The 243793-nt window shown below is 34.5% G+C and overlaps 10 protein-coding genes, 1 long non-coding RNA gene and 2 other non-coding genes across 16 annotated transcripts in view; 5 read left to right on the top strand and 8 right to left on the bottom strand.

The window, feature by feature from the left end:
• Window positions 1-2296: 2296 nt before the first annotated feature.
• Window positions 2297-5710, bottom strand: LOC105154767 (uncharacterized). The gene is made up of 6 exons (XM_087403059.1): window positions 5687-5710; window positions 5139-5451; window positions 4847-5049; window positions 4588-4790; window positions 2822-2999; window positions 2297-2736 (listed from the first exon to the last, which is right to left on the bottom strand). Exons 1-6 carry the CDS (start codon window positions 5708-5710, stop codon window positions 2476-2478), a joined length of 1182 nt encoding a protein of 393 aa, XP_087259185.1. The 3' UTR covers window positions 2297-2475.
• A 4430-nt stretch (window positions 5711-10140) lies between these two features.
• Suv3 (Suv3 RNA helicase) lies at window positions 10141-15193 on the top strand. Its single transcript, XM_011070364.2, has 14 exons — window positions 10141-10526; window positions 10791-11029; window positions 11093-11315; window positions 11493-11661; window positions 11739-11850; window positions 11910-12040; window positions 12120-12433; window positions 12557-12698; window positions 12792-12950; window positions 13027-13206; window positions 14103-14251; window positions 14333-14454; window positions 14655-14708; window positions 14790-15193. Exons 1-14 carry the CDS (start codon window positions 10450-10452, stop codon window positions 14915-14917), a joined length of 2199 nt encoding a protein of 732 aa, XP_011068666.1. The 5' UTR covers window positions 10141-10449; the 3' UTR covers window positions 14918-15193.
• Window positions 15194-17409: 2216 nt separating this feature from the next.
• On the bottom strand, window positions 17410-20264 carry LOC105154687 (pheromone-binding protein Gp-9-like). The gene is made up of 5 exons (XM_011070365.2): window positions 20140-20264; window positions 19918-20020; window positions 19621-19736; window positions 18290-18404; window positions 17410-17815 (listed from the first exon to the last, which is right to left on the bottom strand). Exons 1-5 carry the CDS (start codon window positions 20179-20181, stop codon window positions 17697-17699), a joined length of 495 nt encoding a protein of 164 aa, XP_011068667.1. The 5' UTR covers window positions 20182-20264; the 3' UTR covers window positions 17410-17696.
• Window positions 20265-23183: 2919 nt separating this feature from the next.
• Window positions 23184-33147, bottom strand: LOC105154688 (phenoloxidase-activating factor 2). Of its 2 annotated transcripts, none has more exons than XM_011070366.2 (6): window positions 33011-33147; window positions 30547-30936; window positions 27423-27722; window positions 26427-26695; window positions 25766-25929; window positions 23184-23697 (listed from the first exon to the last, which is right to left on the bottom strand). In XM_011070366.2, the coding sequence occupies exons 2-6, from the start codon at window positions 30912-30914 to the stop codon at window positions 23494-23496; spliced, it is 1305 nt and encodes a 434-aa protein (XP_011068668.1). In that variant the 5' UTR covers window positions 30915-30936; window positions 33011-33147; the 3' UTR covers window positions 23184-23493. The 2 variants fall into 2 exon arrangements, with proteins under 2 accessions (XP_011068668.1, XP_011068669.1); XM_011070367.2 differs by having other exon boundaries at window positions 30583-30936.
• A 3441-nt stretch (window positions 33148-36588) lies between these two features.
• TRNAH-GUG (transfer RNA histidin (anticodon GUG)) lies at window positions 36589-36660 on the top strand. Its single transcript has one exon. It is a non-coding gene; the product is annotated as a tRNA-His (tRNA).
• A 382-nt stretch (window positions 36661-37042) lies between these two features.
• LOC105154689 (phenoloxidase-activating factor 2) lies at window positions 37043-42281 on the bottom strand. Its single transcript, XM_011070368.2, has 6 exons — window positions 41104-42281; window positions 39829-40796; window positions 39110-39272; window positions 38733-39004; window positions 38424-38641; window positions 37043-38087 (listed from the first exon to the last, which is right to left on the bottom strand). The coding sequence occupies exons 1-6, from the start codon at window positions 41436-41438 to the stop codon at window positions 37971-37973; spliced, it is 2073 nt and encodes a 690-aa protein (XP_011068670.2). The 5' UTR covers window positions 41439-42281; the 3' UTR covers window positions 37043-37970.
• Window positions 37274-37345, top strand: TRNAH-GUG (transfer RNA histidin (anticodon GUG)). The gene has a single exon. It is a non-coding gene; the product is annotated as a tRNA-His (tRNA).
• A 286-nt stretch (window positions 42282-42567) lies between the features above and the next one.
• On the bottom strand, window positions 42568-54801 carry nanos (RNA-binding protein nanos). Its single transcript, XM_011070369.2, has 4 exons — window positions 54148-54801; window positions 51631-51853; window positions 48386-48528; window positions 42568-47176 (listed from the first exon to the last, which is right to left on the bottom strand). The coding sequence occupies exons 1-4, from the start codon at window positions 54263-54265 to the stop codon at window positions 47148-47150; spliced, it is 513 nt and encodes a 170-aa protein (XP_011068671.1). The 5' UTR covers window positions 54266-54801; the 3' UTR covers window positions 42568-47147.
• Window positions 54802-60059: 5258 nt separating this feature from the next.
• On the bottom strand, window positions 60060-92251 carry LOC105154694 (uncharacterized). Its single transcript, XM_011070383.2, has 7 exons — window positions 92021-92251; window positions 71236-71385; window positions 66943-67215; window positions 65877-65963; window positions 65641-65683; window positions 63893-64151; window positions 60060-63708 (listed from the first exon to the last, which is right to left on the bottom strand). Exons 1-7 carry the CDS (start codon window positions 92249-92251, stop codon window positions 63078-63080), a joined length of 1674 nt encoding a protein of 557 aa, XP_011068685.1. The 3' UTR covers window positions 60060-63077.
• Window positions 92229-190372, top strand: LOC147911019 (uncharacterized). The gene is made up of 2 exons (XR_015544771.1): window positions 92229-92364; window positions 190278-190372. It is a non-coding gene; the product is annotated as an uncharacterized LOC147911019 (long non-coding RNA).
• A 10756-nt stretch (window positions 190373-201128) lies between these two features.
• On the top strand, window positions 201129-205219 carry Cog7 (conserved oligomeric Golgi complex subunit 7). Its single transcript, XM_011070375.2, has 11 exons — window positions 201129-201333; window positions 201587-201676; window positions 202290-202475; window positions 202547-202678; window positions 202770-202953; window positions 203025-203218; window positions 203296-203787; window positions 203861-203981; window positions 204064-204237; window positions 204317-204775; window positions 204852-205219. The coding sequence occupies exons 1-11, from the start codon at window positions 201331-201333 to the stop codon at window positions 205022-205024; spliced, it is 2208 nt and encodes a 735-aa protein (XP_011068677.1). The 5' UTR covers window positions 201129-201330; the 3' UTR covers window positions 205025-205219.
• Window positions 205220-205388: 169 nt separating this feature from the next.
• Window positions 205389-223585, bottom strand: LOC105154691 (uncharacterized). 3 transcript variants are annotated; one of them, XM_087405224.1, is made up of 9 exons: window positions 223435-223585; window positions 218375-218846; window positions 217435-217514; window positions 215381-215615; window positions 210949-211066; window positions 210529-210679; window positions 210288-210447; window positions 208489-210146; window positions 205389-208098 (listed from the first exon to the last, which is right to left on the bottom strand). In XM_087405224.1, the coding sequence occupies exons 2-8, from the start codon at window positions 218714-218716 to the stop codon at window positions 208689-208691; spliced, it is 2544 nt and encodes an 847-aa protein (XP_087261350.1). In that variant the 5' UTR covers window positions 218717-218846; window positions 223435-223585; the 3' UTR covers window positions 205389-208098; window positions 208489-208688. The 3 variants fall into 3 exon arrangements, with proteins under 3 accessions (XP_087261350.1, XP_087261346.1, XP_011068673.2); XM_087405220.1 differs by lacking the exon at window positions 223435-223585 and adding an exon at window positions 223079-223150; XM_011070371.2 differs by lacking the exon at window positions 223435-223585 and adding an exon at window positions 221260-222983.
• A 16616-nt stretch (window positions 223586-240201) lies between these two features.
• The window catches only part of LOC147911018 (uncharacterized), a 10683-nt gene continuing 7091 nt past the window's right edge, over window positions 240202-243793 (bottom strand). The window contains exon 2 of the mRNA XM_087405241.1: window positions 240202-243793. This exon is cut by the window's right edge and continues 4283 nt beyond it. Coding sequence (XP_087261367.1) covers window positions 240338-240745 — 408 coding nt within the window. The 5' untranslated portion in view covers window positions 240746-243793 and the 3' untranslated portion in view covers window positions 240202-240337.

Raw genomic sequence — 243793 nt, 5'->3', positions numbered from 1 at the left:
AAAAAAAATAGATTCAATTAAATATTTTACTTAATATAATCAAACATAATTTTATCCTTACAAAAATTTAGTATCATCAAACAATAAATTTGATGATACTAATTGTTTGGTGATACTAAATTTTTATAAGGATAAAATTATGTTTGGTTATATTAAAGAAAAATAATATTTATTTTCAATTAAATCATATATGAATCAACTGATTTTGAGTTTTTATTTAGCCTACAAATTTTAAAAAATAATTCATTTATTTGATTTTGGATCGTGCTTTGTTCAATCGACAAAACATTTTTGAAGATAATATAAAAGTTATTGTTATATTTTAAAAATTGAAGTTGACAAATTTACTGATTGTTCCAAAAAATATTTTATTATATCTAATTCAATCGTTCGATTGAAAATATACAATATTTTATCAGTTTTATTTAGTTGAAGGAAACACGTCGAACAATTGACGTTATATAATGATATGATACTTGATCATTTCTTTAGAGAAAAATAATATTTATTTTTAATTAAATGATGTATGAATCAAACGAGTTTTTATTTAACCTAAAAATTGTAATAAATAATTAATTTCGTTAATTTTGAATCGCATTTGGTTCATCCATCAAAAAGTTTTGGAAGATGAATAAAACTTTTTGTTATTTTTAAAAATTAAAAATTAACGAAATCTATTGTTTGTTTTAACAAAAATTTGGTCATATCTAATTTCATCGTTTGGTTGAAAATACATAATATTTATCAATTCTCTCGGCATTGTTTAGTCAATTCGATACTTCGAATTTAAACAAATATATTACGGAAAGTAACTAAGTGCGATGCAAAATTAAATAAATTCTATTAGTATTTCTAAATAATTTAGTTGAGTCGGTTTAATCATTTCAATTTAGATGATTGACCTTTATAACCTAAAAAAAATAACTCTCTTAATGAAAATGAGTAAAAACAATAGCAATAAATTTTAAACAAATATTAAGAAAGATTATTTATAAAATTATGCAGTAATATATTTTTTCTTCTCTCCTTTTAAAATAATATCTAAATAATATTTATATTGATCATTTAAAAAATTAAAAAATATTATCTTTCTTTTATTTTACTATTATTCATGATTATTTGGAGCAGTTTTTCTTATTCTTGTCTATCCATAATACAAAAATTATTTACAAAAATAAACGCAATGAGAATAAACAAAATAATACATAAATGGGAAATAAATATATGAGACAAATGTTTTGTTATTCAAACACGTAATGATGCCTGTTCTCTTATTATAGCCGCATGTCAAAAGCAAGAAACTATTCTCTTGTATTTTACATAACATTTTTTTGGACTTACATAAAATAAACTACTTTCTCTTTAGTATTTGTATCTTAAAGGACAGATTAATAAAATGTGTTAAAGATTTGTTTTTCATAGATTAATGAGTGAATATTTTGATCAGTTATCAACAAAGACTCGGACTGAAATTAAAATTTTGGCCTGATTATGATTATAATCCAAGGTTACTCAATTTTTGGTATCTAGTTCTTTTGATAACGGTGACCATTACAGATATATGATTATCAAAAATCGAAACCTAAAAAGACCGAAATCGAATTAATTCCGGTACGATAAAAGGATTGGAACTAAAAATTGGATTTAGATTTCAAATTTTTATCCGGATCGAAATTTTTTGAATTTCTCCAGGGTCCGAGACCCTGATTATCAGTAGCGCGTTATATGAACTTTTGGGGCTGGACAACCTATAAAAATCACATCAAAGCATCAGAGGCGTCAGTTTTAAAATAAAAAATAAAATAAAGAATAAATGAAGAAATTTTGTAATTCAACAATGACATTTATGACATGATTTGTAAATTATTGAAATAAGAGATAGTGTTGTTATTAACAATATATGTAATTACGTGTATAATATATGTACTTACGGCACGTGAGACTGTCGCTTTTTTAAGATTAATAGCTTGATTAACATATTTCTCATTGACGAGATACTTTTTATTACTTTATCGATGTATTTATGAATCTGATTAGAGGTGTGCAAAAAGAGTTGTATTTATTATATAGGATAGAGAAGAGGAAGCTGGATTGAGTCAATAGGGATGTTCAAAGATCACAAGCCCATATTTATAAACACGGTTAGTTATATAATTTACTGATAAAAATATAAAATAAATATAAATAAAATTATGTACATTTATTTCTTAATACAAACAACTTAAATAGAGAATTTTTTTTACATTTTACAAAATGTATTGGGTCATCTAAAAAGTATCCGCGGTTTTTTGTCACTAGATGTGTGTTGATGGTCATATATCTAGTGACAAAGTACCGCGGATACTTTTTAGATGACCTGTCATAAAATATAAATAACATTTATTCGTTCTGATAATTATATTTTATTTGTTACAATATATATGTATATATAACATTATTCCAATTTACATTATTCCAATAAAGTACATTTTTAATTTATTTGTCGCTTTTTTCTTGCTTACTATCCTCTTTGTTTGTACTATTTACAGAAAGTAAATCTAATGGCAATAAAAAGTCGGCATGTTCTGGTAAGGTATTAAATGCAAAATTTATAAATTTTTGAAATTCTTTAGTAAGAGCATTAATTTTTTCTTGAAGCATTTTATTCTTATTGCGATATTTTGTAATCTTCTCACTCATTGTATTTATAGTTTCTTCTTGTTTAGCGATAAGTTCATGTAAGGATTTAATCTTTTCCTATATATTTTAAATGCATATTTAAATGTTTTTATTACGATATCTCCAAATGTACAAATTATATAATATGTATATACATATTTACCTCAAAATATTTGTTTATTATTTGCAATTGTAAACTGCTACGTAATCTTTCCATGAAAAAAGTACAAATAATATTCATTACATTTTGTATTTCGAGTTCATGACGCTGAGCACGCAACTGTTCCATTTTCTTGCTCTCAATTTCCTTGATCTTTGCATCAAGTTTGAAATGCTGTTCCCTTTGTACATAAAAATCAAAAGTTCAGTATTTTATATATTATGATATTTCGAAAACTTAAAAGTTGTAATAAGGTAATTGAACCCTATATAACCCTAGTAACTCAATATAATCCATTTGCTGTTTATGGATAACTACACAATTAATTCAACAGATAATATTAATAAGGTACTCATACAGACTGCCGAAATGATTTGATTGAAATAATTTATTGCTTGGTGTTTGTTCATTCTGTTTATTAGTAATAAAGCAAAGTGAAGAGTGATATAATATTTTGTAGGTAAACAAGCTTTTTATCAAGAGATGAGGGATTATTAATTTTCGTAATTTATATTGTTGTATCTCTATATAATACTTTACAACATCGTGTTTAGTTTATATTTTCTATAGTGGTTTATTAATCAAAAAGAAAATCTCTTTGTAAAGTAGAATAAATACGGCATATTGATACGGAATAACTTCAGGCATATTGAGTAATTAATTGTCATAATTGGCAATTAATATTAATAAGCCATAATTGTAATTTTTTGCTTTTTGATATTCTAGACTATGGATTATAATTCACCTACTAAACATTGTAGGAATAAGTAAAATAAATAATAAATAAATAAATAAATAAATAATTATATTATGTATTAGGTGTTGGAATTAATTCGTAGCGTTTTACAAGTGATGGGAAGTACTTTCATTAATGTATTTTTTAATGCTCATGTGAAATAAATAACATTCTTTCATTAAAAAACGCTACGAATTAATTCCAACACCTAATATTTATACAAAAAAGTACTTTATATATTCTTACATATTAATAAATCTTACATCAATATCAATATAATAAATCTTATATCAATATTAATAACTCATAAAATATTTTATAAAAGTAACATTAGATCAATTTATTTTCCATTTTTAAAGACATTTTTTTAAAAAAAGAAAAAGAGAAAAATATATACTTAGATCACGTATTGGGTATACAGAGTGAATCAGAATAGTTGAACCAGTTTTTTACTTTACAAGAAAACTATCGACCTCACATCTAATTACTTAACGATACAGATCGGATGTGTGAATACATAGTGAGAATTGCTGATCTAAACGCACTGAGAAAAAGATGCATTTTAATAACTTGTAACAATTTTCATAACTCAACATTAAACATACCTGTTTTCGTGCTCAAACCAGCAGTTCGTGTAGGATGTTTTTTCGTTATCCAACTAAAAACTGTCACAGTTAAGACTATTTTTGTCTTCAGGGATCAGAAGAGAAAGATAGCCTTATCTGTGATTGCATAACGAAAAAACGCTAATGGTGTTATTTATGCATCCGATCTATATCGTTAAGTCGATAATTAGATATGTAATTGATAATTTTTTCATAGGATAAAAAATTGGTTCAACTACTCTGATTCATCTTGTATGTAAATAATCGAAAATGTCTCATATTTTTTTTTAATATTAAAAAATATATGGTTCTTTTTTTAAATCTATCATTTTCAATTTTGGATACTTAAGAAAAAATTAAAAAAAAGTTGCAAAGCTAGGGTAAGCTATAAAGGGTCTGGTTATTTTATTTAGACATTTTTTGGATACCTCATAATGTTATTAAAATCAACAATCATTTTTTCTTTCTGTGCCCGACGAGTTTGCTCAAGTTCCTTATAAAGAGATGTAACAACCCAATTCATCTGAGGCCGAATTTTTCTTAGCACATCGTGTGTTGTATCCATTTGCGCTTTTATGATTGCCTTTTGCAATTTCTCATTACATTTGGCATTTATATTCATCAACTCTACCTGTTGTATAATTTTAAATAAATTTTCATTCATTACATATTATGTATACTGGTCACCTGTAACTTCTCTGTCAATTCCTGCTGAGCGCCCTTGAAATATTCCTCATATTTAGAATGAATTTCATCCGCGTTGCGTCTAATGATAAACCTCTTTTCAGATTCGAGTATATGACATTCCTCTGCAAATTCATCCCTCAGTTTTTTCTGCATCATTGCTTCGATCTCTGCCTGAAACTTCTTCAGCTCTCTTTCGCCCAGTGCTGATAAATCAAGAATTTATAATATATTAACAAGCATAAATATAAGTATATGGATCACTTTTGATGTTCTAATTCAAATGCAATATTACCTAGAATGTCACTATGTAGATACGATTTAAGAATTTTCTGCTTTTCCATCCACGCTACCATCGCATCTGCCTTTAACTGACTGTCTTGTGAGGCGCAACATAATTGTTGTGAAAGTTGTTCGGCTGAATCTAACAGCTTCACAGCTTCCTGATGACTGTAGTCGAAAAAAACTTGTGCCAGCGTAGTGCCAAGACATCGTTGAATTTCCGATCTTGTCGGACTTTCATCTCGCGCAGCGCATTCCAACTTGTGAAATTTACAGGAGGTACAAACTGCATAAACACAATTGCAGAAATAAAGTCTTTGCAGTTTCTACTGAACGATGTCTTCTTAAGATCAGATTGCATATATATTTTCTTGTGTATTTTAACGCAGCGTCGCTTACACATTGCGTTATCAAGAAAGATGACACATTTTTTATATTTAGCTTATATTTTACGAGAAATTAACCCTTTGTTCGCCATGTAGCAATTCTGCGTCTTTCGTAAACTTGAAGAAACAAATGAAAGTAATAGGTGAAGATAGACGAATTTTTACAACTATATACCATGATATAAATAGACATACCCATCATGGTACATACTGTATGTAATATTCCAAAAATCCGAATTTGCTACGTCTTTTTGGTGCCTAGGGCGACAAGCTCAATATATTATTCAAGATAAAATCATCATTTCCTATTTGACTATAATAATAATAAAAGTTTAGTCGAATTTAGATTAAATATATCATAAATAGGACATCAAATATTAAATACAATATTATATTATTAAGTAACAAATATCAAATATTAATATTATACTATTATTATAACATGTATAGCAAAAATATATTATATAAAATTATATTTATTATTTATGTAATATTTTAAATTAAATATTCAAAGATAACAATTCATTATACATAGCGTCATAAGAAATGATTGTAGATATCTTCCTTACAACATATTGTTTTTCAAATTCGATAATCACATATACAGTTAATTTAAATAGCTATTTATTTATATGAAAAGAAAATATTATATCGGTGTCTTTATAAGATGATGTGAAGAAACTAATATCCATCGATATATATGGGACAAGTGGTATCTTTGAGCAGATATTCAATAAGACTATTCATTAAAACTTGACAATTAAGAATTGAACACTAATTAATAGCTTTTGATTATAATATATGTGATATTGCTACTCTAATGCTGTTATTAAAAAATTATTAAGTCATATATCAATAACTCTCAAAAAAACTAGTTAGATAAATAAAATACTGTCGATAATCTCACTTATGTTTATTCACCGTAAGAAATTTAGAGGAAATAAACATAACAAAGAAGCTATTAGCGTCAGTGCTGTATAGCTCGTTGGTAGGACAGAAGTCTACCAATATATTATGGAGGAGAAAATCAGGCCTCGGTTCGAATCCCGGATGTTTCCTGGTATTTTTCTCGTGTGTCACTTTTATTTCCTACAGCACTGATAAATGGCATATTATTGCCATAGAAATTAAATTCCAATGTCACAACCGACATAACCAATAATCTTTTAAGGAATAATGCTGAGTGTGGAGACTTAAATCACAAACGCTTGCTTCTTTAAATTTTCGATAATAAAAAATATATTTTCCGAGCATGCGTGTACATTATATTTCTTCCTACATCATCTTTATAAAATTAAAAAAAAAAGTGTTTTAAGTTTTTTTTATAAATATTTTCAATATAAGAAAACAAATTTTTTGTAAACTATAAAATGTAAATGCAACCAGCGCGATTTAAATATAAATCATAAATAATATAAAAAATCTGTTTGATAATGAATTAAATAATACATCTAAACAGCATTTAACAATTATCCAATAAGTGTCCCTCTTTAGTGCTCTTGATCATGATTATGTATATCACGCTTTGTAAATGCTCTTCTGATGATATTGATGATGTGACAGCTAGAGATTTAATGATCTGATGTTCTAATGTTCCCCTACTACTCTCCTCATTAAGTAGTAAGGGATCCATTAACGTCCTGGATCTTTAATTGATATTGTCTAATCTTTAATCACGACAGTCTTCAGCTTACTGTGAAGAAAACTGGCAATTTTACCATGTTTGCAACGCATGCATTTCTTGTATATAACATTCGAATCAAAGTCATTATATTCTGCAGCACATCGTATTATAATCTGCTTCGTAGAATTCAATATTTTCTCTTCCCATCTAAAAAAACTAAACTATGAATTAGAATATATTTTACAAATTTCAAATTAATAAATTCCTAATTAATTAATCAATTTTAAATTAATTAATACCTAACGTCAATGCTTATGTTTTTATTATTAACAAATATAAAAATTATTTATGTATATTTACAACTAAAACAGAAATTTAGGTATATTATTTTTAAATTATTTAATTAACTAATTCTAAATTAATTAATTTCAAATTAATTAATATCTTCTTGTAGATCGTGCCAAATTGTATTTTCTTTGTTTCGAGATTAATATGTTTATTGTTTAAGAAACATGTTACGAGTATATCCGTTTAACACAAAAAAACGGGATGTCTGTTTTGCGCAATTGCTAATCTTTTTCTTACACTATGAGCGATTGTTTACTTCTTTAAACTTGGTACCATTCTTGATATTCACGTTAACGTTACTCAAGTATACTAAATGAAATGACAACTCTCTATTACAGCTATTGTTATTATATACGTCGGAATTTCCCATACAAAGTGTGTTTAAAAAATATCGAATCTTTGATCGGCACATTTATTTATACATAATACATTTACTCTAATCTTCAAAATAGTCCCCTTGATTTTTGGCTATTCCAAGTTAAAAATGCCGCTGTAAGGAATCCGATTTGAATCAAGAGAAGACGTTATGCGGAACGCGACGGCCCAGCTAAACATCATTTCAAAAGATGCGCTTCAGAAGTGTTTCCAACAATGGCGAGACCGCTGGAAGAAGTGTGTGCATTACCAAGGGAATTATTTTGAAGATTTCCTCTGTGGATGAAGTTTTTATTATCGATGATATTTTATCAGCAGATACATCTTGCTTGAAAATTATCCAAAGACATGCCAGATCCATTAATTCCGTATGATTAGTTTTTATGTAAATTCGAAGATCTTGAAATAATAGTTTTTACGTATATTCTGTCGATAAATATTATTCAATAAATAAATATTATTTCAAGATTTTTTTTTAATTTCTTACGCCTGTTTACGCGTCTGACTCTCATTAGCCTTGACTTATATTAATTATATTTATATATTTTAAAGATTAAGAGTCCTATATAATTAATAATATTGTTTTTCTTAATCTATTCAATGTAGCTATTGATCAAATTTACGTGAAAACTAATGATATGGAATTAATGGCTCTCGTATCTTTAGATAATTCTTAATGTATCTGACTTTTATAAGTCTTGACTTATATTAGTTATCAATGTTGATATAGTCTTCAACGAATAAACCTAAGGATAGATGTAAATCAGCTCATGCGTGCCAACACAAGTTAGGCGTGTGAAATCATATACTTTATTTTTGAGAAAAATTGACAAACGTTTCAACCCTTTCGACTGGCCAAAATTGCTTTTGGAAAGCACATATTAGAAATGTGATTTGTAGAAAAATTAAAGTTAGTGAGATATATATATATAGAAATAGTTTTCATTTTAGAGTCTTCGTAAAAAATTTATCCAAATATATTACATTGCAATATTATTGGAACGTTTTGTTGCAATATAACAAAAAGCGGATCTTAACATTGTTGGAATTTTGCAACAATGATTCAGCAACGTTTCGCAACTACCATGCAATATTGCAATATTTCAGTGAAATCATTTTGCAATATTTTTGCAGTTTTTCTGTGCTGTATGGGTAGAAAAAAAAATAGAATTCATTTTTCTTGTTATTTCGATACTTTTTAATACTTTTGTCTTTATAATTTTATATCGAAGCGGAAATATATATTATTGCTGTTGCAATTCTTGATGAGGTGATAATAAGTTAATAGGTCTGTTTGCGTTGCTTGCATTCTTTGCATTCAGCATCTGTGTCTTCTCTAATTTCAACGCTCGAATCTATTTTTCTAATAATATCACTTTAAGGCTCCTGAGTAGTCAGTGTGCGATTCAAAATCAGAAATGTGGCAAAATCAGTAGTCACACACATAAGCATAGTCCATGTACATGTCTCTCGGCGCGCCGAACACATGGGTTCGTGCTTGTGTATGTGTGTTACAGTGCCTCGTCACGATAAATGGCTGAACTTATAGGCGTGGAAAAGTGATGTTTTGACGACAAAATTTGTGCTGCATGCTATTTCGTTATTATTTGCTTAATTGTGGAAATGTGACATATCTCGTCCTTATGAAAGTCCTAAAAATGAGCAGAAACTATATTTATGCTGGAATTTTATACATAAAAGCTTATATTTTATTCATTTCAATAACTATTAAACTGTGTGTTTCTACCCGAAATTAGGCTCACTTTACTTGCCTTTTATGATTATTTATTGACTATTAAGGAAGAAAAGGATAGTTTCTGCCTATTTTTACTGGTATTTTAAAGCAATCTCATCATTTAGATTTATCCAAATTGTCTTTATTTACAAATGGCTTGCAGCATAAATTAACGTGTCATTCCTCGTTTCTGACGTCACGATTCCAACATAGCCGCCGCGATTACTCAGGAGCTTTAGGGGCTCTACACAATAAAAGGAATAGGGAACAGAGAACAGAATTTCTTCAGAGAATTTCAGAAACTGATTTCTGATAGTTGAAATTCTTATACTCTGTTCTCTGTTCCCTTTTCCTTTTATTGTGCAGAGCCCCTTAAACCATCACTCCTGAGGACAGTCGGCATGCTTCTATCTTGAGGAATTAGTACAGAGACGAACCACATCTATTTTCGACGATACGATTTTATCGATAGTGTTAGAAAATGTAGTCACGTAATTCTCTAACTAATAATGGATGTACTGGCGGTAGTGTATAGGTGACGGTAACAGAAAAGAGGCCGGCATGGCCTCTCTCAAGTTTCTCTCTGTCAGAATATCGGACTCAGAATAATCGAAACTCACGTTGATTTTGACTTACTGAGGACTGAGGAGACTTTTGGTCCTTTGAAGTCTTTTCCCAGAAAGTTGTATGTCTGCATGGTCACTGCACTTTTGGAGACTGAAATCCTTAGCCTTAAAGAAGAAAAAGAAGAATATTGTCGAATACAATTGATCGATGTATATACATTAGTTGCGAGTTATGTACTTCTGATTTTCTGTGATGTTTTGACAAGATTTCGTTCACGATTGAAAGAAAGATGATACTTATTAAATGTGCCATGACAGAACAGTTGATGCGAAAAAGCGCTTTATCAGCGGCAGCATTTATACGCAGGTATACATCTACATATGTTAAAATTAGATATTAAATATATAATATCTATACACTTCGATCGTATCTCTTCTTTATCTCCTTTCTGTCTAATAAATATATTGCAAGGTTAAGCTCAAGAATAGGCCTGTTCTTTTTGGCTGAACTTTTGCATCAATTCATCTTCTTCTTTCCTCCTGAAGAAAAAAGGAAGAAAGATAAACTAGCAAAAAGAAAACAGGCCTAATATTTCTACTATGATTCCTGTTTCATTTGTTTCATTGCTAGGTCAACAGCTCTCGGCACGAGTTATGTCCAACCATGTAGAGGCAAGAAAAACGACAGTAATACAAACGTACCGGAATCTTTATTCCATCCTGTACCCATCAAACCAAATCCAGATGATATAAATGTCGGCGCTGAATTAACTGGATCTTCTCTGAAGAAGACAGATCTCTTAAAGATATTGAATATCTTCTCAAACAAAACGGAAATCAAGGAATTGGCTCAGCAATATGGAATACATAGTGCGTAGGCATTCAAATATATATGTCGCTGATCATGGTTTTTAATTGTGGCATTGATTTTAGACTATCTCCAGGGACAGGCTTTTACAAACTTTAAACAGTATTGCTTAGGAACGGAATCATTACCTGTGGATCTCTATGTAGTCCTGAGTGATATCCTGCAAGGCGCTGGAAATGTTTCTGATATTTTTCCGTACTTCATAAGTCATGCCAAGAAAATATTTCCACATCTTGATTGCTTAGACGATCTCAAAAAGATTAGCGATCTACGAAGTCCTGCTACTTGGTAAGAAAAAAAATACAAATTTACATAATATTAAAATTATCAAGATTTATTATTTTATTAATATACAATTACTATATTATTTATTTTATAATATATTTTAGTTTATAATGTATTTTCTAATTATTAAGAAAAAAAGATGTTTTTTTACAAAAGTAACAAAATTTGACTATTCTTTAGGTATCCTCTAGCAAGATCGAAAAATAGGAAAATAATTTTTCATGCTGGACCAACAAACAGTGGAAAAACTTATCATGCTTTAGAAAGATTTATTACCGCAAAAAGTGGAGTATATTGCGCACCGCTAAAGTTATTGGTTGCAGAAGTATTTTATAAATGCAATGAAAGGGTAGATATATATTTATTTTAGTTAAATTCATCAAAGGTATAATAAAGATATAATAACGTATTTAATATTATTTTTAGGGAACATCATGTGATTTATTAACTGGAGAAGAACGGAAACATGTCAAAGGCTATAATAATCCAGCAAGTCATTTATCTTGTTCTGTAGAAATGGCAAATCTACAAAATAATTGTGAGTACTTTGGCATCTTTAACATTTACACAAGAAAATACGATCATAATCTATTGCAGATGAAGTAGCAGTGATTGATGAAATTCAATTAATGCGTGATCTTAATAGAGGCTGGGCATGGACAAGGGCCCTTCTAGGAATTCCTGCGGATGAGATACATTTATGTGGTGAAGATGCTGCTATAGAATTGGTATCTTTTTATCTTTATATTATACATTTATGAACCATGTTTTAATATTTGATGTCTATTAATTAAAAGCTATGTATAGGTAAAAGCTATATGTGTTTCAACGGGCGAAAACGTAGAAGTTCGCAGATATAAACGATTAACACAACTAAAGGTAGAAAATCGAGCTGTCGAAACGTTGAATAACATTATGCCAGGAGATTGCATAGTGTGCTTTAACAAAAACGATATATATAATGTGTCGCGTTCTCTCGAGAGCAAAAGAAAAGAAGTGGCTGTAATATATGGCAGCTTACCACCAGGTACCAAGCTGGCGCAAGCTGCGAAATTTAACGATCCTAACAATTCTTGTAAAATTTTGGTAGCAACCAATGCCATTGGAATGGGTTTGAATTTGTAAGTTTTATGCACGTATTTTATGTTGAATTTGAATCTATACGTTTATTGTTTGAAGTTTTAAGTAGTATAGATGCATATAATTGAAAACGATTGTCTTAAAAGTATCCTGTATTGTTATAGGCATATTCGAAGAATTATATTTTATTCGTTAATTCAGCCAACATCTAATGAAAAAGGTGAAAAAGAAATGGACGTTATATCTGTGTCGGCGGCTTTACAAATAGCAGGTCGTGCTGGACGTTATGGCACAGCTTGGGAGACAGTAAGTAATAATTTAATTTGTTTCTGAACATCAAAAAAGACAGAGGAAAATGTAGAAGTATTAAATTATAGTTACACCGCGTTTACTTCACAGGGCTATGTAACTACATTTAAACGAGAGGATCTATTAACTTTGAAAAATTTGTTGAGTCAAACACCGGAAACAATAACGCAAGCTGGTCTCCATCCAACGGCGGATCAAATTGAACTGTACGCTTATCATTTGCCAAACTCATCGTTATCAAATCTAATGGTAGATTTCGCACGGAGCTGACAATGGAATTGTAATGAATCGTAAATAATTCCTTATAATGCTTTATCCATTTTAGGATATTTTTGTATCGTTATGCACAGTCGACGATTCCCTTTACTTTATGTGCCATATAGATGACTTTAAATTCTTAGCCGATATGATACAGCATGTTTTATTACCACTCCGTGCAAGATACGTATTTTGTTGTGCACCGATTAATCGGAAATCGCCATATGTGTGTACTATGTTCTTGAAGGCAAGTATTATATTATTTATACATATATATATTAGGTGTTGGAATTAATTCGTAGCGTTTTTAATGAAAGAATGTTATTTATTTCACATGAGCATTAAAAAATACATTAATGAAAGTACTTCCCATCACTTGTAAAACGCTACGAATTAATTCCAACACCTAATATATTTCTTAAACATGCTACTTTTATTTATATATATATATATATTAGGTGTTGGAATTAATTCGTAGCGTTTTTTAATGAAAGAATGTTATTTATTTCACATGAGCATTAAAAAATACATTAATGAAAGTACTTCCCATCTCTTGTAAAACGCTACGAATTAATTCCAACACCTAATATATTTCTTAAACATGCTACTTTTATTTATATATATATATATATATATTAGGTGTTGGAATTAATTCGTAGCGTTTTTTAATGAAAGAATGTTATTTATTTCACATGAGCATTAAAAAATACATTAATGAAAGTACTTCCCATCTCTTGTAAAACGCTACGAATTAATTCCAACACCTAATATATATATATATATATATATATATATAACACACATACAGAAAGAGAGAGAGAGAGAGTGAATCAGAGTCGTTGAATCAGCTTTTTACCCTATGAGAAAATAATTGACTGCACACGTTATAATTCAATTAGGTATGAAGTCGATAATTTTCTCATAGGGTAAAAAGTTGATTCAATGACTCTGATTCACCCTGTATATATTATTTATATAAGTATTAAACATTATATTACTTATATATCGACTGTTAAAGCTAATAATTAAAATTATGAAAAAAGAATTGGTATAAATATAAGATCTGCTTTATTTTTAAATTAAAATAAAATTTTAATTTTTATCCTTATGTTTCTAGTATACATAAATATGTATTTTTTTCAGTTTGCACGTCAATACAGTAAAAATGATGCAATAACATTCAACTGGTTATGCCAACACATTGGATGGCCCTTTCGAATGCCAAAAACTATCATCGACCTAGTCCATTTGGAAGGCGTCTTTGATGTATTAGATCTTTATTTATGGCTAAGGTATAATGAGATTTTTATTATTCTTAATTATGTTTTATTGTTTTTTTGACGTTCTCATTTTCATTATCTTATATTCTGTAGTTATCGTTTCATGGACTTGTTCCCGGATGCTGAAATAGTCCGTGACATTCAGAAGGAACTCGATGCACTCATTGAGGCAGGAATAGTTAAATTAACAACTTTATTGTTCAATTCGGAAGCAGGTAAGCGTAGTTGTTGTTGTTGTTTTTTTCTTTTTTTTTACAGAAAATATTTATAATATAATTTAAAATCTTCCGCGCATAGAAATATATATTGTGCGTATTGGATGTGCGTGCGTACGTGCATGCAATTTTATGTTACATCAAATTTGATTTTTGTAATAATTGTGAAATATTTAACCAGAAAAATCTTTTTTTTTTAGGTGAAGAGACCGATAGTTTCGAGTTGCAGACGCAAAAGCAAAATTTTTATAGAGGTAAATCCTTTTATCATAAAAAAAAATTCAATTGCGATGCTTGAGTGTTAAATTATACATAATGTTTTTTAAATGTTAAAGGAACTGGTAAACGTGATATGGGTAAAGGTAAATTGACTGAAAGATTAATAACGGAAGGGCTCTTAACGCCACAAATGTTACGTGAATTACAACACGAATGGATTATGTCAACAAAAAAGAAAAAATAATAAATCTATATGCATAGAGATGAAATATTAAAGGAAATTCTTTTATTGTGACCAACATAATTGTGAATGAAAAAAGTTTAATTAAGTTGATATAATATGAATAATGATATTGATTCTTTAAGAGTATTAACATTGTAAATAATAACATTGTTACATGCATAATTTTGTGTAAAAATCATATCATTATAATTATTATTTTAATATTTAGTGTATTGTTTTTATGTAATCTTTATGTATTCATATACATATACAAATATATCCCTTTCAAAAATAAAATTTACAGAGCACAAAGTTTACGCATTCGCATGCACGCACACGCGCACACACACGCGCGCACACACACACACACACACACACACACACATATATATATAATATATAATCTAACCATTTTTCCTGTAAAAAGATGTCTATTTTTATATATAAACTATGTACTCTACAGATTTTATTTTTATAAGTCGTTATACAGATATTGAGCATTGATAAAATATATTGAAGATTCTTTTCTCTCTCTCTCATTTTATATATTAAATAAATATCTATATTTATTTTAATCAGTCATAATTCGTTTTGAAATGTAAGACAAATAATGAATTACATTATATTTATTTATTAATATAAAAATAATGGAACTCGGGTGTACTCTTGCGCATACATTTATAACAGCCAGAACGTAACACTGTATGCCGTGTTGTGACGATATATTTGAATTAGGCATTGTTACTATTATTTTACTTATTTTTGTGCTTTTAATTAAATTTACTTACAATATGTGATAACAAGGTGCCCGGCGAGACTGTAGCAATATTTCACAGGAAGGTAGATGGAACTAAGTTGAGTCGAAAAATTATCTACCATTTTGCAATTTTTGCAATAGTTAACAAGGTATTGATTATTAAATATCGCTGAATATTGGTTTTCAATAATTTTTTACTCAAATATTATCAATTTTATAGAAAAACAGTGAGAAGCAAAAATTCTTTATTTTCTTCTTATAAAGAGATCTGAGAATTTTTTCAGAATTTTTTCCGAATTTTTTTAATATCGTATTTTCTCATGTTGGTAAAAATAATTGCCAATATGTAAGAAAATACAGTACTAAAAAGTTGATAAAAAATTCTGAAAAGATTTTATGAGAAGAAAATAAACAATTTTTATCTCTCACTGTTTTTCTATAAAATATTTGAATAAAAGATTACAATATATATATATATATATATATATATATATATATATATTCAGCGATATTTAGTAATTAATGTCTTGTTAACTATTGCGAAAATTGCAAAATGGTAGAAGATTTTTCGACTCGGTTTAATCCCGTTTACCTCCCTGTGAATTATTGCTAGAGTCACTGGACACCCGGTATAACTATTATCACTAAAGCACTTCCTCTATAAAAAAACTTTCCAGAACCAGATAATATAAAATTTATTTCTGTCAGTAAATATGTACGTAAATTGTGAGGTCCTAGAGATCATTTAAAAGTATCATGCGGATGTGATAATAAAATGATAAATTACTAAACTTAGATTACAAGTATTTTATAAAATGCTGCGCTTAACGCCAAGACACTACCGTGTCTCCAGATATACACAACATACTGAGAATTACATCTGCAATTTTTGTTTAAATTTTAGTTTTTCCATTTTTTGTATTTTTTCAAAGTTATATTAATTTTATATTGATATTGGCTTAATAAAAATATTTCTTTATTTCCTTATCAACATTCCATGAAACAATTTAATTCATTAATTTCCTACACTTATTGTTTTGAACACAATTACTCAATCTGCATACAATTATTTAACGAATGATTTTTCACTTTTGCTTTTTTACTTGTCAAATACAACATTATCAAATAAAAAATTATTTAATGTGAAAATACATATCGATAGAAGAAATTTAATATTATAGTTTGTATTCCTCTGTTGTGCGCGCGCGCGTGTGTGTGTATGTTTAGATAAATACATAATACATATCTTGTTAGTTTTCTTTGCATAAATATTATTAAATTTTAGAAAAATAATATTTAAATAATGAAAAATTTTATTATAAATGTGTCTTTAAAAAAATATTTTTTCTATATGAATTAAAAATTTTCAAGTAATATTTATTCTACCGTTGAACGTACCTATTCTAATAATTTTAGAAAATTAAGATGTAATAGATGAAGTTTACAGAAATAATAAAATAAGAAAGTTTCACTACATTAATTAAAAAGACTTAATTGATTACAATACTTAATTCGTTACAATATAACAGAAAAATATTGTACTTATATAATATAATAATAAAAATAAGAAATAAAAATATATTATTACTATATATTTATGTTAAAATAGTTTTATAGTAATATTACAAAAAGTATATATTTTCATCAGTAAAAATACTTTACATATATAATATAATGCAAAAGTAAAAAATTTGATTTTATAAATGTTTCAAATTAATTAAATTGAACAAATTATACGTAATTAAATGAAACACAATTTTTGTATATGCAACTTTATTAGAAAGATACGATTAGAGTTTTATAGAATATGTATAAATGTATACTTTTATTTAATATAAATTATATTGTACACTGAGAAAAAAATGCTGTTGATTCAATTGAAGTCTATATTACGGGCTGTCACTAACAAGTGATTAATGATAGCCCGTAATATAAACTTTAATTGTATCAACAGCATTTTTTCTCAATGTATATTACAGCTTTGTATTAGTAACTATATAGATAATATTTAATTTTTGCATTTGATTATATTTATACATTAATTTATTTCATTTCTGCTTCTTTTATTTTATGTTGTTGATGTATCTGTTCCTCATATGCAGTTTTTACAACACATGCAAGCAGGGAGAAGCTTTTTTCACATTCTTGTGTAATATTTCTCACTGTACAAATAAAAATTCAAAATAATATATAATAATAAATAATAGTTAAAAGATCAAATATATAATCATGTTTCCTATATATATATATATATATATTGTATTTATATAACAACTATATATTCTAAAAGCATTATACTACAAGTGCAAATACATAAAACGTACATAATAATTTTTTTGTAATTCCTTATTTCTTGTTAACTTTAGGGTAATTTATACAATATATCAAAGAGGTAAAGTCTATATATTCTAGGAAGTGAGAACTGTAGAATTTTTTAAAATTTATTATAAACTATAAATAATGTGTCACTTGTACAAGAAATTATAAGAGAAAAAGTATGTAATATCTCTTTCTTAACAGTAATTTTGCAATTGCATATTGAATTTCGGAAATTGTTCGAAACAAAACGCTTTCGTGTGAACATTTTTGTTGACCTGAACAACCTAATAATATATATAATTCAAGCTATATCTTACCTTGTTTCATGCATTTACGCGCAATTTGGTGAAAAGTGTCTTGATCAGTATCATCAGCATGCTCTACATTTATTCTTACATGAACTTGCGCTTCCTTAATGTTTGAATTTTCCATCTAATATTATTAAGAAGAAATTATGAATCAAAATAAAATATGTGAATTTATTTTAATTATTTTGCGCAATTTAAGCGCTATGTAAATTAAAACATATTTATTAAATTAAGTATATTGTAGCATAATATTTTTATTAACATTATATAATAACATCAACTTTTGTATAATTTTATCGTTAAACATATATGTATATGCAGCAATAAATATATAGAGGAAAGGCCCCTATTTTGAGATACCGAGTTCATTTTGAATAAATGCTAGAAGTCTATGGGCAAAATTTAAAAAAATAATAGTTCTTTTTGAAGGGAATTTAATAAGTTTTAAGATAACGTTATATAAAATTTAATTCAAATTTCATTTTTTTTTTAAATTAAAGAAATGTAAAAAATAAACAAATCACAAAGTCAAAAAATTGTGCTCCTAATGTGAGATGCCTCGAGAAATCGATAGTAAAACACAAAGTATATCAGTATTGCAATTAAAAAACTTTATTTCATGTTTTTAAAGTGCAAACAGCGTGCGTGAAAAATGAGCATGAGATAGATTATACCCAGAACTTGTCTTCAAGTAGTTGGAATCAAGCATCGCAGAAATAGGCACTCGACGTTTATTCCGGTTGTCCTTTTTATTATTGTACAATAACATTTACTCTTTTTCATTATAACACAGGAGCATAGGTTATTTTATATTTTCACGCCTTATGGTTTTCATCAAATCATCAAATCTAACTTCTGTAATTAAACAATTCAATATATCCCGTATTTTTCTATTAGTACAATCTTATTCCATCACTACATGAATTTATTGCTAAATATTTATTTATTAAATAATAAACAAGGCTCATCTCAATGAAAGATTGAAGACATCCAAATTCTAAAATCTTTTTTTACAATGACTATAGGCATGATCTAATAATAAATTTTCTACACTAAATAGTTTTCAATCCAAGAGCAATAAATTCATGGTGGAACTAATAGATAGCGTTTATTAGTTTAGCAGAAACGCCAGTATCTCATATTAGGCGCCTATCTCATAATAGGAGGCTTTCTTCTATGTATAAGCAACAATGTGTTTTATTAATTGCATTCATAATTGTTACATTAGAAATTAAGTTTCGAATAATTTAAAATTTTATTATTTATTACGATATATTAATCTTACATTGTTGGACATCATATACATATAAAATACGTATAGTATATTTGAAAATACTTACTAAATTCTGTCTTTTTAAGACACACGCAATCCAGCAACCCATTCTTCTTGTTTTTTCTTCATTTTCGGGCTGGGTAGGTAAGTCAGTTATCATGTCTTGGGGAGTGTATACATCAGCTAAAAAATAAAAACAATCAATGTAAAAGTCAGTTTTTTGAAAAAAAAAATTTAAATAAACATTACAAGATTGTAAGGAAAGTATTTAAATTTGATAAAACAAAATTTGAAAATTAAACTAAAATATCATAAGAATCTTCAATATAATATGCTTCTGCAATAATAATTAGATATAACTTACCATCAGTCACATTATTTTCAATCTGGCAAGCTTCAATGTCATCCCCAGTAGTTTCTATTATATTTTTGACTTTTTTTAGTTGTATTGAGCTAGACGGCTGAAACTTACAAAATATTTATTTCATTAATTTTAGTTATTAATAGTTTTTAATACATATTATTATAAATAACTCTCTTGTAATTTATTGAAATAGTTGAAGTAGTTTATTGACAGAATATTTACAGCAATTATTAAAATACAGGCATAAAGCACGAAACTTTTCATTTTATGCAGATGATATCTTCACTGATAAGTATCTTCAGCGCAATTAATCAAAATAACTGTTGTAACGCCATATATATACTAGTTCACTCTTCGACAGATAAAATACATAGGTCAAAAGAAACAAGATTATAGATCATACAAACATCAATTATATAACGTTAATAGTGACAATTTGCTATTGACAATATTTTAATATTACCTTATAATGTAAATTGATATAAATATAAAAAATTAAATTAAGTATATAAAAGACTGAACGAATATTGAATATAAAAGATTAAATCAACGGTAAAAGTCTAAAATACATCTTATTTTGCTTTTTTGAGAACACCCTATATACGCGTTGAAGTCTTCTAATATCGCTTCTATATCGATAATACAAAAAAAGTCTAGATTAGAGCTTCAAGATCATAGATCATGTAAGTTGAAGTACATACACAAAAAAGAAAATATAAATAACTAATACAAAATTTTATTATTGTAAATATAAGTTGCTAAGATGTGAATTTCGTATACACAGTTTTCTCATATATTTACAATTATCTTATTGAAGTATGTTTATATTCTGAATTAGTTAATCATTATTTTTTCACTGTTTGTGTTAAGTTAAAAATCAATAGTACAATATGTTTATTTTTGCTTTAAATTCTAGAATTTCTTTAGTTTTCCAAGTGGCGTGGTTCTGGGTTGATTTATTTCAATATTAATACTTTCTCTTTTGGAAAGCAATAAAAATATATTTTTCTGAATTCTTTTTGATAATTTTTACATGTTTTTATTTGGTACGATCATTTTGGTCTCTCAAGCTATTTCTTCAAAATTACCGCGGAAAATGTTTAAATGGTCGCATTCCCTTAATAGAAATTCAATACTATAGTACTGGCTAAATTACTGGCTTTTAATATTAAAAATAATTATTTTAAGTATTAAAAGTATTGTTAATACTACTATTAATATTCAAAATAAGTCATTGGCCAATACTACTATTAAATTTTTAGAAGGGTTTGTAATCTGCGCAGAACCGTATGAAATTCGTCTTAAAAACGAGCATACCTGACTTCCTTCCACTATGAGTTTATTATTTGTCAATAAATTTACCGTATATATACGAACTGAGATCCGATTCTGAAGTTCTACAAATGTACAGTTTTACAATATTTTAGTTTACAATACTTCGATTTATCTTTGTTATTCTAGTCCGCAGGTTATCTAAAGAGAGCGAGATATTTTATTAAATAAATAATAGTCTAAATACGAAAAAAATTCATTGAGCTTAAATGTGGTAAACGTTATGCGTGCGTATGTGCGTGTGTAGAATAATACATTTCTTTCAAAAAATTCTATTAAAAAAATTATTTATATTTTTATAAATAGATCACTCTAAATACATAATAAATTTTATTAAAATATGTTTTTTACAAATTAATTTTATCATGTATAAATTAGATATGAAAGTTTAAAGCTCTATGAGAAGACTTTGTAATCATTTGCATAAAAAGAATAGGAAGTTACATTTTAGATTTTATTAAACTAATATATAATTAATCAATTAGAAATTATTATATACTTTCATATATAGTTTCAATCATCTTGCACTAAATTCCAGGTATGTCTAGACATAAAATGTATTTGATCATATTTGTATAAATGTGGACATATAGTGATTTACTTGAATTAAATTTGACATATATTAAAATCAAATATAATTATATTTGGATTACCAATTTTTGGGCTTTAGTAGGATTTTCACATAAAAATTTATTTTGTGTATGTCTGTAATATCAGGTAATTAAGAATTTATCTGGAATTTTATTAAATTATATATAATCTGATTAAATTATATATAATTTTTATTTGGAAATATATACTAATGGTTCAAATAAAAATTTCCATTTTTAATATATTTAATCTATTTAATGTATTGCACAGTAAAAGTTAAATTATTATCCCTACTTGGAAATCTATTATTAATAAATCCCGAAAATAATTCGGAAATCCAGATAGAATATGAGAGCAATATATTAGGAATCCCTACTGAAAAAAATCATGTCACAACGTTACATGATTTACATGTTTTAATTATTTCATCATATAATTAAAACATGTAAATTACGTAACGAATTGTTTCAAATCAGTACATAATTTTTAAAAATGATGTAATTTGAAAAATTACATGATATTAAAAATAATTTTATCCATGTTATTTTATAATTATTATAAATTTTAAAGAATTGAATGATTGAAGAAGAAGAAAAAAGAATATATTATCATGTGACTTTTCAAAATACATTTTAAAATCACGTACTGATTTGAAACAATCCGTTACGTGATTTACATATTTTAATTTCATGATTTCATCATTCAATTGTGTGACGTGATTTTTTTCAGTAGGGACAGTTCATAGCAATCAGACTATGTCTATTCTATATTTTCACTTATACGAACTTCCACTTATACGAATTTCCATTTACAAACTTATATACGAACTTCCATGTATTAATGATTTAAAGTTAAATACGCCAATTCCATATATATCACAACCAGTCCACATTAATGGTTTAATTTGGAAATCTATCAATAGTAACAATCGAACTTTATACATTTATGTATTTATTCCATATTTTCACTTATATGTGGACATCCATATATTAACGATTTAAAGTTAAATACGCTAATCCCATACACTAACCACAGTTAATTGGAATATACCAGTATTTTCAATTAAGAGTGGATGATTAACATATATCTGAAATTTCAAGTGACTTTATTATATATTCACTTTTACAAACAAGTTAGTTTAGCAAAATGTGAATTTCATTGTATGAATTTGGTTATATCTGGCTATCCATTGCACAAACCGCATTTGATCAAATATGTGCCAACTTATTGGAAACTTATTTTGAATTTGCAGGGCATGGAATTTTACCATGGTTTCAATATGGAATGAACATTATTACTGTTTTTCTGTTTTTAATAAACTTAATACTTTTAATAAACTTAAATTATTTTTAATAAATTTTTATTACTCACTTGTGCGTCATATACAAAAAATGTCATATGTTATTTTTTACAATGCTTATTTGTATTTCGTCATATACATAGATCAACAGTCACTTTTAAATGCATAATTCAAGCGACAAATATAAAAGAAGAGATTCGGAATCCTATAGTATAGACTGTCAACGTAAGCTTCAAACATCACATTTATTGTCAATGTAAAATTATTTGACGTAAAAAGAACTCAATACTTAAATATTAATGGAATTATTTATGATCTGCTAAAAATTTAAAAAAAATATTGGCACAGAGCAATCAGTTGGGATATTGATAAACACTGTTGTCCAAATTGTGGAAAGCCATTTGTTCATCGATCCATTGACGACCATAGGCTATATTAGCATAAACGCCGGGAGTTCCATTCTCGCCACAGCCAAGACCCCAGGCTACGATACCAGCTTGAACGTATTTAGTCGGATCATTCCTTAGCGGGCACACGAGAGGACTTCCACCGTCGCCCTGCAACAAAAAGATTTTTAAAAATCACTTTTATCTAATCGCATGCAAAATAGAAAAAACATGGAAGTTTCTTCACAGAAAATTGTAAACAAAAAGTCGCGCTTAATCCTGTATTTAGCGCTATCTTCAAATAATTGTTTCAATTTTTATGCTCTTCTTTTTTTAAATATAAATAATAAATAAAATATAAATTCTTGCTCAAAATTGTCAAAACAATTAGATTTAAAAATAGATTTAAAAACATGAGCAAAAGTAAGATAAAAAACATTTAATTTATTATGACATTTATTATGACATCCACTACCAGTTAATATTAAACAAAAATGTGGAACGTTTCGATTTATTCAGTCATTATAAAAGAACAAAAATGAAAAAAATAATTTAGAATAATAATTAAATGTTAGAAAGATCACAATTGAAAACTAACGAAACCATATCAAAGATATTAAATATTATAAAGAATATCAATATGAATAAATTATTATGTATATATTAAACTAATAAATCTTCATGTCAATGAATAGTTAAAATTAATAAATTCCGATACTGTTTCATATGTTCAAAAGCGAAAAAGTAGCATCTATGTAGTTAGAACGCTCAGTTATGTAAATTATTCAAAAATTAAAATTCTAAGATAACTATAAATTTATATCAGTGTACTAATTAATTCGGTGCCTTTTTTTTATAAAATTCAAAGTTATTTACGCAAAGACAAGTACATATTTAATATTCGAAATAAGTAGAAATCCGACGAGGCGAGATCTGGTGAATAAGCCGCATGAAGGAGAATTTCCCATCCCAATGTAAAGATAACGTCCTTATATAGTCCCTTTTGCGATGTATGGTCGAATGTCGTGCTATAAAATCAATTGTCTGTTTCTGCTGCCAATATAAGGCCTTTTTTGTTCTAACACAACGCATCGTTCAAATATAAGTTATTGTTGATAGTATTCCGCAGTAACAGTCTGGCCAGAATTCAGTAACTCGTAATGCATTACATCCTTCATATCCCACTAAATACTCAAAACGTTTTTTGTATGAATGTTAGGCTTCGGAGTCAATGTCAACAGTTCGCCGGGATTTACCCGATTTAATGATTTTCTGCTTAGGGTTGTCGTATGATACTCATTTCTCATCACCAGTAATAATTTTGTACAGAAAATCTTTTCTTTTAAATCGGGTTAGCAAAGATATTTTGCAAAGACAGATTGCCGTGTCGAATCTTCGCTCCTTGTTTTCAGGACTCAGGTGCGGAATCTACCTATCCTCCTTTTGAATTTTACCGAGTTTAACGATGAGATATGCATTGTTGAGTTATAATGCAAACTCCTGTTGAGTTTAAAAGGAGTTTTCAATGAACAGTTACTCGTCGTCGAATTTTTGTGGTTGACTTGGATATTGTCGATCCGAAAATTTCCATTCCGAAACCTCTAGTACCACTTTTTATACGTTTTACATGTTACAGCATCTTCATTCAGAGCGGTATAAATCATTTCCAGGCTTCAGCAACATTTTTCTTTAATTGAAATACGAAAAGAATGCAGTGTGTATCTCAAATGTTACTTATCGAATGTCATTTCGATCTAGTTGTCTGTAGTGAGTTGTCTGTAAGTTAGTTCTAACGAAATATAAATAAGGCGAATTAATTTGTACACCTAATGTATATTAATAAAAAAATTATGTCAATCTTATAAAAATATATTCTATATATTCCTTATATTTGATGTTGTATTAATACCAACATTTTTGGTAATAAACTTGATATCATAAATTAAGTTTTTGATCTTACTTTTGCTCGTTCTTGACCTATCTTTTTAAATATAATTGTTATAAACAATAAAGTATAATTATAGGGACAAGGAAGTTAGAAAATATTCAACGCTGAGTTTATCAAACGGATAAGAATAGGTTCTCGAACTTTGATTTCTTGATTCTTGAAGGAAATTTGAAAGTCTCTAATTTTGTATCTTTGAATCGTTAAAGTGTTGTATATCGTTACATAAGTCTAAGACTTTATGGGATTTTTTGAGCTTAAAGAATTTTTGTGAAACATCAACCTCAAATCTACCTTGCAAGTATCTTTTCCTACTTCTCCACCCGCGCAGATAAAACTTTTGTCTAGTAGAAAGTATTTTCCCAATCTGGTAGTACGCATAATATCTTGACACGTATTATGTTGTACTATAGGAAGCTCTACTCTCTTTAAAATCACTTGATAACGTCCCTCTTTGCCTGTAATTAAATTTCATTAAATAAAACTCATAATACATTATGTTATATTGTTATATTACTACATTATTATATAATTATCTCAAAATAGTGAAAAAGTTTTAAAGAATATAAATCAAAGAGATGAGATGCCTATAAGAACATTATATAGCTTTTCGTATGTTAAACTTTAATGAATCTAAATTAAATTTAATGTAATGTTTCGATTCACAATTTTGAGTCTTCAATAAATAACCTTCTATTCAAAGATTACATGTTCACACAAATCATTGTAGCAATCACTTATGATATGTATTGTGACACTGAAATGATGTCATTGTTGAATCAAATATTATTTTGTCATTATTATTATTTAAATATTCAGATCGATCTATATCATTATTAATCGATTGTTAAACAGAGGCAATTATTTAAAAAAATAATATATTATGTTAAAGATGTTGAGAGATTCAATCGATCAATATTTATTTCTTTACATGTTGTAAATGCAAAAGGCATACCGAATATGTCTTTTCCCCATCCGCTGGCGAAACATTTGGATCCGTCGAAGTTTGCATTTATTTCAGCGAGACATACGATATCAACGTTCTCCGCGTACTCAACTGGAGTTTTCAGGATCAGGATAGCGTAATCGTTGTAGAGTGCACCGGAATGGAAGCCTTCGTGAACCACGACTTTCTCGACTTCGCGATCTTGATGTGGATAGATTTCGTTCTTCGTCTGCGTGTCCCATTCTCCTGCACGAACTTTCAGCTCCTGTGGCTGTTTCCTATTTGATCGGAATACACTGTTAATCTTCCATTAGCAATGTTATCCTTTCCAGGCGCAGTTGATTTTTTATATGAATTTTAAGAAAATGAATACATAGCGGGATTCAGTATCACCTTCTAAAAAAACTTGTAATGTTGAGATCGTGTATATGACGATGCCAACCAATTGTTTGTTTCGTTGCTAAGATTTCATAAGCTAATCGTGGTTTTCACAATTCACGATTAACTCGATTAACTCTTAATCGAGATTCAACTTATCTCTTTTCAATTCTAGAATTGGAAAGAGGTGAGAAAAAAGTTGAATCTCTGTTAAGAATTAACCAAAGGCAAATAAAAGTACATACACGTGCTCTTAGCAACCCGTATTGCAGACAACATAAGATTTTATACAAACAAAAAATTTGGATTTTTTTCATGTTTTACATGTACTTTTGACGCTAATTATAAGCATGTAAAGATATTATTTTTAAAAAAGATTTTTCAGTATTCTATATTACTTTTTTAAATGAAGAAAATAAAATTTTTTTTAATGAATAAAAAAAATAACGAACAAAATATTTATTCGTATGTACTTAACGTGAATCAAAGCTGTTTATCCATACACCGACATATAAACAAACTTGAAATCAGTTTTATTAACTAAGGTTATCGAATAACTGTTTGTAAAAATGTTATTTGTTATCGCAAATATTCATTGCACATATTCATTGCAAACTGATTACTGACCCATTGACGCAATGAGCTGCAGTGAGAACGGCCTGCCTGTGAATAAGAGCTCCGCCACATTGATAAACATTCAATTTCTGGCCATTGCTGCCAATAGCCTCCTCTTTCAAAATAGCCACCATCCATGGAAATTCACCGAATTGGGCCTCATTATCGGTTTGACCGGTGATTCTGAAGCCGACTCCTTCAGCATGTCGTTGTCCACATCCTTTCCTACCGATTGGTTCAGGCGTGGATGGTGGCTGCCGATCCGGAGGTTTGCAGCAAACATCCAAGTAATTATCACATACCCCAAGAGCTCTAAATATTCCAAAATATGATTGTAAAAACGTGGGGCTCAATTATTTTAATTAATTTTATAATACAAATAGATGCAATCGTTTTTTTATTCACATAAATAAGATATTAATAGAAAAGAAAGATTATCTAAGAGAAGAATACATATCTAAGAGAGATTAATATCTATACAGATTTTTTTTGCAACTTACCCTTTTAAATTTTAAATTTTGACAGCATTTTAAGTGCAATGTTTTACTGACAATTTATTAAATTATTTTTCTTTTACTAAACATTCAGAAATCGTTAATTAAAAATTCTTCTGTTAATTTAAAGTTCTTCTGCAGTTACAATCAACTAGAACATAAATTTAACGATATCTTGAAAACAATTTAAATATTAAATCATTAAATGATTATTAAAAAAAAAACAATTGTAATTTTCAACAATTACATATTTCTTCTCCGATTTAATTTTATATTTATTATTTAATTAATTAAATCAATTTATTAATTTTATGTAATGTGATATAACAATAAAGTTCAGTGAATATATTAGGTGTTGGAATTAATTCGTAGCGTTTTTTAATGAAAGAATGTTATTTATTTCACATGAGCATTAAAAAATACATTAATGAAAGTACTTCCCATCACTTGTAAAACGCTACGAATTAATTCCAACACCTAATAAGAAAATATCACTTAATTAATATACAAATAACATTTGTTGTTCTCTAAAGTATTCCTCTCTAGAGACAATACACTTCTGACGACACTTACGTACAATTTACAAAAATTCTATGAAAAATTATCTTTAAATATCGCCTTAAGTCTTGTTGTCATCACGGTTTTGATTCAAATGTGTATGGCAATTCTTGAATTCAGCATTTTTATTTTGAATCTGTGAAATTCTGTGAAAAGTTATCTTTGGATATCGCATTAAGTTTTGTTGTGAATGTTTGAAATGTTTGTAAGTCTAGTGTTTTTCGTGACCTTCTTTAATTTAGAATTTTAGAACAAAAAGAAGTTTACAGGAGCAAGTTCGGAGGAGTAGGGAAAATGGAAGTCTCTACGTTTACACAGCCCGATTTACGCCGAAGTTATAACATTGATGTTAAGAAACTGGCCAATCATAACTATTCCTCTAAACTCTAAAGAATGGAACGATTGTGATTGACCAGTTTTATAACATTGATGTAACTTCAGCGTAAATCGAGCCACTGTAAACGTAGAGACTTCCATTTTCCCTACTCCTCCGAACTTGTTCCTGTAAACTTCTTTTTGTTTTAAAATTCTAAATTAAAGAAGGTCACGAAAAAGACTAGACTTACAAACATTTCAAACATTCACAACAAAACTTAATGCGATATCCAAAGATAACTTTTCACAGAATTTCTGCAAGCTGCAGTCTAACAAACGTTGTTAGAAGTTCATGATCTCTAGAGGGGATTAATTTAAAAAACAATAAGGTATTTGTATATTAATTAAATAGTGTTTACTTTTTCATAACGTTTATCGAACTTTATTGTCATACTGCATATGCACATCAAATAAAATTGTGTTTAAAATGAAAACGATATATTATCCAGAGGAATTTCATTGTCCAAAGATAGTCTCATGCGGCGAGAATAGTAGAAAGTGGCGTACTAAAAACAATAAACCGAAATTGAAAAGCAGCAAAGAGAATATTTATTAAATCTAATTTTAACAAGACAAAAATATCTACACTATATATACACATAATAATGTCTATATACACAGATTTTACCATGCACGGGAGCATTTATAGCGAAAGTTAATCATAAATCGCATTGACTTCCGATTCCGCGGTAATTAATTTTGATCGTGATATATGTTCCTAGTATTTCATTTCGATTTCCCAACCTGAGCTGCAACGATTATTCTATTTCACTATTGTATCAATTGAAACATCACTTTTTGGAATATCAATTGTAACACAATATCTTCAATAAATGTCAATCGTCATATAAAACGTAATTACATTTAATTTAATTATTTTATATAATTATTTAATTACGTCATTTATGAAAGTGCTGTATTGTGACGAGCACCGCATAACAAAAGGAATCGCCAATTCCGATTTAGCAACATCGGTACAATGCTTCCGCTTTCCTAACACAGTCACTCTTCGTGTACGGTTCAAACTATATTTTGTAACTACCATGCCATCATATTTAACGACACTATTTATTGTACATTACGGAGACTTGAATAAAGTGATAAATAATATTGAAGTGAAAATTTATAGCAAAAATTCTTGTAACAGAATGTTTCGATGATATTTTATAAGTTCCATTTTCTGTAAAAAAAAAAAACATCTTTACAATAACAAATAAAAAAATATCTTAAAAAATACTTCATCTACTAAAGAATCGAAAAAATATCTAATTTACTGTTAAAAAGAAATTACAGTATTATTTTATAAAACAAAAAATAATTATAAATAAATCAGAAGGAATGTGTGTGTATAAAGTATATACTTTTTTAAATCTAAAAGTATATATTTAAATGAGAAATCATATTAATTATCACTATGCATATCTTGGTAATGAAAAAAAAAGTCATGCATTATTGGATACCAGTACCAATTTAGTAACTTAGTTGAAAACGAGAAAATTTATGCGAGTATAAAAAGCTACTTTTCTAAAAAGCTACTAATTATTGTCGCATATATATATTACACCGAAACCAAAAGTTTTTCCTCGATTTTACGATACTAAAAGAAGTTAATCGTTTATCTGCGAACAAAAATTTCACAGCATGCTGTGATCTATCGCCATCCAGGTAGAAAACCAGTCGAGACTCCAATCTTTGGTCAATAAACTCACCCCGAAGGCTTCTCATCCTTATCACCAAAATCGGACCTGATATCGATGATGCCGATTCCGTTATCCAAGATCTTGCCTTCTTTGCACTGATAATAAGGCACACATTCGCAGTCATCAGGTTTCGAAGGTGTTTGATTCGCGGTGCCAAGGATAACATTTGAGGAAGCAGTAGTGGTGGTAACGTTGCTGAAGATGTTTTTAATAAGGCTATCGACATCGCCGTCTATTGCGGGAACCCCCTGAGGAGTCGTAGTTGAGGGGAACGCTTGGGCGATGAGATCGGCGAGACTACCTTTTTCGTTGCCTTGCGGCAACGCCGTCACTAAAGTCACGCCGACCAAGGTCAATGCAGAAACCAGTTGCCACATGATTTGCGCCAAGGATTCTTGGCTGAAATAAACACGAGAAATGGTGTAATATCTTAGAAGCTATTGCGGAACGATCATATCTAAACCGATTTTACGACTGGCTCTGCAAAACCTCATAATGGCAATCAAAAAAGAAACACCTTCTTTTTGAAGCTATAAATAACGATGATACACCGATGCCTCACTCTAAGGTAAAAAAAGGAAAAAAAAATAAATGCAAACTAAGTAGCTCGAGAAATCTTTAATCACATTTGTCTTTCATGCGATCATTAACATGAAGCAATTTTGTCTTCGGTAATTCTCGGTTATCATCGAGAAGCATTATTGAATAAAGTGCACTTTAATGTAGTAGATAACGTGTTTATATGTTGCGTCGACAGAATAGAAGATATATAATAAATTTATGTGTGGAAATAGTCTTGACATCACTGGTGAATTTTTTAAAGAACATTTAAAGTTGCATTATAACGAATGAGTTTACTACTTTATATTTTATCTTATTACAATCGAACTGTTTCTATAAATAAAAATCTTTTTATTATGAAAAAAAATTAGATTTCGAAGTTATAATAATTATATTGTAGAATAATAAAGAAGTAGAAATATCAGTATAATACATCCTATGTGTTCGGTAATCTATATACACACATAATTTTTCTACTTCTCGGGATTCTCCCGAGTTGGCGGAAACGAGATTAAATCGTATTACGCGTTCTACAATCCTAAGCGTAACGAGTCATAAAAAAATTTGTTGTCTAATCAAAACAAAGAAAATCCAACTTTTAATTACAAATATCAAATAAAGCTGCCTGTCCGTATTTAATTGGAATTTTTAGTTACCTAACAGATTCTAACAGATAATTATAAAAGATAACTATAACAAATGATGATATTACGGCATTTACGCATGCATGAGTTACTTAAAATTAATTAATATCGTCTCTCTCTCTCTCTCCCTTTCCCTCCCTCCCCCCTCTCTCTCTCTCTTTGATCTGATGTATATATAATGTATTGCGAATTCTATTTCATAAAAATATTAATGTATAATTTTAAAAATAATATTTTTTATAAAATAGAATTCATAATTTTATATGTATAGACACATCAGATCAAAGGATATTAATTAATTTTAAAATAATTGATGAAAATACCTATTATATATTTTATTATTCCAATTTTATTATCTCCTTATTTTTGTATATTTTACTAGTACATTTAAGATATTCTTCTAATTATAACAATAACAATAAAATTATTAAACTTTCACTCGTTTCCTTAAATCTGAAAGAAAATACTAGATCCTTCGAACAACAGGACACTTATAATTTTCCCAAAAAAAGGAAAATCATGAAATACATACGACGCAATAATTTGACATTTATCCAGAACACTTGATGCATTCAGATAATTAACATTATCTACAATCTTCCGCAATAAAGATGCACATGGACATTCGTCATCACTTACATAAATATTCGTCAACACTATTTTCTTTATTTAATTTGTTATGTGCATAAACACACTCTGATAGATGATTGCGAAGCTACAAATGTTTTGTCATTTATTTTGAGCATTTAACATTTTTTTATCACACGAATCCGATTAATTTGATGATTAATACGTTGATAATTACACGACAATGCTGTAGTAAGTTATATAATATTTCTATTGCAAAATCTTCTTACGGAAAGTATATTTAAAATTACTTGCCACTGACCTTTCTGCGATATATATTTTGCAAATCAGAACGAACATATTTCGTTAAACCGACATCAACTTCCAATTATTTATAACTCAAAAATTACACGAATTTTAAATCAAGAAGTTACGAAAGAAAATTATATACAATAAGATGATTTTGAGAATTTTACATGTCGAAATTATATAATCATTGCATTAATGTAATAAATGCGATCATATGCTAACGCAGAAAAATAGATTCGATATTATTGAGCGTAATCTAATATAATTTAGATTATGATTATGATTTCTCTCTCTCTCTCTCTCTCTCTCAAATAAACAGCAAACTTTATTACTGAACATTCAGAAAACTCGAGCGAAATAAGTTTATATCATGATCAATGTATAGTACTCACCACAGAAGGAAATATCAAAACAATGAACAACGAGCACCTTCCACTTGGAGCAGCAATGCTCGAATACTTTGGTTCTGAGTTAAGATCGTGATCTCCTCTGAACATCAAGAAATCCCTACTCCAAGCACATTTATCATGGATTCTCCCCACTTTCCTTTTGTCATTACTACTCCAAGACTTGGAGAACCGGCATTTCCCACCCATACATCGATTCTGTGACTTGACGTTGTTTTCCAAGAAATTCCAGTAGAGAAACTCATGCATTCCCTTAATTGATGCGAAATTCCCCTTTTTCGTGACGCACAACATTCGAAAAATTCATTGAAAAAAATGTAAATATCTGTTGACCCAACTGACCTTAAGTCAATAATGACCAAACAAGTCCTTCAGATACCGATATATTCTGCAAAAGTTTTTCAAGTTTTTTGAAAAATGTTAATTATGATAAATGAGTTTTTTGAAAAATGTCAATCATGATAAACGAGTTTTTTAAAAAATGTCAGTTATGATCGTACTTTGTCAAATAGTACTTTGTCGAGATTTTTACAAATTGTAACGGCAATAATTTATTTAACTAACTACGGAAAGAATGATTTTACTAAAGTAAAATTTAGCTTAAAAATTTAGCTAAACGCAGACCACAAAATAATTTTGTTAGATCATCAAAATAATTATGTAGAACTCTCAAGCATGATGAGCAATTCTACAAAAAGTTTTGATATTCTAGTAACCAGTGTGAGTGTCCATAATTATATTAATAATTTTCATTGTTCAATAAAATTATTTTCAATAAAATATATTTTATTTTTAGACTTGTAATCAAATGAATTTTAAATACAGTAAAACTTTTCGTGTACAATTTCAATATTGAAATCTGATAATATTACTGAAAAATTCAACGACTCGCATAAAGATACGATCTTGTCGCTTCGCTTAGTGCCAAGATTCTACCGTTTCTTTTGATTCTTAACGCAAAAGCCTCAGGCGCGGATGTACATGATAAATTGATAATCATTTACGTTTTTGCTTGATTTTAATTATATTTGCTGTGAATAATGTATTCTGCAATATCAGTTTCGTTATTTATCAAGATTCTCAGTGGATGGTCCTGAATAAACAGTTTTATCAACAAACTAAGCAAATCAAAAAAAAAGTTTATTCATTTCGTAATTAGTTGAGATATAAACGCTGTAATAAGAAATTCGATAGATTATTTGGCTGAAGATAATGTGTGAGAACTTCACGTAAAATTTGAAGTTACGTATAAGTATTTTTTTTTTAAGTTAAAGGAATTAATCTCAATTTTTTGCTAGTGAATAGTGAATTGTCAATGCACGTAATATTCAAATTAAATACGATTTTAGCAATTATTTTTAATTACTAGATGCCCTTATGTAAAAAGTCTGGAATTCGCAAATTCTTTATGTTAAGATCAAATATATGTATAAAATGTATCTGATTATTTTTTAAATGCGTTATAAAGTTGCGTACATCTTTTTGTCGTATGATTCTTTCTTTTGTGCAAAAAAGAGATGGACAAAAGAGACAATAAAATATCACATGACAAAATATAAAAAATAAATACGCAAATCTTTACCTCATCTAAGAAATAATAAGAGTAACGGTTACAGATCACTGATATTTACATCAATGTGAAAATTACGTCATTCTGTTTTCTCTCTCTCTCTCTCTCTCTCTCTCTCTCTCTACACCAATCTTATTATCCGTATATCGTAATACTCGCATGTCGTTTGAGTTTCCTTGTAGGAATATGATAATATAAGTATAATGTTAGTAAACTACTTACCCCGATATGTATATCTCGTTAAAGGAAAAGCATGTTAAAAAAATGGACAGTTGAGTACGTGCCACTTCATCATTAATGACGCACGTCGAATACAGAAAGAGATTGTCGAGATTGTCAAGCTTCGATCACCGTTTGGTTGCATGCAATTCAGGTGACACATAATATCATCAGATATTGTCCACAGGTGTCGCAATAGCATTTTATTCAATATTATATCTGATCGGAAATGCCGCTTAACATCCCCATTTTATCGAAACGCGAGAAATATAAATGACATTATTTATTAGCTCGAAAGCAAACTCTCTGTAAAAATATAGGCGAGTTAAAATAAAATTTATATTATAAATATATACTTATATTAGTGAAATTAAGAAATCGTAATCTTTAAAATTAGCTGCGCAATTTGTGCAAAAAACAAATTGTTTCCGTTTTCTCATAATTCTATTATGAAAGAGATTAATGAAGTTATTTGTATATTTTCTATGTTGTTTACAGCAATACGCGCGATTACACCACAATTTGAAAAGAATTGAGTACATTAAAATATTCTGTAGTAATACTAAAGATATCATCACTAGCAATAATTATATTTAATTATTAGCAGGAAATTATAAATACGTTTAGTTTAACTAAATGGTTCATGTCTTCATTTGAAATGCGTCTTTACGTCAGTAGAACGTCTTATAAAATTAAATATTCTTATAAACGCGTAAGTTATTTTCATAATATTCAGCCATTAATCTAAGATCATACTTCTCGAATTGTTTCAATGTAATTCAGACTAATTTCTTTGAATTAATCACATTCTCAAAGAATATATGTATAAAGTAAAAAAACTACGTGATAGCAAAAAGTATTTGTAGAGATAAATGCTGCTTTTATAATGAACATAAATATCGTGATTATATTATCGTCAAAGACTTTGAACTTAGTGAAATTGCGCTAAGAAAAACGCAAATGCAATGAATGCAAAAAGTATTCATATAGAAGAGATATTTAAAAAAAAAAACTTTATTTTTATACAAAGTAAATATTAACTAGCAATTTATAAATAAAGAATATAATAGAATGTATATATATATATATATTATATATATATATATATACACATTTTCAAAATTATTTTATACTTAAAAAGATATGTATAATAATAAATAAAATATATTATCTTCAAAATAAATAAAAATTACAAATTTGAATGCTCAAAGGTATAAATTGATAAATTTGGTTTCTAAGATCATGCGAAGTTCTTTTATTTATGGTTATTTAGAACGTACTTACTACATAAAATTGCTAATTAATTTTCTACAAATAAAATTTCTATATAAATAAAAATTTTCCTTGTATGAATAGTTTTTGCACCTACTGTATGTAAAATATAATAATTACAGATAATACTATTTTTTTCAATTTAATGCATAAATAAAAGTATTAGTTTAAAAAAAACATGAAATATTTATGCCAAGAAAATATTATTTTTTTAATTCTACATTATTCATAAAATACATAAAAAAAATTCTACATTATACATAAAATTATTTTATTACAAATAATTTATTATAGTATATTATATGATTTGTTATGTAATCGAATAAAGTGTATATTTAATTTTTCTCAATATACGCAATTATTTCAATACAAATAATTTAATATATTATCTAATTTATTACGTAATTAGATAAATATATTATATAATTAATTATTGTAAGATTGTTATCTTGGTAAAACTCTTCTACTCAATTCTCCACTTCTGGAACCAGTTCTTCCAATAGCCGTGATCGTCTAGTGGTTAGGACCCTACGTTGTGGCCGTAGTAACCCAGGTTCGAATCCTGGTCACGGCAATGTGAATAACATTGTCACGGTGGAAGTTTTTTTTTTTAATTTACTTTCAAATTGTGCATTTGAGAATTATCGTCATGTCAAATTATAAGTACTTAAAAAATAAAATGCACAATTTTGACAGAATAATTTCTCAATTTTTTTATTCGAATGCGTGTTTTGAAAACTCATGTCATCACTGTCAACAGTGTCAAGTATCTACTTCTATAATTTCTTAAATTGGTATTTGGAATAGATGATAGATAAAATACAGAAATAAAGAAATATTTAATATAGATATAGGTATATATATATGTATATATGTATACATATATACATATGTATGCACACATATATCTCTATTAAATATTTCTTTATTTTTGTATTTTATCTATCATCTATTCCAAATATCAATTACCATTTTTGTTATATATATATATAACAAAAATATCAACTTTTACAAAATTTTATAACTATCTTTGCCATTTATCTTTATTACATATTTATCTTGTTATTAGTAATGTTAGCTATATTGATTATTATAGTTCTCTTGGTCCAAGTATATTTAATTTAGAATTTTTTCTATTTAACGGCGAACAATGTTCAATTCCGAATGTTTACTCAATTCTTCCAGTAGCCGTGATCGTCTAGTGGTTAGGACCCTACGTTGTGGCCGTAGTAACCCAGGTTCGAATCCTGGTCACGGCAATGTGAATAACATTGTCACGGTGGAAGTCTTTTTTGTAAACTTTTTGATTATTCATATACAGAAAATATAATCACACAATTATAGTCATGTTTCGAAAATTTACGTTTTTTTAGAACTTTTTTAAGGAATATTTTCAGATTATCTTATTATATTGTGGAATAAATTGTGCTTAACTTTATAAAAAATACAATAATTTTTCAATATCTTATAATTCAAAAGATATACGAAAAATATTTGCCTTGAAACTAGGATATGTATGCTTGATCTCCCTCGTTGGAATGTTTCCCATGCTACGATAAGATTTATATTACATAACTATCGATAGCTGAAACAAATATATTCAGATAATAAGAATCAGTATATTCAGATATTCATTTTCGAAGAATGCATTTATAATATACTTACTACTCATTGCATAACGAGAAGGTTTAACAAAATATGAATTGCTTGTACGAATTAAAATAAATAACATAGAATGGAGTACATATTAAAAAATAACCAAATTATTAAAATACATATTATTATTATAATTTTCATAAGTTATGAATGATATTGTACGTACACAGCACATCGTAGTCGCGCATTGAACTAGAAATATCAAACTACAATACATATAATGCATCGTTATACGCCATAAGTTGCGAACTGTTGATCTATCCATTGACGATGTTGTGATACACTAGCGTATACTGCAGGTACATTAGAAGCTCCACAACCAATACCCCATGATACAATACCAGCCTAAAATAAGAATTTATCCAAATTCTTATTCTTTTATTCAATAAAAAAATGAAATGCTAAATTTAATTTATGTTATGAACTCAACATGCTTATAAACTGAATGTGAAATAGCAAATAAAATTAACAATAGATCATGTAAATCGTATAAATAAATAAGAATTAAAAGAATAAATTTTACCGATTAAAACAGTATAATTAATACAACAACGTGGATATTTAAAATGAAAATATTTAAAGAAGAATTAAATAGAAAGCATTAAGTTTGTTCCTTTTCGCTCACTGCTAAATTCTTTTTAGTGTATAAGAATTAAGTATTTTTATTATAATCTTTTTCACCTGAAAGAATTGTCCTGTAGCGGTTTGACAAACCAGCGGTCCACCGCCGTCACCGCGGCACGTATCTTTATTCGCTTCGCCGCCAGCGCAAATAAACGATCCATGCAATTGAAAGTACTGGCCCAATTTCGTGCTTCGTAAACGTGTCTGACAATCCTCTTGATTAATGATAGGAAGATTCACCTTCCGAAGCTCGGCCTGATATTGCCCTTCTGGTCCTAGAACGAGATTGTGAATGAATGTCATGTATAAATGCCGATAAGCAAAAGGAATAATAAGTAAAAATCTGTAAACTCAATTCGAGCTCACCAAATGAATTGCTGCCCCATCCTAACCCATAGCATCTGGTCCCAGCTAAGAAGACTTTACCTTGTTCGGGAAGGCAAATTGGTAGGACGTTCGCGCTATAAGTGATTGGTTTTTCCAAAACGAGGATAGCAACATCATGGAAAAGCCCATCGTTGTAATAAGACGGATGTATAGCTATTGCGACAATTTTTACTTCTTGAATAGGTAACGGTTGAATATTATTTCCTATGTTCCACTGTCCGAAGTGCGCAATCAAATGTTCAGGCTTTTGGCTGACGGGAAATTAAGATGAAGGAAAAAATAAAGCAATTAAAATCAAACTATGAGAGAACTTTTAGAAAGTCATCTTTTTAAACGTTTCTTGCGTACACACGTACTTCGCAACGCAGTGAGCGGCAGTGAGGATGGCCCTATTACTGATTATCGAAGCACCGCAATGAAAAATATAAGGACCGCCGGTCGTGGATTTTAGGAGAAGTACGACCATCCATGGAAATTCAGCGAAATAGGTTTTCCCAGAATCAGGAGAAAAAGGTTGCGCTGTAAGCGATTACTCATTATCACTCGAGTAATAGCCTTGAATCAAATATATTATATTATTGAATTTATACTTCACTTAGGCGACTTTAATCAAACTTGATCAAATTCCGATTAACAGATAATACGACCGGTAGAAATGTTTAAGACAAAAGATCTACAATACACAATTCGTTATTCTCAATCTTTTTTCAATAAGCACATAATTCCATTAATTAATTAAATTTTATTAATTAAACCTAATTACATTTATTTATATTACTTATTGTTGTTTTATATTACTTTATATTTATATTACTTATTGTTGTTTTTACGAATGTAGTTTAATTTTAATCTCTATTCAACTAATTCTTCTTCTTCTCTCCTGGTTATAAGAAATTAGAAAAAAATGGAAGAATGAACCGAGATTAAAGTTAATCTGATAGAAACAGTGATAGAAACGAGCATTAATAAAATAGTGTTGATTAAGTTAATCGGGGGTTTGGTCAAAGTTCCTAGACCGATGGCTTAACGCTACATCGTTAATGCGTACCTATATAAATATGTGGCTTATACTTACATGGTGCGTAACTATTGTTTTGTATACCACAAGTGATTTGCGAAACCGGGCGATTGGATGATCCGTTCGCAACAGCACTGGACGAGGAGGCGCTTTGAAGACCCTGATGATTGATCCCTGCTAATCGACAGCATACTTGGTCCGCCGAAGAGCACAAAGTAAATCTCGAATCAATTATACCAAGACCATCCGGACTGATCGCGTTTCCTTCAAAACACAGCCAGGTCTTCACGCAGTAACATTCTTGTGATGTACCCGGATTTTTCAACTGGCCCAGATCCGTAATCGGCGCGGCTGATGAAGTGTTTAGACAAGACGGTATGTTTGGCGTCGTGCAGATATTTCCATCTGATAAGATCTGAGAAACTCTAGGGTCTATCATGGCACCACCGCCGGACGTAATGACGATCATGCAGATGAAACATAGAATGACATTGTCGCATATGAAACATAGTTGCATCTGACTAGGTGATATCATAGTGATTGTTGATGATATTCTGGTCAACGTAGCAGATGAGAGTGATATTATGGCAATCGTGGTTGAAGAGCTCGTCATTGGCTGTGTCATATTCGCTAGTATCCTGCAGCAGACCAGGTTGTCGGGGCACAATCCGTACCGCGGATTTATTACACCCTCTCCGGAGATGGAGACTATTCCATTAGGATCACATAAAGATATCATAACGCAGATACAGTTTGGTAGTACGGTTGTGGGAGAAGTCGCTGAAGTAGGTATTGTTGGTGCTGTAATTGGAATAGTTGGAGTGGATGTTGATGGTGGCATAGTTGGAAATGTTATTGAAGGCATTGTTGATGGCGCAGTTCGAGATGTAGCTGGAGGTGTCATAGGAGATACATTTATTGAAGATGTAACTTGTAAAGGTATCATAGCCGTATTAGTTACATTTGGCAGATAGCAGCAGATCTCTAAATCCCCACATCTCCGATTAGTGGCAAAACTGTACAAACTTAATTTAAACAATCATATACATTCTAGAGATTCATTTTACCAATATCAACTTGAAACTTAATTTAGCCAGCAAATATAGAGCTTAAAATTTAGAACTTAAAAGAAGAAATAAAAATTAAAGGGCATTTAGAAATCGATATGGTAAAATCACACACAAATCAAGATTAGAATTAAAATTAAAATAACAAAGCTGTAATATAAAATTATAATTTGATGTTCATACAAAGTAACAGATTAAAATTAATCGATTTCAATAGACTAACAACATGCAATATTGATTATCAAACTTTGATAATTACACTCACCGCGGGTCAATTATTCCGGTTCCATCGGTGATGATAGTTCGATTTCTGTCGCATAGATAAAAAGGTACGCAGATACAATCTCTTACCGAAGCGGGGGTGGTAGAGAAAATCCTGTCTAGCTTCTGATACCGCGGTTTGCACTTAAGCAAATGTAAAAAGAATACAGACGACGACTCGGTAAATGGTATCACATCCTGATTTCGAGAAAAACCTTTGTTTTTCCGAATCATTATCGGTTTTTCAATCTGATTGTGTCTATGCTTCACTCTTTCTGAAGTAGTTGTAACATTGATCGTCATCGCGACGACAGCTACCAGCACGTAAAGCCGCGACATGACGACGTGTCGTTACTATCCGGTAGAACGCTGTCTATTGAACGATTTTTTAACACGAGCATGCGTTTATGTATAGAGGATGTACTAGTATTTCCCGGGTTTATGGGGAACAGATGCAGATATGACGCTAATAGCATATTATCTTTTGTCATAACGACCAATTTTCGAAGGCAAAATATAATAAAGCAACGCTTCATGCATCAGGATGCGTTTAAAAATACAAAGAGAGTGTAGGGATTTACATCAAAAAACAAAATATATAAATAAGTAAAATATTTAAATAAAAATATTAAACAAAAAAATTACAAATTTTTATCCGTTATACACGGAATAAAAACAAATTAAATCAATAATTTATTAATATACTTTTTTATATAAAATTAAACAAAAATGCTTGTTTAAATAATATTATTATATCATTGAAAATAAAAAATAATAACAGCGTGAATACAAAAGAATTTATTCGATAACATTTTAAATAAACGTAATATTAATATAAATAATTTTTCATTTAAATAACCTAATTATAATTTTATAGTAATTCGGCAGTATATATGTGAAGGATAATCCGTTTAACTGGTCAAATACAAAGGATGTAACCTACTTACTCGATAGACATCAAAAGTAATGTGTTAACATCCTTCCAAGTTAAAATAATCAGATAGAATTTTAAACTGGTATTGTATGTGTGTGATGTGTAACTCACTTTTAAATAATACAATTATTAAACCATGTAATGAGAACAATAATAAAAACTGAATGATATGATAAAAATCATGTAATAATTATTAATTACTTATTACGGTATACAATAGTACTTCTCTTTATATTAAATGCCAATTGATTCATATAGGGAGAGCGAATTTTTAGACTTCCTTGATTGAAAAATAATAAAATAATATAAAAAAAAAGTAGGTTACTGCCGTATGAATTATCAAACTGATCTATGTGCAATTATTACAGATATCGCAAAAGATGCAGTCACGCAATATTTAACGATTTATTTTGATCTATATGTAAGAGCAGAAAGTATTACATAGATTTTTGATAAATTCTATTGTATATAATAAATATATCGTTATTACTCAATAAAACTTAATAAAGGGCGATATATTATGAAAAAAATACATTTTTCATTCAAATGCATATATTCTATGAATCATTATTAAACATAATACAATTTTGTATAAATATATTTAAATAATATATTAATATATTAATAGCGGAAGTAATAATAATATAATTATCCTTGGTACAAATATTTGGAATGGCGAGATGATTATTATGACGATATGCGTAAGAATATAATCTTAAAATACAAACGACTACAAAAAAGAAAAAGCATGTCCAGAATGCACAAGATTAATTCCGAATAGGCGGAAATCTAATATAGCGAATAGAGGAAATATAAAGAAAATAAAAATCCAAAAGGTTTGATCGCGCGAGCACGCTCGCGTTTTGGATAAATACAATAAAGCTTTTTTGCGTAAAATCTTAATCGGTTAACGAATTCCAACATTCGCAGACGGGAACGCGTAAATTGGGTGAACCTCGATCGACATCGAAGGCAGTAATTGCGACAAAATAAATATTTATACAATTCTGTAAAACGTGCAACTGGACATACTACATTATTGTGGATTTGTGCGAATTGAAATTTGTTCATTTCTCTTTTCAATTTCCTGCCCAAAATTTACTGCCTGTATTGAAAATCTATAATTTACATCACGTGCATTACAGATTCTCAGTATTGGCAGTAAATTTTGAAACAGCTATTACAACATGAAATCTTTTTACATGCTCCTAAATCGTTATCACCTGCTACTGCTTAATCGTTGCTGCACGGTCGGATTACTGTAACGTCATCTCGCGCCTCACTATGAATCAGTCTGGTGTAATATGACGGCACCGTGTGTGAACGGCGTAATTCTAAACTTTGGCCACGTACGCCATTAAGGAATGAGACGCGCATCTTACAGAAGTAAGCACTTATTCGCACTATTAAATAGTAGGTCTCATAATACAAATTACAAGAATATTACACTTCAATCTTAAAAACATAATATTTGGCACACTGTAAAGTCTTAATTTCTAGTAGGAACATTTTGTAGTATTTTCATATACTATTTAATGGCGATACAAAACTGAGATATTCATCGCACCGTCATTTGCGATATTCGAATATATACATATACATACATATATATATATATATATGTGTGTGTATGTATGTATGTATTTTTTTAATCTCTTTCGGCCGATATAAAATTTAAAACATTTCAATTCCTAAAAGAAGCTAAGAAGATTGAGAAGCTAAGAACTATGAAGTTAGTTTCACAGCAAGATTGAAGAATACTGAATAGGTTTTTTTCTAGCGTTCCTAAATTCTCAAGCATTAAATACACATCTTGAAATATATTTATCTCTGTAAAGATAAAAATATTATTACAATACAATATTAATTATAAGAGGCATTAAATGCCTTTTCCTATATTCGAGAAATCACATTTACACATTCTTGAAAATCACATACGGAGATTAAATTAACGCTTAGATTATTATTAATTAAAACTTATGAACAGAAAATAAATTTTTAATTTTTTTGAAAAAGAATTGAAATGTTTTAAAGATCGTGCGATTTAATAATTATTCGTAATGTAATCTGTTAAATGTCGTGAACAAATTTGTGAAAATTTTACTTAAATTAGCCGTTTTAATCTGATTATTGAAATGGAATAGAATCAAAACGTACAACGTTGAATTAAGTTATCTTGTATGTATGTCTTATATTCTATATTTAAACTTTAAACATTTTATATCGCACAGATAGTGGAAAAATAGAAAAAAAAGTTTCTAAATTTCACTGAAATTTCAATGTTAACTTGTAATAATAAATGGAACACTTCAAACTTATCTGACAATGAGTGACAGATAGTTTTTTACAAAGAAAGGAGAAAAAAACTACACTTTCTGTTACAAAATTGTCTCCTCGTAATTTGCATAATTTGATAAACTTTTCAAAACAATTAAAAAAAAAATCATTTATCGAGGAAGCTCTTTGATAAATTTAATTCGCACATTCTCTTTCGAAAACAAAACTAGGCTGAAAGAGATTTCTCATCTCTCTTCTATTATCTTCACTGTCAACGAATATAATATAATCTTTATAATGTACACATTTACTTTTAATTTAATATATACGTATAATATATATAAAACGTGTGGTAACAATATGAAAACAAAACATGTCCTTTAGTGAATCTTGAGGAACACCAGAAAGAAGAATATTGACTGGGAAAAAATCATGTTTTTCATGAACTGTCAAATCCACGAAGCAAAAGCTAGCTGTGTATATAAACATGGAGGAAGCGTGATATTAGCAGCTTTTATTTCGATGGCCTTGACAATATCGTGATGAAACTAACAGTGACAACACCTCATATCTAATGTTCCGTCTGAACGTGATAATAGCGCATACAATGTACAGAATTGAGAATAGGTCATTTTATATCCAATGGATGGGATAGTTAGATGAAGGAGTGGATAGACGGATGGGAAAGAAAGAGGGGATGGAATAAATAAAACGTTCGTGAAAACGTATAAAAATTATAAGTACAATTATTATGGTCTAAGAATTTGTAATGAAGGGTCTCACGTAAAGGACACGTTTCCACAAACAAAATATTGATATACAGACGATAACTCATGCGCACATAACATTTTATACATCTTATATCTTATAAAAATAAAACGTTTAAATTAATATCACTGCTCAAATAAGAGCATCGAGATCAAATGATTACTTTTATGTTCTTCAGTCAAAAAGTTCAATATCAGTAGATAGTCTCACATTTCGACAATGCGGATTTCAAAACTTGTGTAAGTGCACGAATTTAAATGATATGCGCATAGAGTTATCTCTTGTACATTGGTATAACTCTCTTATATCTATATATACCATAACTATATCTTATCCTAGACTATATATATATATAATATATATATATATATAGCATAAAATATAAAAACTGAACATTTCGACACGTTAAGGCACATGTTATCATCACATATTTTATTTTCAAAACTAATAATATATGTATATATATATATATATATATAGAGAAAATTAATAATTTTAATAACAGTTCGCGAAGATGCAATCATGACGTAAATAACATAATTGTCGAAACGTTTCGCTGAACGTTACTATGAAAAAATAAATAAAAATAAATTAAAATAAAGATGTGCGTGTGTCTTGATTGCAAAAATTAGATGTTAACTTTATGCTACGAGGAAATAAATTTTCGAATAGAAAATAAGAGACTAATGCTGACTACATTACTAAAATGTCTAGGCAAGGTTCTAAGATCTCTCCTTAAAAAATCGTTGTCATTTCGAAGTCAAAGCGAATTAAGAAACGTGATTGTTTTTCTTATTTGTATGCGTGCAATGAATAAACTTTGAACACGATTTTCATTTTCGAATACGTCTCTGAAGTCAAGCTACCGGTATTATAAATGCTGCATTGCAAAAATGCAATCTCTACTTCTTGATAATTCACATATCCGGTAAAATACACGGTCAAAAAATCAAGTTCTTCAAAAATTAAAGAAAGCACCAAATCTCGACATATTTTCATATACGTCCAAAATATGAATTCTAATAAGGTTTTTTTATGCTGATTCACATCAATCATCATCTCTCGACAATTAAAATTCAACAGTAGAACAAAAAGTTTTGCTGAAATATCTAAAGCTATAAGATACAGAAAAATTATTTTGAGCCCAACAAAATCATTTTCAAATCTATATCTAGCTCCATTTTGAAATACATTAGCAAAATCATTCCTCTCTTTCCATGTGTCTGACATAAATGGAATATAAATGTGAATTCATGATGTCGAAAATTTGATACGTTCATAATTCGCGAAGTGCGCTACAAATGTAAATCCGTAAATGGATCTGGCGAATTATGTGCTTATCTCGTTTTTTTCATGGACTGTTCAAACTTGCATTGAAAATCTTTGAAATGCAATCTCGTTATCTAAGAAATGAATGTATTCATCTCAACATATTGCTTTTTCTATAATCATCCAACACTCGGACTTTCATAATCAAGATATCAAATATCTTGCGAAAATTATTGCCTGTCGAGAACGCAATATCTAAACTGAGTAATTTTAAAATTCCCTCTTAATTGTTTACATTCTTTCATGTTCGTAAACAAAAATTACGATTAGCTCTACAAATATGTGATAAGCATATCATATGTACATGTTGCTGAATCGACTTAATCATCCGACTCTCAAAATACGTATAAACCAGATTTTATTTAAAATCAACGTGTTTTCAATTTATCAGTATAATTTCGCATTATGAATTAGATTACAAATAGAATGAATGCGAGAGGTGCTCTAATAGTTTACATCGTAGATACAGCTATAAAAATATAAAGATAAAGATATAAAGGTAAAAAAATGCGAGAGATCAACAAAACTGATAAGTCAAATTTCGATATCAATCTGGCGATCTATTATGGCGTATTCGTGAGAGTGTCAAATTATGCCGGCTGTCAGTATTCACGTTTACAAACTAATGTAAATGTACGAAAAAAAAACAATGTATGCAATAACCTAGGGAACTAGATTGTCTAACTCGATACTTGGACGTATGCAGGGATAACGTGTCAGCAGTTGATGTTGATATGCATTCAAAATGTTGCTTGCTTCTTACTCCTCCCTGTTAAAAATCTCACTTAGAAGATATTGTTATTGTTCGAAGATTTATTTACATTTATTCTTATTAAGTAAGACAGAAACAATAGAAACATATATTAAAGAGGAAAGAAATGTATCGCACATAGGATAATATTTACTAATTAATATCCTAAAATAACTTTTAACATATACAACTTAATAAATTATTAAAATGAGTTATTTATTCTCCTTTTATACTATACGTATTGTCCATTCGTTCACAAAACCATTTGCCCGGATAGTGTGCCATTATATTGATTTTTTCAGATTCACTATTCTTCAAACTGATGGAACAGCACTAGTTTTCTTTCAGAAATTCTTTTTATGTAGAAGAGAATGATAAGCATAAAATAATTTCTTAAAATTAATTGCACAGTTTATCTAAATGTATTTATTTTAGATTAGTAATTCTCATTATTCTCATTATTTCTTTTGTACTTTTTAAGTTTCATATATTAACAAAAAAATCATGTAGCTAAAACAAACAAATGTGATAATACTAATAAATATTAATATGCTTAAAGAATATGAAAATGTAAAAATCTTAATGACAAAGAGAGAAGTTTAATTTCATTGGAGACTGTTTTATTTACTTAATCTACGAAACTTACTTTAATTTCTAATTTATTGGAACATTTTCTATTCATTTACAATTCGTCATTTGTTTATGATTTGTTCATTAATCATTTACAATTTTTCAATAATTTTTTACAATTTGTTCACTATTTTCATTTATAATTTGTACATATTTATTTACATTTATACACTGAGAAAACAATATACAATATTAAGATTTTAATAAATATTTGTTTAAATAATATTAGCTGAATATTTATTGTACAAATAATTAAATGTCAAGAATTATTAATTTCATGTAACTACAATTTTTTATTCATAAAACATTTATTTAATAAATTCATAAAACATTTATTTAATAAAACAAATTCATAAAACATTTATTTAAATTTATAATAAACTTAATATTTACTGTAAGTAAATGTTAAGTTAACATTACTTTTATAAATAAATATTTATTAAAATTTAGTACCTTTTTCAGTGCATATGTAACTGAAATACACCAGCGTGTATTTACATTCGTATATAAATTACAAATTTGTACTATCTATCATTATTACTATCCTAGAGAAAGAAAATGTTCCACATCCGCGTGGAAAGTGTCAAAACTTCTTACTTGCTATTTTGCCCGTGGAGTTCCTCGCAAGCTTAAAGGCATTTGCTGTGCTAATGGGATTGGGATTATACGGACCGCTTGGACAATACTTAACCGTGTGTGCCTCATCACCAGTTGCGCCACAGATCGGGCACGTATAAGCCCTATCAAACAAAAATATAATTTTTTCTGTGTATATGAACACAAGACATTTAATGTTAAAAAGAAACAATATCTAAGAAAGAGAAATAAATTCCTAATGTCATGTTTCGTATGAAAATATCCGTCAAAGAAGACTTTAAGCGTCGTAAAAAAAGATTATCTATGAGATAATCTGTAATCTTTTTTGTAGGCTTTTTGCTTTTTACTTCTTCGATTAAAATTAAATAAATCGTCGTAAAAAAAAGTCGTAAAGAAAGATTACAGATTATCTGTGAGATAATCTGTAATCTTTTTTGCAAGCTTTTTGCTTTTTACTTCTTCGATTAAAATTAAATAAATCGTATTGGAAAAATTATTTTATACAATATTATTTAGAAAATAATTTTTGTTAAGAAATTAAGTGGAAAAAAAGGCAAATAGGAAACAAGTGTGATAATCATTGCGCGAAATGATTACTGTGCTTCTATTTGTCCTTTTTTCATTTAATTTCTTTTTAACAGTAGAGTTCTTGTGAATTAATTTATAATAATATAATAATATAATTTTTCTTTTTATATTTTAGGCTTTATCTTTTTTTTTTACGTGATATACTTTTACGTGATATATATATATAGATGTTATGTATTTTTAGATGTTATTATTATATTTCATAACGATAACTGTATTTCAATTGTATTATCATTATATTCTCGCAACATAATCGCATTTTACACAAACTCATATTTGAATTATTCGAATATTATAAAAAAAATATCCTAAGATGAAAATCGTAATAATCTTTTATTTTTTTGCGTGTTTTGAAATTTATAAAAAAAGGAAATCTCCATAGTAAATTTCCAATATAGATATTAATATAGACATATAGAGTAGTTTTGAGAATATACATAGAATAAAGCTAAAATTCACAGATTATATCTTCGTGTTCCATGAACAAAAATACATATACAATTAGTCAAAATTATAAAAAGAAAAAGATTTTCTTTTCTATATATTTATAATATCATGCAGTACACTTTATCCGAAAAACATACTGGGACATACTAAGGAACATCCTTAATGCTGATTCTACAATGAATCGAATAGTCAGTAGTCCTAAGTCTTATTGGTGAAGTTAACCAATAGCCAACTTGTACGACTAATGCTGATTGGCCAACTTCACCGATTAAAACCTGTACTACAATAGAGTCACAAGCCATAAACTGTAAGAAATTAACCAATTATGTTTTTCATATTTAACTGTAATTGAAATTTAACCAATTTTTTACGACTTATGATCCTATTGTAGAATAGGCATAAGAAAAAGCCGATATTCATAGTCGGTTCTTATCTTAAGACTCTCTTAAATAATATCTTAAGATGCTAATACGAACCTATGATTGACTTATGACATAAAATTACTTAAGACAATCTCAAATATAAGAACTATGAATATCGGCCTAAGACTTCCGACTACCAATTTATTATAAATCAGCATAAGACATTCAGAAGATATAGGAATGTCCTCTAAAAGCCATTAGGACGTCCATTGGAGATTTATGTTGTACAGATAAAGGCAGACCTATGACGCACAGGCCATTGGTGTGTGGCCCACGACTCATTATGCATGACTCATTATTTGTAAATCCTAATACGATACAAGATCTACACTAAAAGCAGAGCTCTGATGCAGGACTCAGACCAATTTGTAAGATGCCTGGAGATACAAATGATTTAGTATAATAGAAAGGCAAGATAGAAAAAAATTTCTTCACACTAATTTGTTTTGTTTTCCATATTTTCTACTACAATGTACTAGAATAACTAGAATAGTTTAGGGATAATGTCTAAGTATATATCTACGGGATATCTATTTTAAAAATAAAATATAAAGTATTACAAAATTATAGAACTCAATTAGTATTTCTCATTAAGTAAATCTTGAATTATGAAGATTAAAAGTTACAGTATCGCCGGCATTAGCATTACTCAAGGTGTACCGCGTGGAGGTTGCCCGGTCGAGTTTACATCTTTTGTGTGTGTGTGTGTGTGTGTGTGTGTGTGTGTGTGTGTGTGTAAATGTAAATAATATAAACAAAGTGTCTCAGACTATTCATCCATTATTTTTATCTCAAGATAAGATTCAATCAAAAATACTTTATTATAGTTTGTGTAATACTTTATTATAGTTTGAAAAGCTTTTTGACATTGACTATTAGATTCTAGAATAAAAAGTAGGATGTTTCATTTAAAAAAATCGACGTGATCTTGATTCGACCTTGGCAAAGCAAAGGTCAAACTGATATGATCAATAAATAGATCTTTTTAAACTCCACAACTTTAGTCTGAACTATTTTTGATTGAATCTTATCTTGCAGAGATAAAAATAATGGATGAATAGTCTGAGACACTCTGTTTATATTATTTACATTTACACACACACACATACGCGCGCGCATTTTGGCCAATCACTTTTGTGTAGATAGAGCGGACTAAACTGAGTCGAAAAGTCCTCTACCATTTTGCAATTTTCGCAATGATTAACGAAATATGAATTACTAAAAATCGTTAAATATTGGTTTTCAATCATTTTTTAACTCAAATACTTCACATCAACTTCACAGAAAATCTGCAAGCGATAAAAATCATTAATTTTCTTCTCATAGAACTCTAAGAATTTTTTCAGAATTTTTTTACTGAATTTTTCAACTTTTAATACTGTATTTTTCTTATTTTTATCCATGAGAAAATATTAAAAATTTCTCAGAATTTTATAAGAAGAAAATAAACAATTTTTATTTCTTGCTGTTTTTCTGTAAAGTTGGCCGCTCTATCTATACAAAAGCGATTGGCCAAAATTTACGGGACACTCTGTATATGTCTATATTTTGTAATTCTATATTTTATTTTTATAATAGTCACACCATAGATATTTTCTGTAATTAGATATTCTGCTATAGACGTCTACATATTTTAGTAGAAAATATGAAAAATAAAATTAATTAGCGTAAAATATTTGTTTAATTTTGCCTCTTCGTTGTACTAAATCATTCGTAGATCCCATATTATTATGCTCCGCATTAGTTACAGTCACGAAACTAATTGTCATATTTAGATTTTCAATTTACCTGAGAACAGGACATTCAACGCGTCCATCGACGTCTTTCAGCAAGTGCTGCCGATAGTACGTTTCTTCTTCTCCGTTGTTTCTGCAGAAAACGCACTCCGTTGGCAAGGGTTTTTTATTTTTCTTTCGCCGTGACGCACTCTGTTTTGACACGTCTGTATCCACATCTGGACAATATTCGAAGTCACGACCATTGTGCCGAAAATCTTCCATTACCTCGTCAACTGTAATAAAGCATAAACAGAGATTATTAACAAAAATTTATTAAATATGAAAAAAAAAATAAAAACTTTAGAAGTAGAATTTCTCCTACTTAAGATTAAACAAATTTTTTTTCTACAGCTGTAATGTAAGATAAAATTAAAATCAAACGTGATAATTAGAAGACGAAATATATACTGTTTATATAATATCAAATATTTTCATCTTTTTCTTTAACTTTAAAATCACAGTACCAAAATCCATGTTTCGTGATGCACACTGAGGCGAACGTAATTCAATAGGCCGCAGTTTGTAAACACACAGCCGTTTTCGGGCCAGGCGGCTTCGAGTGTTTATCGGACACGATTATCATCGTCGTTGTCACGTCGGCAATCGGAACCATGGAATAAACATATCCTTGCAAGTATCTCAATAGGCTTTTGTCCCTCTTTGTCGATAAAATACGTCTGCTCACGGCGTGGCAGACAATCGGTCGCGTTCACAAAAAATGTGCGGTAGGGATCAAATGCACACGTGCGAGGTGCGAGAGATTACAGAACGAGATGGGATTAGTATCACAAAAAAAAAAATGGTAAACAAACGCGGTTTTCTCCTTGCAGCCGAGTGTATCGGTTTATTGACGCGAGCAATAAATGGTCTCGGAAATCTTGGCTACATCGAGAAGTTCTAGGAAAATATACGAATGTTAACATCGAAAATAAATCGACAACAGAAATATTATAACAGAGTAATTAATATACGCTCTTACGTTGTGTTTGTGTTATGATTCGTATCTCTTATAGATAGGTTTCTACGAACAAGCCACGCGCATTCAATCTCTAAAAAAAGCGATCGAATACACCGATGCGATTAAATCGATTTAATAAATAATAAATATTCTAATGATAGCGTGTTAGATTAGCATGCAAATGAAGAGTTATAAAAGAATTTTATATTTTATGCATTACGCTGTATTATTACCAACGATACAAGAAACTTAATTCATATATTTTCGTGATTTTTATATGGGAAATTTGAATTGTTATCTATATAATTTTAATTTTATACCACATTTCATTCACTATTATTTAAAGAAAGGAAAAGTTAAGAAAAATTCCCGATTTGTTCGGGTGACTTCTTGAATTATTTTGTTTTCTTTGAGGTTTACCAAGTCCGTCTCCTTTCAGTTTTATTTTTTTTACTTTCTAAGAAAATTTCAAAACGATGGAATGTCTTATTGAGTTTTTATATCATTAATTTCGAACAGTACTAAACAGTACTAGTTTTTGATTCGTGATGACGAAAATTTCCAAGAATAAACGAATTGTTCGACACTTCACCGATTTGTGGATTACTTATTATGACAATTACATGCTTCTGTAAATACAAGAAAAAGAAACAGAATCGCAGAATCCTTCAAGTTTTTAATATACTGATAATCGAAACAGTCTTAAATATCTTTCAAACGTATTTTTCTGTCAAAAATTATTAATTCTTTTTTTTCTTACTCACCTTTAGGTGAGTATATTTTCTATATTTAATTCTCTTTATTTTTGCATTAAAAATGAAATCATATATTTAAGACTTTATTAAAGAAGTCGGGAAACTATTGAAAATAAGCATATAATTGAAAAAAATTCGTATTTTTTTTTAACGCAAAAATATATAAAAAGATATGAAAAGAATATGTAGAAAGAAGATAAATAAAACTGGCTAATTTAAAAGACTAATTTAAAACTAAGAAATTCAATACAGATGCAAATAGATACAAGGTCTTTTTTTCTCTACGTTCTTCGAAGTTTATGCAGGTACCTCTGCAAGACTTATTTTAAAATACTTTCCTAAAAGAGATATAAAGTTAAAAGTTCCTTAGAAAGTTTGAAAGTATACCTGGATACATGTAGATGATTTGATTATGTCCGTTTCTACCAATGTAGTTTAATTTTAATCTGGTTTATATCTTACTTTTCATCTTTTTCGAGTTTTAAGAATTAGAAAGAGATAGAATAATTAAACCGAGATTTAAGTTAGTCTATCTTAATAGAAATGGACATAACTTTCCATTCAAAAGCGAAGCGTGAAAGCTGGATCATAAAAATACAAAAACAGTTAGTAATTACAGAAACTGGATAATAGTTTAAAAGAATACTAATTACGATTCTCAAGTAATCACTACGAGGACGAACTTTCGGACGGCGTCAGTCTGCAAAATCGTAAATATCGCGATACTCTTCCATGAAACGCAGCGTAAACTCTCAACAATCGCATAAATATTTATAAACTCGGATCGACAGAATAAAGAGTGTGGAAAACATACCGGTTGGTAGAGGCCTCATGTTGAGGGTGACGTCGAACAGCCGCTGGATTTCATCGTTCAGGCTGGGGTTGAACGGGAACAGAGAATTTACTTCCAGCATCGGTAACATGTCGCACATGATCCGCTAGACGCACTATAAGAACCCGTAGCAAATTCGACGCAAGCTTCACGCGAGCTTCAGGTGGCTTTAGATAATAAACGCACGTGTCTTTTACACGTCGTTCCCGAAGAACAGGCTACTACTGACTGCGACCGTCAGAGTTACTGCCTGTGACTGTCGGCGCTGTTGAGGCACGGCCGTGAAGATCTCTTACCCTTAAATTTGAAGAGAGGGAGTTGCTCTCTCTCATGCTTGACCGGCGACGTTTTAGAAAAGCCTTTCGTAGAACACGTGAAAAAAAAAAGGGGGGAAAAAAAAGCGACACCGCGTCGCCGTTTCAAAACGAAGCCGCCGTATTCGCGGCGCCGCGGTCGTCTGTTTACACGACATCGGCGATGAGGAGCTGGATAAGTTTTTATATCGTTTCTTGGAAAATTCGACACTGACTCACTTACTCGTCGGTGTATTAAGGAGTCAATAATAAGATCGATGAGATGAAAGAGTCGGAAAGAAACAGGAGACAAGTATCAACGTCGAATATCATCTCGATTGTGCTTTTAATTCTGCACGGCGAGGTTGAGCGAGTTTTTCAATACTAATCTAGATATATATGCGGATTATATTATTTTTTTAATACTTTCGCACAATCATATTTTGTAACATTTTATATCACACGTATTCAATATATCGTTATCAATCCATCGTTTTTATATTTTTGCTAAAAAAAACTTTGTTCAAATTTATTTCTATAATTTTGTAAATATATTTGAAATTTTTAATTTAATTTTTCTGTTTCATTGTAAAAAATTACATTTTAGATCGAAAGCTTAATGTGAATAAAAAAGTTATTCTTGAAATAAACTTACAATTAGTTTAGAGTATTTTTTAAACTTCCCTGTTTAGCTATTTTCTTACATAAATTATATAAATATCTATATAATTTAATCACATTATGTTCATCTCACTTTATATTTTCAAGTTATCGTATATCACATTTTATAATCAGTAAATGTAAAATCTGTATTAAACAAAGTATCTTTCATCATAATGTGAAAACACGAATACACAACTAGGAAATGAAGTTTTAAACAGTTAAGCTGAATCTTTAGCGCTTAAATTCAGTGAATTTATATATAATACATATCCAATTTAATGATATTCAGCTCATAGGCATTTTAGAAGAATACTTATAATCTGATGCTAATAAGCATCTTAATCCATAAATTTTATCGTGAAAAATATTACTTCGGCTAGAATTCAAATTCCGATTAAAATCTCTACTCACTATCATGTATGTCATTTTTCATTTTTTATTTTTTGGAATTGTAATTTTATCAAATGTATACTTGATTGCACATGTTAACTAATTAATTGTAAAAATCTAGGTTTACAAACAGCATTACTAAGATTTTGCCTTTTGGCTCTAATTTATATATGTATATATATATATATATATATATATATATATATATATATATACTGTCTTCATGGTTATAAATTTATTTATCTTAAACATCCAAAAATCAAGCTTATATTATTATTTAAATACTATTAAAAATAAACAGTCCGAAACTACTTACACATATTCTATCGTATGTATATCATTTTTTAGATAATTAAAATAACTTATAAATGTAAAAAAAAAATAATTATACAAAATTAAACAACAAAAATAAAACATACATTCAAATACTAATTGGATCTATGTATTACGATGCATAGCATCGGACATTCTGCAAACAGAGGTTATTATAAGGTTAGTATTACATTTATCCGTTTTTGTCATATGACAAATTTTTCAAGTCTGTTAATTGACTAGGATAGAAAGATCCAAGAACTCTCTGTACTGCAGTCAATTAATAATTAAAAAAAATTGTCGTACGACAAAACCAGACAATTATAATATTAACTTTAAGGAATCTTATATGACTGTAAAATTTATAATTTCAATTTTCTCGCTTATCTTCGAGTAATCCGTCTAAAGGCCATCACACGTAAAAAAATTTTAGGGTTTGAGCACAAGAATTGTCGTAACACTTACTTAAACTGAAATTGTAGACATAAGTAACGCATAAGCTTTCACGTATGACGTACAACTTATTGCCGTGTCTCCAAGAGACGGCAATAAATCGTACGTCATACGCCAAAGCTTATGCGTTACTTATGTCTACAATTTAAGTCTAAGTAAGTGTTATGACAATTCTTTTGTGTTCAGACCCTTAGTCATAATCGTAAAATCATAAGTAAATCAATTAATTACTTAGTTAAAAATGCGGTCTTACGATAGGTTTAGAGTGCTCGATCATGATTGGTCGATATACTAATATGATCTTACGATTACGACTTAAACTTTTTTATGTATGCAGATGGCCTTTAGAGCTGCTGTACAGTGCACACACTTTCCGTAACAATAAGACGTAAGAATTAACCAATCATAGTGAAGAATTTACAAAAACTTTTAGCTCTGATTGGCTAACTCTCACGGTCTTATGATTCCTGTTATGGAAAGTGTTTACAGAACCTTTTATCACTTGGCATATATCGGCTGTTGGGGATGCATTATATTTTCACTAAGTTTAATCAAAATCAATGACTCTAACGTCATTCTCTCGTTAAATATTAATTTATTGCATGCACGATATTTATAAATATTTCGAAATGTTACAAAAGGAATTTTTTTGTATTATTAATGCGATATTTCTTTTTTTCTTTTTGTTATTAATAAGGTCATGTGGAAAATTGGCGGACGGGGAATCCTAGAAGACTGAAAAAAGAAGTCAGGTGATTTCACTAATCTTCATCTTTATTATTACTGTGTAAATATGTAGGCACTGAACAAATAATTTCATAATTTGTTTACAAACATTTACACTTACTGATCTTCCACTTTTGTTCAATCAATGAATATTCTCCGCGAAGAGCGCAATCCCCAGCTGGCGTTCAAAGCCAACCGAGACTGCTCTATATGTGTATGTACGTGTGTATATTTCGCCGTCTATACCCGAGCCTTAATAATTCTTAAACGGTAAATATACCAGTTGTCGTCCTTACGGCATTGTATGCGCTCGACCCCAACTTCTATAAATTTGCGACCTCAATAATTACTTTATCAATATATATATATATATATATATATATATATATATATATACATACATACATATATATATTTATATATATATACTTCACCTTTATGTATGTATACTTCAATCTCTATCCACTAGGTATATTGTTCTTCTAAGCCTAAAATTACCACGTTTATTAAAGGTATATATATATATATATATGTATATATATATATATATATATATATATATATATATATATCTCTATCTATCCTCAGAGAAATTATAATTAAAATTAATAGTAATCATGAAATGTGTCAAATATATACGTCGTGTGGGGAGGGGGACGAGGAAAAAGAGGAAAAAGGATAAAGGAGGGATAGAGGAGAGAAGGTACTAACAATAAGAGATAAAAACGCAAATTCTAGCTTTGGCTAAGAGACTGACATTTCACATTTTAAGAGCGCGACATCGAAATGCCTCCTCGCACATAATTCGCATGTATCCGCTGTCGCGCTCTCCAGTTTCGAAATGTCGGACTAAGTGAAGAGAGAATTGGTACAAAGTCTCAAGAGATAAATGAGCTTGAGAAAACGCGTGTATGTTATTCGTCTTTGCGAATGTATGTATGTGTGTACGTATATGAATGTGCGTATGTATGTATGTATGTATGTATGTATGTATGTATGTATGTATGTATGTATGTATGTATGTATGTATGTATGTATGTATGTATGTATGTATGTATGTATGTATGTATGTATGTATGTATGTATGTATGTATGTATGTATGTATGTATGTATGTATGTATGTATGTATGTATGTATGTATGTATGTATGTATGTAAGTATGTAAGTATGTATACAATGATCGCGTTCATCGGTGAATGTAACTTTACATAGGATCAAGGTCGTTCGAAGTATCGTCGGCTGATTCTTCAGCCTTTTCTGTGTCTCAAGTATAAAACTAAAGGATGCGGCCGGCGAAGCCTTTTTGTAAAACTATATATTTGTTCTCTCTTTCTCTATCTCTCTCTTTCTCTATTGCGCTCAAGTGTATGCACGTGTTTGTTAAAAACGTTCATTTTTTTTTTTACACTGCAGGCAGATCGACAGGTTTGACTATTCGTGAGTGTTATACATGAGACACTCCGTAACCGGGCGTTATTCATTGCGAAATACGCGAATGCTTTGATGTGACGTTATCACCGATGATGATAATGATAATGATGATAATAATGGTGATGACAATGACGATAACGATGGCGATTAATGCGCGCGTGAGTGTTATTGATGAATTTCTCTTGCATTAATTTAATGATCATCCGTAAACGTCGATGTCGCGGTGGTCCGTTTTTGGAATAGCTATAATAATTATTATAAATATATATATTTATATGTATATTTATATGTATATAATAGGTCCATGCGTTTTCTTCTCCTTTATGCGCGTGTAATGCAACGTGTATGACAGTGAAGAGCGTGTATACTAGGAATGTACATAGTGTACGTAGAGATATTTAATTAGGTTGTGTATAAAACGATGATACATACTATTTACTCGTTACTCGTTTATATCAAACGACACATAATTATGATATCGATTTTTTTAGTCTCATGGTACGACGTTCCAGGGCACACGGCGCGTCGTTTGCCAATAGGCTAATAGTCTTGTCCTGTCTTTTCGCACAATATGATCGCGCGGTCACGCATTCACGCTGACTCGCACTCTCTCTTTCGCCCCTTTCACGACAAAAAAAAACGATCACGTGGTTATGATACAAGAATCTCTTCCAAATGAATGGTCATCAGTTGAGCATACAATTTGGCATAACGCGTGTTTCTTAAAATGGCACGCTATATCTTGGATTCGAGTTGTACTTGAATGAGGATGTTGGCATTTTCATTAAGAGATAACAAAATTTGTATTTGGACAGATTCAGAAATTTGTAAATGTTTCAGATCAATATATATATATATATATATATATATATATATATATATCTATATTATACAACACATTTATAAATATTATATATAATATATTAAAATAATATATATATATATATATAATTTATATGATGTAATTGTCAAGATAACAATAAAAAGAACGAATATATATATATAATATGAAAATTTGTATAATTCTAAAACATAAACAAATTTTCGAATTTATCTAATTTTTTCTTTTATGTGTATATGAATTAAGATGTAAATAATACATATTGTATGAATGTATATTATATATATATATATATACATATATTTTTTAAAAATAATATCAAGAGGAACCATTGCATATATAAAAATTCTGTTGGAATCCTCATGGATTTTTTATAACAAACTTAAAAAAACTTTGACACTATAACAGCATATAAAAATAATATAAATTAAACATTTAATAATAATAAAAATAAAATTAAAATAATCCCAAGATTTGATAAATATTATTCCTTATTTGTTCCATGGCTCGACGCTCGAAGACGTGACCATTCATTCGGATATCAATATATATACATACATATATATATATATATATATATATTGATCATTATTATTAAATATTAATACTTCTAGTCGTATACTCTTACTAGAGTAAAAGTGGTCTCGCGCGTCCCAGATATAAACATACCCGAACGCCATAGGCAAATACAGTGTGTATCAGCGCATTTTTGTTTCCATGATATGCGATAGATACTAACCTAACAAAACTTGTCCTTACATTTCTCATTTGGTATATCTTAGTCTTATTTTATTTTGTTTTTTTTTTAAAAAAAAGAAAAGTAAATAAAAGAGAAAAAAAAGGGAGAAATTACTCCTTCATTTAATACAAAGTTTCGATGAGAAGATACAATGATTCTGACGAAAGTCATTAAATTAAACGGTGAAGATGAACAGATCTATCTTTTTTCTTTTTCTTTTCCTCCCTTATAGTTTAAGAGTTACAAGTAAAATTATCGTAACAAATCGCACAATATTATTGCGCATGATATAAAATTATACACATGATAAAAATAATCAATTCGGAGCACTTAAAATAATCGAAAAGACTTTATCTTTACTCCGTAAAATAATCGAAAAATTTCACTCTCTTGTCAACATTCAAGAAAAGATATTTCGTGTTAAATATACAAAGTAGACTAAAGAAAGTACTTAATTTGTCGGATAAAGTCTTCGGCGTCCGTCCGCCGGAAATACTTTCTCTTCGCAGAATCCACAACTGTGTGTTTGCACGTACATGCCTGTGTGTATCTCGTATCTGAATACGCCGCATACTTAATCGAGTCTCGATACGCTTATCGTTACGTTTTTTTTTTTACATTTTTTGTAATTTCTTTTTCTTCGTTTACTTTAGTAGTCAGTCGACTTTGGGGTCCGTTTAGAAAGAGAGAGGTACATACATGTCCGCATTCAAAGAATGCGTTTCTTGATTTTTTTTCGTTTCTAGTAAATATCGTACACCGCTATATTTACACACCTCACGATACTTTTCACTTTTTCGCTTCTACCAGTCACAATGAAATCTCCGAAAGGAAAGCCATTCTCTTCTTTCGTTTCACGTACTTCGTACGTACGATATTACACCGCTCCATTCGGATTACTTTACAAGTACCCTCCGCGATAATGAACTCTCCTCTTTCATGCAACTAAGTCTTATATCATCGAAAAATATCATCAGAGATACCTCTATTATACTACTAATTCTTACTTAGTTTTACCTTCAGCGAACAGGAATACTCATTTCCAGTCAATGTCTCATGGAGTATGATTATTGTATATATTTATATTTTTATTTATATATATATATATATAGCGGTTGTTCGGGGATTTCCCATTTCTTTATCTAACTTAATGTAAACATCGCGCCTGTGAAAGCTTACAAAAAAATTAAACAGAATCGCGAATCATGTATAAATAGGGGGAACAACGATACAATGCGTTAACACAGCATTATCGTAGCCACCATTGCAGATATCATATTGATATTGCTTTGATAAATCCGAGCATAATTGCACCGGCATATTTCTATTTCTTTTTTAACCTCTTTTAATCGATATTTTATCGCCAAATAATACTATTTCATATCTTCAAATATTGCACTACATTTGTGTTAAACAATTTGATCGACGATTATTATTCTCCAATAAGTCGTTAAAAATATTTTCTCTCATAAAAGAAGAAATAAAAAAAATATCTCGTGTGTATATATACAAGTAATAAAGATTGTTTATAAAAATCATTCTTATGCACAGCTTTATGTACCGGTATAAAAGAAAAACAAAATAGAATGATACACCGTTATCATGTTACATTATGTGCGCAACGGACTATTCCAGTAACATTGCGAATACTCGAGAAAAGGCAATTGCCGCGATTTTCGTACGACGCATAAAAATCGCTAACCGATCGCAACGCCTTTATTTTAATTGCATGAAATTTACGTTCCTAAAACTTAACCGTTCTAAATAATGTCTTCCAAAAATATAGGTAACACATGTAAAACTGTACGCGCGTCAATTTTGTCAGCGAATCGATAACATAGACAAAACAGTTTCTAATGTTAAGGCTTGTATCATGAAAATACATTTAAATCATAAACGATTTACTATTGGATACGCAGCCTGAAGTGATGATTTTTTTCTCGCTCTTGCTCTCACTCTTTCTATTTTTTTCGCTCTCGCTCTTTCTCTTATTCTTTCTATCTATCTCTTTAAATATTTTTCTAAATACAAATAGCTGAGAATATCTCTATCTATAATCATCTTATTCCAAGTTTTTCGCTTCATATGTATTTCTTTATGTGTCGTGTATTGCGAATATCGAATATGGATGCCTTTTCCAATAGTACAAGCTTTATGATTTAAATTTTCGAATTTATATACGGGCATTAACTGAAACGTGATCCTAACGCGATCCTAACGACGATCGCGTGAGGAACATATATCTATGTCGAGGGACGTTATTTAGTTTTTTTTTTCTCCTCTCCCTCTCTCTCTTTCTGCTTCCCCCTTTCCCTCTCTTGCTTTTTTTCTCTCTGTGGTGTATATTACTATGATGGATCTACTTGTGGTGAATATATTGTCGCTCTTTACCATACAGACACATGCGGCAGAAAATAGGCATTCTTTGTTGCGATAATACACTCTACATCGTTATCCAAAAGGAACTTCGATTGAACTTTTTATTATACGCTTTATCCCTTTTGTTACTTCTTTTGCTTTATTATTTTTCCTCACAAAGGCCAAGGTATGCAATATGTCTACTACTGACCCATGTGGGTTAAAAACGAGCCGAATTCGAAGTTAAAACGAGAGGAATTTCGTGTCAACTCGCCTAGGGTACTAACTCCGCTAGGGCAGAATTAATATTCTTCGCGACATTAATATTCTTCTTAATCGTGAAAAATACGACAGTAGGCCGTGGCCGTGCGGGAATCCATTCGAAGGCATCGTAAGGAATCGTCAAAGTTCTCGTTTTGTTCGTCCCGACGCAGCCACGGCTCGCCGTCAATCGCGAATGATCGCACGCGAGATTGTCTGAGGCTACTCTTGCAGAATCGGGAGTGCGCAGAACAGCGATGTCCAGCGCCGCTCCTCTTCTACTTTCTTCGTCTATTTTAAATGAAAATTCGTGAGAAAGCGAGTAAACACGTTGGAATAAAAACTGCGCGGGCACTGCAGGTCGGATCTATAGCTGGCTCCGCTTGGCGCTACGCTGCGCGGATGGTGGTGATTCGCCGTAGGTGTCAAGTAGGGTCTGAATAGTTAGGGTTTACTGTTGTCATTATTTAATGACAACGGGTCGGCGAGTTTCTGCTGCTGTTGCTGCTGCTGCTGTTGCTGCTGCTGCTGCTGCTGCTGTTGCTGCTGTTGTTGTTGCTGTTGCTGCTGGCTGACCTCGCTAACAGCACCGCCGCTCATCAGTTTCGCGTTATTGTTCTCTGTGCTGGACATTTTCGTATATTCGCGTTTACGCAGCATGTTCTCCGTCTTGACGATCGTGATGTCCGGATTGTTCTCCAGCACTGACGTGGTGGAACACTTCGACACTGCCGTTGGCACCTCAATGTAGCCACCGCCTTCACGCTTAATCGACGTCGTGGTCGCCACGTTCGCATTGATCTTTTGCAATATGTCGTTCACGGAATCATTGTTTTCCGTCGTCGTCGATTCTGTTGCGTTGTTGTTGCTGCCGCTATCGATGCTACCGCTGGACGCCACGCTGAGATCACCGGCCAACGAGATTCTATCCGGACCCTGCAGCGTTGAAAGATAAGTTGCAAGTGTGTGGACGGTGACATTGAGGAACTCGGCGGCCCGGAACAATGTTATTTCCTTTCGTCGTAATTTCGCTAACACTTCTGCCGGGCCCGGTTCAGACCAAAAATCTCTTACTCTGAAAATATATGTCATCTTTATATTATTATCTCGATTATTTTGGTGAAACTCTATCGTTTTCTTTTAATTCGCACTTTATTTTAATTTGAATTAAAATTACGCTATGTTTTCTTTAATGCAAAGATCGAACATCAGCATGCTTAAGTGTAATTTTGAAATTTTTGTGTGCATGCGTCCATTACCTGTACGGATGTTTAAGGCAACCATAACTGTCGCGATATCTGCCGTAGAGAGTGCCGTAAGAAACACCGAGGATTTCGGCGGCAGTCTTCATTTCTAGCTCTTTGCTCTTGATAGCATCCATAACGCGGCGCGTGAAGGGTTCCTCCCAGAACTCTTGTCGGCGTCCCGTCGTCAGGTAATCATTCATCTTTATTACGTCCCGGAATTGTTCAGGAATCGACAGATTTGTGGCGTTAGAATTTGATGGAGTGCTAGCGGCTGCAATCGATAAATAATCAATATTTACAATAACTATTAGAATGGACAAATCGGGAACATTATTTTATAAAAATAATGTGTTACTGTTATTTTTTTGTAAAAAGTTATTTGTTACTCATTTTAAAAAGTAACGCCGTTACTAGAAAGTAACATTTCATTACTTTTTTGTAATGCTAGAGCAAGATATTAGATTTTCAAGTAACGTTATTAAATAATCTATATTAAATCTTAAAATTCTAAACTGTCTCTATGTGATAAGATTTTCTTTATACATATTATTAAACTTATCTAATAAATTCTTCTTTTTACGATTCTTTATATTGATATTTTTATTTTTTAATGTATCTTTGGAATTATCTTTAGGAATTTAGATTGTAATTAAAAAATTTTATTAAAACGCAAATTTTATTAAATATTATTTTTAAATATTATCACTTAGAGGACATTCCAATATTCGCTGCCAGTACTGTGTGTGTGAAAATTTGTAGCTCACGTTATATGCATATATTATTATAGATTTTTGTCGGTATTAGCAGCGATTATCGAAATGCAGCCTAAGATATAAGGTACAAAATATTTCAATATTTATATATTTACTTAAATAAATTTCTATCCAATCAAAAATAATGTCCATTGAATAAATATTAAGACATAATAGAGAATTAAAGTAATAGCTGAATTCATTATCGTTATTAAAAATATAACGACTTTACTGTAAACAGAAAAGAGTAATAAAAACAGTAACGATAATGTAATGGTGTTACAAATACATAATGCATTACTTTCCAACTTTGAAAATGGATACTGACGTACTTAATCGGCGTCAAAAAAGAATAGAAGCTTCCGGAGGAAAGAACTTTTCGGGAGGAAGACAAAAATATCAATTTTCTTCGAAAGCGATTAGCAAAATTCATCAAAAGAATTCAGAATTATCGAAAAAACAGTGTTCCAATCTTTTTTACGCCGATTACATTATGACAAAAGACATTTAAAACAAGATTAGTAACATTTGTTACGCGCTCAAGATATTTTAAGAAAAATGATGTTCTTCAATATATATTATATTATGCATTTTTTATTGTTTTATATGCAAAATATAAATAGAATGAGAACTCTGAACCGGCAATATAAAAGAAGATGTCAATAATACAAAATAAATGTTTATTTTTCTTTTCGAGAGAATCTTAACATTTTCTTCAGTTTGGTTTTATATACCAATATTTTATTTTTATCTCTTGTACAGAACAAATAAAATAATAAAATATGCATTATTTTTTTATTTCGTATATGAAAATTATAACGACAACATAATGTTAATAGAATGTAAAAATAATTATAAATCTATAATAGAGACATCTATATCTAGATATAATAGAAACATAAAAATATATAAATTTAGAAACAAGCATTAGACATACACTAAGCAAAACTTTCTGAGAGTGGAGAAAGGCTACACATCAAGGTGTAATTGCAGAACGATCATGTATACCTTTCTTTTCTTCAGATGCGTCGTCCTTGGGCATGTAGGACAGCTAGAAAAATCACACAATAGTCAAAATCGTTGAATAGAATATTCGCGCAAGGAATAGTCTAACCTGACGGTTGATGCAAGAGAAAGTAGAGCGGCATCTCTTTTAATAGACTCAATTTAATTATTGTGTGCGCACTCACGTCAGCAAGTGAAGAGGAATAGAGAGAATCGTATCTAACGATAATTGGCCTTACCACCGGCAGTGGCGTTTCGTTATTCTCGTTCATCATCATCTCGTCGTCCCAACTCTCATGGTCGCCGCCCTCGCTCATCATTTCCTCCTGAGAAAAAGTTCGACGTGACACATTAGAATCGTGCGTGGGTATCCTCACGCATGTGCGGTACCCGCCGCTGCGAGTCTGACAAAATTATTGTATTTTTACATTCACGATAACGGATCGTAAATATTCCGTGTAAGGCTCGGTATTCATTGCAGTGCAGATCCACCATTTTCTCCCTCACCTTTTTATAATCTTTCTTAATTATTCGTTCTACATTCAACGCCACATCTTTATACAGAAATATTGCAAAATTTAAAAATCCGAGAACTTTTAATCGTAATAATTGTAACGCAATTGTTAGGGATTTTCAATTTTTCCACTTAGAAGATTAGAAGGTGTAACTCTGAATAATTAAGACGTAAAAAAAATGTATTTTATATATTTTTAACATTTAAACACTTTTTGAACATTTTGATTTTGTGGATCAATATTTTATAACAATAGCATAAATTTTTGTTCGAAACAACAGAATAAAAGTTTTTAAATTAAGATCTATTAAAATTTGAAGATATTTAAAATATTTGATACTCACAAAAAATATATTTTTTCAATGATTATATCATAATATATAAATATATTATGATTATAGTATTTATAATACAATTCAAATACAATTATACCGTGAAATTTTTTTATAAAGCAATATCACTTTGACTTTTTGCGAACGGATTTGCGAAATGCTGCTGCAACAATTTAACCGCACTGAAAGAAAAGATTGGCTCTTGCAGCAATTTAGATGGTAAAATATGGCATAGCATTTTTAGTTGGCTGCTGCATCCAATTTTTGGTTACAGCAGCCAATTTTTGGTTGCGTTAGTCATCCGCAGTGTCAATATACGGTTTCAATAGGCAACCAAAAATTGGCTGCTGCAGCCAATTAAAAGTGTTATGCTATATTCAGTCAATCTTTTCTTTCGTTGGCACACTAAGCTTTACACAGACCAGTTTAGCCTATGATAATGATAAGAGATATACGTACGTTCCCGGTGATGCAAGTGATTTTGGGTGTGAAAACGTCATGTGCCGATGGTGGATCGTCCAGAGGCGGACGACCTCTACGTCTCTGTTTGGGAGGTGGTGGCTCGTCAGTTTCACCTTCTCGCAGGACCGTTTCGACGCCGGGGGTTCCGGTGCCGGGACTGTGGCCGGTGTTGTTCAGGTCGTTTTGCGTGGAATCGCTGCGCCAGCTCACCTCGGCGAGCCCCTTGATGTGTAAATCCTCGGCGGTTTTCAGCAACGACGACAACCTCGTCTATAAAACGAAATGGACAAATATAATCATTCGTTTCTATAATGTCTCGTTTTTGTGTTTCAGTAATTTCAGTGACTTTCTGTTGTCTTGTACGTAATTGTTTTCAAAATTATCATAATTTCTATATTTATATAGTATTAGTATTATATGTCAGCATAATTCTTAGTAAGATATCGTTATATATAATATTATTAAAATATTATTTTATGACACATCGACAAATAGAAATGGAGGAATACGAGTGAGATTAAAGGTCAGAATCCAGAAAAAGTATAGATGCGTAGATAAATATGACTTACAGAAAAAAATGTAAATGTATAGATAAATATGACTTGTGTAACTGCGAAATTTGTTAAATCCGTTGTATGCTTCTTCGAGGAAAATTATAAATTCAATTGCTTATTTATAAATAAGCAGAGTAGACATATTTATTGAGTTATTTCTAAACGAGACATCATTATGATATCTAAATTAAATGTTTGAATTATAATATTAAAATTTTCAGATACTATAGTTAGTGAGCATATTCTATAAAAACTAACTTTCTCTATAGTTATATATTAAATTCGTAAATATACATATACGTGTATATGTATATCGCATGTGAGGTTCTAACGAAATATTTTATCAAAAGACATCGCGCAGAAATAAATTGACAACTCTCTCCATTTATTTATTACGGGACATATTTTTCTATGTCTGAGTCAATCACAAAGTTAAAAATTATTAATTATCCCGTAATTATAAAAACTTAATGCATTTAGACAGGATGTTTTTTAAAGCTTGAAATACTGCGAAAGGGGAAAATATAAAAATGAAAGACAAGCCCATTACTTTCGGGTCGCTGACACGGACCGCTTATTTATTTTCATCAGCATTATTTTCCCTCACAAATATCCTTTGGATTTCTCCCCTGGGAAAAAATACCCCTACGTTGTATTCTCGTGTATGAGAGTGGAGAAACTCGCGCGACGTACTGGACGGAAAAAAAATAAAGATCACGAACGCGTATGAAGAACGCGGGGGGAGGGGAAGAGAAAGAGAGAGAGAGAGAGAGAGAGAGAGAGAGAGAGAGAGAGAGAGAGAGAGAGAGAGAGAGAGAGAGAGAGAGAGAGAGAGAGAGAGAGAGAGAGAGAGAGAGAGAGAAGGTTCGCGACAACGGGCCCCAATTATTATTTGCTAATTTTCACCAACGCGGCGGTGATTGTGTACGTTCGCTGTTCGCGGCGCGGCCGAATGCTAAATAATATAGGAACTTTCTACGAACGGCCGCATGCAGCTTTCTATCGGCCACGGCTGGAATTGGAAAAATGTCTATGTGGGTCAGCGTCGACGCCGCGGCGGAATAATGTATTTCAGAAATATCGCCGCTTTCGTTTCTTGCTTGCGCGGTAGCACGGCGGAGAAAGGAGGGGGTCGCGCGTAAGAAAAGGGATCGTGGGAAAAAAGGACGACGTGCCCCGAGTGACGCAAAGCCCGATCTACAACCGTTTGCAGATCTCCCTCCTCCGTGCCGTTTAGCTAACATTCCTCTCGGATACAGCGAGGAGAGCTTAAATCACGCGCCGATCTCCAATCCGGGATCGGGCCCTGACGATTTTCACTCAGCGATTTTTCGCGAGCCCGATCGGTCTGTACGACACAAAACGTGCCGGAGAAAGCTCCTTGCGCGGCTGCGACTGCCTCATCACGACTAGAAATCAGGAAGAATTCGCTCTCTTCGGAAGGAGATAGATGTACTATTGAAGATTCGCGCGAAGAAAGATCGCCAGCTTCGCGGAAGGAACTGTAAAGTATCAGTTTGTCGGATATCGAATAAGCGAGATTTTCAACTAAATAAAATTATAATCTATTATCTGTAAATGAGACATTTATAATCGAACAGTTAAGGTACGTTTAAGAAAGGAGGAAAAAAATGTATTAAGGAAAAGTTCAAGTTTATAAGAATAGTTTACAAAATATTATAAAGCTGGATATATACCATGAAGACATATCTCAAGAGAATACATGAATCTTAAAATGTACTCGCGGAAATTTCAATATTGAGGACGTATTGTCGAATTATTGTAGTCTAATGCAAAGCAGACAGGCGAAATGTATGAAATATCTCGAAAAAATCTCGGAGGAGCATTTTCTTAAATGTATTTCGGGCAATCTCGAAAAATTGAAAACATAATATCGCAAACAAGATGTTGGAACAATTTACTCCATTCTCATTAATAAAACCAGGTGCAAGGAACAGTGCAATTGTATAAATATACCCAAATGGACTTTTGCGGATTATCCGCCGGTTTATTATTATATTCTCCAAGCACAGGCTCTTTTTAATCCACGATTAAAAAGTCTCAAGGATTACGAGAAAACAATTAGCGAAACATATGATACAAGGTGTGTGGTTACCGACTCTTTTGTCATTCTATAAGTATATATAAATTATACATACGGAAATAAAATGTATCATTATTGTATTTTAATGACATATTCATCAACAATTGATTTTTCTCAGTAAATGTTTCTAATAATTGTTTTATCTTTACTATTAAATATATTTTAAAAGCCATTGAAAAAGTTTCTATTAAAATAGAAAAGGATCTACCTAAAATTCATTAAAAATAAAATTTTACATTAAATATATGTAGATCAGTTTCGAAATTTTTCATAGAGAAAGTCGACCTTGAATTTATCAAAGTGTCGGACATAACTGCGTAATAACGTTCTTATTGATTTTCTGCCTGAATATCACCATGTCTCCTTATTTTTTTGTTTTCAGACTAGAAATTTACCCTAACCGAGATCGATATTTCTGACATGTTACATATTTCTGACGGTCTTGTCATAACACATTTTGCAGCGTATTCGAACTTATGTACGATTGTCGTCAGTGCGAATGAGAAACGTTAGTTTTTTGCAAGATAATAGGCACCGTAAAGTTCTCTCGTTAACCATGGCTGTCACAGAGCGCGGCGGCTGTTATCTACGTGAAATTGTTGTTATTGGAAAACTGAGGAAGGCGGGGATTTATTGTCTGAAGAATGGCAGGGTTTTACTGCTTAACTTTATTTCACAGCGACGTAATAAAACGTCCGCCACAAATAGCAACATTAATGAGCACGAAGTGAAAATATATCTAAGATATAACTTAGAGAGAGAGATTATCACGGTCGATAATATTTAATTCGCGTTTTATATGCAATGAGTGTTACGTTTCACATCAGTCTTCTTTGCCAATATCTCTCAGGAATTTCATTGTAATTTTTGTACGAGTATATTCGCATGATTTATTTTGGGATCATATAATTGTTTCAGGATATATAATTCAAACTTTTTATTTCAAGATAAAATTGCTTACAAATCAAACTGTTCATATTTCTGTATGATTTTTATTGCTTTCCAATAAGGTTGCAAGACTTTCGCGTCACATTCGCTTATTTCTATTTACAATCTAGTTTATCCTACTTTATATCTATCACGGAAAGAACGATTTTGCTGAAGCATTAAAAAATTTAGCTAATAGACACAAATCTGAAAATAAATTTTGTCGGACTATCAAAATAATTATGTAGAAAACGTTCAAGCTGGTTGTTAGAATGTCAAAACTTTTTGATCATCATGCTTGAATTTCCTACATAATTATTTTAATCGTCCAACAAAATTATTTTCAGATCTGTACATAAATTTTTTATAGTTAGTTCAGTAAAATCTTTCCATATACATTCGCACTTATTTAATTTATTAATTTAATTTAGAACACTCTAGTTAAAAATATTTCTTTCTTTCGTTCTGTTTCCCAACTAGACTTTTGTTTCCGTATGCTCTTTTCTATCTTATCTTTCTCTCACACTTTTCATATTTCGTTAAGTATGATAATCTAAGAAACGATATCGCTTCTTGAATTTTCTACGTAGAATAAATTTTTCAAGTGTCCATTGGGGGGAGGAAGGGGGGGGGGAAGAATCAATAACGATACAAAAATAAGAAAGACGTGAAAAAAAGTCATTTATAGGAAGTAGTAACACTCACGTGATCGATGTTGATCTCTCCCTTGTACATGAACTCGACCAGCACTTTGATGTCCGAGAATTTGACGTCACGCATGATGACGATGGGGTCCTTCTCCTCATACTGCGATAGGATCGTGTCGAAGTATGTGCTACATGCCGACAGTACAACCTGTGAACATGCGAGTTGGCGCAATTGTTAATCATTTATGCGGCGATTTTATCTGCGGGAGCGCGAAAAAGGTCGTGTAAATAACGCGCGTAAGTAGAAGAATCGCGATTTAAATTCTACATGCGTTATGAGTAATTGCACGAGTTGTTACATGTCGGACATATCGCGGGTTAATTGCGACGAAGTTAAATCTAAATCTAACGAAGATAAGCCTCGCACGGAACGTTGGGAAAAGATATCAGTATCGTGTGTGCCTTCCATTTTTTTTCTATAATGTTCTACGAAACTATACGCAAATACTCCACTCGAAATGCAGGCACACAGAAAGTACGACTTTGTTGAAGTATACCTATCTAAAAATTTGATTAGATACAAATTGGAAAATAATTTTGTTGGACTATCAAAATAATTATATAGGAATCTCAAGTATGATGAACAATATTGTAAAAGTATTTTGACATTCTAGCAATTAACCAGTTTCAGCGTTCTACGTAATTATTTTGATGATCCAACAAAATTATTATCAGATCTATATCTAGCTAAACTTTTAGATATTTCGGTAAAAACCATCCTTTCCGTGCGGTTAATGAAAAATGCGTTTACTTTCCAATCTACATTCTACAATATTATTATGCCATTTATTTACCGAGATCAAACTGATTCCGCCGTAGTTACGTTATCCAAATTTAATCATAGTGGTCGACGATTGATTGTAACGTGCTGCACAATGTAAAACTATAAACGACATTTCGTAGGACTTTGAGTTACCGTGCTGGCGCAAACATTGCCACGCGTATAGCATTGCGTCGAATTTCACCGGCGTGACGGAAGTGACTTCGTTATCACAGCACGCGTAAATGTTGCGGTATCGTTTATTAATCAGAAAAGTCGTTGTATAAGCTTCAGTTTCAATGTTCCCTGATTAATTTGCATTAATTGACACTGGACGTGACACCAGGAATTGGAATCACGGGCAATTTGTCGAATTTATAATTAGCACAGAGAGACATGTAATGCTATCTGTTTTTTTTTTCCTTTTTTTTCTGCAGCTCGTGGTAAACGTCACTTTAGTTTCACGTTACGTAACACGATCCAATTTATTCGCTTTGGCAAGTAAGGACACGCGCGCGCAAGCCGAGACTCGCACAACGGCGGTGAGGGCGACGCCGACGGCCGCGACGCGTCGATCATTATTAATTACCGGCGAAATGGAATTGTCCGGGAAGTCGTATTGACGCGCGTAACGAGCGTACTAACGTAATGTATGGATCGAGCGCGCGTCGCCCGATAAAATATGAATTCCTGTCTGCACATTCAGGGGATTTTTGCAAGACCATCCCTCCCCCCCGCCCTCCCTCTCCCCGGGCTTCTTTCGACGTAAATATCTGGCATGAAAGTCAATGAGGAGCCTCATACTCCTTTAAGAATTCTTCCTTCGCGACGTGGCATATCGTTTATAAACCCTTCCTCCCCGCCTCTAATGAAAATTTATACAAAGTGGTAGTCTGGTAGTACGTCTTTGTGATCGATGGATTTGCAATGCTTCGATTCTAGAACGGCGCGTCATGACGTTAATTTTCCAAGTATCCTACAATATAATTTCCTTAATTTTGTTCTTTCAGATCGCTGGATGGATTATCTCGCGATAGAATATCCAACTTTTTACCGAGACCGTTTCACAGATTCAAGTCTTCTACGATTGATTGTGTAGAGATTTTTCCGTATTATATCGATTTTTTTGCGTTACGTACGCATACGTTCCGGGTAATCATTGGATCTTGCTCAATCGTATATTGTTGTTGTTGTCGTCGTTGCAACCTTCAATTAATTGCACCTCTTTTGTATGCTAATTGACCGACGTCGCATATTGCCGTGTGTAACACGGAACGGGAATAGGTAAATTGGTACGAGACCCTGCGCGCAAACGAATGTCGTGGGAATTTCCGGACAGTTGCGCGAGTTTCTTTCGCGACGTCCCGCTAATAGCACACTACCGTCGTTAGAGAGGAAAAATATAACGGCACAAGAGTTTTTTTAAGCCGAGGCGAAATTCCCAACTACGCCAATTTTGGAGAACATGCACGTATACATTATCATAGTTGGGGGGGGGGGGGGTATTCTCTATAAATTTCCTTTCAACTCGAGGAAAAATTCTCCCTTCATCTTTTTCAATTTCTTAATGCTCCTTTTTTTCCAACCTGGTAACGATCACGATATAACAATAGACATAAAATACATTAGCGATTCCATTTGATCTTTTTTCTACAGACAGCGGTTTTTCTCTATTACAACGTCTTCAACTCGTATTGGCACATGAATTTTTTTTCCACGTCTCGGTCATATTTTACCCTTTTATTTTCTCCTGTCCTTATATAGTCGTCCTCCCCCGTGTCCTCTTCGTTAATCCATCGAACCTTAATTTCTCACTAATTTTTCATTCTTTTCGTCGCAGGCGAGGGGGAAGGCCACGGAGGGACCACGAACGACTAGTGTCTGACTCGACTCCACCCAGTCAATAGCCTGAATATTTAATGTTAGAAGTTCGTATTGATTTTCGCGATTTTTACGTCTCCGCAAATAAGGCCGTAAAGAACCGTCTCGCGGGTGGAGGGAGGAAGGGGGGGGGGAGGGGGGGTGGCGCGGGGGAGGACAGGGGAGGAAAAGAGAGACGCATAGACGCGTTACTTTTCAGTGCCAGCTATATAACGCTTTTTATTATGCCGGGGCGCTTTTATGGGGAAATACTGCGATGAAAAAAGAGGAAGACGTCGAGACGAGCGGGGGCGGGAGGAAAGGGCAGAAGAAGAAAGAAATTGCACTGCCCGGGTTTCATATCGAGTCATTACGATCCTCGGGCACTTTCACCCCCTCCCCCTCCCCCTCTCTTTCCTCGTCACCGGCTTCCTCCCTCCCATCCGCCCATCCAACCCTCCCGCCGTCCGCGACGTCTTCTGACATTAAACTTTTTATCGTGCATAACGGCGCTTCGTCTTTCGTCAAGAGTAAAAAAAAAAAAAAGAAAAAAAAAATATAAATGGAAGAAACCGGCGGAGAGAACGATTTCTCCCCTGCCTACGCGGAAAAGGGGTGCTTCGTCAAATTTGTCGATCTCCCTCGTCGGTCTCTTCCCCTAGTCGCCCTCTTGTCCCCGTTGCTTCTTTCTTGTTTTTTTTTCTTTTTTTTTTTTTACAGAGAACGCGGAAGCATGACAGGCGCGCGATCGATCCCAAGACGCTTTACGGTGAAACGCGGCAGCGAAACGCGGAATACCGACGGAAATTTACATTCGTAATGGCGTGCAATAAATATTTATTCGACCGGACATTATTCCAGTTATTTATATGAATCGATATAAAAGCGTATCGCGAGAGGATGGACGGGGGCGGGCGGGGTCGTAATGACGAGTATTGCCCGCGGCGCAAACGTCGATGCGAGGCGAATCGGTATTTACGAAAAATCACGCTGATACTCTGAAATTTTAATCTTTACGATTTTTACAATTAAGCGACTTTTGCATAAAAACAACATTTTTACCATTTTATATCGGAAATCTTGATATAAAAAAAAAATCGCTGTAACTATTTCATGTCGACGGAAAGAATATTTCTATACTATCTATATTTTATACTTTAGATTATATTATCTGTCTCAGACATCGAATAAGTAATGTTCCATTATTTTGCATATTCCGGAAAATCGACTTTATAACGTGTGGAATAAAGTCAAGCGGAATTATTTATCGTATAGAGCGGGTTTTTTCGGAATTTCCATCTTTTCCGAAGATTATGCCAATCGTCGCGAATCAGCAAGTGTGAGTTTCAGAAAACTTGGAAAGTTCTCGAAAGCGCTTGCAAGATAAGCGAAACACGATGTGTTATCGCAACGGGAAATTCCGCGCGACGAGCGAAGAATGGAGGCATTGATATCAAAATCTGTAAATATCGATTAATATCAATGCTCCAAGAAAAATAACAATCTCGGAATATAAAAGAGTATAGTACAAATATGTCATTCTCTGCTGCAAAATTTTTGATTGTGAAATGTGAAGTGACTGCTATGAAACGATATATTAGAAAAAAAATGCAATAATATTTAATAAAAAAGAAAACTATGCGAGAGCGCGACTAAAACAGATATGTAAACTCAATATGTAAACTCTGTGAACTCGCAGTAAAAAATTTATTTTTAACTGATAGTAAAATAGTAGAAAGAATTTAGCATACTATTTTCTAAGTTGATTCTCATAAGTTAAGATCTATGATATCGTTGTAATTACCGATTGTAATTGCTTGTCGGTACTCGATATCGACATCAACACTCCGTGCTAAAAGCCGCGCTCTCGAGCGTCCAGAAAAGCCATAATTCATAACGTCTATAACGATCCCAGGGACATTTCGCTTGCGCGACGAAGTTCGTTATAAAAACGAGATTACTGGCCCCGCTTACAGTTACGTAATTCGATCGATAATTTAGGCGTTTCCCGTTTCTAGCGAATGAACGACAGTGCCAGTGGAAGGAAGAAAAAAGAAAAAAAGAGGGGGAGAGAGGGAGAGAGAGAGGGGGAGAGAGAGAGAGGGAGAGAGAGAGAGGGAGAGAGAGAGAGAGAGAGAGAGAGAAGAGCAAAGAATAAAGAAAGGTAGGATAAAAGAAAAAGAGATATCCTTTTTATGTCTGATGTGCGGGTGGGATCGAGACAAGAAACTTAACGAACCTGCTTTTTTTAAGACGCCAAGATCCTTCCCAGAACTCGTCTCGAAGCTTCGTAAAAATCGTTTTCGTGAGCGATTGTCTAACCTTGTGTCACATTCTATATACAGCATGTTCTTATTGTTTCCTTCAAGTACGGATTGTCCGCGCGAGTTTGCAATCGATTCTTTCTTCGTGAAAATGTCAAAACAATAGCAAGAAATAGAATAATTATATGTCGGATTATAATTTATAATCCAATATAATCGAGTCAAAATAAAATAATTTTCGAAAATTAAGTTTCAAAGATGAGAACAAAAATAATAAAATCTCAAATTTAATTCTGAATGTTATTTCAAATTTTATTTTTTGACTCTATTTCACTTACTTATTTATAAAGATGAATATCGACGGTCAGAAGATTACTAAGAAATAATTCAACTTTTAATACAAAAAATTAAATTACAATTAAAAAAGTAATATAAGTAAAACCTTTCTAACTAAGTATATTAAGTAATTTCAACTCGCATTGTATTAGAAACTGTTAGAAACGGAAAAGTTCAACTATACCACCATTGAATAGAAACAAGAGGACCTTAAGATTCAAATATCAAACGAGAATGGTTGGTATTGTTTGAAGACGATAGATCTGTGATGGGAATTCAGATAAAAAAGCAGAGAGAAAGAACTCGCATTTATACGCTTGTAAATCGGTTCGGACTAAAAAAAAAAACGATAGATATTACATAATTCTGTTAATAATATATATGATTTCCATTAAAAAAAAAATCAGTCGGTATCTTTCTCATGAAAAGTTCATCGTACTACGCGTTACTATAACATGATGAAAGGCGAAACGAAAATTAACGAAAACCGGCAAATAGAGTCGCTCGACTTTTCAGCGAGATTCACGTCTGGATAAGAAGTGACACTTTTCAAGGGATCGCATATTTGTCACTGGGAAAAATTCACGTGGTGAAAATAGGTGCTGATAAAAAGTTGATAAAAAGAAAAGGCCATTAATGAATGTCTTCGTGTTAACAATGTGACTTAAAAAAAAAAGATAAAAAATAATAAACACGTGACTGTAAGAGCACCTGAGTCGTCGGCAGGTTTCAACCTTCATCCTATAGTATATGCTTCGGTTTTATAAGAGGATGATGAGAATTGTGAAGAATATGAAGAATTGCGAAATGAATTCGTTTTAGGAATTCTCATATTTCATATAAAAAAAATAAAAAATGATGGAAGAAGCTTTTTCAGTCGAATTCCAGAATGTGTGCGTGTGTCTGCAATTTTGGTTTCCAAATTTATCCCTATAATTCAACGAGAGAAGGAAGGAAAGCGACCGCCGCGATGGTACTTCCGCATGCACAAAATTGCCGGATCGATACGCGGTAAATCGTTTTAAGGAATTTCGGCCCCGAAGTCGCGAAATCGCGTTTACGGAAGGCTGTTAGACGGCATCTCGAACTTCAATTTCTCGGAATTATATAATAACATTTATACGCGATATATTTTTATCCTGGGAGTCTCGAGATGCGTGAAACGAGTTCTCGTGTATCGAGGATTGGATTCCGATCTTGGCAAACATAACAGTTGCTACAACTCCTCGGTTCTCCGATTTAAAAATTCGCGGCAACGTGCATCGTGTAACGTAATAGTTATCGATGTAGTTGGCACTCAAGGATTTCTAAGGAGTCTCGGAGACCCAAAGGTCATGGCCATGGTGGAAAGCAGAAATTAATATTTTTAAATGTTTATTTCTATTTTGCGAAGCAAATGAATAATAAAGAAATGAAAAAAAGAAGATAGAATGAAGACAGGAAGAAATGTAAAAAGAAAAGACATAATATTTTATATATATATATATATATATATATATATATATATATATATATATATATGTATATATAAATATAGGTGTACAACTTTGCTTCCGCCGTTTTTTTCCGAAATTCGAGACTTTACTGTAAAAAAACTAGTTATACATTTATGATTCAAAGTATTATCCATCGCTGGTCACTACTTTCTCCCATCTTTCGAGCAGCGTATGAATCCCGCATCGAAAAAACTGGTCATCTTTTGAGGCGATCCACGAATCGATCCAATTTTTTACTTCTTCATAAGACCGGAAGTGCTGGTTAGCCAGGCCGTGTGTCATGGTCGAAACAAGTCAGAGAGAGTAACGTCTGGAGAATACGGCGGGTGGGATAGGACTTCCCATTTCAACGTTTCCAAGTATGTCTTGACCACTATCGCAACATGGGGTCGAGCATTGTCATGCTGCAAAATCACTTTATCGTGTCTCTCGTTGTATTGCGGCTGTTTGTCTTTCAATGCTCGGCTCAAACGCATCAATTGCGTTCGATACTGATCGCCTGTGATTGTTTCAGTCGGTTTTAACAGCTCATAATACACTACGCCGAGCTGGTCCCACAAATACAGAGCATAACCTTGAAGCCGTGAATATTCGGTTTGGCTGTCGACGTGAGCATGGCCGGGAACTCTCCATGATTTTCTGCACTTGGGGTTATCGTAATGAACCCATTTTTCGTCCCCAGTCACAATGCGATGCAGAAATCCCTTCCGTCTTTGCCTTTCAAATAGCTGTTCAACATCTCTCGGGTTCAACTCGTACGGTACCCAATTTCCTTGCTTCATTCCCATGACTTTGAGGCGTTTTGAAATGGCTTGTTGAGTCACTCCCAATGATCGTGCCAATTCTTCTTGATTTTGACACGAGTCTTGATCAAGTAATGCCTTCAATTCTGCATCTTCGAAAACCTTCTCCACCGCTATGCCGGTCTTCGACGTCAAAATCACCGTTCTTGAAGCGTTGAAACCACTCACGATACGTTCTTTCACTAATAGCGGCCTCATCATAAGTATTTGAGAGCATTCGATGAGTCTCAGCCGCAGATTTCTTCATATTGAAGCAGAAAATAAAACCTCCCGCAAATGACGAGAATTTGGTTCGTAAACTGACACTTTCAATCGAGAATAACTTTATGATGCAAATCGACTAATGTTTCTATGGGGTTATGTTGACAGATGCTCAAGTTTATTGTATGACGTCTATGATCTATTTACAATATTTCGACCACCACTTACCGGTAAAGCTATCTATAGGCGGAAGCAAAGTTGTACACCTAAAAATCGGCGGAAGCAAAGTTGTACAGCTAAAAATCGGCGGAAGCAAAGTTGTACACCTGAAAATCGGCGGAAGCAAAGTTGTACACCTAAAAATCGGCGGAAGCAAAGTTGTACACCTAAAATCGGCGGATGCAAAGTTGTACAGCTAAAAATCGACGGAAGCAAAGTTGTACATCTAAAAATCGGCGGAAGCAAAGTTGTACAGCTAAAAATCGGCGGATGCAAAGTTGTACACCTTAAAATCGGCGAAAGCAAAGTTGTACACCTTAAAATCGGCGGATGCAAAGTTGTATACCTAATACTTGAATAAAACGTTGCACATGTACGTATGTATTATATTTGTTTATATTGTGTATTCTCTTTCTCTGCGGAATATTCAATATATTCAATTCATTTCAAGTGTATCTTTATATTATTATTTTACAGTTTAGCCTTCGTATCTTATCGATTTCGTTACTAGTTTTTGATTCCACAAGTTTGCAACATTTGATTTTTTGTGCTGTTTAAAAGAATAATATTTGATGCGTTGAATCCGAATCCGTAAGTGAAACTGTTCTATCGCAGGCTTTGAGATTGAAACGCCTGAAAAATGTGTTTTTGAAAATTTATATCTGACAAATCTGATATGCGAGAGATTTTAAAAAGGGCAAATTAACGATTGGATATTATATTTTAATATAAAAATATCTTTTACAGTCAATGCTGATGCGCTTTGTTTTTGGGATGGATCCGCGGATGTAGTCGCATAGTGTCAAGTAAAACGATTACCCCATATAGTTCCAGCGTGAATACCACTACAGATAGTAAACATTTCAATAGTGGATTTAATACATGGGACCGAAGATGCTCTTTTGTAATAAAAATGTTTTTTTTCATTCGTTTAAACAATTTTGGAAATACAATAATTTTCCAAAAAACTGATTTCGTAATTCTATTGTACGTAAAAAATTATGTAGTTGTCTATTGTAAAATTTTTTATGAAATATAAAATTTTATACAACTGTATTGCAATTTTTATTCGGGATTGCATGGAACAGTCAATGTATAATACTTAACACTATTCGATTACATTCCTAAAAACAAAGTAGTTCATCAGTGCTGGCTGTAAAAGATTCGATATTTTTATATTGAAGTAAAATGTTCAAGATTAATTCGAGCTTTTTTGAAATGCCTCACACATCAATTTCATCAGCTATGAATTTTCAAAAATAACCATTTTTGAAGCGTTTTAATCTTATTTTTCTAAAAAAAAAAAAAAAAAAAAAAAAACTGACGTGATAGAATATTTTCACTTATAAAATTCGAATTCAGTACATCAAAAACTGTGAGAAATTATTACTATTCTTTTCCAAACAGCAAAATCCGTGCCAGATTATGTTATCAATATACTTCTTAATCTTGACATAATCGAGATATAGTATTCTTGTTGAAATAGTTGCGATAATTGCAAAAAAAACGCATAATTTTTCATATATGCGTATGTACATTCAATAACAAAAAATATATATACAGCATTTGTATAAAACATAATAAAAGATTTAAAGATATAAAAATAAAATAATACATAAAATATATATTCGTGAGATAATGTATAAAATAACGTAAGATAAGAATAAAATTAAGTCATATATAGAACAAAAATAAGACTATATCTGAAATCAAGGTCGTTCTACAAGTCATACAGCTTCTTATTAAGTTTATTAAGTTTGCTTTAAGAATTTATCAGTAATCACTATACTTTCAATTAAGAAGGTTGCATGCATTTACATCAAGCCGTCAGCGTTATCAGCGTGACAATCTGCGATCGCGTTCTTAGACCGCTTTAATCTCATGGAGACGGGATAAATCTTTTTCGTTTGCGATGGCGTAAGAAAGTCTTATCTGCCGCGCGTAAGTCACGCGCGGATTTTCTAATAATGCACGCGGATCTCGTTGTTTTGCCGCGCGTCACGCCCGACGAGTTTAACGAGCAAGAAATCGCGCCGCCAAGTCTTACGGTGGGTATGCGTTTTAGAGCGAACGAACTCTGAAGTATGCGTAAATACCGATGCATCGGATATCCGGTGCATGCGTTCATGCACTTTCCGTCTGCGTGCAGAAAATTGTTCCCTCAACAAATTTTCCGAAATTTCTATCTGTCGTCTCACCACGAAAATGTTTAAGTGGAATCTCAAAATATCACGGCGAGCTTATAAATAGTCGCACAGACAACCTAAAATCACTGATTTTAATTTTAACGAATTCGTCGATGAGTTTGCAGTTGATCTTCATTTTGTTCTCGAAGTTCATTATTTGGTAATTTATAATTGCCCCGGTAATTGAAATTGCGACATTAAAGTTTCAAAACTCTGTGGAGCCGGATTATAAAATTACGTAACCGCAAGAAATTTTTATAATCCTTTATACTTTACATTTATATTTTGCATGTGTTTTAAAATAACCTACTTCCTGTACACAGCACGCTATTCTATCTTTCATCTCCTTTTAATTTCTATACACATTTATAACTTTGTACTGTATTTTTTTTATTGCATGAGAGAAGCAGAACTCATTCTATTCTCTAATTACATGCAGTAGAGTTAGTGCAATTTTGTTTATATTTTATTGTATACTACTTCCAGGTAAAAATGTATAGTAGAAATAACATTTTGCATTCCTTAAACTTTAAAATCCAGCCAATTTAATTAAATTTACACATCCAAGAGATATTTTCGATAGATTTCACGATAGATTTGGGAGAGCGTGAAATTTGTTTTTATATCGCTCGCAGTGTCTCTTGGTTTATTCAAAATTTCGATTGTTTATTTTTCTTTTTTTTAAAACTTGCAACGTTCTACTTTCGGTTTATGATTTTCGCGGTGTACCTTTTTTCGCGTACTAATGGCCCAACCTCATTTTCGCATCGGTGGCATCGCGGCGAAACAAAACGTCGCGAAAACTGGACGCACACGTGTCGCGTAATGTAAATGAACGTTGATACGAGCGAGGCTGGTGCAAGTGGGAAATGTGCGCGAAACGGACGCTGGTCTAATGTAAAATATTAAGCCCCGATAAATATTAGCGTGTGCATACGAGTAAAACAAATTAATCTCTTACGCTGCACATTGTCAGCGTATACAGCGTATAGAGTAAAGGGGAGACAGAAGTGTGTTCGCGTTTATGTGTGGATATGGGGTGAACCATGTGTGATTCACGTAGTAGACCTTAAAAAGTAGGATGAGAGGAAGAGATATACATCATCAGCGGGTAGAGTAAAATAGTCGAATAGAGACAAGGGAGATAAAGAAGTGGAATAAATGTCGTGAATGAGAAGTGAGTCAGCGAGTGAGTGAGAAATGACGAGTACATGTATGTGTGTGTGTGTGTGTGTGTGTGTGTGTGTGTGTGTGTGTGTGTGTGTGTGTGTGTGTGTGTGAATAGGTAAATGTAACGAAGGGTGGAGAGAGAAAAGTACTCATGCCTGTACGAAAATATCGATTATACTTTTTTACGAGTTCACTCGCTCCGACGAGTGTTAATTTCGCGAAACGATCTCTCCTTCGCCACGCGTCGCTCGTAAAATCCTATTAGCGTACGTGTGGGAGCTTCTCGGCATCGCTCGTTCGGTTTTGGATGAAAATTCAGACAGCCGCAGAATCTCATTATTACCCATCTTGCTCATGTCTCCCTTCGAAAACATCCTAATCCCTCATAACGTATAGAAAAGGTTTCTTGCAAATTGCTCCAAGGAGTTACATAAGAAAATTTATTCTTCGATTCATCGTCAAACGGACTTTACTTTGACAGAATCGTAATTCGAGGCTTAGTTATCGTAAGAAGGTGCAAAAAGGAGGGTGTTTCTCATCGAGAAAACTGGTTTCGATTCCGCAAAGAACGTCTTTAATTCGCGGTTTTGATACGTCAGATGATACCTGCATTTCGCAGGTCGATTCCCAAGCGACCGGCTTCAAATTCGAGACCGCATTGCGAGAGCGGGAACGTCAAATCGTATTATTACTTGTGCAATTAGAGAGAGGCCTGTCGCGTTTTTAGAACGCAGGATATCCGGGTTTAACGACCTTAGCACCTGGCAGCCCCTCTGTGCGCCGGCACATAATTACCCGCAACGCACCGGGGTAATACCCGGTGTGCATCTTGAGAACGAGACGTGGATATCGTTACGGTCGAGAACGCATGGAATCCCACTGTCGTTTTTTCTTGTTCTCTTTTCACGCCGTGTGGCTTAGTCGATAGCGTACACCTAACAACTAACATTAACACACATATTCCGGTTAATACCTCTCCACCTCGAAATATCGCTTGTCATCAGGTTCGAATTCCGCCCTGTACGTCGAAACACGATCATCATTTTAGGTATATATCTGCTTTGTGACGTCAATCCACTAGCTGGATGAATAAAAAAAGCTTTGTGGGGTTCACTTTGAAGATATTAATACATTTATATGCTTCAAACGTATGTCATTATATAAAAGATATTTTTACATTTCTGCACTCTACTTAAAATTTCTTCTTAAATAATATGAATATAATTTTAGAAATATAGGTATATAACGTATGCTAATTTTATAATTTAACTAGAAAAGTGCTTGAAACGCGCGCCTTGTATAATATAACGGAAAATATCTCGTACGCATAATTTATATTTTATGTTATGATATATATTATTAAGTGTATAATTTTATGGTATCTGTAAGAGTACGGTTCTTTGATAGCGATGTGGATAAATATACGTCTTTTTAAAACGTAAAATGATTTTAATTTAGACTTAATATAGCTTCATGTATGGATGTATATCTCCGTTTTGATAAAATATGAGTTGTTGGTTTTTCGCGGATGGTAATCAATTCAATCTAGGATATTTCGAGCTCTTTGACATCGCGACGTAATATTTATAAGCCGGAATTAATTTCCGTGTCTGTCGCGATGGTATGATCAGGTCGAAAACTGTTCCCACAATGCTATCATAATAAATTAGTTCTTTCTCGCAACCGTTTGTTTCGCGCTTCAATTGCGTATCAAAAGGAGAGCAATTAAATTGTAATAAACCTGCGGTTAGCAGCAGGCAAATAAAAGTTTACGCTGTGGAAATTACATATCGTACATTTTCGCATTATTTAAAATTAAACATCGCGTATTTATACGAAGGACGGTTATAAAGTTCTCTAATTTTTACGCTTTAAAGCGAAGAATAACCGCGTTATTCCAAATAAATATATTTAGTAGTAACGATAAAATCTTATTCCATCTCTTTTCTTCCTGCAACTGCATGCTTAAAAAAAGGATTCCTCATTATACGCAGAAATAACCGGTTCCACTTATAGCTACTTCTAATGGAAAAGAAACTGGAAAAACATGTCTAGTTAAACGGTTACTTTTAATAGAAAATGGACTCGCGAGCATCATGAAATCTACAAAAGCAGAGCTTAAAAATAGGTCGATTTAAAAAGAAAATTCATGCAATTTTAGGACATTCAATGCTAATCGCGAGTCCAATAATTATTCATTATAGGTTCTGATTCGCTTAATTATCTATGGCGCGCGTTTAAAGACAAATTCGTTGAACAGAAAAGCTCATTTGTCTGTTCTCTCTCTCTCTCTCTCTCTCTCTCTCTCTCTCTCTCTCTCTCTCTCTCTCTCTCTCTCTCTCTCTCTCTCTCTCTCAAACGTCTAATAATTTAATTAGTCCTAGTTTTGGACGTTTGCACTAAAAAGAAATTCCCAGAAAAAATTACCATATTAACAACCGCAATAAGTGGAAAACGATTAACGAGACAAAATTATCAGGAAAAAGCGATGTGTTGCAAAGTCCAATTGATAATTGATATTTTTACGCTCTTGAGAGTCTCGACATAGAAAGAAAAGTGATTGAGCGATATCCTCTTTCGATAGCACTACATTTCGCAATTGTAATAATGATAATTAATAATGATGCGATAAAATGTATGCACAGTTTTTTGATCGAATAATTATTTTAGAGAATCGTACTGTCTATAGAGAAGATAATGCGAATCTAGTCCTATATTCAATGATTTTTTTATTAAACTGTAACATCCACATAGATCTTAACATGTAATGGGAGCTTTTATTGGCTAAGTATTATTGTGATAATTAAAAATTAATATAATTTCATAGAAGGAAAATTAAATTTAATCAGCTAGATAATTATATTTAATTATGTATATTTTATGTATATATTTAAATTTAATAATAAGAGTTAATTATTGTTCAATGCGCCGTAATTCTATATAGCGACAAAGAGGTATTACGATACTTTATTTTACAACATTTTACATTACATTATACTTAACAACCAATAATTTAATTTAAAGGAAAAATTACTTTCCACGTGTATAACAAACGCAGTTATTCTTACCATGCTCGAATGTTCTTTATATGAACGATTAACGCGACAAATTGTTTAAATTGCGCAATGAGTTGTAGTAAAGCGTAAGAATATGTTATTGTACTTTTATCAAATATGATATTGTCAGGCAAATATCTAATAAATAAAAGCGAAACGAATTTTTCAATCGCAATAACCGAGCGACAGAAGATTTATTTATTCTTCCGTGCTGAGAAGAGACTTTAAATCCCGAGGTCGGGAAGAGCAAAATTAATTATTCTCACTGAATGTATCTCATTCCGTGTTTCATGTACATCATTGCAGATACTTGCAGTACGCGATATCAGCGCGAGGGAATCAAGAGAAGACACGCGAGAGAGTCATTGCGAGCGAATATAGGATTTTCTTGTTCCCGCGCGCGCCTTTCCTCTTTTTCACATTCAGAATGTCGTTTTAAAGCATCTCAAAAGTTCCATCTCTTCCTCTATCCCTCCCATTCTCCCATCTTTCTCTTTTTCTCTCCTACCAGGCAATCATGCGGGATAGAAATTTTCCGAGAGCTCGGTCCGGCGGGAATACAGACAAGTACAAGGCGATAACCATCGGTGTGCAAAGTATATATATATATATATATATATATATGTATCTATCTTGTTCTCACCGAAAGATACATGGGAGTTTTTGCCGCGGGTTTTGTAATCGTATCGAGAGGAGTCGACGCGCAAACGGACGAATCTTCTCCTTTCGAAAGTTCTGGATCGCTCGATATTACGAAAGTTTCACGACGAACCTTTTTTCGTGCCATCGAAATAAGGCGAGCGTCTACGATAACAGCCATAGTTTCACCGTGTATATCGTGTTCTTCTAAAATGCGAGTCTTTTTCCTCGAATGATCTATAGCTCTATGTCGGGTTTATTCGTCTCACTGCGTACTTGTTAACAAGTAAAAACCGGTCGCACATCGATAATGGATGCACTAAATCTTTTTTCCTCCGCTCATATAGCTTGAGTCGCGAGTAATAAGAAATAACTGAACGAGATTAGTAATAACTAGTCTCAACAAGATGGATAATAAACAAACGAATGTATGTCAATAATAAATAATAATATATAGTATTTGTAATTGATATATAAAAATAAAGTGATATATATATATATATAAAATAACATAATAAATAATATAATAAATAATAATATAAATTATATAATTATTATAAATATTATATATTTATATATATAAGATTATTATTTGCAGAATATTTAATTTGATCTGTTCTCATCAATATCATGGAAATTATTAAAGATGGACGAAAAATTAAAAATGATTCTTTAATGAAATTACTTTGAGATAATTTTCAAAAAGTGCGACAAAACTGTTTTCTTCTATTTTTGAGGGGGAAAAGCGGAGTCATATTTTTTTAATAAGATTTTCCTCACAAAAATAAGATCAATCAATAAGGCTTGTCTATCTCTGATAGTTTCCGAGATATCGGCAAGAACAGAGCAAATCAAACGTATATATACATATGAGACACTGAGACTGACTGAATTTCTTCTCTTCTTAAATTACAACTAAAATTGATCCAAAAGTAAAACTATTAGTCAATTAAAATCGCATGTCGATGCGCAACAGACGGTTCTCTGAATTCTCAGTTAGATGGTTCAACGGAATTCTCTTTCTATACCGCTATACAGTTGTTTACCAGGAAAGAGTAAAGTAATCGTCGACCAAAGTTAGTTAAATGAGGTTATCGACCTAAATAGTTCACAAGTCTTAGAGATAGAGGGGAAAGGACCTCAAAAAGACCACGTCATCGAGGGTCGAGCTTTTCCTGTGGCCATCCCTTTCTTTTCATGGACTGTGTCTCGCACGCACAACCAAACTGGGTGCAGGTGGTGCTAGACGAGAAAACAGCTGTCCACAAAGCCTCCCGCCCATTCGTTCGCGTTTCCCTTTCCCTTTCCCTTTCCCTTTCCCTTTCCCTTTCCTTTTCCCTTTCCCTTCGACGCTTGCCACGCTGAACTTCTGTCGCCTCGACGGTCCCTTTCATTTTCGTCGCTGTCGTCATCGCCTGACATCTTGAAGATAACTACGCGATATACTTTAGCACTCGTACTTCAGCTGTCACGTATTCGAGTTAATTTCGACTCAAGTGATTTTTTTTTCTTTCATATACATTCTGTTTTATATAAGAGTAATTTATGTCTCTTTGAATAACTCCTCTCGTGATTCGCAATCTTCGCAATTTTTGCATATTCAAAAATGTAGCGTAAAAGCACTTTCATACTTTTCTTCTTATATGTCTACCAATTTAAAAGAAAATGTGGAAGAGAGTATTTTATTCTCAATTTTATTCCTGAGTTATGAATTCGCCGTAAAAAGAGTATTTAAATTTTAGGTAGCTAAAAATATATTTAGCTAAAATACTTATGTATATATACCTAAGTATTTCATATTCCTCTAAATATTAAAATCTCCGCGGCACACGATGTTTGTTTTCCTGTTGGATTGCTTGCGATTTTACTAAATTACTGAAATTGCATCACAGAGAACGCAGAATTTTTAGTAATGTACCAAAACGCAAGCAGTCCAGCAGAAAAACAGGTATCGTGTGCCGCAGACTTAACACTTCAATTAAAAAGTTATCGCAATGATTGGCACAGCCGGCACGGCATCGTCGAAGGCGCAGCGGGAGCCGGCCGGCCGGCCGGCCGGTCAGCCGGTCAGCTTTTGCCGGCGCGACGGCGGGATTGGCGGGCACAGGGGACCAGACGTAAATGAATGTTGGGAGTTAAGCGAGCTGTCGCGACACGCGCCTACGGGGGAAAGAAATGAAAAAGCCCGCGCGTTGTACCGCCGGCGGCATCGACGGCGACGGCGACGGCGACGGCGACGGCGACGGCGGCGGCCGGCGTCGGCAGCATTCTAAATTTAGGAGGAAGTATTGATTTTACAATTTGGACCCCTCCCAAAGTAAAAAATAAACCAAGCCGAACGTACTCTACTTTGATAGAGTGCCTCTCCTCTGCGCGGCTCGTTTCGACGCACAGGCTCGGAAAGAGAGAGAGAGAGAGAGAGAGAAAAAGAGGGAGACGTGAGGAACGAAACAGAGTATGAGGAGACGGAGGAGAAGGTGATGGTGGTGGAGGAGGAGGAGGAGGAGGAGGAGGAGGGCAGGAAACGAGGAAGAGGAAACTGGCGAGGGGAAGAAACAGGGTGGAAGCGCGCGAGGGAGCAGCAGAGGAAGGGGGTAATAAAGAGGAGGAAGGGTGGCCGACAGGCAAGGGGAACGGGGGAAAAAGAGAGTGGCGAAATGCCGTAGTTCCACCCTGGTAAGAAACAAAGAACAGAAAATTGATCGTTTGTTAAGTTTTATGTTTCTACGAGGCAGGCGGCGAGGCTCGTCCATCCGTCCGTCCCTCCCCTCTCTCATTCTTTCTCCTCCAACTGCATCTCTTTCTCCCCCCTCCCCTTTTATTTCTCGAGCCTTGTCCTTCGTATGGTCGATGTATTTCTTCCTCCCTCCCTTCCCCCGCCCCCTCTCTCTCTCTCTCTCTCTCTTTCGTCGCGACGTACAATAAGACGAATCGAGGAAATTCTACGCGGCGCGCTATGGGAAAAGAACCACGGGGCACGCAGAAAAACGCAAAAGGGACTGGGAAGAGAAAAGGATAGAGGGAGGAGAGGGAAGCAGGTACGGAGCTGGCAGGAAGGGCAGAAAAGATATAGGGGAGCGGGAGCGAACGAGAGACACGTGTACGCGAAAAAAGAGCAAGAGCCCGAGTCCGTGGAAACCGGACGGGATTGCATTCGTCGTCTGCTACAGATCGTCCGGGTTTTTTGGCTGGGAATAGAATCCAATTATCAGGAGTCGGGTCGTCTCCATCGGGTCGGGCAGGAAGGAAAGAGGAGGATGAGGATGATGGTGATGGCGATGGTGCTACCCTTACCACAGTTCCTCGGGTTTTCGCGTTTTACCTATCATACACACCTATACGTACACACACACACACACACACACACACACACACACACGGGGATACCCGTTACGTCAACTCAACTTTCGATGATCTCACCACCCCAGCGCTCCGGTTACGCATCTATAATTATATATAGTGATGGCGAGATAACGGGCAATCTCTCGTTTGCGGGGAGAGGAGATGCGGATTGTTTTGGACAGTGACCGTAATTCCAAATCGATGCGAGCAAGTCATCGAGATTCCCAATCCGTAATTCGGATGACTGATTCCAATAGTGGGTGTATATAATTTATATATCAGACGAATGTGAAGCATGAATCGTTCCACTGGAAACAATTGAGCATGGTTATGCAACATGGAGCAATTCTATTATTGCAAAACGTAATCTACGAGTAAATGACCTCAGAGAGACATTTATGAGAGATAGAATCTGAAGTATGTTTCTATGGTTTAAGAATGTTATTCACAGAGTACAATCTTATATAAGCTCGTCTTAAATTATATCTTAAGAATCCATCCAATAATCTATATGACTGTACAGTATCTTGAGATCGTGTTTTTAGATTATGAAATACTGACCCAAAAATTTGAAAAATAAAGAGTTAGTTTTCGATAAGCTCGAATAGTAGCTAACACATTTGTATTAGCTTGTCTTGAACTTCTGTTAATTTTACTAAATAAAAGAAGAACAATGATGATGTATTATATTAGATCTGTATCTGGATCTAGAGATATATTATTATTGATTCAGCTTTATTGCTATTGAAGCAAATTGTAATTTAACGATTATAAAGTTGGACAAGAATAAGGAGTTCAATTATGTCTCTTTTTTGTTTAATTTCCCTCCATCATAGTCAAAGAATATCGCAAATGAAAAGAATCGTACTGGGGAGCGGGGATACCCTCTACATCAAAGACGTTCTAGAAACGATGCGATTTGTTAGAAGGGAAATGCTCGGGGGAACACTCAGTTGAGTCGGGGAAAATTCCACTTTTCAAAATTGTGGTCTTTTTGAGACAGAGCCTGTGATATACTACGATACATTTGGCTGAGCAGTATTTTGGAAATAGTTTCGGTAATTTCAAGAAGTGCTCTCTTCTCCGGGGAACATAACAGCCGACTAGTGAGTCGCCCAGTCTATGTACATACATATATGTATTATGTATACATATATGATGAAAACGTCATTTTGCGGTGCGCTTGAAATGGAATTCTGAGTAGAAACAGGATTTCGAGACGGTGTTGGCAGCGCGTGGTTACAATTTAGTCTCTCTCCCTCGCGTAACCGAAAACTGAGTTAGGCGTTTCGTCATGATAACCGTGTTTTGACAAGAGACGAAGTCACAAGGACGAAGCTCTAATTAGCGACGACCAAGTTCGTTTCGGTCGCGCACACACGCAAGTACCATGGCTGCCGCGGAGCTTATATCGACTCGATTATTTTAATTGAAAATTGACAAGATAACTCTCGCAATGCAGCGAGGGACTGAGCTCGTTTCGAGCCGGATTCGAGATGAAATATCGAGGAAAATGGCAATTTTATTATATATTTCCCGTAAATCGAATTGTGAAATTCCACTTATCGAGTTTCAGTCATAAATCCAATTTCACGTTACAGCGAAATTCCGGAAATCGAGTTTCCGCGTATCCTGAATCACTCGCGACTAATTTCTCTATTTCGCGATAGAACTTCTTATATCGTCGACTTTCATATCAAGTGCGGTTCTGTGCTACAGGTTTCCGATTGATGCTTATCGTCACGACGTATCACCAATCAGCGTACTAATGTCTATCTATTATACAGCGATCTAACACGGGTGCGTCATCAAGTATCTATTACGAGGTAATCTTAATAGAGGCGATTAAATTATTAAAAGATTATACAAACTAATCCTTCTTTTTTTTGCAAGAAACGCATATCTGAAAAGTATATAACAGAGCTTCAATATATCACGGGTTCAAATATATTATACTAAATATATATTTATTTAGTATAATATATTTATAATAACTAACTAAATAAATATATTATACACTTTAACAAATATACAATAATTATTAAGTGATCTTACATATTCTTTAATATCTTTAAAAAGTATTTGTAAGATTTGTATATTTAAAAAATTGTATATAAATATTATAATTATTTGATGCTCCTAAGTTTTTGAAGAAAAGAAATGTGTAGGACGTGAATAATCCAATCGTATAAAACTAAGAGTTAATACGATAGAGAATATAAAAAAAAAAACGATAGATATCACTCGTGTCTGCCGATGTTTGATATTCCCATTTTCAATTCAGCTTGTTTTTCAAATAAGCGTTAACAAGTATAAAAAAAAAGGTTTAAAAAAAAGTTAATTTCAAGTGATGACTGTTGCGACTTTTCAAGATATGTGCACGCAAGATATGAGAAAGCGCGTCATCGACGCCGCGATGATCATTATCGCGATGATCTCTGCTCTGTTTACCTTGTGTGCTCGTAACGTTTTGCCTTCGCAAGCGAGCGTGACGTCGCAGTAGGCCTGCCGTTCGAGCAACTGCGAGAACATAGTCTGCAGGTTGCTGTGATGGTATTTCCATCTCAAGCAGTACTGTTGTGGGAACATGTTGGATGATGATGATGATGATGATCTTGAACCGGTCGTCGTAGCGGGTACGGGTATCGTTGCTGTTGCTATACAGCCTCGTTGTTGAAGCATGCGCGGCCCTGACGCCGCCACGAACTCCTCGACCGAGCCGGCCACCGTCGCGTTCGCTTCCGGTTCACCGTACTCTCGTCGCCCACCCTCTCTTCTTCCTGCGCCCCGCCAATGTCTGCAACATCGGAAGAACTCGCGTTAAGAAATCGTCTTGGGGACACCTTAATATTAGTTTTCACGAATTTTCAAGAAACGTAAAAAGTGATAAATCGTTTTGGAATACACACGATTTTCTAAGTATATCATGTTAAAGTTTACAAAGTTTATCTAGTCTCACCATTTATCTGGTTATCATATAATACGTAAGAGAAAACAAAATTTCTTTATCAAATATGTTTGCGTTTTGATAAAAATTTGTGGAACAAAATTTATAACGAATCGTTATTATCGCTAGGAAAAAAATATGGAAGGATATAATAATCGAACGATCTAAATGATTACAGTAGTTTATAGCAAAAATTACTTTGAACCAAATAAGATATTTCTTACAAATTTTTAAATGCCGAAAACAATACCGCAATCAAATTTCAACAGCACTACAGGTTTTCGAAATAATTGATGTTTAATATATCAAAAACAGCTTTTTGAAATATTATATATATATATATACTTTTTTTTTAATAAAAAAGGTTAACGTGAAATTCTGATAAAAAATCGTGAATATATCGTTTATCTCCTATATTAATGTATACATTGTTTACTCCCTAAATTACATTTTTTAAATTCTAATATCTTACTTTTTAATTGTGTTATAAAGCTGTATTAACCATGTTATGATGAAATAAGTTCAAATACAGAATTTTTCTAAGATAGCGAATTTCCCTCCTATGACAATGAAGTCATATATATTTATAAGTTTGTAGTTATCGCACACAGTGTAATTTATCATGAGAACTTCCGCTAAATGTATTATATACATATATATTTGAATCGGAGTAGAGGTTCGTAGCAATACGAACTTCAAAATACGAATTCAAGCTGTATTACAAAATTTAAATTTATAAGAAGAAAAAGCTTAAAAATCTCTACTTTTGAAAGGTTCTGTTTTTTTAAGTTTCTATGAGTTCGATCATTTTTACATACAGAAAATTACAAGCTAGACAAAATGAGCAATTTTTCTCTTATTTTGTGGATCTGTTACCAAAAACGCGAAAATTTTTGATTATATAACGTAAAAGCTTACAATTTTCTCAAAAAATCATTTTTTAAAAATGTTTTTACCATTTTTACTACTGAGTTATCATAGATTAAATAAAAAAAAAAGCATTCTGACTGTTCACAACACTTCATTAAAATCATCACAATTCAAAACACAGATTTTTTAAGCTGAAACTATGCTCTATCGGATAGTTAATTTTTGCGCTGCATCCCTTAAGGTACTTCCCTCTAGGAGCATAATAATGCGTTATCCATATCTGCAAAAAAAATTTTTGCACTCATTCCGTTTAGCTAAAAAAAATTTTTTGTGGGAGCTGAGTAGGTAGTCAGCCCATCCATCCATTAAAAACAATCGATTTAAAAAATTAAATACACAAGATTTATGCACTATTTATGCGCTATCATATACACACAGTCTTAATTTTTGCGCTACAACCCTTAAGGCTCTTCCCTTTTGGAGCGAACAGTCATCCCTAAGTCGTTTAAAATTGCAAAATTAAATATTATGATTATGTAAAATAATTCTCTGATTTATACAATATATTATTATTTCCAAGCATTTTGGATTTTTGCGCTGCAATCCTTAAGGCACTTCCCTCTTGGAGAAAACAGTCACATTCATCCTTAAGTCATTAAAAATGGCAAAATTACACTATCTAACTATATAAAATATATGTTCGATTTATGCACTATTATTTCCAAGGAATTTCGATTTTTGCGCTGCAACCCTTAAGAAACTTCCCTCTCAAAGCGAACTGTAACATTTATATCTAAGTCATTAAGAATTGTGAAAATACGTGTTTTAACTGTGCAAAGTATATTTTTGATTTATGCGTTATAAATTTTAAGCAATTGCGATTCTATTAAAAAATCAGAGATGATAATGTAAAAGGGTTTTGAAGAAGTGCCCGAATACACTTAATATTCGAAAAAAAAAAGAATGAAAATACCCATTCGAATACACTTCATTTTTATTCATCAAGAAACGAATAAATATTTTTAATAACGTAATTTACTTCGAATACATAGCGCATAAATCGAAAATATACTTTGTACAGTTGAGCATGTATTTTCACAATTTTTAATAACTTAGATATAAATATTACAGTTCGAGAAGTCTCTTATTTGAGAGGGAAGTCTCTTAAGGATTGCAGCGCAAAAATCGAAATTGCTTGAAAATAGTAGCGCATAAATCGAACATATATTTTGCATAGTTAGATAGTGTAATTTTGCTCTATTTTAACCGATTTAAGAATGAATTCGACTGTTTGCTCCAAGAGGGAAGTGCCTTAAGGGATGCAGCGCAAAAATGAAAAACTATGTTAATATGAAAGCGCATAAATGGCAAATAAATCCTGTATTTGATTTTCCAAATAGGTTGTTATTAACACGTGAAGGGCTAACTGACAGGCTACTCAGCCCTCCACAAAACATTTTTTTACTATATATTACATAAACGAAATGAACGCAAAAATTTTTTCTTGCGAATTTTGAAAACACATAAATAGTGCATTATAATATAATTTATTCATTAAGATTTGATTAAGTGGAAGTGCCAGCTAGGCAGACGTACAATATATTCATGATTAATTCCGACCATAATTTCAAGATAATGTTAATCTATGTTAAAATGTGTAAATGTTTTACTAAAAAATATCGCAAAAAAGCCATTTTTTGTATATTAAGTCTCAATCATTTTGGAAATTTGACATATTGGTAAAATTTGGCTTACGGCATCGTTACAGCAAAATCTAAAAGTCTATAAGGAACACCTTGTTTGGTTTGAAGTAATTAAAAAAAAAAACATTTTTGTAAACTGGTGTAATGGAACAATCTAAATGTTTTGCATAAATTCGCGCAAACATGAGCTTGCGTCGAAACACGCGCTCGCTGCAGATATAGCCCAACCGGTCATTGTCACACCGGTATCGGACTGGCAGGAAGTTTACCGTCACCGAAGGAAGGAAAGAAGCTTCATCGCGTATCGGATAGAATAACCATGCGTGAACGTTTATCGCACTATCGTTCTTTCTTTATTCTTCATTCAGTTAGAATGTTTACGCTCAAAGAGCGTATCACTTTTCGTACCGTTACTGATATTCTAATACGGAGAACGCTGAACTTTACAGCGAAACTTTTTTGCGCTTGACTAATGAAGAAAGCACATGTTGTGACTTTCATTCGGTTTGAAGTTTTAATTAGTTCAATTAATGAGATACGAAATGTTTTAAGTAAAAGTTCTAAAAATTTTAACTCATGGTTTATATAATTTCTAAATAATTTTAGAATTTTTAAACTTTAAATATTATTCAACAGGAAATTTAAAGCAAGATATGTAAGAGGCTTTTCTGTTCATCCTTAATTTTACTTGACAAGTTTTTGACATAATCTCATAGATCTTAGAGATCTTGACGGACGATTGCTCGTTTTTACTACTTACTAAATAAGTCTTCGAACTTCAAACTCACGATTAGACTCGAGAGTCGATTTGTTCTTCCCTCTATAATACCCTGCATAAACAAAGCTCTTGGGGATGATTTCCTCTTATGGACAGCAACTCACCTCACCTGAAATACAAAGAAAAAAAAGTTTTATTATACACTCGCCGGAGTGACATAATGTCGATTAGCACGCGATCAAGATTGACGTGTGATACGACTAGTCGCATGTTCAAATAGAGATGACAGCGGTATATTAGAGAGCAGTATATTAGATAGCACGATTGAAACCGAACAAATTAATCTGCTTCTCGGTTTGCTTTGAATCGCGCGATGATGGAAATGATAGCCGATGCTCGCAAGGGACATTTGCATTAGTCAGTATGGCATATTAAAATGAGGACTTGAAATTGCTAGGCTTTCGGAATCAATTTTCGATGAGATATGAGGAAAGTTGCATTCCGTTTATACGTTCCCACAGCAACCGTACGAATTCAACAAAATTATATCAGAGAATTGACACAAAAACCGGTGATTTCAAGAACATTCGAACCTTTTTAATTTTCATTTGCATCGATTATCGTTACCATTCTTTATTTACCATTTGTATGAAAATAATCCCTTTTTCGTATCTCTGAAAAGTCACGATTTATTTTATTGTTTGTATATATATATATATAGAAACTCGGTTTTGTTTGCTCACGCAATAAATAATTCTCTTGTTAATTAATCCGATGTTATTAAAGCGGACAAACTAGGTACTATAATGTTGTTTTATTCTCATAATTGCCAGTGACTTTGTAATAATGTTTTGTTAATAATTTTTAATTATTCCATATAATTTTATTGCTATAATTTAAATAAAAACTAAACATGATGCAAAATATTGAAAAAAAATTTATTACAATTTAAGCTCACAGATTAACTCGGGTTTAAATTTCATTAATGGTTATGTTATTATATGTCTCATATTTCATCTCGCGAGTAATGCTATCAAGTTTCTAAATTCGGAAGAGAGGTGTAAAGAATGATTTGATCGGCGCAAGCGAGGTAACCGGATGAATCCTTTCTGCCGTGTCAACGTATGTACATCGATTTACGAGGATAACGGCGCACCGCGCCGGATAACGACGCCCGGCAATTACAGTTAAATCGATTTCTATCCGCGTGGCAGCTTGTCGATCACGCTATACGCCGCACGCGCTGTGTTCTCTTCACTCCACTTTTTTGCATGGAGGGATTCCGCATTTACTATAATAATACTAACCGGAGAAACTACCCGGCGGCGAGAAACCTTGGCAAATAATTTGCCGAGGAGCTTTCACTGCCGCGTTTTCTATCGAGAATTTTCGATGGCTCCTTTTTCCTCCGTTTGTTGCGGCGAACTTTCACGGGGGAAGGACGAAAATAAATCCTTTATTCGCGCCAATGCGTCAAAACTAAGGGCCGAACACAGGTTCGCAGGAATTGCGAATGCGCAGTCGACTGATTCGAAGTAGAAACGATTCAAGCACGAATGGTTCGGGCTATCCATTCAAAAAAGCAATTGCTTTTCTGTGGTCTGAGAAGCTTTTTCTCTTTTCAAAATGCTTAGATTCGCACCAATCTGACGTTGATTTTTCAATCTTCACTGCTTTTTCAGATCAAAGATATCCGATTTTTGATCGGATTTCAAGGTCGACACGCTCAGTCATGACAATATAAAAAAAAAGTTCAGAGAAGGAAGAAACAATAAAGACGATCACATTCGATGAAAAATAAATATTCATATCGTGGTACAGTTTCAGAGACTGGCTCGTAACTTCGTGGAAAAAATAGGAAGGACCAAGAGTGCCAATTTCTTTTTAAGCATTGTCATATAAAAATCAATATGATCGCTACTGCATGTGAACATATTCCAGATTTACGAACTTGTACAAATAATTATGTTGATAATCTTAAATATTACGATATTTAAATAAGATATATATACATAATACTTAAATGTTACGATATTCAAATAAGACGTACTATATACATATTTTATTCTAAAAAAAGCATCAAAGAATTTCTTTCTTTTAAATCTCACGGATTCCATTTGATTATAAATATTATTTATTGAATCCTCTCACAAATATAGAAATTGTTTTACCTGGAACTTTGCGAGACTTTATTGAAGCTCGAAACTTTAGTAATACAGTCGCGTCGCGTCCAAGTAATCAATTAATCAGGATTCTTGATTATAACATTGACAATATAGAAAAGTTCTGAATATTTCTCTGGTACTATATTTATCGAACCAAAACATTTCATTCGTGAATTTTCTCTTGTAGGGTACGACAAAATAGAATTTTAGCAAACATCTAATTCAATTGTTAAAAAGAAAGAAAGATATTTAATGTACACGTAAACATGTTTTTCTATTATTTAAAAAAAAATAGTCGTAACTCTCTATAGTTAAATATTCGATAAACACTACTGGCAAAATGCAGATGCAATGCAATCTGCATTGCGACATTATGATACACACTTATATGAATGATTCTCAAGTCCACTGCTCACCATATCGATTAACATAATATAAATATCGGAAGTGAGCTGATACGCACAGATACCGGGAGAAATATCGACAGCCACCTGTCGTTGATGTAATCGTCATCGCGGTAATTTCGTTGCCTGAAAGATTTATGACCGGTGTAACCGATAATGAAAACCGATTAAGGCCGATTACATTCAGAACTTGATTTCACAAATCCGGTACTTCGTGTTTGTCCTTGGCACTTCGTTACCGGAATGGATTTTTAAACGCATTCACCTTGCCATACGCACGCCGCGTTGAAGATCATGTCATCTTAATAGTTCGTAATGTTTAAGAATATGTTGCACATATTAATAAAAAAAAAAAAAAAAAAAAAAAAAACTTAAGAGAAGTACTATTAACGAAGATGTGTTTAACTAGCAAAGAAGATTTGAAACATTAATTATACAGAAAAACGCAAATAATTTCGTGATCCAATGTCTGAAATAACAAAGTATATCGACACTACAAAGAATATATTTCATTTTACTTTAATCTTGTAAAAATGAGAAGGAAGAAACAATCGGGAAAAAATCAACGCGAAATTTGTTTCTTTCTAATATTAAAAAATAAGAACTGTAGTTGTTTCACATTTAGCTTGTCATTCGTGTAATTTTCTACGGCGTTTTGAAACGCGTGCGTTCCGAAAAAACGAAGAAGAAGAAGGAAAAGAAGGCAGAAAAAGAACTAATCGAAGTGTACTCCAAAAATTAATTTTGCAGCGAGAAAAATGCGCACTTTACATTTTACATCTCGCCGGTAATCCCGACCTGTCTGGCCGGGGAAAACAGCGGCGACGTCGATCAACACGCTGACGGAGGATTGTCAGGATGTTAATTCGTGCCGAGTAACGAACGACGCCGGACGACGCATTGCATTATTGAGGTACGAGCTCGTCGCGATAATTCGTTGATTACAGCGGCGTTCGTTCAGGCACCAAGGAAACGGGAATGTGAATGCGCGCTCGTAAAAAGAGGAGAAGAACGACTTTGAAGAGAGACCAACTACGCGTAGACATCGTAAAAGTGTAATTGCTATGAAGGAAGAATGCATGTGCCTCGTGACGCCTTTGGAATTAAGACACGACTTCGGTTTTCAGATTGCTCTTTTATAAGTCGTCCTTAGGATAGAAACGGAAATTGACGTTACGAACGTTACTGATCGAACGATGCCCGATGGATGGCGTATATCTCTTATACTTTCTCTCGATAATAATAATAAGGACGCGAAAATATACTTATTGCGCACTGAAAACGTGAGCACTACATACGAAACTAGTTTCACATTATTGTATTAATGATACTTTGTTATGTAGATTTTACATTTGTTATGTAGACTAACAATAATTACAGGGATCATTTTTCTTCGGTTCGTTTAACAAGAAGATTAAATGACGATAAGAATATTATGTTGTATTTATAATATTATTTAATAATTTTCCGAAATTCTGAAACTGTTGAAATATCAGCGTAAACTACGCGTGTAGTTTTAATCTTTTTATGCACAAGATTTACAAAATGTTAAATCACTTACATTCCTGAGATCTTCATTTTATTCATATCTATTAAAATACATGAATAAGATGAAGATTCGGCTATCCCACTAATTATATTCAGTTAAAGTCCTACAATATTTTTTTACTGGGAAAACTAACAATACTGTTGCACATTGAATACAATTGAATATAAATTAATTCACATACATTTTCAGTATTAACAAATAATTTAATTACATACTCTTTATTGTGACAATAACTTCATAATTTTAAAAACATTGAATTATTTATTAATACTAAAAATATGTAAACCAATTTGCATCTAATTGCACCAATGTTGCACTAGTGTTTCCAGTAGAAAACGTATAGAGATTTATATGATTAGGCTGAAGAAACTAAACGGTAGTATGATCTAATTGGCTCTCATATAAGAAAATGGCACTATGGTCACATGATATGGACAGCCAATCAGTCTCTAAAAGATATAATCCTTAGAAGATAAAGTCTGGTCACTCACTGTGACTGTTTTCATTGGTTAATTCTGAACCTCCTCAAAATGACAGTACCAATTCAAGTATAGCATTCAAAGAACACACATACCAGTTCATACTATACACACACACATTCATACCAGAGTCACACATATAACTGTTTTGTAGTACGTGACTAAATTCTATCCTTTAGGGACACTAGAACATTCATATTGAAAAGGAAAAAGAATAATAGCGTCGGTAACTAACCTCTAGTTATATAGGGCTCTATATTCTAATACTTAAATAATGTTTCCTACATCGCTCCGGATGCTTTTCTAGAATAATATATAATTTTACACATGCATAATATATATATCTCTTGTATAGAAATTTCAATAAAATTTCCTTGATGTCATCAATATATACGTACAACAACTAAACGACCATCATCTTACCATATTAATGGTTCCTAGCTTGAGAATGCCAGGATCAAAGGATGTCGGAGATTTTTGTCATAATTCGAGGAATTTTTGTCATAATTCTTGCATAGGGGAGAAATACAAACAGGAGAAAGAATAGAATACCGAGGTATTCAGGTTTCGGTGTGAGGAAGACCGTAAACGGAATCCTAATCCCACAGTTTAGGAGAGTTTAGATGCACAGTATGCTTTCTATTGTATTTACGGATCGCATATAAAAAGAACCATCAAAAATTCCTTCTTGACCTTGCTCTCGTTCTTTGCAACTTCCCTTCATTTTTGATGCTTTCAATGGGACATCAGCAATCTTAGCACGTGATGGCAACATCCGTGCTGTAGTTTTATTATAGCTTTTTCGTAAGTTCACAGCATGTTTGAAATTAGAATTATGATTCATCGACAACTCTGTAACTTAGTGATTTCTATGTTTCTGCTGCTCCGAATGATAAATGATGATGAATTCTTGTTTATAATAGCTTTCGTTTTATAGTTGCTAACGCATTCAGTAGTAATCAGACTAACAATCGATTATTTTTCATTACATCTACGTAGTCTCTTAACAAAAATTTGCTTGAATTCATAATTAATATTAATATCATTTATAATTATCTTTGTTATAATGAAATTTAATTCGAGAAAAATCATCAGTTGCTTCCGAGTGCTTTACGATGCATTGTTATATTTATATTTAATAAGTATAAATATAATCAATATATTTACATTAATAATTACCGTCATGAGTTTATATACACATTAATCGATATTGTTGGTGTACTAATATTAATCGACAGTCGCTTATTAACGTCAGCTAACGCTATTGTGAAAATAGCAACTTGCAAATGACTGACCTTGGAACTCGTGGCGTCATCTACGAGCTGACACCCACCTTCTTTAACTTCTCTACGCGAAGGCTCCAGCAGGTTCCAACACAGAACATCCCGCTTCTAATCGCCCACCGTTTCTTACACGATCGACCGGATCCTTCGATTGCATTGTTTGAAAGTCTGTTACGCCCGTCGTGGCGCATTAACGGTCCTCGTTCGCAAGGTACTGTTATAGTTCGTGTAATAGACGCATTTGCATACACCAGTGCACGATCGTAAAAATAGTCGAAGCATGGGAACCTGGTTATTGTAATTCTCAGGGCTATCGCACATAAAATGATATAAGTAGAATATGATAAACGCGATGCTATAAAGATGCTTTGGAAAATTTTTAATTAGTCGATTGGTTTAATTGGTGGTTTCATAAAATTCTTTCTTCTGATTGTACATTAAATGTTTCAAAGCATTTGTAATGAGACTTTAACCACATTTAGAATTATCATATCTAAATAGCAAGAAAAGAATATATATGTGTAATTTTTTTTTTAAAAGATGATTTAAGAACAAAAAGAAAATATAATTTCTTTATGCAAATGTAGGTATTTAATAAAATCAAATTTCTACAACATAATTTTTATTGACAATTTTTATTAAAATTATTATATTTTATAGATATGAAATTTTAATTAATGACTACACGCAGAAAAATATCATTCTATTTGCTTCAAAAAGTTATTCAATTTACTTTCTTCCTTTTAAGTATCTTTAACAAAAAAAATTTTTTTGATAATAATCTTAAAATATGCTTATTAAAAAATTTTAGAAAAACTTATTATTATGTACTTAAAACAAAAAGTTTTTTCTTTTGAAGAATATTATAAAATTTCGAAGAAATAAACTTTTCATAATAAACAAATCAAATTTGTTTTAATTTAATAAACTTGATTGAAGTATTAAACTTCCCAGAATTCAGAATATACGAATATTTTGAATAAATTTAATACTTGTAATGAACTTATAATAGATTTGCAGATATATGAACTTCTGAAATACTTGAAATAAATAATTATTACTTGCGTATTTTTCCGTCTACAAAAATTTTACGATCTCAAAAAGAGTACTCTTAATAAATGAATATGGTAACTTAGTTACTATAGCTATGCACAGTATAAAATCTGGATCACGTGGACCAATGAGCGTGTTATATAAATCAATATGGCGACTTTTGAATGCTCATTGGTCAGGATGTCTCAAATGGTCTCACTATCCATATACAGTTGTAATTTTGTGAATGATAGTATCGATAGCCTTTACAATGGCATATCGCACGGTTTCTTTAGCCTTTTATATCAAAATTAATTTCATCTTAAAATTCCGTTATTAAGACTCGATAAAAAGTTCGAATTTTTGATTTTAGTACATTTTTCGCAGTTGATGTCGATGATTCATTATGAAATAAATATCTCTAGGTATTCTATAATCTTCAAGAAATACCCATCAGTCATAAATAAACATGAGATTTTAATAAAATGGTTTTATTGTAATTTTATATTGAAATTTTGTTGCCTCATAATTGTAAAGATGAAACACAGACAAAATATGCTAACTTCATAGGGGTTTATCTTTTATAAGATACCGCCAATTAAAATGCAGTTAATGAAAAATAAAATTTCAATGTTATCCGTCAGTATTATCATTCTTTCTTAACGATTTTATGATAGGCATTAATACATCCTCTCTAATCTTTCGTCGCGAAATATCAAGCTGTCGAGTTTACATCACTGTCGTTATTATCTAGACTGTCACTATCTGGGAGATCGATATATGAATAAATCACTCTTATTACTCGTTAGCGTAAGTGATCTTTAACCTTCTCATTAATTACCGTTATCTTAATTAATGTTAATACCGTGTTGGCGGTATTAGTTATATGGAATTCTTTCACGAGGAATGTCTTCCGTCACGATCGCTCGACGCCGTGATTCCGATAACACGACATAATAACGGGAATGCACCAAGGTAACAGTTGCACCGGCAGTCGCGAGTAGAAATCGCGCCGGAGAATGTGCGTATGTATTTCGAAGCTCGATTCTTTTTCGAGGATCCGTTAAGCGTTTCGCTGTGCGCTCATTTTCCGACTAACGAACGCGAGCGAGTCTAAGAAGACGTAGTTTATCCGGCCGCACGAGTCTTCCCTTCACCGATTCTTTCCCCGATGATGTTTACACGAGTAATTCTGCATATAGGAATAACGACGTTTTAGCATAACGGTTTCGCGGTCGCCACGTTGTTTTCGCAAAAAACATGGGATGCATTCTATCAGCGGAGGCGCGCATCATGTGAATCATCACACGGTTCATCATCGGTAAATTTATGTCTCGTGTGATATTCCACGAAAATCAACGATAGATTAAATTTGGATGAGGGGTCACTTGAATTACGGAAATGCCTTCACTGATTTCGTAACTTTTCAACATTCGTCGCGGAACACGAGGCGCAGGGCACTTTTAATTTTAACTTTACTTATCAATAAGGGGAAGGATAAAGGGATCTCTGCGTTCTTCAAAGATTTAATTTAATTTTAGCTCTATTGATATTAACAAGAGTAAATAAGTGAGGTAAATATAAAACTTTTGCACGCGTATCGATATTAATATAATATATGAAGTATAAGAAAAATAACAAATTATGTATTATATAATTCTCCGTATATAATTTGCCGTGTTAACAAAATGTGCATACCTCGAGATTAACTTTTACTTGCATTCCGGTTTGCGAATGTTGGGGTACCAGTTGAATAAAACCAGTCGGGTTGACTTTAAAGTTTTGTATCTCTTGCATTTTTTATTAGTTTCATTTTAATCTAGATCAACAACTATTAGGCAACAACTTGAAATATCTCTCAATGCCAAGACAAGTTAATGAAACATATTACAGGAATACATATAGCGTAATTTACATTTACATCGTAATAAGTTTCAATAATAACACTTATGAAATTCTAGATTCTTTTAATATTCTAAACTACGTTAACGTAAGACTTTATCCAGGATTAATATAAAATGTTGAAAATATTACTCAACCTGCATTCAGACTGTAATAAAACGAACTTGTTAAGATTTACGTAACTGATTAACATATAATGAGCACTAATGTAGGATATTTGTTCCGACATTAATATGAATGTCCTGGGGATTAATAGAAAAAAAGAAATTATTGGAATATCGTTTGTTCGTTATTTGCATTCGGATTGTATAATGAGACGAGCTACTTGATTTCATATATCTCATAAATATTCAATATCGAATATTAACGTGAGACATCTGCTCTAGTAACGCTATAAGCGTCCCAGATATTAGCAAAAAAAATAATGTTAGAAATATCGTATTCGATTTGCATTCACGTCGCAATAAAGTCGCACTTAATACGTTTTGTATTCTCAAACGTCGGCAACTGCTCGCAACGTCGATAAATGCCACAATGTCACCGCGTTCCCGTGAAATGACAAGCGTTTTTCTCTCGACGGCGTTGCGGCGTTTCCGCGAAAACAACGACGGAGACAACACGCGAGCGGGTAAGACGCGTATCGCGATTTATCATCGTCGGTGAAGATAGACAGATAGATCAAGAAGGAAAGAGAGAGAGAGAGAGACAGACAAAGAGAAAGAGGAGGGAAAAACACGAGTAAAATCATCAGAACGTAATTGACGAAACATATATTATTCTACTTCTCGTGACGCGAAAAGTAAAAAAAAAAAATGAAGAAAAAAATGAAAAGACCTGTTTATCCGGACAATATTGTGCATGTGTCGTAATGCGAGCGTGATGTCGGAGAGATGAACGATACTCTCGAGATTAAAGTGCATGCTCGGAGAGCAAAGTATCGTAGTGACATAGTTGGCCACTTGCTATACGTTGTTCATTGTGCCGCTATATTATACCGTAAAACTGTACTGGCATCCTTTCTCCCTTTTTTTTTTTTCCTTCACCGAACGTTGACGGAGTGAGCGACGAAAACGACGATAGTGGCTTTATCGCGCGGAGATAAAGTTCGGTGCGTACGCAGCGTGGAGGCCACTCTAGTTTTTTCTCTTTTTTGCTCCCTTGGACTGATTGCTCTCTCTTTCTCTCTCTCTCTCTTCTTTCATCCGTCTCTTCGTTGATTTCATTTATTCTCTCTTTCTCTTTCGCACATAAGGGGGCGTGCACTGACGCTTTTCCTCGAGTGGTACGCACGTGATACACGTTGTTGCATCCGTCGCTGCATCTCGGCGGGTATGAATTCCTTTGACGATTAATTAGCATACATCGAGTCTCCGAAGTTTCCGAGGATACAGAATGTATTCCGCGGCATCGCATGAATTTCCGTAATCCGAATCAGCTGGCGCGAGACATTCAAATGATCGAATTACCAAGTCGCAAATAAACGGACGTTTAAAAGTTATCCTTTAGACGCATGAAACAAAGGAGTATTGTGCTGTGGTGCTTTCTGCGATACGTAGCAGAAACTCCTTTCAAAAGGAGTTTATTTTCAAGCAAAAGCTAGCAATTTATGCAATCTCACTGTCACTTCTGATAGATGCCTGCAAACGAAAACCTTGGTGGAAACTTGACCTCACTTCTTAATCGCTTGAAAAAAAATTTCCATTACTGAAAATTCATTATACAAGAAGTTTACACGGTATTACACAAGGCGTAGAAATAAAGTTTAGCTTATAAGATTTCTAAAGAGACTAAATTTTTTTTTACGAATCATAAACACGATTGTGCCACTTTTAGACTAGCATTCCTTCAGAATGACGGTTCTTTTACAGATAATAATATTCTGTTGAAAATAGCAAAATTGTGTTATCACTTTAGTGATATAAAAAAAGGAGGTCATCAAATTTAACTCTCCTGGAGATTTCTTTTGAAAACTGAAGAAAAATGGAAACGCAAATTTAAAAAAGAAAGTTATGAAATTTATTCTTCTAAATTTTTTTTTAAAACTAGAAAAAAATAGAGACAAATTTTTAAAAAGTCATTAAAATTTTGAGTGGTTAACTGGAGTTTTTTCCCATCAACCGGAGAACCGCAGGTTCGTTCAAAAAAACCGAAGTCTCAGACTGAAAACTAGAGAAATAGCAACTGCGGTCACAAAATATCTTAACATATTATATGACGCATAGATTTAATTTAAAAATTATATGATAGAGCTAGTGATTTTTTCATCTACTCATAAAGAATTAATATTTAATAAAAAAATATATATAAAAATATATATTAAATATTTTTATACATTTATTTATCATCTAATAGCTAATGATAGAAAGAGAGGTATTTTTTTTTAAATATGTTAAAATAAAGAATCTTGAAATACCAATATTTTTAGAGAAATAATTTATATATGTTCATAATTTTGAACTGCTTGGAAAGGATTAATCAGTAATTTTCTTTTGCTTTGTTAGGTCGATTTTCCTTTTCTACTACGAACACCATCATTTAATCAACATTTCTCCACGAATTCATGCTATGCGAATTCCTCACCGTAGCAGTTTTATTAATAAAGGCTGGTAAAAGGTATATCTCTGATTGAAGATTAGCGCAGTGCTGTTACAAAAATTACGTTCAATATACCGATATGCGTCTACACATAATTCCGTCGCAGCAACAACTCAATGCGAACATATTCATTAGTTTTGATAACTCGGAACTCGCACATTTGCACTAAATCATCAATGTGCTACCATTATTATTTAACACATCTTCTCTTTTTTCAATGTTGCGAAATGTAATAATCCGTATGTGTACATTTTGTTTATAATTAACTCACATGCTAACGCCGTTTCTTTATCTCATGTTATCTCGACAATGTAATCTTGTTACACGTTCTCACGAATGACACTATCATATCATCAACACTGACATGGACAACGATACAATGTCCATGATATTGGAAATCCCGCACGATTTCAGTTCAATCGCAGTAGTTCAACTTTTGGCGCGTCTTGAAGAACTTTGCATCACTTCCGAGAGAACGATAAACGTGTACCTACTCTGGCAGCGGCACAAGAAAAATTCTGTTTTCTTTTGAAAACTCGATGTTTTTGCAAAGAGACGAGTCTGTGGGATTAGATCGCCTACGTCGACGATTCTCGTGTGATCGTGAAAACATCGTCCATGAAAATAAGAAAAAATAAAAAGAAAGAAAATAAGAGAGAGAGAGAGGGAGAGAGAGAGAGACTGAATTTAATTGAAAACGATATAATAAATTATTAACAAAAAGTTACGAATCAGAAATACATTACAACATTTGAAAGATCTAAGAGATATATACGTAAGATCATAATACATTGTTTATTATATTGCGAAGAAATATGGTATATCTAAATAAAAATATCTATCGATAAAGTACAAGTTTCTCTTAATTTTTCGTAAGATTTAGGTACATTATTTGAGTGATCACAAATAATGACATACAGTATACCACTAATTCTATGTGATATTCCTCGTTCTTCTCTCTGGCAACTTACCAGCTAAGCCAACTAAGAAACCAGTCGTCCCTAAAAAGAAAGAAATAAAAAGAGAACGAACGCGCTTTCAAAACGATTCGCACCTTTAGGAGGACGGCCTTGGCTCGCGCAGCCACTTTAGAGTCCTTTAGGGATACAAGACGCGTCCTTATTACGACGCATGAGGTTATTAACGACGCGACAGTAACGACGACGGGATTACTGACATTACTGTGAACGTGCGCGCTCGCACGACCGGTCGCGGAAATTAAGAAGGTTTGCTTTGCAAAACGCAACGACCTACAATGCTACAAATGCCGCGGAACCGCCGTGTGTCTCCTCTGACCGCTCCTCCTCGCCGTTATCCACCACCCCCTCTCGCCGCGCCTGCCCTCGCCGTCTCCTTTTATACTGCTCGGAACGTATCCCTCCTCCTTTCGGTTTTTTCCTCCCCTTAACAGCCCCTTCTTAGGCCGATGGCCTCCCCTCTCTGCATCGGCCTTCGCCAACCACCACCCCCACCTCGCGCCCCCGCAGCCCCCTTGCTGAGCCCTACACCTTGCTGAGCCGCCAGGAACGTATCTGAAATCTGTCGCCACTGAGAGAATCGTATTAGGGGTTTACATTAAAAGCCACTGTTCACGTTTAGATGGCAGTAACTGCGTATGCTATGGTCAGAGACATCTGCTACTTATATCATTTTTAAATGTGAACATTTCCTACTAAAATTCAGTCAACAGACGTCATCCTCGTTTACATATGTGCTTTTCTATAACTGAATTAAAATGGAACGTGATAAGTTGTTTTTCCGATGTGTACTTTTACACTATTTTGATTTGAAAAAAAGTGCAGCTGAAACTCATCGATTGCTTGCGGAAATTTATGGTGAATCTGCTCCATCGGAAACAGTATGTAGAGACTGGTTTCGACGATTCAAAAGTGGTGATTGTGACGTTCACGACAAACAACGAACAGGTCAATCGAAAAAATTCGAAGATGAACAACTGCAAGCTCTATTGGAAGAAAATCCAACTCAAACACTCAAAGAATTGTCTCAACAACTGAAAGTCGATAAATCAACTATTTTTCGACGTTTACAAGCTATGGGAAAGATTCAGAAAGAAGGAAAATGGCAGCCACATGAATTGACCGAAAATGCCATTGCCAACCGTTTAAACATCTCAATTTCTTTGCTTGCAAAGCATAACAAGAAGAGTTTCTTGTGGCGTATCGTGACCGGCGATGAAAAATGGATCTTTTTCAATAACCCAAAACGCAAAGAATCATGGGTTGATTCTGGCCAATCATCAATATCGACTCCAAAGCGATATCCACGGTCACAAAGCAATGCTCTGTATTTGGTGGGATATGGAAGGTGTCGTGTATTATGAGCTGCTTAAACCGAATGAAACAATCACCACCGAGCGTTATCAACAACAATTGGAACGTTTGAATGATAATTTGATGCAAAAACGACCATCAATTGCATCAAATCGTCGAAAGGTGATTTTACTCTATGATAACGCTCGGCCGCATGTTGCTATAACCGTGAAACAAACACTGATAGATCTCGAATGGGAGGTTCTCCCGCACCCAACGTATTCTCCGGACTTAGCACCAAGCGATTATCATCTGTTCCGATCGATGCAACATGCTCTAGAAGATACACACTTCCATAATTATAGCGAAGTCGAAAATTGGGTTGCTGAATGGATTGACTCAAAAGACAGACTATTCTTTCGTCGTGGAATTCAACTTCTGCCTGAAAAGTGGCAAAAAGTCATAGCTTCCGAGGGAAAATACTTTGATTGAGGTATTCATATATTTTGTTATTGAAATAAGTGCTCAAATATAAAGAAAAAACAGCGGCTTTTAATGCAAGCCCCTAATATAATAGATTCTTCGTTTTGTGAGTAAGGAAGAGGGTGCATCTCGTAAATTCTTTGAAGAATTATAAATCATGTGATAAAACTGAATCTTACAATTATCTTTAATGAATGATATAATCAGGAAAAGATACCCGAATAATTTATAACGTCCTTCGACACGATAAACGTCATTATATCCGTGTGAAATCTAAACTTCTATCGAAAAAAAAAAAAGAGATCGCATAATTGATAAATTCATACGGCAATCTTGTAGATAAGCTAGTAGTCTAAGTAGTTATTAGCGTTAGACATGTGTTATCGCAATTAGTAGCATTAGTTCGTTACCGCGTGCGGCCTTATTATCGTCTGCGCGGCGTAAAAGCGTCGGTAAACGTAAATAAAAGCGCATGTGAAGTGAGGTCAAAGCTACAATATACAACTCTCGCGTCATAAATCGCCGGTTATGTAAAAAAAAAAAAAGGAAAAAGAAAAAGAGACCGGTCAGCGCAGCTTCACGCTCGATGCTCGACTGCGGCACCGAGAGTGGACTTTGCGATTAATGCAGGACGCTTACGATTAATCGTGGCGGCCGACACCGCCGAGAAATTGTATCGCGCTCGCCTCTCTCCTCTCTGATAAATCCCGAAAATATTTTATTACAAAATAATATTTTTTTACAAAAGATCGTAAAATTCGCGTGTGCGAACCACACTTTTGCCTTATCGTTCATACGCCCAATCGACGTCGAAGCACGTCTAAACAGGCGCTTGGGGAATTGATAACCTCTCCTCGTTGTTCGAACTCCCACTTCTTTCTCTCTCTCTCTCTCTATTTTTCTCTTCCGCTGCCGTATTAGAATTTCTAATGATCATTTTTTGCTACGTTGTGCCGTACAGAGTTTTTTAAATGATCTTTCCGTAGCAGTGCTATGAAATTTTGGAATAGCACCCCGCGGGACATTCGCTGTGCCAATCACTTCTCTGCGTGATTTTTAAATGCAAATTGTACAATCGTTTATTAAGTGTAAATTTATGACTTGTATTTATATCCTACTACGACTATACTTTGTTTATTAGTCTCTGTTATAATTCAACTTTGCGCACTTGTTATCAGACATTTTATTTTTCAATATTTATCTGTTCTATTTTTATTCTTTTTACTTTTGTAATTTTATTTTATGTATTTGCCTTCAATTTTTCTTATTTTGTTGTTAGATATTATTGCTTTTTACCACTTGAAAGAATCCGATTCTAGATGAGTGTTTAATAAATAACGATAAGAACTCTCCGCGTTCGAGGCGCACTTGATTTTTCGCAAAAACAGGGCTGATATTCCCCGCAATATAATTTCCCCGCAAGCAATAAAGATGACTAGACACGACGTTATAACGTGCTCAGAAACGATTTCAGAGAGACAGTCCTCTAGTCCCCCCGGGTATTCGAAACCACAAGTACGATACTGCAGATACAAAGAAGGAAAAGCCGACTCCAGGTTCATTGAACGTAAATTCGTCGGCAGTAGGCGCGAAGTAGTGATAAGAAACCAAGCGTTGTCGGTTTCCGAAGTTTTAACGCTGCTTCCATAACGAGAATGAAATGCACGATAAAGAAATTTGTTCGAGGAAAGGGAAGAAGAGAGAGAAGTAATATTTGTTGGGAGACTCTCCACGCTATGTGCTACATCGGAGATTCGCGAGCACTTGGATTCGAGACCACGGCCAATGTCCTGTTAACGCGATGCACGTAGACATTACGCGAACTCCCATCCCATCAACGCGACACAGATCTCGAGCGCTGATTACTCGCTGGATGGATTCGCGCGAGCTTGGCGGACTGTTCGTGAAACTGGCACCTCGATAGCGGACAATGCATCGCAAACTGTTAGGCGCTTCAAAGTGAGAATTCCGGATAAGGAGAAACTCTCTCTCTCTCGCGTGCGCGAACAATTCAGAATGTCGTCTCCAGCAGCAGGATTTGTTCCGTTCTGGGTCATCGTCACCGAGTCTAGCGAGTTGTATGATATGTTTCTGTTTACGATGACGTACAACTTGATCGAAAAACGCCAGCGCGATAAAGCGCGCGATAGAAGAGAGCATGTACGGGACGCGCTTATTTTAGCTTGTTCATATTTGTTTTAAGAAGAGTAGTTGGAGGGGGGGGGGGAATTTCTTTTTTCAGAATAAAATAATGAAGAATTCATCGTTGCGGCCTAGATTACCGGAATTATATTACATATTTGTAATTATTTACGCAGTAAAAAATTTTTCATCGTTAGCAAGTAACTGTAAATTGTGCAGAACAGAATGGAAAATGCTTTTAATAATTAAAGAACTTCAATTTTTTCCATTACAAATGATGAAAAAATTCCTTGAGTTTTAAATCTGTCATTAGTATAAAATAAAATTTTAATTGGAGTTCTCGAGTTCTCTTTGTTGCCACAATCTTTTTTAACCGAAAATAACGTTGCCATCAATTTTACTGAATAGTAAGAGATTTAGAATTGAAGTTTTCGTATTAAATTTCAAACATGCAAATAAGATATAATTTACTTATTTAATCGTGAATGATTTCTATTGTACAGAATTTTCTGATTTGTAAATTTATCAGATAAAATGTGTAATAATGTTGAAATACTGCAGTAAATCCATCATTTGTAAACGAGTAAAGAAACGTGAATCGATAAAATAAGGCATGACTGTATTCGAGGAATACAAACGGTAAGAATCGATACGTTACAATTGTCTTATCAAAGTCACATTAATCTTGAAGTGCCATTAATAATGATGCGACTGTCTTTATTGAAATCTATTTTTCCGTCCGTCTCTTAGTTACCGAGAGTTTCATATTACGAGGTGTATTTTTCGATAACATTAAACGTTCGTTATTAATGAATAATGATGTTGATAAGTCTTAAATGAGGTGCTACAAAATGTTAAATATCGGAACTATTACAAATTGCTGAAAATATTTGGTATTTTTCGAAATATTCAAATTAAAACACGTTCAAGAACAAATAATATTAAGAAAGAAGGAGTAACAAGCAAATGCAAAAAAAGCATACAAAAGTAAATTATAATTAAAAAAGAAACTAGCTGTGCTAAACTGTATTTTTGCAGATCAAACAAGCTTTCAAGAAAGTAAGTACTAAATTTTGCAGAGAAGCGTTTCAAGCTTTAAAGTCGATTATCCAAAAATTGCATGACTCTGCACTCTAACCCAATTCCTCGAAAAAGGCGAATTAAATAGGAATAAATCAATTATTAAAAGTGTTCTTAATCCTGAACTTACCAAAGTTCATTTAAATGTTAAACGAAACATTTAAAAAATAGGTCACGGATAGTTTCTAAATGTAATTACGTTGAATATCGCGTGTTTATAAATAGAAAATGTTAGGCTGAGGTTAGAAAGAACGGCATTTCTCGTTTTGTATTCACGAAAAAAAAAAAAAACGCTGATTTTCTTAAATAATATTTTAACTTTTCTCTAAGTGGTTAAAAATATTGGATCAATTTTTAACGACAAAAATCTATCTCGACAAAATCAAATCATCGATTCGCATTCCAGATGGTTAAATCTCGCTAGTTGAAAACTACTTTCGATCCCTTTGGCCGATGACCAAGCGAAACTCTCATGAAACATAAAGTACCTACCAAATTGTTTTTCCCAACTCGACCTTGTCGGTTTTTGAGGCGAGTGACGATCGATCGCGCGCAGTAACGGCGCGAGTTTCGCAAAAATCGCGCGATTGCCGGCATTAATTTTTCAGTGTTGTGACGGAATCTTTCTGTAGGACGATTAATAATCGATCCTCTCGAATCCGGGAGAATCGCGGCAAAGAGCGAAGGCCGAGACCCGAGACCCGCCAATCTCCTTCGCTCGTCCTAGATTCCTAAATTCGTATAAGCTCGAGTAATTTTAGTCGCGGGAATATTACAGCGATTTTGGAATAACACGACCGTAACACGTCCGCATTTAGCGATCCCCGATAACGCTTACCGCCGTCAATGTCAATGGTGCTTACACCGATAAACGGCATGATAATTACAGTGCATCGAGCACGGCTAATCTGACGCGACGAATACATTTTCATCACTTAGAATTCATTTTCTGTCCTCGATAGCGACGCGTTATGATTTGTGACAATTAAATTTAACCTACCGGACGTGTCCCACTTTAAAATGCCGACCTTTATTTTAGTGACGGATTTCTTTGATCGATCAATGTTGTAGGAATACTCGCATTTCACGAATCGACGAAATTTAAATCGACCTGATCTCACTCCGGGCCAAGGGAGTGCGTAATATATACGTCACTGAAAAGATACTTCTCTGGATTCTTCGTAGTGTGCCTGCTAAATAATAATACGCAGCTGCTAATGGAAACCCACTTCGCGCTGGCTTCCCCTAAGTAGGTTTCACGAAAGGGAAAAGTGTGTCATGCACAAAAGCCTTTTTCAAATCGCCTTAGAGTTCTGCTGTTGTTATCATAACAATCGCGATATCGGTGAGCATGCGAAAATAGAATGCGTTCGCTCAAAAGACAGATATACTGGAAATATGAAATACAATACAAAATTCTATTTTTTCGCGTTCCACTTTTTTTGAACGTATAAAAACTACTCAAAGAATTACTTTGCAAATTATTCTTCATGAATATTGTTTACAAGACGCAAAGCTTCAAATTTTTCAATCTAGTTTTTCCAAAGGGTTATTAATCCTTTCCTTCTTTTTAGAAATTCTTTTTTCTTTTTTCAATAAAGGTTTTTCACCCACCTGCTGTCGTATTATCACGAAAAAAGAAACGATCAACTTGCGAATAAGCGCATCGCGATCTCGCGGCTGCGATTATTTTCAACAATGCTTTCCTCATTACCAAAGCGCGACATTTTCATTATTATTAAATCATTCGTCGACCGAAACCGGCGACCGAAGCGAACCGAATCGCGGAATACTATTACGAGCGAGAGACAGGTAACCACGCATTATAATACCGCGACAATAATTTATCGTAATTTAAGGCGCAAAATTTCCCCAGAGATTTCCATAAAGTTACTGACAACATTTAAACGACGGCACACGTCGCTTCGTAAACATTCGTTTCCTCGAATGCGAATGTTTCAGCTTTGCCATACAGCTAATGAGACTTTCGTTAATGTGGAAATTCATGTGGTCTCGATATTATGTTAAAATACAATGCTGTCCCACAAAAATACAAACAATATTTTATGATCTAATATAATTTTCAAGTTGACAATAATAATATATTGATTATACCGTGATTACGTTAGAGCTACAAAAGTCGCGTGAAATGCTTCGCAAAATTTTATTTGGCGCTCTATTAACATTTTTATCGAGTCGCATTTAGTTGTAAAAAATTATGCATTTATAAATTATACTTTATATTCCATAATAAAAAATTTAATTACATTATTTCAATTTCAAATGTTTGAATAATATTACAAAAAATTTTAATTATGCTCAACTGAATAAAAAATGAATTAAAAACTAAATTTAAAAAAACATGACAGCTTTATGGCTGTTCATAACTCTCGTGTTATAACGTCAAATACGACGTAATTAAAAACGTAATAAAATTAAAACTTTTAACAATCTATTTTCGACGGTAAAAATTGTCGTTCTTTTCTAAAAGAAAGTATTCGTTATTGCAAGAGGGTTAATCGGATTCGAAACGGAATTCTCGGTACGGGCCTGGAATGGTTTGCAATGAGAAGTCTACCATTTCCCTCTCTACCTTCACCCGACCTACCTCTCTTTCTTTCTCTCGTTCCATCGTTTCGGCTCTCGGCGTAGATAAACCGGTTCCCTGCTGATCACCCGCTTTTTGAGAAAAAATTGTGAACCAGTTTGTAAAACGAAAAAAGCTCTCCTCGCCATCCGGGGGCGCCCCTTCTTCCCCGCTTTGTCTCTTTCTTCTGGATTCTCCCTACCTTTTATCTTTTACCGAGGATGAGAACCACAGAGATTCGCTGCTACCAAACAACGGAATTTCGATAACGGAAAAGGCCATCGCGAATTTTAATTGCTAATAAAAACTATCATTTTTTTTTTTTTTTAAACTACTCGACCGCAACATGCACGGACAAAAATCGCGGGCATAACATGATAATCGTCGCTTTTTTTGCCAAATAAAATTTGCAAAAGAATAAAATCGATTCGAAAATGGCTTTTAAGTAAATCATTGAACATCAGTCATCTCAAATTAAATAGAACAAATACATAATGTAGCATCATTGTTCATATCCAAACCAGATTATATTGTACTGCGGTCTTATAGATCCATTTTATTAAAAAAATAATAATAAAATTCGTTTTATTTAAAAAAATAATAAAAAAATAAAAGAAAGATTCCTATTTTTGATCAAAACGGATCTTGGTACCTGATAATATTCATTTGTCAATTTGCAAATACATTTTTTAGTCTTATATAAATTGTACACTGACATGGTTTGACTAGAAATGCGCTTATAAATTGAAGCTAGCAATAATATTATGAATTACACTGATAGTCAATTTAATAAGCATCATATTGCAAAATAATAATAATTTAAATCATCAATTACAAATTATATTTGCAAACAATAATTTACAATGTCGCTATTGAAAACAAAATAAAATATTTCATCACCTACCGCTATTTTTTCGATAACTATAACTAGACAGAAAATCTGTCGGAACAAAATGGGGCGAGCACCTCGTCATTGGTCGAACGCTTCATTGTGTAGAGAAACAGAATGGAAGACGTCGCATTTTCTCAGACGCTGAAAAAGTTAAGCTTGAAAGGCGCGGCGGTCTCGCCGCGACGCAGGCCGTCTCGGCGCTCTTCCCCGCGGCGGTGGCTATTGATTTTCGAATTGGTTCAAAATTTCCATAATACCGTGACGGCGGACGCGAGGGTACGCCGAGTACGTCGGCGGGGTCGACGAGCGGGAGGGAAGAGAGACGAGCAAATGAAAAAAGGAAGGATGAAGAGAGATATAGTGAAAAGGGGAAAGAGAGGGTCATGCAGCGATGAGGGAGAGCGCGATGCGAGGGGGATGGAATCGGCCTCGGATGGTTTCGAACTTGGCAAAGTTCAGGCGGCTCAAAAGAGACACCCCTCGGCACCCACTCCTCTGTCCTTTCGACTCGCGACACCCCTCCGTGATTCACCCTGTTCACCCTCTCTCTCTCTCTCTCTCTCTCTTCCTCACTCTTTTTCCATCACCCCTATCGCCGCTCAGCTCGCCTTTCTCCGCGGCTTGTCTCTTCGTCCGCGGCTCACCCTCGACTGCTTCACCCTTCTTCTGTACCGAGCGCACCATCTCCGTTCTACCACTGTTTTGCTGCTCGTAGTAGAAATATTCTTATAACGACGATGACACAATGTGAAGAACTCGACTTATTTCTCGTTGTGTGACTCGTTGTAACGACGTAAGAGCATTAGCAGATTACCTCTTTCTCGTTCTTTATTTCTTTGTAACATTACTACACAAATTGATCTATATTTATATGCCTAATATTACTTAAGTGTATTATGCGGATATCGATTATACTAACGATCACAATATCCATTAAAATCAACATTAAAATTGAAATACATTGATCACATTGCGTACAAAATGGATGTGTGAACCGGCTTTAGTGTAAAACTGGTAGCAGTTTGTCATCGTTCGTATACATTGATCACGCCATTGCAAAACCAGCCTAATGGCTAAATTTTGAATATTGATATTTAGGATCAATACTAAAATTTATAGTGCATGTACATAACGTATGATATAGATCACGATGTAAGAATATAAGAGGTTTGTTCGCGTCGCATGCTCCAATGTAAATCCAGAGAGCACTTGGATCATGGCGGCATTGGAGCAGATGGGTTCATATGCTCCAATGCTTAGTGACATGAACTTGGGATAAGCGTTGCCGCATTCTGTACCATGTATAGGAGCCATTACCCCTTCCTTCCAGTTGGTAACATGGATCTCAGATTAGAAGGTTTTCTTCATATTTTTTTTTGAAGAATTAGCGTTTATGGGATGTATCATTATAATTTCCTAATCTGGTTAAATTATTCTCTTGCTGCACGTAATATATGCAATTTTAAACGATTTAGGGATAAATATGATTGTTCGTTCCAAGAAGGAAGGGTGTAAAAATTATTAATCGAAAATGCTTGGAAATAGTAGAGCATAAATCAGAGAATTATTTTGCATAGTCAGAGTATTAATTTTGCAATTTTAAACGACTTAGGGATGACTGTTCGCTTCAAGAGGGAAATGCTTTAAGGGATGCAGCGCAAAAATTAAGACTGTGTATATGATAGTGTATAAATAGCGCATAAATCCTGTGTATTTCCAAATGGATTGTTTTTAACTGGTGGGGGAGAGAGGCCGATTGACTGCTTACTCAGCCCCACAAAAAAATTTTTTTTTAGTTAAACGGAATGAGCGCAAAAATTTTTTTTTGCGGATATGGATAACGTATAAATAGTGCATTATTATATAATTTTTTCATTAAGATTTATTTAAGTAGGGTGGGCTAACTTCATAGGCAGACGTCTTCTTATAATCTGTAACAGATTAATGAATCAATTCTAAACAGAATCATAAGACTCGTAACGTGTTCTCGTAAAACTTATAAGAACTTATGACTAATATTCTAATATTAGTCATATGCGTATGTATCGTAAGACGTATGTATTATTCGTAAATATAATAACTACGATTTCTTATAAATTTTATGACTAGTAAGAAGCTGTCTGTAAAAATATTATATAAAGATATAAACACTTAATGCTTACAGGAATATGTTACGAGCCTGATTCAGCTTAGAATTTAGGTTCAGCTTATAAGTTAGGTATAAATCTGTTGCCACAATATCATCCTGCCGAAATATTTTCCGTTCTTATATTATGTCGGATTTCCTCAAAGCGTGAATCACTAATGTGATATTCAGAACTAACAATGAATTTCAGAAAGCAGTCTGAAGTTGTGTTCGAGAACGCTATTATGCTATTTTATTTTTATCGTTCAAACGTAAAACAAGATGAAATAATAGTGCGTTTTTCAACAACAAGCGCAACTTAAGTATGTACATTATTTTTAATTGTATTTTTTTTTAATAATTTAAAAACTTTTAAATTATATTTTAAATGATGTATTCCAAATACTTTAAATTATATTAATATTTTTGTATACAGTCGTTTGCAAAATTGTATTTAATTTCGAGCTTTCTTAACACATTTAATTTTTCTAAAGTACGCAATTACAAGGTGAAAAAACATCAATAAGAATAATCATTTAGCTCCAAACGCAATCTTAGATCACTTTTCAAAATTCACTGTAAGTGATAAAAATCTATACCATATAATATCACATAATATACATACATAGATTTCATTGACCTTAATTAGAATATATTCTTATTAATCTGTAACTTGGTCATTAGCTGGTTTCGCAATGATGACCAATGCAATGATAACTAATGACAAACAGCTACAAGTTTCACATTAAAGCCAGTTCACACATACACATTGACCACAACGTGATCAATTACGTATTCCAATGTTGATTTAAAAAATTTATCGATTATGTTGATGTAACACATCAACATAAATCAAACTAAATTTTCAATTATGTCTCAAGACTTAATCCAATGTAATCTAATATGACAGTACTAGTCTAGCATATTATAGTCATAACTATATTACATAATGATAATAATGATAATTTAATATTAATTTCATAATCCAATTTGCTATGTGCCTTTTATGAGATTTTAACTGATAACACATGACATTTCCGATGGCAAAATGTATGATTAATTTTTACATTGGTTAATACATTCTCGGCAACGATACGTTCGGATTATGTGAGTCGCACGCTTCAGGTTGTCGGTACTGATAGTTTTATATGTAATAAAGCCTGCAGCAGAATGTTTTCCTCTACTGGATTGTTTTTGTTTTGATAAATTAATAAAAATTCTGTGTTCTAGAAATTCTGCTGAGTTTAGATTCCCATCCGAGTGTCACTCAGGTATCACTCCATTCTTGTTTACTGAACATTAGACAAGGATGAAATGACACCCGGGGAGCACCTAAATGGGAATCTGGACACGCCTCTGTATGATGCAATTCTTATAATAATTTACTAAAATGCAAGAAATCTAACAGGAAAACAGCATTATGTGTTGCAGACTTGATTACTATCGGTATATATATCAATATATATCAATATATCAATAGAACTATAAATTTATTTCAGAAAAAATAAAGATATTATGTGACAAACACAATGTGACAAATACATTATACGTAAGTGTAATATTTAAGCGTCAATGCATGATTTGAATGAAATATTTTATTATAATACGTTACATTTATAACAAAAATATAAATAGTTCAAATGAAAAGTTCAACGGGGCAATAATAAAAATTTAGAAGTTTAGAATAAATATAGAGAATAATTTAGAGGTTAATAATTAAGATCATCAAATTGAAGTCCGTTAACACTCAGATGATAAAAAGATTAGAGATTTTTAATATATAGTGACATCGAAGAGCACGTAAACATAATGAATGTCACATAAAACTAAACGTTTAATTTTACTCAAAGGCATACCGAGTATCCACAACTATATGTATACTCCCAACTTTCTCTTCGCTTTCATAACGTTGGTCCATTTTGTTGCGTGGAAAAAAATAAAAAATAAAAAATATTGTAACATAGAAATAAACATGACGCGCAATGCACTCGATTGAAATTTAAAATAAAATCAAAAAGATAAGTCTTTTCCTATTTAAAAGGAATCATTTATATTATTGACGAAAGCACTTTCTTATTTATTTTTGCTTTTCTTATACAAAATAAAAAAAATTCTCCAAAATAAAAGAAAATACACAAAAAAATACTTTCACTGTTATAGCAAAATCGTCATTGTTTCTGCATATCGTAGTGGTAGCGACCAAATTTGGTTGATACAAATAATTTTAAAAACTATTCGTTATTAGAGCAGAATCTGTTTTGTTAATAGAATAGAAAAAAATTGCTGAGTATATCTTTCAGAATTAATTAGAGTCAATTTGTTGTTAAAGCAAAATAATGTATTCTTAGCAAATACATTTACTGTTTGAGCAAAATTACTACTACTTATACAAATCCAGTATGACAATAAAAGAAATTTGTTATTGTAATTGATTTGTTATTGTGTCATTTGTGTACAATAAAACTTGATTTTGTTAAAAAATAAATAGATGCACTTCACGGAAGTGTCAACAGGTAGCGTATCTATTCGTAAGAGAGAGACAACGTATCTATCTGTAAAGCGGAGATGATTGAATCTGTTTCGCACTTCACGCAGTTCTCATACTGCGGCAATACTGGCGGCAACCATTATATGGTTCCTTTCAAGAGAACCATTAATTATATCTATCCTTGACAAGCTAAAAGTAATATTTCACTATTAGAATTTTAGAGAGACGTATTGCTGATGTAAATCAGATCCGGATTGTGCATCACGGATCGTAAAAACAATATGCAAATGTGCTTTGCTCATGTAGCCAAATTGTTTCATTAATGCGGCAAAACAAACTTTGATATAACTCCGACAAAATTTTATTTTTTTTTTGCAACACGGATGTGAATAGTATGATATTGACAGACCTAAGCAGAGAATTGTATGCATGCTACCTTCGGACTAACGGACCTCTATGAGGTTTTTACTCAGAATATTTATTACACAAAAAAATGTTGTAAGCAGATTATTAGAAAATAAACTTAAATTATGCAATTTAAAAAAAGGCTCCTTTTATAAATTAAGTTATTAACAAATAAACTTCGGAGATAGATAAAAATTCTTTCTTTTCGAAATTTATTTATTAATAACTTTTATTATTTTATTGTTTTAACATTTATAAATTGTTCCCGCATAAAAAATATTCAGCGTTTTGGCTCAAACAAGCCCTTGGATCTTTTAAATTTTTAAATTGTTAATTCTCGTTTGCAATTTAATTTTAATTGTTAATAATTTTTCTTCCAAAAGGAGCCTTTTTTAAAACTGTACGTTTTGAGAAGTATTAGAAAATTATCTATACAATTTAACAAAAAACCCTTCTTATAGAAAAAAAAATTAACGAAAAAAAATTTCGTAGATAGACAGGCAGTTTCTCTTTTTGTTAGTAAGCAGTTTCTTCCGAGAAAAGCTTTTTTTAAGGGGGGATTCTGATGTAACGAGTAAAAAAAATCGATTTTTTTTTGCATAAATTGTTAGAAACATATCCGGAAAATGTGTTTCCAAAGTCTTAGATCGAAATTCGAAGTTGTAACGATTCTATAAGCAATTTTATATCTGCGCAACACACAAGTATATACGGACCGATAAAGAAGAAAGTCCACAAGGACAAAGTGCGACATCAAGAAAATTGAGTAATGCAAGAAGACATTGTATTTACGCCGAAGAAACAGAAGGTTTATTAGATGAGCTTGGAATAACAGATCAGCTGTAAGTACCTATTCGAAAACAAGTACTTTTCTATATTAAAATCTTTAAATGCGTTTTTCTCTAAATTTTTTCATGTTTTTCAAATTGGCATGCATCATAACTAAAAAAATATTCGATTGACTTCTCCTTGTGCATACATATAGATAATTAAATTCTTCTCTAGATCAACCTATTAGTTTAATGATATTATTAAAATAATACAATAATTATTACCGCATAATTATAATGTGAGAATTTTTTGTGAAAATTACAACTTTTTTTCTAAAACCCGTCATTTTGTAATTTGAAATTTCTTGCTTCGCAAATAAGTTGATCTAGAGCGGAATATTATTATAGAACTAAAATGCATTTGAGATTCTGTTTCACAATCAGCCAAGTACAACAGGCGTTATTTTGCACGCCGATTATACTGTTCGACGCTGCAACTTTTGAGATCTACCTTTATATTTACAAACATTATTTCGCAATAAAAAAATAATTTTTTATATCTACAAATATACTTTAAAAACATCCTAAAGTTTCATTGAATCAGCTCTTTATAAAAAAATCTAAAAAATTGCATTATTTTCAGCGTGTTACATCAGAATCCCCTCTTAATCTTTGCACACACATTCTGAATAATATTAGAAAAGCACTTGTACAGTTTTAAAAAAAAGGCCCTTCTTAGAAAACAAATTATTAACAAATTATATAAAATATTATGTATATTATATTATATTATATTATTATATTATATATATTATTATTATTATATATACAATATTATATATACTAAACATAAGTTAATAAAAGGTTGAGCGCATATTCCCAATAAGAACGAGAAAGCATAAACACATAGATATATTCATGGAATTAAAATGTAACGTGGTATATTAAACGTATGTGACTTGATTATGACATAAATAGACAATAAGTAATACATCTATCAATTGAAGAAGTGTTGAAGCGAGTAAAGCAGAAGATTCATGATCCGGCGGTCCCAGATTCGAATCCCATCAAGGTAAGTTCCAATAAATAACACGATAATATCACAGAAAAAAATGAATTCCTGATTCACATATATTTTTATTCTTGAATGCTATTTACTTTCATTTAAGTATAAAATGTTTTCTTCAATTATAAATGTTCACTGGCATCAATAATAAATAGATTTATGCAAAGTATACTTTATTCTTAAAATTATATTCTTGTTTCTAAAATCATCATATGATTCTAATAAACTCAATCGCATTATTTACAAATTATTTATTCTTGGATTAAGAATTATAAATTTGAAAATTCACATAGGCGGCAATAGTGTGTATAAGGGCCCCTCAGTAATATCAAGATGTCGGAACAGTGAATTCCGGGCCGCTTCCAGCGGCCATACGGATTATTATTGGGTCGTCTAAAAAGTATCCGCGGTTTTTTGTCACTAGATGGTGTTGACCATCATGACCGCTTTTTAAATGACCCAAGTATGAAGAGAGAATCAACGCATGCGCAAATACATGAATACTCATCATAGTCTATATATTTTCTTACGTGTTGCAAGCAGCTCAGAATTCGTATCACTCGGAAGTGCATAGGTGTAGTGAATGACTTGACGATGGTTTTGTGAGTGAACTGTTGCGTGGAACATATCTCTAAATGTGGTTCAATTTTTAAGGGTGAATGAAATATTCAGCTCGTCCTAATGTTTCTGTCAGTTATATTACAAATGCACGAACAGCCGGCCGATTTTGTCACTGCGACGTGACGAAGAGGCGCCTATACACGTGGGTGGATTTTCCGCGGCGAATTCGCGAATCTGCTGTTCACAGTTAAATGGATGAGATGAGCAACGAATCCGTATATGCAGCCAGCATACTCTATCATTGTGACGAGGTTGACCATCCGTTTGCATCCTTATTTGCAATATGGCTAATGAAGAGACGAATGTAGAACTCAGCACTTCACTTGCCTTTGAGCTACATTAGTAGAAGGCATAATCCAAGTTTGATTCAGTTTTTCCTTGGGAGCTTGTATCCCGTACACATTAAGAGGCATGCTCTATAAATATAAAAAGCATACTGGGGGTTTGAAATAAGTTGACAAAAGAATTCATTGAAGAAAAAATCATGCTAATATAAACATATTTAACATTGAACGAGTGTAATTTTATTCTTTTATTGAAATAAAATTTATTTTGAACTAAGAATAAAATTTATTTTATTTTACGAATAATTTATTGTTAATCGGAAATTGTTTTATTCTTGGCGCTATTCTAAGTATAAAATATTCTTGAATTAAAGTATTTATGCACAGTTTTATATTCAACAATAAATTTTATAAACAGATTTTTGGTTCCCCAATGGGTTCACCATTATCCTCAGTTATTGCAGATATTGTAATGCACCTAGAGGCACTAGCAATTGAAAAATTATCAGTAAAAATTATCACTTTTTGTTTTATTTTCGATATGTGGATGACATTATCTTGGCGGCTCCATTTGACAGAATTCAGAAGATTTTAAATATAATTCCTTGCATACAAGAATACAATTTACGATGGAGACTGCAATTGTGGAAGAATAAATTTTCTTAATACAATAATTATCATAGAAAATCAAAGAATCACAGATTTTTGACAAATATCAAAAGACAACTTTCTCTAGCAGATTCCTTAGTTTTTATTCACATCACTCTCTTTGCTAAATTAGGCATTGTCTATGGTATGGTATACTATTGACAGAATAATCAAATTGTCACATCCTTGTTTTTATCAAAAGAACTTAGTAAATGTCAGCCACACATTACTAAATAATGGGTATCCTCTTTTTTTCGTTTTTTCTAAAATTGATGAAAGAATGAGATTTCACATCCACAATAATAATACACATGATACTCATCTGCAAGCAAAAGAAAAATATTTTATAATTCCTTATGTGAAATCTATATCTGAAAGTTTCCTACCTTTAACCATGAAATTTCACTGCAAATTGGCCTTTACTATTCCTAATATGTTAAAAAGGATTTATAAGAAGAGGAAAGGATCAATTGGATAAACTTTCGAATCAGAATATAGTCTACAAAATTTCATGTGATGATTGTGATGCAAGCTATATCGGTCAAATCAAAAGAGACAGCAAATCAAAACCCATTCATGAACACATCTCAGATAGGAAAAAAACAGGTATTCCTTACAGTGGTAACTGACCATCGTATTAATTACAATCACAATTTCAAATGGACATTAAAATATTGGATCAAAAATCATCCTACAATAAAAGATTTATATCTGAGATAGTATATATTAAAAGACAAAGACAGAGATTAAACAGACAATCAGAGATAGAATCAGAGATAGAACAGAATCTTTGCCAGAACCATACATCTATAAATCATACAATCACTTTCCCTTTCATAATCTCTTTCCTTTTTGTTTTATTACCCTCTTCCACATTTCCTTCTCTATACTCCTTCCAATCTTTCCATTTTCGTACTGATTGTTTCCTTGAGATTGTCTCATATTATACTATCTCTCGTTAAGAAATACACACTTTCATTTTTAATTGCAAGTTTGCTCCATATATTTTTATTGAAATGACTACCTTTTCTGCTGTTTTATTAATCAAGGTATTTATATTATATTATTGGCATTTACATGTTAATTTATTTGTTAGATTATAATACTATTTTTAACAGAATATCGTTCAATGCAAATTTTGTTTAAGTTTGATGACTCATTTGGAAGCATTGGATGCGAAAATTGTATATTATTATTTATTCAAATGCTGGAAGGACCAACAGCATATTTATATATTGCGATAACTTAGGGTTTAGAGACATTGATAATATTCTTGGAGGCTTCCACGGGTGATTTCTATATAAAGATTATGAAATGCATAATCTTTGTTTAGAGACATTATTAATTTTTTAAAATACTACAAACCTTTTAATTTATGTCTTTTTATTTAGATATATTTTATATTTTATATTGTAAGTAAGTTCGTAACCGAATTTGTTAACTGAATTAATTGAAAATGACTCGATCGGGTACGAAACGTTTGTTATAGACATTGTTTTTGTTTATGATTTAACTATTTATATTAATATAAATCTTTATATTAAACTTGTAGCCCTCTTTTATATTATTATTTAATTTATGCATTTCTTTAAGAATTCATTTTTTTCTGTGATATTATTATAATTTTAAATAAGACATTTACTCTCTAAATCTGAATCAGTGGATAATCACTGTATCATGCCAAGTATGCCACTGGAAATCAATAAATGAAATGAGATCCCTAACTTAACTAATCTTTATTATGTGATCTAATTAACCTTGTTTAGTGCATTTATATGTATTTGTAACCATTGTAAGACATACATATAACTTTCCAAGTGAAGTTTGATATAATAATCACATGTACAAGTAATGTATCCACTGATGATGGTTCGAAATAATGCCGAAACGTTTGTCATTTATTGATTAATAAATCACTGATAATTTTGTTGCACTCCAATTACTGCGCTTGACTCTCATTGCCAGTGTTCTCTTTTTATATATATATATATATATTATACTTATTATCCGAATGTGGATACTTTTAATTTGATTACACTCTCTAAATCTGAATCAGTGAATAGTTACTAATTTTATTATCATATCACTAAGTAGCATACTTTGCACTGATAATCAATGAAATTCAACTAAAAAAGGAAGAATGTTTAAGCATTATATAACTAAAATATTGATATTTGCACGTTAATTTCAATCTTTCATATTACTTGAATTTAAGCACTAAAACAAGGTTAGATCATACCATAAAGATTAGTTAGGTGAGGTTAGGGATCGCACATTTCATGCACTGATTACCAGTGGCATACTTGGCATGATACAGTGATTACAAGGAAAGGGATCCAACTGTCCCCCTCCAATCTTAATGAATTTTTTTAATATTAGGTGTAGTAAAAAGAAATCCATTATTTTTACTACACCTAATATTATTATTTTCCAGATAAAAATAAGCGACACGTATTATTTATGTTATTCTCCAGACAAAACTAAGCGACACGTATTTTTTTCTACGTGCCCATACGCACTTAAGAGGTAAAACACTCTTTAGAAGAAAATCGATTTTTTTCTTTCGAAACGGATATCGTCGAAAGCATAAGAGATAGAAAAATTTTCTGAACAAAAATTGAATGAATTCAAGTGTCGCTTATTTTTGTCTGAAAAATAACTAAAAGTTCATTCAGATCGGAAGGAGACAGTTGAGTCCCTTTCCTTGTTAATAGTTAAAAAATCATGTTATATGTATGTAAAATCATATTCGGTAAAATGGAAATTCAAACACAATATTTACAAAATATTTATAAATATTTATAAGGCTTGTTTCAAATATTTTGTGAATATTTTTGTGGTCTTAGATTGCATAGATCATAAATACTCATTGTAATCATTGTTACTCATTGTGAAATATTTATTGTAAATCTTGCATAATAAGTATATTTAAGTAAATGCTGCGGAAATATTTAATAAGACATTATAATTGAAATAAAAAATACTTAATAGAAATATATATTTATGTTTATCATAACATTGAATAAACTAATAATTAATTAGAAAATGAACAATTGAGAACTTTAATAATTATTATTAGTGGTAGCGGTTAGTATGAATATATTTTCAAACATAATGTGTTTTACATTTCACAGTACACCGATTGAACGTTTCGGCTCACTTCGAGCCACTTGCAGCGGCATAATTGCACGCAGAATCGGAAAACTATAATGGTGATCACCAGTGCTGGTGATCATCATAGAATGCAGCATGGGAAGTCTCCCCTTACATTAAATGTTTAGTCTATCTTTTAATAACATTTCGAATAAAGCTTTATATAAAATAATGTATAAAATATTCATATAACATTTAAAAAAATGAATAATAACAAATATTTATCATAAATATTTTGTGCTGTCTGGAAAACTAGTTAGAATTCGATCGTTCTCCAGCATACATTCCTTTAATTAACATTTATTTAATTTAAATAAATGTTTAAGATATCATGTAATTATTGAATATAACTGCTGTTAAATATATAACCAGATTAAAGAGTATAGGTTTACTTTACTTGCCTATTTTATCAGTTTTGTAGAGAAGATAGAATTCCTGTTATACGTATCCTTGCACGATTTAGAAACCGTTTCCTTGGCGAAGAAGCATTAAACTAAAGAAAATGTGACTCAAAATTTTGACCACAGTCAAGTTTAGTATATCGAAAAATCTAGAAAATGAAAACGGAAATAGAAAGAAAGAGAAAAAAGAGAGAAGAAAAAGAAGTTATGTATTTAGATGCATTCAAATGTGACAAGTGAGCGCTACTATTGGTATCTTTTAGAAATAAATGTCCAATTGGAAATGCTTATTTTTTTGCCCCTTCTTTTTCGCATGATTTTGTCAAAGGGATAGATAATGCTTAGTCTTTTAGAATTAGATTCTCACCACCGTATTGGCTACGATAAGTATTCAACAACAACGTCAACCAATATGATGGCAAGATTGTAGAAAAAACTATAAAAAAAAAGGTAGTCCGCAAATTTGTATTGTCGCAGTTAGGACTCATTTTTCTGAATATCAGGTTTTTCATTCTGCTATTCTGACTGAAAAGTTCCCACGAAACGTGGCATTCTAAGAATGGATCTGGAAGAACATGGATGGACATGGAAGAAATCCATGAAACGCATAATCTTTAAATAAAACTATATTTTTATAATTATAATTATATAACGATATAACTTTATAATTATATAACTGATTGTGAGTTATATAATTATATAGTGTTTCATTATAATTGAAACACTAAAATATTTTGAGAATGAGACGTGAGATTGAAAAAAGTAACAGATAAAAATTACGTGAATTCGAAAGAGATATAAAATAATACTATTAGTTTGATCTTGGGTGATCTTATCAAGATCAGGACAAAGTCATTTTGAATTTTTTTAATGGAACATTTTTCATTGCATATTATCATAGTTCACCTCAAGAGTTTTTCAAAACATTACATTAAGATATTTTTTCATTAAGTACTTTGCGAGTTATAAGGCTTGATAGTTACACTGAGAAAACAGATACAGTAATGCGGTAACAAAAAAAAGAGAATTATTGTTATGCCTATACTGTGTCGACTCTCTGGATCGCTGAATCCTATGTCCCAAGCGAGTAAGAAGAGAAATTCCCCGAATAGAGATGTTTGGCTTCGTTTTACACGAAGTTTTGAATTCTGAGATATCATCGCGCGCAAACATGTTTTTCTATTTTTTTTTCTGTTGTATAATTTTGGCATTAAAGAGTGTGTATTTTTCTGAGATACGTATTTTTCATTTCTGCGTGTTCGGAGAGTTAGTGCACGAGCGATTTCGAGTGGCATGAAATCGCAAACACGTCCCTCGAGTGTAATATTATTTACAAGTGGCCAATTATCATTGGATTATTTTGTTAAAATAGCAAAATACAATATTTTTTTGTTAGATGAACAAATTTTTTTTATTTAACAATATAAATTTATTTGATTACTTACATTTTGTAAATAACAATATAAAATTTGGTTTCTATTACAAAATAAATATTCTTTTAGTAATTTCAAAATAATATGATATGAATGAGGAGCGTTTCGTGAAACTGTCAGAGATAGCGTTTTTGTAAGAGAAATTCGACGTCTATTTGTATAAAATCGGGACGATCAGAGATCTCGTGCACTTCTCGGCTCTCACCGTACCATGGCCAATCATGTAACAACCACTTTTTCAGAGCGATTAGTAATCAATTCCTTTAAATCTATATATACTTTTGCTAACCTAAGGAAGTTTAGAAATGCTAAACATAATTTCACTCTGTAGAAAGTGAGAGACATATATTATTCTTATGTAATTGTTTTATTCCGGTAACAAAATGTTCTATTTCTAGCTACAAAAGATCTATAAACATCATACAAAACAGTTTTGTGTCATTAAATTATTAGCTCATTTAGTAAATTCAACAAATTGATATCGTCGCAGTAATCAATGGTTTGATTGGTCATATATCGATCAATAGTTTTTGTGTCAGTAAACAAAATTTTGCGTTGTTCATACAAAACATTTCTCTCAGTATACAATACCGCCGATATTAACATTACCTAAGATGCTCGATCGATGACAAACTTCTTGAATGTTGTTCAGGGGATCACAACCTAAATAACTGCATTTGTCAATCAATATCAGGGCCATTGAAGATTTATTTTCAATGGCTTCTCATTTTCATTTTTACATTTTAAAAAATAAGGCCAACTATCTCATATCATGATCATTTTTTACAAGAATTAGGTAAGATGGCCAATATACATACATTATAATATTTTAATATTAAATTTTGTATTTTATCTTTAATGTCAATAGTATTTATTATTTTAAGCTTCAATGACGTGTGATATTCAAATACTATTAAAAAATAACAAAAATAAAAGTATATTTTTTGCATTAAAAAATCTATGGCCATTTTATTTAAATTTATCTTTACGTAACATGAACTTATCTTACCCTCTGTATTAAAAATTGTGGTTCGAAGTCGATTAGATTGTAGGTCCTCATATGACTTGTGCGTGCGCGAACAGTATACAATATTATACGAAAGAGATGCGTTAGTAACAACGCAAGGCACTTGAAGAACTACGACTATACGACTATAGATTTTTATGGATGGTGTATATCAAAATCAATTGCTTTGATTCCGGAATCTTTGAAAAATTGTACATATCATACATTTTAATAGTTTAAAATTTTACACTTTAACAGTTTAATTTTCTAAAAATGATGAGACTGTGTCACATACAAAATTCTAAACACATTTTAGACTAGTGATAAATACACATGCACGCACGCACGACATACGCACACAAAAATCTTCCACCGATGGAAGCAGGGTCTCGCAAGATCCATGAGTTATAATAGAGAATTGTTTTTTGTTTAGAACTTTTTTTAATTGTGAAGAAAATGAATAAATGGATATTTGTTTCTATAATAAAAATGTGTTTTCATTTCTCCTTCTATATATTTGAAATAATTTACTACAATATTATACAATATAATAAAAAAACTGCTTTTAAACATTTTAAAATAATTTTATTCTTGGGTCACTTTTAACTCTGCGACCGCCATGCGTATATCACGACGTCCGCAGTCCGAGGGTTAATTTGATTTAATTATCATTTTTATTAAGTAAATATTTATTTATTGTAAGTAAATGTTTAGTGGTAGTATAAATACTCAAATAAATATTTATTAAAACGTAGTACGTAGTTTTTTTCTCAATGTAGTTAATAAATATAAAACCGGATTTGAGTTATTTTTATTCTTTCTATTCGAATCTTTCTATTTGAATATATTCAAATTTTTTCGTATATCAAAATACATTTATCATTCTAAAATTTCAAAAAATAAATAAACAATGTAAAGAAGTAAAAAGTGTTATTCAATGAGAATGTTGTCTTATTTAATTATATTACATAATACTTTATCATCATATATTTGTAATTCTAATAATTTTTTGGTAAAATACACTGCGAAATCAGCCTTTCCACTGTTTTGGAAAAAAATTTCTGAATTTAAATCTTAATAAATAATGCAGATCGATTATTAATAAACAAATTCAAAATAAAAAAATAGCTAAGAGCTATGAAAGTTTTCTATTCAATATTCAATGAATTTATGTTCTATTGTATTCTATTCTATTTTATTCTATTCTATACTTTTAAAGGAATGAAAGAAATATTTCCAAAATTCTATAGTTCTGACCCTGACCAGTCTACCCAATTCAGGTAAAATTTTTTAACAAAGAAGCATTTTCCATTAAAATGAAAAAGAAAATAGCAAAGAGAGTCATCGACAAACAGAATGCAATAAATCACAATCTGTACATTTTAGTTCCAAATTGTAGGTATAAATTAATAAACAATTATAATAGATTCGTATCATCAAAATAACAATAGATCGTTATATAGGGCGTCTCAGAATCGCTATTTCGAACATAGGTAGAGCGGACTAAATTGAGTTAAAAAGTCCTCTATTATTTTGCAATTTTAGCAATAGTTAACAAAATAATATTTAATAAAAATTACCGAATATTGGTTTTCAATAATTTTTAACTCAAGTATTATCAACTTTACAGAAAAACAGCAAGAGACAAAAATTATTTATCTTCTTTTCAAAGAGTTCTGAGAATTTTTTCAGAATTTTTTAGTACCGCATTTTCTCATGTTGGTAAAAATAGTTGTCAATAAAAAAATGCAATACTAAAAAATTGATAAAAATTTTTGAGAAAATTCTTAGAGCTCTATGAGAAGAAAATAAATAATTTTTGTCTCTTGCTGTTTTTCTGTAAAATTGATAATACTTGAGTAAAAAATTATTGAAAACTAATGTTCGAGGCGATATTTAGTAATTAATATTTTGTTAACTATTGCAAAAAATTGTAAAATAGTGAAGGATTTTTCGATTCAGTTTAATCGGCTTTACCAGTACACGAAATATTTGGCGGTAATTCTGGGACACTCTATATATCTGGCTGTGGCCATGAAAGCAAGACAAGACTATTTTTCGACCAAAATAAGTTTCGAAATTAAAAGACTAATTAAATAGAGTCGAATGTATGGCTGATGTATCGTTTATCTTGAGGAAACATCAGAAATGTTGAAAAAATCGTGACAAAGGTAAATTTAATTTATCATATATTCAATAAATTTAATTGACCTATCATATATTTATTTATTATCATATCAATATAAGTTATTATATATTTATTTATTATCATACATTTATTGATAAAAAGTTGTTAAAATATCAAGACATTCCAGGAACTAAACAACAAGGACTGTATTGTTACAATATGTAACTTTGAAGAGATTTTCAAACGACTAACGATGAGAAGAGTCCGACACAAAAATAAACATTTGATTTCAAATTCTAGCTTTGAATAACGAATATGTTTATCAAGTTATATATGTATTTAAGTACCTATTCATAATAAAGTTTTAATTACTTAATACATTCCCAGGATATCTCAATATCTTACAACTGTTAAATTTATTGCTGTTGATATAACGATTTCTTCCATCTGTTCTCGATATTTCCCCAAGATATACTATTCGATTCTGTTTAAGTAATAACTCTTTAATATGATATTATAATTTGTACATCTCAAAACTCTATTTCATTTTAGCCGAAAAATAATTCGAATATCCTCCTTTCATTTGCGAATATTCAATGAGAGAGAAAGTGAAAGCAAAAGAGACACAGAGGGGAGGAGAGAGCGAGACCGAGATGCTGTATATATGGAGAACTGCCGTGAAAAACATGACCTATCCTAACTTAATACTTCGTGCTCAATCGCTTCGTGTCGCGATGACGCCGTTGTATCTGTAATGACCATGAAACGGGTCTTATAACGGGTTATCTTGCGAACAATCCTTTTTTCTTAATTAAGTTCTTATTTAATATTTATCGAACGCTAATTAAAATGTAATTTTCTCTCCTTAAATAAAAAAAGATACGGTGTGATGCAGATTTATTTGATTTAGATAAAAATATTCTTGGTTTCGAATATTTCAACATCAAACAATAATTTCGTACGAAAGATAATTCCATAATATCTCGAATATTTTATCGATTATTATATACTGTTATTAATTTTGATCAATCTATTCGTCGAAACATTTTTCATTGATTATTAATGTATAAAATATTGATAGTTTCAAGGAAAGCACCTAACGATATTTGAAAATCGAAAAGTACATTACGTATAATGAAAAATAAAGTGAAATTTCTCTCTCGACTTTTCTGCTAAACGATATTATACTGTCGTTCTTTGTAGTAAACGTATTTTATCGAGTTTATTTTTACAGAGAAATTTAGAATCTTTTCCTTGAAACGAGGAAAGTTAAAGGCCATTTAAGCGAAAACAAGAAAGTTGGCCGAGCGAAACGGCAAGTTCGGAATCTAGATCGATGATCCGATTTATTAAACGGTAGATTACGACTCTGTCGTTCTGTAACAGACTAGAGAAATTTTACTTCCGTAGTCGAGAAAGATTTGAAATGTGCACGTCGATTTTTTTTAAGCAGTAACAAGCAGTATAATTTTTAGACTACGTATTAAAATTTAAATTTGAATAATAACAATAAAGGCACTTCTCAATAATCAAATATTTCATGTGAAGGGGTTTTCATTAGAAAAGGACAAGTAGGAAGTAATCACAATAATTATAATGTTTATAATAATCATGTAAACAATTCTAATCATAAATAATAATATAAATGAAAACTAATTTTAATTCGTCACGGTGTTTGTTTTCATCAGCTAAAATAAATTTATTTATGCTAACGAAACATGACTTCAAAGGTTCGAGTAAAAGATTAAGCTTTCTCTACTAAAGGTCAGTTACAATTCGTGCATGTGAAATTTGATCGTCTCGCAGTTACGAAAGATAGACTCATCCATCTCACAATACCAATACTTCTCTCGCACGAAGCGAGATCAACTTTCTTTGGTAGACAAAGGAGAGATGACTTTCGTAAAGTCATTTCGTATATTTATTGTCGATGTAAAGCATCGATTCTTCAACGCGTGGGATGTAAAAGCTGCCGCGATTTCTCTCATGCCTGAAAATTCTTTCTTGGCCAAATCTAGAATAGAGTTTTCTCCAATAGAATTTAATTAGACGCTGTTCTTTTTCATAACTTTTTTAATTTCCTACATTTAATTTCCTACGTTAAATATTTTGGCAAGCAAGCCTCTGATTAAAAATTCTACCCAAGTAAAATTTGCTTGCAAATTAAGACTTTAACTTCTATATACGTTATGTTGCCAAAAATTTTGAGTTACTTCGTAATTATTTTTATCTTTTTGAATTTATTATCACAGTTAATTTCTGCTTCATAAATGTATGTCCGTGGAAAATTACTTTAAAACACAAGTGTAAGAGCCATGAAATTATCGTTCCTTATAATGAAATTTTGTGTGCGTTATACTGTGATTTTTGTAGGAATAAGCAGTATATTATATTTTTGGAATCTTTGGAATTTTTTTTCATTTCTAGATTCAAATGAACTGAATTATTTCACGAAATTCACAGGAAAAAATTTGAGAAATGTTATCTGAAAAAAGGTAAAAAATGGATACAAAAACAAAAATGTACATTCTTAGCTGAAAGTTTGGAAACACTTACGATTTTTTCATAAAAAGTTAAATGTCGGTGAAAAAAAAATCACAGAAAAATATTGCGGCACTATATTTTAGAGTGCAAAGATAGGGATTTAAATCTGCGTTTGAACTTTTTCTACATTTTGTTCCAAAATTACATAAAAATGAAAATTAATATTTTTTGTAACATTTTCATTTTGAAGCGCTGCAGTTTAATGAGACACTATAGAAAAAAAATTATTATAAAAGATATCTTAAATATATTTTTAAATCTTAAAAAAATATTTTAGAGTAGCTTTCTAAGCTTTTTAAACTGCTTTTTGAAAAAAATTGGTATGATGATTTTTCGCAAAAAGACCAAATTTTTTTATTTGCAAATTATTTTATTGTGCAAATTTTAATGTTTAAAAATTCATTTTTTCTAAAATATTTTGTAACTTCGGAACTAAAAAATAAAAGAAGCTTATAAAAAATAAAAGAGAAAAACTTTTGATATGCTTGATTCGTATAAACCTTTTCAAAATTTTTTAAAAATTTTCTCCGACAGTCACAATTTAAAAGAGTTTTTTCATAATAAAAAATTCGATATCTTTGCGAAAATTCATCATACCAATTTTATCAAAAAGAATTTTGAAGCTTAAAAAGCCTACATTAAAATACTTTTACATTAAATTTTGTTTTATGATATTTCATCAAATTGCAGCGCTTCAAAGTAATATGAAAATATTGAATAAAATATATCAATATATTAAATTAATTTAAGAAAAAAATGTCATAGAAAAAAATTCAAAGATTTAAAGCTCTATCTTTGTGTTTTAAAATACAAATTCGAAAACTCCACAATTTCTTTTCGTATTTTACTTTCGTGAAATATAAAAAAATTGTAAATTTTTCTAAACTTTTAGTCGAGAGTATACACATATAAGATATATAGGGCACATAATACCTGACATAGGATCAGTCGTTTCACCTTTTAGAAATTTTACCTATGAGGTAATCCGCGCATGTGATTGAATAATCTTGCTTATTCAACAGATAAAATTTACCAAAAAATGGAACAACTGGCCCATAGAGTATTCTGTAAAGACTAATGCTAAGAAATTCCTGAAATGATTTGGATGGATGGACAAAGGATGGACAAAAAAGTTCGGCCACAAAGTTTTGTTTATCAAATAATTAGTAACGTATATATTTACAAAAAAAAACGAACTATGTCCAATAATTCGCAATGTCTTTTAAAGTATCCTCAAAATTATGTAACACTAATATATCGTTTTCATAATCATGAAATATATCATTGTTCTTTCTATGTTAAAGACATCCTCCGTAAGTTATATTACGTTTTAGTTTGCTAGGTTGTTACTTGAGTAATGATTTAATGAACACACAAAACTTTGTGGTCAAACTTATTTGTCACTCTGTAGACAGAATGAGCGAGTGAATGAATTAGTGTAAGTGTATGTATGTGTGGGCGCGTGTGTGTGAAAAAAAAGGTGGTTGGTGATGGTTTAAAATAAGAGAGAAACCAGATGGTCAGAGAAATATACAAAGGCCACAATCGGTAAAAGAAGTGAAAAATCGAAAATTATTTGTTGCCAATTTCCTCCGGGCGATAGCTGTCACAAAAGAGAGAAAAAAAAGATGAAATCCTTGCAAACGCGTAGGATAAATAAAGGGAAATAGATAAAGAAAAAAAAAAAGAAAAGCACGAGATCAATAAGAAAATTCAATAAGAAGAGATTAATTTTCTCGTTGCAAGATTAAGAGTTAATTCGAAATCAAGCGAGACGTTGAAAAGAATGACGTCGGACGAATTAAAACACGCGAGAATATTGTCTACATCGTTCGTGATCTCATCGGAACTCTCACTGAACTTATCGTAGTTAGTCATTCTACTGCCACAATGCCCACATACAAAAGATCGAAGATAGTACGACTTAAGCAGTAAGGAAATCGTAACATTGGATTCGCTACTGACGTTACATCTCTACTGTGATTGGCACTTACTGTTTACGTCTTATTACTCCAACATTTTTGTACGTGTCATGAGTTTTAGGTTTTTCTTACTCTATTAGTACAAAGGACGACAGCACAGAAATATCCGAATCCTGCACTTGACAAGTGATTTAGAGCCGGTTTCACTAAGGTTAGCTCTAATTACGGTTAATGAAATTTTATTTCTCTGCATATAACGTTACGTAACGTACGACGTTATATGTGGCACTCAGCAACGTACAGTACTGTGCAATAAATAACGTTATCATAATTAGTGCCATGATCCAGAAACAGACTATGATTAGAGGCGAATTACAGTTGTTAAAACAAATGGTGATAATGAAAAGCAATAGCAGAAACTAACCTTTTAGCAGACGAGTGTTAAAAAATGTGTACTAGTTTCTGCATTTGTTTTGCGTTTAAAGTGCACTCTTTCTTTCTGTTATATAATCTATAGATACCTTGAAATAGCATAAAATTTTCATTAAAGATATTTTAATATAATTATTCAATCATTAATTTAATTTAATTAATCTAATTAAATAATTAATTAAGTTAATTAAAATTCGTTATATAATAACAACAGTAATGCCAATGGCTAAAGCCTTCGATTATTGCAAGCTTCGAGATTCATAGATTGAGCTTAATTAACTTTAGTGCAACGAAACCGATGTTGGCGAGATATAACTGTACCTTTTCCTATTAAAGTACAAGGTAAAGTACAAAGGTAATGTAGCGGACCAAAAAAAAAAAAAAAAAAAAAAAATAGAGCGGCAGCAAAATCGAGCCCATAAGAAAGACAAGTGCGTGGCCGTTCATTTTCCTGGTACGCTAATGCGAATGACCGGTGGTGGAGAGCGTCTTAATGTGCGCTGATGAGAACATAAGCAGTGGGTTGCAGCTGTCGGCATAGCAAGCGCCGTCGGCCGTCCACCCGTCAAGAGTAATCTACGTGGAATATCTAAATTATACACGGTGTCCCGGAACTACCGGGTTTTGTCGCGTTCACGAGCTTCTAGAATGGCTAGGCGCGTAGTCCCTTCACGCACTAAATTGCGAATGTTTTGAGGCAGAGCGGTGAGAAAATATTGGTGACTTAAGCGATCGAGTTGAAAGTCGGATGACAAAGTTCTATTTTTAGATTCTTTTAAAAGACAAATTTAACGAAGAGGAAGGAGGCAAATGGAAGGGAAGAACTTGGACGAAGTTTTATTAAGACGTCCAATGTATTAAACAAATATTTTTTTTTAATTTAAATTAAAAAATTATTAAATTTGTTAATTAAATTTTTAAAAATTAAAAATCCCAGAGAGAAAAAGAAAGAAAATATTCTTTGAAATTTTTAGTAATTACATGGTTCAATTATCAAATTCTCTCTGAAGTGCCATAATAGATACCCCGAACATTTTTTCGCGCTGAACACGATTCTGTCAGAATTTGCGTAACACGTCGGGATTTTTAGTAAATTGGGATGAAATGGGCCAAAAACGCTAAAAAAATGGCGTTTTTGGCCCATTTCACCTCAATTTACTAAAAATCCCGACGTGGTATGCAAATTCTGACGACAGAATTGTATTCAGCGCAAAAAAATGTTCGGGATATGTACTACGGTAGTTCGAAAGGGAAAAAATGATATCAATCTGATTGTCAATCTGTTAACTATATAATTATTATTATCATATTTTTTATGCGTAGATTATTTTTTTTTTATTTCTCTAAACGTTATGTTATTCCGAAAGTTTTAATGAAACAAGATATCGAAGCATTATTTTGAAAGCCCTTACAATATCTGTAAATAAACAGCAATATCTGTAAATCAAAATCTGAGGCAGACGTTTGCGAATGTTTCCCTGTCAAACAGACCTATTTAGCGCAAAACGTGAGGCTAGAGTACGCATAGCATAGACGGAACAAACGCGTACCTAACAGCGAGTGAATAGCCATAGACACCGGTTCAGAAGCGCTTCATTATGCTGCCATGAAACAATTGAGCAGAACTATATTCCGCCGCGTGCATCGTACCATCCTACGAAGGGACGAGAGTGCGTTTCATGCATTCGAATATTTAGCGTAAAGTGCTTCGTCGAACTAGTTATCGCGCGCATGCGAACGATATATCGTCCCGCCAGCGCAAAGAGGGCTTGACACGACGAAAGAGTTTTCCAGAGATCCGATTAAAGCAAAACCGACGTAATTTCTACATGTATTAGTATTACATTCTGAGTTAAACGAGCGATTAAAAATTTAATCCGAAGGGACCATATAGATACCATTAAAAACTTATTAAATGTCATCACCGATAATAATTTATCTGTATTTTGATAATATCGATCAAAAGTTATTATTACGATTACGAACTATTAATTCCTTTAAATTCAAGAATTTATTCTTTCAAATTCTGAAACAATAGCTACGGAAGTATATTAATTCCTTTAACTTCAAGAAATTTTCTTTCAAATTCTGAAACAAAAGCTATGGAGTAATTCGAATAAAAACTCATTCTAATTTTAATTACATTTTTAATTATTTTAGAAAATACTCGAATATTCTATTCATTAATCATATACTTGCATTGCGATTGTGCTCGCTTCTCATATCAGCTTATTACATATCTCATATAAGCGATTGGAATATTACATTTTACTTTCCGATTCGATAGAGCTTCATTTTTATATTTCACAGTGTCTAACTGGACGAAAAGTGTATGCGCATCAACACACAGAAAGAGAGAGAGAGAGAGAGACAGACTTACTCCGCAGCTTTCCATTTATAGACGCGTGCTCGACGCAAATCCGCGGTACAGTACACTGTAAAAAGTCAATGATGATTGGAATACTTGCGCGCGAGCGAACGAGCGACGGTATTCAATCGACATCAATACACACGCGGCGGGACGCGAATGTAATTGAAAAGCCGCGCGCTCGCTCGAACCGCGAACGAAACGGATTTACAGAGTTTGCGGATTTTTATTGCCGACGATTATTAATAGGTAGTCGGAGTTTCGATTAATTAGAAAGCGCGCGCGCGCGCGCGCGCACGTCTCTTAATGGCACATTCGGATTCCTTTGTTCGGATTCTGTTGCCAGGCTGTCCCCCCTCGATGGTACATAATCGATACCGTGTTGGCGCGCGAAAGTCACGTCACGATTCATCGTCGTGCCTAACGATGATAACGTAGCAAAATCTCGTTACGTTGCTAAGTACATTCTACATCTCGCATTCTGCATCTCGATGTTGTTATCTTTTTTTTTTTATCTCAGAATCAATTCGGATTTTCACAAAGTACAAATTACAAATATTACATTCGCGTTAAATTAACAATGTATTAGGAAATAAAGATATGCTATAATGAAAAAAAATTTGGTAATGGCTACCAAACGCTTAGTGTGAAATAAGGCGCTAATTAAATTTTTTTGGATAATATAATAAAAAAATAATATTACTATTCTTTCCTAAATATTTAGTAAATATTAGCAAACGGTAAACTCTTTTTTTAGTATATGAATTCGTGACAATTATAATAAATGTATTACGAAAGTTAAAAAAATATAGCGATATTTGTAATATAATAGTACAAATATAGTGTTTACGTTTATATTGGAAGGAATAATATATATTATAAGGAATGTATATATTTTTAATACCTGAGAAATACTGTAGATCTATTTCTTAATTTGAAGTCGACCTTAGGTATTTCATTCCTGTAGCTCATTTATTTTTAACGTTTAATCTCTTAATAATGAGAATGTTTCAAATTAAATTTCTGCTGAAATAAAATCTGCTCTGAATTAATTGAAAAATGGTTTTATTGCCTCAATTATATTTATATACCTATTTACGCGCTCTTAAAATTTAAATTGCCATTAATTCCCTATATTAGATAGCTTTCTAGTTAAAGTGAATAAATTTTTAATAAAGAAAAAGAATCATAATCTGTAAACTTATTAAACAACACTCATTAATATCAATATCTATATTGTAAAGTATACAGATATTTTCGTGATACTTCTCAATGATACGTTCAAATATTTTTGACAAACGTGAATTTTTCCAAAACGATAATCTATTAACGAGAAATCTAATTAACATTGTAACATGTAAATCAAACACACGATTCAAATTTCAACATGAAATAAATTGCAAAAAAAACATACCTTTCTCCGTTAATTACAAGTAAAATCTAATTTAACGAAAGTTTGTTTTCAGTCACGATTGCCATATTTAATATTGAAATTTAAACGTGGATGTGTTTATTGACCATACGTGTTTAACTTTCCCGAAAGAAAAATTCACTTTAAAATTCTTTTTAAAAAATATCATTAAAAATAATATGTTAGTTTTGAAACAATCAGTAAGCCATATGAAATATGTAGGGATATGTAAATGATGATTCTGCAAAGTACATTATATGTTTTGACGTAAATGGCTGATTCGAAAATTGCTGGTTGAGAATTGCTGTCGATATTTAAATTATTTTAACTACATTTTGTGTGTCGTGCGTAACCGGAGAACTCGAATCGAGTTACGCAGACAGAAAGACTGAGTGGGTCGTGGGATGAGAGGACAGCGAAACCGAAAAAAAAAGATGAAGATAGCGAAGGGAACTGATCAAAACGGAAGAGTAAAAGATGGAAGAGAAATGGAAGAAAGGCAAAACGGGGGATAGAAAAGTATATAGATAAAAAATGCAAAATTAGTTATTCAATCATTGGTAAGTCAAACTATGCAAATCATAAATCTAATATCAAGCGTACATGTATCGTATGTCACATAATTACAAACGTTCAAACATTAAGTTTTAATTCGAGGTTCAATCATGAAATCAAAAAAAAAAAAAAAAAAACAATATCACTATGTATTAAAACTGTTAAGATCCTAAAACAATATTTTTCTACGAAGAATGTCGCTCCAGTAATTAAATTTAACATTCTGTAGAAGGAAAGCGCGTGCTGAAATGTTAGAACTTCATGGATCGTCGACAAGTATAGCGGTCCGATTATATTTCGGCAGAACTGCTTGATTTTGTTTTTCCAAAGGAACGCATATCGCGTTCAGCAAATTCGCCACGTTCCATACGCGGAAGGCGCACGCGGACGAGAATGTGCAGGTGAATAATGCAAGGCGGTGGTATACACGTGCGAGGGCGGAGCGCGCGTGCACGTGAAGAAGAATCGCGTGCACGCGATTCGTCCAGATTCGACTGGAGTCGACTGGAGTCGACTGGAGTCGAGCAGGCTGGCCGGGCAGGGTTGGCTGCACGTTTTTCGAAACACAGAAAAGTTATGAAATATCGCGAGCGCCAGGCGAAACTTTTAATGCGCCGTGGTCCGGTGTGTAGTTGGCCCTCGCCTCTCCCTTATATAGGATATACACCTGCCTGCGCGAGAACCCGTCGCTATACAGAGTGCGAGAGGGGGAGGAGAGGTGCGCGAGCGTGCAACTTTTTTATTAAAAAAGTTTTTCGAAATAAAAATCAGACTCTCGTAGGACGGAGAGATACGGCTGCATACACATACATATTATATATACGTATGTATACGCGCACACGTACGTGAGCTCACCCCACGAGTACGCGCGCACGAAAGTGCCTTCGAGGAGTTGCGCTGTACGGTCGTACTGGAGAATACGCTTCGAGAGATGTATTCAGAAAGCCGGATATTGTAATCAAATCCATGCGGTGTCTTTTTAGTAAAAAATATAATTTTAAATATAGTTTTAGAAAATTTTCAGTTTTTTTATATATATAGTTTTAATTAAATAAAGTATATGCACTATTCAACACAGAAAAAAAAAAATAGGGTACCCTTTCAAAACATTCAAAATTGTACAATTTTCAGAAGATGATTTTTTTCACCGAAAAAACTCGGTGAAAAAGCATAGCAGACAAAAAAGTATTTTAAAAAGCTTTGAAACTTGTAGGTACTTTAATATGCTTTTGGTTATTTAAAAAAAATTTGTATCTTTACAATTCGAAATCTTAATAAAGATCACATTATTATATTCCCCAAAATTACATACAATCAACAAACTGAAGCTTAATATTACATATTTTATATCAAAAAATTTAATATTTTTACAAAAAATATAAAGTTTTTCTACAAAATATTTTTTTAAAAATTTTCTTACGATTTTTCTTGGCCAAATTACGCGACTTCGAAACTGAACCTGAATTTTTTATAATCAACTTCGAAACTCAGCAAAAAAATCATCCCAGACAAAAAATGAAAAAGCATTTTAAAGCTTAAAACTCGTATTTTTATATGTTTTTCAAAAAATTTTATCAAGCTGTTGAATGTACGTAATTTTGAGAAATATAATAATGTAATTTTTGTTAAAGCATAAAATTGTAAAAAATAACAATTTTTTGAAAAACGATCAGAAACATGTTAAAATACAAGCTACAAGCTTTAAAATGTTTTTTTTTATTTTTTTGTCTGCGATGATTTTTTACCATGTTTCGGCGATCTGCAAATTGTACAATTTTGAACGTTTCAAAAGTATTCCCTATTTTTTGTTGCGTAATATATTTTAAAAAAAGTTTATAGTAATAAAAAGTATCAAAAGATTCTTTTTAAAGGATTACTCGAGCTTAGTTTAAATAGAAAAGTCGAAGGAGCACGATTTTTAATAAAAAAAATTCTATGAAATAAATTTCTAAGATATCCAGTATTACATAATGAAAGCTTTAATGCTCATACTAAAATAATTTTTAATTTTTTTAAAATATTCAATTATCGTATTTTTAATGTAAAATGAAATAATAAAAAATCGCAAAAAATTAACGGTTCTCTTCAAAAGAAGTCTATGCACCATTGCCGATTCCATTCAGGAACGCGCGGATTGCGAGAATAAGGTAGAAACGTATATTACCAATTTATGTTACTAATCTAGTCTCGGTAACTGGAGACCGAGGGAGGCTTGGGGGCGTTCTTTTCCTCGGGAGGAAAATAATTTCGTTCGCGGATGGTTAACGAGAACGACAACGATCGACTCGACGTTGCTTCGTCCTGCGGAAACCGCGCTCCCTTCGTCATCTCACCCCCTTTCTCTTCCACCCATCCTGCATATATATATATATATATATATATATATATATATATATATATATATATGTATATGTATATATACATATATATTTATATATACAATATATATCCGCCCCGCCTTACCACCCTAAAATCCTCCACCCGATTTTAATCTCCGACCGACGGAGCTTTTAGCTACCCCCTCGCGCGCTTTCGCTCACCGGGGTGCAGAAAAAAGGTAAAACCGCTCGGCGGCGAGGGAGGAGATTCACGAGGGATGAAGAGAAAGGGGTGACTCGCCGCGTCTTCTTCGGGGCCGCGCGAGCGCTCGCTCTTCCGCACAGAAAACATTTTTCTATCATGTAAATAAAATTTTTTCCGATAGCCGCCGCTCGCCCATTCTCGCGAAACAAACAAACAAACCACTCGCCACCACCGGGCGAATGAGCGTACCGGGGGTTGGCGAGTGGTGCGTCCGCCAGGAGGCCCCTCCCCCCACCCCCCTTCGATATGGGTCAAACTGAAACCGCGCGTCTTCCCCGGATTCCCCCGTGCCACCGAATCCGCCCCTGTACCCTCTTGCGCGCACTGCACACAATACTCACCTCACAGAGAGACAAACACGCATATACCTACGTAGATATGCAACGCAAACAGGTACGCACGTGGGGCGCGCCTACACAATCGGAGAAACTGCGAAAGCGACGGCGTCGTACCCGGTGGCGGGGAAAGCAGGGGATGGAAGAAGAGGAGAACGAAGAGGACGAAGCACGAGACGATGGAAGAGGACGAGAGGGCGAGGGCGAGGGCGGTGGTGGCGGCGGCGGCAGCGGCGGCGGCGGCGGTGGCGGAGGTGGCTCGTTCGGGGGATCTTTATCAAAGTCAACGCACGCCGGTCACCATGGCAACGAAATTGGATTTTTTTTTCGAAGTTTTTTCGGCCCTTCTCGCCGGCGCCCATTCCCCCGAGACGGGGGGCAGTAGCGGCGGCAAGGGAGGCTCGACGGAGGAGACGGCAGCGGTGGCGGCGGCGCAGGCAGACGGGGACGGACACGGTACGAAGAAGGAGGGAACGAAGGAGAGAAACAAAGAGAGAGAACGAGTATCGAGAAGGTCGGGGAGACTCTGACGAACGGCGACCGGGGAAGCCAATAATTCGAATTGAGAACAGCCAATGGCCGTGCATCTGATTTTTTGTCGTATCATCGCCGAGGTCGTCCGCCCTCTCCCACCGTCCGTGCGCCGCCACCCCCCCCCCTCCCCCGCGCCACCGTTCACTCGCCACCCCCGTCCTCTTCCTCTTCGTTTTCCCCTCTCCCTCCACCTCCCCCCGTCGCCGTCGGTCGCGTCGACGAAAGGGGCCGCGCTCTCTGCCTGACTTTTTGTAAAAACTCCCCCCTCCCCCCCCTCCCACTCACCTCCACCGCCGCCACCGCCATCACCTCTGCGTCCTCCTCATCCTCTCACCACCTCCTCCTCCTCCTCCTCCTGCTCCTCCATCTCCTCCTCATGCTCCGTCTACTCTCTTCTTTCTCCTCTCCCACCTCCTACACCTCCACTTTTTAACTCTTCGTTGTCTCGTCTCTCCTATGGTGTTTTGCTGTACACGCTCGGATGTGCGGCGCGTAGATATATCGCGCTATCGCGGCGAAGAATTTCCAATATGATGGGCGCGCGCGGGCACAGTCGCTCCGATTTTCTCTTTCTTTTCTTCCTTCCCTTTCGTATAGACGCGTCGCTGTGTTATCGTGAATTCTGAGAGGAAGGGTGCAGAGCCGCCCGCAACTGGTTGCTTGAGGATTATGCTTGCCGCACTACGATGATGATTCGTCGAGTGGGCACATTGTTGAATTCCGTGGCGCATACGCGATGAATAATCACATATTGTCACGTACAATTGTCAAAAGTGATATAGCAGGAGAAAGAGGAGAAGAGAGTATTTTCAGGCAGAAAATATCGGAGGAATCTTGGTGTCATAATTAATATTTCGTGCGATTATGAAAATACGTTTATACGTGCGAAAACCATTTCACTAAAGTAATGAAAATTCAAATAAACCTGATGAGAAAAATAAAAAAATTTTTTACACGTATTTGAAGAAACGTATTTCTAAAAGAATTACACAGTTTATGAATAACTAGCTGTAGTAGGACAAAAGAAATAATTGATTTTTGTTTTTTAATAAATATAATATTCATGTGACATTTAATTATTATTTAGACTTTTTTTAATAAACATTCTAATTTTACGTAGTTATAGAAAATTAATGTATGTCAAAAAATTTCTGTTTAAATAACTAACTTTATCCGTCTTCATACGATCGACATTTATTCTCTCTATCTTCAAGTTATAACTGTTTACGTTTTAGTTTTGTTACGATATTGCATCACGATACTCGTGGAGAATCTTATAAGATTCTAGAGACCACAACAGACACATTATTCATCCATTCGTGTTTATAACCGTTCATAAGCGAGATATGAAAACTGCATCTTAATATATCCCAGTCTTCCGAAGAATAATGTGTCTCAACTCGCTCAGGATTCCCGCCAGTCGTACGTTTCGCTTGGCGAGAATCAGAAAAGGAAAAAGAAAGAAAGAGAAAGAGGGAACGAGGGGCAGACTAGACGATTTTCAGCCCATCCTCGCAAAATTACCATCCGAGAGGTGGTTTCCGCGTAACGAAGTGCGGTCACCGCCTCTCGCATTTCCGCACGCTTCCAGGAAGAACGACTTCTGCGAAACTTTGCTGAGAGCCAAGAGCTTCGTGTCGCACGGCGACGGCGGCGCTGACCGCCGATAAAGTTGGATAAAATTCATTTCGCAATTTAATCTCCAACAAAAACTGAACCGTTCTTTTGAAAGGCTATATTGCGAAAACTTGATTTCTTATATTGTATTAAAATTTTTTTATACTTGACAAATTCCATTCGTACGTGGAAAAAAATAGTTTTACTCAAGTCTAAAAATTTATCTAAATCTGTGAAAATAATTTTGTTGGGTCATTAAAATAATTATGTAGGACTTATAAAGGTTGATGATAATGCTGCAACAAATATTAATATTTTAGCAACTAGTTCCTTATATAGAGTATCTTACATAATTGTTTTGATATGTTTTGATATAAAGGCATAAAAATTATTTTTAAATCTATATCTTGCTAAATTTTTAGGTACTTTGGCAAAATCGTTCTTTTCATATTTTTTATTCATCGATGTCGATTGTCACAAAGCACTTTAAAAGCTCGATACACTGATCTTATTCGTGAAACGGACTGAAGTCAAGAAGTCGGCAGGAATAGCATACATGATAAAGCTATCAAGAAACAGCTATAAAATTGTATGTTGCGGTTTTATAAGTTGCTTAAATAAATTGATCTTAGTCTATTTGGAAATTGATTACGTTTGTAACAAATTTAAAGCAATATTTGAATATAAAATATTGAAAGAAAATTTTATTCAGTTTTCTAATGAAAAAATTAATACACAATTATCGAAGGATTAAGTATTTAAAAGGTCAAATTTGGGAATAGAAATATGAATTAATAAAAAAAAAATGAAATTCACTTATTTGCGTATCGAATTTATATACTTTACCACGACGATGACATGAGTGATAAGTGATATACGACGAGCTAGAGTTTTCGCTGCCAGATATAAGCGACCTAGAATAACAGAGCACGCGATAATGTCAGGCTTTCTCGGCGAACTCGTTAGATACATCGATCTTCACGATTCATTATTACGAAGGCTGTTCTAGAGCAACGAAATATTTTCTTTAGTTGCAGAGTCTGCGGTTGAAAAATATAGGATCGATTTATTCTTAGAAACAGTTATGAAAGATTTAAGTATTACCTATTTTCGTTGAATTTATTTATCAAAACATGAAAATAATTTCTTTAATTAATTAAAGAAATTTATTTCGAAAATAAGAATCAAAATTAGACGATCATATTCAGCATAAAGAATCTTCACTTTCTTCAAGCATGAAAAAGATGATTCCGTGAAGTTCCAATACCATAACTCGTAGGTGCGCGTCTTCGAACGGCGGCATTGTTGAAGGAAACATTATACGAAGGTTAACGCTCGTACAAATATTTCCGTAATTTTTTAGGGGAAGTTTTTCTCTTAGATACGAGGAAATTCTATTCGCGCAGCGGTCGAGTCGAATGTTATGCCAGCTTGGGTTTCGCCGGAACTCGAGAGAACGACGCCGTGAGTCGTCCTCTCCAGGATCTCGCGAGTATCGCGTACCGACGTCGTGCGATGTACCTGAGCTTCCCTCATTCCTGCCTCCTGCCTCGCCTATTCGCCGTTTCTGCCATGAGTTCAAAGCTCGTACGAGAGTGCGGGAACTTCCGGCGATTTGAGCGCATTCCTCGACGACGAACCGCAAGCTTGACGAGCGCTGTGATCGGATTGAAAATTATTATTTACCGCATTGTGAATTCTGTTGGCAAATAATTTCGCTCGCAAACTCCTGAAGGTCTTTGCTAATCTTTCGAGAATTTCAATCGACAGTTTAACATTCCGCTTTTGTATTATACGTTCGACCGCAGGTATCAAGAATAGCTAAACGCGACGTGTAAACGTATAAATATACATAGAAAGGTATAAAAAAACGGTGCGAATAATTATATACTGCCCACTTTGAAATTCAAGGTAAGACGTGTTTCAGCGACCTAGTCGTTGGAGAATCAAGAGCGGAAGCTTACATTTTAGAGCGCGATTGCGTTTCGACCTTGTCCACTGTACTCGATCGCCGCCGGTTGTAGCTGTTCTCTTTCGAGATTGCTCGAGCTGTCTCGCGATCTATTCTAGCGTCGATCGCGCGAGATCCTCAACTAAGAAATTGGACGTCACACATACGTTTGATCCCGCATATTTTTCAGGGCCTACTTAAGATACACTGAGAGAAAAATGTTTGGTATTTGTAACTATAATTACATATTACTATAATTATGATTATTGCTGCTACAATAATAATAATAACAGTAACTATGTATATAGCTGGCAACCTAAAATGACTATAATTATAGTTATTATAATCATAAAATAGTTGAAATTATCATAAAAATGATTCGTGATTACAATTTTATAATTATATTTTGAGACAATCATAAAAAATATGATTGTCCCAAAATATAAATTATAATATAGTAAAAGTAATATGTAATTATAGTTACAAACATTTTTCTCTCAATGTAAAATAAGATAGATTACGCATAACGCAGAGAATGAGATATCACCCCACGCATTTCAGTCTATTTTATGCATCAGTAGGTCTACTTTTCTCTTTTTCTTTAACATTGGGAAGACAAACAGAAAAGATGAATTATGCAAGAAGACTAAAAAAGAACAGACTTTATCTTATTTTATCGTAAGCAGGTCCTGAGAAATGTGGCGGATCAATCAAAAATTATCTAAACGGTGTGTAATCTCTTACTTGAGGATTCTAAGGGCGGTATTCATCAGTCTGTTCTTATTTTAAGATTGTCTTAAGTAATGTTTTAAGACGCTAATGCCCTCTGATTGGTTCGTGATATCGTAAGACTGTACTTAAGACGATCTTGAATATAAGAATCGACTATGAATATACCGTCCTAATTGTGGGGAATGAATGATGTCATCGAAGATCCGATATCTGTCCGGGTAAATCTGTTTACGAAAATACAGCGCGGAAGGAACGCACCTAGCACGTGAGAGTCGTAGACGCGTCGTGCGCGAAACGCGATACTCGGCAACACGAGAGTGCACGTGCGAACGAACGAGAAAAATGCGTTGCTGACCCTCGTCCATACGCGTGTGAAATAAACGTATAAGTGTATCAGGAGACCCCGGTTTGTTCGTGGCGACTACAATCCGTATCCGTAACGCCACGAGAGTTTCCATGGTTCGTGAAATACGCGTGACATAAATATGCTCCGTTTCTCTTTTAATTTACGGATTTGGAAGTTTGAAAAATTCCCACGTGCTGCCACATTTTATCTTATCTCGCTGAGCTAAGTATAAATTTCTAAAAATAAGGTATATGTGTAAAATATAAGATAACACTTGGCCGATAGATACAGCGATATTAATGATAAAAATATATCTTTTAATGGAATATATCGTCGAATCAATAAAGATAAAATACGTTTAATCCATGCGCAGAATCTACTATGCGTAACGCGAGGTTTTGCTTTTCTTTTCCCTGGAGTCGATTCGCGAGAAAGCTTCCAATATCGTGGATCTTATTGTACATTGGAAGTTAACTTTCTTTACATCCTATCGAAAATAATTTAAGATATGATTAACTCTTTAAGATATGATATACTACTAATATTTCAAAACATTTTTTAAATCAATCAATCAAATACTTCAAAACATTTATGTAAGACTCTGACTAATGTTTCAAAATTCACTGCCAACGTTGAAAATCTATAGTTTACTTTATATGCATTAGACTTTCTAAATTCTTTCGAGTGGAATCTCATTCTTGAGAGATTGAAAATGTCTCTGTCACTCTTTTTCAACACTGGCAGAATTTTCAAAGTATAATTCTTCAAAGAATTTAGAGAATAGATTTTCAGCACTTTGGCAGTGAGAATTTTAGAATACAACCTTTGACTCTCAGCCATTCGTAGCATCGTCGATGCTTATATTCACACCTTGAAAGAAAAGCCGTAGCCAATCAAAACTCGCGCTTTAATAAGCAGGTAGTAAGCAGTACAGAAAGCCGAAATTGTCGATTACCAGAGCGATTTCTGATTGGCTGCTGCTTTTCTGTCAACGTGTTCACACACGCCCTTAAGATGTTATAAGCCAATCACAAAACTGTATCTTAAAGATCTTAAGGATCTTAAAAGTTACAAGAGATGTATGAGTCTGTTATCTGTGACTGAACTAGTATACACTTTTGGAACTTGAAGTGAGGTATATATTTGATATTTGTCGAAAGTGAGAAAGAGAGTGCTAGTGCAGTCTGGCGCAGGAATAGAAAACAGACCAAAGGTGGTCTTAAAATAAAAACAGACTATGAACTGTCCTTTTAGACGTCGATAATTTAGATTTCGATTTCCCGCCCGATGGCGCATTCACACGTGGGTCGAACGTATCAAATGTGTTACATAACATCGCGCGCAGCTACGGGAGCCGGGATTGTCCGGTCTTTACCGTCTGCGAAGGACTCAATTTTTCTGCGGCATTATTCATAACATATTACCGCTACCGCGTACGGCGGTACCATACCGGCACGGAATTACCGGCCCGCACGCATACGCCATTATACACGGCAACTTGTTCAACGACGCCCACTTGTTCATAGCTGCCAGCCCCCTTTTGTCGACGTACAAATGCGCCGTAATTAGAAAAGTGTACGTGTAAGCGGCATGTTCGTTGACACTACAACGGCCCCCGCTCTACCACTTGTTACCCTCCCCCTCCCCTCCCCCTCGTGCTCCCCTATCGCTGCGTGGAAGAACGTGGTTACATTCAATATTGTATGCATCACGCTACGCGAAGCGTTGCGCGCCGTTGGCTCTTCCCTCTTTCTTTTTCTTCTTCTTCTTCTTCTTCGCCGTTATTATTCGTGTCAACCATCTGTGTAAGCACGACCGCCGCGCGTCAGCCACGATCGGCTATAGTCAGTGGATGAACTCTCGTTCGCGATCGATCGACTCTCCAATTCCCCTGGTGTCTTCTTACTTCGCGTTTCTGCACGCGACAGTCTTTCTCGGTCCGAACGATAAAACTTTTCACCAGACAAAAAAGATTTGTTTTATTCAGAATTTGATTAAAAATGGAAAATGACAAGAGAGATTCGGCAAATTTCCCCCTTCTCTTAATTATCGCAAACATCGTTAATGAACAAAAGTATTTTCTAACGGATAAAGGCATTTTCTAATAATAAAGTTTTTGGAAATAAAAAATAAAGGCAAGCAATATAACGAATTAAAGGAATTAAATCCTGCAAAATTTAATTCAAATTTAATTGAAATGAAATAAATTTTTGCGATATTCGCAAAAATTTATTTCATTTGTAAAATTAAATTATTATATTAAAATAGTTATTATTTATATAAAAATATTGCTTGAAGATTGCTCGCCAAAATGCAACAGAATGCGATTTAAAAGATATATTTATATCTATTTTAATTTTTCATTATAAGCGTGAAAATAAAATTGTAAAAACGAAAGATTCTGCGACGAGAAGTCTCTTCAATGCTCTTATAAATTAAAAATTTGTGTTTTACCGCCGTAGAGCTAAGCTGATTTTCGGAGAATCGGTTGCGCCGTTAAAATGCAACAGGTTTTCGAGACGGGACGGATCCGAGTTCCCGATCTTGCAGAACATTCCATCGAGTCCTCATCATTCGATCAAGGCCTCACCCTTTTCGCACGGTCGAACGAAGAAACGCTTTCAAATTCTTCACTCATGTGTTTTTACAAAGAAGCCGCCATTATTTTTATAAAAATGAACGACAGTATTAAATAGGTTATTCTTAAATCTTTATTCACAAAAAAAAATATTTTTAGCGTAATTCTTGTAAACATAATTCATAAACTTCCGCGATAATCTCATTACGCTAAGCAGACATTAGTTCAATGAATATCTCTCGCTGTCTGGTAAAAAAAAAAGATTTGCTTATAAAATATTCATTAGATTATTATCATAATTAAATGCAGTGACATAAATTAAAGTAAGAAATAAATGTATCGCATGCTTATTCGTGCAAACATGTCAATGGTTCCTTTTATATATATATAGCTCACCCTCTCCTCTATCCTCTCCCTTTTCCCTCGCATTATAGTAGCTTACAGTCTCGGTTGTTAGACTCGTTTATCTGTCACTACGCCAGTCCCAACCGTCATTCCCATCGTCAGCGAATCATAAAATTTCACCGACCAGATATACGATACAATTCTGCGTCTCGGCTGTACTGCGTATACTATACGACGCAATTAAAACGAGTATAATGAAAAGCGGTGCAGTATCTTCGTAAACAGGTAATAAGACGCTGTGCTACCAGTGCGTCACATAGCTACATATCTTGAGAATTGAAAATATTTATCTACCGAATTTTCAATCGACAGTTTACACGTGCGAAAATAGAACGGCCGATAATATTCCGCAACCATTGCATATGATGTTCTATTGTTTTTTAATGTATTTAATACTCATGTTGCTCTTTGTTCCCCGTATTGTCTTTTATCTACAGCTCGCGTCTGTCCCTTTCATAATTATTGAATTATATCACGCGCCGTTATAATAAGTATAATGCAAGAATAATAAGCAATGTATTTTAATGTGTTATAAATACTATCATAGCTGTATGCGTGAGACTCTCTTTGTTTATCTATAATTTGATTAAAATACGTTCCTGCCTTGCTCTATAATTGTAATTCTGATATTTTCCTACATTTCGTGAAGAATTATTTGATTATTAAATATTCTAACAACGTATTCCGTACGATCTGAAAATCTCATTTATCAACAGAAAAACACAGAAGAGATCGTGGCATGAAATTTTCGATAATTGCGGAATAAAAAAAACGTCACGAGACGTACGATTATTTTCAAGTCCTGAAATAATCTATATTTCTTGCGAACTTCATATCGCTCCTATTATCTCTTTCACTGTTTCACCTATTTTTACGAATTAACATTATTATGCACATGACATTCGTGATTACGACATATTCGAAATGTCAATTACGGATGCATAGCTTCCCACGAGTTTCCCTCTTGCGATTCAACACAATAATTCGACGTAGTAGTTCCGCGTAATTCTCTTCACCCCCGTCGATTAAAAATTTCTCCCCTATCTCCGGCGGATCAACCAGCGTCACGCGACATCCTATCTCTCCCTAGCATCGGCGGGAAGGAAAAAATCGAATCGCGCGCCGATCGATGTGCACAGCTGGTTTCCTGCTGCACACGCTGCACACGCTGCACACGCAAATACGTCCCGTACTACGTACGTGTACGTAGCGCGCGCTGCGCCGTCACGCACGTGCGTGTGCGTATGCCTGTGCCTCTGCCTGTGCATGTGCTTATGTGCACAAGCGTATCCACGTATCCACGTATCTACGTATGACGCGATATGTGCAACGTCGCTGCGTGACGCGTACGCGTACGCGTAGCGTGCTTTCACGAGAACGCACGTGTGTTAGGTCCGTCCGCCTCGTCTCCTCTCTTCGTCCCTCTGACCACCCGTTCGCCCCGCTCCGACGAAATCCGCGCGCGATTGGCCGCTGCAACGACTCCCTTCGTCCCGACCCTCCGCTAGTCTATGGACGACCCATTCCATTCAGTCACCCGTACGGATTCGAATGTAACTACGATACCACATGCTTCTTCCCCCTTCTCTCTTTCTCTCTTCCTTCGCTCGCTCGCTCTTCCTTCTTTCTCTCTGTTACTCCTACAAACAGCGACGACGTTTTTCTTTCTCTTTCCTTTTCGCTCTAAACAACGCGCTCCTTTTGTCTTTCTCCCGTCCATAGACACCGCGGAGCGATGTACGTTGCGGAAACGTTCGCACAGGTTTCTAACCTGACCTACGCGAGTGAAGCACGGCCAGGGGCGAGAGATCCCGATGCAATGTCATCTGGCACCGGCGAGGTAAAACGAGAGGCAGGAAGGCAACGGGAAAGAGAAGGATGTGGTTTCCTACGCTGGTTACAGTTCCTTTTTCTTCAGAGAACCGGGGGGATGTTTATCGAAGGCCCCAAAACGACGGTCGTCTTTTGGTCCTAAATGGCTGTCGGCGGTCGCTTTTACTCTTAAAGGTCTTTAACCGTTTAATACGAAGAAATACAGAATTCGCACATCGGAGACAGTAGCCTTGACGTATTCTTTACGGGATCTTTCAATTCCAAATATCACTTACTAGAACTCTTCATTTACATTTTCAGAGTCTAATTTTGAACAGTATGAAGAAGATCGACCGATGACATTAAACACTCATGAGTGAAAAATGCTATATTCGGTCAAGGTGATTCTTCATGTCTAATAATATTTCTTATAAATTTCGTACAATTTCCAGTTCAAGCGAATTGTGCGCCGATTATTTCGGTCTTGAAACTATGCAGTCTTAAAACACAGTCCTAAATTGAAACTGGAGTTGTAATATTACAAATTGATAGGCAATTTAATATATTATTGATGCAAGTAAGTATCTCAGAAAGCTGTTAATAATTTGACGCTATAATAAGCATCTTGAAAACTGTAAATAATTTCTCGCGAAAAATATTATCTCAGTCGATATTCAAAAACATATATACACATCTAAAACTTCACTGACAATAGAAAACTAAATTACATAAATATCGTTTGAATATGTATAATTAGTTACATGTATAAAATATTTTTTTTTCTGGTTTATTTATTGTAACGGACCGGACGGCCGGAAATATCCCGAATCCATCGTCGTTCCGAGGATGTAAGTGATACTAGGAATTGTAGAATTTACAGCGGATGGTAAGAAAAGACACACGATAACATACGGTTACCTATGCTGTTCCTCGAACTGCTGGAAACCGGCTTGCACTGTTGAGAGACTTCGTGAACGATGTGATGTATCAGTCGGCTCGTTTCCGGATAGCTCACCTACACCGATCAGTCTCGTGATTCAGCACGCGAATCACTTCTCTCGTCTTACAAAACTGCACTGATGCGTAAATCAATTTGGTTCACTGAACAAGTCTTTCTCCAGTTTAAGGATATTTGACGAAATTCTGGGCGACGCGACGAAAAGATAGAGTTGTCATTTATCAGAGTTTCAATTATTAGATAAGAAAAAATGAAGGAGCAAGAATGTAGTTTACACGAAATATAAAGATTGATTTAGTGTATCATAAGGAGCATAGTTATCAAAAAAAAAAAAAAAAAACTATGAGAAAAAAAGACCAGCAAATGATGGATAATTTTTCCCCCCCAGTTTTTTATAGTTTACGATTCTAATCTTTATCACAACTATAGACAGTGGATACGATACCGTTATCGAGGGCACACCGATATCTAATCATACTTTTAGTTAAATATATTAAGATTGTAAATTGTCTATATTTTCAAAATCGCTTGAGATTCGAATACGAAATAAATTTATGAAAAGTTTCTTTTTTGTTTAACAGAGTAATCGTAACACTTGGAAAATAGCGATTGCTTTATTCTTATCTGTGTTACAATTATAATACTGGAATTGTTACGTTTGTGATAACTTCGTAATTAATTTACTTTGGCGCGCGGATTAAACGACAGACGTAAACTGCTTCGCTAGAAAGGAGAAACGATGTTATCGTCTTGAATGTTTCTAAACATCACGACGACGTGAGAATGTTGCTCCGTCACTCGCCTCGAATGGAAAAGCAACAACGGCCGTTTTCCACATTTTGCACTCGGTTGCGCGATACGTTAAAATAGCCGACTATATAGTCTCTCGAGACTCGAAGAAGCTCCGGTTGCCCTCGCATAGATGTACGCGAACACACGCCGTCTCTCCCTGTCTCTCCCCCCCCTCTCTCTTTCTCTCTCTCTCTCTCCGTCTTCTTCTTTCTCATATGTTCTATCGTTCCTGCTTCGTCTCTCTCGTACCCTTTTGTCCCGACAGAAGAAACGCGGGTCGAGGAGCTTGTGCCCTCGCCGCCGCCGCCGTTAGGTACGCGAGCGTGGAATTCGCGATTCTATCGCGGCACTCAACGCTATATAAGCCGTTTCAAAGTCAACAGTCATTTCTCTCGCATACAGATCCTAATAAATGACAGAATAGACAAGTCGATTTATTAAGAAACAATATACTGAAAGAAAGAAATATTTTAATAAATTATTTGTTTAAATAATGCTAAATACAAAGATATATTTATTTGATACGAAAGCCAATTTGACTTAACTATCATTCCTTTTTGAGTAAATATTTATATATTGTAAGTAAATGTTTGGTTGGCACTATACGTCAAATAAATATTTTGTAAATTTAGTATATTTTTTCTCAGTGTAGTTTCATCTTCTGAAAACGATTCTTTTGCTCATCATTGTCCGAAATGATAAAATAAGTTTCTATGCAAAAAAAAAATGGAATTTCATATGTACAAAGGAAAGGTTCTATATAGCACAGGCATTGCAATAATGGTTAAATAATTGTCTATTGATATGTATGTCTATTTCTGTGCTGAAAAAAAATGATGTTATATCAACAGCATTAATTTAATTTAAAATAATTTTGTTGATTTAATAATACTATTAACGAAACAATATGTCATGCTCTTGTTTTAATAAAATTTTAGTAGTTTTATTAATACTGTTATTAAATTATCAAAATTGTTTTTATTTAAAATAATATTGTTAATACAATATTATTTTTTTCACTGTGTACCACTATAGACTAACTTTAATCTCGGTATAGTTTACTCTATCTTTTTTATCAATCTTACAAAACAAAAACATAAAAAATAAAACCGAGATTAAGTTAATTTACATTACGTTGTTAGATATCAAAGAAGCAATCTAATTCTCTTGAGTTATAATATATAATATTATGTTGTTTTTAACTTTCATGTAAATCAATGTCAAAATGTAAATCAATGTCAAAATGTAAATCAATCCACTTCAGTGGTTTCAAAGTAAATAACGTCCACATTAACTTATGCATTTAGTAAATAATAAATTAAATTTGAGTTAAATTTAATATTCTCGAATTAAATTGTTTAACTTTATCGTTTTAGTTAAACTAATGATATATTGAGTAGCAATGACGATCTACAGAAATGATTAAAATAATTCAAATCGGGTATAGTATGACATTATGAATTTAACAGTGTAGAAGAAATGGATAGTAGGAAAACATTTTGTACGCGATCATAAAGAAATCCCGAGGGATACACGAAAACTATAGTCATAGACAATTCAATATACACTATAACAATTTTCGATTGAGCCGATCGAGACTACAAACACGTTCCTGTGTCGACGCGCGGCTTCGATCTCATCTTTTTTACCGTGAGATCAATCGATATTGATGAGCAACGCGCATAAAACTTTCACCGTGGCGAAGCTTCTTCGGTCGAAAAAGCGAAACGGAAGCGGGAAACAGCGAGCTGGAAGGAAAGGAAATCGTTGGAGGAGCGAGCATCGAGTATTCGAAGGAACAGTCGCGGGCGGCCGCTAATAATGCCTCCTATTCATCTCCCTCTTTGCGTATCTTCGCTTGAACTTAAAACTCTCGGCCCGCGAATACGCGAGCGAGATACATCCACGCTGGTAGGAGGAGAGGAGACATCTGGTAGCAGCGGTTTCCCCAACAGCCACGAGTACGTGCGACGCGCTTCACGCATCGCTCTCGTCACACTTTCGGACGGCACGCGTGTGCGCACGCACGCATGCACGCACGCACGCATCAGCGGCGCAGCAAGAAGGATTGGGGGAGGGGGAGGGAGGGAGGGAGAAGGCGAGGACGAGAGGAACACTTTGGCGATGGGAATAGAAAGGGACAAGTTTATTGTGTTCTGGAAAGAACTTGCCATAACAGGAAGTAATATGCAATAAAAATAAAACGCACGATAAGATAAGCGTATCGAGACCAAGTATGCATCGGCGTACGGGACCAAGAAAAATGTAATAAGAGATAAAGAGAAAGAGTTAGAGAGAATGAGAGAGAGAGAGAGAGAGAGAGAGAGAAAGCGAATTTATTTTTATGCCCCGGGATCAAATCCCCAATGAACGATAGCAATAATCATTATATGAAACTGATAAGTCCGTTCAATAACAAAACCCTAATAATGCTGGAGAGAAAAGACAAAGCTCCACAGGCACCAAGTCCCATAATATTATGGGCATTTGAGGACACTTGGTAAGGCGAACAAAGACGAGACCGCGAGATGGGAAGGAGACTGGAAGGAGGAGGAGGGAAAAAAAAGAAGGAGAAAGGAATGAAAAAGGAAAAGGAAGAATAAAAAAGTCGGCGCGGACAGGAACGAGAGATGCGAGGCGATCGCGAGCAAAGGGCACGTGTAATTGGACAGCGAAGGGCACCTCTCTCCTCGCTCGTCGGCAACGCGCGCCCTCCCGCGAGGCGAGAGACGTGCGGGGTGCGGCAGGCACTACTGCGCGGGGCGATGAACGGGAAACGCGGCGTGGCGCGGCGCGGCGCGGCGCGGCGTGGCGCGGCGTGGCGTGGCGCGGCGCGGCGCGGCGCGGCCGCGACGAGAAGCGGCGTCCGTTTGTATATACCTCTCTGATCTCTCGTGTAACGAGAGTTGTTGGGCTCCGTCGCGCGCGATAGTCGGAGCGTGAGAGAGTTACGGGGTACACGTAGAGCCTAGGCACGATACTGAGGACCTCCGAGCCGCGGCGGCTCCGCGCTTTCCTCAAGAGGGAGGCGGAGAGGCGCGGGAGAAGGCACGACGAAGGAGAGGGGATCGGTTGGGCGGGTGGGCAAGCGAGCGAGAGGGTGGCAGGGGGGAACGGAAGGGTATAGGATAGAGGCAGGGGTAGAGAATTCTCTCTGTTATAGATTAAAATTTTTTACGGGGAAGATATTGATTGTTGCTTTTTATTAATGTAACATTAAAGTGGTGCCCGCGGCGGTGGGGGCGATCGCGCCCCGCTGTGCGCGCCCGCCGTGTGGTGGGGCCCCCCTTCCGACCGGAATCGAGCGATCGGGTGGGGATAACGAAAGAGAGGACGTGGGGGGATGGAAAGAGGGTACGGAGGCGCGCAACGATGAGCCGAGGAGAGGAAGTAAGAACCGACCCGACGTGCGTTTCGCGAAACGACGGCGGTAGGGGAACGTAGAGAAGAAGATCCGGGCGGGGGTGAGGAGGAGGCGAGGAAATGGAAAGGAGGAAGAGGAAAAGGGGCACGCGGGAGAGCGATTCGCGAGAGGCGCGTTGCGTCGCGGCGGTGGTGACGGCGGATGGCGGTGGAAGGAACGGGGGCGGAAGGGTTTGAAGCGGCGGAAATAGTGCCATAAATACGAACATTTTTCGTAGCGTCTTGCAAGTCCTGTTTTGACAATCATCCCCACCAACGCGATCTCGCGTACCCTCTCTGGGCGATTCCTACCCAGGCGGCCCCTTCGGAACCCCTCTCGTTTCCTCTACAGCCTACCCGCTGGCGTTCGTTCCCCTTTGCCTCGCAACCCCTTTGGATCTTAAATACGTAGATATACTTACACATGCAACCGAACGAGCGGTCCCCCACGCGTATATACAAAAAGGGGCGACGTCTCGCTCGCACCCTCTTCGCCTCACCTATCAAGTATCCCGCGGACAATTCCCCTTTTCCCTCCCCTCTCGCCACCTCCTCATCCTTCTCCGTTTCGTTCGTACTCTCGGCCTATTCTTCTACTCGCTTGTGACATTTTTCGCGAGTTAAGGCCCGCACGAACTTTGCGGAAATCCATCTTGCGCTGACTCCCCGCCGCACCCCTCTCTCGTACTTACTCTTCTCTCCTCGTTCCTACCGAGCACTTTTTCCGTCCTCTCTCTTTTTTTTTTCTTCGATTCTTTGCGTCTCGGTTTTTTTTTGAAGGGGAAGAGGAAGAGAGGTCGACGCGGGACGGATCGATGCTTCCTTTCGAGACAGCGACGAGCAACGAGAAGACGAGGGCAAAGTACTCGGGCCTCCTTTCCTCCCAAACCGGGTGGACCATCTAATTGCCGATTTACCACGCAACGACACGTTTAACGTTGATGTAACATGTCATCGCGTGTCGCGTGTGTACGTACACACGATTGTAATTGAGAGTTGCGGAGAATTGCGAAAGGGAAAATGATTAATGGCGTCACACGCGGCGTGATCGGATCAGAGGTGAGATTAATCGAGGGAAAACGCTAATACGAGTTCATCGCTCGCTCGATTACGCGTGTAACCGTATACGCGCGTTAATGTATGCCAATCTTCATAATCCTGCGCGCTGTCACGCCGTTGATGCATTCTCTGGTCTTTATAGGCGCAATTCCGAACCGTTAAAACATTCAAGTTCCAACCATCGAACGCCAGCCTCTCGCCGCTCTGTCACGTTTGTTGTATCATACGTTTACGTAACGTAGTCTATAGATACTGTTTTTGTTCAGAAAGGCAACAAGCGCGCGATTAATACGCTCTCATTCTATAACATTAGTTGCTTTCCATTTTCACATAAATAATATTCAATCCAAAGTTATGTATGTATTTTATATTCACATAACACAATGTCACTACTTGTTTACTTTGAAGACAATGTTATCGCGCGACAGATTTGTAAAACCTCACTTTTAATGTAAATTAACAAGACTCAGTAAAGCACATGTCTCAAACTTTATGCAGACTGTAAGTAAAAATTCAGTTACATCTCAGAATGAGAAGGAATGTGCATTCAACTGAATTAATGACGTCACAAATGAAAATTCTGAACCGAGTTTTAATGTAAATGAAAAGCAACTATTATTTGAGTCGAAAAGAAACCGTGCATTTATGCTCATACGTAGTCCGATACAATCTCGTGTATATAAGGCAACGAAAAAGGTTCTGTTGATTCAGAGATTTCCTAAAGGGTACCTCGGCGCGTCCCTTCGCTCTGTCGGATGGAAACCATTCTTTCCAAATAGCGCCCAGAAAATATTGACTCCTTAAACACCCATGACTACATGACCGCTTAAAGCGCTCTTCTAGGAAAAAATCACTAAACATGCCATTAAAATTTTATTTCTTTCTTCGGCACGTCGCGCATAAAGAATTAACGATAGAAAATTCGAAGAATACCGATGGATCTGGCTTATCGTTTTACCGCATACGAAGGAAACATTTATTTCCTAAAGGAACATTGCGCGAGAGAACATCCACAGAGTTTGTCATCGCTATCCACTAGTACGTAAAGAAGAGTTGCGAAAATGCCTGCCACACTTTTTCGTAATCCTCGTTAAATAGCAAGTCGTATTACCTTCGTCGTTCTACTAACTCTTCAGCGGAAGCTCGAGAAAGAGAGTCGGAGGAAGCCACTTCGGGAACCGCCGGATTGTATTTCGGCATCGCCATTCGTTCAGCACGAAGTCGAAGCCTCATGTAGGAAAGATGATCGAGGAAGACACGATCGACTCCGTTCAGTCGTCACGCGACTGAATCGATTTCGCGAGCTGATTTCGATATTACCTACCCAGACGCCAGAGAAGAACCGGAAGCCAACAACATACCGGGGTACTACTATCGCACTGGTACTACCGATACTTTTTCCAGTCCGACATTTCAACATCAATATTTTAACATCCTCAGTCGAAAGTAGATTCTTAGAGCTACAATTTTGTTTTAATATCATTCGAAAAATCTCGAGATATTCTTGAAAGACTTAACTTCGAAAGCATAATATTACTATTTAAAGATTCCAATATTTTCCTTTTCAATATCGAACGTATAATTAATCTTTCTTGCTACTTTCTCTCGTAATTGCGCATAGACTTTGAATGTGTTCTTAAAATAGTAATTTTCTGCTTCGTTGCAAGAATTAGTCTGTAATACCTGGAAATTTGAAGGTTCGTTCCTAAAGCTATCGATTTCGAAACTGTTTGAGAATAGAAGTATTGTATGAAAGTGCGATACTTCCTTCTTGTTGTCAAGAGAATATTCACACCTCAATCCGGTTTACTAGTTGTTACGTGTCGTTCATACGGAAGAGTGACCTTTTAGCTGATACGAGTTTTCTTTTCGAGAATAGAACGCCTTTATCAAAATGCTATTATCTATCAGAAGCTTTGACGGGTTCGTCACTTCCGTGTAATTCTAGATTTAGCGCGATAAACTTTTCTGCGCTACATCGTAGATATTATTGTTCCTAAGCCTTTTCATTCGTCTGTTTCATCATTTTTACGGATTAACTCTCCATGGTCCAACCGAAGATTTGAAGGCAAATTTTTGAATTATTTTGTTTCAAATTCGGACACGTATATAAAAAATGGAAAACGTTTTGGATAGTATCATTGTAAAATCGTTTTCTTGAATATTGAAAGAATATATCTGAATTGTATTTTTGAATGTTGAAAAAAATGTACACGGAGAAAAATGTTTGATTGAACTAACTGAAATTCTGCTGGAAAATATATGAATGATCTACAATAGAATTTTGGTGTTAAATCCATTAGATTTCTGGTTAAATCTACTAGAATTTTAACTGAAATAACAAAAATTCAGAATTTTCTGGTTAAATCTTAGAATTCTAGTAGATTCAACCAAAAATCTAGTAGATTTAATCAGAATTCTGGATCATTCATTTTTCATCAGAAATTTCTGTTAAATTAATCAAACATTTTTTTCCGTGTACCAGAATTTTTTTCAGAATTTTTAGAGTTCAAATACTTTTTGAAAAACACAATCAGGCACCAGTGATCCCGATTAGACTAAGAAAGCAATGAAAAAGTATTGAAGACCCCTCACAGAGGGGTTAAGAGTCAAACGAAATCTTTATATTTCGGAGGAGAAGGAAACGGAGTACGCGACCGGAGATTTTGTTGGAATCTTGAGATGACGTAAAGTCATGACGAATCTTCGAGCTCCGACACGTCGGTGGCGCACTGTAACGGCACTAGTTCGCATGCGAGCGATACTCCAAGCATGACGTGGCGTTTGATATAGTCAACGCGCGAACGCTGTTCCGTAGCTCGTTAGAAAATGACGTCGTCCGTCTTCGTTTTGTCGTGCGTCCGCTCAGATTCGCGTTACCAAACCCGCTAGTTATCTTATCGCGTTATGGAAAGGAATTTCGATTACGACGTAGGCAGGTCGGGCCCCCCTTTTTTTTACGACCATGGCGCGATTAGCAGATCTTTTTTTTTTTCTTCTTTCTTAAAGTAAATGTTCACGCCTCGGTCTGGGACCGAGGATAAAATACCGGATGAAAAGGGGATAAAGTAGCGCAGCGGAAAGGAAAGAGAAAGAAAGGGGACAAGGGGAGATTTATTAAAGCCGGAGATGATGCATGATATCGGACAGTTTTCTTCTTCATTCTTGATCGTGCTCGTCGTGGAGATATTTCGTCAGATTTCAATCGTGACTCCGGAGAGCAGTGTCTGAGACACAATTGAAAAATACAGACAATATATAGGAACAGGGAATAACATACGAAAAAAATGATTTTGCTGAAGTATTGAAAAATTTAGCTAGATACAGATCTGAAAATAATATTAGACCATCGCAATTTTTAGGTAGAACACTCAAACTGATTATATCAAAATTTTTTTGACAGTCTAGCAATCAGTTTGAGTGTCTTACTTAAAAATTTTGATGGTTTAATAAAATTATTTTCAGATCTGTCTAGCTAAATTTTTAGATACTTCAGCAAAATCGTTCTTTTCATCGCAGATTTTTCAACCTATCAGAAACCGTATACTTGTACAATTTTCAGATTACTGAAAAATCATCGTAAACAAAAAAATAAAAAAAACATTTTAAAGCCTGATGAAACTCGCTTTAACAACATGCTTTCAGCAGTTTTAAAAAAAATGTTCTGCGATGACTTTTCCACTGTGTTTCGATGGTCTGATAATTACGCAATTTTAAAAGTGTTTCTTTTTTGCGAGTAGTGTACCAATGACGTAAAAATTTAAAAATAAAGTCTCTATTTCAAGTGCAAAGATCACGACTGAAGAAAAAAAAGCTAACAAATTTGCAAACTAAATTTCCGATGACGACGATTTTCATGTTAAAATTCACCGAAATTCTCTAATTTCGACGTCAGATATATATACATGCGATTGATTTCGTCGATTCTGTCGAGTTTTTTTGTCGAGCAAAAATCGACTCCGGAATTGACGTCCCGGGCATTTCACGAAGCAACCTGCATTCTCCTTTCTTCCCTCCTACAGCATCATCTCGTTTATGAATCTACCATCCTACCGTTCGTCCCCACTTCGTTGCGGCGCGGCGGGCCGAGGCCAAGTTTAATTCTCAAAGACCGATAGCAATTTCCCGAGGAGAAAAAGGAGCAGGGACATGCGCGCGCTTGCTAGTTGCACTCGATCGATGCGTCATAAGCGATTAATCTATTTAACGTATCCGTGGCGTCGCCCACCGGCCGGCCGAACGAAGGAAAGACGAGTAACGACATTATCGGTTTCCTTTTTTAGGACGAACTACTTGGAGCGAATTTTTAAATTATAAAAGGAAAATGTCGGCTTATCTTAATGAAAACTCTCGTCTACTCTCCCATGTCGCTTTAATAAGTATTTTGAACATAAAATAAAATTGAGAAAATGTTTTATAAGTTTAAAAATTTTTAATATAGATATATACATCTGAAACTTGAAGAAAAAAGATTATCTTGTCACAAACATGCGGTTGGTTTTTTCTAATTTTGCGAGATAATGCCTGAATGTTTATCCTTCGGAATGATGAAATATTTAATGGGAGACACAGAAAACACATTTTCCTACAACATGATAGATTTTTAAATCGCGAAAGCGCATGCAAGTCTCGCGTAACGTTTAGACTTGTACATGGGAATTGCGTCATCGGTGTCACGTCTACGTGTTCCGAGATTGTTTGAGATAACTCTCGATCGGATTTTAATGAAGTAATTTGAACTTTTGTCGGCGCGAAATAGATAAGATCTTCACCTGTGTATACTCTAGCAATTTGTACGGGGAAAAAAGCTTGGAAATCGTGGGAAATCGAGTATCTCGACTGGTTTGCTGTCGCCTGAAAAACATTCGGAAGAAAAACGTTCGCTGAACGTTGGGGAATTTCTATTTTTATAATTAAATTTTTTAACAAGAATATCTTTTAAGACTTATTAAAATTTATGCTTCTTTCACAAATTTTTTATGTTCATTTTTAATTTTATGTTTAAGATCTATTTTCTGTTTTTTAATTTAGTAGTTCCTAACTATTTTTTAACTTCTTTCTTTCGAAAATCTCTCTAAAGCTTTTCTAATTTTATTAACACATGCCTTTTTATTTTATCAATTTATCGGAAATTTTTTTATACCAAAATTGCAAAATTACGTAATGATTTTTCACAAAATTTACTGAAAAAGAAGGTCGCCTCTCGTTTGACGCGAAATCTGTAAAAATTAAGATCAACGATCTCGGGACAGACCCTCGTACACGCGATCTTAAGTTCGAAAGGGTTAAGGCTGCACGTGGTCCTTGTCACGCGCGTGCGACGATTTAATAAGGGCTGATTATGCAGCATGCCGCTTCCCACGCTCGGCGTGATCGCGGTTTTAAACATCACGGCGATACCCGACGTGCGTACGGACCGTCCGTTGGGAAAAGAACGGGCGTGCGGACGGGCAGGTGGAAAAAAAAGAGGGAAATGAATCATAGCACTGCGCTTTCTGGCCTTCCGGCGTACATATCGCGTGTACGTCCGAGCTGCCAGAAGAGCCACTCGTTCGCGCAATGAATGGTTTTTCTGGCTCGCGTTGCTGCCGCTGCTGTTGCTGCCGCTATCGTAAATGCGCCATGTAAAGAAGTCACGGTAAAGTAGTAACGTTGTTGTACACGGTCGATTTAATTGCTTCCGACTGAGGCACAATTATCGCCATGACATTTTACTTTTGTCGCAGAGTCGGACGATTCATATCGTTTTTAATTAGCAACGCGTGTAACTGACAACAGTCATTGATACATAATATGTGAAGTAAAGTAAAATGCAGTGAAGTAAAATAAAGGATTGTACAGGACCGACGTGTCATCGAAAAAAAAAAAAAAACCACTGAATTTAATATTAAGATACTATAAAGCAGATTCAAATGTTTACTATATAGGTGTTTGGATTATGCACTGTTAGATTTATAGTGCCAAATTTAATCTAGTTTAAATAATCCCCCCCCCCCATTGCTGCTCAATAAATCAATAATTATTTTATATTAAAGCAATGGTATATTTGACACTATATAGTTTAACGCTTAAATTAATGCCAAATTGATACTATATAGTTTCAAATTTAATCATTGTTTTAGTAAAATAACGATATCTATATTGAGTAGGAGCAGTTAAATTAGACTTAAATTAGATTAAATTTGATTCTATATAGATTTAACAGCTGTGAATGTATTCTCATCGTGGGAATAATATCTTAACTCATGGCGCAAGTAAGATAGTACATATTTACTATATAATATGATGAATAATATAATATATATATAATTAATAAATTCTCTCCTCGGTTCGTTATTATCGAAAACTATTTTCGAATGGATTCAATTTAGTACAAGCCATCGCAATGGCCGTGCTGTGGGGAATTGGTTTCTGTTTTAATAAATATCGCGTCACTAATTCTCCGCTGTCTCTAGGCTCTGTTTCTATAGCGCTCCAAAAAGAATCGCTCGATACGTATCAAGCGTCCGCGTACGAGAGCTCCGCGATAAAAAAAAAAAGGTGAGGAGGCAGGAGGGGGAGGGGAAGAGAAGGGGGGAGGGGAACGGAAAATCGCGTATCGGCGAGCCGGGCCGACGACGACAATCGCGAAATCAATTCGCATTATTCGTTTAAAAGTATGTACCGCCTGGTGACGTCAGCGACGACGAGAGAAAGATGGAGGAGGGAGAAAGAGTGAGAGAGAGAAAGAGTAGGCGTGTGTAAAGGGGTGTCGAGCGGAGGCAAGTGGCCCCGTCTGCCTCGTCGATGCTCTCAAACAATCCCTTTCCACCACCGTCGCGCTCGCTCGTGCCACCACTAGCACACACGGCCACCTCTTCCGTTGGGGGTGCTTTCCACCACCGACCGCTGCCTCCTCTTCCTCCGTCGAGACACCCTCTCTTCCTCCGTTTCGAGCGCGCACCACCCCTTTATAATTCTCCCTGCACCTCCGCCGTTTGCACGTCCCTCGTCGTCGTATCGTCGTCAACCCCGTGCGCAACCCCTTTCTCTATCCCTGCTTCTTACGATCACGAACGCACGGGACTTCACGAGCCTCTGCGTTATTTTAGATCACTCTCAGCGGACACGAGCTAAAAATTTCTGGGTTTCTACAAAAAAAAAAAAAAAAGAAAAAGAAAAAGGAAAAAAAATAAGACTAACTATAGGCCGAAATTATGTAAGCGAGTATAAAAAGCGCGCGTAGAAGTTTAATAAGATTTCTTCCCTCTATGGCAACACTTTGATAGCAAAGTTTCCTTTAAAACGCGGTGAAATCCACGTCAGCCATTCTGCACATGATACATAATTTATCAAACAAAGACTCTTTCGTTATAGCGTAAAATGTTAACTTTGCGGATCGTTATAATTTTCTACTTAAAAGTTGGAAACGGTGCATCGGAATATAGGTATCTTCGCTCGAGATATATTCTATATCGTTCAAGTGAAATTGACCTCATGCAAGATTCGCTCGGCTCGACCTTCGATCACGATACGCCTTATACACGTATCCACTGGCTCATTAAATTTTACAGACCCGCCGCCGCTGTGCCGTCGAGCGACGGTCTTTGAATTTTCGAGCAAGTCGATAAGGGCGAGGAGAAACGGCTTCTTACTTTCGATAGCACGAATTATCATCGACGCATTCGCGTACCCGTGCATTATTACCGAATGCGCCGCGAGCATTAAATCGCGATGTCCGAAACGGCAGTCGCGCATTACACGTCCGATACACATCGAGCGAGCGGACATATGTATACTCGCGATAAAGTCGAGCGCGCTCGGCTTGCGGCTACTTTATCAACGGTTTTACGATATTAGATTGCGGCAAAAGGCTCGTCGCTTTTTCATTTAACGTCGTTTTAAATTTGCGATATTAATTTGCGCCATTGATCGTCCTAACAGTGGGTGTCCGGCGCAGGGCGCAACACGTGTAAATACAAATTCGCGGACATCACCCGCTTCTTTTGTAACTTCTGGCGAACGTTTTAATTGCACGTAATACACAAAACAAATGCCAACACGTATAATATTACACCCTGAGCTATATTTTATATTTTATATACGTTAAAAGACGCATATCGAAAAAAAAAAAACATATTAATAAAGAGAATAATACGTTACACAGAATAATCAACGGAACACAAAGATGTTTGACTTCAAGAGGAATTAATACACCTGCGGAAAGCCATTATAAGTCAAATCATTAAATACAAACGCGATATTGATTATCGATTTTTACTATTAAAAGATGATAATATGAATGAAATTGTATTGAGAAATCTATGATACGTCACATTAATATTTCCGAATAATTGACAAATAATCTTTTGCATCTTTTTGGAATAATACAACAGCCTTCTTTGGTGGTAGAGGATTAGCTTCGAGACAATCACATCTCTCAGTTGTATTCACGACGCGATCAGTGGAGGGAGAATTATTGCCTCGCAAAAGCTGACGTAGACGTTGCGCTTTTACATAAATCTTACTGGCTTTCTGTTGTCGTGGATGGCGAGCTGGCATTGGTTAAATGGGAGAAGTTTCGTTTTTAGCGAGCCAATTCGCGACAATCGCAAACAGGAAGGGGGCTCGTGGAATAGGGATGGATCGGTTGGACGGGCGAGACACGGCAAACAATAAAAGTAAGGTAAAGGCAATAAGAATTAAAATGTAATATTGCCGATACGCGATAAAGAAATGACTGCACCACGTAGCAACCAATCAGACAGGACAAATGCGGGCGGATATAAATGAGTCTCTGGGCTCTCCTAATATACGGTTTGCATATCGGTATATACTAAGTTAAATAAAATATCGGAGCGCTGAAATGTTTCAAGATAACACAGCTCTGTATTACTCAATTACAATTAAATGGAGATGGCCTTTCCGTAAATCATTTACTGCAAATTGCACTTTTATGTTTGTCGATTATTTCTTATTAAGTTTATATCTTTGATATTTCATATCTTGTAACTTTTTAGTGTGTATAATGCTTATATAATAGTTAAAAAGGGAAAAAATTTCTCTCAATAATAAACCGTAATAAACAAATGCTAATATAAAAATGTCATGCGATATAAATTACGAATATAAAACTTTATATTTTCTCCTTAATGCAATTTTACTGCATCTCGGCCAAATGAGAATATCTTTGTATTTTAAATCTGGAACGAACGAAATATTAGCTATATAAAAGTTTTGTCTGAGAGAAAGGAATTGCAAAATATCAGAGGTAAAAAATTCACGAACAAAAAGTTTGTAAGAAAGATTTAGATTTTTTTTTTTTTTAAAGAAATATATTTGTAAGCAGTTGAGAAACTTTATTTCTATTTTTTTTTTATCCAGAAGGCAAACCTCATCCTTGTTTAGTCGAAAAAGTAATTCTGCACTAAAATATCGCAAAGAATAAATTACCCGAAGAGAATATAGCGACTTCGTCCAATGTTGCTTGAGAACGAAAAACCCGTGGATCTCTCTTGCGACCGGATCTCGCTTTGTAAAAATACGTCCGCCGTTGGCGACACCGCCGCCCCCGTTTTGACCGCTCGCCGACACCCCCGCGGGATAAATTTACATCCCGAAGTTACGGGTCGACATACAACTAAACGAACGAACGACAACGCATCCAAACGAATCCTCGCTCGATGCGCTGACGTCACATGGCCGGCGAAATTGATTTTTCGACAGCGAAAGGGGGACACGCGGGGGGGAGGAGGGAGGGCCCTTGCGATCGTCAAAAAGTGCAGATCCTGAATATTTTAATGGACAGCTCTCGGGACGTGCAGTCGATACCGGGGAATATCTATAACGGCCTCGGTATCATGTGCCTTAATTAAAACGCTTACGCGTTATATTTTGCAGATGAAGCTCGACACGGATCGGAAGCGGATGTACATACCGTATACGCAGTGGTGTAACTGAGGGGTCCACGGAACGATGAGGCTCGAATCATGAGGGATCAGATATAGTATATAAAAAGGAGACTCCTCGAGTCGACTGGAAAGAGAAAAAGGAAAACAGAAAAACGTAGAATGCAATAAAGGAATAAATTAACAATTTATTTCAAGAGAGAATAATAATTTATTCTGCTGTAGCATTAAAAATTGCTCTGTGGATATTAATATAATTTCCAAGAGGGAAGAAAAAGAGAGAACGAGGAAGGAAAAGCGAACATGTAAAAAAGAAGTGATAGAAGGAAAGGAGAAAAGGAAGGAAACAAGATAGGGAATGAAGAATACGTACAAAGGATGCTGAATTCGTCATCTGCCATAATTATGGCATTGAGTCATATTAACCACAATCTTACGTTTTACTTAATTCTTTTAGTGTTTTACCTTTTGTTATATATTCTCATTATTAATTACACACTACATTACCATATAAAGTTTTCGTAGAGTTCTAGGAACGAAATTAATCATCGACATTATTCGGGAGAAAGAGCAAAGCTCTGAGATAATTCCAGATAAAGAACGAATGCCCACGAAAATTCTCCACAAGAGTTTCCTGAATGTTATTCACATCGCTGCGTATAACGTAATATGTACATCTGGTACGCGCTTTGTATGAAGCGCGATCCCCGATATCCGGGCGGCATTTGCTCGTCCTAAATTGAATCCTAAATTGATCCGTTTGGAGCGTTTCGCCGAGAGCAGTCCGAGGTTCGAGGGATCGACAGGTGCTCTTTCACCGATCCCGGTCGACTGGCATGCACGCGCCACGCGTCCCACGAGAATTAATCCCAAACGAAGCCACACGCTAAATATAACGCGCGAAGTACCGCGACTATATCCCCGATTCTGTAACTTTTAACGACAATTCGATATCGTTACTTTATCGTTGCGCAGCTCTTTCATTATGTATAATACCTACGCAACAACAATGTAATGATACCAACGCTGTTGTTAAGAGTTTCAGAATCGGGGTAATGCGGCACGAGAGACATTTGATGATTTCCTCGTAATGTTTTCTTCGTACCACAATTTTCCAGGAAAAAAAAGAGCGGGGGGGGGGGGGGGTACAGATGTACTCTCCACATTTCTTGGAGTCTCACGCTAAAAGAGATAAAATACTGCCACTTACTTTTTTTATTAAAAACAATAAAAAATTTGCGCTCTTCAGTAACAGTGGTAGATTTTCACTCCTTCGGAGTGAAATTTCACATTTTTGGAGTGAGAGTCACTCCAAAAAAGGAGTGAGATTTCTTTTCTTTGGAATGAATCTCATTCTAAAAAGATAGTGAAAATCTGTCAATTCTTATTCAAGAGTGCAAATTTTTTACTCTTTCTACAATGGCAGTATTTTGACACTTTAGATTTCACTTCAAGAAATTTAAAAAGCAGTTGTACATTATTCAATAAATCGTAATGAAATTTCACATAAAAAGAAAAAGGATATTTCATGTAAAAAGAAAAAAAATTCTGAATAATCTTTTTAATTGCTTATACGGTTCTTGAAAAAAAAAAAAAAGAAAATACATTATGAATATAAAAGTAGTATGCATCTATTATGTATTATCTTTAATATTTTCTGCTTGTTTTTTCATGAGAGATCACCTTGGTTCTACCGTAATTTACTGGACATTCCATTATCCGCGCGCATTTTTTAGCTACCTTCGGATTTTACGCTTTAAATTACGCGTATATTGAAACAATTCGCGAAGATTCGTAAAAAAAGTGATTAATTGTATTGAGGATTATCTGAAAGAATTTTTAGTTGCGAAAAAGTAAAATTGCACGAAATACTATCGCGTAAATCGAGTGGATTAATTTTTTTATATTAAGAAACTAATTGCGGACAGTCACGATTGTCGTGACCTACTTTTAAAAACTGCAAAACGTAACTGAAAGACGTAAAAATATTATAGATAAGTCTTATATTATTCTGATTTTTTCTCAGTAGATATCATAGCAAGATAAAATGCTATTTTTGCCAAAAATAATTTTGTAAATCATAGGAAAATATACGGCATTATGAACAATTTTTCTTCGAAAGAATTTTTTATTTTAAATTTGAAAACAGAAAGAATATAAGGCAAGATATTTTAATGTAATTTTCAAAATTCCGTCTAGTTCGACTAAACTCAATTTTCCTCTCTCTCTTTCGAAAGGCTCAATTAACGCTACGTTATTTCTGACCCTTTTAAAATTCATGATCCATCGAGGTCTCTGCTAGAATTACGCGCGACAATACACGCAATTTTAGTATCGATCGTGATATTCGTCTCTGCTGAAAAACGTAATCAAGAGTTGACCATATCGCTTAATGAGCTTCCATGTAGGAAGTCAATATATTGCAACTAATTGCGCATTTCATGCAGTTGATTATCGATAATTTCGCCTTTCGGTGCGTTTGAATGTTTCAAGCGCGCCGTTGTTGGAAAGATACCGAGCCAGCCGTTTCTACAAATCGAGTGAATTTCCAGGCCGGCCAGATATAGCAAATCGCGGGAAAAAAGCTTCGCGCCGATCGATAATCTGGTGGTAATACCGTTCAGCTTAGCTCGCTATAAACGACGCAGAAAAGACTTTTCCTTTTCTTGTTTTACACTGTAGAATCGTCACCCTCTTTCCCCGAAGTGCTATGAAGTATCAATCTCTTTTTTTTTCTCCGTTCGGCACAGCACAAAGACTTCCAATGAACAGAACTGAACTTTCACGGAGAGTTCCACGAGGAGTAATACAGAGTGTCTCGGACAGAGCAGTTAGAAATCCTCGAGTTAACTTCTACGAATTTTATCGAGACTTTTGTTTTCTTCTACGGAATGAATTTCAAGGAAGAACTATTTTGTCGCAATTGTCAATTATTCATATTATTTACTGTGGCAATTAAAATTTCGCAATAGCAAAGTCCATTTGAATTTAAATATTGTAGAAGATAAGGTTGTATTATTTTAATACTCATACGCTGAAAATTTATCAATTTGATAAAAATCCTATATTTTCTATTATGAATCGCCAGTAGAACTGATATGACCAATGAAATTTATTTTAACATCGATTTCAAATTAATTCATGAAATTGAGCATTGTAATTAAATTGGGTACGTCTAGGACATCCTATATTAATCTAGAATATCTCAACAGGCGCGGAAATGACTGAATTAAGCGTTAGTTAATTATACCGAAGTCGAGGTCGTTTATTAATAATTGGAATTCTCGCACGATCTCTCGCAACGTATAATCGCGGAATTTACGATGGAATCTTCGTCCCAAGAAATGGTGAATCTTCCGTTCACGTGAAACGCATATGTGTGCAATTAGTGGCAATTAGAAAATACGAATTGACTTTGTTTGGGGACGCGAAGATTCGAGAGATTTCTTTATTCTCGCCTGGTCGTGCGACAATGTGACTTAGAGAAGAGAGAGAAGAGGTCGCACTGTATAATAAGTACTATAATTGAAGTAATAATCTAGACCTTCGTTCTCATGATGGTTTGTAAAGAAGTTTCAAATGACATCAAAAATACCGTAACAACGTGTACTTAATTTTTTAATAATGATAGATAATATGCAGTGCGTCCTATTTAAAGCAAACTACGTTTTAATTGCCTTTAGTATGCCTTATCTTTCTTTTAAGTAATGGAAAAATGTTAATTGAGTATAAACAACATGAGTAATCTAATGTATGTTTACACATGACACCAATTATCTTTCTCTTAAGTCTTAAGATAAAGAAAATATTAAGAAAATTTTACTCTACTTAATAAAAATTATATAAAAAGTTTATTACTGGAATGTATTTAAAACTTTCAATACAGAATAAATTATTATATTGATAATAGAAATAATCGTAACAATTAATAATTGCCTTCGTAGCTACGATGTGGATATAGAATAAATTGTTGTAGTTTCTAATTCTCGAAATGTCATTTCCATGTACTTGAAGATGCGGTCGAGTTGCAGCTACGAAACAATTTTGGTCAATTAGTAAAATTCTTTCTCTTCCAATTGATTATTAAATGCTTCGAAACATTTGTAGCATTGACAACCTTGACCGCATCTTGAATCAACAGTTTTGACAGTTTTTACGTTCTCACAAGGTTAGCTTACGATTCTAATATATATAATACAATCTCGTGTGGGTTTCGTGGGGTTCGTTTTATGCTAACCTTATGAGCGTTTAATCTTCCGTGCCGTCCATAGCGGGTAGATCGATCGACCGCTATTTGCGTTTTTAATTAACGACATTCCATCGTCGCACCGAGAAATAATTTACGCCGCTTATATACCGCTTACGCCTTTTTTACGTATATAGGCATAGACTCAGCTATATTGTGACTTTAATCGTAGTTATTTTTACTCATCGTAAAGAGCCAAGATCGTAAAAATAACGTAAACGAACCCTCGGGAATATCGATGAATCACAACCCCAAGAAGTTACAATAGAGGGAGAAAAAAAAATTTATACAAAATGTTCGTCAACCGCTGACTATAATCTAGCCAGTTATACTGACTTCTCATTGCAAATTACATCGATTTGCATGAATAAATTCTCTTTTCTGAGAATCGCTCGATTTTTCGTAGTTGACGGTCAAAGTTTCAACTTGTATGCTCACAAACACGATGTTGTATCGATTAAAAGTGACATGTTCAAAGTAGTAACTGGAACCGAACGGTCGCGTGAGCGACTTCGTGCGATCGCAAATATAAAATTTCAAAATAGAGCGGTTTGCAAAAAAAAAAGTTACGTTTGCAAAATCGACCAGCCACGCGACAAAGAGTGTTTTCTTAACACAAACACTACAGGATCCACAGGATCGCACAAAGTGTATGTAAAAAAAAATCTGTAGCCAAATATTGAGTAAAATAATTTCTATACAAAAAGAACGATTTTAAAATAAAAAATTTAATTATTATAGATATAGATCTGAAAATAATTTTGTTAGACCATCAAAATTTTTAGAACAGTCAAACTGATTGTAAAAAATTTTTGACGTTCTAGCAATCAGTCTGAGTGTCCTACCTAAAAATTTTGATAGTCTAACAAAATTATTTTCAGATCTGTGTCTAACTAAATTTTTAGATTTTTCAGTAAAATTGTTCTTTTCGAATTAAATGTTATGTTTAGGTTACCAAACATAATTTTATCTTTATAAATGTTTAGTACATATTATTATTAGTGATACTGGTAATTCTTACTAAATACTTTGTCTAAATTTTTTAGAATAAAATCTCATTCCAATAAGAGGCTGAAAATTGAGCCAATCTTTCAAAAAAATATTTTCATCCTGGAAAAAAGAGTGTGAATTTTTCATTTTGAAATGAGATTCCATCATTTCCAAAGAATGAAATCTTACTTCTTTTTTGTAATTTCGTTCCTTAGGGGGAATCTCACTCCAAACGAGAGAAAATCTATCACTCTTTTTCAAGGGTGAAAATATTTTCACTCTTTTACAAAGACTGGTTCAATTTTCACTCTTATTGTTAGAGATTTAGAGTACTTATAAAGATAAAATTATGTTTAATTATATTATCTGAACATTTGTTGAAATTATTTTACTCAACATTTGGTAGCTATAACCAGACTCCTTTTTCAGTGTACACGATTCAATTGGAATAAAATGTGTAAGCTATACATGGTTTCGGATAGATTAAGGCTACGTTCAGTTTGTTTTCAGCACTTTTATACTTATTTGAAATCTAATGATAAAAATAGAATAATAATTGTAAGCACTTAATAAAGCGCGTGAATATCTAAATCAAATGTAGCTTAAATTTTTCCATCTATATTAAATGAAAAAAAGCAAAAATGCTGACTTTCAATCCAACGTCCTCCAATCTCATTTACACCCGCCGTGATTAATGTAATTGTTACTAGAAAACAAGCTTACACAGTCGACTAGTAGCCTTGAGGGCTGAGTATAGATATTGTACAATATATAGTATGTTGTATTGATGACAGTAATTGGAACATAAACACACTTGTGTCACACGAAAGTGTCTAAGAATATTGCAATTGGAAAGCACTCAAAGTAAAATTTATTTATTTTTTCATTTGTATCACTGATTATTAAACTCTGTCCAATCGAGCGAACGGAACGCGAGCTAATCTAACATCTTTTGATTGGAAATAAGAGTGTTTTCACGCACATGCACAAGCATACGTGAACAAGGTGTAACGATTTCAAACTTTCTGACATTACGCCAGTAACTTTCACGCAAAATAAATCGGCGAGCGTGCCCCTCGGGGATTTCTCTCCGATTCCCGCGATTTTTTGTCACACGCTCGCTCTCCTCGCGCGCTCATTTCGCTTTTCCATAGGCGAATCGTGCTGCTGCTGCTGCTGCTGCTGCTGCGGAATGGCGAGCGTTAGTTTTGCCTCCGCTGGCATTAAATCATAGACGGCGGTTTCGCCCGCGGCGTATCCCGGCGGTCGCAGAATTTTAAGCTTTTTTTTGCAACAGGCACGGAGGGAGAGAAAGCCGGCGACTTCGCGCCGCGGCTTACTGTGGTCTCGCGCATTTTGAAATTCGACCCAATAGACGCAATTTCGTCACTTCGTTAACCACATTTTTTTTTTAATCTAACCGTGTAATTTTATGACGAAATAGTTACGTACAATTAAGAATAAATAATGATCGAACTGTCTGCCTTGTGCGCATGAAAAATGCAAGCGACGAATGTTTCTCATTTTAAAATATCTTACTTAATACGAGACATTTATCATAATTCCTTTGGAATATCAAAGATTAAAATATCTCTCGATAAAAATTTCCCTTTGCACTGTGCGATTTTTACAGAATCAAATTCCGATCTCGCAATAACTATTATCATTTATATATCCTTGAGATTGTCGATCTGCTAATTACGCGATCAACTTCGAATGCGTGCGCCCGTTATGCGTGAGAAAATTTCCGCGTCACGACGGCGCGTTCCCAGCGATTCCAGTCCCCCATTTCCTTGGAATTAGACATGGAAAGGCGCGAATCGAGACTCAATCAAGCGCTCAACAATACGCACGGCGTGCACTTTACGGCATTCGGTGTTAGAAAGTATATTAACGGCCCAATTATCGCGAGCGGCAACAATGGCAAGAGACTCGCGTTAAAGCGCTAATGATAAATCTGTGTAAAATATTCCATTCACAACATCCGTAAGCTTCTCTCTTTTTTTTTTTTTTTTTACCGCCACGAGAAATGCGCAGTTTCTAAAATGGTCGCATCACGTCGACACGCTCATCAAATTTAACAACAGCAATTACATTTGTAATCAAAATTAATCAAAATTCTTTGGAGTGAATCCTACTCCAAAAGAGTGGCAGAATTTTTACTCTTTTGGAGTGAGATCCACTCCAAAGAATTTAAAGAGTATTTAAATACGGATTATTTTTTCTAACATAATATTGCCTCATTTTTAAGATATCTATATTAGAATTCTGTAACCCGACTACTCATTCCAATGACGTCTCCACTGTCATAAGTATTCTTAGAACTTTTCAACTGAAACATCAATCAGATAGGGATTATTTTTAATTGAACGGATGTTTGTTAAAAGCATCTTTAACATGAAATTTCATATTGATTCTCCATTCTATTAAAATATCACTTGACATTTTCAACACGATGACAAGACAGCTTATTAAAAAAACAATTACTGAGCGCATTGTTATACATATTATCGATATTTTTATATATATATATATAATATACATATATATATATATATATATATATAATTATACAAACGAGACGTAGAACGTAACGAAAGAATAAGAGATTAATTGCCTGTTTTGTCACGCTTCCGGTTTCGGAGCGGCGTTAACAGGAAAAAAAGAGGGGTGTCTACGAACTTAATTGTAAAATCGCGTATTGTCGCGCGAGTTATTTCGTAACGACTCGTCGCACGCGCGCTCTCCGCGCCAATTCCACGGCACCGCGTGTGTCCCAATTATCGATCGTCACGATCGATTTTATCTCGGTTGCTATTCCAGTCACGCGCCGGGATCAGACACACCCTGACCTGCCCGACGTGGCGGGAACGTTTCCAGCTTCCGAACAATAATCGTCGCGCCAAACTCGACGGGATGACGGAGACAACGTTGTAATATACGATCGGACATCGTTCTCAGTCGTTAATGTTAATTTAGTAGTTAGTTGTACATAGACTCCAAAAATATTTCGTTGTACCGGTTCCGCGGAATGTCGATGACCTTGTGAATGGCTTTATAAATTCTAAAACGAAATTCTATACTGGCGAATGTCCACGGATATATACAATGAGTTCAAAAAGTATTTGTACAAAGGACATTCTTTTTATAAAAAAAAAAAAAAAAAAAAAAACAAAGCTTTTATAGATTATTTTATATATTACAGAAAATGGACATTAAGTTAATAATCAATACTATATAATATTAGGTCATTTAAAAAGTATCCGCGGTTTTTTGTTCAATTTTTTAATGAAAAAACCGCGAATACTTTTTAAATGACCCAATACTATATTGCATTCAGTTCTGATAACAGCTGCGAGTGTATTTGGTTTTAAAAATATTATTTTTTGACTGTACAAATACTTTTTGTACGTCAAATTAATACAATTTTTCATTTTTACCTTTTTTTAAGATAACATTCTTGAATTATCACGTACCTTTTTAGGTAAAATAATTTTTTTAAATGTTCAGTCTCTTTTATTCTTTCTTAAGATAAATTGTTAATTAATGTTTACTTTCTAAAAATAATAATTTTTTTTTTCCAAAGATATCTTCTCTATCGGAATATTTTTAACACTCTATTGACACTACATGAATATACGAGCACTGAAATTCCGTCAGCACAAAATATATGATCGATGAATATTTATGTAACGTAGAAGAACACGCACTTTTTTCCGAATTTCTCTCTTGTAATTAATAGTACATTTAAATAGTTGTCGCCTTCGGCTGGCACATAATTTAAAACACAGGAACTTTCCCCGTACGTAAACAACAGTCATTCCTAGTTGTATTATTTTGTTTTCTCTTCGGCTCTTTTTATGTGCTCGCACGACTTTTATCCGGAAAGCGGCAAAACAAATCCGTCACGACGATCGTTATAATCCACGGCTCACAGTAAACGCGTTCAAAGCGATATAAATATTATGCGAACGTTTCGCGCATCCAGTCGCGAAAATTTCTGCGGCAAAACACGACCGGGGCGGCCGTTCAACCTCTCTGAAACCTTCTGTCACGATCCTAGAAATCGGTCCGAGTTCTCGAATATAAGTAATTGTCAATTAATAGAAATAATCCTATTTTCAGTCAAAGCGGATCTTAGTGCTTAATAATACTAAATACAAATTTCTGCAAATATATTATTTCAGTTTTATAAATCGCGAGAAGTAATTGTACTCTGATGACTCTAGAGTATTGCACTTGGAATCATTTCATCCTTATTGTTTCAAATCAAATGTTAAACAATAATATTTGCGTTGAATGAATTAAGCGCCAAATGAAACGCACCTTTATAACGTATAATGGAAAAAGTGACGTTTTAGCTATTGTAATTTATTCATTTCTTTTAAAGATTATTTAAAAATACATACATACATTTCTGACATGTTGTCTAACAATAATTATAGCATATTAAGAATTATAGCATATTAAGAAGCAATTAAGACTAACAATAGTGAGTTAAATCGATATAAAGTTAGTAATTAGTATAGAAAAATGGGACAAAATGCATTTTTTTGTATGAGAAATTTATTCGAGCTGCCAGTTCACGATTCGAATTTTAGCAACTTTTTCTCAGATCGAGAACTTGGGCTGATTTCTAGCATCGTGGACAGAAGGCTTAAAATGCGGGAAGTCGAGCATGGCGGCTCTAAGGAACTTAAAGCCACTGTTAAGGCACGTCGCTGCTCTCGATCATCATCGGTATTGATCCCTCTCTCTCTCCTCGTTGCTCTTCCTCTCTCACTCTCTTCCTGTCTCTCATCGTCTCTCTCTGTCCCCCGTCTCTCTCCCCAACAGCGCCGCCATTCATTATTCACGATGGACGGCATCAAAACAGCGTTATATCGCGGTATATTGCGCGGCCCGATCTGACTGAGAGTGCAATGTTCTTACAGAGGAATGTCCTATGCAGTTTTCAGCAACCGGAATACAAACCCTCTTCGATTTTTCACAAGAGAAAGACTCGGCCGATAAATATTCATTATCGCCTGTAAATTCCAGAATATTATATCCCCAGAATATAACATGTCGAGCTAGCTATACGCGCGTGTTTTCATCTCAGGAATATTTGATCGGCACGAAGCGGATTTTTCCTCAAATGTTACGTGACGTAGCCAAGAATTTTCTAATTGCAAGCAGCTGAAAGCGAAAGATTTTTCGCAAAGCTTCCAAGCGCTTCCAAGATGCTAAAACAAGTATTCTTTCAAAGAATTTTAATTCTACGTTTAATCGGATAAAATATTTGATAGCGAATATCGAAATTTTCTTTGACAAAAAAATCGACATCGCCGCGAGTCTATCGTCAGATTAAGATCGCTGTTTCTGGAACAGTCTGGATTTAATCCTATCAGACTTTATTTTATTAATTTGAAAACTAATAAGTTAAATTAAAATTTTTTAAAAATTTAATTCATGCGCCCTTCAAATAAATAATAATTCATATCAAACAATTATTATTTTTCAAAATTGTAAATATGTTTCGAACTATACATTATTATGTTCATCATATCTCAAACGATGTCGATAGAAAATAATTTCAACGGATAATGTCTTCAAATTTGATGTACATTACAATGTACGCAGGATTTTCAGGATTAATATAATCATAAAATATATGATATATTAAGCATCCTGCGATCTCGGTCACCGATCACTCGCTCCACCGCGAATAATGTCAATGTCGGAATATTGACAATAAAATATCGATTCGAGAACCTCGGGACATATCGAGGGTTATCGTTATCGGCGTGACGACCGACGACGACGACTCCTATCCAATGTATGCGCGCGAGTCGAGTCGAGGTCGTTCGCACCAACGACGAGCACAAGCCGGCATAATATGCCATGCCGGCGCGACGCGGCGCGGCGCGGCGCGGCGCGGAGTGGAGTGGAGCGGAGCGGAGCGACGTGCCTCTTGCAGCCGCGTGACTGCGTCAGAATCGTACAGTTGCTCCTCCCCTTCTCTCGTGCACGGCCCTGATCTCGGACAAGCAACGCGTAACGAGGTACCAACTGCACCGTAAAACCGAGTTTGCTAAACTGGCGGCCGTGCCGAGTCCGCCCGCCGATCGAGTCGGATATCAGTAGATAACACCACTCTCGTCTCTCGTCCCCCGCTCGAAAAAATCCGACGACAAAGATCACTCGACAAAAGTTTTCTGATCTCTCTTCGAGGAATTTTTATTGATATACCAAGATTTTTACTGTTATTGCGTTCTAATATCATTAAGTTATTTATATTATTATTAGGTGTTGGAATTAATTCGTAGCGTTTTTTAATGAAAGAATGTTATTTATTTCACATGAGCATTAAAAAATACATTAATGAAAGTACTTCCCATCACTTGTAAAACGCTACGAATTAATTCCAACACCTAATATTTATTGTTATTAATGCAGTTAATTAGTTATTTCAGAGTGTTGTCAGAAATTCTTTATTCTAAACTTCTGTAATTTTTCGCGGACAAAATTTCATTATTTTTCCTCATTGCGATAACATTTTGAAACTTTCTGCAATTTCTTTTTTGTATTTTTAATTTGGAAACCGTTAAATATTTTGTTGAGAAAGCAATTTAATAACATAACAACGTAGTTAAATGTTGCTGACACTGCTTGCATTTTATTGTTAAGTTGGTAATATTTCAAAACTGTAAAATATATAATGTGCGAATATTAAACTTCTTCAAAATCAGGAATTTTTATTTTTCAGAAAATTTTACGAAATTTCCTTTTCCGTAATTTCCCTGATATTTCCATGATTTGCCTGTTTTGATAACAGTTTTGTAGCAATCCTACATTTATATATATGCGACATATTGCGATATATTGACATATTTAGATTATAATAAGCCTAAAGTCTATTAATGAATGACGAAATCGCTAAAATAAATTATCACCGTTGCGCAACTTGATTTTTATCGTTATTGTAAAGTTCAGAAACTATATAAAATATAGCTTAAATATATAAAATAATATCTAGAATATAGTACACAAATTTTGAAATCGGTCGATTACTTTCACATCGCGTAGGCGGGCCGCACTCTGCTAGATTGTTTGATTTCGTAAAACGACTGTTGCACTCGTAGGATGTGCATACCATGAAAGAGAGATTGCAGAGAGGAAGGGGGATACGTGTGCGGAATAAATTGGTGGATTTGAATATGTACGCGATACTATGTAGTGATATCATACATTTTTGAAAATCTGCCATTTCTACGCAGCGTAAAAAAATTGCATATTTTTTAAGTTCAAAAATTTATCGTCTATCATACGTTCGTTGTTAAAGCGATAACATTGCGTAAAAGTTTACATGATTATTATTAAGTAAAGTTTTGTAACATCGAATAGTTTTACGAAATCTTAAACTCTTTGAAAAATCTTTGCACAATGTTGAAGTGAGATTTTTCAATCAAGCTCGTTGCAAGTCATCATTTTTTTATGTTCAATTTTGACAACAAAATAACAAGATTCATACAGATGGAATGTTATTTATATTTACGTTTCATCAATATTGATGACAATTCAAAACAGGATTTACACTACTTTTTCTTTAAACTAAACGGTCATATAATGCCATATGATATTACACCACGCCATTACTCGTTTTGCCGCAACAGCGTAGCAATAATACCTCAACAACAGCAGCTCGATGCCATCGCAGAGTGTAAACATTTAACGCGTAACGGATATAACGTTCCGAAGCATAATCGTATCCGATTACCGCCAATCGGTTTTTCAATTATATCCCGCAGGTGTAATTGAGTTACAGCAGCGGTATATGCGAGACCGTCCATTATCCGCTTGTTTGCCGATTATCGACGATCCTTAGGGTGCTTAGGCGCTTCTCTCATCACCGTTCAGATCTGTTCAAAACCTATCTCTGAAAATGGATAAAATGGCTTGGAAACCTAGGTAAAATATTCTTTAATAGCCGCTATATTTTGATGAAGAAAAATTGACGCTTTAATGTAACATCAAAACAAAATGTTTTTAACGTCTTGCATTTTCTTGCATACTTCTATCGTCATTAATAAATTCGTTAAAAATATGAATTCTAAATACTAGTTTGTTAAAGATGGATCCAACAGTGCTGTGTGTTGTATTGTAATTAAAAGAAATATTAGCTCTTATCGATCGATGTTTCTTTTTGAAAAAACCCGTAGCTTTGATGCGGCAAGTAGATCTGATGAAGAAAAATTAATATTATTATGTAACATCAAAACAAAACATTCTTAATGCGTTTTCTTGCATATTTTTATCATCACTAATAAATTCAATAAAAATATGGATTACGAAAGTAGGATCTCACACACACACACAACAATGCTGTGTTGTATTATATAACTGAAATAAATACTAACTTTTATCAATGTTTCTTTTTGAAAAAACTCGCGACAAATGGATGAAAGAAAATTAATGTTATAATGTAACATCAACAAAGATGTTCTTAAAGCCTTGCATACGTTTATCATCATTATAAAAATATAGATTCTAAACATTGGTTTGCTGTAGCATAGATCCAACAGTGTTGTGTTTGTATCGTAATTAAAAGAAATATTAGCTTTTCGATCACAATGTTACTTTTTGGAAAAAAAATTCGCGGTTCTGATGCGACAAACAAAATCGCAATGCAGTTCGCGTGACGAGAAAATCACGTATAAGATAGGTGATCGCGGATGACGTCAAGTAGCAGCGCTTTTCAAAGCGTTTTACAATTTGCAGCTACAATGCGTCAACGGGAATCGTGACGCAAGGTCCGTCGCGATAACGCAATTCGTGCAGAAAAAAAAGGTCAAAAGTTTTTCCTCGGCGATTAAAAGTGGTTTAATCGATTTTCAGTGTCGGCGAGGAATCGTCATGTCGCGTTACGGCGTAATGCAAAAAACGATGCTACGGAAAGCAAAAGAAAGATAACAACAATAAAAAAAAAAGAAAGAATTATTGCGTTAGTCAGAGCAGTTGACGCTTGTCAAGTAGCGCTCTGCGCTAATCGCACTAAAATAAATTTTCAAGCGCAAGTCGCACCGTCTCTTAGATCACTGCGAGAAATGAAGTTCATTCCGTTGAAGTAAAAAAAAAATTACGATCGTATCAGGCGCGTTCTATATTTATTTGTGTAAAAAAATTCATGAATTTCCAGAAATAAAATTTAAATCTCTTAAAAAGTAATCTTATTAAAGAAATCTAGAAATTTGAAATTTTTGATAATAAATTAAAATCACTTGCTAACAACACCACGATTTGCTTTCTGAACGATAATGCGATCTGCTTTGTAAAAAATTACGTAGATAAGATTTAAATATTCTCGGACGAATATAATCTTATATGAGCGAGAAAATGCGAAGAAACGAAAGAAACTTGTATCAGGTCTTGAAAAAGATCATCCTTATTAATTTTTTTTTCCTACACATCTTTTTTCGACATGCAATATTATTGCGTCTGATTTGAAATTTATTCTCGGATCAATATTAGACGAGACACTCTAGAATGATGAGTTTATCGTCTACGAAGAAGACAAACACAAGTGTATGAACACAGTGTAACGACGAGATATTATTGCGACTTCAATTTGCGCGTCGCTCGCGAGACAAAAAAAAGTAGGCAAGCCTGCCGTCATTTTTCCCGGAAGCAAAAATCCTCGTCGCAAAAATAATCGTCGCGCTAACTCGACGCTTGCAGTTTTATTGCGTGGCGGATTTCGTGGAAAAGCCACTCCGTTATAATCTCGATTCGCAACGCGTCGCGATGAGTCATCCAACGAGAAATTATACTCCGTTTCGAAAAACTGCGCACGACGATTTTCGTGAACGCGCGCAGCGCGCAACACACAAATAAATTAGGCGTCTCGTCCGCAGACCAAGAGGATCAGTCCCACGCTGTGGGTCTGGTTAACTAACGTTGATTAGAGAGAACCGAGGCACGATGGAGACGCAAGAATAAGATAGACGGGACGAAGAATAAATACACGGCGTCTCACTTGCATGGCGTTAAAATTGACGACACAGACGGATCGGGATTCGATCTTTTCACGCGGGGAATCGAGGGACACCACAGTCGGCTTTTTAAACTTGATATTAAATATCATCATAATTAAATACCAGATACGTTAGCGAAAAATTCGATTGAATCTATAATAGTGTAAATTCCGCTTGAATTTAAAATTTTAAATAAAAACTGGCGCAATGTTATATTTTACCCCGCCAATATTGACTCTGGTTGTCCATTTCATATTTATTCGCGTTAACTGATAATGTGCCGTTTGAAAGTACGCACGCTTTTAGTTATATTTGTGCTCTTATTCTTTTGTATTTTATTGTTTCGCGGATTTTAAGTCTATCTTTATGTCGTGAATCCTCCGATATATACCTCCGATATAAATAGACTAGGAAAATTCACTCGGCGACGATTAGCGTTCTCAGTAACGTCAGTAACGTACAGCGCAATCGATCCTAAGGGCCTGTTGCATTCACTGTTAGTCCTCACAGTTAACCAATTCAAACGGCTGTCCTTTTCAAGATTGAAGTTGCGATATGGACGGGGAGAAATACTGAGTCGAACGCCCGCGCGCTAATCGATGCCGGGTACTATTGACTGTAAATAATACGTCTCCCCAGTCGTTCATCCCGCTTGAGAGCGCACTTGTCTCGATTGCATTTCCCGTCCTGTAGATCGACGTAATGAGCCGACCGGCCGCTCCACAAACGGGGTCTTTAAATTGTGAGAATAGGCAGACGCAGTAGCGTAAAGAGCGTATGCCTCGTCAAGATCTTATCGGTTTACCGTTATCGTTTCAAAAATTCAAACATTCTCCGAGTAAATTCGACAAGATTTCAAATCCTTAGTACATACGATTTCCAATCCTTTACACGATGGGGGTCATTCGTGTCCCGTTAATTTTCATCACTTTAATAAACTGTGCAAACGTTATTAAGTGATCCTTACATATTTAACATTTTCAGAAAATATTCATAAGGTTGTTTTTATATTATAAAAGAATTGCACACAAATGTCATAACTAATTGAAATATCGTGTGGTTTGATATGAGAGTCTCGGATTTGTAACCAACAGGTCACAGGGTTCAAACTCCGCATCTCGTATATACAGATAATTTCGTAATCCATACTGGCTTAGCGGGAGTCACAGAAGAATTCTTTAGATTTCTAAGTGACTCTTTGACTAAATTCAGAGACATACAGAGACTGATTCTATTTCTCCATTACTATTAGGTGTTGGAATTAATTCGTAGCGTTTTACAAGTGATGGGAAGTACTTTCATTAATGTATTTTTTAATGCTCATGTGAAATAAATAACATTCTTTCATTAAAAAACGCTACGAATTAATTCCAACACCTAATATAATATTATTATTACTCATAACTAACTACTTAATATGTCTAATTTTTGGAGGAAAAGAAATGTCCAGGATACGAATGACTCGAGTCGTGTGTACTAGAAGTTAATGTTGCGAGGAGAAATGAGGGAGTCATGGTGTCGAGAGCGTTATGAATAAAATGTCGCCCTTCGCGTATATATATTTAATTATTAAGCTATCGTATCTTTAGATATTCAAAGGATAAAAGTTTTAGAACAGTGACGCGCAACCTACGGCTTGCCTGTAAATTTTTTGCAGTCTATCGTTTCATAGCCGAAAAATGTCATTATTTTCTGTTATAAACTGAAAAAAATTTTCTGGTCGAAAATGAACCAAAAGGTTACGATCATATCAATCAGAACTCTGATTATCTCGAATAGAATTACAATAGACTCAATCAGAATATTCTGATTCTTCTCCCTCTTTAACACAATTAATTCTAATTAATGTCATCAGGCTTTTCAGTGTGCAAAAAAATGAACATTACGGCCATGACTCATTAAAAACTTTTAGGAAATTATAGATTCTTGTATACGCGTAAGCATCAGAAAATCAACCAATCAGTATCTTTTATTTCATAGAAAAGAAAAAAAATGAAGGACTTCGACTTCATTTTCTTATGCATTATACGTTATGCAAGACTCTTCTGCTCTTAGAATCTCAGTCTGAACAAAAAAAAATCTCATTTTTATATATTGAAAACTGAGTCACGCTTTTTCAAGACTGATTTAATCAATTTCACTTTTTGGAATGAGATTCTCTAAAGAATATAGAAAATAAGTTTTTTCAACACTTTGGCAATGACAATTTTGAAACACGGCTTTTTCGGAGCACAGAACTGTATTCTTAGACATCGATAATTTACATTTCGATTTTTCGTTCTTCCAAAGAGAAGACTAAAAAATTTCTAAAAATGACCTTCTGAAAATAATCTTCGAAAAAAGGTTGCGCATCACTGCTTTAGAGTAACTGCGATAGCCGTCAACCGATACTCCACGTGCGCGATCGCACCGGGCCGGAAGTAAAACGTTTCCCTCCTTTACGAGGCAAAGTAGTCATTTGCGCGACACAATCGTACAATTTCCCCAAGATAAAGAAACATAACAAAAGGGGGGGGGGGGTGGCGGGGAGAGAGGCAGGAAAGGACGAAAGAGCGGGAAGAGATATTATCTCGCTGCAGTTCACGCCGCAAAAATCTACGGTTCGCGCGTTCTCCCGCCTTTCTTCGAAGAGGACCTCGTCGGAATTCAGTCCCGAAAGGAAACGGGAAACGCGCAAGAAACGCGCGCCAGCTACATGCTGTGCGCACATACGCACACATACGCACACAAACACGGTATATACGCGGTATAAGCGGCAACAGCAGCACTCGTTTAGTGCCGCGGGGGCACCACGCGGCGTTGCGTCCTGACCTGTATTATTTTTCTCTCAACGTTGCGTCCCCACTCCGCGCTCCCTTCCCCCCCCCGACCCTTCCTCAAAGTGTCGCCTTCCCTCCTCCTCCCTTCCCCGAGTTTCCGCCCCCCTTCCCTCCGCCTCAGGCGGCACGCACGAATTACGCAGAAACGGATAAACAACACGCGAGAGAGCGCGTCAATGAAGATGGAACGGAGGGAGGGGAGAGAGGTCGGTCACGCTTGACAGCGACCGCTCAGCCGCTGTCGTCTACCATCATCTACCATCGTCTATGTCGGCTCGCCGTCGTCTTTCGTTGTCAACATATCACGGGCACGACGCGACGCGGCGCGCCGTCGAATTTCGCGATCGTCCCCGTGATACACGCATTCGCGCACGCATCCGTCGAGGAGGGAAGAGGGGATAGCCGGAAGGGAGATACGAACGGGGAGGAAACTGATGTAGCGAGCGAAAGAGAGATAGTTTTTATGGGAGAATGAAAGAGGAATACGAGGGGGAAAAGGAGAACAAAGATACAAAGATGAAATGAAAGAGGGAGAGGAAGAGAAAGAGAAAAAGAGAGAGAGAGAGAGAAACACCGGTCAAACATGGCAGGCGATGTGCCTTGCAGGCGGAAAAAAACAAGATTTAATGTGAACGAGCGTGCGTGCGAGCGTCGCGCGTGGGGACGAAGGACAAGGGAGGGGAGGAGGAGGGGGTGGGGGCGGAAGGGGTGCCGGAGAGGGAGCGGACGACGCCGAAGAGCGGCACCGAAAAACGCGACACACACCGAATTGCGTAGATTTGCGTAAGTACTCACGCTGTTTTCGGCACGAGTTTGGCTCCGTTTGTGCCTTCCCGGTGTGAGAACGGTGTCCGACGTGCCCCAAGGCGGAAGGATATAGCAGCGGAACGTTTTTATATAGCAGAAGAATCGTGAAGTGTCGTTGTCGCCGTTGTCGTCGTCGTCATTGGTCTGCGCGCCGACGGTGGTCACACACACGCGGGGTCACGCACTCTTTCTCTCCGCTCCGTGGCCGACTCGTCTCGTCTCGTCCCGCCGCGACGTGTGTCTGCGCGACAGAAAAACAACACCCGACGTCCTTTTCCGTCCTGGTCGCCCCCTCCTCTTCTAACGCCGTACACACACACACACACTCTCTCTCTCTCTCTTTCTGTCTCTCACCCTCTCTTTCTCTCCTCTTTTTCGGCGCGGCAAAGAAATGAATTAAACAAAAAAAAAAAAAAATGGGGGAAAAAAATGGAAACCAAACCGGCACCGCACTAACAACGCGCGTCACGGTTTAGTACGTGGCACGATAGTTTACACGGAGAACGCGTAGTATTGTAATTTTCTTTTTTTATTTTAATTGTAACAATGGTCAGATGTTGTCACGAGACGACGCGCTGCGCGGCCGATGCACATGCGAGAACGTGCTCCGTGTGTTTCACGCACGAGACTCCTGTCTCACTCACTCGACGCGTGAGTGGACGGTGACGGTGACGACGGCGACGTAACGACGATCAAAATGGCGTTTGCCGGACCGCCCGCGCGCGCGATCAGGTGGAAAATGCCGGAATGCCGCTGCAGGAAAGATCGACTGACTGCCGAGGTCCGCGGCCCTAAGTGGTTTGACGTTACGTTAAGAACGAGCGGAGTGAAGAGCTACGCGGGTGCGAGCGAGACGGCGGCAAGACGGCGGGAGAGGGATCGAGCGAGACGGAGAAGGAAGACGCCACGGGAGAGAGAGTGGAGGAAGCGCGACCGTGCGAGCGAGAGAAACGACGGCTCGACCATGACTGAGTGGGGGAGACGATGCCGCGCGGAAGGGATAGCAGGGGCGCGATCGCCCCCTTCCTCCCTCCTGCTCGCCCCCCCCCCCTTCTCCCCCTTAGGCGCCTATCACGCGCTCGGACGACTTCGACTGCCTTCGATTGCTCTCGACCGCGAGAGCAGGGCCGTCTAGAGTGTGCGGTTAGGCCTAACGTATCAATCGCGCGAGCCAGCCGGGAATTTTCCCGGTATTATTAAAATTGCATTACGGATCGCTCGCGCGCGCTCTCAGTCTCACTTACATACGCGATTTCTCGCCGCGGCTTTGCCGGCGGGGATATAAAATGTATTATACGCAGGATCGGCAAAGACGGATGTTACGATTATCCCTCGCACGTCTCGTCGAAAGTTCGCGAGTCGCTCGAGGGGGATCGGCGAATAAAGAGCTTGAAAACGCACGCGTCCCTATCCTCGAATGCTCTCACGAATAATGCAGATTCGCTCGCATCAAGGATATCCCTCCCCGCACGCTCGCGCGCCCTAAAGGCCGCATCAAACTACGGCGAGTTAACGACTACAATTGACGGTTGCTTCTATTTCGGCCAATCACAATGGGCTCGGTGCATCGTCATTGGCTGAAATAGAACAGAGCAATCGTCAGATAGCAGACTACTTTCTTTATAGGGGTGCGTTCCACTTAACGTTCGCAACGCTTGCGAGTATTTCATCCTTCTTGTTATTAAATATTAAACAAAGATGAGATGCGAGCGTTGCGAACGTTAAGTGAAACGCATCCTAGGAGACACGAGGTGCGTTCCCTCATCCTTGATACTCATCTCTCCTTACGGTTTATCAAATATTAAACGAGGACGAATAATGCTCGTGAATATCAAATAAAATGTATCGCCTCCATAGTCGATACAAGTGTCGTTCTGTTATTCATTGTCAAGAAAGATAAAACAATGCTTGTATCGAACACAAGCATTGTTTGAACTGTTGCTCATTTCTATAAAGATTAAGAATGCATTCCATTTTGCGCTTAAAGCGTTTATAATCATTTGTCCTTGTTTAATATTTCATAGACAACAAGGATGAACTTACAGCTTACTGAGCTTACAGCAGTGTGAAAACGGAAACCCAACGTATACCCAACTTTAATTTCGGTTCGACTCGCTCTCTTCTTTTTCTAATTCCCAGAATTCTCAGAATTAGAAAAGGATGAGTTAATTGAACCAAGATTAAAATTAAACTACATCGGGAGAAGCGGGCATGTGTATCAAAAAGGAAAGCAGCTGTAATCGGCAACTTGTAGTCTGATACGGGCTTAAGGTGGCCGACGCCACGGCCGTGGGTGGTTCGCGCGCCGCTTCTTCCCTCCCCGAGCCCGAGCCTTCCTTCTCTTCGCCTCGCCACGCCGCTCTTATGGCCGGTGCGCTTCGCGCGCTCGTTCGGCCGTCTCGCGAGGAATTTCTAAAAATCAATATACGCGTGCGAGGAGGAGACGAGAGAAGGGGCTATGAAGCAAAAAAAAAAAAAAGAAAAGAAAAAACATATTCGATATCCCGTTCGCCCCGGCGCTCTTCTCCTTTCCCCCGCTTTTTTCCCTGGGTACGTCTATCCCGGCTTTCCTTTCGTTTCTCTTCTTTTTCCCATTATCCTCCTGCGAAGCGAATTGCACGTAATCTATCCCTGTCCTCTCTCTTTCTCTCTCGCTCGCTCTTTCGCGATACGACGTTGCGAATAGGCAATAGAGAAGGAGGGATCGGTTTCAAGGAAGAGAACTCGTCTCGGATGAGGCCGGAGGAGAGAGAACTCGCGCGCCAAGCTAGGCTAGGCTCGGTAAAAGCGCGGGAGAGTTTATTTTCTCAGAAGCGCGTCGTCGCTCACTTGGTATAGTCTCTGCCGGCAGTACCGGTGTTGGCCTCCCGAATAAATTTCATTCAGAATCGCCCGCTCGCACGCGAGTTCGGACTCTGGGAGTCAGTCCTTCCCTCCTTCGCCTTCCGTCCTTTATCCCCTCCCCTCCCCCCCCCCCTCGCCCGAATCGCGGACGCGATACACGTCGGGCACGCGGGTGGCAATTAAACGGGTTAACGACATTTCGGTTACGTTCGGCTGAACAATGTAATTCGCTCCTCGGCCTCGATTTAATTGGAGGGAATCGCGTCTCGTGAGAACAGATCGGGCTCGATCGCGCGAAAATTGAGAATCGCGTTAACGGAACTTGGATCATAATAGATCCTTTTTCTTATTTATCATGTCGAATATATCAATTTATTCATTGGCATAGCCAAGAGATTCCCTTAAATCTTAAAGAACAAAGTAATTAAAACCTCTTAAATTATGCCAATTCATAAGATATTAACTTTGGAAAAGAACTTAAGTTACAGAAAATTTTCTGAGAATCCAAAATGCTATTTCAGTAAGAGTATACTATTAAAAAAAAATGAAGTGAATTGATAAATTAAATATATATGATTTTATGATTTACCTGTAAATTAATTAAAAATAATAATATAAAACAAAACAAGTTCAATAATCCATACCACTCGATTACCATCCCCTCTCCCTTAAGGTTAAAAAGTCTCAATCTTAAGAGTCATACAAAATAACTGTATAAGCATAGTATAAGACTGTTAGATCAATGAACATCTTATGTCAATCAATATGGCGTCTTTTTGTTGGATCGTCATTGGTCCAGCGATCTTATCCTATGCTTATGTCGTTTTGTGTGTGATGGCTCCTCCCTCTCTGAGTAAAATTTTGTCTACGCCCTCTGCCTTGAGAAAAAATCCTAGTTGAAAATGAACGAGTCAAAAGATTCTGTCACACGACACATCAATCAAAATTCCGGTTCTCTTAATTAGAATTATAATAGATTCAATTAGAAAATTATGATTCGTCCATTTCCAACCAGAATATAATTATAATTAATGCAACCAGACTTTTTTCTCAGTGCATGTACATGTACGTCATCTTTTCGTTATATAATTATTTTGCGACCGGGCTGTATACGTTACTCTCGAGAATTACTCCAGCATTGAAAGCAGAAGTGGCTAGTTAAGCCTCAACAGCGTAAGCGGATAACGCGACGTTGTTCCACGCGATTAATTTCAAATGAACCACAAGCAAGGATTTAAATTCAAGGTTAAGCGCCACATTGGAGTATCGAAAACTTAGCAGTTGCAAACTTCAGAGGCACGTACTTCTTTGACGAATTTCATCGTCGTTCTCGTCTTATTGTTAGCTACGGACGTGATTCTAATTTTATCACTTCTAAAGTGACATTCGACGTCGCGTCGTCGCGTCGCTTAATGGGTAAGCCCGACATCTTTCGTTGAGCATGATTATGATCTAGAAACAGAATCGCGCCAGGCAGAGTTAACCGATCAAGGCTGACGCAGGAGCAATCGGGCCAGGGAGAGATATCGCGGCCGGATTCTGTTCGATTGTTCGATTCGCGTACGCTTTCTCCTTTCTACTTCGGACCCGATGCTCTTTTTGCAGGTACGCGTTTAGAAGCGATACACACGGCTCGATCATTTGCGAGAATATCAAGAAACTCTGGGGCCTTATTCTTGAAAAATATCGTATACGGAAATGCTAGGGAAATCTATAATATACATAACGTATACTTACTTTTTTGTATATTTTCGTATGCGATATTTTTCGAGAATATGATCCCTGTAAACGGTCCAGCTTTTCGAGGATCGACGGATTTTTTTAACTCGTTTTTTTCTGTTTTCCCAGTAAATAAAATGTAATGATAAAAAATAACTTCGACATGAGGATCAATACTAATCAAATTACCACATGAAAATAAAGTAGAATTCCAGGTCACTTTTCAATAAAATTGTATGAAATTGCTTGAGATAAAAATTGTTAATAATAAAATTCTATTCTGTTTTTTTTTTCGCACTAATTATAATTGTAATTATACAAGTTTAATAATCTAGTTTTGTGTGTGTGTGTCTGCAGTTGAAATATATCTACTTCCTGAAAATGTCTTCAAATAATTCGCAGAAGAATACTACCTAATAAAGAATTGCAGTGTAAAAACAATTTATCTCAACATTGCAAATTTGTTCGATTCTTCAAAAGTTCAGAAACTCAACAAGAAATTCCAGTTTAATATATCTTCCTTAGGAAAAAGAGAAATATTCGTTTTCTCTCTTACCAATGGCACTGGCTTAGAAGGATGAAAGGATGGCGAACGAAAAATAAACATGGACGATGCGGTATCTACGGATCACATCGTAGAAGCCGCGATCGAACGCGATATCGAAAGGGAAATTTTATCTACTTCATCCCTTGGCATACTTTCTCAAACGTTTACCTTGTAACAAACATTGGACTGACATCCAATGATTATCTTCCGGTAGTATTGGTATCGAAGCATGAGATTAAAATAGACAGTGCCGCGCGAAAACAGCTTCTTCCTTCGAAGGGCACGTTCTTGGAGACGATTTTCTTTTTGGACTCTCGAACAAAAGCTGATTTTAAGCGACAATTGGCACCAGTAATATTAACTAAAATTAAAATTTCGATTGTAAGAATGCGAAAGCAATCTCTGTGTACATTAGTAACAGGAAGCGCATTTTCGCGTACCCGTAACATCGAAAAATTAACTCGATGGTATATACCGTACTTCATTTCCTGGTTTCGAGAGTCGCAAAGATAGTACGTCTTACGGTCGATCGTTAGCGCAGATGCGGCGGGATTGAGTTATGGGCACCGCACTCTCACGGCCGTAAACTCACGTCGACATGATTAAAGGTACGGCACTACTTAGCAAAGAGCATATATTCTAAGGAGGCTTTCATTCCGCAAGGGAGTGCCGATAATGAAGTGTACGTGCAGTTGGGAGCATATAATATATGGTAATTTAACGCATATGTAATATATACATCATACAATACAGCACCCTAACCACAAGTACTCGCCCGTGAGTTTATATGAGTAATTGTCTGAGGGTCTATTTTTTTATTGATAAACTTAACCAAGCTGCACAGTAAAAATTAGCCGAAGCGTTAGTGTTATGTGCGTTGAGGAGACCGAGGGTGAGAAAGAAATATATATATGTGTGTGTATGTGTGCGTGTGTGCGTGTGTTGTAATGTATGTATGTATGTAATCGGCTGGACCAAATGTAACTTATCGCAGCCGCAGAATGACACAGTAGTGCCCCGACAAAGAAAAAAAAAAATAGAAAAATTGGGGCCGACACCAAAATTTGTAGGATGGATTGTGTGTATTTATATGTGGCGTAAGAAGGAAATGATAATAGCGAATCAGCGATTCATCAGCGGCTCACAATCGCAACGAAAACTGCCCTGCAATCGGCAACGCCTCGTTTCGCCGCGCGCAGGAAAGGAAAAAGAAAAAAGATCGACAAGAGATCGATTTCCTGTGCCGCAACACAGAGCGCCGAACGTATATCACCAAGTCGCCAAGTCGAGTGGCACGCGGTGAAATAAAAAAAAAATATATATATTTAAAAAAGAGAAGTATAGACGAGAGAACAAGAGATCGATTTCCTGTGCTGCACAGTCACCGTCGAGTTGCGTTCAGGAGCCTGTTTTATATTAAACGCCGCGATATAAATGTGCCGGCAAATTTGCCATGGTATTTTCTTTTCCGTGGGACCAGCTCCGAGGATCGAAACCGGAATAATTTCGTCGAGACCATTTTGTTCCGATACTAGAAGCAAAAGAATCACTTTTTCGCATCTGAAATGTCGACAATTGAACTCGTCGAGGTTGCACCGATCTTGGAATTCGCAGAGTGCAATAGCCGACCAGTGCCGATCGTGTGAGAATGTTTCGCGATAGATATATCGAAACACTAAGAAGGTGTATTAGTTATCGCGTAGTTATATGTGGTAGCCTTGAAGGATCGAAACCGGTCTGATTTCGGAGAGTTCGGACTTGGATCATACAAATCCTTGCGAATCAGTTTTTAACACCGATTTATAACCGTTTCGATTCAAAATTTCTTTTCAAAACTGGAAATTGCAAAAAGACTACTAAGGTTTCAATCAATTCTTCATCTCTTTCGCAGTTCCAGTTCTGAAATAAGCACACATCAGAGTAATCACGTAAATTTTATATTATACGATAATTATACGATGAAAACACGATGGTTCTCTTTTCTCACGTTTATATGCCACCGAGGATTCTTTGAACTCACCGAAACTGCACCAGAGATTTCGATCGTCGACTGACGGTATTAAAGATCCAAATCTTTTTCGCGATTTCACGGGGAAATGCCGGCTCGTCATCGCGCAATGGCACCTACTTGCAATTCTCAGATGCTGCTGCTGCTCGAAGAGAGTGCTGGGAGGACAGTGCTTGCGAGAGAGGCGAAAAACAAGTAGAAGTAGTAGAAAAGAAAGAAGAAGAAAAAGAAGAAATAGAGAATATCGGTGTTACCTGCACGCTAAACTCACCAGGGACCCCTGCCACTCGTGGGGAATCGGCCTGTAGTCCCGACCGGAAGCGCCCGGAAGTCGCGGTTGGTATCGTGGAGAACGCTCAGCCAATCCCGCGCCACCTCCTTTAGCGAGCGGGGGCTTGGGATTGGCTGCTACTCAGCCTCAAGGCCGCTGCTGATGCTTCTCCTTCTGCCCTTCTCCCAACAGGCCCCGAGTGTGCGTTGTGCGCTACATGGCCGCGCGCGGGGCCCAGCGGAGATCAGCGATCGGGGTGGCGACTCCGCGATTCCGCCGCTCTGGAAAAATCCTGGCGCTTCGATCGGATTGTCGAATCGTCAAATCGTCGAATCGTCGAATCGTCGAATGCCGCGGCGGCGAAGAAGCGGCGGAATTGCCGGAATTGTCTCTCACAACCCGATGGATGGAGGTTGCGTGACTTCCGTCGATCGACATCAAACGTATGTGAATATCCAGCGCATAACACAATGTCTCGAGATTCTTCTGAATGTTCAGTAACATTTGGTTTTTCGCCTCGATTAAAATTTCAAAAATGTTTCGCACTTAAAATGAGACTAGTACATGTTCAGTTGACGAGGGAAAAAACAAAGATGCCAAGTCTGTCAAGCAAAAAATGCAAAGAATGCGAACAGGCTTGATATCTGCCGTTGTCTATTGCTCCGTGAGAAACAAAGTTATATGACGATTGATCTGTTCTTTTCAGCTCAACTTCTTGCATTCATCTTTCCTCTTTTCTGTCTAATATGGAGAGAAAAAGAGAAAAGATGAATGATGCCTGAAATTCAGCTAAAAAGAACAGACCTAATTACAAACTATTATAATCTTCATTGTAATTTTCAAGCTTTTTTATTTAGACACATACAAGTTTGTTTCATTCTTTTGTTTTGATATTCTACATTCGTATTGACGGATATTAAAAAAAATTAAAAAAAAATTTGAACATTCAGAATTGCAATGATCGCTGGATACGAATGTGCTGCATGGGACATTCAATGAACATTTAAAAATGTCCATTGATTCTCCTGAGAGCCGCACGGGATAGACGGTAGTCTCGCAATAGGATGGGAGGAGAAAGGTCTGCCATTTTTACTAGGCAATCTTTTTTTTTTCACGAATCCTTACTATCTATCATTTCGCGTGTCGATTTACGTGTCGACGATAACGACCGGGGATAGACGAGTTGATCATTAATCTGATGCCAAATTGGAGTGCAGGTTGAGAAAAAAAAGATCTTATAATTTTGTCGCAATGTGTCCAATTAGTATATTGATGAATAAATGATAGGCCAGATTACTTTCTCGATTCTGAAGAGTTCGCATAATTTTGCAAAAGGCGTCGTTTAACAATGCGTAAAGTGGGATCTCTGCATGGATGCGTCGGATGCACGTCAAAGTGCGTGGCACGAAGCGGCGTGTTGCGTGAGACGATCGTGGCGAAATTGAATTTCGATTTATCTATGAATTTCACAGGAGAAAGAGAACTCGCGGGAATTTTATTTCGCTGTACGCGAATCTCTGCAAAGTGCTACGTGAAAGATGAAGAAAATAGAACGAACGTCGACAAGCAACTACACCTTCGCGCGTCCGAGTTCCGTTAATTGATCGGGTCAATCGTTAAATTTAGCGTATGAAACGATACAAGTATGTGACGCGGGATGTTATACGGGATGTTCCGGAAACCGCGCGTGCTTCCTTCGCGTTTTCCTGCTCGAGTCGCTCTTTCATACGTTTCACGAGCTCTGATTTAAATTCTGACAAGTACTGATTTTATCATAATCGTTCTGATTCTTAATCTATCTCGATTTCGATCTGCGACGTAGCTGATGATTCTATGATCGTTGACTCTGTAACTACCGACCTATACGATTGTTAATTTTCCGCGCACGTTGGCCTGATAATGACGGATGCCTCGAAAATATCCCGAAGCGACCGCAACAACCGTCTCGCTTCTTAACCACCAAGGAAGCGCGCGTCTTCGGGTACACCCCGTATAAGTGTATGTAACGTACGGCAATTGGCCATGTGTGCGCACGATTCACGGACTGTCGACGACGGTCGGCCCTCTTGCAAAACGAAAGGGCGAGGGGAGCTGGTGGTAGTCTCAATCTGGTAGTACTGTAGTAGTAATGGTGGTGGTGGTGGTGGTGGTGGTGGTGGTGGTGGTAGTGGTGGTGGCGATGGCGGTGGTGGTCTGGTGGTTCGAGCCAGCCAGCGAGCTGAGAGAGCTGTTTCTAGGTTCTCGGGTTCTCCGTCCACGACGACGGCGAACGGGTATAGGCAGTTCGTCGGGTTGCTTCTCTCCCTTCCTTACTTGGGCCGTGTACGGGGGTGATTTTCGGGGAGACGAAATTCCAGCTTCCAACTGTTGCGCAAATAACGTGGCGCAAACGCAGCCTCGAAGGCGTGGCGATCGACAAAGGGCCCGGAAACGGCCGATAACGTGCCGTTTTCCATTCCCCTTCACCCCACCCTCTATCTCCGTCTGTCTCTCTCCTGATTTTTTTTTTCGCCGTCTCGTTACGCACCACCTGCGGAGTAGGAAGCAGCCTCGCCGCAGAACAAACGAGTAACGTGCCTCGCTCCAGTCGGGATTGTCGGGAACTCGCGGGACTCCCGGACATGCAACGAGGAAGAGGAGGGCGGTGGCGATGACGGCGGCGACGACGGCAACGACGACGGCAGAGGCGGTGGTGATCGCCTCCTCGATGTGCACGAGCGTGTTCTGGAATTCGAAACACACAAGTTGTCTTTATCACGATTTCTGCTGAGAGGAACATCGCTCGTTTTATCACCTCATCGCTCCTTTTCTCTCTCTCTCTTTCTCTCATCCTTTCTCTCTCGCTCTCTCGCCGTCTCACGCGACATGCATACGCGTCTCCCTGTCGTTCTTCCATTCTCACACATACATGATACATGCACGTTCTCTCTTTCTTTCTCGCTTACTATCGAGACTGCCCGACGCACTTCTCCGTGACGCACCGCGCAAGATAAAACGGACGCCCGCCCGTCGTCGTTTCTCTCCGTCTTCGTCGGACTGCCGGACGTGTTAGCCTAGAAATCGTCCCGCGCCGAGGCGATCAACCTCCTCGTCCTCTCCTCCTCCTCCTCGTCTTCGTCGTCATCGCCGTCCGTCCTGGCACGATGCACCGCGCGATCGATCCCGTCTCGCCGCGCGTGAATTTATTGCCCCCTTTTCCCTTCCTCACACGCACGCACCGCACGCCCGCGCTGCCGCGAATGTTTGCGAATGTTTGCGAATGTCGTGTATCGAGCCGTGCCTCGACGTCTAAAACGCGGACAAAACGATCGCGGTGACGAGCGAGGCCACGTTTGATGCGTCCGCGTCTCGTCAGTCTCGTGACGAACGACTCTCTTCGCGCGCCACTCGACGCGCGATACCACGGCGACGGCGACCAACGGCGACCAACGGCGACGGACGATAACGACGCGAGCGACCGAACGGGGAAGTGGGAACGTGGAATAGAGACCGATCTTGGCACCTTGGCACCTTGGCGCGACGTGTACACCGTACACGTCGTTGGACTGCCGGAGGCGGCCGTCTGCGGGTGTCCCAAGGATTTCCTTCTCGAAACGCGCACGATTGTCGACGGAACACCGACCGCGAGTCGCGACTCTCCTCGCCATGGTAAGCGAACGCAGCGTCGGTTCGGTGCTTTTTCCTTTTTTTTTCCCCCCTTTTCGTTTTACTCTTTTTCCAACTCGCTTGCTCGCAGTGACGTACAAACTTGTGGTTACGATCGTGAAATTTTTCTCTGCTCGGAACACGGCACAGTGTGCATGTCCGGGAATTCGACTCGCGAGGAGACGACGTGATCGCGGAGCACGGGTCGGCGGAAAGACTCCACGAACCGTTCCTAACCTCAAAATGGCCGTTTCAGGACGTCGCCGCGTTCTCCGAGGACAGCTTCGATGTGAAGGAGTGGATCAACCGGACGTTCAAGTCCGCCGAAGCGCAGGAGAACAAGGACGTAAGTCGCACCATCCTCGGGCCACCATCCCCGATTTTGTCAATTTCTATCCCCCGTCGGATCCAAATCACGCTCATCGTCGCGACGCCCGTCGGCCACCAAACTGGCTTCCACCGCCAGCGGCGGTGACACCGATCAGTTCTTTTTAAAGACGATCCCTTTTTTCACACCACCGCCAAGGTTTTCGGCCCCTGCTGAACGATATATTTTTATAAGCTCGCGTATCTCACGCCCAAATTTATGTCGCAACACCGTTGGGTCATATACCGACGGACAATAAACTTTTCTGTCGATTCCGCGACACACACGGCGATATTTTTTCGTTTTTAGAATAAATTCTTACGCGGATATAATTTTATCGCGTAATTTTGTCATTGAATTATAACGTTATTTTTGGTAGTATTTTAATAGGTTCAATGTCATTGTAAATTAAGCAGCTCATGTATTTCTAACATAATGAGAAGAAGCTAGCAACTAATTATATTTAACCAATTAAAGAATATTTCAATCTCGTATTCTGTGTTATTAATTAATTATGAATTGTTTGACGATTTTATAAATATAAGCAACTATCTTTGAAAAAATTTGTGTCACGGTTGAATATGCTTTGCAGGCTTTTGTTTCATCATTAGTGATGAAGTTGCAATTATATGTGCAACAAGTTAACGGTGCCTTAGAGGAGACCAGCCAATCGGTTCTCTCTAGCTTACCAAGAATTTTAAGAGACACTCTACTCCTGCAGCAAGAAACATTGGCACTAAGAGAAAAAATGGTTGCTGTCAAGCAAGAGATTGCAAAGGTTGGTACACCTAATTTTTTTAAATATTTATCTTGATAGTAGTAATACCTTTAGAAAACAATGAAACCTAGATCGAGAAAGACACGGCCTCTTCTATGGCAATGTTGGAAAAGATCGATAGGATAAAAACGGAGTTACAAACTGCTAAGCAAGGATTACACGAAGCCGACAATTGGACAGTATTAGCGAATGATGTGGAAGAGGTATATGAAAATTCCAATTGGTTTCTTCACATATTTCGATATGATATGCGATAATTTAATTATTTTGTTTCCTTTAATTTTAATATAACAGGTATTCGAGTCTGGCGATATAGAAGCTATATCTAATAAATTGTTCAGCATGCAGAAATCGTTAGCTATGCTTGCGAATGTTGTCGATTATGAGGATAAAAAGCTGCAGCTAGAAGGCTTGAAAAATCGCCTCGAGGCGATAGCTAGTCCACGATTGGTCCAAGCTTTTACTGCTGCCAATTCAGGTGAAATTTGCAAGATCCAAATTATTTCATTTATTTTGCAAGATATGATACTAATGTCATATTTTGTTTAGAACAATCGAAAATTTACGTGGATATCTTTGGTAAGATGGAACGTCTGCCTCAGCTTCTCAAATATTATCACAACTGCTTGAAGATTTCTTTAGGTCAAGAATGGAGACGCACTATTGAGTTAGCACAAGATGAAAATGTTACCTATTGGCTACGCGTATATTATGACAAATTGTTATCCTCTTGGCATGAACAGGTATGCGCGGTTTTTGTCAGATCAAAATATGATTATTGCTGCATTACAAATATTTTCTATAACTGTTTATGTTAAAGGTGAAATGGTGCCATCAAGTCTTTCCTAATACTTCAATAGATATTCATGTCGAGGTTTATGCTGACCTTTTAAGGAGCCTCGATCCGGGTATTCCAGAATGTATCGAGGCGATTCTCAAACAACATTCGAATTCGGTGCAGTTGACCATTCTACACGAATTGAAACAAATGACAAAGTATTTTGCTACAAACCTTAATGGTGCTATCGAAACGTCGCTCCGCGGAAAATTGCAGAATGAAAAATTATTGTCACTAGCGCAAGCTGTATATGCGCCTTACGTTCCTTACATTGCGAAATATAGCACGTTCCAAACTGCACAGTTAGAACACCATCTACAGTTTTGGCATCATTCGCATGATGATTTAAGCGATACTATCAACTCCCTTTCTCTTAGTATTTCGCGAATTATGGGTTATGCTAGTGATGCTAATAAGCAATGTAAGCTTTTTACAGAAGGTTGTGGATATCCCGGTTTATTGCAATCGTTAAACGTATGTTTACATTTTTCGCTTGTATCATGATTATAAAATGAATTTCTTATTAAACTGACGATCTATGTTGTAGATTTTTTTCAACAAATATCTTGAGAAATATCAACAAGGTCTGAGACAACTTGAGAGAAAGAAAGTGAAACATGAAGACTGGAATTTATTCCAAATGTGTCTTACGTTGATGCAAAATATAGGTAAATATATAAGTTTTAGCAATCAATTTTGTATATGACATGAACGCGAAATTAATGTAATTTAAATTGTATTGCTGTATAGGTGATCTCTTGCATCAAGTTCAACAATTTGAAAAATCGCTCGTGGTCGACATAACAGAAGCTAGTAATAAAATACAAAATACAAACGGTAGCGTTTTCTGTCAGTATAAAAAATTACTCTTAACTTCGACAGGATGCGCTGATCTAGAAAATCTTGTTGCATCTTTCCAAAGAGGTATGTATACGCGCGTAGTAATAATAATTATAATGTTACGGAAAGCAAATTATCTAATTTCTTGTTTTTTTTTTTGCAGAGGATAAAACAATTCTCGATTCCATTATAAAATCTATTCAAAAACTCTGCACTGATTTACATCATATCACGTACGAAGTCATTTTTGCGCCAATATTCTCTCAACTATTGCTGGTGCAAAAGGCACCGGCTTGGACATTGGAGGCTAACAAAATGTCCAATCTAAGTTCAGATTTACCCGATTATAGTTTCGCCCCTCAAGAATATATCACACAAGTCGGACAGTATTTAATGACGTTGCCACAGCATTTAGAACCGTTTCTGTTGAGGGACAATCCGAGTTTAACGCAAGCGTTGAAGGCAGCGGATCCACAATATGTTCAAGGCTCTAGTGAATCTGGATTTACTAGTATTCTTTTGGACATTATTGCCCGAGGAACGTGTCAAATGTTCCAGGATCAAACCTTAGGCATCTGTCAATTGAACTCCGTTGCTTGCAAACAGCTCGCAACTGATATTGGTAAAGATCTTTCATTATCTTTAACTTTATAATTTCTGAAGGAACTATGAAGGGACATAAATAAAAATTATTGTAGATTATCTGGGCAATGTACTGGAGGAGCTCGGTCTGTGTTTATCGGAAAATCTTCAACACATGTCCTTACTGTTAAGATTACCATCCGAAGATTATCAGAACGGTAGTTCTGGATGCAATGCTCGTGTCGTAGCTGCAGTCAGACAAATGCGCAATATTACGTCTTCCGGCTGACACAGTCCGTGTCAAAAACCGGACACGATGTCACAATGTGAGAAACTTCATTTACCGTTCCATGTTTTTAGCAAAACTTAGTGATTTCGCGCGATATTTGTACAACATATTTGCAACTATATTTCTATAATTGTAAAAAAAAATCATGTATAGTATTATAATATATATATATATATACGAACGTATTCTTATTAAGTTTTGTCTTTTCATTTAACACACACTTTACATTTATTGCAAGATCTATATTTTATGAATAAAAAGAGATTTAAAAGATTTGAGTTTCATTAGATGAAGACTCGGGCTTAACTTAAACATGGCTACATAATATTCTCTGATCAGGATAAGTGCGGGCATTCATCAGGTATCGTACTTTAATGTCATTTATTCGCTACACTATGCCTGAACTACTGTTAATCAATTTCACTCTGCATCGGTAAGTAACTCGAATACAGAATGATTTTGTTTCAAACTTATCTTCGATTTTTCTTTTTCTTGTATATCGACGTACAGAATATAAAACAAATTACAAAGATCGCAGCACCATAAGAACTCGGGGCATAATTTATGCGCCAGAGGCGTCGAATACTTACAAAGAACGAGAGATGTCTTTATATATAAGATCTATTAGGAAACCGATCATTTAATATCGGTAGAGATTCATAGTTGAGCATTTTCTCTTACTCTTTCACTCACTCTCTTATCACATATTCTCGTATATATATTTATAAAGTTTGAGACAAATACGTATTAACGTCTTTTAACGAGTCGTGTTATAAAGACGCAGATAAAATGCAGCAAATGCATATTTCGTACGAATATTGCACATCTGGATTGGATAAAAATATCTATTTTGCATAAAGATCCGCATTTATATACTTCATATTTTATCATAGATTTCATTTATACATAATTTATACATCACGAAGTGTATAAAAAGCATTTGCTACATTTTTCTTCTCCAATGATATCATGAACTTTGCATCAAACTTATATACACGTAAAATCAACAATTGTTAACGTATCGAATATTTTACTCGTCGAGTGTACAACACCATTTTCCACGTTTTTCTTGTCTCTAAATTTATGTTAATTGTACGTAATATGTTAATTTTGCCTAAGATATGCAATGAACGTTAAAGTATAGCACGATAAACTATACACGAATCCATTAACATATAGACACAATAAATTTGAAAGTCATAGGACTTGTGCGTAAGTCTTTCGTGAGCATACGATGTAGAATCGTTCGCCCTGATGAAAGGATCATACCGAAATATAAATGTAATTATAATTATGCACGATAAATACTTAAAATTTATCGCGTGAATTACACAAGCAGGGTACATTTTAAATTAATAATATGAATAATAATAATACAATAAAATAATATGAAGAATACAATCATAAAGTAAACTGGCTATTAAAGTACATCGCTAATACCTTGTCTTCGAATTGTAAGCGTGCAAAAACTGAAAGTGATCTCGCACATTTCTCTCTCAACAATACTCTTAACAATTTGTCACGGATTAATAGACAAATCGTTGCACCTTACGCAAGTAGAGTTTCTTTTGTTTTTTTAAAAGAAATTCGCGCGATTTCTCTTCAGATTCCGTGCGAGGAAAAACAGCTATTCGATTAAGTCCACACAATACTTTGCGACATACGCATACATAATCGTAATTAGACAGTCCATCAAACAATTACTATTTGGTAGTGAAAAGAGAATTATATACGGGCAATCGTGTGGCACTATTTCAATGTGGTCTGAGTTCCTACTTATCTTCCTGATTGACTAGAATTCGATTTTTATTCGATTACAATAGCGTTCGCAATATCAAAGTCATTTCGTGGTGATTTCACAGTCGCTGGTTCGTAGAGAATTCCCTTATTGTTCGATTGCCTACGCGTTGAGAATCAAGCGTCGAAATCCCTGATTTAGATAGCGGATTTCTTTTTCTACTCCATTCTCGACTACGTCGCGATTGTGGCAAGTTTCGTTATAATCAAAGCATATTCGTAAGCAGATATACTGCATGCAATATGTATCAAGTCCTCCTTACCTACGACAGCACTACCAAATGTTAGCATATAAAAGCTAGACTCTCTCGCGAGAGCTTAAGATACATATGGGAAATTATTGTATTATATAACAACATGTCGGATGCCTGTGAGCAACGGTGCAACGTGATCCGACGTGATCGGAGTTCGATATATATATAAACATTATCTATATGTTTCTTTTTCCCAAGGATGACAAAGCTGTCAGCATTTCCTAGGGAAAATAGAAAGTTATTTTTTAGAAGTAACAAGTTACAATTACTCGTTATCGAGTAGAAAAAGTAATAAGTTGCCGATTTTTAAAAGTAACCCGTTACAGTTATCGTTACTTGAATAAGTAACTTTTCGTTACTTTTTCGTTTTTTTAAAATGACCACCAATCACAACGGACCTATAGAGGCTTTCTAGTCTCAAGCGCTACGAGTAGCTTGTGTCCAATCGTACCGTGTCCAATCGTGTACAAAGTAACGATAAAAGTAACTGTAAAATTCTGTTATCAATAAAATGTAACTTCGTTACCGTTACAGTTATCAAAGAAAAAAAGTAACACAGTTATCAGAAATTACAAAAAAAGTAACTCGTGACTGTAACTTTGTTACAAGTATAACGAGTTACTTCCATTCTCTGGAATTTCCTTTATAACCCTGGCCCATATCCAGTAATTCCTTTCGAATAAATGGGAGAAAAGACAAGATTCTTTCTTTTTCAACTGATAAAACTAACGCTCGATAAGTTAAATCAATAATCAAAAAGCTGAATTAAGAAATACCGATGCTAGAAACATTCAATTGTGTACATTGCATGTTTTGGCTAATTGATATTCGCTGCTGACCTATTAGTGTATCCGTTATTGACTGGTGCAAATATTTGATCCACACACCGATGAAGATACTTTATTTGCCTTCGTTACAAGGGACTTGGTCTTACTCCTTAATGCGGTCAGCAGCAGGAAGGTTTCATGCCACTTTTTTCTTACTGGTCTTCTTACTGCGAGGTAAGGTAGCGAAACTTGTTATCTGAAATGAAGATACAATGTTATTATAGCTTATATTTTTATTATGGAATTCAGATGACATGTTACCAATCTCTCGCCATTTTTTATGGTTTTGATGGAATTTATTAAGTGATAAAAAATGAAGAGCAAGATCATTTTCTTTAAAAAGACTAAAACTCAATCAATTATTTATAAAATTACTTATAAATTCAAATATAAAAATCCCTTATTTGAAATGAACAAACCATTCACTCTTAAAAAAATTATGGATTAATTGCGTTATAATGTCACATTAAAAATTAATATCATGCAAGACTAAAACGCGCAGTTAAGTGTTATGTGTTATGATTAAAAAAGAAATTGTAGTTAATTGTGGATTAACAAGACTCAGAAATCAGAAACTAGTCCATACGATCTTAATGAAACAGTCCATCTCTTCTGGCCGAATTTCCTATTAGGATAAAATACGAAATATGGGAGAAAACTAGGATAGAGAGAACGAACAAGCTTTTATCATATTTTAAAAACATCAAAGACAAAAACAAGTATATGTAATTATTTAGTACAGCTAATATAATTTCTCTATGAAATATGCGACTTAATGAAATGCGTTTAATTAATGTCAGTGATAATCTCTTTTCTGTTGCTGTAAGGCAGCGACTGTGACATATCACGAATCTGTGAGTTCGATTCATTTTCAATATTCTCTTCATGATTTTCGGATTTTTCTGTATTCATTGCACCTTCTTCTTTCTTATTATCTTCAATTTTAAAAGCTTTAATTTCATTTAAGGGCACAATCTTAGTATCCAAATTATCAGCGAAAGTATTAGTTTTGTCGAAATTTTTAATGCTGTCATCGCGTTCCTGTCTCAGTGGAATCTCTTCTACGTCCACTTCTTGCTTTGAAACAGATAATTTTGAGGATGTGTCTACAAACGCCTGGGATCCGATACTACTCGATCTTGATACGGATCCACTGGTCTCAGAATACGAGGAGCTGGAATCTTCCTCTTTAGCGGAAGCTTCATTTTGTTCCTTGTGGAAAGCATTGTGAAAGATGTTCTTCGGGATCGTTAATAATTTGGAAAAACTCTCCTTAGCGCGTAATCTATTAGATTTCTTCTTTCTTTTTTTCATGTCCGGGATATGTGCTAAGAATATATCTTTCGTAGCATCCGCGTTTGAAACAGTTCTCAATGTACCAGTTTTAATGACCAAGGTGGCCTTTAAAGCATTTTGAGACTCGTTTTCGTCAATATCTTCATTACTTATTACCTCGTTACTTGTTGGAGCTTTCGGAGCGGGCTTTTTATGATATTTTCCTGCGCGAGTATCACCATCAAGATCGCAATTCGATGTACTTGACGTAATGGAAGATTGAACCGCAGTATCGCAAGCACAAGTACTTAACGAATCGTCAGTCTTAATTTCCCGTATATATTCCTTACCTTTGTCGATTGTATTCAACTTTTCTTGGGAAGATACGATGCTTGTTACAGCTTTGTGCGCATCATCTAATAGTTGCTTCAATTCGTTGAATTTTTGCTGACATATCTCGCCGGTTATTCGTCCAAGACCAGTTTCTGTATCAGGCTTTTGGGAAACAGTTGGAACTACTCCTTGATTACTTTTCGGTTCATCAATATATTCAATTTGCGTGTTAGAATCGCTTTGCTGAGAATCAGATTCCTTTATCAAACAATCGATATTTATTTTGTCTGCGCTTTTTGTTACCGCAGGTATTGACAAGTTTTCCATCGAGATATTCTTGATCTCTATGGTCTGCACTGTTTGCACGTCTATTTGAGCCGAGTCTGTGTCAACGAACTCGCCGCTCGATTCCATTGATGATGATTCATTATCTTCTATTTTCATTGCGGATTTGTTTTCGTTTGCGGATTTATCGTTATCGATATGAGCGATAATAGATGTCGAACGGTCTACCGATTTATTATTTTGAGATAATAACAGTAAAAGCTCGACAGCTTGTTCAGGAGTCAGGACGTTTAAGGACGATGGTAGGGAGACATTTTCGGAAGGTGTGCGGTCGAAATCCTCGCCCCTGTCCTTCAAAGACCATAAAAAAGTACGTGTTATTAACTGAGTTGACGAATGTGCGTGAAAGAGCGACGTGTAATTTCTTTTTTTTTTTTTTTGTTAATGATAGATGTGTACGCGATTATCAGTCTCTATGCTATTCGGGCTTACTTCGGGCGTCTTCTTCGCGGTAGAACGAGGCTTCACGCGTGTTCTCGCACCGACGCTTGATGTTCTCACTAAAGAGTCACCCTGAGAAGTCGTTCGCTGGGATTGCAACGCCTCGCCGCTACTGTAACCGCTAGATATGTCGTCCGAGGACCTTATATTTCTATAAATATGAAAAGATTTGTTACTATCGATCGCTTAACGTTAACGCGATTGTTCTTGAAAGCTGCGCGGGACTACGTACGTTAAACTAGCTATGGGCTCCCTAGGCCTTGGCTGTCGAACATCGACATCCACTTCGGAAAAATACATCTCTACTCGAGACGCATTGCTGCTGGACTGAGTCCTGCGAGGACTATAGCCTCTTCTGCCAATGTGCTCTCTCCGACGAGATTCTATAAGAACCAGAAATTTTATTTACTTAAAATTAAGTCACTAAGTGGTAAGCGTGTTTTGTTTTATAAACTATTTAAATAATATTTTTAAAAATTTATGTATAAAACACATGTATAAAATTATATATTTATAAAGTACATAATTATATTAAAAATAAACATATAAGTCCGTAAAAATATAAAAAAGAAATATTTGCTTGCGCTCAAAATATTTGCTTTTATTTTCGCAAAATCTCCATTTAATGAACACGACGCGAGAGCTCAGCTACCTTCCATATCTGTTTCGTCACGCGCATCGGGTGTGTTTCTATTTTCATCCTCCTTCTCGCCGGTTAGATCACTGAGGCTGTAACTTTTCCTCAATTGTTGCACCAGCCCACCGCCGCCCTGGAAAACAAAGCCGCCCGTGAAACACATGCGCCGCAAATAACGCGAACAGTATGTTACTGCGAGAAAAAAAAGATGAAAAAAAAAAAAAAAGAATTAAGTTATCGAGAGAAAAACTCAAAGAGTCGATTAAGTAAAAGAAAACAAAATAAAAATCTTACCAACCAAAAGGATGTTAATGTGTTATCTGCCGTCACCCGGTCACGGAAGGTAAACTCCCCTTACGCCGAATTTAGATCAATCCAAAGGCGATTTTCTTGCTTTTCCCGGACGTATATATGTGTTTTCTGTTAAACATGCGCCGTCCAGAAGCACGCGACGGCCGATGATATATAAATGCGTGCAATATGCGTGAGTAACCGTCGCGTCTAATATAGCGCGTCGTTTAGCGATTAGTTCTATTAATTGAATGTGAATTTATATCTTTGGAAAGAATGCGCTGCTGGTGCGAGAATTAATGCCTGGAATGAGAGTCGCTGTTCGGGATACAGCGGGAGGTGATGTAAGACAGGACGCGGTCGTTGCGGCGAAATGAACAAACAAAAACAGAGGATCAAAAGCTCATCCAAATAATACTTTTATTTGAAAAGAAAGGAATCAGCTCATCATAATAATCAGAGTCTTTGGATTACAAAAATCTTATTCGCTAGAACAGCTCGATGCTAAGTGCTCGCACACGGAAAATTATATGTGAGAAGGCATTGGGGTTTACGTAGCCAGAGATTGTCTTTGTTGCTGCAAAGACCAAAACTGACTCCTGCATGCTTTTCGCGTAAATTAATCCCTGACAATTCATTCGGAATTATAACGTATACATGTACAGTTAAAACATCCGATCGCAAGGATATAATACGCAATTCTCTAGAAGAATAATCGATTACATATATACTGAAAAAATGTGCTAAATTTTAATGTTTTGAATTTGATTAATTTGACTAATTAAATATTTACTAAATGTAAACATATATTTATTCATTTACAACTTACAAGAATTTGATATAATCATCATTTTTTATTGAGTTAATGTTTATATTTATTACAAGTAAATATTGAATCAATATTATTGAAAAAAATATGTATTAAGATTTAGTATATTTTTCCTCAGTATACCTGTAGCGTGAATTACGTACAAAAATGATCTCTCTTTCACACATCAAATAACACACGCGTCTTTTTCCGTCTATGTGTTTCCATAAACGAGTGACGTCGAACAAGTAGCGGGTATTTTATCGGCGTTGATACAGCAGGACACATCCAACAATTGTTGTTGATCACAATAGTCGATGAGGGATTTTATTGTTACTATGATTTTTCCGTGTGCGCGCGATCTAACAAATTTTTTTTTTTTTGGTAACTTCGTTGGTGAAATGCGCAAACGAGATGACGAGTACACAAAACACGTGAATAACACTAGATATGACAACAATGATGATGGTGATGATGACGATGACGATTACGCGAGCGCGTGATCGTCCATCTCGTTGTATGCATTCTCAATTCTCGTATTAACAACTCCTTTTTCTGAATTCCTCCTCCCGAAACGCAACTTGTAGAATATATGACTTGTCGAGCATGCAGCATAAAACAGATGCTTAAAGTCTCAGTTTCAATGACTTCGATCGAGTTAATCTAAGTTAAAGATTCGTTGTCTTTTTATAGATAACAATCCTACTTATGACGAAGTCGAAAAAAGACTTGGTCATAAGTCGATCTAACTCTAGGATTACAAACGTCAGTTTTTGAAAACCGACTAAAATTTCACTCCACATTTTATTTTATAATTTAATAAGGCGATTTGAATTTTTATTTTATAATTGATTGATTTACAATGTTTAACATTCTCATAAAAAAAATTTATCAAAAAATATACATTTATATATATAAAAATACCCAACTGGATTTGAGAAACTCACATGAAGTTTCAAAAAAGATGTGTAATCTTAGAGTTCAAATCGAAGTCAGTGTTCATCGTGATGGTTGATTGTCTAATCACATCATGAAACTTATATAAAAATTATGAGATAAAAATACATGACATAATAGAAAAAAAAGATGTAATTGTTAATAGTTAATTACACAGAATTTTTAATTAATATTTTCGGATTTTTTCTTTGATATATTTTGATGTCAACGATTTTTTATTATCGTTCTTAAACTGAACGTCTTGACCGCTTTGATATAATTGGCATTATTATTATTATTAAAGTTAAGGCAATGTGTGGAATATTACGTAAAAATATTGAGATTGCTTCTAAAGCTATTTTATATTCCAGTTAAGACGTACGTAATCCTTATAAATCTTAAATTGAACGAAGTTTACGTGGAATAATTATACAAATCGAAGTAAGGCACACGAGTGGAAACGTTTAACAAGTCCTATCTTGGTCGAAAATGTGTACATGATTAAAAGTTCTCCACTATAGTCATGTTTTCAACGATTAAAGCCTTTCAAAATTTTCGTGTCTTTCTAAAAAATAGAGATACAAGATTGTACAAAAAGTCTTTTTATCTATTAGTGTATTAAATACCTATCAGTGTATTAAACAACCTTTCCGTCGCTAAATATATTTTATCCATAGTTAAACAATCACACATAGTGTAATTTTTATACTCACGAAAGCAATACAGACAAGAGATTATATGTATCACTAAATGAAAATTTGTCGTGAATCCGCGAAAAGAAAATTTCGTCTCGCGTATTCCCATAAAAAAAGTAACACAAAAAGCAAACTCGTAATAGAATTGCATGAAAGAAAAGTATCAAAGTGAGTGTATAATATACAAAAAAAATTGTCATCGATCCTCAGAGTGCTTTCTTTCGCGCGTAAAAAAGTCTTTTATCACTCGTAATAATCGTATCAGATACAAATCATTCGAGTCTTCGATAAAAATCGTCAACACTTTCCAATAGTCTTGATTCTTTCTGCTTTCCAGATTTCCGGTGGTTTATCCCCGTTTTTCCACCGTCTATATATCAAGTCATTTTCTTCTTTCCATTTTTCTAGTTTAGTTAATTGACGCCAGCATCGTCGCTAAACTCTAAATCGTAATTCTTCGTGGTCGACTTGCAGGCGCGAATTTTCTGTCGCCTGGTGACTTTGGTGGTAGTGGTGCTGCGCTCCTTCCTAGACTTTCGCGTTTTTCGTGGGGCTTCCTTCTCGGGCACTTTGAACTCCACCGGTTTTTCTTCCTCCAGCTGATCATTCTCCGTGTCCGTCATTGGCAGATCCTGTATTAACATTTCATCGTCGTCCGTTGTCGAGTCGCGGTACTGCCAGCCAACAATCGCATCCGTATCGCCTATCACCAGATCATCGGACCTAGCATGCAGATGGCTGTAGTCCGTGCTGTCGTCCGGATAATCCGGCCCGTCTAGCTGGTTGTTTGACCACGTTGTCGGTCTGAGGTTGGCTAAGCTAGAAATCGCCGGGTCTAATTGACGATCAGGGAGTGCACTCGTCGTGGTCGGGAATACAATCGGGAGATTCTATCATGTGATGCCGAAATTTTGTTTATTTTTTTTTTATTTATATATAATTTTTTTTGCGTTTCAATCGGCCAGCAATTCGGCGTGTTCGTGTTGGTGGTTGTTGTTACGGGTCAGTGGCAGAATTTCGTCGTGTGGTTGACGATGATTCGGTGTAGACAAATTTCTTAAGCAACGGCAGCGGTTAGGGCGATGGTCGGGCGATGGTTAAGTGTTCGGTATTTGCCGTGCGTGGTTTTGCGGATGGCGATGATGGCGATTTTTTGTTTTTTTTTTTTTTTTCAGGTTTGATTAGACGGTAAGACGGCGATGCAGTGGTGAGAGAGGGCGATGACGTGCGGGAACGCGGATGGGACAGAACGAAAACAGAAAAAATCAAGAACACATAAAATCATTAGTGAGCGAATCGAGGAGAAGTCGATAGACGATGTTCTATGCGTGGTCAATGAAAGCGAGAGCTCAGGCTAGTTGAAGTACAAGATCAAACAAGATAAGGCATTCCTGGACACTGGCAGCCTCTTGCGGGAGACAAAATTGTAATTTTATGTAAAAAATAAATAATGAATTATATTTATATTATTACATTTTTATCATAAATATCACAAAACCAAATTTCCAAAGCGTAATTCTCCTCGAAGCTGCCAGTTCCTTTTCTATTTCTACAAATACAGTGTCCCAGTTTGTTATTCCATCTTTCATTCGTGGATTCTTTGAAATCGATTTGATCAAAGAATCTCCAGGTGAAATTTATAATTCCGTGGATAATTCCGAGGCACTTAGTACATTGACGATACACTTCCTGATATTTGGACCACATAGGGCCTTACCTTGATGGCAGTCTGCATGAGGACCGTGGTGGCATAGTTCACGCCCTTGGTACCGAGATGCAGCACCGCCGTATAACCCTGCTCGGTCGCACGTGCTAGGGCTTCGTCGATCTCGGCTTCACGACGGATTAGCGCGGGATGCACGAAGCGCCGATAAAGAATACTGGAGCCCTTAGTAGCCGGGCTTAGCAGCCACAGCACCAGGATGATTTTAATCTCATAGTAAAACGGGAACCTACGTAACAAATATTCAAAGCGTGTAAAATATCCCATGCGCTAATGCGCTCAATATTTCTCAGATTTTGAATTTATATATTATTATAATTAATTCGTAGCGTTTTTTAATGAAAGAATGTTATTTATTTCACATGAGCATTAAAAAATACATTAATGAAAGTACTTCCCATCACTTGTAAAACGCTACGAATTAATTCCAACACCTAATACATTTTATATACATTTTTGTGTGTACATATATGTATAAGTTACGACATTGCAGTGATATAAATAATAAATATATTTACATGCGTTAAAAGTATTATAATATCCTGTAAAAAAAACCTACAAAATTTATTACATTTCCAAATTAACGAATAAAGCTATTCGAAAGTTATTCGAAACATTAATTCGACAAGGACGTGCTTTGATCTAACCGGAATTTTCAAATAAACTTGTCACATTTTTAATACGTAATCATAACGTAATAAGAATAAAAATAGTTGATCGCGGGCAATCGCTGTGCCGTCACGCAGCTGTAATCTACTCGATTCGATTCGCGTCGCGAAAAATTCGTCACGGGCGTGAAAGTGAGAGCGGCGTGGAGAAATGCAATACACCGGTGTGCGCCGGGAGAGTATCAGGCATTTCGACGCCAGAAATACGCGGGAACTCGTTTCCTTCTTGGTTGTAACCCGAGTATGAAGGGAGATCTGGCGTGATGTTCCCTGAGGATGAGAAAGAAAGAGAGACAGAGAATAGAAGAGCAATGACGGAGAGGACGGAGGCAGGCCAGGGGAGGTGAGCGGGCAGAATCCTCAGAAGTGCATGTAAGCCAATATCTATCTCGTCCGAAATTAGACTTTTGGAATTCCTCACGGCGAGAGTGCGGCTTTCAAGACTGCGCGGTCCGCAGCTGGTTTATTGGCCCCTTGGCTTGCTCTCGTACTTGCCACGAGACTCTGAGATTCATCTCAATATCCGGTACGTTATATATTACGTATGTGCGGCTGCCCTCAAATCAATGCAACGCTGTTTCCTACATGTTTCAGCTTCTACTTTTTTAGGAACTTCGATATAGACTCACTTATATATTGATTTTCTCTTATAATGGAAAAATCGATACATCGATCATTTTTTTAATAAATATGAGTAAAGTGCTAATATGAGTCTCCAATTGTTTGATGCGTAAATAACATATTATACTTATAAAGCAATAAGATATAATGCGCAAACAATTGGAATGTACTTACAACAAATTTAACTGCGGACGGTTTCGATTCTGGACCTGAGTCCTCCTCAGTTGCGGAAGTCAAGTTCAAATTACGCAAACTGTAGTTTGTACTTAACTTCCGCACTGAGTAACTATTAATTGTATTTCCAATTGTGAATTATATCTCTTTATTACCTAATAAATATATTATTTACTTTCCAACAGCGTAAAGGCTCATAGTGGTATTTTATTTGATTTATTCTCGAAGCTGCAAAAATATTTTTATTTTTATATACTAATTATTATATGCTCAAGATAGGAAATATAGAGTTTTTTTTAACGTGTATTAACGGATTAATATTAAAAAATAAAATATTAATTCTGGTAATAATTATTTGCGATTAGAGTGTACATATTAAAATATTCTAATTAATACGCGAGTGTTTTTATAAGATGATCTTGTTTCCGCGGATATTTCAATTACTTACTTATTATATTTCTATGAATAAATATATTAATATTAATGATAGATCTTAATCCTGTTCTATCAAGATAAGTCACACAAAACACATAATTTATGCAAATTATATAGGGGATGAATTTTTAATAGCAATGTATTTCTCACCAAAAACTAAAGAAGACGTCGGTGAATGTTTCCGCGCATGTGAACAGCGCGAATACTATCCAGTACATCATCCATTTAACCTGAAACCAAGGAAATTCTAGAGTAATAGAGGATTAGAAAAGTAGTATAAAAGAAGACTGCAAATAAATTTCATATTTATCATTTACAGTGTAAAGAATGTTTAAAAAATAATTAATGAGATAAAAAATAAATATTATATTAAAATATAAATATTGCTCTAGAAAAGATAAAAATATTACTCCGAAAATCTATATAATTTATATATTTTATTATTCACAAAAAGAAAAAACAAAGAGATTCCAAAGATAAAATTAAATTAGGTTCTATTATTGCAAACTTTTCTTATAAAATAAGTAGAGCGTAAAGATAAAAATTTATGATGGCTATGTACGTAGCAACATAAATATACTTTGCAAAAAGAGTAAAAAATTAGTGTTAAAAGATTCTCAATGTTTATTCAAATCAGTGTATTTGTGTGATGCAGATAACATTTAAGTACAAATTGCTCAATCACTTGTCATTGTGTGACAATTTGCCGTATGTATTTATATAAAATATTATTAATTATGTAAGAATAAAAACAGAAATGTTATAATCTTTTCGATCAAATTTTCAATGGAATCAACTTTTAAATTTTAAATTGGAATATCAAATCATATTTTGTAATTTAAGCATAATTAAAAATATACCAATTATATAAAATAAATAATTCTTTCTTTATCTTCAGAACGTTACTCTACTAAAAAAATTTATATAAATATTTTTCAAAAAATAAAAAATATAGGAGAATATATCAAAAAGTTTTATAGTTTATGTAGTTATTTTAAATTAAATATTTTCGTAATGTTGGATTTAAGGGTTAAAATAGCATTTGCTAAGCTATTTATTGCATGACTTTTTACTTATGTTTCTCACTTACATATTCCTTGACATTTTTCGTGCGCACTGCCTTGTAGGAAGCGTATGCCGGGTATAAGGTGCCGAAGACCAATCTGAAAATCGGATAAACGAGCCTATAAATAAGGGATCGCGGCGACACTATCGCCAGAAACACCGTCAACAATCCGACGTTATTCAACGTCATTCTTATGGGAAATGTTTGCAGCCAGTAACGGCACCAGACCATCGCTTGTCTCGCTAAAAGTTCGCCGATTCCCGCCCTATGAATTACCGCAACCGGTAATTCATTCGATCGCGATGCGTCCTTTTCAGAAACATTTATCGTCGATCGACGGTCTTTTCTCATATCCATTGTATCCATCGTATTAGCAATTTATTTCTCTCTATCTCTCTTTCTCTCTCGCGTTGCGCGACAACGTTTCTCTAATCGTGAAATCTTGAATGCTTCCGGAGATCCTGCGACAATCGTCGAACGAGCACGACGAGTCGAGCTGCAACACAAAACAGAAATTATTTGAGAGATATCGTTACCATGTGTTAGTGACGCAATTACGAATTTAAGAAGATTCAATGGATGAAAGATTTGATTAACGTGGGTACTTTAAGTACTTTAAGGTCTTGTTAGAGAAATCAACTTATCGGACTTGTTAAGGCTCCAATGAATGAGTTCGATGATTGGAATAATTATAGAAAAGAATGACATAGTTCTATTTTTTGATAAAATTAAATATTAACCTAGCAAAATCGTTGTAGCGAATTAATACCGACATGTGTCAGTTAGAAAACATTATAATGCTATGATAACATTCGAATATTCACACAGAAACAATTGACTAAATAAGTATAAATGAGAAATTTAAATTAATGTGTAAATGTATGTACACTCTAAGAGGCTACAACACTTTTTTTTGAATGGGTTTCAGAATGCAGTTTGCTCATCGAGTGATTGGTTCTTATTTATGGATTCTGCATTCCAAAATCCATTAAAAGAAAAGTGTTGCAACGTTTTAGTCGGTGAGTGTGTATATGTGTATATATATATATATATATATATGTGTGTGTGTGTGTATATATATATATATATATATGACTGCCAAGGAAAAAAAAATTTTTTTTAATCGGTCTAACTCGGCTTAATTCAAAAGCTTCCATTTCATGCCAAAAGAACACCCCTAAATTTTTACCAAAAAGTATTAAGATTTAGAGGTCGCTAGTAAACGATTTTTAACCAAAGTTTCGATTTTCCTTAATACATATTTAATTTGATGCAAAAATGACTTAATCCGGATTTCAAACATGGTATTGTATGTTTTTTTAATCGCTGAACACAAATAATTCGTTTAACTTTACGATATACGCCTTAAGAAATATAACCCGATTATTGTAAAAAAAATTACCAAATTTCGAGTTCAAGATCGATTTAGCAAGGTCCCAAGCGTTTGAAATCCGGATTAAGCTATTTTTGCATCAAATTAAACATGTTAATTAAATTAAGGAAAAACTTTGATTTAAAAATCATTCACTAGTGACCTCTAAATCTTAATACTTTTTGATAAAAATTTAGTTTTTTTGGCATGCTAGCTTTTAAGCTGAGTGGCCGATAGGTTGGAAAAAAAAAATTTTTTTTCCTTGGCAATCTAATATATATATATATATACATTTTTTTTAAATCTCTAAAATATTTACATTTTGAATTTACTAAAACATTTGTTTTTCAATATATTAAACTCAGGTTGCATTTAAAAAAGTTTTTCGTACTTCTACATTATAGGAACAAAATATTGAAAATATAAATCGACGTAAAAAGTTACGCGACAGTACGTTGTGTATTTTAAACATGTAATTTTACATCAGATTGTTGGGTTCGTTTACATTCATCAAATATTTTAGCTGTTTGTTCAAACGATTTGCGCTTTTCGACGATAACATCATGAAATGGTCATCAAATTTGGGATTCCGAAGCAGTGCTTTCAATTGAAGCACGATCTGCCGATCGATATTTGCAATGACCTCGATTACTCTGCTCTCATTTAATGATTACGCAAGAAACTTATTATGGAGATCCAATTAAACACGCGATACGACAGTTCGTCACCGTGTCTATTATTTCTTTTTGAGATAAAAAATCGATTACAATTCACAATATCAACATATTGTAAGTTGTAATCAATTTTTTTTCTATTCAATTATCAAAAAGGACAGAATAAGTACTGTCTCTTATTTTTTCAAGTATTATTCATGCAAGATTTATATATGCCTTCGTATCGTAACATATGCATTGCAATTGAATAGATAAATTTTACATGTACATTAATAAACTAACAATAAATAAAGAATTGAATTTATTACTAATATAGGGAAAAAATAGTTTTGCTGAACAATCTAAAAATTTAGTTAGATACAATAACCGAAAATAATTTTGTTGGATCATTAAAATTGTTACATAGAATGTTCAAGCTGATAATATCCCAAACTTTTTGCAGCATTTATCATGTTTGAGCGTTCTACATAATTATTTTGATAATACAATAAAATTATTTTCAGATCTGTATTCCACTAAATTTTTAGATACTTCAGCAAGATCCTTTTTTGTAGCAGTTTAAATAATTTTATTTACTTATTCTTCAATTTATGTAATTATTATATAAATGGTTTCAAATAATTTTTTCATAAGATCACCTCTTATTTTTATGAACTTTGATTATTAATTAAGAGCACGGGTATTTTTATATGTAGGTATATAGAAATTATATAGTAAAGCGTAATCTGGCATTCAAATAATCCACACTAATTATGCTCATTGTCTTGATTTTATACACCAAAAATACTTCTGCAATTTATCTCACTAATCTATACAAAAATAACAACAAACTGTCTAAAAAAAATTCAACGTTTTCTTCTTACAATCCAATCAGTGCGTCTGTCAGATTCATTCGCGTCTCGTCTCCTCGAACTCCAGTCTCTGCCTGTTCGTGCCTGTGGCGTGGCGTGCGAGACAACGACACGACGCCTCGTCAGTTCTTTCGTCGTGACGAATTCTGGCGAATCGTTTCCTGCTCTGTCACCAAAGTCTTCGTCGTGCGTGTCGTTGTTCTTCCTCAGATTATTTTCTTGCGTGTGAGACCGAGCTCCCAAGTTAATGCGCCGCGCAATTCGTTCTTCTCGCGTATGCTTCCAGTTACAGACTAAGCGCGTAGCTGCGTCCGTTCGGGCATCGTCAACGTCGTCGACGTCGACGACGACAACAACGAGCTGCGGAGGCTCTATTTTCGCGCCTTAAGGCGCTATCACGCGAGCGCTGCTAAACTATGTCTGGAACCGCGGCTTTCTCGATCGTAATTCACCTGATCATCTTTGCGCCACGAATCGCTTCCGTGAACTCTCCACGTTCTGGAGAACTGCCTCGATCGAATCAAAACTGTTTATGTCCGTCGTATGTTGAAGTAAATAGAAATAATCATATAATAATTATATAATTGAGAAATATTATTTTCGGACAGAAATTATTTCGGAATATACATTTTTTTTCATAATTATATTTAATGAACAATTTGCAACTATAATCATTCTCGAAAATATTGAATAAAATGCTATTTCTTACAAGTTTAAAGAAGAAATCTATTAAAATTCAGTTGAAAATAAATGGAAAATAGAGTTTTATTATTATATAAAATATTGAAAGAAGCTTAATTTCGAACATTTTTAATGTTTAATTACTTTCAATGTAAAAATATTATTGCAGCTTGAAAATGTTACATAGGTATGAAGAACTTATTTCTGTTTGACATCGAACAAAGGTCAAAGAGTCTATAGACCAAAGTGAATGTGGAGAACTCGAAATATTTTGCCTTACAATAAGTCAAATGTTGGAAATCTCCAAAATGCTGTTTTAAATTAAAAGTAGTAAAAGTATTTGCGACAGATGTATTTAGAGTGTATGACCGTTTTTCCACCAGTGGGTCATCTCCGTATGTGCCAGAGGGGCAAGTTAATTATATGCACCAACCTAGATATCGCATCGGTCAAGCTTTATCAGAATGAGGATCGTGATTTAATTTTCCAAATGCCGTAATGTTCGAATTTAGATTCAGTCGAGTTATAAATCTCGCGCGCAAGCTAAATATTGGCATCACCTAAATACTTAAGTCGTGACTACAAACATGGGACAGGACAAATATCGATATTCCTAATACCACACACTTTAGATGTACAGAATAACACATAAGTCAGATGGGAAACATAATAGAAATATTGTTTCTCCTGAACATCACGTGTGTGAATGTTCTATGTGACAGTCTCTCAAAAGTTTCGACAGCACTCTGGAGGTCTCTAAAGTCTCTGGAGAAATAAATTAAGCAACGAATAATACGCAACAGTTATAAGGTGTTTGTAACTTTATGAATTAATTTTATATATTGTTGTATAATTAAATTTTGTTGTATATGGTGAGACTTCGAAAAAAGTTTCCGTCGTTTTAACCTGGTTTCTCTCGTCTGCGCAGAAGAGTTTCCTTATAAGAATAAAAACAATGGCTGCATTAACACGAGTTGCCAAGTCACTTCATCAAATCAACCGAACGAATTAAATTAGCGCGTTAGCGTCAATTCTTCGTACAGCGACAGAGAGGCTCACGACAGAAAATTAAAACCGATGTAACCTAAGCGAATTCGATTGTCTTATATGCCATAAATGCGATGATAAGATGCACCGTAATGTCACTTACCTCGATTTCACTATCACAAAAATTGCAAATATTTTCTTTATTTTATACTGTTTGTTGAATATTTGTCAGTACCTTTAATTATTGAGAAATCTCGCTGGTGTTAATTATAGTAAAAATTTATATAAATAGTAGAGTTAATATTATATAGATATTATTTATTATATATATTAATTAAAATTATATAATATTAATATATAATATTAATATTATATTATGTTACATATTAATTTAATATTATATATTAATTATAAATATATATTAACTAAACATAATATATATTATATGTGTTATAATTAATATATAATAATTAATACAATAATTCATACATTATATATAAATGTTATGTACTTCATTACCATTATTACAATTATCACTCTGTGCAAAATATTTTTTAATAATTATAATAGAATACCGACAAATATCACTGATATCTCTATTGATTGTATATATTCTGGGTGCGACACCTCTTGACGTTTGTGATGCGAATACGACGAATATCGCGAAACTGAACGAAAACTCCGCTCGTACAAAATCGTGAACGATCGCAGCCGCAGATAATTCAATGATTATCACCAATGTCGTTCTCTGCCGCGGATTACGTAACAGGGCGTCCCTATAATGCGCATCGTCCGCATCATTCATGACGAACGCGATCGCCCGCGACGCGTTATTCACGCCTGGCCGCTTCCGGTTCCGGTTCCCAGACGAACCCACATATGAGACGTCCTTTCGATTCGCTCATGGGATATCGGGACGAAGGAGCTAGCCGACTGGCAATCGCGCGATAAGACCCCGACGATTTACGACTATAGCGATTTCGCCGCGGCCATTTACGAAATTGAATGTCCACCTACTGGCCGACGCCACACCGTAAGATTATCTATCGACCTGATATCTCGTAAAGGAGGATCCAATGACTTTTACGCCGCTTTTTTAACTTTACTCCGCGTGACGTGTTCGTTTCTTTTCAGTCGTATACATTTCCGTCTGAGCAAGTTTGTGCGAGAGGTTTATGTCAAAATTTTTATTAGCTTCCTCTAATCTCTTTCGGGAATATCACGAAATTTTCAATTTAATATAACTACAGCTGTACACGGAAAAGATGATTTTGCTAAAACATCTAAAAATTTAACTAGATACAGATCTAAAAATAATTTTATTGAATCATCAAAATAATTATGTGACGCTCAAATTGGTTGCTAGAATAAACTTTTTGTGGCATCGTCTATGCTTGAAATTCCTACAAAAGTATTTCTAGGTCTGTATTTAGCTAAGATTTTTAAGTGATTCAGAAAAATTTTTTTTTCCGTATAGTAAAAAATATTATTTTCATTCATATCTTCTATTACCAACTTTACTTTAAAAAATATTAGTTAACGTCATTTATCTATTATATAACTCTCACTGTACTAAATTTTTAATAATTGTTTGAATAGTACTAATGCGAAATAAAGAATAGTAGTTCAATCAAATTATTTCTTGTATCAATATATGTTTACATTTAATAAATATTCAATTAACATTATTCAAACAAATATTTATTAAAATTTAGTTTTTTTCTCTCAGTGTGTGTTAATGTTATATTAACATCAACATGGTGAGAATTATACAAAGTGTTTAAAATTTAAATGTCAAAACTTCGGAAGCGTTTAGAGGTATCAATAAATTAAAAAAAAAAAACTATAGAAATGAATGCCTTAAACGGTCTTTTTTTCAATTTTCTCCAAAACGAAATAAAAATCGAACATATCTCTAGAGAACTTTTTTTCTTAGTTTATCGATCCCTTACACGCTCCCGAAGTTTTGACATTTAAATTCCAAACACCCTGTATATAGACACCGCACAGTGTTAAATCTATATCGATATTTCCACAGTATTAGAATCATTTCGTTGTGAAATTTAATTTCAATTTCTTATGATATGTTCGTTACTTTCTCAGAGAGTTATTGGATAGTTTCGATATTTTTTCTTTTCTAATGTGAAATTACTCTCTCGTCTATAATATTTGAATCGATATGTTGCTGGCTGCTGGCGTTCAGCAGAAAAAGCAGCTTTGCAACTGTTGTAAATCCTTTAATGTGATTGGTTTTATTCTTAGTTCCTTATTAGATATAAATGTATAAACCAATCATATTAAAGAATTTTACAATAGAGTTGCAAATCTGCTTTCTCTGTTAAATACATTTAATATCATTTCCACGCAAGTATTCGTTTAAGCGAGAAACTGTGTTGAAAATATTTCGTATTGCTACTCAAGGTCGTGCAGTGCTCGAAAGTTTCGAAACAGCTATGGATACCATCATTTACAATTCCAGGGACTCGCAAACGCTACACAGGTGCAGTTTGTGTAGTCTCGTTCGCGTGAAAATTATATTCGTTAACTTTTGTTTCGCAAAATAATTGTATGTAAGTGCAAAGGTAGCATATATGTAGATCTGTCGTTCGTGATTTAGGCAGCATAGAAATAGAAATACATAAATAAAGAAATGTAAATACTGTTGAAGAAAATTATTTCTCATTACATTTTTTAAAGATAAATAAATTGAAAAATAATAATAAAATAGACGCAAGTTCGATTTAACCATTAAAAATGAAAACTAATTTCTTCAAGATATTCTATGTACAAAAAATCTGACCAATATTTTAAAGAGAGTTTCCCACTGGATATAAAAAAATCTGGCATTAAACTTATAAAGTTAATAAATATATTTTAATATAAAAATTAAAATACCATACAAATATCTCTTGAGACTATGTCACAATATAGTCTATAGATATAAAATTTATTTAATAATAATAGGCTCAAGAAATTAAAAAAGCATTACGCCTTTTTAAAATTTATCTAAACATATAGGATCAAAAGATTTATCTACATATAGGGTCAAAAGATAAAGTGTCATTTTGTAAATTTATATGTTTTTATTCCTTTATGTAAATCATTTCTAACAATATTCTTTTATTTAAGATTTTTTCTTTGTCCAATATTTTAATGTTATCTCAATCAAAATCATAGGGTGTCTCTATTCTATGTTGCGTGACAACAGAAGATTGAGTCGTATTTCGTTAATATGGTTTCTGTGTTCCGACATCCACACTTTTAACCATCTACCAATCTGGTCAACTTATGAGGCATCACAGTCTCTGCAGTCTATTCTATAGACTACATTAGAATTCGATGACATAGACGGATGGATCTTTCAAAACTTTAATGGTTTTATTTAATTTGTTGATACCTCTATACGCCATGCTCACTTGGAACATTCTTAATAAAGTTTTTAATTTTTTCGGAAAGAAGTGTGGCGACTCGCCGTCAGAGATCCAATGGGACTCGTTCGGATTCGCACCGCAGTCAAGCGAATTCCCTTTAAATAGAACATCAATCTAAATTCATTCCAGGTGTCTAAGGCAGATCCTACACTATATTGCTTTACTGATGAGTCTAGTAGTGTGGGACCGGAACAAAGTGCCGCGGTCGACCAAAAAGCTTCGAGTCAGGCCTTCTTAGTGGACTTTGAACATCATTCTTACAGATATCCACAGAAGAGAAATAAAGCATATCGTAAAAAACTTTTGCTTAAAGTTCTCAACGGATGTAGATTCACTCTGATCTTGAGTATTTAATTGCTGAAATTTTTTGTGCAATCTCTTCTTAATTGTTGAGAAAATTAAGCTAAGAGGATACTCATTATTTAAAAGGATATTAATTGTAGTGTCAAAATTTTTGCAATAAAACGTTGGTGATAACAATAATACTCTACCAACTAAACCAAATATTGTGCCTATTTTTTGAGATAAAGGAGGTTAAGAAAAATAATTTAAAAAACGACCTGAAAATGTAGGCGATACAAATCATAAATGAGATGATTATCTTTTTAATTAATACGTGCCTCATAGTATAAAACTAATAAAACAGTTCATCGTTGCGCTCTCAAGCCATTTGCGTCGAAATTAGGAGTACGATTCATATATATTTATTGTTTACATGTCACATAAAACGTCGAACGCGATTCCAATCCTACAATTGTTAATACAATAATTTTGCTTTCACGTTTAACGACAATGACATGTAACTTTCTTCTCTTTATCACGATATATGCATATACGAGGTGGCCTCAGTTGTAAGTATGGCTATTCGTATACATATATCGCGAGGTCAAGATCATTGTCGTTCGTTTGCGCATAGCCTGAGTTCCGTCACGCCTCGTTTAACCCCGACTATCATATTCACGTGATAACAAAGTTCCGCTGATCAAATATATTTCAATATATATTTCTATTATTTTTTCCAGTTTTTCTAATGATATATTAAATTAGATGTCAAAGATCTGTATTTTTAATTTATGTTAACTCTCTGATATTTGTAATAATTAACGTAATTATAATTAAAAGTTATAACTTATAATGCAACTTTTCAATTTATAACGATATTTATATATTTCGATAATTAAAAATTTCGAATTTTTGTCAGAATAAAGAGTATTTTAAATCGAAAATAATTATTCTAATTTTTATTCCATATCAATCATTTTGACATCTATCTACTTTTCATATTTTAATATTCAACATCATATAAATTTTACATTAAGACAAAATTGATTTTAAATTATAATATAATTATTATCGTAGGTATATCTAAAAAATAAATATATAAAATCACTATAAAATATTAGAAACAAAAATTATATATATTCGATGAGAAAATGTATGTCTGCTTTAAGATTAAATGACTAATATTTAAGTCCATTAGAATAAAGTCAAACATGTTGATTGTTTTATACTATTTTCACGTATTCACTGAACCAAATGAAAATTTTAATTTTTTAATATTACAGAAAAAACACATGGCACAGATATGGAAGTACCTTGCAAGAAACACGTGCAAGGTTACCGATAAACTGTAAATGGAGCGGTAATAAGAGAAATCTGGTATGTGTAGAGAGAATGGTTATTATTTTATACTGTCGAATGAAATTTACTTTACTATTATGTACCGCTAACAGATAACTAGGTAGTATCTGTTGTCATTGTGCGTAAAATCAATTTAGCGCATTGTACCTTTTGCGGCAGAAATTGTTTGATGTGGTCGAGAGATGATTAATACGCTAAAATTATGAAACCTCTGTTACCACAAAATCAACATAGAAGGCATTCATGATGAGCGGCGCGACTAGAATACAATATTTACAACGACTTACGTTATACACTATTAAATATTTTTATATAAAAACATTTAAATTAGTTTCTTGACTTATGTTATACTGTACTGTGACTTTTAGCTTGTCCTATATTAATAATTTTATTAATTGCTTTATATAAATATGTATGTGTATTCTTATTGTCTATACGATTCATCCTAAGCATTGATAGGCAAGCAGCATTACAAAATGTAATGTAGCGACAAGGGCGTGCTCTGTTATTTTGGGACGAGGTCGAAGAGCATTGACTTAATCTAACGATTGACGAGGACGTTCATTTCACTTATAAGATATGTAAAAAATAATTGAATGTGTGATATTAATTCTCTTTTCAACATTTCATTAAATATTAAGAATGTTTTGGCTGCATAATATCAATTGATATTAACTAAAAATCAGCTAAAAAAGTCAATATCAGTAAAATGTTGTAATAAATTATATGCACTGAAATCAAATGTAAAAACAATAAACATATATTAACAGACAGGCAATTGAGAGCAAAAATTAAAACGTAGTAATTAAAGCGTTGTACGTTACATGAATTTCAAAGACTTCACAACAAATACGAAATCGGACGTTTCGGCTCAGTTTCGAGCCAGCAATGTCTACATAACATTATAAATTATTCACGATAAGATCCAAGTCCGCAGTTAAGGGAGCCTCCTCAAATGTAAAAAACAAAACAATAAATTATTTGGCTCTTAATGACTTATGTAGTACAATTACCTTATTTGCTGTAGTTTTTAAACACTTTGTAAATTGCAGTTTGTAAATTTATTTATTTTATATAAATAACTTTTAAACAAGTAAGTGGATCTAAATGAATTTTTGCACGAATATTTAGTTTTATTAGTTACACACACGCATACGCACACACACGCACACACGCATCGCAGCACGCACGCACGCACGCACGCACGCACGCACGCACGCACGCACGCACGCACGCACGCACGCACGCACGCACGCACGCACGCACGCACGCACGCACGCACGCACGCACGCACGCACGCACGCACGCACGCACGCACGCACGCACGCACGCTAATGAAACTAATAAATATTCGTGCAAAAATTCATATATATATATATATATATATATATTAGGTGCGCAAATAAGTTCCCGCTGTTTGTCAACAGATGGCTCCAGTAGTAAGTGAACAGTTTTATCGTGATGGTATACGAGCTCTGCCAGAAAGATGGGAAAAAATAGTAGCTAGCGATGGGCAATACTTTCAATGATTCATTTGTAACTATTTTTTCACAATAAAGTTGTATTTTCATCAAAATAACAGCGAGAACTTAGTTGCGCACCTAATATATAAAATTTAATTTAGTTGTAATGCTATTTCTTCATAAAAACAGTGCTACAAGTTGTAACTGTACATAAGAATCAAAGTAAACCAAAAATTCAATAAACTTTAACAGATAAAAGAATTGTGCTAAAATTTTATACGGGGATACTCAGACATAATAATAGAATAATTTATGAATGTTTTATATTTTGATAATGCTTTGAATTGTGAGACATTATATATCCTTAAACGATATATAATTATGTGCAAAAGGAAAATTAACTTTCATGAATATTCATTCAATTGCATAGTAGTTCAATTATTTGTTGAAGAGATATATTATTGAGATATATACATAAATAAATAAAATTATGCTGCTACAAAATTCACTTTCCCATATGTTGATAATTTACCTATAGTATGAATCTAAAACAAAAAAAAAAGATTATGGATGAAAAGATTACTCGTGGGTGTCAAAGTAAGGATTTCTGGCGTTGAAATTTTCTGGATTTGTGCCAAAGTTGCGGAGTATTCAAAGTTGTCTACTCGGAATTGCAACGAGTCACGAGATACATAAATGCCATTCCATTATACTGCCAACTCATCAACCTTGAAGCGCCACACAATCGAGTCCGGTAAAGAAAACAAAAGGAATAAATATTAATTTCCTTGTTTCTAATCGAAGGTCATTCTTGATTAGAATATTTATACTGGTGTATAGCTGTAGCGATTTTATTCAAATGTTAAATAACTTTTTATTAGCAAATATAAATTACTTTATGTATACAAAAAAGTTACACTTTTAATTCTTGATAATTAAGCTCCTTTTTATATCATAAATTATCAAAATTCCGTTTTCAATTCCGTTTAAAGTATTTTTGTTTCTATGTCAAAGGCTTCTATGTCAAAGTAGAGAGACATTGATTAAAAAATAATATCTTTTTGGAAATTATAATTAAATACTTTACGTTATATTTTATGGGCATTTCTTGAGGTTTTTTAAAACAAATAATATCAATGAGTGATATTTATTTCTATTAATTCAAACGCATATTGCAATTTTGGCGTACGGTATAATCACCTGCTACATGAGGATGTTCGCTATAAATGTAATTATGTTGGCACAATAATTATTTATGCAGGTGTTATTCTTTTCAACGAACTAACGTGAGTGTTATTTACTTCGCGCGCGCGTGTGTGTATGTGTGTGTAAATACCGTTTCAATAAGTATAATATATACATACATATACGTTATATAATTAATTTTATTATCACATAAAAATGTTCAAAATCCATAATACATAATTTTGAAGCATTTTAAAATTGCGCAAAGAAAACATTAAGATGTATAGAAAATGTACCACTAACAATTTTAGACATTTTATTCGTAAATCTTAAATAACTTAAATATAACGAATTAGTTATAATTATTTTTATATGTTTTTAAACGGACATTGACTAATTTTGATTCTATCATATACAGCTGGATTGCGATATTAATAATTCATTTACATTATTCGTCATAAAATTAATATCACAATATAATAATCAAATTTATTTTCTTTCGAGTTGCCATATGTAAAAACAATGTATGTAATAAATAATGTATGTAATAAATTATACAATATATAACATACAATATTGATTATAATTCGTGATTAAAACTTGTGCGGGAAATACATATCTTTTATATGATCTTATATAGTCTAATCGTTTCTGGTCGATTATAGTTCATCATTTTTCTTTTTAAATTTCTCTTTAAAGTTAATTATTACATAAAATATGTTCTAAAAACGTGTGTCTTCTTCAATGTATCATACGAAAGTAATAGCGTGTCAGAGAACTATTTTCAACATATTAGCAATTCCATTTATTTCAATTGAATTCAATAGGAAATATTTAAAATACAGTTTAACGTATTCTGCAACATGTTGCAAAATGCAAAAAATGCGAAGTGCAGTTTGTTGTGGTTATATTTCTTGTAAAAATTGTATATCAAAAAGCATTTTTTCTTAAATTGTTTTCTAATAATATAATTATAATAATATAATTTTATTTACTATGCAAGTGTTAGATTAATCTGTTACAATCTTAATTAATCCGTCAAAATCTTCTAAAAATATAATATTTGAGATTATAGAAATTTTGTCAGTTTCTCTCGTTTATTTCACGGGTTTAATGCATTTATTTAAAACGGACATAAATATAGAAGATTAATTCATTATTTAAAAATGTGAAAGTTATATCTGAAATTAGGAACTTATGAGTATGTCGATTTAACGATTTTGATATGGTTTTCAAAGATGAGAATAAGATGGTAAATCACAGATAATATTATTCGTCAGGAAATGACTCTCACAGTGAAATTCTCTGAGTAATATAAAACACATTGAAATAAGGAACTTTTTCACTTCTCTACATCGCTCTCACGGCTTGGACGTAATTTTCAGAGGCAGGGGTAGAAAAACCACGGATACCGTGTTAACGACCGTTACTCGCTTGAAAATCGGCGCGTGGAAATTGCGCGAATAATGCACCGTCGCCGGAACGAGCACAGGTGTGGCTCGCTTGGACGGTAAGAAGCACGTCATGTTAGTTCGTCCGGCAAAATCCTATCAAAGAGAAAAAAAAGTATGGTGAAATATCGAGGTAATTCGACGCGTACGTTATTTTTATCCGGTCTATCTTGAAAGGGAAAGAGACGAGACGCACAATGATCCGAATGTGTCTTGACAGAGACGTATTTCGTTAGGCAAAACGAAGAATTTAATTGAGATAGAAGCGTCGTAAAGATGTTTCTTTGGAGTCGTTACAGAAGCGATGTGCACAACGATGGCCTCAATTGCAACCGTTTGAACCGTTCACCAGCTGATCGCCTATTAGCAAGAGGCAGTGCGGGTAAAGGCAAAATACTCGCTGGATTAGAAAGTACAGATCGCATCCAACGAAATAGCTCGCTAAATCTAGCAGCATCCGAATGCTTCTGAAAGAAAACAACCCATGTTTCTTTCTCTCTCTCTCCTTCTTATCAGCGTCGTTCTCTCATCGATTCTCCTGGACGATTCTCCTATACGATTTATCTTAAGGACACCGTGATTAATCCTAGTCGTCTAAAATATTTTCGCTGCTTCATTCCAACTGATTCCCATTAATTCAGTCCCCCCGTTTCATGCATATCTTATTTTTCATATTCAACACACTCCTATATATATATAATAAGATAAAACGCAAAGATAGTTATAATAGCATGTTCACATCTGCAAAGGAATTACGTGTGACCACGAGATTTATTTATCGCATACTCGGCGCAAAAGTCTACCATAATATTTCTTAACACATCCAAGAGAATACTAAGAGAATACTAACAATTTAAATGCATATCTCTATAATTGCACATATATAGTTATAAAGAGAGAGAGAGAGAGAGAGAAAGAGAAAAAGAGATATCATTAGTAAATAATATCATATTATTAAGAGCGTGATAAATGATTCCAAGCTTGAACTTTCTCTAAATCAACTTATAACAATGAAACGCAATACCCTGCACATCTACGATTGCAAAGAACTAGAATCTCTCGATTTCGGTCTTTGTCGTCGCATAGAGATCCACAGAAAGTATATCCTTTAGGCATGCTCTTGCACGCGATAGAGCTCACTTTCTCTCGACCTGATTGTCGCGCTAGATCGCTACCGCGTTTTTTATTCCGCGGCCAAGCAGTCGCTTCGTGGTTGGTCGATCCTGTGCACGCCCGATCGGTTCCTTTATCGTCACGTCGAAGCGGCCAGCCCCAGCCGTAGTGCAATGACCGGTTAAGTGATTCAACTAACGTTTTCTAAGTGGCGGCTCAAAGAGAGGCCCTCGCCTTTCCGTCGCTAACTCCTCCTTTCTTTCTTTCTATCCTTTTTAATCCTGCCAACCAATTTACTTCTTCCTTTTCTCTCTCGCGTGACGTCCTTGCCCCTTAGTATTTTCAGAAGTTCCTCATGATACACCAACCATCACTGTTAATCCCACTTTGGTCTTATACCGTCATCGATTCAGATGTAAATCACCACGGTGCCATCATTGAAGAAGATCGTTATGCGAATTTGTTGTCTGACTTTGGAAGACATGTCGCCAGTAAGAATACGATGATCGCTAAATTATCGCAGGTAAAAGATTGAGGGATTGAATTTAAATGGTAGACGTTCTTCTTGGTCGGTTCGCTTTAAATCCTTTTTACAGGTCGTGCTGGTAACACCTTGTCAATTCTGTGTAAATTGCACATTCGATTATTCGCGATACGTGAGTTAATAAATCTTCCATTCATGTCTGAATAGGCAGTAAACCGTTCGCCGAGGCGACGTACCGGGATCAAGGGTACGACATTCTAGTGTCTACGGCAGCGTTGGTTCTCTCGTCAGCAGCATCATCTTCCTCTCGAATGTAGTGCTCGGATAATGATGATGATTAATCGCCTCAGACACCGTGCCAATTGAATATTCGCGAGAATTCGACTGATTTAAAAGGAGTAGTTGCCGGGTTTTATTCTATCAATGTTACTATCGGTGTATTCATCGTAGATTCTTCTGTTCAACGATGCTCAGAGCCATCTCAGTTACCGTTATAAACGATATAATACGTCTTCCTAAATTCCACAAGGCAAATTTTTATTACTTTATGAATTTTTAAATAATTTTAATTAATTTTTCGAGATAAAACGATCACAGACCAGTTCATTTTAATATCGAACATTAGAATCTTGCTTACATTTCCAAATTCGGTAACCAGCAGTTTCTTCAGATAATCTAGAACGTTGTTCTATTTTAAATTCTGAAATCAGAGCACTGGGGTAAAAGTTTTCACGATATCTCCACAGCCTGGTTTACTCTGTGTTATCGTTGACGTTGCAAAGTCTTGCTCGTGCTGCCTGATTTAGAAATTCCTTAAAATAATCTAGGACGGCATTGTTCTATTTTAAATCCTGAAGTCCGTGTGTTTCGAGAAAACTAATACATTGCAGACCATTGTATGTAGATCCGTGACTCGATTATAATATTCTCTCGAGTCTCGATTTGCATTCACCGGTAAGATTCGTTGCGAGGTATCTTCATGATGCCAAATGATACCGACCCGAGTCTGGAAAAGCCGCACGCATTTGACGCAAACGAACCGAGTATTCCTTGCACTTATCCCGGGACCAGCGAGAGCTTTTTCTCTTGCGACGAGCGTCGTGACGCTTCAACTGGAAGCCGGCCACTTCTGCACTTGGGTTTATATTTAAACGACGGAGCGCTGCCGGCCACGTCGACGTCGACGTCGACGCATCGTCTTTCCCAATGCGTCGACCGGACGTCAAGGAGAGAGAGAAAGAATGTATGTCGGAGAAAAGAACGCGTTGAGAGAAATACCAGACTGAAGGAGAAAAAATCTCCGCTTTCGCGAAGCGAAAATATCTTCGAGATACACGATATGTTGGCGCACGTGAAATATTCAGGCGATGTTTAAAAGAGAAATATTATTCGAGAGAGAGAGAGAGAGAGAGAGAGAGAGAGAGAGAGAGAGAGAGAGAGAGAAGAAAAGGGCTCTGAGTTTCAAGATTTCATAAATACACAGCGTACGAATACGAATGTAAGACTAGATAGTTGCATAATAATTCTTGGAAGAGATATTGTGCTTATTATTTTAGGCCATTTTCCTTTTATTTGTACTTGTGCTAATAATTTTCAAAATATAAAGCTTTGACTTTTATAAATGTGATTATGTTATATCTCTTGTTATTGCTTGAGATGAAGTTCAGAGATGCTTCTTTGGAATTTTGTTATACATCTCTCACGGTGTTTTGGCACATTGCACAGTTTTATGCACATACAAGCAGACGACGTAGGGTGAAACGTCGTGCTAATAAAAGAACATATAAACATCGATATTGCAGGACCTCCCACGTTGGCACGTATTTATCCGACACTTTAAACGGGATCAGTCAGGAGAGTTCGCACATGGTGAACAAACGTTTAACGGTTGCAACGCGAGAAAAGCGAGACGGCACAAAGCTACTTTTGCAATTAATGAAATGCAGACATGAATATTAATTACCATTACAATTAATTGTTTGATTATTAAAATATCAATTGTTAATAGATAACGATTACTACTCCCCATTTAATTTGAAATGGAATCTTCCTTAAAACGAAATTTTAATTCAATTTGGTCGTAGATATATGTGTCTGTAATAACATCAAAAATTGAGAATTTGTTAAAGCCCGCTATGTGAAAGCAAAATAAATTAAAAAATCTGTTGTCACAAAGCTAAAATGTCATTCATCAATTTTGGAATAATTCATGTCTCTCAAATATTTCAATCAAATATCTATAATTCGAATCTCTCGATATTTTATCATGGCATATATGAACACACGCGTATAATAGTCCTGCAAATATAGGTTGCGTACACTAAATTCAATCAACGTTTGCATACGAATTAGTCCTTACACTGGACAGTTAGTGCAGAATGGTGGCACGATACAGATACTACGTTAGCCTTTCAATCGATAAATATTACAGGAGAAACCGGCGTAGATACCTGTGCTTTCATCTCATCACGCTCGCGATGCGTTCTCGTCGAGGAAAGAAAATCCCGAAGGGGGCATCTCGAAGGTTTAGAATGTTCTGCGTTCCAGAGCACGCCGTTCGAATCCTCGTGAGAGAATATATCCTCTTTTTTTTTCTTCTTTACCAGTCTGCCCACGCGCTTGAACTACCTACCATTCGCGAAAGAGATAAAAGAATAGAGGAGATGAAGGAGCAGGCGGAGATCTAGGCTGAACGAAGCAACAAAAGGAAGAAGAGAACCAAATACGAGGTCGAGGAAGGAGAGGAAGCGTGATATATGGAGAAAGGGACGGTCTGTGCGCATTTGTGTGTGTACGAGGGAGAACATCTCGCCGATATCAGGATGTAGGGTTTCGGGGTACGCCCAAAGGGTCATCATCCTTTCTTGGCGAACCTTCCTCCTCCCCTCGCTTATGTGCATGCCGTGTTTCTACCTTCTTCTCCCCCTTCCCCCTCACCCCCCGCGTTCCCTATCTTCTCTTTTGCTGGACGATCCCCTCACTCCATCTTCCTCATGCTCCAACGGTGCACCCCTGCGACGCGCGCTTTTACTCCCTGGCGCGTCTCCAGAGACGAAGAAATACGATTCGCCCCGCGAGAAAATGGCGTAATTATATACGAGGGCGGGTAGAAGAAGAACGTAAATCACAACGGCGTGGAAGCAACGGGGCGTGCGAGACTCGCTGGGCGAGGAGTCTCGCATCCGCCGAAAACGAGATTCGGAAAGGGGTTTCGAGATTTTCTCCTTTCTTTCTAAGAATCAGGAGAGGATAAAAATCTCGAGGACGTTATAAGCACCACCGTTATTCGCCCTCTTCTTCTCGCCGGTGGTAGAATTATTTTCCATTCGTTTTGTTCAAAGTCGCGTGCACGTTCCTAGGAAACAGGAAACGAAGGAACAGGAACGAATCTTTAATTTATCGAGGCTATATACAGGTCTCAAGTCGTGCTAAGGAAATTTTCAACCTTCAGTCATCCTGTTTTCATAATCGCAAGAGAGAGAAAGAGAGAGAGAGTTGCTGCGTCACGGACGACTATCTGCGGTGCAAGGTTCAATATCCTCCTCATTACGATGGCGTCACTTCAGAAGGGAGCCGCTCGCGTGACTCGCTTCTTGATAACGTGACTGACAACCGATGGAGATTCGAGCCTCGCGGATCATACCATGATGATATGGGTGCAATAAGCTCGACATGACGTCGTCGTCTTTATAGGTGTATGATACAACGCCGCATATAGTTATAAACATTATTTACCATACTGAGAAAAAAATGTACTAAATTTTAATAAGTATTTATTTGAATAGTACCAAATACGATCTAAAACATTTACTTACAGTAAATAAATATTAACTTAATAAAAAAAATGGTAGTTAAATCAAATTAATGTTTTCGTATCAAATAAATGTATTTTTATGTTTAATAAATATTTATACTCAAAGAAAAGGAAGCATTTCTTGTATAGCAACCATGTAAGTGATAATTAATATAAGTTTCATATTCAGAATTAATGTATTTACTTATATATATAATTAAAATTTTAATAAATTAAATATTTTATAGTTATTCAACTAAAATTGAATAATTACAAAAATTAATAAGTTCTCATAATCAGTTTTAGTTATATAATATAATAATTGGAAAATAGTTTACTCAACTACGTATTAATTCCACTTCTCTTATATGATATCAATACAAAACTTGTATTGATATCACGTATATAATTGCTATTACTGTCTTTTTCTTTGAATGTAGTTGGTACAAACAAATGATGTATTAAACTTAGAGAGAGAGAGAGAGAAGAAAAAGAAGAAGAAGAAGAACTATTTTTTAATACAATCATTAATAAAGCAACAAAAAAATATAATTTAATATATATATATAAAATATATAATTTTATTAATATATATTAGGTGTTGGAATTAATTCGTAGCGTTTTACAAGTGATGGGAAGTACTTTCATTAATGTATTTTTTAATGCTCATGTGAAATAAATAACATTCTTTCATTAAAAAACGCTACGAATTAATTCCAACACCTAATATAATAAAAAATATAATTTTATTAATATATAAAAAATATAATTTTTTTTTAATAAGAAAAATGTATAAATCATAGATAAATCATCAATTGATAAATCATAGATGATACAATAATAATTAAATATGATAAATAACTTTCTAAAATTTTTGGAGTAGAATCTAATTACAAAAAATGATAAAAAGCTAGTGTTGAAAAAGTAGTTCAATTGTCAATTTTTAAGAGTGAGATTTCACTCTCTAAAATTATATTTCACTTCAAAGATTTTAGAGAGAAATATAGAGTGAAAATATTAAATATACGAAGAAAGATCCATGAATAAAAATTTGTGAGAAAGATAAATTGTTGATATTTATATGCATTACACATTCTAGTTTAACAAATTTAAATTAAAAAGAAAATATGCAAGCTATGAGATGCGAAAGCTATTAAAATGACACAAAAGTTAATATATCTAAACACAATATTATTACTAACATTTGCTTAAAAAAAATCGATGTATTTTTTTTATAGAATCAGAACGAGGAGGAAGATGCAAATCACAATGCAATCTTGATTCATCGAATGGATCTTTAGCGTTGATGAAGCTCCCGCGAATAATTGCTTCTTCGGTTGGCGCAAGCGATGATAAAATTTGCCACGGGATAAATGGCTTTTAATATTAATCTACGACCACTAATAACGGGCTGCACACTGTGAGGTGTGCGTTAACATAAAATTGCAAATTGCATCGCGCACGATCTTATTTATTGTTGTAAATCCCCACATCTGTACTGGCAAACTAACCGTTCAAACTTGTAATTACGAATTTGCGTAACAATCAATATGCATGGGTCTTCCAACATTTTCATGGAATTGATACTCATAAAACATCGAGGAATGTACATATACATATTATATGTACATATACATATATATATTAATTTGTATATATATATATACATATACATATATTAGGTGTTGGAATTAATTCGTAGCGTTTTGGGAAGTGATGGGAAGTACTTTCATTAATGTATTTTTTAATGCTCATGTGAAATAAATAACATTCTTTCATTAAAAACGCTACGAATTAATTCCAACACTTATACATATACATATACATATACATACACATGTCCATGGACATGGAAATAGAAATGTCTATGTCTATGTCCATGTCCATGTCCATGTCCATGTCCATGTCCATGTCCATGTCCATGTCCATGTCCATGTCCATGTCCATGTCCATGTCCATGTCCATGTCCATGTCCATGTCCATGTCCATGTCCATGTCCATGTCCATGTCCATTTTCCATTTCCATTTTCCATTTCCATTTCCATGTTCATATCCATTTCCATGTTTATATCCATGTTCATTTCCATGTCCATATCTATGTCCATTCCCATGTCCATTTCCATGTCCATTTCCATTTCCATGTCCATTTCCATTTCAATTTCTATGTCCATGTCCACGTCCATGTTCATGTCCATTTCCATATCCTTTTCCATGTCCATTTTCCATTTCCATTTTCCATTTCCATTTCGATGTTCATATCCATTTCCATGTTTATATCCATGTTCATTTCCATGTCCATATCTATGTCCATTCCCATGTCCATTTCCATGTCCATGTCCATGTCCATTTCCATTTCCATGTCCATTTCCATTTCAATTTCTATGTCCATGTCCACGTCCATGTTCATGTCCATTTCCATATCCTTTTCCATGTCCATTTTTCATTTCCATTTTCCATTTCCATTTCCATGTTCATATCCATTTCCATGTTTATATCCATGTTCATTTCCATGTCTATATCTATGTCCATTCCCATGTCCATTTCCATGTCCATGTCCATGTCCATTTCCATTTCCATGTCCATTTCCATTTCAATTTCTATGTCCATGTCCACGTCCATGTTCATGTCCATTTCCATATCCTTTTCCATGTCCATTTCCATGTCCATTTCTATTTCAATTTCTATATCCATGTCCACGCTCATATCCATGTCCATGTCCATGTCCATTTCCATGTCCATGTTCATTTCCATGTCCATATCTATGTCCATTCCCATGTCCATTTCCATGTCCATGTCCATGTCCATTTCCATTTCCATGTCCATTTCCATTTCAATTTCTATGTCCATGTCCACGTCCATGTTCATGTCCATTTTCCATTTCCATTTTCCATTTCCATTTCCATGTCCATTTCCATGTCCATTTCTATTTCAATTTCTATATCCATGTCCACGCTCATATCCATGTCCATGTCCATGTCCATTTCCATGTCCATGTTCATTTCCATGTCCATATCTATGTCCATTCCCATGTCCATTTCCATGTCCATGTCCATGTCCATTTCCATTTCCATGTCCATTTCCATTTCAATTTCTATGTCCATGTCCACGTCCATGTTCATGTCCATTTCCATATCCTTTTCCATATCCATTTCCATGTCCATTTCTATTTCAATTTCTATATCCATGTCCACGCTCATATCCATGTCCATGCCCATGTCCATTTCCATGTCCATGTTCATTTCCATGTCCATATCCATGTTCATGTCCATTTTCACATGTCCATTCGATGAATCGAGATTGCATTGTGATTTGCATCTTCCTCCTCGTTTTAATTTTATAAAAAAAATACATCGATTTTTGAAAACATTATTTTATTGTATAATTCTCGTTTTTAAAATAGAAAATTTGGTTTTAAAGTATAAAATATGATTTTGTAACTTCTTATTCGGAACGAGATCTATTTTACATTTCTCCCTGCTTATAGAAGTACTTTCCACATGAACCGAAGTGCATCCCACTTCCCCCCTCCTGTTTAGGGACGCACGATTTTCCACGTGAAGCAAGGTCCACCTCCCCCCTCTATCTAGAAACATATGATTTTCCGCACAAAGCGAGATCCAGCCCATCTCCTCCCCTGTCTAGAAGCATGCGACTTTCCACGCGAACCGAGGTCCACCTCACAATCAAATAAAGATTGGGTTAGGTTAAGATTAAATCGGAGTGGGGAAGAGACGGGCCCCTCCTCCGTTTACACGTGTTCTTCCCCTCTTTGCTTCTGGAGCAAAACAAGATCAACAATTATTCTATTTCAAATGGTTTCGTGCAGAAAGAATATACGTATGGGCGGTGGAGGGACGCTGCTCCTCCCCTTGCACCCCCTTTTCGATAATCCTAATCTAACCCAACTCTCATCTTCTTGTGAGGTGAATCTCGATTTGCATGGAAAATCGCATACCCCTAGGTAGAAGGGGAGAAGGAATGGATCTTGAAAGTCATTAATTCCTGTAAGTAAAGAGGATGGATTAAATTTTGTGTTCTATTTATGAAACTTATTTTGTTAGTAACTTTTTAACGAATAACTAGCACAGAATAAAACTTTCCGAGGATCACTCAGGACTCATGACCTTGACAATATATGTCGAAGTCATTGGAGATGAGTCTGTTGTTTCCAATATTTATCAAAAAAAATTTCTTTTTTGCTCTCTAATTTTTTTTAGTTTCACATATTCATTTTTTACTCTATAATTTCCTGCAAACGACATTCTTAACACGCGACGACTTAATTAGGTGTACATTTCTTCGATTTGTTTTTTTTTCTAGGAAAAGAAAAAGAACTACATTGATCATAAAAGTTTCAATTTTTCCACGCCGCCGGAAAGTTACAGATCGCTTTAATTAACGCGATAGCAAAATTTCGTTGAAATTTCCTTCTTATTTCCAGAAGTTCACGGATTCGATGTCGGAGGTAGTGGAAAAACTTATGCGCCGCAAGTACAGGAGGACTTCCACATCTCATAATTAGTGAGCGGCATTCTCAATTATTCTAATGAGCGTAGTGACGTCACAAGACTGAAAATTCCGGAGTATAATCGGCTGTGAATATTATACCGCATCACATCGATGTGATTCTTCCTGTTTCTCCTTTCCTTTCATTTTCTTCCACCATAGTTGGGAAATTTTTTAAAATATCTGGACACTTTTATGATAATTTCTTTTTGTCATAAGAATATGTCGATCATTTACAAAAAAAAAATCTTTAAAAAAATCTTAAAAGTAATCTTACGATAGTATTGATTGTCCTAAGATACATGAACAGGATTGTCACAAATTTCTAAAATAACATTTTCTTAATTTTTAGACAAAGTTTCATGATTTTTTTCTGATGCTTTCAATATTTTAAAATTGTTTGTATTTTCACCCGTCAAATTATTTTGTTGAGAGAGCAATAGTAATTAACATAAAAATGTTAATTACTATTGATTATTAACACTGCTTGTTTAATTTAATTATTAAGTTGGTAGTATTCCAAAAATTGTATAGATGTGATATGTGCATATTAAACTTTAAAGTTAATTTTAATTTTCAAAGTTTTGCAAAATTCTCTGACTTTTTTTCTCAAACCGTTTTTAATTTCTCTAATATGTTACTGACTTTTAGTTTTATAATAATCTTTTTCGACAAATCTCTGGATATATGTATAAGTGTACATACATACATTTTTGCGTTCACGTGACTTCGAAAGTCGACGCACAAATACAGCGCGCGGTAATAATGCAGCCATTATTCCTGATATGCAAAATAGTAGAATGCGGGTTACGAGATTAACGATGCCTGGCAAGCGAGTGTGGAGTTTACGCGCAAAAATCATAAATTATGTATGATAATGCAGTTTAGCTTAATGGTATAATAGTCTCGCCTATCTTGTACATTATTTATTTATAATTTTTATAATTACCGTTATTATACTTAATTCCATAAACTTGAGTATTAGAATGCGGCATGTAAAGCGTATTAATAAACATTTAACAAATGGAATGTCATAAAAAATATACATTAATATACATTAATAAACTTTTTTTATATCTAACAATTGATCAAATATTTAGCAATTATTTGGAAATATTTGAGTAAATAAATTTTAACAAATAATGATTTATTTTCAGATAAAAAAAAAATACATTTCTCTTTAAATAAAATTTTCATTTAAATGTTTTTACAATTTTAACTTCATGATTATTTATACAAAATTAAATTAATAATATTATCAAATCTAAAATAAAATCTATTTCCTTCTATGCATTGCAAACTATGCAATTTTTAATATTCCTCGAATAATAATTCTAAAATAAAATTGTAGTTGTTGTTATTCTTAGAAAAAAATAAAAAGCGTAGAAAGTGCCACTAAGAACTGAAATATAATACTATTATTGATTTCAGCGTTAATCGAGAGTTATGTGGACGAAAGTCACGTTCGCGCAACTTGGTCCTATGTTAAAGAATTTCGCACAGCCGACGTAAATATAGATACGTGCCCCCTAACGTTATGTTGTTCTCATCGACTCGACGAGAGGGATACGACGAGATCGAAGGGAGAGCTAAACAAGTACTCGCCGCCCTCCATGCAATGGTCGAGTAGACGTCGAGGGCATCGTAGCGGGGTATGAGGGTGAGAAAGGTTAACGCGATCTCCTGTGCGAGGGTGTACAGAATATTGATTCACTCCGGCGTTAGGAGTCTTTTAGTCCTGCAGGTATACTACGTGTCCGAGAAAGGGATACGTGAATGCACATATATACGCAAAGTATCGTGACATCATG

This window comes from Acromyrmex echinatior, chromosome 1 (genome assembly GCF_024713525.1).
Source record: "Acromyrmex echinatior isolate Ae372 chromosome 1, ASM2471352v2, whole genome shotgun sequence".
NCBI classification, from domain to species: domain Eukaryota; kingdom Metazoa; phylum Arthropoda; class Insecta; order Hymenoptera; family Formicidae; genus Acromyrmex; species Acromyrmex echinatior.
This window is presented reverse-complemented; position numbering and strand designations above follow the sequence as displayed.

Coding starts and splice junctions, on each gene's coding strand:
- LOC105154767 (XM_087403059.1), bottom strand. CDS start 5,710: ATGGGTATGTCTATTTATATCATG. Junction 5,452..5,686: donor GTATGTCTATTTATATCATG/GTATATAGTTGT, acceptor ATCGTTCAGTAG/AAACTGCAAAGACTTTATTT. Junction 4,791..4,846: donor AATTGACAGAGAAGTTACAG/GTGACCAGTATA, acceptor ATTATACAACAG/GTAGAGTTGATGAATATAAA.
- Suv3 (XM_011070364.2), top strand. CDS start 10,450: ATGATACTTATTAAATGTGCCATGACAGAACAGTTGATGCGAAAAAGC. Junction 12,434..12,556: donor ATTGGAATGGGTTTGAATTT/GTAAGTTTTATG, acceptor GTATTGTTATAG/GCATATTCGAAGAATTATAT. Junction 14,455..14,654: donor ATTGTTCAATTCGGAAGCAG/GTAAGCGTAGTT, acceptor TTTTTTTTTTAG/GTGAAGAGACCGATAGTTTC.
- LOC105154687 (XM_011070365.2), bottom strand. CDS start 20,181: ATGAAAAGTTTCGTGCTTTATGCCTGTATTTTAATAATTGCT. Junction 20,021..20,139: donor CCTGTATTTTAATAATTGCT/GTAAATATTCTG, acceptor ATATTTTGTAAG/TTTCAGCCGTCTAGCTCAAT. Junction 18,405..19,620: donor TCTTAAAAAGACAGAATTTA/GTAAGTATTTTC, acceptor TAATAATATTAG/ATGGAAAATTCAAACATTAA.
- LOC105154688 (XM_011070366.2), bottom strand. CDS start 30,914: ATGTGGCAACTGGTTTCTGCATTGACCTTGGTCGGCGTGACTTTAGTG. Junction 27,723..30,546: donor AAGGATGAGAAGCCTTCGGG/GTGAGTTTATTG, acceptor TGGAATATTTAG/AGCTCTTGGGGTATGTGATA. Junction 26,696..27,422: donor GCAGCTCATTGCGTCAATGG/GTCAGTAATCAG, acceptor CCGATCAAATAG/GAAACAGCCACAGGAGCTGA.
- LOC105154689 (XM_011070368.2), bottom strand. CDS start 41,438: ATGTCGCGGCTTTACGTGCTGGTAGCTGTCGTCGCGATGACGATCAAT. Junction 40,797..41,103: donor ACCGGAATAATTGACCCGCG/GTGAGTGTAATT, acceptor GTTTAAATTAAG/TTTGTACAGTTTTGCCACTA. Junction 38,088..38,423: donor CTACAGGACAATTCTTTCAG/GTGAAAAAGATT, acceptor TTCTTATTTTAG/GCTGGTATTGTATCATGGGG.
- nanos (XM_011070369.2), bottom strand. CDS start 54,265: ATGTGCGACATGTTACCGATGCTGGAAGTAAATTCTCTGTTCCCGTTC. Junction 48,529..51,630: donor GTTGAATGTCCTGTTCTCAG/GTAAATTGAAAA, acceptor TTTGTTTGATAG/GGCTTATACGTGCCCGATCT. Junction 47,177..48,385: donor CTCCACGGGCAAAATAGCAA/GTAAGAAGTTTT, acceptor GATTTTTAACAG/GGAGGAGTAAGAAGCAAGCA.
- LOC105154694 (XM_011070383.2), bottom strand. CDS start 92,251: ATGCTTCAACAACGAGGCTGTATAGCAACAGCAACGATACCCGTACCC. Junction 67,216..71,235: donor GAGAGATCAACATCGATCAC/GTGAGTGTTACT, acceptor TTCGTTTTATAG/ACGAGGTTGTCGTCGTTGCT. Junction 63,709..63,892: donor TGCCTTAAACATCCGTACAG/GTAATGGACGCA, acceptor ATATATTTTCAG/AGTAAGAGATTTTTGGTCTG.
- Cog7 (XM_011070375.2), top strand. Junction 202,476..202,546: donor TCAAGCAAGAGATTGCAAAG/GTTGGTACACCT, acceptor AATGAAACCTAG/ATCGAGAAAGACACGGCCTC. Junction 203,982..204,063: donor TACGTTGATGCAAAATATAG/GTAAATATATAA, acceptor ATTGCTGTATAG/GTGATCTCTTGCATCAAGTT.
- LOC105154691 (XM_087405224.1), bottom strand. CDS start 218,716: ATGGATACAATGGATATGAGAAAAGACCGTCGATCGACGATAAATGTT. Junction 215,616..217,434: donor GACGTCTTCTTTAGTTTTTG/GTGAGAAATACA, acceptor TTTGTTACGTAG/GTTCCCGTTTTACTATGAGA. Junction 210,147..210,287: donor CCGCGAAGAAGACGCCCGAA/GTAAGCCCGAAT, acceptor TGGTCTTTGAAG/GACAGGGGCGAGGATTTCGA.